At 38.4% G+C, this 288,358-nt stretch overlaps 1 protein-coding gene, 1 non-coding gene and 1 pseudogene across 2 annotated transcripts; 2 read left to right on the forward strand and 1 right to left on the reverse strand.

Moving 5' to 3' along the window:
* Window positions 1-57,740: 57,740 nt before the first annotated feature.
* Window positions 57,741-158,990, forward strand: DKK2 (dickkopf Wnt signaling pathway inhibitor 2). Its single transcript, XM_087437214.1, has 5 exons — window positions 57,741-57,962; window positions 58,941-59,123; window positions 153,348-153,498; window positions 154,696-154,851; window positions 157,525-158,990. The coding sequence occupies exons 1-5, from the start codon at window positions 57,741-57,743 to the stop codon at window positions 157,773-157,775; spliced, it is 963 nt and encodes a 320-aa protein (XP_087293340.1). The 3' UTR covers window positions 157,776-158,990.
* Window positions 104,581-104,694, reverse strand: LOC147915884 (U5 spliceosomal RNA). The gene has a single exon (XR_015553862.1). It is a non-coding gene; the product is annotated as a U5 spliceosomal RNA (small nuclear RNA).
* Window positions 158,991-224,417: 65,427 nt separating the features above from the next.
* Window positions 224,418-224,963, forward strand: LOC147915885 (actin-related protein 6 pseudogene; annotated as a pseudogene).
* Window positions 224,964-288,358: the final 63,395 nt, after the last annotated feature.

Here is a 288,358-nt window from a genome sequence, read left to right on the forward strand (position 1 = left end):
TGATTTATTTCTTATTTCGTATTTGTTAGATTTTTCATTTGTCTGGGGGGGGAGGACGAGGCAAGTTAGTGGGAGAGAGAAAGAATTTGAAGGAATAGAATTCAAGAGTCTTGATTTTCTGGTCACTAACACCTTGTTCAGTGGAATTTACAACTTAAGCTAAATTTATAATTTGTTTTAATATGCACAGTAAACTTCCCAATCTAATTCTGTATCTTTGAATCATTGTAGTGAACATTAGGTGATTAGAGGACTTTTTTTCTGGGCTATGATTACTTCTCATTTTTCTACCAAAGTTCTGAGACTAGAATGGCCATCCATCTAGTCTCAAATTTTCCTATGTTGCTCATTGTTGAACTTATCTTTGGACATATGGGCAACTAAAAATTTTATTTCTGTAATGTGAACAAATCGAAGAACTAGAGGAACCAAGTGGTGTTTAGTCTTACCTCTAACTTTAGAATGAAAGTGAACATGAAATTTGGTAACCAAGGCACACTTACAAGTTTTTAAATGGTAGGAAATTAAAAGACTAACAGTGTTAATTCTAATTTGAGTTAGCCACATATTTAGAAAAAAATAAATATCAATCTGAATTTAGAAATCTGTCACTTGATCTTTGCTTGAGTTCTTCCCTTTATAACAATAGGTTTGAGTTGTTTTAAGTGTCTGACAAAGGTCCTCTGTCTTCATCATAGAAGGCCGTCACGTTTCAGGAAATAAGAGAAGATTTCTTATTGCCAGATTTGGAATAGGTACGCCACCATATTTTAAAAAAGTAATCATTATTATTATGCAATAATCCAAAAGGAATCATCATGGATCCTTCTTACAAATAGAAGTATTTTTTGTCTTGTTGGGCAGCATATCAAAATCAAGGACTTCCAACTCCTGAGCTCAAGGAAAAGCTGGAAAACTCTGGAGGAGGATATTGCTGTGCTTACTTGCAGAAAGAAATTTAGCTTTCCTGTGAGTAAAGAAATTAAGGTGAGGAAAAAATGGAAATGGACATGTTGTTGTATATCTAGACAAATAATATGTGATAAATAGAATCTGGAGAATATCTTGCCAAGTAGAACCCACTCAGAAAACGTGGGTTCAAAGTTTGGAACCAGTTTCAAGCTTTTTCCTATTCAACTCCATTTGCTCTTGGCAAAGTACTCATTTCCTGTTCTTTAGAAGACTCTTTTGAGAAATTTAACTGAAGGATTGAAAAGTTTCTTAGTCATTAAATGGCTCTGAGAAATAATGTTTGTAACTTTTTGGAGAGGCACGATTGGATGAGTGAATCAGACATGAATTTCAAATGACAGATTTGATTCAATATCTATCTCCCTTCTTCAATATGCTAGTGTAGAGTGGGCCATGGCCACAAGACTAGCACATGACAATGGGTGACATGTGGAGACGCTCTTACAGGAGCAGTTTACTTGTAGAGGATTCTGGGAGCTAATTTGAACCCCAAAAATGTTTTACCCTATGTAGACCACGGACTTACTACTGAAAACGATAAATAAAGCCATCCTTAAGAGTATCCAGGAGAGGTGGCTTTATGAGTCCAGATGGCAAGGGACAGTGGACAGATGATGATAATCAACCAGAGGTCACTCCTTGGAAGAAACAAAAAGAAGATGCAGAACTGGATCTAAGTCCACAAATGAGGAGTATGAAAAGTATTCCTTTTATGCCAAGTCCAGCATGTGATATTGGGGTAAATATACGCCTTTAATGACATTACACCATTTGGGGCAGTTTGTGAACGAGCACATGGGAGTCAGTGCTTTTATGTGTTCTGGGCGTAAGTCCCTTCTTCTGTGCACACGGTGCTTATACCTGTAATCGTCAAGAGGATAAAACTTAGAGTAGAGAGGATTTAGAATCTTCATCTCCAATTCAAAATCCATGATCTTTAAAATCTCCTGCTAACACAGGACCAGCTGGTTGGAAAGGAATCAAAGTCAAAGATTGAGAAACCACTGATTAGAAGACTTGCCTCACGCTTACCAAGCCTCCAAGATAACGAGAAGGACAATTCCAGAGGAGAAGCATCATTTAATGTTGTTCTGGGCTGGTCTATACTTAAGACTTGTTTTCTTCTTGATTTTGGTAAGATTCAGGTGGAAGGTGGATACTTTTCCTGGCCAGAAAAGCTTTCTTTGTTTGTTGTTTCTTGTCATGTGTTTTCAAGTTAGGAAAATATAATTTACTGTTAAAGTTTCTTGCTTATGTTTTCTGGTCTCCAAAGAACATCTGCTGTTTTTCACTGTTCAACACTACTCTTCTTTTCAGAAATGGCTGCTCTCCCATCCAATAGGATTCTGTTGGGATTGCCAATCTTAATATTGCACTCCTTGTGATCACACACACAATATCACACTCCTGGTCCCAGGAATGGGTGTGTGACCTAGACTGTATTTTTCAACTCTCTTGCTAATGTTGATTGATTCAAAGGTAGACATGTGACCCAAGGAAAGCCAATAAATGTATTTCTCCAAGAGTCCTCATTTTGGAGCTAGGAGAAAGTTCTTGCCCTTTTGGATAATAACGATTGTAGAAAACTGTCTCTATTAGACTATAATTCAGCTGTTGTTACAAAGACCTCAAGTTAGCATCAGCTTAAACAAGATAGAAATTATTAATTTCTTATGTAAAAGTCTGAGCTGTATGGTTGCTCTCTTCATCCAGGTCATTAGGGGCTCAAGCTCATTTTTTGTTGTTATTCTGCAATGCTAAACACACAGCTTCTGTCTCATGGTCCAGGACAACTGCTCCAGTTTCCATCCTATGTCTGCCCTATAGCCAGTGGGAAGGGAGAGAAGAACAACGGGAGGGCACACCTCACCCTTTCAAAGGCATAATGAGGAGATAGATGTACAGGCCTCTACTGCTCAGGTCATACCAGCCACAACTTACCTGGCCACGCCTATCTTCAAGGGAAGCTGGGCATACTAGCCATTATACGGACAACCACGGGACTAGTTAAAAACTTCTATTGTTACAGAAGACGTGGAGAAAAGAAATTTAAGGAAACGTATTTTTGCCAAAGATAAGCATCAAGGTTTCCTGGACGTTACCTTTTCCACTATTTGAAATCTTCCTGTAGTTGATAAGAGTTGGTTGGTGTATCTGAGTGCATTTAACTGTCTGAATGTAGTTGTGCCACTTCCTGACTTTCTAGTTAAGTAGACAAATGAATTTGTGTGTGTGTGTGTGTTGCTAAATAAATTTAAGTCAAGATGCTGTTACTTCTGATCCAAAGAGTCCTGACTGATACAGTGCTGCAAAGAATGAGGGGAAGCTGGCTCTCAGTCATTAAGAATGAGTCAAGAGAAGAGGCCTCCACTGCTTCTCGTGTGACATAGGGCGTATAGAAAGGGGATCCTCCTGAAAACAATGATCACTACATCCTGAAAAGAGCTGTGAGATATTTGGCTCAAGAAAGTTAGACTGAGCAAAGAATTTAAACTGTCAGAGATGGTTGAGGTTTGATGCAGGCTGAAGACAAGAATGAACAGTACAGGAATTAATAAGGATAAAATAACAAAAATAGCCATTTCTTAAATACCTTATGTGCCTAAAGAATTAAGCATTAAAATAATCCCATTTAATTTTCACTTCACCTTTATAGTGATCAGTTTTATCCCCCTTTTATAGATAATCAGAAAGTTTAAAGAACTTCTCCAAGATGACATTTGTGGCTAAGTCAGACTTGCATCCTAATCTGACTCACAAACCAGCCTAAGTCTTTCCTTATCATTGTCATTGATTTCGTCACGGTCATCATCGTTCCCTTTTTGACCAGCACCCCCATCCCCACCACCCCCATCATTACATCGGATGCACTCTCACAGCACTCCCTGACCACCACCACCTGAAGTACTGCCACCAGCCCGGCCCCACCGCTTCCAATAACACCCCAGAGTAACAACTCTTGAGGAGAAGATAAGACTTAAGCATTTGTTTTATTCCATGCAAAGGATAGCATTAGACATAAAATGGCCAATACAACTAATATAACAAACAAAAAACCCACTCCATATATTATGTAAGTTATTAATTAATTTTCCTTCGTGTATCTCAGAATATATTGCACATGCTGTCCAATTATTTCTCTAGTATACGGATTTTATAAGGACAAAGACCTTGTTTTGTTAACTGTTTTATTTAAAAAATACAAACCTAACATATTCTCACTGTCATTCATTCATTACGGAAAATAGTCTTTCTAGCATCAGGCTCTAGACCTGATTTGGGAAAGCAGTGATGATCAAGGAGATACAGGCACCGCACAGTTGAAGAGCAGTTGTAATAACGTGTGTCAAGTGCAAGGAGAGGGGAAGACTAAGCAGACGCATCTCACATTCTCAGGGGCGGGGTGGAAAGGTCTCATGAAGAAAGTGATGTTTACACTGAGACCTGAGGGATGAGTAGGATGTGGCAGGAAAAGAGGGGAGTAGAGTGTTCCGAGCAAACTGCACGGATGAAGCCCCAGACGCCAGGAAGATGATATATTTTTCTAGAAATGAGTATTCTCATGGTGGATCTGGACATACAAGGGAAGGGCTGGAAGTGTAGGGAAGTAAGTGTTGGGTCACATGCACCGTGCTGGAAAAGGTGACTTTTATCCTAAGTCACTGGGAGAGGTGTAAAATGTTGTAAGGCAATCAGAATTGCGCCTTAGAACTTCACTCAAGACTGCTGCTTGAATGTGGACAAGGAACTGTGGGGTCAAGACCTGAGTCAGGGGTTAGGATCATTATCAACTTGCAGTAGTCCAATGTAATGATCATCCTCAAGGATTATCTTAATTGAGATGGGAATAGTTTGCTTTCATCTTTATACAGGCAGTGAAAGGGAAAGAAATGCACAAATTCAGGGAATAATTATGAAATAGAATCATCATGACAGTTGATTACAACAGGGACATAAAAGAGAAGGAAGATTTAAAGATAACGCTACTATTTCTGTGTGGGCAACCAGTGTCTGGTGATGTAATTCATTCAAATACAGAGGAAGGAAAGTTTGGGAGGAAAGAGAATGAATTAAGGTTTTTTGTAAAAAACTTTTTATTTGGAAATAATTTCACGCTTAATGAAAAGTTGCAAAGATGATACAGAACCTCTTAAACTCTTTATTCTCTCTCTCTCTCTCATATAAAGATGTACCTGGATGGATAGATAGATATATAGATAGATAGATATAGGTATAGGTATAGATAGACAGATATAGCTATCCCTGGACCATTTAAAAGTTGTTCATACATTTTTATCTCTAAATACTTCAGTGTATATATTTTTAAGAAGAAGCACAATCCTTTACATAAACATACTGCAATTTTCCACTTTAGGAGTTTTTGCATTGATACAGCACTTTAATCATATTCCAATTCCTTCAATTGATACGATAGTGTCCTTTATAACATTTTTTCCACCCAGAACTGGATCCATTCCAGGGTCACGTATTGCATTTCATTCTATGTCTCTTTAGTCTCCTTTCATCAGAAATATCTCCTCAAATTGTCTTCCATATTTTAAAAACAGAATATAGCCTCATCCTTTTTATAATAGAGTATTTTCCATTTGGGATTGTCTGACCTCTTTTCCTGATTAGATGCAGGTCATGCATCCCAGGTCACAACATTCCATATGTGATGTTGTGTCCGTCTCAGGGGATTACATTCAGGGGCATGTGATGCCCAACCACCTCTCGTGGATGATGGCCATTCATCCCCTCATCAAGATATTGTCTCCTTTTTCCAAGGATAGTTACTGTTTCCCCTTTGCAACTTATAAGCACTTTATCCAGAGGTGCTCATGACATACAAGTAACCATATGCTCTTTATTAAAATCTCTCTCCACCCCCCACGATTGATCATCCCCTGACGATTCTTGCATGAGCCAATCTTTACTACGAGGTCACAAATACTTCTCCAGCTCCAGCACTCCCTCCACATTGGTCAGTTAGCGTTGTACGCTAAGAGCCCTTCTTTCTCCCCCATGCATTTGATTTATTTATCTAACTTACTACAACTAAGGCCTTACAGATTCCTATTTTTCAATGGTTTATAATTCGTTGCCATCTTTAAGTATTTTGATGCTCCAATTGTCCCGTACTTGGCCAGCTTGAGTATATGCTTTCAGCTCTTGGATGTGATTTTGCTGCTGTTGATACTTAGTTTGCTGTTGATACTTAGCCTGAACACTTTAACATGGATTCTCTGTGAAGCTAGCTCCAATCGACGGAATCAGTTTTGTGCACGTAGAGTTTTAGGCCATAAAAGTGGGGTCCAAGAGATTGTTGGAATTTTAGGTCTGCCAGTCAGGGGAGGAGTTAGGCAGAAGCATTGCCTTGAGAATCCTCAACTGTATTGATGCTAATTGAAGTCTGGAAGGTAGATAAGATTGCGAGTATCTGAGGGAACAGCAGTCTGTAACCTAAATCTAAGACAACCAATATTAACTAAAACAGTAATAAAAATAACCACAAGTACTGAGCTTATTTTATTTTATTTATTTATTTATTTTTTAATTTTTTGTTTATTGCAGTAACATTGGTTTATAACATTGTAAAAATTGCAGGTGTACATCATTGTACTTCTATTTCTGCATAGATTACATCATGTTCACCACCAAAATACTAATTACAACCCATCACCACACACATGTACCGAATTATCCCTTTCACCCTCCTCCCTCCTCCCTTCCCCTCTGGTAACCACCAATCCAATCTCTGTCCCTATGTGTTTGTTTATTGTTGTTATTATCTACTACTTAATGAAGGAAATCATGCGGTATTTGACCTTCTCCCTCTGACTTATTACACTTTGCATTATACCCTCAATGTCCATCCATGATGTCACAAATGACTGGATTTCATCGTTTCTTATGGCTGAGTAGTATTCCATTGTGTATATATACCACAGCTTCTTTATCCATTCGTCCCTTGATGGGCACTTAGGTTGCTTCCAAGTCTTGGCTATTGTGAATAACGCTGCAATGAACACGGGTGCATGTACCTTTACAAATTGGTGTTTTCAAGTTCTTTGGATAAATACCCAGCAGTGGGATGGCTGGATCATATGGTAGTTCTATCCTTGATTTTTTGAGGAATCTCCATACTGTTTTCCATAGTGGCTGCACCAGTTTGCACTCCCACCAGCAGTGTATGAGAGTTCCCTTCTCTCCACATCCTCTCCAACACATGTTGTTTCCTGTCTTGTTAATTATAGCCACTCTGACGGGCGTCAGGTGATATCTCATTGTAGTTTTGATTTGCATTTCCCTGATAGTTAATGATTTTGAACATCATTTCATGTGTCTGTTGGCCATCTGTATATCTTCTTTGGAGAAATGTCTGTTCAGGTCCTATGCCCATTTTTTAATTGGGTTGGTAGTTTTTTTGTTGGTAAGATGCATGAGTTCTTTATATATTTTGGAGATTAAGCCCTTATCAGATGTATGGTTTGCAAATATCTTCTCCCAATTGTTAGGTTGTCTTTTCATTTTGTTGATGGTTTCCTTTGCTGTGCAGAAGCTTTTTAGTTTGACGTAGTCCCATTTGTTTATTTTTTCTATTGTTTCTCTTGCCCGGTCAGACGTGGTGTTTGAGAAGATGTTGCTAAGACTGATGTCGAAGAGCGTACTGCCTATGTTTTCTTCTAGAAGTTTCACAGTTTCAGGTCTTACATTCAAGTCTTTAATCCATTTGGAGTTAATTTTTGTGTATGGTGTAAGGTAAGGGTCTACTTTCATTTTTTTGCATGTGGCTATCCAGTTTTCCCAACACCATTTGTTGAAGAGACTTTCTTTTCCCCATTGTATGTTCTTGGCTCCTTTGTCAAAGATTAGCTGTCCATAGATGTGTGGGTTTATTTCTGGGCTTTCGATTCTATTCCATTGACCTGTGTGTCTGTTTTTGTGCCAGTACCATGCTGTTTTGGTTACTACAGCTTTGTAGTATATTTTGAAATCAGGGAGTGTGATACCTCCAGCTTTGTTCTTTTTTCTCAGGATTCCTTTAGCTATTCGGGGTCTTTTGTTGTTCCATATAAATTTTAGGATTCTTTGTTCTATTTCTGTGAAAAATGTTGTTGGAACTTTGATAGGGATTGCATTGAATCTATAGATGGCTTTAGGAAGTATGGACATCTTAACTATGTTAATTCTTCCAATCCAAGAGCACGGAATATCTTTCCATTTCTTTGTGTCTTCTTCGATTTCTTTCAGAAATGTTTTATAGTTTTCAGTGTACAGATCTTTCACCTCTTTGGTTAAGTTTATTCCTAGGTATTTTATTCTTTTTGTTGCAATTGTAAATGGGATGGTATTCTTAATTTCTCTTTCTGCTACTTCGTTGTTAGTGTACAGAAATGCAACTGATTTTTGTATGTTGAATTTGTATCATGCAACTTTACCATATTCGTTCATTACCTCTAAAATTTTTCTGGTGGATTCTTTAGGGTTTTCTATATATAAAATCATGTCATCTGCAAATAGTGACAGTTTCACTTCTTCCTTTCCAATTTGGATCCCTTTTATTTCTTTCTCTTGCCTGATTGCTCTGGCTAGGACTTCCAGTACTATGTTAAATAGGAGTGGTGACAGTGGGCATCCTTGTCTGGTTCCTGTTCTTAGAGGGATAGCATTCAGTTTTTCACCATTGAGGATGATATTAGCTGTGGGTTTGTCGTATATGGTCTTTATTATGTTGAGGTACTTTCCTTCTATACCCATTTTATTCAGAGTTTTTATCATAAATGGGTGCTGTATCTTGTCAAATGCTTTCTCTGCATCTATTGAGATGATCATGTGACTTTTATTCTTCATTTTATTAATGTGGTGTATTACGTTGATTGATTTACAAATGTTAAACCATCCCTGCATACCTGGAATAAATCCCACTTGATCATGGTGTATAATCTTTTTAATGTATTGTTGTATGCCGTTTGCTAGTATTTTGTTGAGGATTTTTGCATCGATGTTCATCAGTGATATTGGCCTGTAATTTTCTTTTTTTGTGTTGTCCTTGTCTGGTTTTGGTATCAGGGTAATGTCAGCTTCGTAGAATGAGTTAGGGAGCTTCCCCCCCTCCTCAATTTTTTGGAAGAGTTTGAGAAGGATAGGTACTAAGTCTTCTTTGAATGTTTGGTAGAATTAAGCAGGGAAGCCATCTGGTCCTGGACTTTTATTTTTGGGGAGGTTTGTGATTACTGTTTCGATCTCCTTACTGGTGATTGGTGTATTCAAATTCTCTACTTCTTCTTGATCCAGTTTTGGAAGGTTGTATGATTCTAAGAATTTATCCATTTCTTCCAGATTGTCGAATGGCTTGGCATATAGCTTTTCATAGTATTCTCTTATAATCTTTTGTATTTCTGAGGTGTCTGTTGTAATTTCTCCTCTTTCATTTCTGATTTTACTTATTTGTGCCTTCTCTCTTTTTTTCTTGGTGAGTCTAGCTAAAGGTTTGTCTATTTTGTTGATCTTTTCAAAGAACCAGCTCTTGGTGTTATTAATTTTTTGTATTGTGTTTTTGGTGTCTATTTCATTTATTTCTGCTCTGATTTTTATTATTTCCCTTCTTCTACTGATTTTGGGCTTTGTTTATTCTTCTTTTTCCAGTTCCTTTAGGTGCATTGTTAGATTGTTTATTTGAGATTTTTCTTGTTTGTTGAGATAGGCCTGTATCGCTATAAACTTCCCTCTTAGAACCGCTTTTGCTGTATCCCATAAATTCTGGCATGTCGTATTTTCATTTTCCTTTGTCTCCAGGTATTTTTTGATTTCTCCTTTGATTTCTTCATTAACCCAGTCATTGTTCAGTAGCATTTTGTTTAATCTCCATGTATTTGTGGCTTTTCTGATTTTCTTCCTATAGTTGATTTCTAGTTTCCTACCGTTGTGGTCAGAAAAGATGCTTGGTATTATTTCAATCTTCTTAAATTTATGGAGACTTGTTTTGTGGCCTAATATGTGATCAGTCCTGGAGAATGTTCCATGTGCATTTGAAAAGAACGTGTATTCTTCGGTTTTTGGATGGAATGCTCTGTATATATCTACTAGGTCCATCTGTTCTAGTGTGTCGTTTAAGGCCAATGTTTCCTTATTGATCCTCTGTTTGGATGATCTATCCGTTGGTGTAAGTGGAGTGTTAAAGTCCCCTACTATTATTGTGTTACTGTCTATTTCTGTTTTTATGTCTGTTAATAATTGCTTTATATATTTAGGTGCACCTACATTGGGTGCGTAGATATTTACAATGTCATATCCTCTTGTTGGATTGTTCCCTTGATCACTATGTAATGCCCTTCTTTTTCTCTTTTTACAGTTTTTGTTTTAAAGTCTATTTTGTCTGATATAAGTACTGCTACCCCAGCTTTCTTTTCATTGCCATTTGCGTGGAGTATCTTTTTCCATCCCTTCACTTTCAGTTTGTGAGTGTCTTTAGGTCTGAAATGTGTCTCTTGTATGCAGCATATATATGGGTCTTGTTTTTTTATCCAGTCAGCCACCTTATGCCTTTCAATTGGAGCATTTAGTCCATTGACGTTTAAAGTAGCTATTGATAAGTACGTACTTACTGCCATTTTTTAACTTTTTTTTTTTCTCAATGTTTTAGTAGTCCTTCTCTGTTCCTTTCTTCTTCTATACAGAATTGATGGTCACGTTAGTTTGACCTCTGTCTGAAAGCTGTACTCTTTAACTCCCCTCCTGCCTCCTTTTATGTTTCTTATATCATATCTAACCTCTTTTGAGTACATTTGTATCCATTACGTTCTTATCATGGAAATAGATAATTTTTCCTATTTGTGGTCTTCTCTTTTCCCCTTAAATCAGTCCCTTTAACATTTCTTGTAGCACTGGTTTCTTAGTGACAAACTCCTTTAATTTTTGCTTGTCTGGGAAAATTTTGATCTCTCCTTCCATTTTGAATGATAACCTTGCTGGGTAGAGTATTCTTGGCTGTAAGTTTTTTCCTTTTAGCACTTTAAATATATCATGCCATTCTCTTCTAGCCTGTAAGGTTTCTGCTGAGAAGTCAGCTGATAGCCTTATGGGGTTTCCTTTGTATGTAACTTGACATTCTCTTGCGCCTTTTAGGATTCTCTCTTTATCTTTAATTCTGGACTTTTTGATTATGATGTGTCTTGGTGTGGGCCTCTTTGGGTTTATCTTGTTTGGGGCTCTCTGTGATTCCTGTACCTGGATGTCTGTTTCCTTCCTTAGGTTAGGGAAGTTTTCATCTATTATTTCTTGAAATAGGTTCTCTGCCCCCTTGTCTCGCTCTTCTCCTTCCAGGACACCTATAACACGGATGTTAGTGCACTTGATGTTGTCCCAGAGGTCCCTTAGACTGTCCTCACTCTTTTTAATTCTTTTCTCTTTTACCTGTTCACCTTGGGTAATTTCTTCTAGTCTTTCGTCCAGCTCACAGATCCGTTCTTCTGTATCCTCTACTCTGCTTTTGAGTCCCTCTAATGAATTTTTCATTTCCAGTATTGTATTCTTCATTTCTGATTGGTTCTTTTTTATATCTTCCATTTCTTTGTTGACATTCTCACTGAGTTCATCTATTCTTCTCCCCAGATCAGTGAGCATCCTTAACACTCTTAGTTTGAACTCTCTGTCGGGTAGGTTGCTCATTTCTGTTTCACTTCGTTCCTTTTCTGGGGTTTTGTCCTGTTCCCTTACTTGGAATGTATTCTTTTGCTTCCTCATTTTGCCTCTTTCCCTGTGCTTGTGTCTACGTATTAGGTAGGTCAGCTACGTCTCCTGCTCTTGGATAGGTGACCTTATGTAACTGATGCCTTAGGAGGCTTCCAGTGTGCTTCCCTCAGTTCTCAATGTTCCAGGGGTGACCCCTATGTGGGCTACGTGTGTCCTTCTGTTGTGGCCTGTTTGCTCTCCCTGTAGGCACCCAGGGAGGCTGAGTTATGCTCCTGGCCAGCTGTTGTAATGCTCAGCTGCTTGTAGTTGTTGTGGGCCCTTCAGTCTCTTTATCAGGTGTGGGGAGCCCCAGCACAGTTGGCTGCAAGTTCTAATACCACATTTGTGTTGCAGTATTTCTTTTAAGTGAGTAGGCCCCCAGCGTGGCAGGTTGTAAGGCTCAGGGCCTTACAATTGCTGTAAGCCTCTAGCCTATTAGGTCTCTTGTCAGCTCTCTGAGGATTGCAGCTGGGTGGGGCTGGCCTCAGGCACAGGAGCACCCAATTGTTTCAGGCTTTGTAAGGTGGGGCAAACCTCCTATGTGGGTCTTTGAGAAGCACAAGTCTTCTGCAGCTGACAAGCCCTGCCGCCCACAGGTCCACACACAGAGTTAACACAGTCCTACCCCGTGTGCGTGCCCCGACCTCCACAAGCGGACCCAGTCTCTCCACGGCGGGAACCCCACACACTCCGCCACCGCCACTCTGCCACCGCCCCACACTCTCCACCCGCTCCTTGTGCACACCCTGCCCCGCTCAAGTCGGCTCAGTTGCCAGGCTGCAGAGAATCCAGTCACCAATCTATGCAGGCCCACAAGTTGCCTGAGGGCTTGTTGTTGGGTGGGGCCAGTCTCTAGGGTGGGCTGCCTGCCTTGGCTGAGCTGGATTAAATTGGTGCTCTAGCGGGTGGGGTAGACCCTGTGCTAGCAGGCCTCAGGGAGAACTCCAATGGCGTCTGTGTCAGCACGCCCACACCAGGCCACAACAATGGCTGCCGCCAATGTCCCAGTCCTTGGAGAGGTCTCACCTCTCACCCAGATGCACTCAGGGCCTATTAGGTGAGTCTCTTGTCACCACAGCACTGTGCACCTTTCTTTCTGGTGATTTTAGGATGCTTTCTGAAACGGGTGAGTTTGCACGCGGGCCCTTTAAGAGCCAGTTTTAGTTTCTTTGTGAACCGGGTTTTCTGGGGGTGCTCCCCAGTGTTTTAGTAGCAGGCAAAGTCACATATTATGCCGCTGGTGTCGATTGTGCTGGGTCCACAAAATGCCCACAGCGGGGGCGCTCCCGGCTCAGGGCCCCGCGCCTCCAGGGAGGGTGCGTACCTGTGAGCTGCTCCCGGCGGCCGTGAAGCTGGCGGCTTGTGAGGGCAGCGTTTTTCCTCTCCAGAAGGGAGTCTCTGCCTCTTCCACCTCAGTTAGGATTGTCCGTTGTTGCAGGAGAACCTCTCATCCAGTTTTCAGTTCTGTCTCAGGGGTAATTTTTCCACGAGTAGTTGTAAATTGGCTGTGTCCGCGGGAGGAGGTGAGTTCCGAGTCTGCCTACGCCGCCATCTTGACTCCTCCCTGAGCTTATTTTAAATCACGAAAGTAGTAGATATTTATTGTAGAAATCTTAAAAAAATCAAACAATGAAACTAGAGACATTTAAGAGACTTTTTACAAGTGATAGAGGGTCAAAATTAGAATTCTATGTTCCTTATTCTTTCTTTCCCCTGCTTATGCTGTATTTCTCACTGAATGTTATCTTTTAGGGCATACCTGGAAGAAACCTGCCTGCAGTATTTATGTTGATCCAAACTGAGCCTGAACTTACCTCAAACAAAGAATCTTATGTTAATGTATCCGGGATTCAAACCAAGTATCAACAGCCTCAGAACTCACGTCTAAGAGCTGAAAGTAAATACTCCCTGGTCTGTCTGCTGAAATGTTCTCTTCCTGCTCCTCGTGCAGTGGCAGAACTCAGGTGCTCTATGAATCTGCAGTTAACGATGTCCAAGAAGCATGAGGAATGAGAGGCTATTGTTTAATGGAAATTTCCTGTAAAGTAGGCCCCACAAAACAAAAAATCATTAACCTTGGTGTTTATAAATTTTGTGCCTGTATTTATTTTCTCATGGGCAGATGGAGTGTTGTGAATGAATGACGCCATGTGGGACTGAGAAATATGAAGTTAGGAGAGAGAACATTCTGGGTGCACACATGATAAAGCTTTCCTGTAGAAGATGAACTGGCTGTCAGGCTGAAAAAATTTCACCAGAAGATGTGGTTTTAGTCATGTGACTAAAAAACCACAAAGTTTTAGAAGAGAGACAGAGTATACTCCTCAGAGGAATTCACAGAATTCTTGGGCTGGTCGTGATCCTTAGATGAGCTGATAGATGGGTGTGGCAGAGATGTTAGATGGAATCCGTGTTCCAGTTAAAACCTCCCAGAAAGTCAATGACAGTCGTCCTTCATGCCCCTTATAACTCTATCAATTAAAGTGCTTTATAACATGTTTGTAAAAAGAGATTACATTTCTTGAGCATTCTCTATGTGCTTGAAACAGTTCCAAGTGCTCACAATGTATTCAATTATTGAATCTTCAAAACAAACTTCTAAATTATGCATTATTATAATTTCCATTTATCAGATGAAAAGACTGAGCAATGCAGAGGTTGAGTAGTTTGCCAAAAGTTGTGCCACTGGGCAAGTAAATGCTCTCATGATTCGTTTAGCTTCTTTCCAAAGAAATGAGCATAGGAGAATTAACCATATTCTAAAACTTCTGTAAATGAATTGATTAACTCATGCTTGGCCACAGTAATTTTTTAACTCAGTTAACCCTCCCACAAATAGTGCTAACTTGTTCCACATCTGTTCTGAAAACACTAATTGTCTAACCTGATACTGCAGTGTAAATTCATATTGAATGATTAGTGTATTTCTGTTTTTGCATACTGCTGAACACATAGAAACTGTGTAAATTCTCAGAGTGTTACTATTTATGTATAATGTAAATTTGCTGAGCAAGCCAATGATAATTGTGTTCATATTATTGAAATAGATCTCCTTTTCCCTGTAGCTTAAGAAGAATGTCATTTAACTTTTCAATATATCCTAAACATATGTTATTTCATTATATTACAAATTTGATTTTAAAATTTTAATCAATGGAGTAAAAAACTACAATAATATCAAATTTGTTGCAAAAATTCTTTTAAGAAATTTCTTTTGGAGAACCCCTTAATTCCATATGCAGAAAATAATATTAAATTCTTCTTCAGTATGTACATATTTTATAAAATAATCTATTATTTACAGAATTGTTAATTTCATTAATAGCACTAATAATATTCATTACTTTGTGAACTCTTTCACAATGATTCTTGAAGACCAATTGTTGCTATGTGTAATGCAACGAATTGCTAAAACATCTGTGGCTACTTTTTTTAAGTTTGTCCTATACATAAATGGCCTGTCAACCATAGCCTGGGTTCCATCCATTGCACAGTGTATGCCATTGGGAAATAGGCTTTTTCCAAGAATTAATTTTTAAGGCTTTCAAACATAAGTGACCCCTTTATATACATTGTATGTGATTTCGAACATAACCTATCCACTAATACTTTTGCATTCCTTATGATCTTTACATTATGGGCAATGAAAATTTTCTATCAAACAAGATGGTTTCATCTATTGTAATCAAAATTGGCTTAACTGTAGTTCATTGCTTAGCTGATTTTATCCACCTTTTCTAATGTTGTTGTTGATTTTTCTTCGAAAAGAATCATGGCTTGCAAAAGAGAAGAAATTATTTCTTTTTTTTTTTTCATTATCTTCCTTATAAACTCTCACTCATGTGATAATACTAATTTTGCTTTAGTGTTGTGGGGCCCATCACATTTTGTAGTCATTTGTGTTCCTCTGTAGGAAATAACTGATTAAAAGAGGTTTTTTTTAATTTCTGTTGTTTTAAGTATTTTATTGAAGTATAGTTGACATACAATATTATATTAGTTTCAGGCATACAATATAGCGATTCAACATTTATACACATTATGAAATGATCACCATGATAAGTCTAGTTACCATCTATCATCATACAAAGTTATTAGTTTTTAAATAAATCTAATGTTGGTATTATGATTTTCAGTGGTTTTCTCTGACTCTCAGTAATATGATAATATGATTTGCCAATTTTATCTTTTATATATTTCACATCAGCAGTTTCTTTTTTTCTCTCTTTCTTTCTCTCTCTTTATTTTTAAAAAACTCTGTGTACAAGCAACAGAATAAACAAATGGTACTACATCAAATTAAAAAGCTTCTGCACAGCAAAAAAAGCTATCAACAAAGTGAAAAAACAACACACGACATGGGAAAAGTATTTGCAAACCATATATCTGATAAAATACATAAAGAACTCGTGCAACTCAATAGCAAAAAACAAATAATCCAATTACAAAACAGGCAAAGGATCTGAATAAACATTTTTCCAAAGAAGATATACTAATGGCCAACAGGCACATGAAAAGATGCTCAATATCACTAGTCATTAGGGAAATGTAAATTAAAACCACAATGAGATATCACCTCACGTCTGCTAAAATAGCTATCATCAAAAAGACATGAAATAACAAATGCTGGTGAGGATGTGGAGAAAAGGGAACCCTGTGTAGTGTCGGTGGGAATGTAAATTGGTGCAGCCACTATGGAAAACAGTATGGAGGTTCCTTAAAAAATTACAAATAGAACTACCATATGATCCAGCTATTCCATTTCTGAGTATTTATCCTTAGAAAACAGAAACACTAACTCAAAAAGATATCTGCACCTCCCTGTTCATTGCAGTATTATTTACAATAGGTAAGACATGGAAACAATCTAAGTGTCCAATGATGGGTGAATGGATAAAGAACTTGTGGTATACATATACAACAGAATATTATTCAGCCATAAAAAATGAGGAAACCCTACCATTTGCAACAACATGGATTGATCTTGAAGGCATTATACTAAGTGAAATAAGTCAGACAGAGAAAAGACAAATACTATATGATCTCATTTATATGTGGAATCTAAAAAACAAACAAACAAAAACCAAAACAGCAAACTCATAGAAAAAGAGATCAGGTTTGTGGTTACCAGAGGCAGGGGTGGGGGAAAGAGAAAATGGTACAAACTTCTAGTTACAGGATAAATAAGTATCAGGGATGTAATGTACAATATGATGACTGTAGCTAACACTGCTGTATGATACATAGGAAAGTTGTTAAGAGAGTAGATCCTATGAGTTCTCATCACAAGGAGAAAATTCTTTTTCTTTTCTTTTTATTGTATCTACATGGGAAGATGGATGTTAGCTAAACTTATTGTGGTAATTAATCATTTCACGATATATGTGAACCAAACCATCGTGGGCAAGGATGTTAGCCCAGGGCCAATCTTCCTCGGCAAAAAGAGGAGGATTGGCATGGATGTTAGCTCAGGGCCGGTCTTCCTCACACACACAAATGTACAATTTGATGAGTTTTAAAAAATGCTTGCACCTGTGTCATCACCACAATCAAGATATGAACCATTTCCATCGCCCCACCCAGTCCCTTGTGGTTCCCTGTGTCAGTCCCATCCCCGATCCTGGCCCCATGCAACCACTGACCTCATTTCTATCATTCTAGATTAGTTTCGCCAGATTTAAAAATTCATATAAATGCAATCATACAGTAAGTAGTCCCTTATATTTGGTATCTTTTTTGATACTAGTCATTCATTTTTTGAGAGTCATTCATGTTGTTGTGTCAATAGTCCTTTCCTTTTATTACTGAGTATATTATATATGGATTCATTCATGTATTTGCCTCTGATGGATGTTTGGGTGTGCGCAGGTTTGGGCTATTATGAACGAAGCTGCTCTGTACATTTGTATACATGTCTTTTTGGGGACATACAGTATCATTTGTTTTGGGTAAATACCCAGGAGTGGAATTTCTGGGTTATGTGGTGGGTATGTGTTCAATTTTATACAAAACTGACAAACAGTTCTCCAACATGATTGCGCCATTTTATATTTCCTCCAGCCTTTCACCTTCTTAATGAGATCTTTCAAAAGCAGAAGCTGTTAATTTTGGTGCAGACCAATTCATCAACATTTTTGTAATGGTCTGTGAAGTTACGTTCTTTACAAGGGAAACTTCGCCTAACCTAAGAAGTGAAGATTTTTTCTTATGATTTCTTCTAAAAGTTGTGTAGTTTTAGTTTTAACTTTTCGATGTGAGATGATTTTAAGTTAATTTCAGTATATGTTCTCAGATAAGCATAGAGCTTTACTTTTTTCCATGGGAATATCCAACATTTTAGCACTACTTTTTTTTTTTAAAGAGTATTCTTTCTTGATTGAAGTACCTGGGCACCTTTGTTAAAAATTAATTGGCCAAACTCATGTGGGTGTATTTCTGGATTCTATTCCATTCCGTTGATCTGAGTGTGTATTCTCAGGCCAGCACCATGCTGTCTTGCTTATTGTTGCTTGGAAATAATCCTCGAAGTCATAGTGTAAGTCCTGCAACTTGGTTCTTTTTCGAAATGTTTTTACCATGCTAGATTTTTTACCTTTCCATATAAATTTTAAAATCAGCTTGTCATTTTTTTTAAAGCTTGCTGGAATTTGGATTTTCTATCCCTGGTCTTCAGAAATTTGATCACAGTGTGCCTTAGTGTAGTGTGTGTGCTTGTTTATCCTGCTTTGGATTTTTTTATGCTCCTTGGTCTATGATTTGTACTTTTCATCAAATCTGGTGATTTTATTCTTCAATTTTTGGCCATAATTTCTTGAAATATTTTTCCTGCCCAACTCATCCAGGGACTCTAATTGCACATTTTAGGACCATTTGCTATTTCCCCACGTGTTCGGTGGCTCTATTCATTGTTTTTTCAGCCTCCTCTGTAACTCCCCATCTTTAGTTGAAATATCTTCCTATCGAAATATATTAATCTTTATTTTTCTTGCAGTATTAAATCTGATATTAAGTCTGTCCAATGAATTTTTTATCTCAGGTATCATATTTTTTGGTTTCAATTGATTTTTTTAAAGATATTTCCTCTTTTCCTCATATTCATATTTTTCTCTAAATCCTTGAGCATATTACAATAGTTATTTAAAGACCTTTTCTGCTAATTCCATCATTTTCATTTTCCAGTTTGATTCTATTACTGATTTTTCTTCTGGTTTAGGTCACATTTTCCTGCTTTTTGGCATTCAGTAGTTTTTTTTATTGGATCCTGGTGATTGTGAATGTCACATTATTAAGATTCTGGTTTTCTGTGTTTTCATTTAAGAACATTTATCTTGTTCAGGCAGACAGATGAGTTACTGCAGATTAACTTGATTCTTCCAGTCGTGTATTTACACTCTGTTTGGAGGGTGTATAGCAGCCTGTATTCTGGGGCTGTTCAGCCTTTCCACCGAGAAGAGGCTCTTCAGGTTCTCTGCTGGATATGCTGGTCACTCAGCAAGGTGTCCTCCCTCTTGCTCACCCACATTTGAATTTCTCTCAGCTCTGTGTTCTGAGACCTGTGTTGGCTCCTTTGGAGTGTCACTCTTTCATCAGCAGCTTTATATTCAGCCAAAGACTCAAGGAGACCCATAGTCAGACTTCTGAGGCTCTTTTTCTGGGAGGCTCCCTCCTTCCCACGGCTCTGCCTCACAAATTCCAGCCTCCTCAGCCTCCCACACACTGATCTCTCCTCTCACCCAGAATATCACCGTGGTCCTTCTGCACCAAGATCCCGGAAAGCGCCTCCAGGCTCCAAGCCCAGGTGTTCATCCGGATCACTTCCTTCGTCACCTTTTCCTCAAGGATCACAGTGCTGTGCTGTCTCTTGTCCAGTGTCTGAAAACACTTGCTTCATGTATTTTGTACAGTTTCTATTTGTTTCGCTGGGAGGGCTCGTCTGGTACCAGTCGCTCCTTTACTAGAAGTAGAATGATAGGCACATTTTATTTTGGTAAATTTTGCCAAATTTCCCTTCAAGGAGATTGTGCCAATTATCATTTCCACCAACTCTGTATGATAGTGGGTACTTATTTTTCTATCCATCACCAAAACTCTTTCATTCAGTGTTTTAATATTTGTCTATTCGAGAGGTAACAAATGGCACTTTATCGTTATTTTTAGTTACAATTCTTTGACTTTCAGTTAGGTTCAGTGATTTTTATATACATTATCAGCCATTTTTTTTTGTTTGTTTGTTTGCCTACTTATGGACCTTAGTCATTTTCCCATTTATATTGTTCCTATTTAATTGATTTCTTAGCATTCTTTTTATATTCATTCAACTATTCATTTAGTCAGTCCTTCAACAAATATTTATTGTACACCAGCTATGTTCTAGGCCCTGTTCTAAGTGATGGGGATACACTGCACTGATGGAATTTATATTCTAATGAGTAATGAGGACAGAGAAAATTAATACAGCATAAACACAGTTGATATATCATGCGGTGATAAGTATGGAGAAAAATTAAGCAAGGTATGGAAAATTCAGTAAATTGGAAGGATATTATTGTATCGGGAGGCTTCTGTTTTATATAACATCTTTAGAAAAAGATTCTTCGATAGGTGATATTTAAGAAAGACTTGAGTGAACAGAGGAGTAAGCCATGTGGATATCTGGAGGAAGAACATTCCAGTTAGATGAAACAGCTTGAGCAAAGGCCTAAAGATGGTTGCTGCTGGGCATGCTGGAAGAATTGGAAAGAGGCCACTGTAGCAGAAAGGGGAAGAGAGGAGAGGCATGGAGCAGTGGTGGTCAATCAGATAGTGGGGGAGGGGATCTAGATTTCGTAGAACTTGGCAAGAAATTGTGAATTCATTGTTAATTAATTCGTCTGAGTAAGATGGGAAGCCATTGGAGGATAATGCACAGAAGATGGACAGAACTTGTTTTCATTTATAAAGGATCTTTCTAATAGCTCTGTGGAGGAGATGCTGTCAGGAAGCAGAGGGAAACAGAACAGCAGCCGTGTGTCGCGACACATTAGTGAATAACCCAGTACTAATTGTATTGAGTTGTAGTGTTGCCTTTAAACTCTCAGATGCATTTGGCTCTCTCAGCTCATTGTCTTTGACCTTGTCTGCCATTGTGAGTGTTAAACGTCATCTTGAATCTGGTAGGTCTATAACTAGGGTGATCACACTACCACTTAGCCAGAACAGTCCGTTTATGCCTGCTGTAGAACAATTAATACCTGTTAGTTACTTTCGATGCGCCTTCTCCTGTCACATGTCCTGGTCTGGATGGTAAGCTACCTGGTCACTCTACAACCCACTCCTCTTCTTTCATTCCTAGCTGTCTGAGTATTCTTGTATATTTATTTTATAAAACCACTGTGGTTTATTATCTATTACGTTTCAACAAAAAGTCAAGTTGATATTTTGTTTGGGATAAAATTGAATTTTTAAACTAATTTTGGCATAATTAATATTTTTGTAATATTTACTTTTCTTAACCACGAAAAAGAGTTCTGCATTTTTTAAATATTGAAGTCTTCTTCATCCTTCAGTATATTTTAAAACTTTTCTTTATCTGGTTTTTGCACGATTTTTAATGCTTATATCTCGTCATTTAACAGAGTGTTTTCTTATGGAATTTTCCAAACATGAAGAAGTAGGGGAGGGGATAACATCCTCATATAATCGTCACCCAGCTTCAACTACCACAAACATTTGCCTCATTTTCTAGTCATTTTAACATTTTTTGCTATTGTTATTGAATTATTTTTTCCTGCTGTATTTTTGAAACAATTATTGTTCAGATACTATTATAAATTGCCACATTTCTGAATTCTATCAGTTTTGAAATTTTTTTTTCTCACAGGATTGTCAAGTATAAAATCCTGTCAGTTGGAAACGATCATTTTGATTCCCTTCTCATTGTTTATGCCAGTTATTTGGCATTTGTATTTTATGTTAACTAATCTCTCATGAACTGACATATCTTTAAAAATAGCATCATAACAAGCACCTTGTAATGTTATTCTTATTTTGAGGAAAAATGCCACTAGAAACGTTCATACCTTCCCTTCCTACGAGCTACAAATGGTTTTTCTGAAATTGTGTATCTGTTAGCATTTGATAGAGAGTTGGAGGGTACTTGCCCCTAACTTTTCGTCGCATGAATCCCCAGGTCTGCAGGTGCGTGCCCTTCGGCCCTGCCGAGAAGGGGTGTCCGGGGCAGACGCTGTCAGCCTGCTCACCGTTCCCAACCCCCACACTAGCCTCCTCTGCTGTAGGGCAGTTCCGGCACCAGCAGCACGGCTTTTTCTGAAGACTCGTTGGAAATGCCAGTTCTCAGGCTCCTCCTCAAACCCGCCTAATCAGAACTGTGGGGTGGGGTCCAGCAACTAGTGTTTTAATAAGCTCGAGGTGATTCTGATGCACTAAGGTTTGAGAGCCTAAATACTGTTGCAAGGGGAACACTAAACGTTCTCCAGCTTCCCTTGATGCTAAAAAGCGGCCATGCGAGATAGTCCTGGCTAGCGAGAACTAAGTGAACTCAGCTGCCTAGAGTCCTGGGAAAGACTTTTCTGTCTTTGAAAAAAAAGACAGATGCAGCTAGGGTGGCCCTTCGCCTTTCTCCCTTCTTGCTGTCTAGAATATGTATGAAAAGTCTGGAGGTACAGCAACCACTTTGTAACCATGAGGTGATACACAGTACCTAAGAGAGAAAAGCCAATACACTAAGAACGGCAAGATGGGGAGAAAGAATCTGGGGTACCTGATAACTTTGTTAAGTAGCTAAACTAGTTAGCAGAAATTAACACTTCTTTTGCCATTTTTAAAAAATTTTCTACAATGCAATATATGGAATAGTTTTGAATTTTAAAAAGTTTTAAAATATAAATGCAAGTCTATTTACAGCCATATGCCCTAGTAATTACCCTGAAAAATCCTTTGGCTACCACGCACTTAGACTAGTTCCATAACATAAAACGCCCTATTTAAATGTAGGTTACGGAAACAAAATGAGAACTGTAGCTGGAGAGGTATGTGGAGCGTTAAGCGTGGCTTTCAGCACTGAGCGGTTGAGACACTGCCAGTTTTGCCAACCAGGGGCTGAGGTCTTAACAGCCGTGCAGGGACAGTAGATGTCTAGGGATCTCCCTACATGCCTGGGGATTCGCACTGAGTTGGGTGAGGTGCTGTAGAAATAAAAGCTTTCACCTACAGAGGTAGACAGCAAGGAAAGTTGACCATCGCAGCCCAGGCTCTGGAAAGAAAAACATCTCTTGACAGTACTCATCTATGACTCTTCCACAAATGGGCTAGGTGTTTTAATTTCCTGTTGTATCTTGAAATTAACATAAGAAGTGGTCGCAAGTTCCTCAGACTTTCAGAGCACCGGGCCAGAGCAAACCCAAACCCTGGAGGGATACACCTGGAGCAGGCCAGATGGTGCTTCCCAGAAACGTGACGTCACAATCTAAAAGCACAATGAACTCGAGATGGCAATTCACTCCAAAACAGCAGATAGCACAAGGAGCAGAATTAGACCCCTCAAAATGTCTAACTCCTTCGAATTAAAAGATAAAGGATATTAACCACTACCGCAAGCTCCACCTCACCGGCCTGCGGTTCATGAGTTCGGATCCAGGCGCGGACCCACTCGCTGCTTGTCAATCCATGCTGTAGCAGCGTCCCATATAAAGTAGAGGAAGATGGGCACGATGTTAGCTCACAGCCAACCTTCCTTAGCAAAAAGAGGAGGATTGGCAACAGATGTTAGCTCAGGGCTAATCCTCCTCACCAAAAAAAAAAAGGTAGAGGATACAAGATAGTATGCTTAAATGATTAAGGATTAAAAGACAAAAAATCTGTGACTTGGACTTGGTAAAAGTGGAGGGAGTGAGAAGTTGTTAAGTTCTGGATATATTTTGAAGATAGAGCTGGCAGGATTTGTTAATGGATTGGATCTGAGGTGTGAGAGAAAGGAGACTTCAGATTTTGGGTATGGTTTTGGTCTAAGTGGAAAAATAGACATTAAGATAAAGAGCATTATTAGAGATAAAGAAGATACAATTATTTCTTCAGTAAGAAGACAGAAATATTCTAAGCTTATACATACCTAATAACAGAGCCTTCATATATATGATAAAATTCACAGAATTACAAAGAGTTATTGACAAACCCACTATCACAGTGGAGAATTTTAGACAAATCTCCTATAGTAATGAAGAGAGCAAAGAGAAAAAAGTTAAAACATAAAGGATTTCAATAGCACATTCAAAACTTGGATCTAATAGACATATATTAAGTTTCTGTACTCAAATACTAGTGAATACACATTTTATGCACACATGTATTTACAGGAATCAAACTCAAATTGAGCGATAAAGCAAGGCTCAGCAAACATCAAAAAGGCAACATTTTCTGACCACAATTCAGTATAGTGTAGATATTAATAAAAGAACATATTTACACCCTCCCCTGTATGTTTAGAAATTCTAAAACATTTTCCAGATGATGTATGGGTTAAAAATTAATAAAAAGGAGCAAATATTTATGACAGTTATGATAACATTTCATCTATCAAAATTTGTGAGTTGCAATTAAATTAGTATTTGAGAAAAATTTATAGTGTCAAAGGCTCACATAAAAAAATGCAAATTTTGTTGTCATCACATCTGTGACCCCATGTAAATTATTGCTGAAAATGTTGTATAGACCGAGTGCTGAGAACTCTTTCTGTGTTAATATAGACGGTAACGTTTTTTGTATATGGTTTTAAAACCAACTATGAATACACTTGTCTGTATTATAAAAAAGAACCATTTTGTATATGATGGATTGCATCAATTTCTAACCTTTCCATCAATATTTGCATTTATCTCAATGTTCTGTCTGATTCGCTTAGATTTTCCACGCACACCGCCTCCTCTGTCTGGAATGCCTTTCTCCCTGTGTCGTCCTGGAAAATTCCCACCTTTTTTTTGACCTCTCATCAAAGTACCCTTTCTCTGATTGTGGTCTTTGGCTTCACTCTCCACTCATCACATTTCCTCCTCTATAAATGTGTCTAGTATGTATATCTGCTATTTTATATTCAGAATTGCACTGTAATGATTTTTATACACCTATCTCTTCTATTGGCCTAAACAATTTGAAAGCAAACACCGTAGCTGAATCAGCATCACCCTAGTGCCTGAGGTGTAGTCCGTGCCCGGTGAACAGCTACTAAACTCCAGCAAACTCCAGAAATCATACGATCCCTTGACATTCTTTCTTCTTCTGTGAAGTAAAATGGATATCTCCAAAATCTTCCTCTACTCTAATGTGCATAATTGCAATTCTATATCGTCGTGCAACTAATCTACTTCTCTAGGGCATCGTCACAGAAGGATTTAAGGAAATATACAGAGACAGAGAGAGAGAGAGAGAGAAGATAAAGATCCGTGTATTTTAGAGTTTAACATTTGTTTTAAGCACAGATAATGTCAGTGGAAGTTCAGGAGGGAGGGACAGAGAAGGGAGGCAGTGGACAGAAGGATGCGGAGCGTTGATATTTAGAAAGTGCGAGGAGTAAGGTCAATACGTGAAAGATTTACATGGGAATCTGCATAGTGAGGAAGGCCAGGACACTGTGGCAGAGAAGCCAAGGGAAGGAGTGGGTGTCACTGAGGGAAAGAACAACACTGTAAGAGAAGCAGTTAAGAGGAGGAGGCTTGAGAATGAGCACAAGCTGGGCCGTATGTTAGTAAAGGGCCACCTCATTGTACTGACCACAGCCGACTTCATAAGAGCTAAACCGGAGCTGAATACTCCGGGAGGACTGTTGTAATTTAGAATGACTTAAAAGGAAAAAATAAACTTTGGAAAACCTTTTAAAAGTTTATTTTTAAAGCAAATACTTTCAAAATCTTTATCCAAAGTGAAAAAGGTTTAAAGAGTAAAATTTTCTTGCATTTTACCAGAATTTCTCTAATTATCTACTTGACTTTATATGTTTTCTTTCTGTTTATTCAGGACAAATCCTCATTCTCTTTGGAGAGAAGAATAAACCCAATAAATGCTATATTATTTCAAAAGTATCAACTGCCCTTTCAGGACACACTCCTTTATTTTATGTGCCTCACTCCAAACGCTGACTTCTGACAGCTGATGGTTTCCTTGTATCCCAGTGAAAGCCAGGGTGGGCTTAAGAAGAAAAAGTGAAACGTTCAGAATGAACATTTGCTATTGATTACGAGAATGTGTCAGATATGTGTGTCGGGAGGAGGGGAGTGGGAGTGGTGGGTAGTTGCACGATCTATTAATGAGAAACAGTTTAATGCAGGAGATCACTGAAGCATGGCTAATTCTGAAGCCAAAACCCACACATTCTTAACTTTCCCCCCAGCTTTAGGACCAGTCTCCACACACTCAGTGCAGGAACTGGACCATTATTCTTTGAAAGCAAAGCCAGTGTTTAGAAAATCTGAAATTGAGCTAACAGCAGAGCATATAGAAGTCACACAGGATGTTATTTTAAACTCTAATGCAGAAATGTCAGCTCATTTGATATCTTTATTTGTTACATGTGGGCTTGAAGAAAGCATGTTATGTACATTTTTGCTTTGCAGATACTCTGTTACAGAGTATATTCAACGGTCAGGGAAGTTTGAGGTCCATCAAAGAGACAGAATCTTTCCTGAACAGTTTTTGGAGCTTTGAGAAAAGAACATACAATGATTTCTCTCATCCCTTCCCCTAGAACAATAAATATATTTAAAAATATCACTCAAGGGTCATTCAGAAGGACGTCTAACTGGGAGAATCGCATAAGTGAAATGGTTACGCAATTTAAACATCTAGTTCATAGTCTATTGACAGACTCTCTCTCGCTTGCACATAAGTCGAAGATTTAAGAAAGAAAGAGTTGTGCGCTCTCCAGAGGTCATGAACCTCGTGTGGAATTGGTTGCCCTTGTCTCGTGCTTGCACTATCACACAAACACGAGGGTCCAAAGAGCTCACGTAAACCACACCCTGCATTTACATTTTCTCTTTTTGCTGCATGACCTGTTTTGACTACTTCCAAACCGTTAAATCAGACGCTTAATGGCTAGCCTTCAACTAATTGATTAGCTGCTGTAAAAGGGAAAAAATGGAATTCCCAGCTTCAAATCAATGACATGTGCTTCCATGTTCACAGTAATCTGGAGAACATACATCTCTGTTTTGTACAAAATGTATAAAAAGGATAAATACATTAGTTGAAATCTTTTATGTCTCTGTACTACAGATAAGCAGAAAACTCTTTGGGATAGAACACTAAAATAAAGCAATCCTTGGCAATTTTCTTGGAATTGTTTCCAAAGGAAAAAGAAAAGCAAAGTTAATTTTCTTTAACAAGGACATAGAACAAGAAAAATATAACGTGAGAAAGGACTTCAAATTTATCAGTAGACAAAAATGAGAAATGAAAGTCTGTAGGCTATAGTTATACCTGTATGCTGTAGCTGATGGGATATAGAAACGGTAATTTAGTAAAGGGTCTAATAAGGCAGCCTACATACTAAAAACATAGAATTAAATGTGGAGAGATTTTGTAACTATGTATGTTCCAAAAAGTAAAGCACACCTCTTTACAAATGACTGTATTGATTTTTTAAAATATGCAAAGCCAAAGATACTGAACAAATTTTAAAAAATTTATTTATTTAAAGCTTTGCACAAAAAGAGGGTAAATTTTTTTTTGCAAAAAAATTTAAAGTATTGCAAAAAATACTTTTTTTGCAAAAAAAATTACATAGCAATCATAGACAGTTTTGTTGACAACCATTAAATTACGTGCTTGTTTTCATTGCTGTTACTTTACATTTCTATGTTTTTACTTATATGCAATTATTATTTGTAGTGAAGTGGATGATATTTTATTAAAGGTTTAAACAAACGTAGGTCATACAAATCCACTGTCAAGAATACATTTTGACAGTGAATACATATTTTATCCAAGAATCCGAGAAACGCTTGTCTTTAAAATTATTTTATTTATTCATTCACTGATCCAACGAATGTACGTTGAGTGACCTTTATTTACTAGGCAGTGTTTAGACACAGGAGGCAGTGCATTCACTGGTTAATGTATTTTGGTAAGTTTGTTGTCAGTCTATTTCCTGGGATTTATGTCTTGATGGGAGAATTTCAGTCTGTTTTGAAGAGAATAAAAAGGAGAGATTGATGACAGAGAAACATTGAACCATCACATGATTCTATTTTTCAATTCTTAGAGTTTGTGAGTTCCCTCTGTGGTCTATATTAAAACCATTCCCTTTTTCATGTGAGAAATATCCAGCAATGACTGAGCTGACTTTGATTTGACGAGACTTGAGTTTTCCACTTTCACTGGAAATGGGGCGTAGGAGTTAAATTCATAAAGCTAATTTAAAAAAGGCACAATTTTTGCAACTATGAATTTGTGATTGTAAACCATATACTCATTACATATACACTGCAAAGGACTTTGTGAAAAGTACAAATACACTATGTATAAACCTTCGCTAAATTAGTATCCTATTCTTCTTTGAGAAGGGAAAATTTTTGAAATTCTGGCCTTGCTCAAAGCCTCTTTCAACAACTCAAGAAGTCATGGTGTTGTTAATTACATATGGACTTTACCAACGCATGGAGATTCTAAGAGACAGAATCTCATATAGATATATAATTTTAAATTAAAAATTTAAATGGTAAACAAAATAAAATGCATTCTATTACTTTTGAGAACTTTGCATAAGAAAAAAATATGAGGAAGAGATTTTGGATAGAAAAATGGAAACAAACACTGGGCAAAGGGAGCATACTTGACAGCTTCAGAGAATATCGCCTGTTTCAACACATCAAATTCAGTGTGAGAAGAGAACCTTCAGAAAAGAACTACAAGAGCCACCCCAGACTGCACTGGCATGTCAGCGCAAATGGGCCCCACCAAACATTCGTGATGTGGACCCTCGAGGCCTGTCTGTCATGCTGCCCACGGTACAGTAGTTCAGCACGCAGACTCTGGAACCAGGCTGCCTGCGTTTCTGTCTTGGTTCTACCATTTACGAGCTATGTAACTTTAGGAAAGTTAATTTACATTCTGCTTTCTAAATTCCTTCATCCCCAAAGTAGGCTGGGAAAATTCTATAAATCATTGAGCTGCTCTGAGGTAAAAATCCTCGGCACTTGAAACAATCTCTAGTGCCCAATGGTCATTAGCGATTATCACTTTGTTTCCATTAGTATCTATTTGAAGTATCACCACCCTCCTGAGATGTCTTATTAACCCTGCCCCATCTTATCCACAACTGACAACCTCAATGTCAAATTTACCAAAATTATTGAATTCCTTGGGTGTCATCTCCCTCTACTTCCCACCTCTTATTCATTAGCTTATCTATAAAAACGAACTCCATCACCTCGAGTCTTCTAGGCTTGGGGATGTGGTATCCCTCCAGTTGTGGGCCAGCTCAGCTCTATCCTTAAATTCATCTTATCTTTTTCTTGTCTCTTCCATTTGTCCTGTTTCAATCCCTTATGTTTCCCTTGGATGATTCCAACTTTCAAACTAGTTTCCTTGTCCTCTTCCAAACCATTCTGCACAATGTGGCCTGACCGGACTTTTCGTGTTATTTTTGTTCGAGTTGCTCCACTATGTGAATCCTTTCGGTGGTATCCGTTTGTTCTTAGAATGAAATCGTGATTCTGTTACATGGCCTAGCTGGTCCGGCTTCTGCTGCATCCTCTCCCACCACCGCCACCTCTTCTACTCTGTGCCTGCAGCTACCCTGCTGTTCTCTGGGCCACGTTAACAGAACAAGCTCCTTCCCACTACAGGGCTCTGCTCATGTGGTCCCCTTTGCTTGGAATATTTTTCCACCACTCCAGCATTTTTTTTTTTTACTTGACTTCGTGCTATCCATCTTATTCCAATTTCAATATTACTTTGTCAAGGAGAATTTCTCTGACATTCCACACTCGTCGATCATTACTTCCTCTTAAAGTATCCTGAAATTTCTCTTCTCTCCCTAACGTATCCTGAAGTTTCCCATGATAGTTACCTAAATTGCAGATTTAATATTTACTTGTTCAATTCATTAATAACTCAACCGAAACTTCAACTAAGTTTAAGACTGTGTCTTCTTGCTCACTGTTGTATTTCTGGCACAAAGTGACTTGTCAATTATTTTTGAATAAATAAATGAACCAATGCTGCCGCCATCACTAGGAATTTTGATGTTAGGAAAATTCCTTCACCCTCCTCTTCAGGCTCTCAGATTTCACAATTTACTGCATGCGTTTTGACATTAGCCTCAGCTTTAAACTCTCTGTAACCTGCAGAGAAATTGACTAGGAATTTTAACTACTTTCAATCAAAATACGATCACTCAGTCTCCTCACCCTTCCAAAATTCTTTCATGGGTAAGCTCTGATTTTATAACTGAACTGTACCATCAGTGACTGGGTGCATTATTTGTGGCCGTCTTATAATTTTATGCTCAATAGGTGAAACTTGGGCAGGTTAATCTCTCTTTGATTTGATTTTCTTATTTTTAAATGTGAGGATGTGCTTGATCATCTATCTAAAGTTTTTTTTTTTTTTTTTTTTGTGAGGAAGATCAGCCCTGAGCTAACATCTGTCAATCCTCCTCTTTTTGCTGAGGAAGACCGGCCCTGGGCTAACATCCATCCACCCATCTTCCTCCACTTTGTATGGGACGCTGCCACAGCATGGCTTGCCAAGCGGTGCGTCTGTGCGCACCCGGGATCCGAACCAGCAAACCACGGGCCACCGCAGCAGAGCGCGCGCACTTAACTGCTTGCGCCACCGGGCAGGTCCGCATCTATCTAAAGTCTTTAAAGGCATTCTTGATATGTAGTAGGTAATTGATAAATGATAGAAGTTCTTTATGATTCTTATTATTAATATTAAAGCCAGATATAGCAGCTATACCTGAGGCCTGATATAGATATATATATTTGAAAAGTCTGTAAATCAGAGTATTACTTGCTAGGTTACTCATTGTAATTAACCAAAGAGCAAATTATTCCATAGGAAGGGGCCAAGAACAGAATTTGGTATAGGGTAGGTATGAAGTACATTTTTTGTTGAAAGAATGAATTAATAATAGAGTGATTAAAATATTACAGATCTTCTACTTCTTAGAAATAGAAGGAAAAATGGAAGAAGCTTCAAAACTAAAGAGTTAACTTAGCAAAATTTGGATATTTTCAAATCTTATATATCCACGTTGGTTGGTAAATTTACTTTTATATATATTACTTTGGATTTTAAGTGTAATTTCAATGTAATTAAACATTTAAGTTAAAAGTGATAAAAAAGTCAATAAAAAGTAATATGAATTCTTATTAATTAAAAAAACTCTTTAATACTTCCTAGTTTTGGTGGAATTCTTCTCAAAATGTTTTAAGTCCTGTACTATCATTTCTGACAATGGACCTTGTACAGGATACTTTTTAAATGTCTCTATAATTTTCTTATCTTGGAGGTTGAGAAAAGAGTCTAGGTATCTGTCTATGGCAAATGCCCCAGGAATAATGATAAACAGGACAATGACCATGCAAGGCATTCTAGGTCTATTGTGTCAGGTGGCAGCTTGAGAGGCAGCTCTGCTCCCCACTTCTCTCAGGGAGCAGTTCTTCTCTCTCAACTAAGTATTGATAAATATTGCCTTCCTTAATAAAGTTATTGACCCCGTAGTAATACAGCCTCTGCTTCTCTAAATTGGTCTTAGATGTAGTAAGTAGATGAAGGGTAAACCCCTGCTTCTGCTGTAACCAAGTCAGGAGATGGAACCACTAAGACCACACTTTCTTCTGGTGAATTAGAGTTGGAATTCGTGATGGTCATAGTGGGAGGAAGCTCTGTGGAGTACATGAGTCCTGGTCACACACCAGGGCAGCCACAAGTGACATTCTAGATCTATACAGTAGGGTGGCAACCAAGAGGCAACCCCACTCTCCATGTTTCTCTTTGCAGGAGCAGAGGATTCATATAGCCAAACACGCTAAGAAGAGGCATTAACATCACATTAGTCAAAAGTCACGATTATTCTTAAGAAGACTACCCAGAGCTATTCTTGGCATAGAACCATGAGACAGAAAGGGAAAATTGGGAATAGATATTACTGATGCCACTTCCCTTTGTATTCACTGCATGACCTCTCTCCCTCCAGAAAATTAACATTTTAAAGGCCTATTTTCTAAGTGCTATGAGCTGAATGTTTGTGTCTCCCTAAAATTCATATGTTGAAACCTATTCGCCAATGTGATGGTATTAGAAGGTGGGGCCTTAGGGAGGTAATTAGGTCATGAGAGTGGAGCCTCATGTAGGATTCATGCCCTTCTAAAAAGGGAAGAGACATGAAATTTCTTCCTCTGAGTGTACATCCCAAGGAAAGGTCATGTGAGGACATAACCAGGAAGGGGGCCCTCCCCAAGAACTTGACCACAGTGGCACCCTGATCTCAGACTCCAGCCTCCAGAATCATGAGAAATAAATGTTTGCTGTTTAAGCTTCCCAATCTTTCATAATTTTTTATAGCAGCCCACACTGACTAAAACATGAAGTCTCTAAGATTGATAGCTCAATTCATTCAAACTTTCAAGATCATTTTGAGGGCAATTGTCTTTCAAATTGTTTAACTTTCTTGGGAGCCGCTCTGAAATGACCTCAATTGAATTAATGAAAACGTTAGACTGGAAACATGCGTGTGCACAGAGGTGGAGAGTTGGAGGGGGTGCAAATGACACCTGTCAGTTTTCGTACTCCTGAGTAAGTTCTACCACGGAGCTCCATGAGCAGAAGCTGCACAGCATAGTCATCAAGAACTTACAAGGCAGGAAATGTAATCGTTACAAAAACCCAGGGATTTGGAATCGGTCCTGCCAGCCTTCCAAACCTGGCCCCTCCACTCAGAATCTTACGTTAATTTAAGACAATCCAAGTGAAAGTTTAAATAGCAAAACATGGAAATTGGTGGGAAGAGGGGAGAGGCATATTTTATAAAATAATTTATCACTTTACAAAATGTTTAACCAAAGAATCCCTGTTCAAAGAGAATAAAAACATGAAATTACAAATACTGAACTTTTTAGTAATGAATCTACCGTCTATTGTGATTCTTTCTCTTGTGCAAAAAATATCCATCTCCTATGAAATTAAGAATGCAATAACTTCAGACCAACAAATTTCAAATTCTATTCCATGAAATTCTGGAGTTTGAGCAATAATTTAAAGAGGTTCATTGAAATACAATGTGGTCAGGGAAGTCATACTTTAATGCCAGCACTTTGGGAACTTGATGCTGATGATGAAAACACCCGAGGGATAGCAAATAAAACTGTCTTCTCTGGTTTAGGGAATTTGGAGTTGTGTTAGGGAAACAGTGATTAATTTACGACAGGTATTTGGAGAAGAAATTGTCTGTCAAAATAAATGTATCTTCCTCTTTTCTTGAGAGGAAGCAAGCTGTTTTATGGATTTCCTTGGAATCCTTAAAAATCGCAGGAAGAGAAGCATTTCCATCATTCATGGCACGCTTTACTCCTGCGGGTAGAGCAGACCAAGCTTCTGCACTCGTGCGGGTAAAGCTGGAAAGCCGCCCCCGGTGCAGGATCTTGAGCTCTCCAGGTGTGATCCACACCGCAGCTTCTCTCCCCCGGGTCCAGTTCCCTGGGTTTCCTCAGCGTAAGGACTGGTGCCCAGTTCCATACGGGTTCTGGGATTCTGGCAATCAGGAAAGGCAGGCACAGTGGGGAGGAGAGCAGGGCACAGGGTGGCCCGAGTATTGTCGCACATGAGGGCTTGCTGTTCTCCTGGGTATAATAAAGGCAGAATTTCCACTTCAGATTCCTTGGTCACCTGACATCAGACTGTTTAATCTGTCTGAAAAGTCTCCCGTCCTCATTAAATGTAATCCTATACTTTGTGAAGCTTCTGAAGACAGGTAAGTCTGGGGTTCAAAACTCATCCTGATCTGTGGATTGGCTGCCATATCAGCGCTTTGCAGGGACGTGATAGAGACTCAGTGAAAAGGTGTGTGCAGCCCTCCATGATCGGCCTGGCACGTCACAGGCACTCCACAGACGACAGCTTTAAATCACATATACCAAGACCCGCATCTCTATTCTTCTAACTATTGTCATAACAGTCTTATCCCAAAATGATTTTTCCCCTATCTTCAGTTACTTCAGTGAGCACTATATGTACCTGTCTTCTTATGGTCAGACAGGTAACCTGTAAGAAGATTTGACCTTGAATTTGTTCTCCACCATACATTTTTCTAGTATGCTTATAATCAGGTCGAGAAATAATCAGCCTCCTTTGTTTTATCTTTTTTTTTTTGGCTGAGGAAGACTGGCCTTGGGCTAACATCCTGCCCATCTCCCTCTACTTTATATCTGGGATGCCTTCCACAGCACGGCTTGATAAGCGATGCGTAGGTCCGAGCCTGCGATCTGAACCTGCTAATCTGGGGCTGCCGAAGCTGAGCACAAGATCTTAACCACTATGCCACTGGGTCGGCCCCAGCTTTGTTTTATCCTTGAGCCTATCTTAGGCACACAGTAGGAGAGCACGTGATGGGTCTTTGATTCTGAAAATGAACTTTGAGTATTTAAAGGTGTTCGGGTCATGCCCCTGACCATCTATGGAAAGTGGTGCAGCTTACAAAAACAATTTCCACTCTACTAGAAACAAAGGTGCAGGATAAATTTGTGGATGGTATTTGGCAGATTTAGATCCTTTTGGAAGATATGGAGGAAAATAATGCTTCATAATGATTGTAAATTCAATTTAAAATGGATTCAAAAGTCTTCCCTTTGGTTATTAGGATCGTTTAAGTTCTGGCCCTCCTCCTCTAATTACCATGATTTCTGGCCCCTGTAATCCTCCTTTACGTCTTGCCAAGGAATAAAATCAAACCCGCTGTGATGATCCTTTCTCATTTTCCCAACAAGCGTTGTCTTTTCAGGAATAAAGAGAGTGAAACAGGGGAAGTGAACTTCTGGTTGGTTCTATTCGGTTCAGAAGTCCCCTCCTCTGAGAAACGTTTTTCTATACCTTCCCTCCCCGAAATCTCTGCAGAAGCAATTGCTCATAATTATTGATTCTCTGTGCTATCTTCGCCCCCGAGCATAGTCACTCTTCTATTTCCCCATGCTGCACTACCTCTTATTTCTTTGCATACCTGCCTCCTTGCCGGGATTGGGGGCCACTGGAGGGTAGAGACTGTGCTGAGAGCATCTTTGTATCCTGAGCTGCTGTTTGAATACGCAGGTGGCAATGATTTATGGACTGAGCTCTTGAGTTCCCAAGTCATTTCTGTCACTTTCAGTTAACACATTTTCAAAACGTCTACATGTCCATTTTCACAAGTGATCAGTGATAACTGTGTGGCTAGGCCATGATTTTGAAAAATTTTCTTTGTAATACATTCATTTTTTCTACTTTTAAAAATTAGTGTTGCTGTTGTTATGCTTTTTAATCTCTAAACTCTTGGCAATGAATTCCTTCTGCTTCACACGCAGCCCTAGGCTCTTGGTGAAGCGTTCTGCCTCTTCCGCCTTTCTGATGAACGTTTTCCTGCTGGGTGTGTTTAAGTTATTTGCTTGTTCTGTAATGACACATTCTGTCCAATGATTTAGAGCCTCTAGACCTAAGTCGTTATATAAACATCCTAGATTTAATTGCTCCCAAGGAACTAGCCTGATATTTAAAAGATTTATTTTCTCTCTTGTTTCTCTGATAAACAAATTCAGCAATTACAGAAAGGCTGTTCTTTGGAATATTATGTACCTCATTTGTATGTTTACCTTAATTTTTTAAAAAAGATAAAGGTGAGAATATATAAATTAATAACTTAATTTTGTTTATCTCTCTTCTTTATTTTCAATTTCATACTTTAATTTTTTACTTTATAAACTTCCAAATGTAATTGCATTAGAATGTTAATACTAGGTTTTTCCTATACTCATAAGAAAGAGAATAAAACAGGATATATATATATATGTATATATACATATATCGTATGAAAATGATTAATGATATGACTGCATACTAATAAAAACAGTAAAATAATTTTCTACATGCAGTTAGGGAAAAGGGCCGAGATTAATTTCACTATACATAGTGAAATTTATAGAAAATAAACTATTTTCTGAATAATAGCAAACAAGTGACATCAACCAGTGTTTTGAATATATTTGAAATTATATTTAAAGTGAAATGACCTCTGCACCTTGTTATATGATGGAGTTTAAAGGGATGTTAACATTAGTTGTCATTGTAAAGGTGAGATTAAGTTACTTGTCCAGGTCACATACCTGGTTAAGTAGCAGAGGTCTGACTTGCAGACTAAGGTCCTGTTATAATAAATCAGGAAGTCACATTAAACCACGAATTGTCCATGCATTTCAGTTCTGTCCTTATTAACCATGAAAATTATATAATGGGCTATGTTTTTATTAATGCCAAATTTCTATTAATGCCAAGCTTCTATTAGTGCCAAATTTTTATTAATTTTCGGACTACTGTAAAATGCAGCAAGTTACTGCTGAGTGTTAGCTTCTTTCTTTACTCATTAGACATTGATTTAGCATCTTCAGTGTGCTGTATGGTGTTAGGCACTGAAGATACCAGAGCGGCGGAGACACACCCAGGCCCTGGAAGAAGAGCCGGCCACGTGAGCACATATTCTGAACATTAAATTGTCCTTTTTAATATTTGATGAAGAATGCATTTGAGCAAGCACAGATGATATTCTTGGAGTTGTCCAGGTGTAAGTAGATAAAACTTTTAGAGGAACATAACTGGACATACATGACTTGGTGAAGTAAGTCAGTGGGGCTCTCTTGTCCACACCTGAGAGACAGTTTTCCTGGGCTTGCTGCCTTTCCAGCCTCCTCTCATTTGTCCCTCGTGGATTCTATGCTCCACCCATCCAGGAGTAGTTGCTCTTTGTTAAGATCCTGATGTGCCTTTGCAACTCGGCATCTCTTGTCCTGTGGCCTCTGCCACCTTCCTTTAGTTCACTAATACCTGTTCTCTCCTTAAACCTCAGTTCAAATATCATCTCTGCTTGGAAGCATTTCTTGGCCCTCCAAAAGCTGAAATGCTATTTGAAATGCTACATCTTGTTGAAGTGACCACTATTATAAAATCCTGGTCTATTTACTTTGTTTTATTGTGATTTTGCACTTCATTAACTAATTTAAATAAGAATGACTCCTAACATTTTTCCAATCCTACAAATGATACGTGGCTCTCATTAGGAAAAATATGTCCTCTTCCTCAGAAATTAGATTGTTATAGTTTAAACAGATCCTGGTTGTTTCCTACAGTGATTATTTAAATATTCCCTCATGGTATGGAGAGATGGGTTGATAAGAGTTGACTTCAGAGCTTTCATACTTTTCTGACTTGTCATTATAGGAGCGAGTCAATTCCTCTCTCGCAGTGTGGGCTCTGAAAACCTGGATCTTTGCGCCACTGAGGAGATTGGCCCACCAAGGACAGCAGGTAGAGAAGAGTGTCTGCCTCCAGGAATGACAAATGGAAGATCCTTTAATCAACCTATTTCTCAAAGTTTTTTTCTATCTTTTAGCACAAGAAGAATACTTTTATGTTCAAATTGAATTGCCAATTTGCTTTATTAATAAAATATTGTCATAATCACCTTTATAAGTTTTAAATACCAAGCAGTGTAGGCACTCTCAGCAGTTATAACGGTGTTGTGCACCATCATTTTATGTTACTTATATTATTGATTCTTCAATACGTCATTTGCCTCTTTCATCTTCTGAACTAATATCGTTTACTCAATTACCTCATCATTGCTCCTATTAGTAGAGATTATTTCAATATGTCACACTTCAGGAAAAATATCAGATCTTGGAGAGCTTGAATTTTTTGCTTCAGTTTCCTACAAAATTGCTTTGTATATTAGGTCATAAAGATTTCCTGAAACTAAATCAGACACATTTAAGTTTGTATGGTTATAATTTTTTTGTTTTAGATAAATATTATCTATAGAAATATGAATATGTTTTAAATTATTTTATGATGTCTTCAGAAATTATGTCTATTGTAGCATCAGAAACAATTTTGACTTTTTCAATTGATCACGTAGGTTAGTCACTGATGTTTTTCCATTTCCCTTTCTTCTCCCTAAACTTTCCAGTGAAACCAACATCTCTAAACAATTATCAGAGTGAATGTAATGCCTGCTTTGTTTCTGAAATTCTTATTTAGTTCTGAAATATATTTATACCACACACCTATGAATACTATAGAGGTAATACTGTCTGTTTTAAACTTTGTAAGACATAATGGGCAGAATAATTTCAAACGTGTCTAATAAATCTTCTAAGATACTTATATTTTAGTTTACTCAGTACAAACCAAAGTCTTCTGTATGGAACACAAATCACTCAATAATACTCTTAAAGTATGAATTAATGTTTCATATCATGATGCTTTATTTCTTAATGCTATCCCTTATGATTTTATCCTGTGTAAGTATTCCTGTGGTGATCAGAACAGTTTTTATATTACTTTTGGCAGTAGAAAAACTAATCACTGCCTCCCTGCTCACATCCTTCTGGAAAGTACCTGTCCCCCCTGCAGCGGCCATTAGGGGGATGGTGAACCCAGGCAGCTTCTTGGTACCAAGTGACCCTGCCCCTAAAGGGACCCAAACAGATTCTCTTAGCCAAGAATTTGGAATTTAGAATGATCAAACTGAATGAACCATCCAGCTAAGAAAAACGGAGTCCAAGATCATGAAGAGATGCGACCGGAAGTTGGCTCTAAAAAAAGCCAAATCCAGTTCCGGAGAGAAGACAGCCAAAGTCAGCAAAGAAAGGCGGTTTTCGGAAAGAAGCAGTGGATAGAGCAGAAGCAAGAGGCCCGGGGGGAGCGGGAGCAGGCGGTCCCGGGAGACGCGGGGGGAGGGGCTGGCTGCCGGCCCCCGGGGTCCGGGCAGGTGTGACGAGCTCAGCTGTGCCCTGTTTCTCGCTCTCAGATGCTTGTGCTTCAAATTTTCTATGCAAGCTTGAGTAAATTTTTGTTAACTGCAACCTAATAATCCTGAAACTTATTTAAAAATTAAAAAGTATTTATAAATTTAATAACACCTGAAGGTGTTATAAACCAAAAGAGTGAAAGAGATTCTCCTTACAGTTCCATTTTGTATAGAATTACCAGATCCAAAGTATGTGAATAATAAAATATATATACTTTAATCTGAAAAAGAACTTTTCAATCTTAAGAACTTGTCAATCCGTATTAGACAATCATAAGCACCTTTTTTTTCACATGATGTCTATCACACAAGATGATCTAGTCAGAGGGCCTCTAGTAAATTCTCAAACATCTTCTTGCCCCCAATCAAAGCTAAACTCTAGCATGTGTTAAGCTTGAACTTAATGGAAAGTATGCTTTTTTGCTCAAGTAACACATTTTCTTTATGTGTTCCTACACTGGAATTTTTCCAAGTTGTGCTCTTATTTATTCTAAATTCGGTATATTTTTATATGTTAGGAGTCTTTTGATTGTAAGTGACAAAAACCCCAATGTTGAAATGGGTTGGACAAAAAGTGAAATTTATTGGCTCTCATGATAGGATTCTCTAACATTAGACTTCAGGTCTGGCTCAGACCATAACTAGTAATCTTTCTCTCTTCATCTCTTCACCCTGATTCCCCCTGAAGAACCTTCTTTCTTGGGTAGGTGCTCTCCTATTTTACATCCTGCCAGTTAAGAAATCCTGGCAAAAGGAAACTTCTCATTCTCAGTGTTTCCGGCAAATGTCTAACCCTGCTGCTAAGAATCAACTTCTGTGGCCGGGGGTAGAATGCTCTGAGTAGTAGGTCTGGCTCCTGTGTCCACTATGGACGTCACATGAAGGAAGAATGGAGTAATGTGCAGTGAGTAGTTTCACAAAGGAAAACCAAGGAGAAGGACAGATGGTGCTGAGAGGTGTAGGCAAAGGTACCCCCATAGGTACTCAGCACTCGACCCATTTCTGTACTTATTCTGACTCTGCAGGCCCACCACAGTTACTACTGTCTTCCTGTTGTCAGTTATGGCCTATTGACTTAGACGTTCTTATGCACAGACAGTGCGTTCTCTTTCAAATGGGATCCACTGACTCAAAAATCATTCATCCAGGGATAGTCTTAGGAGCCGGGACCTTTTATGTGATGTGATTCAAAGAGTGACTGCAGATTTCCTCTTTTTTCCAGATAGTCCTTCCCACTACCGGACACAGAGATGCACTTTTTTGGAACCTAGGGGTCTCAGAGTTTTCCAGTTTTATTTAAGCACAATATCGCCTGAGAGCAGTAGTATCTTAAGCCACTCAAAGATAGTGCTCTCGCAGGATTAGTTGATGGCTAGTGATAAAATATTCTGAGGGGCAGTATCTAAGGGAGATGGAAAAGTAGATGGTTTTTGTTGGCACAGCATCAAAGATTCACTTGGTCTAACTTCACAATTTTGCTTATGGTTACTCCTGCTCTAAGCCATCTTTTATTCTTGTTCAACTCCAATGGAAAAATACAGATAAATTATAATGGATATAAGAGAAGAGAAAAAAAATGACAAAAGGATTTCTTACTCATAGATGTTGAGAAAAATGAAGGTATTTCAAGTGACAAGGAAGACGATACGATAGCTATCCATCAGTTTGTGGGACTCTAGGTCTAATAAAGAAAATGTTGTTATCTTTGCAAGTTTTTCTGGTAGGAAAATCTCATTTCAGTAACAGATGTCTAGAATATGAAAACTATTATTAAATTCAAGTACAAAGCAATAATGTTTTATAGAATTGAATTGAAGAGGATTTAATTAAGTCTTTTAACAATTAGTGCCTTCTATGTGCTAGGCATTAATGTAGGTGTTTGGGATGCCTTGATACATAAAAGAGACTAAAATCCTCATCCTCATTAAGCTTACATGTTAGTAGAGGACACAGACAATAATCAACACAATAAATAAGTAAAATATGTAGAATAATAAGAACTTACAAATGCCATATGAAAAAGAAAATATAGGGTAAGTTCACAGAGATAAGGAGGGCTAGACAGGAGGGCTAGGGGTGGTAATGGTGCAATCTTAAGTAGGGTAGACTTGAGTGGGAAGATGACATTTAGGCAAAGACTTGAAATCACTGAAGGAATGAACCACACAGATGTTGGCAGGAAGAAGCTGTGGGCGGAGGGATCAGCGAGTGAGGAGTTCCCAGGTGAAGATGCGTCTGGAGGGTTCAGAGACAGCAATGAGGCTGGTGTGTCGGGATTGAATGAACAGGGAGGAAAGAAGGGGGAGATGAGAATAGAGAGGACGTCATACATTTTCTACCAAAATATTTTAGTACAAATTGGTTGTAGCCTCTGAGGTTCTAAAAATTTAGCTATCACATGTTTTTAAATGTGTTTTGCTTTGTAAATATGATTAGATTGACAAGGTCTGAGCTATGGTCTACTTTAGTTAGATATTATTTTTACCTATTTTAAATTTCCTCAATTTAGCATCTTATTTTATAAATAAATGTGAACTATTTCCTAAATTGGTGTCTCTCTCATGTATGCTAGAAGAGTGTTCTTAAAAATGTGTTTCCTTGACAGAGCTTAAGGATGTGAAACTGTCCTATGTGATTGTACGCAGCCACAGACCACAGAACGATAAAAGGATGTAGCCTTGCTGAAAATATGCCTAAAAGTGGATACTGCAAACAATCTCCCTCTAGTGTCCAAGAAAGAAAATGTGCAGACGTTACTTGAGAAGAATCTGTTGGAAACATTGCTTAAGTGAAGTCAGAGGGTGGAGTTCAGGTTGGGCCTTGACACCGATGCCCTGGGCAACTAAGGACCAGTTATTGACCAGAATCTTTAATAAATGAAGAGGTTTGATTGCATCATTGTGAAGTAACTTACCAGCTGATAACATTTATTGGAGATCGATTTTTACTATGTTGTGTTTGTCAATTCTAATTATATGTAAAATTAATTTCATAAACATTTATCAGTTTCAAACTCTGTGGATGGAGCTAAGGTATTTCGGGAAAAAATTGCAAAAACAGAAAATTAGGGTCCCTGCTCTTGATAGCTATAATATACTTTGGATTTTCTGTCCTGAGTATTTATTCCCAGCCCTGCCTCTGCCACTAAGCAACACAATTTATGGCTTCTTTCTTCCAGGGAATGTAAATGCTTAGAGAATAGCAATTCTTTCAGTGTCAGCCTAAGTAAACACAAGAAAGTAGGTCTATGAAAGGAATAAAATATTATATTCCAAAAATGGGTCTTATGCTATCTCCTGTCTCTTTCAGTGGTAAAGCTGAGAATCGATAGAATATTTTTTTTTTTTTTTGTGAGGAAGATCAGCCCTGAGCTAACATCTGCTGCCAATCCTCCTCTTTTTGCTAAGGAAGATTGGCCCTGGGCTAACATCTGTGCCCATCTTCCTCTACATTATATGGGACGCGGCCACAGCATGGCTTGACAAGTGGTGCGTCGGTGCGTGCCCGGGATCTGAACCTGCGAACCCTCGGGTTGTGAAAGTGGAGCGTGAGCACTTAACCGCTGCGCCACCAGGCCAGCTCGATAGGATATTTTTAATTGACAGAATTATAGGTCTTTTACTAATTGATGTAAAGTCAGACTTTTTTCCCTCTAGGCCTTGAGTTCTTGCTTGGTGTTTCCAGGTTATAAACATTTTTAAATTTTGTTTTTCTACCTGCTCAAGTAATACTTGAATATAAGTATTTCTTTACATTTACATAAATAAAACAAAAATACAAATGAATTATAAAAATTTAAATAATATTTGAATGTATATAATAAAAAATACCCCTCACTAACCCATTTCCCTCCATCCTACTTCCCTGCCCACATCAAAACCAACGTTAGGAGTTTGAGTTTCATTTAAATATTTGGCTTGTGAGCACACACACAGACACAGCTAGACTATTTCTCTGCATTGTGCTTTTCTCACTTAACTATAAAACTTGGAGATATTTGCATGTGATAACTATTCATTTATTTCTATTACTCTATCTCTGTGTATCTATTTACCTACCTATTCATCTATCCCTCCATCCATCCACCAATCCATCCAACCGTCCATCCATTTATCGATGTAATCTATCCTTTTTGACATCACGTATAAAGTCCCCTCTCTCCATTATTCGTCTTCACCTCTTTCTGCTCATCTGCATCCATCTCTATCACCAAAGATTGACTTTCCTTCCTTCCTGTTCACAAGACAGAAGATTCTACCAACAAATTCTGAGTTTGCATCTTCTTATATTAAGAAGGCACATAGATTTATCCAGTTATTTTTAGTGCTAATTCCAAGTTTCACAGGGAAGGAAGGGACTCAAAAGCCTTACTGGGTCAGATGTAACACCAAATCCATTACTGTGGCCAGGAAGGCAGATGGGGTAGCAACATGGCCACCGAAATGGAGCGTGCGCACTTAACTGCTTGCCCTGCAGTTACAAGGACTGTAAATGAGAGGCAGTTCTCAGGGAAATGGGTTCTCTGAGAAAGAGGTGGGTCCGGGCATCCAATTCAGTAAGTGCCCACTTATAGGTAAACTTCCCCTTAACAAATCAACTCAGTTGTAAAACCTTCCTCTCAAGGCGAGCTCTAATACCAGCAGCATTATTTTGGACATCCTCTTTTATTCCTCTCTAGCTTTTGGACCTGCATTACCACTATCCAGTCCACACTACAAGATGCACTGCCTTGGCGTCTGAGCCAGTGAAAGCATACTGGCTATTTCTTTCCCAAACTAAAGAACACATTTTCTGAAGTGTTATTACTGAAACAAAAGGATAGTATTATTGAAATCAGGTGCCAGCTGAAAAAACTCAAAACATATTTCTTCTAGGTATATCTCCTAGTAAGAAATACATAGGGATAGTGGCGCTGAAGCCAGCTCATTGCAGAAGAGTTTAGGAGAGGTTAATTCCTCATGAGGCCGTTAGGATACTTACAGACCCAATGTTTCCAGTTCTCTTGAAGAGGTTAGATCCACACATTACAGTTGTTTAATGTGTCTCTTAATTATCTTTTAATTTATGGGTGTCTTCCAACATCACCCTTCTTTCTTTGCATTTTGTTGTTGCTGCCTTCATAAAAACTGAGTCATTTGTTATGCAGAGTTTTGCAGGTGATCAGGATTTTACTGTTTTCAGCCCCATGGTGCTATTTAACATGTTCCTCCATTCCCTGTATGTCTGAAAATTTGTACTTCTAGAAGCTTGATTAGATTCAGATTCAATTTTTTTGACAAGACAACTTGATAGGTGGTAACGTGTACTTTCATCAAGCAGCACATCACGTGTGGCTGTCTCGACTTCCGTAATGTTATCGAACGCTGGTGATGACTGCCAAGTTTCCACAGCCCCTTAGGAACTGCAAAGTGGTGATATTCTAATTCTGCCATTTACTCTTTATATATTAACCACTATATGAAGAAAACTTCTTGACAATTGATTTGGTTATCCTGAAGTCTGGTGAGACTAGGAAAGGCAGAATAAGTGCTTATTTTTTTCTCCTTTTTCATTTTTCAAAACAGTAACCTGGTTATTTTGCATCCTCTGGAGGTGACCAATGATTTTTTAATATTGTTAGGGACTGATGGGTCTAAGTCTCTTTCATACGTTTGAGTATATTGCCCTTATTCTCCTTATTGGTGCACATTTTCCCAGCAGAGACTCTTTAAGTTGGCTTCTAAATCCTTCAGGCATGATCCCAGTAGTTTATAATTTCCGTGCTGATTTGTCAAGATGATTTTGTGTATTTCCTACTTCAGACTTGTAGTTGGCCTTTTCTGGAAAGAGCCCTGGATCCTTTCAGTAGGAAGTTAACAGTGATACTGAAAATTCAAATTCCAGTATACGGGGCTTATGTATACTTAGCCTCATGGATCTTACATCTGGTTCTCCTTTCTCCATTATAAAGTCCTGGTCCCCCACCACACAAAAGTAGTTATGATCCCATGGAAGCCACAGAACAGTCTCAGGATAATGATACCACCCCTACCACTAAGAATTTGATTATTGAAAATAGTTCCATAGTGAATAATTGTTTCATAGTTACGTGAGATATTTGTATGGTTACACAGCCAACACTGTCAAATAAGACGAGTTTATACCCACTGTGTCTTCCACCCTATTCCTGTCCGCCATTTTATTTTTGTGGTGGTTTAAATTTTTTTTTTAAATTGTAAGCAAAGACACAGATGGAGATACAGTTACAGATATGTATTTGTAACCCATGCTTTCTTAGTTAAATAATAGTACACAGTTTTCTATTTTGCTTTTTTTCACTTAATGATACAACTTGAAGATCATTCCATAGTAATATATAAATATATTACCCATTCCTTTTTACAGATACCTAGAACTCCGTTGTGGAAATGTCCTGAGTTTATTCAACCAATGTCCTACTTATGGACGTTTAGATTCTTTTCACACCCTTGATATTATAAATAGTGCTACAATAAGTACCTCTGTGTCCATGTCTTTTCCTATTTTTATTAGAGTATTTTTGAAATAAATTCCTAAAAGTGGGATTACTCACTAAGTCAAAGGGAAAAAGCAGGTGTAATTTTGCTAGATTGCTAAATTCTCCTCCATATGGGGTAATGCCATTTTGTATTCCCATACACAATGTATGAGGGTGCTTGTTTTCTCATAGCCCTGCTGTAGAGACATTGTCAAACACTTGGATTTTTGCAGTCTTATAAGTAAGAAATTATATATTGGTGTAGTTTTAATTTGCATTTCCCTTATTATGTACAAGCATTTTTAAAAATATTTTTAAGAGCCAATTAGTGTTTCCTCTAAAGTCCCTGTTCATTTCTCTAAGCTGTTTTCTTTATAGAGCTGTTGGAGTTTTCCTTTTCCATTTTTAGAAGCTCTTTATACTTTTGTCTCTGATATAAGATGCAAATATTTTTTCCTGTTTGTCATTAATCTTTTAGCTTTGTTTATAGCGAATTTTACCATGAAAAAAATCATCTTTATGAAATCAAATTTTTCAATCTTTCCTTTTATTACTCCTGGGTTTTAAATCAGAAGAGCATTTCCCTGGTTATGGAGGAATTCAGTTTATGGAGGAATTCATCCATGTTTTCTTTTTACCTCTTGCATTGTTTTATGGTTTTTTACATTTAAATTTTTGATCCATTTGGAATTTTTCTGTTAGAGCATGAGGAATAGATCTAGTTTTAACTTCTTCATATGACTTTCTAGCTAAACCAATGCCTAAAAAGTCCATCTTTTAGCCCACGGATTTGGGATGCTGCTTCTATCGTATACTGAATATCCATATGCTGAGTATAACTCTGAGTGTTCTATCATGTCACACTGGACTGTGTGTCTGTTTATGTACCAATAACAATTAATGCCTTTTCTAGAGACTTTAATTTCTGGTAAATTTATTTTCATCTCTCCAATCACTACTTTTCTTTTTCTGAGTTTTCCTGACCCTTCTTGTTTACTCTCCCCAAAGATTTTTGATGAATTTTTAAATCAATTTTCCCAGTTTCAGGGAAAAAGAAATGTGTATTTTTACTGAGATTATATTAAATTTATTAATTATTCCAGGTATAACTGACATCTTTATAATGTTGAGTCTTCTACTCCAAGAATATTGTATAACTTTCTATTTGTTTAAGTTTATTCTTTTATCTTTTGGGAGTATTAGTTGTTTTCATATAGATTTTGTACATTTCAGGTTGTGTTTACACCTAAGAATTGTATTATTAGTTTTTGGCAATTGACATGGGGTCTTCTCTTCCGTATAACCTCTGAATGATTTTTTTAATATATGAAGACTGTTGATTATTGGATATTAAGTTTAAAAATGGCTCCTTTAGTAAATTCTATTTTTCAGATTTTCCAGATATATACTTACATTATCTCAAAATAGAAAGAGTTTTACTTTAACCTTTCCAATTTTTATGGCTGTAATTGATTTCTGTTGCTCAACTGAAGGACTGTTACTGATGCCACAGTGCTCTGTGGTAGTGGAGACTGTGGTCATTTTAGTCTTGTTTCTGACCTCATGTAAGCATCAAGTGATTCCCTATTAAGTAAAGATGCTAACTTTTGTGATGAGGTATATATATCTATGTATCTCCATAATTTCACCTTCTATTGGGTAATTTTTAACATGAATGGTGTTGGTTGGGTGCTGCCAAATGCTTTCCCTGCGTCTATGGAGATGATCCTATTATTCTGCTCCTTAGCTTTATTATACTGATGGAGCATAATAATGGATTTCCCAAACTTACATTTCTGAATAAACCCCATTCAGTCATGGTGTATTGTTTAAAAGGGCTGTTGGATTTCGTTTACTACTACTTTATTTAAGATTTCTGCACATCAGTATTTACAAGGACATTGGTCTGTTGCTCTCTCTCTCACTCTCTCTCTCGTATAACTTGTTACTACATATAGCCATTATATAATACCGTGTCTCTCTCTCTCTCTCTCTCTCTCTCTCTGAAGACCATCATGTAGGCTTAGTTCTACAGGTAATCATATATTTAGTACCAGTCCTTATTTCAGTGTCTCCCCAGTCATTGTGGTTGTCTAAATCTTATTTTCTGGTAGATTTCTAAGGAAGGGCTTATGTAATAATATTCTCTGACTTCTTGGATTCACAAACCAATTTGTCTGGAACTTTTGTACACAAAGATCAGTTTAGTTGGATTCAAAATACTTGGTTCATATTTTCTTTCTTTGAATATCTTACATATGTTACTTAATTGTCTCGTGGAAGAAAACATGGTTGTTGAAAGTGACATGATATTTTTGCCTACTGGCCAAAGGATATATTTTCAAGTTCAGTAGTTTAACTGGAATATGTTATGATGTTTTCCATTCTGGGTTGACTATTCCCTGGACATACATAACTTTATGTATGCAGTCTCAAACTTTTTGTTTTTGTTCATGATATTTTAGAAGATTTTCTGAAATTATTTTAGTTAGTGCTTGTTTTGTTCCACTGCTTGGGTTTCTTATTTGGGAAAAACTATTATAAGTATGTTGGATCTTCTTTGCCTGTCTTCTATGTTTATTATTTTTCTTGAACTCTTTTTGTCTCTTTCCTTACTTCTTTTTGGCTTATCTAAAGTCTTTCTTTTTCATCTGATATTTCTTCTAAAGCATTACGTGTTGCTCTTTTGTTCTTTCTAGTTCAATCTTCCCTTCTGAAATTATTTTTCTTGTTATATCTCTTTTCAAATCTTTCTTATCTTGGAACATATTATTAGAGTTTTTCTGATTCTGATTCACGATGCTTTTTCATAGTTTCAGTTTTGTTCTCTATTTCTTTACATGTTTGGAATATTATGTTACTGTTTCTATGTGTTACTGGGCGTTGTTTTTTAGCTTTCAGTGATGCTATTCTAGTCCCTATTCTCTTCTTTTCACATATTAAATTTATGCAGGATTGGGCCACAGTCCTTTTTTTTGCTCAATTTTAAGTCAGTTAAGTTTGTCTTTGCTATGAGAGAAAGGGTTGGACCAGAATAACTTTTCTAGCTGCATTGCTCTAGCACTCCTTCTCCTACTATGTTTATGAGTGACTTTAAAAACGGCCTCATATTCTTGAGATCAATTTCTTCCCTTTGCTCATTTGTATCTAGACTTTTTCTTTTTGTCCTGATTGTTCCTTGCCTGCTAAATTTGGATTCTATTTCCAGGAGTTTCTCTTCACTGAGGGCTTTGCTCCTTGATGTAGAGCCCACAGAACCCACTCCCTGTTGGCTTTGTCTACTGTTCTCAGCTTGGCTGTGTTCTTTCCGGTGAAGACCTGGTGGAGACATGAAGATTATCTTGTTCTCAGAGCCCCATCAGTTTCCCTCAGCACCCTTTTTCACAGAAGCTGATACCCTGTGGGCCTTATAACTACTGCTGATTTTGCCCACTCACCTTGCTGCCTAACTGTACTGTAGATGTTGTCTATATTTCTTTGGTTTTGTTATCCTAGTGTCTTTTTCTGGTTTTGTATAGCAGAAGTTTAAAAACTATGCCATCATGTACTCCCAGACTCGACCTTCAAATTTTTACCAATTGGCTTTTTGAATAACACTGCCCCCTTGTGTTGGGGCTGCTTTATTTGATGGTTTATCACAAGCAGTAGAATAAGTGGTAACCTCATGATTGAGTGAGGAGGGAAGCAGCTTGTTGAAGTAGCTTCCTTAAAGAACCAGGACAAAAAGATGCAAACATTGTCACAGTGGTGGACAGCCACAGGCGCTAAAGGAGGGATAAGTACTGAGTTCCTTTGATTTTGTAGTATTTTTTCCAAGTAGCCAGAGAAAGTTGGAGAATAAAGTGGTAGTAAGTGAGATTAAGTAGGTGGTGTTCATTTCCAATGCATTCTGCACATTCATCAGACCATTTGCAACATCGTTCATTTGCCTTTGTTTATGAGTGGTTTGGAAGAGTTTTTACAGTAGACTTAAATGCCACGTGGGCAACCTCTGCAGAGGCCTTAACAAAGGAAGACAGCCCCTTGCGTGTACTGGGTAAGGGAAAGCTTTCTGATTATTTTTTTAAATCTTGGCAATCTAAGATGTGAGAAGTATTCCTCATGGGAAGAATAGACGACTTCTTTTCTCAGGTCTCTTTCACTCAATAACACTGGTATAGGAAAGACCTTTAAACTCTTTTTCCCAGAAAAGTTACTTTGTAATAATCTCTAGCTCTTCATCTGTTTTACCATTTATAAATGTGTATTACCGCCCTCTGCTGCATGAACTTGGACCTCTCCTACTCTTGCAGACTAATAATAACTGTGGAAGATAATTGGAACTCTTGTCAGAGAATAATATCACGATAGGTTGCAATTTCCATCCCCCACATTTATGGATTTACTTAGAGGCATTACTTAGAGTGGTTTCTGTAGAGGCATTTTAACATTAAATGGCCATTGAAAAAGAAAATCAGATGATCGTGTATGCTATATTCAGAAAGTGCTTTACAAATGAGTGACAGATAGTGTACAACTTACTTATAATTAAGTCTTAAGCTCTATCTACACTTGGCTAAAGAGAATGAAGAGTGTTGGACTGTAGTAAGCATAACTTTTGATCAGAACTTGCATCTGTGGGCTTTTTTTAAGGGATGACCTCCTAGAATTATGCAAACATTTAGAAGAAAATCAGATAATTCCATGAATTTGAAAGTAGTGCTCAGAAGAGTATAATGAGTCTTGCCTTTTCATGTTAGAAAGGGTCCCAGTTTGCATATCCCTGGCTCCAGGGCTAGCTCCAGTATTATGTGAGGGGAGAAATATACTCATTATTATAGAACCAAAGGATAATTTTTAAAATTTGAACAATCTTATTACATGCTGAGATCATATCTAAATAATACTTTTTGATACCTAAAAGGCAAATTGATCAAAGATTTAAGAATTTCATTTTCTTCTTACTTAAAATACACAACATTGGTATTGGAGAAAAGGCTAACCCCATTTTAGAGAATGGAAACAGTTGTTGTGTTCCAGGAGATATCACTTGATCTTAGGAAGACACAAATCTGCACATATATTCTTGACACTAACAGCCAAAATAGCATTTTATGGATTTCGTAAAGAACAACAACAAAAACCTAAACTAAATTTGAGCTTATTCTAACTCAGATTTCTTGATAATTTAAAAAAGAAGTGGTCAAAGTGCACATATATTAAAAAATGATTTCATGAGCAGTTTCAATGAAATTAGATATTCCCTCTGCTTCCACATATTTAGCACGGCCTTGAATTAATTAAAGGCACTCTGATTCCAAGTGACTATTAATTTACAGAGTAAATTGAACAAATCAAATTAAATAAATGGACAAATTAAGTTAGTGACAGAACAACTTGCTGATTGCTAGGTCACTCTATTTCTGATTGCCGCTTCCTTTTTCTTTGGTCTACAATGATTTCATTTCTGTATCATGTACTCCTGTATTTTATTGTTTCCATCTTTCATTAACAAAGTGCTGTTTTTAAATGTAGAAATGACCTTATCTGCTTGGCAAATAGCTTGTATTCTTTGTTTTCTTTTTCAGGGTCCCAGGGGAATCCTGCCAATCACATTCAGACTCAGTCAGCTGGGTTCATAATAGCCATAATCCACACACAGAAGAAGGTGAGGAAGTCAATATCATTAACACAAGCCAGAGGTGAAATGGTAACAGGAAAAATTTAAACAACACTTTTAAGTGGACGTGCGACACATCTCCCACATTAAGTTTAGGAACTCTGGTAGAGTTCCAGAAATGTTACTCTTTCCCCAAATATTTAAATATGCACGATGTCTATAAATCCGTCTATTATGGACTGAATTGTGTTGTCCCCCTGCAAATTCATATGTTGAAACCCTAACCCTCAGTCCCTCAGGGTGTCACGGCATTTGGAGATGAGGTCTTTAAAAAGGTAATTAAGCTAAAATGAGGTCTTCAGGGAGGCCCTAATCCAATATGACTTGTGTCCTTATAAGAGCAGGAAATTTGGACAAAGACTGAGGGACAACCTCACAAGGACACAGAGAGAAGATGGCCACCTACAAGCCAGAGAGGGAGGCCTCAGGAGAAACCAAACCTGCCGACACCTTGATCTTGGACTTCTCACCTCCAGAACTGCGAGAAAATACATTTCTGTTGTTTAAGCCACCCGGTCTGTAGTACTTTGTTATAGCAGCCCGAGCTGACTACGGCAGCATCCTTGTAGCAGAGAGCTGGTTTTGGTTCTCTGCTAAACCATCATTCCATTTCCAAGAGGCTTTACCACACTGGGCAAAGCTGCGGTATCTGTGTCATCTACTTACGTTCTTGGTGTTGCCTGCAGCCTTTACCGGGTGGTTTATCTTGGCCCCTGCGGAGGAATCAACGTTAAGCCCAGCTGCAAGGATGCACAAGCACCTCCTTCCTCTTCTGACGGAGCCTCCTTTCCTCAGGTGCCAGCCACGTCGTCGCGCCGCCGGGCAGCTGCGACCACACATGAGGGCCGCGTGTGCTGCAGGCCCCTCTTTGCTCAGCATTAGTTTAATATTGGACGTTGTTTTAAAGGCATGAAGTATGGGATGCAAATAAGAGATGGTACATGGAAAGTACTGAAGCCGGGGACATAGTAAGCATTCAATATAGTTTGGTTATTATTATTATTTTTATTATTTCTATATATTCCAAGCCAGTTACCTACAAAATTCCTTAAGCTGTTTGAAGTTCAATATCTTGCCTTTCATACTCCAAACTGCTTTTGAGCATTGTAGCTTATTCCTAGAGTACCAAAAAGTAGGGTCTATTTAAAAATGATCATTTGAAGATAAACTAAACACAATTTACATTTCCTATTACCATGCCCAACTATGCTTCAAACACAGATTTTAAATTGCCACTTGGGAACCTATTTCTTTATTTTCTGCAAATAGTTTTCCCATTATTTTCTATCTGTGCCACACTTTATTTTATAGATAAGGTTTTCCCCTGTTCCTTAGTCATCGGTTCGGATCAATGACCAGGACAAACACATTGTAGCAGGACTGCATTAGCTAGTCTGCCCTTCCATTTTCTGTTATTCCCTTCTTCAAATGACCAATCACTTCTGACTGAATACACTGCCAGATTTTCAATAGTTTCTCCATTTGAGTAATGTTTTCTTTGGGAATAATCTGTAATGATAACAGGATAGAAATCCATCCATCTTGCTGTTGACAGGTTGAGGGCTCATAGAATATGTTGCCCAACTCACTGTGGCTTCCAAACCTGAGCAGTTAACAGATTAAAACCAACCAACCAACACAACCTTCTCCCCAGTAAAAACAATAACAAAAACAGGCATTTAAAGATGCATGTTGCTGGACCCCTATCCCATGAGGTCCTGTCAAAAATACGGCAGCTCTAACTTCCTCATGGGACTTGTATAGAACCCTAGAGATGTAAGGCACAGAATTTGGAAACCACTGGTTCAGATTATCTAAAAGTTGTTTGTTTTGTTCCTCATCAAGATGAGATTTCTTGCAACGAACCTCTCTCAAGAATTAAGAACCTCTCTTTCACTGCCAAGTATAGGACTGTTTCCAAAGATGAATCTTGAAACAGCCTGCCAGAACTCAGCAATGGGAGTAAGTGGACCACCAAGAAGGATATGCAGCGTATAGGAAACTGTGCATCATGAAGGGAAGAGTTTGGTGTTAAACATTTGGAGATTGTTTCTAATCTCATCTCCACCTAAGGTCACTCACATGCACAAGAATCAATAGAAGTTTGTCTACCTGAGTCTCTGACTATATTATTTGCACACTTTTTATTAGTTGGGCTCAGGCTCTAGGGGAGGGATCTGTTCGGTAATTGTCTTTCATTTGGGTGGCAGACAAAGTACTGAGAAGATGATCAATATGTCAAGAGTCAAAAACCAAGCCATTGGCTAAGCAATTATTATGTTTCTGATTGATTTACTGTGAAATCCCTTGAACCATCTCATTTGTGCACATTGTGTCAAGCACAGCTAGAGATGTGAGTGATGAGACCTTCGCTCATTAGCTGGTCCTATTGTCCACAAGATCAGGGCAGAAAAGAGTTAACAGCTGAAACTACGGCGGGGGTCAAATAGGAGATGCAATTTTTCATATCTGGTATGGAAATTAGTCCTATCAAGAAACACAAAAAATGTTCACAATACTGGTGCTAACTTACCTTTATTACAAATTATTTAAAGTGTAATTGGCAACAACACATGGTGCTGTTGTTCCTAAGACAGAATGAGAAACATAAAAGTCTCATGTGATAAGATCCCAAGTGTGAGAATAGAGAAGCGGGTAGCCTGGTTTACTATGGAGAGAAGAAACCCACACAACCATATTCTCCAAATCCTTTAACATCCAACAAGATGAAGGTCTTTCACGTTCATCCTGTGTGGACAAGATGATTTGGGGTCCTATAGGACCTACTAAAATGTAATTTCCCTTCCCAAGTTTGCCATGGGATCATAATTCTGTTCTTACTAACCTAAAATGACCACAACTAGTGTCATTTCTTTGGGTTCAACCACAAATGTAGTACCGTCTCCCTGTACACTACTAAAATGTACCTGCAACTTATAAGGAAAGGAGAGACTCTGGGGACATCTCTGAATTTTTATTCCCATAGTCACATGAATTCAGTCCAGCTCAGAAGTTCCCGATACCCTAGGAAAGACTGAGACTGGCAGAATGAGTAGTGGATGAGCACAGAGGAAGGCTCAGCGCAGCGACTCCCGAGAGCGGCCAGAGGCAGATTTCAGCGAGGCAAGGCCCTGACAGTGAACTGCAAGCCTCTCTCTGGCCGAGGCCCTGACTTACTCACCTTTGTATCGTCAAGGCCCTAAACTTAATAAATGTGCAATGAATACATGAACAACTGCTAAGTAGACTATTGTAGGAAGTGGTTACTAATACAGGGAGAGAGATAATGGGATGAAAGACAAGAATAAAGCGACGAGATGTACACTTAGCTTACCTTGGGGCTACATATTCAGAAGGAAACCAGGATCCAGAAACAACTGCTGAGATGGTTGTGGTTTTTCTGTGGAACCAAAATGACCCCGCAGCTGGAGGAGTAGAGAGAAGAGGGAAAGTATGGCCAAAGGGAAAGACGTCCACGGAGGCGTTTTCATCCTATCCTTACTTATGTACACGTTGCTTTTATATGGTTACTCCCTAATGATGTTGTTGTAAAAGGCATAAAAAACCTGTTTTTCCAAGTGGAATATGAAGCTTGTATCTTCCTACTTATGAAAACACACATGAGAAAACACATGTGGGGTTATGACAGTAATCCAAAGGATTCTGTTTATTGTGGTAGTCGATTTGGGGTATGCATATTTACTTTTCTACATACAGGTTATGTGTGTCTGTTTCTGTCTGTCGCACAGTTGTACAGAGAGCATTCGGATCATGAGTGAAATTAGTCTCTACCTCCTTTTTAGCCTGAAGTGTAATTGTCTATGATTTAGCACTTGATTCCATAAGTGTGATTTTGTTTTATACATACGTGAGAATGTCTCTGCAAGCGAACATCACGTGGACTTTGATTTTTAACTGTATTTGTACAGTTTGCTTTGGGAGCTTATAGGGTGTGGTGTGAGCTTCTGGGATAATCTCTTTATCGCGAGACCCAGAGCCGAGGGCTTTCTTGAGAGTGAATTCGCTGAGGTTGACATTACTTTTTATTAGCACGTGTCACTCACAAGTGGTAGGTCTGACTAGGTGGGATCCTATCTTGGTTGGAGGTAAAGAAAGAGGGAACTGACAGAAACAGGCAAAGCATCTTCCCACTTTGTCTTGGTTCACCTGAGTTTCTTCTCCAGCAGGTGGTGGACATCCACACCCCTCCAGGGGATGTAGAGTGACTGCTTCCCTACATATTTAGCTCTCTCTTGTCTTTTTTTGTGCTCTAAAATACTCGTGAAAAATATCTGAACCAGAGGACCCCTAACTTAATTTTCTCCTTTTCTCTAATGTTTTTTGATTGGCAAATCAGAATGAAGGCAAAAGATACACTCTGTGTAAGGTCTAAGCACAGCATCCCACTGCTTATTTGTAGGATCTGGATCGGTTTCCTTGCCCTCTGCAGTGTCTGGGATGCTTCAGCTTACCCCTACAAAGCCGTTCCTGCGCGTATTTTTAAAAAGAGAAAAAAAAAATTAACGTGAAAATCTCTACCCTAAGGAAGCACAAGGCAATCCAGAGAGAAGACAACATGACAGAGGGCTCCTCAAGTTTCAGTCCGCTTTTGCTTGTGTATTAAAAAAAAAAAATTTTTTTTTTCTGAAAATGAAGAATTCCACGGCAGACAGACTCACAGATCAGGGCAGAGAAATGTGGAAAGCTGGTGCTCTCTGAGAGAACCCACGCTTTAGAACTCTGCCCTTTTCTGGGGAAAGGAAAAGATCACTAACGTTCGTACTTGGCGACCACAGGTTGACTGTATCCCACTGCACATGCTGGTGTCTGCCGGGATCAGGTGTGAAAGCAGAGGAGCTCAGGTCCGAAAATTCTAGAGTGTGGCTCCACTCTAGATTCCACCCTAATTCTAGAGAGCAGCCCCTTCCCCTGGCTCTGAGCCACCAAGTTGTGCCGCGCTGCCTCGATTTCTCCGCGCGCAGGAGAAAGGCAACAACTTCCAAACCACCGCTCTCACTGCTTTGGAAGCCTCGGTGCCTGATGGCCAAACCTCTCCAAGCCAAGCCTGCTGGGACCGCGTCTCTCCTGCAGCTCCTCCGAGCCTCGCCCGGCAGCTGCCACCCGCGCCCCCAAGCGCCGCGCGCCCGCGCGCCTTCGCCGCTCCGGGAGACTCCTTCCACCTTCGCAGAAGGGAACCGGCCCTGGGGGCCTTGGTGTCTGGCAGGAAAGTCTTCCCAAGGAATTCCCAGGGGCTAGGAGGCAGGAAGCCAAGGAAGGCTGGACCTCAAAGGCTCCCCTACCCCCGTCCATTCTTGTCTAGTGTTTCCTCTTCGCGAAGGGTCCAGTTGCCTGGCGCGGTAAAGTTGCCGGGTAGAGCTGTGAGGTTCAAACGCTCAGAGCGTCCCCGGGGGAAACCGGTTCCTTCCAGCCCCGCAGAGACATAGACATGTCTGCGGTGCGGTGGGTGTGGGCTGGAGGGCGGAGAAGGAGGAGACTAGAAAGTCCTAAACTAGAAAGTCTCCCCGCAAGGAGACTAGGAGCATCTTTCCCCTTCTCTTGTCCTCTTCTCCCCATCCGGATAGGTTGGGCACCCCCTGGCGCACCAACACAGCGCCAGCCTCACACATCCCCTGGGAGGCACAGGCTCAAACCCAGCGTGAGTGCGCACAGACACGGTATTAACGCCCGGACGCTCCCTTCCCTAACACTTCTCTAGGGCTTTTGCAGTGCTCCTGCCGGTGTCAGGGCCTGGACATGGGTTGGGGACCCAAGGAACGGTGCTGGCGGCGCCGAAGCACGGGGGCAGCTTGCCCCTCTCCACTTCCACATTTGCCCTCCTCCTGTTGCCAAAGGCCCTTCCACCCACTGGAGCTGTTGTCAGGAATTAGGAGCCCTCCTGCTCCTCTGGGGGTGAATCTCACTTTCTCAGTTGTTGTGGGGCGGAAGAGGAGCGGGAGGGGGACGAGGCAGAAGCAGGAGGGGAAGCCGCAGAAGGAGCGGCCGCGGGGGAAGGGGAAGAGGGGGCGGGAACGTGGGGGTTGAGGGAGACGTTTTCACTCTTTGTCACTCTTGAATTGGGGGCGGAGGAAAAAAACCCCACGGTGGGAAGCTATAAAAAGCACAGGGGGCGGCGGTGAGAGAGCAGACCGAGAGAGGGAGGCCTGGCCAGCGCAGGGCCGCTGCCAGGGCATCGCTGCCGGGTGCACCCCGGGGACAACGCTGTGGGGCGACCTTGCGCGCGCGCGTGGGGACCGCGGCTCGCTCAGACCTGCAGGGTCCGGTCTGGAGGCGGTTCCTGATCCCCCATTCTAGCGCCCGCTAACTTTGAAAAGGAGGACTTGTGTCCTGCAGAGGTTGAGATATAAAGGATAGGGAAGGAACAGAGGAGAGAAAAGCGACTGAGGCCGGAGAAGAAGGAGCTCGTGTAGACTCCTGAGCAATTCGGAGGAGGAGGCCTGGGCCGCGGAGACCCGGGCGGGACCGCGGAGGTGCGGGGCAAGGAGCCACGCAAGCGGTGCGGTCCGCGGGGCTGGGTCTTCTTGCACCTCGGGTCACGCCCTCTTGGCTGGAAGGCGCGTCGCTTTTGATTGCTTCCAGTTCCTGAGAACTTCCTGCCCCAGTGGAGAAGCGGGTCTGGTTTGGGTCGCGCTCGCTCCAGGTCTGAGGCGTGAGACTGAGTTCACCCGGGGCTGGGCCCCCAAAGCCAAGTGGGGTTAGGGGAACAGAGTCTGCGAGCCCCCGAGCCCCAAGTGAGGGGCCCCGAGTTGGGGTCCTCCTTCCCCTTGCATCCGCATCTCTCCTCGCTCTGCGCCTCCCCGGGGACCTCTCGCCGGGAGATGGCCGCGTTGATGTGGGGCAAGGACTCGTCCCGCTGCCTGCTCCTTCTGGCCGCGGTGCTGATGGCGGAGAGCTCACAGCTCGGCAGTTCGCGGGCCAAACTCAACTCCATCAAGTCCTCTCTGGGCGGGGAGACGCCTGCACAGGCCGCCAATCGATCTGCGGGGACATACCAAGGACTGGCTTTCGGCGGCAGTAAGAAGGGCAAAAACCTGGGGCAGGTAGGAAAACACCCCCAATACACTCTTCGGCTGGCACTCTTGCGCGCGTCGTTTGCCTTTGAGCCCCTCGAGTGCGCTCCCAGGTGTGGCGCGCACGACAGCTGGGGAGGGGTTCCCTGAAGCAGGTCTGCGCGGGCGGGGGTGGCTGGGTGGCTGCTGGTACTGGAGCGCGTGGAAAGGGCGGGTTAGGGTCTGTCCTTGCTTTGGGACATGGGACATGCACCAGGATCTAGTGCGAACCGGTGGGGAAAGTGGCCAGAATGATCCTTCTCCAAATCTAACACGGCGATGCCCAGGATGATGTTAATAGCTAACACATGGCAACGATTGTGTGTCAGGCACTGTTCTAAAAGTTTTACATGTATTTAATCTTCACAACCCTCTGAGCTAGGCGCTGTCACCGTCCCCGTTCTGTAAAGGCAGAAATTGAGGCACGGAGTAGAAGCTATTCGCCCAAGTCACACCGCTAGTGTAAGTGGCAGAGCGGGATTCCAACCCGAACTGTCGGACTCCGGGTCCTGGGCTCTTAACCATTACATTTTACAATCTGGAGGGGGAATTTACCCTTTTCAGGTTCTGCTTCCCTCCCAACCACTTTCTCCCTTCAAAGATGTGAGGTCCCAGAGAAGTTCAAAAGACGGTATTTCTCACTCCTGTAGGATTGTAAATAAAAAAATCCAGGAGACAGCAGAATAATGAAGTGACAACGACAGCATCGGAGGCACGGGCGACCTGGGTGCCCACAAGGAAGACGCCGGGGGCATTTTTGCGAGAGGGAACTTTCCACCGGCATCTCCGTTTCTCTGTCACACAGACAGATAGATTGACAGTCGCATGCAAACAGTTACACAAACAGACACACACAGAGACACGAGCGCGCACACTTGGCACCCGCTGTGGCCGGCGCGCGGCGGCCAGGAGATGGGGCTCTGTGGGCACTGGGAACCACGACAGCTCCCCCTTCCGCTCCTTTTGTAGGAAGCCAAACCGAAAGCCAGTTTGCCAAACAGCACAACACCTCGAACAGCTCAGCTGTCAACCCATGAAAGCGGCTCGTTGCCCCCAGATCCGTGCGGGGTTCTCTGTTTCATCAGGGGAGCCCGTTGCCGCCGCGCTGCGCTCTCTCGGTGCCCTCCATTGCCCCTGCCCCCAGTGCAGGCGGTAGGGTAAAGGTTGACAGTGGGGCCAGGCCTGGGTGGAAGCGAGGGAAGCCTTGGCCCGTCTTGGCCCCCTACTGCCCTCTGACGGGGACAGTTTTGCTAGTTTTGCAGTTCCAGAATGCTTCCTGGGCTTTGAAATGTCAAACATTTCAGCTATCCTCTCAAAGGAATACGAAGTCTGCAATCACAGGATTTTTTTCAGGTCTTAAGGGAAATAAACTATATCTGGGCATACATACTACATGCAAACATCTCCTTTGCACTTTCTCACACATGTATACATAACATCCACAATTACATGACCACTCTCATCTCTTTTTTCTCTTGCCTCGGAAGCACCCTGACGTTTTCAAAGGGAATGAACTACATTCTCTTAAAAGTCCATCATGAGATGGGGAAAGGTTACAAAGGAAGGATGCTCTTAGCCCACACCATAACGCTTTTCTCTAATGCTACTGACTTCAAATTCCACACTGTCAGCGTGGAAAGAGCTTGATGTTTAGTTCAGCCAAGGAAGGAGGGATGGACCCGATACTCTTTTGAGGTTCCTTTCGATTCTACTCCGTGTATGTTCTGTGAGTTTCTGTAAAGGACTTTCTGTTTCTGTCACCATTGGGCCCCAACCCCCGATGTTCCCCAAATTATCAGTTGTGTCAGCACTGTCATTGCCATGGGGTTACATGGACTATACTGGGAGTGCACCCCAGAACCTCGCTTATCCTTTATTTTTCAATGGTACATCTGTGTATAAGTATGTATAAAATATGTCTGTTTATTTTGCTCTCTCTCCAAATATCTGCTCCTTGAAGAGGTTGCAGCTCCACTTGCGTCTTCAAATTGAAAATTGATTGATTTATTTTACAAATGAGTTGAATTTCTTCTTTCTTTTTGAATTGAATTTCTTATATGCTCTCCATTACTTAGTGGTTCTATGGAATATATTTCATTATATTTACTTAACTGTACTACCAGATCCTTAAAGTTTGACGTTGGGTTTGTGAGAAAATTGTAACTTATCAGAGATAATGGTCACAGAAAATAAAACATTGAGCTGACTCACAGGAAGATAGCTGGAAAATGGGAGGATTATCTTTTGTATACTGTGGCTTCTCACTTGTTTAGCGAGTGATCTAAAAATGTGTACTGTTATGAAGAAACAAGTGGAAAAATCTCTCTTCTTTCAAGTACGAAGAGGATTTCTTTGACTACTTAGGGTCTCTTTATCTTCTTTATTCCACTAATTATGTGGTGACCAAAATTCTTAGTACTCTTATTTTCAATAATAGAATGAAAATTAGAAAGACTTTTCAAAAGGCAGGATGCCACGTCCTTTTGTGGAGAAAAATACTAGAATTGAAATGAAGCTGAGCTGAATTTTTATCCATTGTGATAGAAAAATATGATTGATTGAGATGTTTGGAAGTGAAGTGGCAACTGATCAAACTAGGTAATTATGTAGTGCCATCCTGAGGCCGAATAAGTCTGATTCTCTCCCCTCCCCCCATCCTTATTGATGCTGCTGAAATATTCGCCTTTCAGAAATACAGGAACAAGAAACTGTAGGATGCAGCTTCAAGTGAGCATATTAGAAACTTAGTCTTCAGTCTTCTTTTCCTTAAGTGAAAATTAAATAATCATCTATTTATTTTTTCTGATTTACTTTAAGCATACAGAATTAAAATAAAAAAATTTATTGCCATTGCAGAATAAATTATTGCAGACATTTAATAATTCATTAATCTACAAAAGTGAAAATAAGACTAAACGAGCCCCAAGGTTTTCTCAATTCACTGTAGCCTGATTTCATGTAAAGAAGACATGCTTATTCATAGGAATTCTACTTGTTCCATAGGCAAGGTGGATTATTTGTAAATCATTTCTGGAAAAGCTGCCTTTGAAAATCAGGAAAGATTTAGAGGGCTCATAGAAAAAACGCACTGTTCTCCAGAGGTGTTGAAATTCTTGTTCTTATGTTTGTTTTCAAAGACACAGTAATGAGTTATGATGGAAACTGATATGGAAAATTGAATGTGGTGCTATTCAGATGATGGATACGGAAGTAGCAAAAATGATTTTGCTGAATTATTCACATTAGTGTTTTCCATTGGCAACTATTGCCAATAAGTTTTATAAGGTAGTGTATGTACATACATGTACATGGGATAAATTAGGCTGTAGGACTGTTACTAACATATGTACATGTTAATATTTATATATTTAAATTTATAAAGAGACTATTTCAAATTTCCTAAATCAAAAGTAATTTTAAACAAAATTTCAGTATCAAGTAGATAAATGTGTTCTGATTAAGGACACCGCTGCTCGACGCCACCCCTGGAGTTTGGGGTATTGACTCTCAGATGCCGGCTTAAAAACAAATTTAAAAAAAGCAATTTATAGAATCAACTTACCCTTTCAATTCACAAGTACTTTTCTGTGAATGAAAAACCTTTTGGATTTGAGTTCGTAATCACTTCTTTTAGTCTTTATTCCTTGCTTTGTCTTTTTGAGACAAACAGATTAATTTGAATACAGTGCTGTAGGATTTTGAAATATTGTTAAAAGTTGTGAGTAGAACTGTGGAAAATAATTATATTTTAAGGGTAGATAAGCTTCCTGGCATGCATCTCTGAAAAGAAGCTGAAACTAGCTGAACGAAATTCAGATTCCATGATTTTCTGCGGTCGCTTGGACACTTGGAGGACAGTGGTTTGGATGAAGTCGTGTTACCCTGAAACAGCGGCTTGAGGGAGTCGGCTCGAGAGCACAAATACTCGTATATTGCGTTTTCTTTAATAAAAGTGCTGTATCTATGTGCATGCACAAACACTCACGAAAGTGCTTGGGAAATAAACCACAGACCCTGTTGTCTGCAGGTGATCTCTTCACTTTTTGAAATTATTCATGACTTTTTTTTTTAACCCCAGCCGAACATTCCCCTGCAAGAGAGTAAATGTCTGCCGTCTCCTCTGGACATCAGCTGATGCCAAATGTAATCGGGAAAGCAAATCATTTTTAAAATTAAATTTTCCAAACTAAAACGATTTTGAAATAATCCACGCTAAGGTTCCTTTTTTTCACTGTGAATAATAGAGAATTGACAGTTGACACAAGTGGCAAGTTACCTCGTGAATAGCAAGACAAGTATTTTAATGATAATCTGGGTATGAGCAGCCATCATTTTAGTTTTGTGCAGAGTAGAGAGAGCAAGGGGCAAGGTTACCTAAACTCACTGCAGCTGTGGCTTTGATCCCACCGTGGTTTTTCTTAGGACTCCCCTCTGATGCACACTCCTCCCCATGATGTTTCAAGTCTTACAGTTTTTAAAGTAGAGAAAGCAGTGTGATAGAAGGGTAGCTGATGCATTCTGTTCCAGGAGAATATGCTGCCTCCTCTTCTTTGCACAGTCATTTTAAATGTACATTAAAATCATCTTTTAAATGATAGAGGACATTTATAATACTCAATATATTTACCATTTTAGACTCAATCTCTTCTGGCTGTTCATTCTTTGGTATTAATACAACATCGAAATGAATTGCAGTCTTATTTCTCTCTGTGACTCCCTGTTGGCCTTCGACATCATTGTACTTCATTTACCTCTGGTCACTTGTGCTCATCTGTAAAAAGGAGAGAAGGCAGCTCCTGGTTCTTTACCAGATCATTGAAAAGATTTATGTGATATTTGTGTCTGCCTGTGCCTCTTACTGAGTCATTTAAAAAAAAAAATCTGAAGCAAAACCTAAAGGGAAACAAGACTGTTATTAATTAATTAATTAATTAATAGATTTTGGCATTGTATAGGATTGCTTTACGGTTCCATGGAAAGATTAAAAATAAAATGCATGATGAAAATTTAGTATTCCCATTTCAGGGAAGCAGAAGTTAATTTTGTCTCCCTCCTCTGTCCATTCTTGCCAGGAACTAGAGAAGAACGACAATTTTTCTCTAATTGGTGTATTTTTAGGACAAATGTAAACCAGTCTCCCAAGCAAAGAGGTCAACTGATATAAAATATGGGAGACTGTTTTGATCGGAACATCTGTCCGCAGGAAGAAAAGTCTCCATCCAAATATTTTCAAAAGTGGCTTCCCAGTGAGTCTCTCGTGCTAACAACTTTGGGTCACTGCCCACTTCTTTGGTTCAAATCAGCGATGGGCAAGTCATTCACACCAGCGTCTCGGCAGATGTCCTTCGGGAGAGATCATCCCTTGAATCTATGTCTTTGTGATGGTAAATCGAATCAGAAACGTTTACAGCAGAGGGATTTCAGTATCATATCTAAACTATTGTATTTTAACTCAAGTAGTTTCTGTAGCACTAAAAACAGAATTATTATTCTAATGCTTATTCCACAACCACTGAACCTATATAACAGGTTATGTTTGTGGGATCTTAATACTACTTTAGATCTATCTGTGTGCTCCAAATAATAAATGTAAAAATAAAATCAACAAGAGCACAAGAGGAGTAAACTTTAAAAAGTTACTTATCTCTCCTCCACAGTCAAATAAAAGAGAGAAATGTGCATTGGATGTACTTTTAAATATACAATGTCTAATTTAATGGATTGGTTCTATTTATGTATTATAATTTGGTACACAGAATAGCTTAAATGTAAATATTTTGTAATTGTATGACATTTTAACTGTCCCACCCTGTCTAAACAAACAAATAAATAAAATCAGTGAGTGAATAAGCACACTAAGTGGCAAATCAAATGGAAACATCACAATTAGGAGGGGTGATTTCTTAAAGTGGTGGCTCCATCCAGACATTTCCTAAAGGATATTCGTTCTCCATGTGATGCTTTCTCATGTGAAATAAGAATGTTCTTTCTTCTGGGGGCTGGAAGAAGTGAGTGATCTTCAGACATATTATTTCTTTAAACTGGCTTTCAAGTAGTTATAACACACATTAAATTATAGCAAGAGGTTCCATTTCTTGATTATTTGTTCCGGGCCAGGCACTGGTCCAAATGCCTCATTTGAATTAATTCATTTTGATTTAATTCTCGGCAACCCTTTGAAGCAAGTCCTAGTATCTTCCTTATTTTTATAAATGATGAAATATTTTATAAATGTTATAACAATAATTTTCCTGAGACACAGAGAGGTTATGCAATTTGTACAAGTCACACAGCAGTAAGTGGAGAAAGCCAAAATACGAACCTAAGCAATCTGATGTTAGAGACTGCCTACCTAACTACCGGGCAGTGCTGCTACAATATGCTGAGGTTGTTCTGGATTTAAGAGGGAACATGGACCTTCATTTTACCCTTCCCTCATATTTTCTAATGCCGTGAGTATCCCTCTAGTTTCCTTAAAAACTGCAACAAAACCTGAGCCCTACAGTAGCTGTAGCAGCCCAAGTCTGTTAGCACCTCATGAACACAAAGGCAGGCTCCCCAGCCATTCATCATTTTCATCTCTGCCTCTTCTTGCCTCCCTGCCAGGGTTAGTTCCCCAAAATCAAGGAAAACACTGCACCACACACTCACCCCTTTTCTCTCTTCTACTCTTTGCCATTAAATTATAGTGTTGCCCCAAATAGAAGGGAATGCTGTGGGATAAATCCTATCTTCTCTTCTTTTCTCATGGCAACCACTACCCACTGCCCAGTACCCATGTCCCTGTGTCTGAGTGCCACCAGTCACCCATGGGTGTCAGCGAGGCAGAGGTCTTCTCAGTGACCTCTCCACAATGGCTTTATGTCAGTTCAGCCACACAGCTCACGCTCACAGTCCGATGGTCAGATCGGAGAGGGGGAAATTGTCTAGGGTTAGAGCCTGTTATTGCTTTTCATTTACCCTTACTTTTGTGTGTGTGTGTGGGTGTGAGGAAGATCAGCCCTGAACTCACATCTGTTGCCAATTCTCCTCTTTTTTGCTGAAGAAGAATGGCCCTGGGCTAACGTCCACGCCCATCTTCCTCTACTTTACATATGGGACGCCATCACAACATGGCTTGATGAGCAGTGTGTAGGTCCCTGCCTGGGATCCGAACCCGCAAACCCTGGGCCGCCAAAGCAGATTGCTGAACTTAACCACTTTGCCACCAGGCCTGCCGCCCTTTTTCCTTACTTTTGACCCCTCCTGGCTGCCTTTCAGAGAATCAGACACTCTGTAGCAGCACCACAGCACTACAGTTTTCCAACAGGTTCTAAATCCCGGCTCGCCACTGACTAGCTTAGTGTCTTCGGAAAATCACTTAATCTCTGGTTCTTTTTTTTAAAAATATGTAAAATAGGATAACAATAACAATAGCAATCATAATAGTAATGATACTTCCCTTACTGGGCCACAGGGAGGAGGAGGAAGGAGCACTTAGCGACCGTGCTGATGTCACTGTTACTCCTACCGTTGCAGAGATAAGCCGGTCCAAGCACTCTGCACAGAATGGAAAGTGGCTGCCTGCTCTCCCCCCACGCTGGGCAGAGGTGACCAAGTGAACGCATGTGGTGTGCGTGGAGGAAACAAATGAACTCAGTTACGCCACTTGTAAAACACACAACGCAAGACAAAAGAAACACACACACACACACACACACTTAATGTTAACATTAAGAGGGATGGTAAGTCAGTGTTGTCTTGTAAAAAGTAAGACAATAGCACATAGTTGAGTAACTGGTGAAATTACGCAGAAGCAAGGGTACGTCAGACATTAGCAATGTAATCGCGGTAAGTGGAGGTCCTAACAACCACGGTGATATTACTTAGGCACAAGAACAAAAATAATTGAACAACATGTTTGAGTCGGCTGCCAACGGCATTAATCTGATATTCCCTGAAGTCAGAGAGCCTCTGCTGGCTGGACCCGTGGCTTAGCGGTTAAGTGCGCGTGCTCCGCTGCTGGCGGCCCGGGCCGGATCCCGGGCGTGCACCAGTGCACCACTTCTGCGGCCATGCTGAGGCCGCGTGTCCCACATGCAGCAGCTAGAAGGGTGTGCAGCTATGACATACAACTATCTACTGGGGACTTTGGGGGGAAAAAAAGAAAAAAAAGAAAATACACTACTTAAAAAAAAAAAGGAGAGCCTCTGAGAGGCAAATTTCTTGACACTGTCTGCACAGTGCCTGGGGCTCAGAGAGCTTGCTGAGAGTCAGAGAATCTGGGAGGATTACAACCCTCTTTGAGTGTTAGCTGTCCTGCCAGGAGGACTCAGAAATTCAGGGCTCCTTGTTCCCATTCCGTCCCTTTCTCTTTCTTTTCTTGTTTTATTTGAGTTATTTTTTTCAAAATTCAGGTAATTTGGAATTATTTTAATAATGTTAAATTGAGAGCGAAAGTCATCTTATTGAAGTATGTGATATGTTTCTTTCAACATATTGGAAACCAGCTGTTTGCCAATAAGCGTTTCTATCTAGAAGTGAACTAAAAAACTTCACCCAAATGGGAGGACAGGGGGAAATTGTCATTTGAAACCAACTGAAATGACAGCTCACATTCAAGTAATGGTCTTCACTTGCTCACTGTAGCTTCACTTCATCTGAACTCTTTGAAACTTGGCTTAACGACATTTTGTTGATTTGTCCCTGGAAATACAGCCTTTTTCCAGCGTCTGTCCTCTGCTCTCTGCAGCCTGTTGTCTTCCCTTTACACCGAATAGGTCCCCTTGCTTCTGTACTGTTCCACGTTTCTCTTGTCCTTTCTGGCTCATTCCTCTGTATTGCTTTTGCTGATTCCTCCACAACCTTCTACCCACAAACGGGGGCATACCTCACAAACGCCCTCTTTCCTTCTGTTCCACTTTCCTCTGCTGATGTGATTTCCTTCTTTGCAGTCATTTGTCACATATGCAGCTAACCACCTTTAGCCTGACAGAACTTCTGAGCCCCCTTGCCTGCTCAACTGTTTGGAAGTCCTTCCAGAGACAAACAAGCAAAAAATCCCCATATCAAAAATTAAGTCTTTTGTGTCTGACTTCAAGTTGTCTGGAGTTGGACAACAGAGCTTTCTGATTTCTCAAGGCAGTCAAAGAGCCTGGTAAAGGTGCCCCGGGTCAGACGAACACCAGCTGCAATGGCATGATGGCAATCGTGTCAGTAGGATTTAACAAAACTAGTGAAAAGAAGTGGGTTGACTGTACTGTCCTGGCTCTCTTCTTCAGTCATGATACTTTAATGACATGATTAGCTAGAAGCCTGGCAGGAGAGAGTCTGCATCGGGACTGCAGGAGCACACGACAGAAGGGGGATAACAGTGGCCTGCGGGACAAAGGATGGCTTGACCTCTGTCCAAGCATCATCTCGGATAGGCCAATGGTTTTAAAACTTTCTGACAGAGATGCATGGAGAGAAATACATTTTACCTTGTGATCCAGTACACACACTCCTGAAAAAATAGTTTCGAAAATGAATACTCTTACGATGGGTAAGGCAGTGAGACATTTTTTATTTTAGTCCTTTCCTTTTGTTCTGCTCAGTGCTATTCCCTATTCTGCCCTATTCTCCCTCTTTCTGTCTCTCTTTTTAATGCTGGTCGTGACTCAGCATTAATTGAATGGAATTGATTGATCAAAACCTGTGGTTTGAAAACCACGGATGGTTAAACTGCTGTCTTGCCCCGCAGGAAACTCAGGGCTCTCTGCTTGGAGGTCAGCGGCCCTTCAGGAGTCAGCCCTAGGGAGGGAGGTGGACAGCATAGCCCGGCAGGTCTTCATGGAGAGAAGCGTCCACCATCTCAGCCCTCTCCCCCTTTCCCTTCTGCAAGTGCTTGTCAGCCTCTGTCTGTATGTGGTGACCTCTTCCCCCAGGGGTGTGCTGGACCTCTGCCTCTTCCTCCACTTCTGGGAGGAAGGGACTGATAACTATGCTGCGTTTGGTCCTTGGAGGTTTCAGGCATGTTTGATCTGCATCTGTTATCCCACATTAGTACTGTTCTTTCTGGGTGGGTGTGTGTGTGCCGTCATACTTTATTTCTGAGGCTATGCAGCGGAAGATGGCTACAGTCTCTACATGGGGCGGCAGGTGAATCTGAAAGAGCACACGATATACATTCAGAAGACCTGATGAGCCCACAGTTTAACCTGCTGGATCTTGAAGAAATCGTCCAACACTTTTAAGTCTTAGTTTTCTCCTCAGTAATATGGTAGTCATAATCATAGTGTCTTTTCCTGTCTCTTTGCAAAATATAAAACATTGCTTATTTACATTAACATCATTAGAAGTTGTTTTACGAAAGACAAAATTAAGACCTTTCCACTCTGAGTTTAAGAGGGGCAAATTTGAATTAGACAGAATCCACTCAAGAATGAGTTAATCTAGTTGGATTTTGTGATTCTGGAATCATAAATTCAGTTTTTGTTTTTATAGATTGCCTTTTTTTTTATAGGCAGAGAGATTGAAAGTGAAAGATGTTTTTTGGTTTTGTTTTCTTTTTTTACTTGTTTTGATTTTCCTGGATTTCTTCAAAAATTTGAGTACCAGTAGTAATATTTCCACCTTTCACATTAAAACTTAGGGTTTTTTGATTTTTATTTTTTGTTTCTTCAGGCTACACACAGCTCTCTTGCCTGTTGTTGGAATATCCTGCCTACGACATTCAAGAAGACCCTTGCCTCTTTTTGCTGTCATGTCTGAGATGTGCTACTATTTATATATTTTTAAAACATCTTGGAAAGGCATATTAAGGGTCTCGATAATAGAAATAAGTGTATTTTTAAAGCTCTGAAACTAAGCTTGAGAGTCATATTTTGGGCACATTATAAATTACAGGGTTCAGAATGGATAAAGTTCAGGGAAATAGCCGATTGTAAAGTCAGGCTTTATGGGTGTGAAATCATACGGGCTGTGACAGAGGAAACGCATTTTGCCAAAAACTCTTCAGACAGGAAAGTGGGTATTTTTCAAAGCTGATTGCTAAGGAGGCGTTTCCTAGTGAACAATGTAATAACTCTGATCATTCATGTTACGTGTGCAGGAATCTCACCCAACCATTTGCCCACGCTGGAAACGGTCTAGGCTTCCTGCTGTCTATCCCTGCTCCTAAGCAATTCTCTACTTTATGGGATTCTACCAGTTCCCTAATATTGATCCCTTTTGCTGATCTTTTTTATTGTCATCCCAATTGGCCTTGCCTTGATTCAGACCATTATCATTTCCCAATGGACTATTACAGTATTGTAACAGTCTTGGACTTCTCCAAACCATCCTCCACACTACTTCTAAAGTGAGATTTCTAAAGTAAAAATCTGATCAGGCTATTCTCCATCTTACGTCCATTTCTAGAGCATGAAGTCTAAACTTGTCAACATCGCACATACTGTCACGAGTTATCTTGTTTCTCTCCACTTTGTCCCGGGGTCTGCACAACCAATGAGTGGATTAGTGGCAGAGCTGGCATTTAAAGCCAACCAGTCTTACTTGAGTCTCTGTGCTCAATCACTGTGCTGTGCTGCTGCCTCGTATAAATTGGAGGCCAGGGAAACCAGCTAGAGACTTTTTACTGGTACGTTTCAAAATTCAGATGTGATTAAATTCTTCAGGTGAGCCAGTCAACTTGCTAATTGCTTACTTACTTTTTAGGTGTATTAAATGCTATGATCACAGTCAACAAACATTGATTAGACACGTATGCTATGCTGGATCATTGGTATAGGTACCCAGAAAAACAAATGTGGTCTTCTTGTGGAATCCAGTTGGAATTTTAAGGTTGAAAGAGGCACCCAGAAATTGTCTAGTTCATGCCTCTATTTCCAGTACAATATTAGAACTGTACAACTTGATGAGTTTTCCTTTTTATAAAGATTTCTAAGGATGAACACTTGTATTGCATCTCTTAGTTATCTTAACTTTAATTACGTAAAGAATGGGAACATTCTGCTTTCTGCTGCAAGTGAAGCATGAATAAAACAAAGCCGGATATCAATCTCTATGTCAAACTCTTCCTCGTTCACAGAAAATGTAATCAGGTTATTTTAGTCATTCTTCACAGATGACACTCTGGTTCCCTTGATGGATGGTAAGGCTGACCTGGAAGAGTAAGATTATCTCCGTAAACAGTCATGAAAAGGTCTGTTCGTGTTGGATATTATGGTGACAATGTAAAGAGGTGGTGTCTGCCTTTTCTTTTCCAAATACTTTAGAAGGAATTAAATTTTTATTCTTTTTTCCTCTTTAAATGCCTCACTGTTCCCTGAGGAAGTCTGATCCTAATTTTGTCATTTGCAAAGCACTAAAGAAACATCAGTGGGAAGAGGCAGGCTTACAAGGAATTAGAAGCATGGTAAGAAATAACAAAGTTGTTGGGCCGGCCCCGGGGCGTAGCAGTTAAGTGCACGCGCTCCGCTGCTGGCGGCCCGGGTTGGGATCCCTGGTGCACATCGACGCACCGCTTGTCAGGCCATGCTGTGGGGGCGTCCCACATAAGGTGGAGGAAGTTAGCTCAGGGCCAGTCTTCCTCAGCAAAAAGAGAAGGATTGGCAGATGTTAGCTCAGGGATGAGCTTCCTCACAGAAAATAACAAAGTTGCCCTACAACTAAATATCGAAGTTTGCGCTTCCAAAGTGGGAAGGCCCGAGTCTGGTAGCCTCAGAGTGGATTGGTGGAGGGGTGTGTTGAGTAAGGAGGACAAGGTCTTAGTACAGGTGGGGCAGAGGGACAGTGTGTGTGCTGAACTATATCAAAGAAAGAAACTTGATAATGATGCAAGTTTAAAATGATCTCATAGGTTTTTTTAAACAAGCACACTCAAACATTGTTTTTCCAAATTAGTCATTGCAGAAATCTTGTTCCTTGGGCACTGTCCTTTAGACTTTTCTTTTGAAGCTAACTTCACACGTAGCTTACGTGGTTATTTATTCTAGGCCATAACTTGATGACCATAAATAACATTATGCATATTGATTAACACACCACATTCAAAATACTTGGCTCTGAGTGGCTTTGTGTCATTTCCATAAACCAAATAAACCCTGCAGAGATGAGGATGTCAAAGAAGTGAGATGTCGTTTCTGAAAATACTTCCGAAAAGCTGCACAAGACAACCTGAGCTGTGGGATGGATGGTGTGCTCACACCGTAAACCCTTCAGTGTTGACTGTTTTAGGACGGAAGATCCTCGGTTGCCTTTATAGTCTCAAAATTAAACAATGTTTATGTGTAATTTTATCTTCTAATCAGATGTTGTCCGTTGGCAGAACCTGGTCAGAATTTATGTAACATGGTTGCTATTCTCAGAGAATCATGATGTCCAGGAAGCAGTTAATGAGCACAAGCTAGCAATATGTCCCCAATCCAAAACCCACTCTTTTCCTGAAAGAAGAGGCGGGAACGAATCAGGCCCAGTGCAATTCCCTAGAGCCCAGGCTGGTGACACATGTTACTTCATGCGTGGCTTGTTAGAGAAAATGAGTGGGCTGAGGCCAAAAGAATAAAAATAAAAGTCTGTCAAAAGTTATTTTTTTAATGCAAACACATTCTATTAAAATTTCCGAGAAAAAGCTAAACCACTTAACTCAGTAAAAATGTTCCTGCAATTGTTCAAATTAATACAATGCTTCCAAAGTGCTCTTGGACATCCTTGCAAATTTCCTTGCTTGCCTATTTGGCCTACTGCTATCTTCCCAACGCTCTTCCAAAGGAAATGGCTTTTGGGGGCCGACCCGGTGGCTTAGCGGTTAAGTGCTCATGCTCCGCTACTGGTGGCCTGGGTTTGGATCCCGGGCGTGCACCAACGCACTGCTTGTCCAGCCATGCTGAGGTGGCGTCCCACATACAGCAACTAGAAGGATGTGCGACTATGACATACAACTATCTACTGGGGCTTTGGGGAGAAAAAGGGGAAAAAAAGGAGAAGGATTGGCAGTAGATGTCAGCTTAGGGCCGGTCTTCCTCAGCAAAAAGGGAAGGATTGGCATGGATGTTAGCTCAGGGCTGATCTTCCTCACAAAAAAAAAAAAAAAGAAAAAAAAGAAGGAAATGGCTTTTTAACAAGAAAAATCTTCTTGAAATTATGTTTCCAATGGTGTCCTGGCCACACCAGCTGCAACACATTGTAACTGAATTTTAGTCTCTGTTGGTTCTCATTGTTAAAAGCACCAATGACCAACACTCAGGCTTTATGCCACAGCCATCCCAGTGTTGCTCACAAATTGGATTGGAGTGTGCTCTGTAAATTGTCTTGTTAGAAAATACAAGCTTTCAACACAAAAAAGCAAATACAGTTGATGACCTGGCACTTAAAAAATTAAGTAATAGCAAAAAATATAATTCTGGTTCTCAGTAAACATAATAAAAGAGAGTATAGCTCAACTTCATCAGTAATTCTGTTTTTTAAAAGAGTCTACTTTTGGGAGAGTCAGAGACTAAATGGAGAGAATGCTCTGGTGATTGGTACCAAGATGTTCTGCATTTTCAAGGACTGCTTAAAATATCTTAGGGAATCAAGGCAGAGTGGTCAGAACAAGGGACAAATTATTGATTTCAAATCCATGCTCTTAGCTTTAAGAATTGCATCCTCAGTGAAGAGCCTACAGCAATCATCATAAAGAGATTTAGTGTAAGGACTTGACAGAGTGATATTCTGAAGCTAAGATGTATGGAAAGGAAAGGAAGAGCGTAACGGAAAGCGACTTGTCACTCAAGCATAAAATCAAGTGCGATGAACAGGCCAACCTCCACACCAAGATCATCGCCTTTCCACGGGTAATGCAGTCTGATACTAAACCTGGTGTCACTATACCTCTGCACTACATTCCTAGCACTGCCTACAGCCAGCATTAGTGTGGTTGGATATCTGAGCAACATATAGCGCCTTGCTCCTAGAAGATAGGACAACTAACATTCGTTGAGCACCTACTTTATGTTATCTCACTTAACCTTCTCAATACCCTGCACATGCTCTGTATTTACATGTGCAGAGAACTCAGTAAATGTTTGAGAAAGGCAGTCAGGCAAGAAGGAAGATGCTGGAAAAGTGACCATATACATTATGAGTAAACTCAACATTTAGTATCCGTGGTCCCATGATGGCTCAGCTTCAAACTCAGAGTTAACTGGTTACAGTTTTAATGTAGAATAGTTTTGCCTTGCCGAGTTAAGTGGAGAGACCACTGAAGTGTTTTTTTTTTTTTAATTTGTAAAAGTGAATGAGATTCAGATGGCCATCAAGTCACAGGCTATCATACAGATGGCCAACAGATACATGAAAAGATGCTCAATATCATTAATGATCAGGGAAATGCACATCAAAGCCACAATGAGATATTACCTCACACCTGTTAGAATGGCTCTTATCAAAACAACGAAAGATAACAAGTGTTGGAGAGGATGTGGAGACAAGGGAACCCTTGTGCACTGTTGGTGGAAATGTAAATTGGTGAAGTCACCATGGAAAACAGAAAGGAGATTCCTCAGATAAATAGAACTACCATATGATTCAGCAATTCTACTTCTAGGTATTTATCAGAAGAGCACTAAAACTAACTCGAAAAGATATACGCATCCCCACGTTCATTGCAGCATTATTTACAATAGCCAGGACTTGGAAGCAACCTAAGTGTCCATGGATGGATGAATGGATAAAGAAGATGTGGTACATATGTATGATGGAATATTATTGAGCCACAAAAAGGAATGAAATCTTGCCATTTGTGACAACATGGATGGACCTTGAGGGCATTATGCTAAGTGAAGTAAGACCGAGAAAGACAAATACCATGTGATCTCATACGTGGAATCTAAAAGCAAAAACAAACAGAAACCAAGCTTACAGTTATGAAGAACAGATTGATGGTTGCCACAGTCAGGCGGTGGGGTATGGGAGAATAAAAATTTTTTAAAAAATGGATAAACAAAGAAAGTGGAGAGACATAATCTGATCACTGAAACTAGAGACTGTCACAACTCCATGGGAAATTAGTTTAGAAAGTGTCTGATTATTCTTTTACATACTTCATTCCTTTTACAAAATATTTTTTAATTATACAGAAATCTAAAAGCATGTTTTGCTGAAGCAGGTCTTGCATGAACAAGAAAGAAAAATGATCAGTGGTGTTTAATCTGAATTGTGAGTAATTTCTCTAGTCAGTCTACGTTCTTGGCTTAATTAAGATTATGAGTTCTTGGTTCAAGTCCCTGAAAATTAAGGTGAATATTCTGATTGGGTCAAATTGGGATCTATTGAATGGGATTTGTGAAATCTTTGTCATAGTTACTGCATTTTCAGGATGATATTGCAACTACAGGTGTATTTTAAAATCTAAGTTTCCTTTCCATTTCCTTACCAAGCTGAGAAAAAAAAAATGAAGGAGATTGTTTTCCCCATATTGGGGTTTTATGTTGTTTTGTTTTAGGAGCTTAGCAACTTAGAATTTTTGTGCCTGGAAACTCTAGAAACATAATCAAAGTCCCTGTCTTCTTGCCTCTGAAGAGGAAACCAAAATTGCCATAATCTTCAAGGGAAACACACTATAAATTTCCATTAAAGGAAAAAAAAAACATTTTAAATATCTGATCATTACTAATGGTTACTAAAAGGTAACCGATTGTCAAACAAGGACTTTAAGGATAGCTTGTTGGAAATTCAGCCCCCAAAATTGCAAAAAGGTGAGTGTCAGTTCTTCTAGATATCAGTTTTAGTGGGGGGAAAAGGCAATTAATACTAATTCTTCAGTAGATCCTGGCTTGTCCACCGTGTTTTCTCTGACCAGACTTCCATTAATGAGCAGGAAGTCGAGGTGTGGGCCACATGTCCCACTACATTTAGAAGGACTCGGGAAGAGAGACATTCTCTCATTGGTGTGATTGTTGCAAACCCGGCAACAGGAGCATGGAGCATTTTTGGAACGTGCACATGCTTAGCACCTGGGATTTTCTGAGAGCTAAAGTCATACTTCATCCGTCACCAGAATAAAAAGCCAAATGCCGATCTGAAGGAGGACTTCTGAGGCCATTCTTCTGGAGCTAGCACTACACCCTACTTGTCATCTCTCAGACATAAGCCTTTAATCCCTCTTCCTAAAATTGTTTATTTTAAAACATGAGAAAGGCTAAGGATGCCACGGCTGAGCTGTGCTTTCTCTGTAAAGAATCCCATGCTTCAACCCCATCTTCAGCGGAGAAGCTGGCATTTCACGCGCTGAGCAGGTGGCGCCCTGCAGCCCTGGCTGGCCCGTATGTGCAGCTGCGCTGCTCTGGCGCACAGGTGTCCTGATTTGCACCTTCTTGGAATTCTGACACCACACTTTCCTCCATTGGGAAGCATGACTTGGCTATGCTCTTTTCCAGTGACAACAGACATACTGGCCTCACAAGACCAGCTCTCACGAAGGTGATAACCCTCCAGCTCATATTTAACTGGGAGCTAGGGCGTGGAGTTCGTTCTAAGATTCTGGGCCAACATTTTGGTTTTGATTTCCTCTTTTGTGTTGTGTTTTGTCATTCCATCTCCTCCCTTCACCTCTCTGAAGTTTAGGTACTTCTCAGAAGGGTGGGAAGTCCCTCGGAAGCAGAAATTGGTGCTGTAATAAACAAACAAATGAAGCTAAAAATTGTCCGTAAAATGGGCGGCTTTTCCAATCATTGGCAAATATTGGGCAACCACATTCCAATGTTAAGTAACCTTCAAGGGTTTAAAAATGAGGAAAACTAGACAAATTCATTAAACTTTTCATAGCATTTGACAAAAACTACTGTCAATGTAAAAGGAGATTTCAAAAATGTAGGCAAAAGAGAAATTTAGTGGCTGTTCCTTCTGCATAATCTTTTGCATAATCATTTCAGACTCACCAAAAATATTCCTCAGTGCAGAGCCCAGATGTTTTGAAGTTTGTTTTTTAAAGAACACAATATTTAAGAACTTTCCCATTTCCTTCCGTCTTAGTAACAGCTGCCTCTAACAACTGCTCGTAATGAATATGGCATACGGTAAGAAAAGCTTTAGTGGAAATAACGAAGGAAGTAGATAGTGCGACAATTTACAACGTTAGACAGTGTTCTTGCCCTGTCTCTGATTCTTTCTTTCTCAAAAGATAGTTTTGAAAATTATGTCTCATTTATTAAAAGCTACTGCTCTTCGCTCAAGTGTGCCCTACAAAATTGCTTGGCTCTGCCTTTAGAGAAGCAGATATAATTACTCAGCTCAGGAGGGAACTAGAAGTTTATTACCCAGAAGTGATTTCATCCCACTGCATTAAGATAATTCAACCATTGCCATTGATCTAAAAGGAATCATATAATTGGAAGAGACATTCTGATCTTCAAAAAGTGAAGGTTTATTTTATAGAATGATGAATTTGATACTGGTTCTGGACTACATTACAAAGGAGATTATAAAATTAAGTACCTAGGGAAATAGACATATGTAAGAAATAACACAGGTTTACTTAGAATAAATCATGACAAACTAATTTTATTATTTCTTGAACAAGGGAACTGGCCTGCTCTCAGGATGATGTGTATTGCCACCTATGGTCATTCCCTTTGTGACTGAATGGTCTTGTGGCTTTAAAGACCACCATGCGCCAATGAGTCCCATATTTATATCTCCAGGCAAAACCTCTCTCTTGAACTTCAGAATAATATATCCAAGTATCAACCTAACATTTCCACTAAGAGCTATTTTATACCTACCATATCAAAATCTCGTGTTTTCCCTTTTCCAAACCTGCTGCTCCCATGTATTTCCTCATCTCATTTGATGGCAAATCCATTTTTATAATTGCTCAAGCGGAAGTCTTGGATTCATCTCTAACTTTTCTCTTTCCCGCACACTCACATTCAGCCCATCAGGAAAGCCCCTTAGCTCCATCTTCAAAATATATCCATAGATCAAAACAGGCATCTCTACAAAGGTGTGAGTTACCAGTAGCTCACAGAAAAGTGACTTAGAAATTTAAATTAGGCTGAACAAGATACACACAGGCCAGAGCAGACCTTCCTAAGAAAATAACTTCATACAGATGTGAGAAACATATTTATTTTATAGTCTAAGAGGTGTTTTATCTGTATACATTTAGAACATTAAAAAATTTTATATTCTGGAAACCAATTCAATCATCAAGTCAGCCATTACCAGGTCAGGAAAAATTATTCAAGTGACATTTATTAACCATACCCTATAAAACACTTTGTAAATCCTATTCTTTTTTAGTAAGACTGGATTCCTCAATCATTTTTTTAGTGACTAGACAACATCAAAACCCATGTATTTGTTGTGTTTCCTTGATACCTTCCAAATGTTTTGTTTTAGTTTTTTCCTATGTTATGTACACATATAGCTAGCAGTGGATGCTAAACAGACAAGGAGAATGATTTCTTTGATTGGCCGTGTTGTTCCCTAATAGTCTTATATTGAGATGTGATTTCGCTCCTCAGACTCAGACTTTCAAATAACTTTCCTCCAATTTGACTCTTTGAGAGGGCAAGCCTTATTTATTGTTTGGGGTTGGGGAAAAAATATCACACAAGAGGTATTATGATATTGTTATCACTCCATTTATCGTAGTCCAATTTTGATCATGGGAATTAAATTTCTCTCCTTTAATGTTCCTGTATATTATCAACATGATTTGTCTGTCATACTGGTACTTAGACATTTGAAGAAAATTGTATTTCATTTTAGCAACTACAAGTATCTTCTTTTGTCTAAAGTTCAGGTCACTCTGTAATCGTATTTACAAGACTTAGAATATGTGTCTCAAGAGAGATGAAAGATACAAAGATATATTAATTAACACTGGGGTATTGACAAATTAACCAATGAAACAGACTAGAGAGCCTAGATATAGATTGAGACATTGATCATTGAAAGGAGGAGGGACTATTTAAGAACTCATGTTGGAAAAACTGAGTATCCATAAGGAAAAGACCGACGCTGTAACACTACCTTACTGCATACAAAAATCAGTTCCAAATGGATTAGTGTTTATAAGTAAAAAGAAAAAAATGTAAAATGTTTAGAAGAAAATATAGCAAATATCCTTCAAATCTTGGGTAAGAAATGATTTTTTTAAGCAAGACACTAACCAAAAGAAAAAGATAATAAATTTGACTACATTAAAAGTAATAGTACAGGCCTACCCAATGACGGCATAAAGAAAGTAGAAAACAGGCCTCTAAATGGGAGATGTATGAGTGCAGATGGTCAACCCAGATCTGGTATGACTAAGGATTAGTGTCCAGAATATTCAAGAAATTCCTATAAATCAACAAGGAATTAAAATGGAGCTAAACAACCCAATATAAATGGGAAAAACACATGAACAAGCATTTAACAGAAGAGTAATAAAATGGCCAATAAATATTTGAATAGAGCCTCAGTCTTATTAGTAGTGAAAAGAATGCAAATTAAGATATTGACCTTCCATTTTATATACCTTGGATGATCAAAAATTAAGAATTTGATAATACCAAGTGTGTAGGAGAATATGTAGAACTTTAATACACTGTTCATGGGAGTGAAATCACTACAACCACTTGGAAATATCTTGTAATTCTGAACATTCGTATGTTCTATGACCTAGCAATTCTACTCCTAAGAATATAACCCAGAGAAATGCTTATTTACGTGCACCAGATGATATGTATAAAAAGGGCTATAGCAACACTGCTTGTAATATAAAAAAACAGGAAACAACCAGTTCATCGATGAGAGAATGAGTACATACATTATGGTGGATTAATACCATGGAGTGTTATGGAGCAGTAAAATAAATAAATGAACTATAGCTATAAGTAAGCATGAATGAAGCTTTGAAATATAATGGCTAGTGACAGAAAGAAAAAAATACATATATAATATTGAGGATAGTGTTAATTTTGGAGAGAGTCAGGGGCTTGGCATATGGGAGATATACTAAACAGAGGCAAGTTATTGTTCTAATTCTTGAGTGGGATGGTGGGTTCAAGGTCGTGTTTGATAACTTACAAATATTTAAATATATTTTGCATGTATCAAATATATTTTAAGACATTTAAGAAATAAAAAAATTAAAGGTAATACAAAAGAAAGATCTGAGAATCTTGTACAACTTAGGGATCTTCCATTCAGGTGGGATCTCTGCAGATGAGAGTCGAGAGAGGTAAATATGTCTGAGCACATCCTCTAAAATGTGTCACTTTAAAAGCAACTTTTAGAGGTCAGATGTTGACAACACTGTGATAAACAGTATTAGACAAAGTTGTGTAAAAGCAGGACTCAGACCGTAGAGGATGTGGTTAAAGTTTTTAAGAGTTTCTTTCCCAACCAATGGTGAACACTTGTCCCACTCTCACATCCCCACCTTCTGGCATATTCCCCTCATACATGAACCTGGATATCCCTCTGCTTACTCATCATCTCTGAAAACATAATGGTTTTGGGTGTTTTCCACTGAACCCAGCATCTAGAGACTTTTTTTTTTTTTCTTTTAGAAAAGCATTCATGGCTCCAATAAAAAAAACCTTCTGCAAAACATATATCTATCTTATTGCAGTAACATCCTAGGATATTGGATAGAGATGAAATTACTTATAATAAATGAGAATAATGAATTTTAAGATCTCAACACTGAAACTGACAAATTCTAGATGAAGTTTATTTTAATCACATCTACAAAAAAATTGCTGCTGAATTGTTCCACTGGGCATGTTATGAAACCTACGTGCTCCTTGAGAACTCTGCTGGTCGAGTAGGTGATAATTCTTAAGCTGTAGTAAAAAAGGTTGAAATCTCTTTAAAGTCTGTATTTAATTCTCCGTTCAGCAATATTATATACATGGGGTGTGAGATCTTTCAGCAGTTTGGCTTTTAAGCATTTTGCATCTTGGAGAGAGTAGTTAAAATGATTTTGTTATTGAAATGGTAAGTTATATCTAGTTGGCAACTCCCTGGTCTAAAGATGGTAGGGATGGGTGCTGTAACTCTTCTCTTTAAGAGCAAAATGGAAAATTACTCTTTCTAATTTATTGACGTAAAAAAGTTGCCTTTGCTAGTGGTTCTCAAAGTTTGGTCCATGGACTCTTGGGTACGTCCAGGACCCTTTCAAGAATTCTGAAAGGTCAAAACACTTTTCATAATAACACTAAGATGTTATTTGCCTTTTTTCATTGTTGACATTTATTATTGTTGGTGCAAAACGATGGTGAGTAAAATTGCTGTTGCCTTAGCTCAAATCAAGATCCTGGCACCAGATTCTACCAGTAGCCATTGTATTCTTCATTAACACACTCATCATAAAATTATACACACACACACACATACATATGTGTATGACACTTCCCCTTAAGAGTGTCCTTGATGAAGCAGTAAAAGTCAATTAATTGTATTACATCTTGACGCTTGAGTACATACCTTTTGAACATTCAAGCACTTTTGCTGCATACTGTAACATGACTGCAACCTTTGAGGTGCAAGTTGAACCAACTGCTTTTCTTCAGGAACATCATTTTTTTACCTGAAAGAATGACTGAAATGCTAGCTGTGGTTATTCAGGCTTAGCAAGTATTTTCTCAGAAATGAACCTGTTACTTCAAGGAAAATAATTCATGACATTTGTTGCCATGATAAGATTTTGTCTTTCAAGGTCTGCATAACTCCATGAACCAACATTTTCTAAATGATCAATGGATGATATTGCAAAATCATCATGCAAAGTAACCCAAAGGATTTTGGTGTAATGGAGTATGAAAGGTTCATTGATATGGTTTCAGATTCCACATTGCAACCGACCTTTAAGAAACTTCCATCTGTCAAGTTTTGGTGTAATAATTAAAGAAGAATATTCACAATTATATGAAAAAGCTATGAAAATTCTCCTCCCCCCTCAAACTACATGTCTGTGTGAAGACAAATTTTCTTTATTTCAACCAAAATAACATATCACAAGAAATTAAATGCAGAAGTAGATAAGAGAATCCAGCTGACTTCTACTAAGTCAGACATTAAAGAGGTTTTCAAAAATGTAAAATAATGCCACTATTCTCACTACATTTTTCTTCTGTTCTTGAAAATATAGTTATTTTTCGTAAACATATAATGAGCTTATTGTTATTTTTTAATGTAATATTTTATATAAATATAATAAATATATTTTTTAAAGTTTTAACTTCTAATATGGTCACTATGGATAGATACAACAAACATAAACAAAAGCTTTTTGGGGCCTCAATAGTTTTTAAGACTCAAATAGGGGCCTTAGACTCAAAACTTTGAGAACAACTTTCTTGTGAAAACTCTTGGTCTTTCTTTTCCAGTGGTTCGGAGCAAAGTAAATAGAAAACTTTTAGCAGTTTCAGAACTTAACAGGAGAGCTAGGAAGGCAACTTGGTCCATTATCCTTAGCTTAATGTTCTAGTTGCTGAGACTTAACAGCTCTTACTAAGGCTGAACCCCACATTTAGTCTCTTAACCAATATTTATTGAGAACCTTCTATGGGATAAGTACTGTTCTAGAACTGAGAATACAGAAATAAGACAAATGCCCCATCTTCTCTTATAAAGGATGTTTAAATTAAATACTGGATTTAGCTGAAATGGATAATAGTGAAAGATTTGCGGAAGCACTGACGTGTACTTAGTAGACTATTTCAATTTAGAAAACAGGAATAGAAGTATTATCTTTTTTATTGCCTACCCACTCTCATGTTTTGATGTCTTAATAAAGGGTCAACCTATAATTTTAAAGGGAATCATTGGACATTTTATAGCTTTAGGTTGATAGGTCTTTAAGCAAGAATCAGAGCTGTCCTCTAACTCAGAGCACACACTGCGAGTACAGACACCACACAGTTAGTCCTTTCCTAACCTGTGGGAAGGCAGCCTCCTTGTAGGGAAATCAGATCATTTCAATGGAGGAAAAAACCCCACAGGTTTGTTTTGTTTTTAGTGGAAAAGGCAGCTCATCTAAGTCTATAAAGTGATGGTAAACTTCACGGATGGCAAAATGCTTTGGGATCCTTAGAGGAAAATAAATCCTTTAGAAGTACAAATTTGAGGAATTGAGGAGCTGTCACCTGGGGCCAAATTCTTATTCCCTGTAATTCCAGAAGAATTCCCACAGAATTACAGAGATTTAGAAACTGTTTAGCAAGTACTCATTTAAAGAAAAATCTGTTAGCCGTGGAGCCTAAAATTGCTTTTTGCGTAACAACATGCCTGATTCCACTTTGATACTGATTCAAGAGCGTCCATTCCAACGCTGTGTCAAAGTGAGGGCTGGCCTATTTTATTAAAGTGACTTACTTAAAAAACATTGTTGTCCCTTTGCCCTCCCCCAGCTGCAAGTTCCTTTGTTGAAGCATGATTTCATAAATTTATTCTGAAATAAAAGTTAATTTTTCCTTTGCTCTGCCCCTTCCAGCTGCAAACTCCTACTGGCTTTGTGCAATAATTAATACATATGTTTAAAGTAAGAGCTCATCTTCTCCCCTCTACCCTCCCAGCTGCAGACTTCTAGCCCTCTCGTGGTTTTTCCAGCTTTCTGTTTGTAGTGATATTTCATAAAGACAGAACCAGTCCAGACTCTCCGGTCCCCCTTTCCAGCCCACACTCTCATCCTGAGTCTCAGTGGTTCTGATTCTCGCCAGTGGAGATCAGCCTAGGCCCTTTCTCAGTTGCAGCATTACTTTTAAATTCCACTATTTAAATTTTATTTTTGAAATCTTCAGTCCTCAAAACATAACTAAGTGTGCATTAGCCAAGAAAGGGCATGTTATAATTTTCTAGCGTCGAAATTAAGGGGAATTTTTTTTCTACGCTTGAAGGCAACAGATCCTTTAGTAGGTAATCTATACTTCTTTCATATTAAAAATGTAAAGCTATGAAAGCATTTTGGTTGTTGAGAAGACATATTTGGTTCTACTTTGATAACCCTGATGTTCATGTTTGTTTTCATTTATTTATCAGATTTGCAACCACAAAATTCTCTATTTGGCAGTTTATGAAAAGACATTACAAATAATCAAATATTCCTGGTTGTAGAGTAAGGAATTGATATTTCTGTTATACAATCCAATTTTGATTATATTTATTTGTCATCTTTCTAAATACTCATGAAAATTTCTGCTTAGTAAAATATAAAGGTTAAGAAACACTTCCATGTTATTACTACTATTAATTTTATTTGATTTATAATTTTCTTAGACTGTTAAACCCTAAAAACTTGGAAACAACTATAAGCTTAATTAGACACTAAATAAATAATTTGAAGTCTCCAGAAGGTTCAGTTTGCACATGTGTGTGTGTTGAAGGTGTTGTGTGTGAGAAACATTAAAGGAGCATTGGCCCTCTCCCTTCGCTCTTCACATTGTGACTGGAGCGAGCTTTCAAAATTGCAAATCTGGTGGTGTCTCTCCCCTCTAATTGCCTTAACGTGACTTAAAGCCCATGACTTACAAGACCACTTATCTTTGCCTGCACATGGTGCTGCTTCCTTTTCCCATTAAACCTTTCACTTGGTTAACTCTTACTCATCGTACAGGCCTTATTGAACTTTTCAGGAGAAAACAAGGTTCCTGGGTGTTCCCATAGCACCCTGTATTTGCTCTCGTTATAGCGGTTGCTATTCTGAATATTTTTGGTCAGTTTCACCCCTCACCGCATATTCCTGCCCAGACTGAAAGATCAGATCTTTTCCCCATTGTATACCCAGTGTTTAGCACAGTAACAAAGAGTAGATGTGTAGCATCATTTGAGTGAATGGATGAATGTGAATTATAAATCCTTTAAAGCCCCTCTCAACCCTGAAGTATGCTTCTATGTGTCTTTTTATGTAGGCTCCTTAGGTTTCAATGGCAGTGAGTAGAGAACATCTATTTTCTTCTCACCCTGTTTGATCAGAGGCTGAAACATAAGTAGGGACATAACTAGAAGAGGGCATTGGAGTTGAATCGAACAAGGTGCAGTCAGGAAAGGAGTGGAGTCAGAGATGATGTGGGGGTCTCTGAGGAGTTCTTTTTCTGAGAGTGGGTGTTTCCCAAGGATTCAGCAAACTGGCATAATGACATGAGTCGCCCCACTGTTGACCTCCGGTCTTAACAATATCAAGTATGTTGTTATGTGCCCACACTCGCCATGCAGCGTGACTTCATCCGCTAGTGCTTAACTACACACCAGAGTTGCCAGAGGCCCAGGCTGCACCTCAGGCCAACTGAGTCAAATCTTCTGGTGTAAAATCCCCAGCATCGTTAGGTTTTAAAGCTCTTCAGGCAATTTCAAAGTGCAGCCAACTTGAATCCACTGCGCTTGAAGATGACGGCAGAACTGTTGATTTGGAATCACATTTAATCCCATGAGCACGCTCATGGAAAGGCATCTTTGGCTTAAAAAGTCACCTCTAGTTGTGAGCTATGGCACCACCATACCTAAGGTATTTGATTTCTCCTCAAAACGTTCTTATTTTGTAATGGTGTAATTTAAAATCAGATTTATTTAAAAATATGAATGGAGTCTCAAATGGAGTTGCTCATTGTTTTCAGGAGTGCTGAAATAAATGGCTGCTTTGGTAAGGAAAGACAATACATGCGAAAAAATAATGTTTCCCTACTGCCACCTTCCTTAAACCCATGCTGAAAAAGAACTTGAATTTTTCATGACCATATAAAGAGAAAATAGAGCCTCCGTTACTCTTGAGTTCATTGACACAGAAGAGATATTAAAGTTCCATGCAGGAGCTTCAATTCAAGCACAAACTTAAAAATTAACACAAATCTGCCTTTTTTTTTTTTTAAATGAATTTGGGCTTATTCTACTGGGTAAAAATCATTAACATAAAAAAGAAAAATTACTATGATCATTGCTTTTTCAAGATATATACACCCATTTATTTTCTTCATTAGCTCTAAAAATTTGAAGTTCTGTTTTAAAGAATATCTTCTCTTTACAACATCGAAAACACTGTTCCTTTGAAAAGTTTTCACAGCCTATCAACTTTTGACATATTTGTCATATGAACACTCCTTGTTTCCCTCACTTTCCCCTCAGAAATAGATGCATTTTACAACCAAAGAAGGTTAAGATTTCATTTCAGTTTGTTCTCAAAATGCTGTACTTCCCAATCAAAATTTGAGAACAATATTTTTGACAAAAGTTTCTTATTTAACAGTTACATGTTTCCTTAATTTTCATTTGACTTGCTTTGTACAAAAACAGGACACAAGCCAGAGATTGTCGCCTGCCCTCTCACTTCCTTCACTTAAGTCAAACTGGGGGTGTGTGAGGGAGCAGAGAGCAAAAAGGAAAGTGGGAACCACCTGCACTCAATTCAGCCAACAAATGAATCATACAGATTTTAACACTTGACAAATACTGTGCACTTAACATGATCCTGGAGTCACTAAAGATGTCAACCAGATCCTAGAAATTCAATCTGGACAAACAAACCTTCTTGGTTACCAAAAGATTGTTTGCTGAAGGTACTTTTTTTTCCCACAACCAGGTGCTGCCAAGCATGGAAAGAGGATCTGAGACCAAGGAAGACTCCCTCCCTGGGGTTTAGTTAGGTATATAGAAAAATGGACTGCTTGGAAATTATCGTTGAGATGTTGAAATTCCTCCTTCTGGTTCATGCTGTAACACTCTACCCACATTACCAAAATTATATATTCAAACATGATTATCATTAATAGCACAGAAAGAAAGGCTTGTTTTTTAAAAAAGCCATTTTAATGTGAGTCCTCAAACCACTACCTTCTAGCCTTTTAATTTTTATTTCCGACATTTACCTTCTAGCTCATTAGCTACACTCAAGCTCTTTGATTACCTTCTTAGCTCCTTAGCTTTTATTTCCAACATTTTCTTAAATGTTGGAATTGGTCGTGAGGCCAATGACTGGTTTTTATGCAGAAAGGTGCCGTTTATTGTAACACCCATTGGCATTACAATTCTAGTTTCTGTAGAGTTATGCTGCTTTAAAGCAGGAGACCACAGTCTTCCCCGAGGAGCTTCTGCAGTGATTCTGGTGTGCTGCTGGTGTTGGGAACCCACTGCTCTAGAAACATCAGTGTTTATTAAATGAGACTGAAAACTGTCTTCTTGTACCTAGTGTAGCCTAATCAGTGGAAGAAGATCCTTCGTGGAACTCTACTGATAATCGAAGGATCATAATATGGTTTGTCTAACGGAGAGTGTATGAGACCCTGAGAAACTAAAACCAAAATAAAATAAAAATCTCTGCATTTTGTCTCCCCACTTACAAAATTCTGAAAATACCCTCTCCCTCTTTAATTGCAAGTTCAGAATAATAATGAAATGGGATGCATGGGGCATATAGGTGAATTAAGAGAATGGGGCACACCAAACACCATATAAGGAAGAAAGAATGGAATAACGTTATCAAAATATCTCCATATATTTTGGGGTGAACTTTGTTAAAGGCATCAAGAAGGAAGAAACAGATCCTCTAGGTCTTCCCGCTGTTTCAGATTGTTTTATTTTCTATTTCTTGTTTTCTCTTGCTGCCATAACAAATTACCACAAACTTAGTGGCTTAAATCAACACAGATTAATTATCTTACAGATCTACATGTCAGAAGTTTGACATTGGTCTCTTTGGGCTAAAATCAAGGTGTCAACAGGGCTGAGCTCCTCTCTGGAGCTCTAGGGGGGAATTCACTTGCTGGACTTTTCCAGTTTCTAGAGGCTACCCACATTCCTTGGACCATGGGACCCCGTTCCTCCATCTTCAAAGGTGGCAACAGAAGGTCGAGTCCTTTCTCATCCCATCTCTCTGAACTTCTTCCTTACTAGCACCTCTAAACCTTAGAGTCCTCTGACCATAGCCTGGAAAGCTTTTCCAGTTTTAAAGACTTATGTGATTGGATTGGGCCTGCCCAGATGTTCCCGAGTAATCTCCCCATCCCAAGGCCTTTAATATTCGCAAAGTCCCTTTTGTCACGTGAGGTAATGTATTCACAAGTTCTAGGGATTAGCATATGGACATCATTCAGGGGCCTTTATTCAGCCTACTACAACCCTCGTGACCTCTAGGCAGTTATTCTGTATGCCACATTTTCTATAATTTTATTGTATTATAGAATTATAGAATGAGGTAAATTAAAAATCTTTATTAGAAGTACTTTTTTGGCAACTGCAGATGACTTTTGTTTAATGACAGAATAGATGTTAATAGATCCTTAACTGGGGCTTTGGTCTAAATTATCCTTGAAAATTTCTTAGGAAGACGTTGTGACTCCTAGCATGGCTCTATCAATAATAACCAATGCGATCCGCTTTTTCTTCATTACGGATATAGATCACTAGAATTGTGACCTGTCTGAGTAGTTAGTCAATGGAAAATGCAGATCTCCTGACATTCGAATCACAGTGAAGGGAGACACCACAATATCACAATGTAAGACACACTTCGGAACTGAGTCAGTAATTCAATAGCATATTTACACACCCGACAGCTCACTCACTCTGATTACACAATCTGGAACAGTGGGCTTGATCTAAATTGTTCTATCTCTTGCACTCCATTTCATAGATTCTTGCTCTTTCTCTTTCCTCCAATCCACATAATATTATGAATATAAGTTATGTTGGGCCATGTGGCTTCATTGGTTCTAATTTTGACCATGCCTCATAAGAGGAGAAATAAGTCAAACAAACAGGGAGTATGAATTCCATCCCTATGAGTTTTTCCCCCATCTAGTAGTTCAGTTTGGAATGCAAGACTTACACAACTTCTAGAGCAGTGCTTCTCAAATTACAATGAGCATACAAATTACCCGGAGATCTTATTAGAATGCAAATTCTGATTTAGCAGATCTGGGGTGGAGCCTAATATTTTGCATTTTAACAAGGTCCCAGGTGATGTGACGGTGATGGACCCAGTCTGAGACAGGTTAGTTTTTCCCTACCGATGATCTGTTGTTGCATGGTAACCCTGCTCGGTAGGACAGGAAACTGCAGGGTCAGGCATTTGGTGTATGTGCTTGGCTGAGGAGCCACACAGGCAAAGCTACCATCTGTGGGATTATGACTGAATCCCTCTAAGTGAGAACCCTGCTAAGGCAGAACCTAAGACAGTGTCACCGAGCCTCATATAGCCCTTGGCTCAATGATGGCGAAGGCCCGAGGCCTCTCCAGTTGGCCAAGGGCACACTGGGGAGCGGGGATGGTAGTGGAGCCTGAGCACTTCAGTTGAACTGGAATGATGGTAAACGATGGGCAGAGTGAAGCCAGAGGGAACTCTGGTGGAGGTCTGTAGTGTCCTGTGCAGATCCTTCATCTGACCTGGCTGTAGGGGAGAAAGACTGAGCCATCCAGTAGCTAGTTCCCTTCAAAGTTTCCCCCAGGATAGCAGGTGAACATGGAGAATGCCTTGTGAAGAGGAAGGCAGAGATCCACAACCCAGGACCACTAAAGTTTGCCAACAACCATCAGAAGCTATGGGAGAGGCAAGGAGCAAATTCCTCTCAGCACCCTCAGATGGAACCACCCCTGCCACCACCTTTTAAGTGCCAAGCTTTTAGTGGACTTGAACTCTGAAGCTCACTTTCAATCTATCCATAATCCTGTAGTAGCTTCCACGAATTATATACTATTAATCATTTACAGAATGTAGTAACTTATATGACACTATACTAAGCATTTTATATGTGTTATCTAATTTAATCCCCACAATGGTGCCAAGAGATGAGTATTATCCCCATTTTACAGAAAAGGAAGCAAAAACTGAGAAAAGTTAAATGATTTGTCCAAGATCACACAATTTATAAGTGGCACAGCTGAATAAGACATGCAATTTTAATCTCTGTGCCGTGGTAACTATTTCAACAGAGAGTAGACCCAGAACCCCAGGTCCAGAAGTTAGAATATTAGAATGAGATTTTTAATTTTTTACACCATATTTAGGGCATACCAAATTTGCTTTTTACCGAACATTTGTTCAACGACTAGTGATTTTCTCTTCCTTTTTCTTTTCTCTCTCTCTCTTTTTTATTTTTTTGGCAGTAGAAATCATTGAGCCAGCAAAGCAGAAGCATGCGAAGCCCTCTAGCAGATAAACATTTTCCATTCACATTTTGAAGAGAATTAAAAAACCAAATAAAAGAACCCAAATGGCAAACACTGTAAAGCCATTCCTTCATAAAAATAAATTTTTCGGTGAAGAGGTCTTTCATTTGGAAATTAGATCCAGCTTCTGCTTATGGAAAAAGCAAGTCAAAGGCAGGGAGATCCAGTAGGTCTGCTGACTATATGGCCACACGGTGATGCCTAGAGTTCCAGACTGCAAAGACGTAGACAGAAGATTTGAACAATTCGTTTGCGTATCTCTGCACTGTGAAATCAGGGGTTGTAAAGAAACAGCGTCCTGTAGCTAGTTCCGAACGATATAATTCAGGACAGATTGTTTTTTTCCAACACATGGTTTTGAAATCGAAGATTTCTTCTCTTTGAAGGAAGATGGAAAAGTCATTACATACCAAGTACAAAAACTTAAGCTTGGAGTAAGATTTTCATGGCACGTAACATTTCACTTCCTGCTTATCTTTGATTGGGTGGGCGTAGTTCTCGTCGCCGAGACCGGTGGGTTTTCCGAGCCTGAAGTCTGTCGTAGTCCAGTGAAGGTAATGATGTAATGTTAAGGCTTTCCCATTCCAAAGGATGATGATTTTTGTCTGTTGTGAAATCAAATGTGTATTTTTCCTAATTATTCCAGAAATTGTCTTTGCATTGATAGATGCCTTTCCTTATGGAAAACAAGAAGCTTTCATTTCTTTAGGTTAAAAAAATAATAGTTCATTCTTTTGTACACACAATATATTGTCCTTTATGAGCAAGACAAAGCACCGAATGGTGTGAGGGGTGTGCAGTCTCTGCCCTCTAGGATCTACAACCTGCAAATACTCTGGGATGAGAAGGAAGAAAAAGAAAGAGAATGCACTGTTCTTTCCCAAGCAGGAGACACTTCGCAGGTTGTGGCTAAGAGCTTTAAATATATTATTTAATCCTCACAACAACCAGTATCAGTTGCTTTAAACCCCAGTTCTGTTGTCTCAAAAAGCTATTTCCTTAATTTAGTCCTGAAATTACAAATATCATCACATAAGACTTAAATTATTTATTTAGAAAATTCTTAGAAGAGGAAAGGCTTTAGGATTACCAAGATCTCTATTAGTTTCCTGGGACTGCCGTAACAAAGGGCCACAAACGGGGGACTTAAAGCAACAGAAAGTTTTTTCTCTCACAGGCTGCAGGGGAGAAGTCTGACATCCGTGTTGCAGAACCGTGCTCTCTGTGAAGGCTCTGAGGAAGGTTCTTTCTTGCCTCTCCCTGGCTTCTGACAGCTGTTGGCAATCCATGGCGTTCCTTAGCTCTGTGTGTTCCTTTGTGTGTTGTCCAGGCTGGTGATGCTGGAGTGTTATAACACCTGGTCTCATTGGGGCTCTCTGTTTCTAAGCCAAGAGTAAGTTTTCTGGGTTTTTTATTTTGTTTTGTTTTTAGCAGAGAGAAGAGCCCTGTCTGTATGATATGGAGAGACGTGGAAGAGGTCAATCCACAGACCAGCCGTCCCTGGGTTTTCCCTCCCAGGAGCTTCAAATCTATGCTTTTAGAACAAGTCGCAGTTAGTGCAGTTCAAGGAGTTGTGGGCTGAGAACAACTACTCACCTCAACTCTCACGGCCTTTGCAGGTAGTGAGACCTAACCCCTCCCTGCCCAGCTGTGTAGCCATGGACAAGAAACTTCCTTGAAAGGTCAAGTTCTTCATCTGTGAAATGGAGATAATGAGCATTGCCTGAGGATTTTATGAGTCAATACGTTGAAAGACTCTGGCATCATGTCTGGCACATAATGGACCAGAGCAGTTTGCCCTCTTTGTCCTTTGGCTCATGTGGGCACACTATATCCCACAAAGGGGTCACAATCTAGGAAACCTGGAACTGGGCCCCCTATTAGCATGTCGAATAGGAAAAATAGTAAAATGAACCAAAGTTAGCACATAACACAACAGAAAGATACTGAATAGTCACCAAATAACAGATTGAGGTTTGCAGGTTTAAATTGCACTTTTGATCCTTAAGTGGAAACCTCCATTATGAGTAATGTTTCAGGTGCGACAAGTAGTTTAGTGTCCAGTGTTACAAAATTGATGGTGCAAGTTTTGCTTAGATTGAAAAAGCTGTAACATTGTAAGCAACCTTCTTTATTCTAATTGAAATGAGTGCTATATTGTTGATGAATTAAACAGAAACACTGTAATTTAATCTCTAGTTATTAACATCATTTCAAAACTGTTGGACTATGGTTTTTCAGTCTGTACCACCAGCAAAGAAAAATCCACAGTAAAGGCAAATTTGCCATTAATCAAGGACTTTTCTTCTTAAAAGTATGAATTTATTAGATATATAGCAAATCAAGTCCAATAAATAAGTTTTAGTTGGTTTTTATTGTTGATTATTAATAAAACTATGCATTGTTTTAACTAGTTTGGCCAGTTGATGTTTACATTTCTGTCTTATCACCCTTTACACACTTTCCTTTGCTCCAGTTACAAATGCTCTTATCACCTCTTTATGTATTTCTTTTCACATTACATATTTCATTATCATGTTTATTCATTTTCATAGCGATAAGGTTTCAAAACATTCCCTTTCCTTTCACAGGCACAGTTCTTTCTACCATAATTATTTGAAGAGTTGAAATCTTACCAATTTAAAATACTCCCGGTTATACTTAAAATTGAAAGTGTACATATGTCTATAAAATAGTAAGTGAAAAAGATGAAAAAAATACAAAAATTTGACTTAGAGTTTTTAGTTAGAAATTTGTTTTTTATGAGGCCATGTCCTTTCTAACTAAAGAAATAAAGACTGAATTAAAAAAGAAGTCCCTTAAAAAAAAAGATATGTACATATATGTTCACATACACACACACACAAACACATATATATTTAAAGATTTCCTTTATAAAGTAGAGTCACATCTAATGCATTCCTAAAACCCTACAACCTACCACGAGCCAGGCCTTGGCAAGGTGGTTTACAAACCTCAGTTGTGATTCTCGCAGCAACCCTAGAAGGCAGGCATAGGGTTATTTTCAGAAAAAGTGAAGAAACTTGCCTAAGAACACAAAAGCTAAACTCTGAGGTCAGGATGTTAATCCAGGTCTTTCTCATTCCAGAGTTTGTCTGCTTTCCCTGAAGCCAATTCCTGTCTTTTTTCCCCTGAAGAAACTTAAAGTGGATGACTCTAAGGAGTTACCTTATGTGCATGTTGGTTAAGCCAGTGAGCCCCATTTTTAATGCTTCCACTGTTCCTTTGATAGTTTTTCACATAGTATTGAAGAAGCTACGTGTTTCAGTTGCAAAATCACATACTTATAATATGGTCAATTTATGTGGTAGCAGAATTACTTGGGATTTTATTTCCTCAAATGTAAACTCTCTGATATGGTCCTCAATATGAAGTATTATATGACGCTCTCTGTGCTTAGCACAAATACACTGATTTCTCTGTCTAAACAGAACATGGGGCAATTTTCCTGATTATCTATAGCTCTTTGGATATGGCTCATCTTAAGCAAATTTCCCAAAAAATTATTAAACATACACTTTTGGGAAGTATTATCAATATTTTATAGAATTATTCCTTTTACATGAGAATCTGTTGGATATTTTCATTTAAAATTATTATTATAATTTTTTTAAATCACCCTTTTTTTTTTGACTGGCGCTACTGAGTTAGTGGGATTTGTTGTAATCTGCTTGCTGGCATCTACTTCAGAGATGGCTCATGGAAGGAGCACTGACTGCTTGTCCTTACTGGAGTAAAGGAAGGGATGTGGATAGACCTTTATGCCCATAAAAGTGAATACGACAATTGACAGAAAAATGTGGATACACTGTATGCACTATTCTTCCAGAAGAAATTTAGGCAAAATAACTTGTTTTGTGGCCGGATGAAGGGCTACCACATTGTGAGATTGAAACAGAATGGACTAGAAAATCCCAGTGCATTCAAAATAGATTAGAAAATATGATTCATATATTTTGTGGGAAAACAGAATGTCTTGACAATGAGAAGAAAAGAAGATATCCTTCTGCTAGGATTATTTCAAGCTCTCCATGCCAGTTGTTTAGCATTCTCCTGCCTCACCTACCTAAACATTCATAAAAAGGGTCTTTCGTATGCCGAATCAGCTCCAGATCATCCCTGTTCTTGTGCAGTCTTGACAGCTTTAAGGCTGTAATTCTAGCAACAGGAGACTGATGTTAAGCATCGGCACATGTTCTCCATTATTTCCTCCGGAAGAAAGAAATAGATGGGTAAGACTACACTCTAATGGAATTCATTTTCACTAAATAGGTATGTTTAGTCAGATGTAACTTAGTAGACCCTAAAAGAGAAAGAGAAGAAACTATTCAAAATGGGAAGAGCAAGTATCTGAGTAACCGATTACACATACATGCATAATTGCTGACCTGAATATTTATTTCAATACAACTGAGTCTTGGAGATTTTTGAGAAGAAAAATCAGTATTTAAGTCACCAGGAACTTTATCATGGATGTTTTGGTTTGTGGACATAATATATTCCTCTCCTCCAATAACATTTTTTTTGGATAAAATTGCAAGGCAATTTTTCAGTTGACACAATAAAGGAAGAATTGGACTCTGAGGAAATTAGGAAGTATATCTCTCAGGTGCCTGCATAGCTGATTGTCCCCAGTAAGTTAATCTTGTTGATCCCCTTAGTAATTTCCTGTATTTCAGGAGGAATTGAATCTATTTGCCTATTGACATTACGTGTATAAATACGATCTACATATTCCCACCAAGACATACAGCACTTGGCTGGTAAAAAATCTGAAAACCATTTCACAGGATGAACAAATAAAGTAATTGAAACTTCTATCCCTGGAAAGAATGTCTAGTAATATTTTAAGTGTTGATATGGAGTAACTGTTCACTCATTCATTCAACCATTTATTTAATAACACTCACTGGACGCCTACTGTGTGGCAGGCCCTGTGCTAAGTGCTGAGGCTATGGAAAGAGCTCTTGCACTATATAGCTAGTGGGAGGGGAACAGTTATATAGCTAGTGGGAGGGGAACAGTTATATAGCTAGTGGGAGGGGAACAGTTATATAGGTAGCGGGAGGGGAACAGTTATATAGCTAGTGGGAGGGGAACAGTTATATAGCTAGTGGGAGGGGAATAGTTATATAGCTGTTACGAGGGGAACAGTTATACTCTGCAAGTGGAGGAAAGAACTGGGACTAATGGACGGGCGTTGGAGAGATTCAAATCTTGAGTTTTGCATAAGGTAAAAATTTCTAAAAATCAGGGATTTTGTAAGAATAAACTGGTTGTTTTATGTTATAGAACTCTCTAAGAGTCTGCTAAAGGTAACTGTGTGTCAATTTGTAGGAAATATTTAATATGATAGTTGCTGTAACTTTCCATGCTTCCTCTCAACTCAATGATTTATTTTTAAAATCACACATAATTTACTACTAGTCAAATTACAATTAGGTGCCCAGAGTTAACCTTGGCCTACAGAAAAGGTGTCAGACAGACACTTTTCAGCAAAGCAGGAAACAAACCAACCAGTTATCTTCCTGTCACAACTGCCTTAGAAAGGAGAGAGCCAATATCATGCAGCTGTTTCTCCTCGTTCTGCTAGTTTCTAGATTAACACAACAAGTCACCGAGGGGACTCTGAAAACCTGTCTCCCCCTCCTGACTCAGTAACTCTGTGTGTGAGGTTCATGGCAGACGGTGCCCTCTCTTTGATGTCTTGGAGTGTGAGGGCAGTGGTGGCCTCCAAGACCTGTCAGCTTCCACACCCCCGTGATTTCGTGGTTTACGTTAGAACTCTGGGCTCCAAAGACATTCATTCAAAAACATTTCTCGGCAGCATACTAAACTTACAACCTGCTTCTAGGAGAGGCGCTCAGTTATCTTTCCTAGAAATAGAATGGAATCCTGATCAGAATACTTGAAACAAGAAATCTGTGTTGATACTTTTTCCCTTAGAGTTGCATATTCTATATCTTCCATAGATTGAATCATAGATTATTTTTTAAATCTGATCTACAAATTATTGTAGGTGATTTGTATCTGAACATTTATCATTTAAGAGCTTCTGTGACTCTGGAGGTTCAGAATGACAAATATACACTGTCTCTCTACATTCTATTTGATTTTCATTACAAATGAAAGATTTCTGAAGTCCAAACTTTTTTGATTTTTAATTCTTCAGGACTATTTTCCTGCCTTTAAGATTTCACAGTGTCTCAGATTTAAGAGTTTGGGGCAGATATTCTCAAGGCTGATCAAGTGAAAATATGGAAGTAAAATTTCTCTTGGATTTCTCATGGCGAAAGGGTACTTAAAGGTCCACAGAGTCCTGTTCCTCAGTGACCTCATTCTGCATGGGGTAGTGATGTGCTTTTCCTCCTACATTATGTAGGATTATGAAAATTAATATGGTGAATTTATTTTTTAAAGATTCCTTCAGCAAAAAGCGAGTAAGCAGGAGCAAACAATAGAACATCCATTGAGACTTTTATCTAATCTGAAAAATGACAACAAATGGGATGCTGGTGAAATTTCTGAGATAAAGTTTAATTTTAACTTATAAATTCTTATATAAAGTAGTGTAAGTAGGAAAAAGACTTTCAGAACTCTAATCAACATAGTTACAATAATGTCCATAGCTAAAGAAAAATGAAATAAAGAGATTAACAAAAATACTATACATTTTAACTCCCGACTCATTAATTCTCAAAGATGTTGTCTTAGAAAATGACATTAAGACTATAATTAATCTTTATATAACATTTAATATTATTAAATTCTGGAAACAGAAAAAAGGAAACAAATTGGATTATAGGAAATTAATATTTTAGGTAATAGTTCTAGTATTATATAGAATTCATACTGTTAATGGTATTAATACTATTATCTATAGCAAATGAAACCAGATTTTTAAATAAAATAATCTGCTAGTCTTGAGAAATTTTCTGTGTAGAACAGCAGCATATTTTACTAGACAAATGAATGAGGAAGTGAGTCCTACCGTCTCCCTACAGCTGCTGGAGCAGAGCTGCTGCGTGTGCCCCTGGGATGGTCACACGAGAGCCCGGTAGCACTTGCTCTAGTGTCAGGGGTGCAAGACAGTCCCCAGAGGGGCACCAGGACTTCAGAGGAGAGCAGCTGGGGCCAGACGGGGCCACGGGAGCCGGGAAAGTGTTACCTTGGTAAGTTCCTCAGCCAGGTCTTCTTCCTCTTCCCTGGTTACTCTCCTATGATTTACACAAAGAAACTCATGGTGTTGAACTATAAAAGAGAAGAAGAGAATTGGGCTCTAACTCTCAAATGATTTTTTTCAGCAATAGCTCGTGCACTCAGTATAACCCACTCTTTGAATTATTTAATTCAGAATTATTATAAACTTGAATTGTGAACTTGTAATGGGATCATTTGCGAGTGTGTGTGCGTGAGTGTGTGTGTGGTTGTCTTGGAAGACTTCTTACTAGAAGAAAGAGGGAGGGATGGATGCGTCTAAATCCTGGACCAAATTTTTATAAGTGGACTCTGAAAAGTTATCTTAAGGGAACGTAAGCAAACCTTCGAATGTGTCGTGGCCACTTTGGTCTTTGGAAATAGCAGCAACGCGCGGGCATTGCATTGCATCTCTGAAAGCTTGGCTTTTGTCCTCAAGAGGTCTTACAGAGGTCAGTAACAACCCAGAGATAAAGAAAGCTAACTGGCCCCGCTGGTGAGAAGAGAGGATGGTATGAACCTAATAGTGGAGAGGCTGCTAAATACAGTGTCTGCTGGCAGTTTCCACAAACCACAAAATGCTCTTTAAGTTCTTCAAACCAAATTACTTCAACCACTAGATAAGGTTTCAATGCATGATATTATTAAGCTGCAGGCTTTTTTCCCCCTCCAAGTTAATATCTTTGTTTTGATTTTGGCTGGGGAAGTTCCTTTGTTGGTCAGCCACAGCATTTCCATTAACTCACATAAATTCCCCATCCCACCATGCTTGCCAGCTTTCTCCCTGCCCAAACAGGATAGATAACATTAGCAGTGTTGAATGAAACATCTAAAATTAAAATTATTTTTCCCACAGCTTCCGACCACTGGATTGTGAGTAACTTCAGTATTATTCACAACCTTCCTAATCAAAGCAATGAACTTGGGAATACTTTTTATTTTAACTAGGAACTAAATCGTTATGCATGATATTAGAAATTGTTTATAGGTTTTAGAAAATAAAGGAGTACAAGAGTTGCGTCAGAGATTACTTCTTGATCCTGTGAAATCCAGTTTTCCTGTTCTGCCTACCCAGAGCAGTGGTCACAGAGTGTGTATGGCTTCCCCCTTCAAGTCCTAGAGCATGGAGTTACCGGTAGGCCTCCTAGGCCTAATCCAGCAGTCCAATCGGTCAGCAATCCAAGTGGCCAACACGTTTACTAAATATCTAATCAGTGTGAAGCAAGTTGGTCCTCATGGATACTGTGGCAATGACTGCGTGAGTAAAGTTAGCTAGTATTTTACAGTTTAAATAAACTAGAGAATTGAGTCTATTACTGGGATAATTAGCAAGTTCCATTCATTGAGCATTTTACCATGCATCAGGCTTGGGCTAAATACTTCATATACATAATCTCTTGAATTACTGACAACAAACCAGAAAGATAAATATTATTTTTCAAATTTTAAAGATTTATAGGCACAGTTCCTTTAAACAATTTGCCCAAGGATATATGGTCACCAATAGAAAGACCATGATTTAAGCAGGACTCCGAGGTCTGTGCTCTGAACCATTAACTCCGTGCTGTTTAATTGAACCCTCGTGAGCCAGGCTTTGGGAAGAATGGAAAAGAATAAACTTCTCCGCACTTGAACTAGTTTCTGATTCAAAGGAACCCAAGAGAGGTCTATATTGGTTCTGTGCAGTAGCCATTTGAGATCTCCATTGCTCCTGAAAAGATCCCTACTCAATCCACATGCAGCTCTGTTTCTTTCTCAGAGGACACAGGAACACCTGGTGAGGGCTCAGTTAGACATCTGTGTGACAACAGTGATAGCAACAAGCTCAAACGGTTTTCATCTTCTGCCAGGCACTGCTCTAAGTACTTTCCATGCAATTACTCATTTACAATAACTCAAGAACTCTCATGTTCTAGAGGCAGGGTGCAGTAGGGGGAGAGTTTTCTATTCAAATATGTGTGTCAAATGCTACCTACCATATTCTCTTTTTAATGATTCACATTTCACGTTAGCCTAGTAAAGGTGCTGAGAAGTTCTGTAGTAAAGAAACTTAACTTTGTTCTAGTTAACATATCCCCAGTTTATTTTAATCTATACTCCCATCTCCACTGATACCTATTAACATCTCACAGAGTACAGATTAAGGATTGCTGTTCCAGATCTTCAATAATAAATAGCCTGAATCCAGAAGCAAACCCATGGGCAAAACTTTAATGGTCTGGAGGTAGAGAGGGGGGCAGCAGGTGGGGAGGGATGTTACTCCAGCAATTGTAAAGACCACACTAGAGACACTGGGCTCAGGTGAGCAAAGCTGCATTCCACGTGTCAATCAGAAAGTTGTTTACCAATGCAGAAAGAAATATAGAAAAATGTTGGCACTTAACCACAGGTTGGCACTTAACCAACCCAAAGCTTTAGCATTTATGCTATTTCCTATTGCAAATCTTTCATCTACTAATATGGTGATTCCAGGACTCAGGGCAGGCTAGCACCAATATATAACCATTGATGACAGGACAAATCTGTTCAAGCACAGATAATCTTGTTACCTGTACTTGCAAAAATTGTTGGTCTTTCATAGCCTGCTGTTCATTTCAGAACTCAGAGGAAAAGTTCAGGAAGTGACTTAGATTCAAAATCTGGTCACCTTTCTGGCTCCAATGGGGTCACTTTAGACTTTAGCATTAGGATCGAAACAAAAAGGAGTGAGGCAAAGTTGGCCATGGAAACAACTGGAGAGAGGACTCAAGGGGCAAAATGAGGAGGGGATTAACTGTCATCGGAGTTCAGGGTTTGGAGCTGAGGATGCTGGCAGATGGGCCATGAAGACTTCAGAAAGTTTAAGCCTCTATGATGAACCTCAATGGTGGGTGGGATTTGGAAAAATACAGATGAGGAGAAGTAATATTCTGATGTGCATACATGTGTACTTGCTTACATGCATGTATTTGTGCGTTTACGTGTGCGTGTGTGTGTCAGAGGCCAGGCAAAAAGAAGGCGTCAGTGGGGAACAAAGGCACTGAGGCAAATTGGGCCTGCACTCTGGGATTGCAGTAACTTGATTTGGCTACATAGAAGTATGCATATGAAACATCAGAAATGTAGGTTAAACTCAAGTTACGGAGTTCTTTAAAGGCCAGGCCAAGAATTTAGACTTGTTTCAGTAGTCAAAAGAGAGCCCTGAAGGTTCTTGAGCAGTGGGATGGCATAGGAAGCGGTGTCTTAGGAAGACTCACCCAGTGTTGCTAGGTGGGGTAATCTGGAAAGAAAGAGAGAAGGCAGAGAGCTATACAGCAGGTGGGGTGTAGTATGCAGCATGGTGAAGACCTGGCTTTGGATTACAGTGGAATGGAACTAAAGGGTAGATTTGAAGGATTACTATGTGTAAGGGTGAAGACAGCTTTAGAAGAACACAGGTCTACAAACCTAGGTGATTCCTATAATGGAAGTTGAAATAATTAACTCTGAATCACACTTTATGTATGCAGCATATCAGTTTTGAATAATTATACTATTAATATAAATAAACTCATTGTTTCATACCAAAAAAGTAACATTTCAATAATTGTCTGTAAAAATTCTTTTCACAAAGGAATTTTCCTAATCCATTCCAAAAAAAAAAAAAAAAAAGAAATGTACTCTCATAATTTGTGAGGCTATATTACTATTTTTCTCAAGTGATGTCCACCGTGGATTTATATTGGAAGGGCATTCTTCATTTAGAAGGGCGTTCTATACTCACATAAAACAAAAATTTTTAATCTAGAAAGAAATAATCTGATGCCTGTTCTATTTAACATCCTACCTTCAAAGTCTGTGCTATAGATTTCAGCTTCCTTATTGTCATCATTTTCTTCTATATGTGCAGAAGGAAAAGAGAAAAAGATAGACAAGTCATCTTTATTTTGAACATTGAGTATATTTTCCACTTGCCCTTTCTGATCCTTCTCCAACTTGGTCAGTGCCCTAGGAGGCTGACCTGCAAGAAATGCATCAGGGTTACCCTTGCCTCTGGTTGCCAGTTGAGTTTGGCTATCAGAAGAGGGTAGCAGGAGATTGAATGGTAGGGGGGAGATGCAGTGGTGCGTTGGAGAGAGCCAATTCTGCACATTTTCCCCCAACTCTGTTTTCAGTGACATCATGTTGTTAGCTTGCAATCAGCCATGATGGGAGAATTTACACCAGGGAAACCAGCAAATGTTACAAATCAGAGTTTTCGCTTTTGGACAATCAGGTTGCCAGCATGCCACTAGAGGAGCATGGCTCCAGGTAGTTACACCTGTTGTTCCCTCTGTACTTGGCCATCTAGGTTGGCTATGTACCTCACCAAAGGTGTATGGATGGACTCTCTCCGTACAGGAACACTGTTCAGGTTTCTGTAACCACTGCTTCCTCTTCAGGCTTAAAAGAGACAGTGGTTTCCTGCCCTGCTCACCTCAGAACACTGCACCATCTCTTTTGTTTCTCTAAACCTGTACCATCCAATATGGTAGCCTTGGCTACCTGGCTATTGAGCACTTGGTGGTATGATTATCATAATAGTATAACTGATGAATTTTTTATTTTATTCAGTTAAAACTAATTAATTAAAATTTAAATTTAAAAACAGAATTAGTATAAACCATTTTTCCGTTAAACACAACTTTATTGTTTTAGTATGACTACATTTTACTTGAGAATTGATTATTTGAACTGAGATTAACTGAGAATGTGAAATATACACCAGATTTCAAGGGCTTACTATGAAGAAAAAGAAACACATTTTGCTAATAACTTCTTTATATTTATTACATGTTAAAATATTTTAGATATATTGGGTTAAACTAAATATATTATTAAGATTAATCTTACCTGTTTCTTTTCACTTTTTTAATGTGGTTACCAGAAAATTCTACATTACTATATGGCTCCCACTGTTGGACATTCCTGCTCTAAACCTTGCCCACACCACTGTGAATAGCCCCTTTATACTCTTTTCAAATACACAGCTTAAATACACTGTCAGTTTCTGCCTGGTGGGACCCCAGCTGATACCACCACCAAAAAGAAAAATCTGTGACTAATTCATTTTATTCCTTATGAGCTAAATTTCCACTTTATTTTTAGAGAAAAGAAACAGACTCCTGTTGGTGGATGTATTCAGTGGGCGCTGTTAGATAGCTAACGCTTGCTTCTAATGATGTTTCCTAAACAACTTTTACAGAATGCTTTAGTGGAATAATCCTCAAAAATGTTTCCCTAATGGAAGGAAGTATCAATAATGTTAAGTAGCTATCATATGCCAGACAATTTTTAGACAGATTATCCAGTTCAATTCTCCCAGTAATCCTGAGAGATAGGAATGTTTTGAGGTAACTCATTTTACAGACCAGGGAACTGAGGCATGGAGAAGTGTCTACTGGCTGAAGTGCCATGCAGGACCTACCTGGTGAAGGTCACACAGCTGGTGAGCATGGAGACCAAAGTCAAGCCCAGATTTGCTTGCCTTTATAGCCAAGCATCATCCTAGCTCACCAAACAATAAATATTCCTTACTCTAAGGCATTTTAAACAAAATTTAGGGGGGAAAATTGTTGATTTTACTAGATACTGATTTTAAAACTTTCCTGGCAACCTAGGTGGTCTTTGGCACTCCTTTTCCCTCCCACCCAATCTCTCAGACCACATTCCACTTCTTCCTCAGCCCAAGGGTAACCACTTTGGAACAGACCTAGAAAAGACCATAGCTGCCATAAAAAGTTGCTTCTAGGGGTGACTTGTCAGGACACTTGCAGGAAAGGAGAGCCAGAGGTTTGGTGTCATAAATCAAGCTAGTTTGGGTGGGCTGCATTCTGCTTAGCCCAGCCCCAACCCCAGCCGCGGTCTCACGCCGTCCTGCCTTGATCCTTAATCTGAGTGCTACGTGGACCATTAGATTGTCTTGCTTCCCTTTGATGACACGGTGAAGGATGAAAACAGAACTCAGAGATGTAAACCATATTCAAGTCACAAAACGGACGAAGATCCTTGACCTTGAGGCTGAAGAGGTCACATGCTGCCTCCCATTCTTATTTTCAATTTATGCATAATTAGACCCTCCTGCATTTGACTCTGACTTACAGTGTAATTTTTCATGGGGGTTTTAAAGTGATGTTTACACACATGTTAGCACTTGTGACATTGGGCTTCACACATCCTCCCTTTCTAAATGGGTGTGAAATAAAAATATTTTTTTAAATGCAGGTAAGGAGTGTACTTGAACCCATGTTAATTCTGGAATTGTGCACAGCTGTGTAACAGTAAACACTAAAAAGAGAATGACAGGAACCTCCAGATCACTGCAAAATTGGTCATGGCTTTGTACTCCTTTGTACTATGTGATTAAATGGAACAAAGCAAGGAATGTTTCTTCCTATATCTATTTTATATTTTTGGTCTGATCTAATATGACTGTGTGACCACCTAGATCTCCTCTCATCTGATCTCTTCTGAAACTGAAGACAGAGGTAAGGTTATTTAGGGATTAAAAGCAGAGCTTGGAACCAGGCCGACCTGAGTTCAGCTGTTACCTAAACGCTGTGTGATTGTGGACAGTTCCTTCATCTCTCTGCACCTCAGTTTCCTCATCTGTAAGAAGAGGGTGACTTCAAGTGTAAGCAACAGAATTCAACTCTTAAGAGATTTACACAAATATTTTTTGAAAAGGAATTTATTGTAAGGATGTGAAGTAGGTAAATGAATCAAATGATAGAATGAACTGGGCCTCAGAAGAGTATGGACCCATGGAGCTCCAGGATTCTAGAAAACAAGACTATGGGTGCTATTAGGGCACCTCAACCAGAATGAAAGAGCTCTAATCAAATTTCATCCTTTGGCCTCTCTACTCAAGATGCAAATTCCAGAAAGAGTCTGAGTGGCCTAGTTGGGGTCCTGCATTCCTTTCCTTGGCCAAGAGAGGGCAGGGACAGGTAGTTCCCCGACTGACAAACTAGAGGAAATGAGGGAGGCTCAGTTCTTACACAAAACATCAGGGTGGTGCTACCCAGGAAAGGGACATTGGTGTTGGACAAGCAAGGAAATGAAGTGTTTTTACAGACTCTTGACTTCTAGAGTCATCATGCCATTCAAATGAGGTCATTGGCATAGCATACAGTAACAGTACACATGACTTGTCAGTAAAGATAATTTAGGGCCGGCCCCGTGGCTTAGTGGTTAAGTGCGTGCACTCCACTACTGGTGGCCCGGGTTCCGATCCGGGGCGCGCACCCACGCACCGCTTCTCCAGCCATGCTGAGGCCGCATCCCACATACAGCAACTAGAAGGATGTGCAACTATGACATACAACTATCTACTGGGGCTTTGGCGGGGGGGGAGGAGGAGGATTAAAAAAAAAAAGATAATTTAAAAAACTATGATTAGGAAAGAGTTTATAATCCAGTTTATTCTTCTCTACTAAGAAAGGTCATGTTCTCAAAGAGCATATTTTACACATACACGCCCACACACGGCAGTCCCTTAGATTTTACTAACAAGGTATTGTAACAATTTGCTATCTGGAGATATTTGAAAAACAAAATAACTAATTATGTCCCAAATAGCATGCAATTGTTTAATTCAAAAATCTGCCTTTGCTATTTCAAACATTAAGCCAACAATAAATCCCACGCCATCTATTTTAGTTATGGTAAATCATAGTCATATGTGGTCATGATTACGGGTGATTGTGGGATAAAGGATTTAATTTTAAAGTATGAATGAAATACACTCTTGTTGACATTTATGCATGTCAGTTGGGAAGCAATAGGGAAAATCTAACAGCTATGTGGTATAAATCCCCTAAAGGAAGAATAATAAAGAACATTTAAATCAAGGATTCTGATTCTTAATAATAGTACTGATGATTCTGGAAGCCTGGGCTCTCCATATTTGGAATGCACCAGCTGCTTCAAAAGAGAGACACTGTACACTCTTCTGACAAGGGTTCATTGATGGTGTGTGTGTGTGTGTGTATGTGTGTGTGAATAAGTCTCTCCAGATATGTACAGACAGAAAATCTCGAATACTTCCCTGAACTATTAGTTTATAGAGGAATATATTTGGTGCTAACCTGCTATTCCACACTAAGACTGCCAATCTACATTGACATTTGTAACTTTTTAAAGAACATTAAGAAGAAATCTATAATTTGCTTACACTTGGCCTGAAGTTGCTTATGGACCACATGACAACACCAGCGGCTTAAAAGGAACCAACTCTGTATTTTTTTTTTAACTTCTTTCACTTCACAACAGACAACGTCTTCCATTGAAACTGAACAATTAGTGCCGTCAAAGTAAGGCCGCAAACAATTAGCACAAGACTCAGAGCTTTTTCTCTCATCAGAAATCTTTAGTAAAAGGCACAATATTTATCCAAAACGAAGAGGAACCAGAGTATGCCCTCTGCTTCCGTAACACATCTCTGCTAAGAGAAGCTCCCACTGCACTGATGGTGGCTATTTGGTGTCAAGATATAGTGCCTGCCAAAACTTTTTAGGGAATTCTGTAAATAAATATGAGTTAAAGGAAATTTAAAATTGTCCCATTTTATAGTTGTACTGTGTTGCGGTACACTGTGGGTATTCCAGTGACTCTGTCACCACCCTTTCCATTCTGGAAATATCTTAATATTCACACAGGGCCTCTGGGCCACCATTAGGGGGCGATGTGGAGGAAGCTGGGCTGGTTGGGACGGAAACCAGGTCCTGATGAAAGACTCAGGTTGGTTTTGTGTTGTGTATTTGTATATCTGAGTAAGGTTCCTTTCCTTCCTCCCTCCTCTCTTTCCTTCCTCCCTCCCTCCCTTGCTTTCTTTCTTTTAGTTAAACATTTTGTTTTGTAACAATGGTAGATTCACACACAGTTGTAATAAACAACATAGAGAGGTCTGGAATACCCTTTGCCCAGTTTCCTGCAGTGATAACATCTTGCAAAACTGTAGTATAATATCACAACCAGGATATTGACATTGATATAAGTCAAGATACAGAACATTTCCATTCCACAGGGATCTATCATGCTGCCTTTTGTAGGCACATCCACTTCTCCCCTGCCCTAATTCTGTCATTTCAGAATGTTCCATAGATGGAATCATAGAGTATATAATCTTTGGGGATTGGCTTATGTCACTCAGCACAATCCTCTGGAGCTCCACACAGGCTGTCGTGTGTATCAATAATTCATTCCTTTTTTATTGCTGAATAGTATTCCATGGGATGGATACAGCAGTTTGTTTAACCATTCATCTGTTGAAAGACATCTGGGTTTGTTCCAGATTTTGTCTATTAGAAATAAAGCTGCTACAGATAATTGCATCCCAGTGTTCATAGCAGCATTATTCACAATAGCCAAAAGGTAGGAACAACCTGAATGTACATCAACAGACAATGGATTTTTGTATGAACAAAATGAAAGTCTTCATTTCTCTGAGATAAAAGCCCAGGAGTGCAATTGCTGTGTTGTATGATAGTTGCATTTTTTTTTTTAAGAAAATACCAAACTGTTTTCCAGAGTATTGCACTGGTTTTCATTCCCATCAGCAATGTATGAGTGATCTGGGTTCTCTGAAGCCTCACCAACATTTGGTATTGTCACTAATTTTTTTTTTTTAATTTTAACCCTTCTAATAGGTGTGTACTGACATCTCATTGTGGTTTTAATTTGTGTTTCCCTAATAACAAATGATGCTGAGCATCTTTTCAGATGCATTTGCCATCTGTATATCTTCTTAGGTGAAATGTCTCTTCCTGTCTTTTGCCTACTTTCTAATTGGATTATTTGTCTTTTTACTGTTGAGTTTTCAGAGTTCTTTATGTATTCTATATACTAGACCTTTGTCAGAGATGTGGTTTGCAAACATTTTCACCTACTCTGTCATTTTTCTTTTAACCTTTTTAACAGAGTCTTTCATAGAGCAAAAATTTTAAATTTTGATGAAGTCCAATTTGTTGTTTTTTCTTTTTGTGGATTATGTTTTTGATCTCAAGTCTAAGAACTCTACCTAGCCCTAGACCCCAAAGTTTTCTCCTACATTTTTTTCCTAAAAGTTTTATAGTTTTATATTTACATTAAATCCATGGTTCATGTTGAGTTAATTTTTTATATAAGGTATGAGATTTAGCTCAAGGTTATTATTATTTTTTTCTATGGATAGCCATTTGTAAGAGCCAAAAAGAAAGAGAAAGAGGGGGGGAGGAAGGAAAGGGCATCATTTTAGGGTAAATTAAAAAATTCAATGAAGAAGGGATAGTCTTTTTAATAAATTTATCCAATGTATTGTTTTTGGCTACTGCTTTACATAATCTATGGTATCTTCACTGTGGCTGGTTTTACCTTCTGTAAACTTAGGTTTCAGCACCTTTGTGCTACGAGGTTTGACTCTTAACATATATATGGAAGGCACAAATTTATATTTTCTTACATATTTAAGTAACACCTAAATCAGCATTTTACTGGTCCAGTTATGTACTTTCATAATTACCATGTTAATTAACGTAAAAAAGAGAGATGGAAACAGGTAAAGCATTTTCAGTGTTCTCTTTGTTATACAATGTCCCCATGTCAGCAGCTCCAATTCCTCTGGGTTTATTTCTGTTCTGGTATATTAGGAGCACCAGAAACTAGGGAAGGAGGCACAGGTGACTTTCTAGTTAGTGAAAGTGGTGACGAGAGCAGTAACTTATGCAAACAGATCCTGTACATTCCTTCTTCCCTCCATCCCTCCCTCCTTCCTTCCACAAGTATTTAATAAATACCTGGGCATAAATTGTTGAACAAGGTAGACAGGTCTTTGTTTTCACAAAGGCTTTATTCTAGTGGAAGAGGAAGAAAATAAGTAAATAAAGCAAATAATCACAAATTGGAATAAATGCCATTTCATAAGGTTTTATCATTGTCATACATCGAAATACTCCAAATCTTCGAATATTAGCTGTGTTGATTGTAATAACAGAAATATTTTATTGATTTGCCAAATATTTATTGAGTATACTAACATTGTCCTAGTTGTTGCTATAACCCCAAATAAAAAAATTGCATAAATTTTGATCTCTAAGAAGTTATAATTTAGGAGAAGAGATAAGCATATACATAAACACATAAATATATGAAATGTGTCACATAAAGACAATGAATGATAAATAAAGATTAAAAACAAAAATAGTTTGGGGAAGAGGAAAAGTCCCTTCTCTTGGGAATGATCATGGAAAAGCATCATTGAGCAACATCATAAAGATGGGCTTTGCAGCAAACCTTAAGGGGAGATAGGATTTCAAATAGTCCAAGACCACGGAGGAGGCAAGGGACAGTGAAGACTGCCCTATGAAAGGCTCAGTGTGGAAAGAGAACACGGCACTCTGTTTCAGCAGTGACGGAACAACCAGCTTGAGATTATAGCTTAGAAATTAGGCGACTCAAATACAAAGGGCACAAATGCGAGGTGATGCATGCTGAGAGCTACTGGAAAGATGTCTATTTGAACCTAGACTCTCTGCTTGCAACAGCTTCCAGAAGAATTCAAACAAGATTCAGGCTTTAAATAGGATGGAAGAGACTTTCTTTTCTCCATTGTATGTTCTTGGCTCCTGTGTCGAAGATTAGCTGTCCATAGATGTGTGGGTTTATTTCTGGGCTTTCGATTCTATTCCATTGATCTGTGTGTCTGTTTTTGTGCCAGTACCATGCTGTTTTGGTTACTATAGGTTTGTAGTATATTTTGAAATCAGGGAGCGTGATACCTCCAGCTTTGTTCTTTTTTCTCAGGATTCCTTTAGCTATTCGGGGTCTTTTGTTGTTCCACATAAATTTTGGGATTCTTTGTTCTATTTCTGTGAAAAATGTTGTTGGAACTTTGATAGAGATTACACTGAATCTATAGATTGCTTTAGGAAGTATGGACATCTTAACTATGTTAATTCTTCCAATCCAAGAGCACGGAATATCTTTCCATTTCTTTGTGTCTTCTTCAATTTCTTTCAGTAATGTTTTATAGTTTTCCATGTACAGCTCTTTCACCTCTTTGGTTAAGTTTATTCCGAGGTATTTTATTCTTTTTGTTGCAATTGTAAATGGGATGGTATTCTTAATTTCTCTTTCTGCTACTTCATTGTTAGTGTATAGAAATGCAACTGATTTTTGTATGTTGATTTTGTATCCTGCAACTTTACCATATTCGTTTATTACTTAAAGAAAGTCTCTTCAACAAATGGTGTTGGGAAAACTGGATAGCCACATGCAAAAAAATGAAAGTAGACCCTGACCTTACACCATACACAAAAATTAACTCTAAATGGATTAAAGACTTGAATGTAAGACCTGAAACTATGAAACTTCTAGAAGAAAACATAGGCAGTACGCTCTTCGGCATCGGTCTTAGCAACATCTTTTCAAACACCACGTCTGACCAGGCAAGAGAAACAATAGAAAAAATAAACAAATGGGACTACATCAAACTAAAAAGCTTCTGCACAGCAAAGGAAACCATCAACAAAATGAAAAGACAACCTAACAATTGGGAGAAGATATTTGCAAACCATACATCTGATAAGGGGTTAATCTCCAAAATATATAAAGAACTCATGCATCTCAACAACAAAAAAACTACCAATCCAATTAAAAAATGGGAAAAAGACCTGAACATACATTTCTCCAAAGAATATATACAGATGGCCAACAGACACATGAAAAGATGTTCAAAATCATTAACTATCAGGGAAATTCAAATCAAAACTACAATGAGATATCACCTGACGCCTGTCAGAATGGCTATAATTAACAAGACAAGAAACAACATGTGTTGGAGAGGATGTGGAGAGAAGGGAACTCTCATACACTGCTGGTGGGAGTGCAAACTGGTGCAGCCACTATGGAAAACAGTATGGAGATTCCTCAAAAAATCAAGGATAGAACTACCATATGATCCAGCTATTCCACTGTTGGGTATTTATCCAAAGAACTTGAAAACACCAATGCGTAAAGATACATGCACCCCTATGTTCTTTGCAGCGTTATTCACAATAGCCAAGACTTGGAAGCAACCTAAGCGCCCATCAAGGGATGAATAGATAAAGTAGATGTGGTATATATACACAATGGAATACTACTCAGCCATAAGGAACGATGAAATCCAGCCATTTGTGACAACATGGATGGACATTGAGGGTATTATGCAAAGTGAAATAAGTCAGAGGGAGAAGGTCAAATATCGTATGATTTCCTTCATTAAGTAGTAGATAATAACAACAATAAACAAACACATAGGGACAGAGATTGGATTGGTGGTTACCAGAGGGGACGAGGGTAGGGAGGAGGGTGAAAGGGATAATTCGGCACATGTGTGTGGTGATGGGTTGTAATTAGTATTTGGGTGGTGAACATGATGTAATCTATGCAGAAATAGAAGTATAATGATGTACACCTGAAATTTATGCAATGTTATATACCAATGTTACTGCAATAAAAAAAAATTTAAAAACAAAATAAATAAATAAATAAATAAATAGGATGGAAGAATGTTTTCATTTGTGTAATAATTGTTTTCTAAAATTTTAGACTGAATAATGGATAAAATGTAATGTTTTAGAAGACAAATCTTTATTTTCTAATTAAAGGCTAGAAATATTTGTTTGTGTAATGTGTCAACATGAAATCACAAAAATTTTATTAACTCAATTCACTTTTTAAAAAAATTCAGTCCACTCCTTCATGAATCCATAGAGCACAATTTTGCTTTACTCTGATTCCATCCTTTTTTCCCATAGAGGCTGACCCTCTGATAACAGCAGAGTCCATCAACACTTTAAATAATTTTCAAGTTATTATGGCTGTGTTGGCAAAATTATGAGCAGATCCTTTTCACCTGGGTGTTTTTCAGTCGGGCAGCATGTTCAAGGGTTGGAGTCCTGACCTGTGCTGATTCCACGCTCAGGCCACTTGCCCTATTTGAGTGGGGAGATAACAACAGTATTTACTTCATATTGCTGTCGTAAGGATAAAATGAGACCATGCATGCAAGTTTTTTTTTAAAGCTGGTGGAGCGGTCGTCTAATATTACTAGATGATAAACTCCGTGATGTCTTGGGCTACCCACATGTCCCTGCCTCTCCAAGGGCCTCCTGCAGTAGCCAGCGCATAGTGCCTGGTTATTGTTGGTAGCATTACTGAAAATAACAATACCACAGTACATTTATTTGCCTGTACACATAGAATCTGTTTAATAAGTTTGCTGATGAATAAATGAATGTTCTATGAACTTGTTCACAAAGAATTTAGCATATAATTATCTTATTTAATAATAGTCAATCATCCAGAATAGAAAAGTCATACTACTTGTGTCCAAAAAAAAGCACCGCGAAACTCACAGAATTATTGCTTGCTATTCTTCTGGGATGATAAATGTAGTGTATTTGAATAAAGGTCAAATTCCATGTCTTCCATTGGCTTCATTTCGTGTTTAAGCAGACATAATACATGATATAATATGCAGAAAATTAAATAAGCTTAAGTTTAAAAGGTTTGAGCCTAAACATTTAAACTTAATTTTTGATAACATATGGATACATATATGTATATATGTGTATATATATAGCAGTACACAGAAATATATCTATAGGTAAATATCTATACATGTAAATCCCCGAATGTATAGACATTATAGATACATAACCGCATAGTCTAAGTTGAAATTAATAACACTAGTGTCTCGGAATGTGCTGAGTTTCAAATCACATTGCTAGAGAAACAAAATAAACATATATAGCTATACAGCAATTGACTTGTTAAGATTAAAACTTTATTTCGGAGCTCTGATAGCATCCTATATGGGAGAAGCTTTCCCTAGCCTAGATTGGTGTAGCAGAAACCATAATACACTCACCAAAATGAGATTTTGTGTGTAAGTTTGCGAATGCATGCTTTAAGACTCACGATAGTAAACTGAAGTGATCGGTTTTATGAATTGTCCCCTTGTGAATCTATTTGACCATTTAGAAACGTCTGAGGTGGTTAAACATCACGGTTTAACAAACGAACACACACCTGGGTCCTGTGGTGTGTGAGAAAGCGTGAAGCCTGCCCCTATGCCCCAGTGCAGTGTGTGTAAGTTAGTAGTAAGTGTGTTCCACACCTAGCAGAGCAGACCCTGGGCACACACAAGCCCTCATGGCTTGGTGAACAACACTGTCGCACAGTGATGTGGAGCTCCTTCTAGGAGAAGTCACCAGTGTGTAATTTACCGTGGAGTGGCTTATTTATGGTACACAGGAGGATACCTTGCTGGTTGTTTCTCCCACAATTATTAAATCTTAGTGACAGTTAAAATCCAAGATACTTTATGACTTTGCACCAGATGACAGGATGCTTCCTACACTCTTCCTGTCCTTGAATAAATGATAGTAAGTAGTCTGATCAGAACTCAAAGAATGGGAAAAATGTGAGTTTTTGAGCCAGATGAACTTGCCTTGAAATCCTGGCTCTTTATTTAACTTTTGTTGGCTCATATTTTAGTTTTTTTGCACAACACACAAAACAATATGTACCTTGTATGGCCATTTTGAGTTTTAAATGAGATACTGGATGCAAATATACAATATAATGCCCAACATCTATTAGATGGTCACATTCCCTCATCCTCCACCACCACATCTCCTCTGCATTTCCTATCATCCAGGGGGAAATTAACAAAAGAATCTTAGAGTTTTATAAATTCTAAAATTAAAAACTTCAAACGTTTTCTTATTCAAAATTAATGCCAATTTATATGAGAAGAATGCAATTGTTTCTCATATTGGTGCCTATAAGAAAAAGCCAGAAACAGTTCTAAGAACTTGATGTATGTTATGATTTTAGTCCATTCTTTAATAAATATCCCATTCCATGGATATTATTATAAACATTTTGCAGATGCTTATCATCATAATCATAAGAAAAAAGTACCAACTTACTCATATTAGCTTTATAACAAGAATGCAGACATGTTTATCCTCCTTGTGTTTTGAAGTGCTTTGCTTTACACTCAATAGGTAGTCAAGAACATGAAGTGATTTTTTTCTTGAGAACTCTCATTGCTGAACCTAAAAAGATGACGTTACATAGACTGCCTCTCTGATCCGAGCACCAATCAAGAAGCTCTAGGTGGAAAGATCTATCTGAGTAGGAAGTGGAAAACCAAGAGTTTTGCTCCATAATTTGTGAATAACCTTGATAAATTTTGCTTCTGTGAACAGGTTTGTTCAGTTATGTAAAGATGGGGGTAGAGGAGAGGGGAGAAAGAGAAGGAGAGGGAGGGAGGGAGGGAGGGAGAGAGATGACACAATCCTCTAAGTTCTCAGGTGTGAGAAATTACTAGTGAATTATCCTTGAAATGATCAGATTGCATTTCAGGAGGTTGAGCTAAAAAAGATATGTGAGTAAACAATTTATCATAGCATTACCAGCCTGAAGCCTTTACTTCTCTGGACCTGTTAACTAACATCACAAATAAATGGATGCTCCATAGCAATGGATTTAGAGTACCAAAGAAAGTAGTGTCAGATTGCTACATCTGGATTATTTTCAGAGTGGAAAATAAAATAATGAGATACCCACTGGGCCACCCACTGCAAAATGCGGGTGACCAAATGAGGCAGCGGAACCTCTAATGAGTATTTACTCCAAAGGACTCTGCATGTAAACTACTTCCAGACTGATGCTGTGCCAAGCTTAGAGGATTGAGCCTTTCAAGGGCTTTTGTTGATTAGCAGCCAAGGCATCTAGGAACAAAGGAGGGGTCTCCTTATTAAAAGTATCAAGAATATTACTTTCAGACAAGAAGAATGCAAAGAATGGATCAAAGAACACTGTAAAATAGATGGAAGACAGTAGAAATAAGTAATAGCAGCCTCATTCATACTCTGGATTTAGAGTGATTTGTTGAGTTAAGGTGTTATTTTTCAGAAGACTTTGAAGCTTCGCATGTATGTGGTCTGACCTCTATTAGAGGTAGTCGTGTACATGTCTTTGGTTTTGATGACCTTGAGGGCAGGAGTTTCTCTGCTCTGTCTCATCAGTGTACCATTTATCTTCTAGTCGTTTCCTCCTCCAGCACGAAGCAAAGTATAGACATAAGTTGTTTAATAGTTATTTTTGAAATACATTAAATTGAATTATGTAGCTACTATTGCTTTAATAATATGGAAAGCATGGGGAGGAGCATAACATAGTTTTCTTTTAGGAGAGATAAATCTGTAATACAAAGAAATTGCACGTCTAGGGGGAATAGCTCAATATCATTTAGAAAGTTCGTGGCTGGGTTTATCCTGACTCAGAGATCTTGTGTATCTCAGACTAATCAAATCCCCCGAAGCAATGCAAATGACAGAGTACATATGGAAAATCACGTTCTCTATATGTTTACCCAGAGAAAACACAAAGCAAGAAAATGTTTGCACACTGTGACAAAAGTCAGTGCTAGAATAGGTCCTAAGATGGCCACCCAAACAAATGTTTACTTCTGCAAGGCAAAGCAAAGCAAAGCAAAACAAACCTAATTTGGTATTTCAAAAGTCTGAAACATAATAACAACAGTTATTTGATTCTTTTTTTCTGTTTCCAAATAGTTGTGCTAACATTTTGGAAATTTTACCTTTCTGGTCCTTCTCAGAGAAGCAGTTAATTGCATTTAGTAGTAAGATTTCCTGAGAAGCACCGTCCAATGAAATTGTGGCCACGAGTTTTCCCTCTTTGGGTACAAGGTAGCCCTATGGGTATGAGGAGCTGACCTTCAGTTCTGGAACTGCACTGTCTGGGTTAAAGTGTCTTGCATTGATCAGTAATGCAGTTTTGCCACAGTCCTATCATTCTGTGGGCTCAACAGGCCCCATGCAGATGTAGTAGCTCACAAACTAGACCAGAGCAGTGAAAATTAGATCGAATTTCGACCAAAATCAGTGAGTACGTGTTGGATTAACCATTTGAGAAGTTCTGTAGACTGCCAATCGAGATACCCTGATGGATGTGCCACGGGAAAAAGAGGGTGTCATGTAATAATAATGCATGATGAGGAGGAGGAGGATGAGGATGGGAATAGTCATGATGACAGCTACTGTGGAGTGCCCGCTCTATGACGAGTACTTTGCTGAGAATTTCATATTCATTATCTCACTGAGTCTTTAGAATGATAACTGCAAAAATAGATAACTATTACGCTTTCTAAATGGACTATAATTGCATGCTTGCAGTTATACACGTATTCAGAAAGCTTCCAAAATGTTTATTTATATTCTTAATCTAACAATCCCATAGGGTGCCAGAAAATGTCCTCACTTCTTTACATTAATTAATTCACTCAATCTTGACAATAGCCCTGTAAAGCAGGTAGCAATATTGCCCCTATTTTATAAATGTGAAAACTGAGGTTAAATAAATTGTCAAAGGTCATGCATCTCAAATGTGGAAGAACTGAGATTCAAACCCAAGCCACTGGGCTCAAGCTCGCTTAAGTGACCCAAACTCAAAAATACACATTCTGAGGAAAACGATGACAGTGGTTGGGTTTCATAAAGTCTTATCCAACTCATAATATCCCTGAAATTGTGTGGTGAGCCTCTCCCTCCTCTATTCTGCATCCAGCTCTGCAGTAGAAGCAGGAAGTTCTCCAGGTCGTATGTCCCGGTCGGGGTGCTGCAGAATGGAGCTCGAGGAAGGTTGGAATTACGAGAGTGGGAGAAATCTCGGACCAGTTTAACCCCAGGATATTCCTATGCTCTCGAGGACCCCCTGTCTGCCTCTGTCAGCTCCTGTTCTTTGCCACCACCCGTCAGTTCCAGGTGGCTTTTTTCTCCCTGCGTTCTGTAGTTCAGAGAGCAGTAAAATGTTTTTCACACCTGAAGCGAGCACTCGAGTTAAATATCAAAAGTCCCAAACTGGAGCCTGGAAGTCTGAGCACAGGCAGAGTATGCGGGCCAGGCTTCAACTCTAAGCAAAGACCATGAAACTGCTTCTTTGGGGTAAGTGACTCCTAACTTTTTTTTAAAGCGTAAATCAGCCTCATCCTCCAAGAACCTAGCACTCAACTTGATTCCAGAAAGAAACTGGGATTTGTTTTAGGTCAAGTGCTAAATCCTCTTCTCGAGTACTTTTCACTCTGGGAGTGTCTCTACTTTGACCACTTACACTTCTGTGCCGTCCAAATTGGCAACGTGGGGAAGGGAGGAAGGACATGACCCATAGATCTTGAGGGAGTGTCTCTGTATCTTCTCTTCAGTGGGGCAGTCAACAATGTGAACTCCTCTCCTCTTGACCTGAAGGAACTACAACCAGAGCCAGCTCTTCAATTTTCCGTAAACCCCATGTATGATGACAGCTCAGGAATCTTGCCAACACATTCAAAGCCAAGCTGCCCAGACAGCCATGTGGAAATGAAGACTCAATGACTTCACTGTGCAGTCCATTTTATGCATTAGGTATTTCTGCTATCTGTTGGGCACAGTGTTTCACAGAAACTTTAATTAGAAGTCAATGTAGGAGGCGGGGTCAAGATGGCGGCGTAAGCAGACTCGGAACTCACCTCCTCCCGCGGACACAGCCAATTTACAACTACTCGTGGAAACATTACCCCTGAGACAGAACTGAAAACTGGATAAGAGGGACTCCTGCAACAACGAACAATCCTAACTGAGGTGGAGGAGGCAGAGACTCCCTTGTGGAGAGAAAAACGCAGCCTTCACAAGCCGCCAGCTTCACGGCCGCCGGGAGCAGCTCACAGGTACGCAGCCTCCCTGGAGGCGCGGGGCCCTGAGCTGGGGAGCGCCCCCGCTGTGGGCATTTTGTGGACCCAGCACAATCGAGACCAGCGGCATAATATCTGACTTTGCCTGCTATTAAAACATTGGGGAGTACCCCCAGAAAACCCAGTTCACAAAGAAACTAAAACTGGCTCATAAAGGGCCCGTGCGCAAACTCACCCATTTCAGAAAGCATCCTAAAATCACCAGAAAGAAAGGTGCACAGTGCTGTGGTGACAAGAGACTCACCTAATAGGCCCTGAGTGCATCTCGGTGAGGGGTGAGACCTCTCCAGGGACTGGGACATTGGCGGCGGCCATTGTTGTGGCCTGGTGTGGGCGTGCTGACACAGACGCCATTGGAGTTCTCCCTGAGGCCTGCTAGCACAGGGTCTACCCCACCCGCTAGAGCACCGATTTAATCCAGCTCAGCCAAGGCAGGCAGCCCACCCTAGAGACTGGCCCCACCCAACAACAAGCCCTCAGGCAACTTGTGGGCCTGCATAGATTGGTGACTGGATTCTCTGCAACCTGGCAACTGAGCCGACTTGAGCGGGGCAGGGTGTGCACAAGGAGCGGGTGGAGAGTGTGGGGCGGTGGCAGAGTGTGTGGGGCTCCCGCCGTGGAGAGACTGGGTCTGCTTGTGGAGGTCAGGGCGTGCACACGGGGTAGGACTGTGTTGACTGTGTGTGTGGAACTGTGGGCGGCAGGGCTTGTCAGCTGCAGAAGACTTGTGCTTCTCAAAGACCCACATAGGAGGTTTGCCTCACCTTCCAAAGCCTGAAACAATTGGGTGTTCCTGTGCCTGAGGCCAGCCCCACCCAGCTGCAATCCTCAGAGAGCTGACAAGAGACCTAACAGGCTAGAGGCTTACAGCAATTGTAAGGCCCTGAGCCTAACAACCTGCCACTGTGGGGGCCTACTCACTTAAAAGAAATACTGCAACACAAATGTGGTATTAGAACTTGCAGCCAACTGTGCTGGGGCTCCCCACACCTGATAAAGAGACTGAAGGGCCCACAACAACTACAAGCAGCTGAGCATTACAACAGCTGGCCAGGAGCATAACTTGGCCTCCCTGGGCGCCTACAGGGAGAGCAAACAGGCCACAACAGAAGGACACACGTAGCCCACAAAGGGTCACCCCTGGAATATTGAGAAATGAGGGAAGCACACTGGAAGCCTCCTAAGGCATCACTTACATAAGGTCACCTATCCAAGAGCAGGAGACGTAGCTGACCTACCTAATACGTAGACACAAGCACAGGGAAAGAGGCAAAATGAGGAGGCAAAAGAATACATTCCAAGTAAGGGAACAGGACAAAACCCCAGAAAAGGAACTAAGTGAAACAGAAATGAGCAACTTACCCGACAGAGAGTTCAAACTAAGAGTGTTAAGGATGCTCACTGATCTGGGGAGAAGAATAGATGAACTCAGTGAGAATGTCAACAAAGAAATGGAAGATATAAAAAAGAACCAATCAGAAATGAAGAATACAATACTGGAAATGAAAAATTCATTAGAGGGACTCAAAAGCAGAGTAGAGGATACAGAAGAATGGATCTGTGAGCTGGATGAAAGACTAGAAGAAATTACCCAAGGTGAACAGGTAAAAGAGAAAAGAATTAAAAAGACTGAGGACAGTCTAAGGGACCTCTGGGACAACATCAAGTGCACTAACATCTGTGTTATAGGTGTCCTGGAAGGAGAAGAGCGAGACAAGGGGGCAGAGAACCTATTTCAAGAAATAATAGATGAAAACTTCCCTAACCTAAGGAAGGAAACAGACATCCAGGTACAGGAATCACAGAGAGCCCCAAACAAGATAAACCCAAAGAGGCCCACACCAAGACACATCATAATCAAAAAGTCCAGAATTAAAGATAAAGAGAGAATCCTAAAAGCCGCAAGAGAATGTCAAGTTACATACAAAGGAAACCCCATAAGGCTATCAGCTGACTTCTCAGCAGAAACCTTACAGGCTAGAAGAGAATGGCACGATATATTTAAAGTGCTAAAAGGAAAAAACTTACAGCCAAGAATACTCTACCCAGCAAGGTTATCATTCAAAATGGAAGGAGAGATCAAAATTTTCCCAGACAAGCAAAAATTAAAGGAGTTTGTCACTAAGAAACCAGTGCTACAAGAAATGTTAAAGGGACTGATTTAAGGGGAAAAGAGAAGACCACAAATAGGAAAAATTATCTATTTCCATGATAAGAACGTAATGGATACAAATGTACTAAAAAGAGGTTAGATATGATATAAGAAACATAAAAGGAGGGAGGAGGGGAGTTAAAGATTACAGCTTTCAGACAGAGGTCAACTAACGTGACCATCAATTCTGTATAGAAGAAGAAAGGAACAGAGAAGGACTACTAAAACACTGAGAAAAAAAAAAAGTTAAAAAATGGCAGTAAGTACATACTTATCAACAGCTACTTTAAACGTCAATGGACTAAATGCTCCAATTGAAAGGCATAGGGTGGCTGACTGGATAAAAAAACAAGACCCATATATATGCTGCATACAAGAGACACACTTCAGACCTAAAGACACTCACAAACTGAAAGTGAAGGGATGGAAAAAGATACTCCACGCAAATGGCAATGAAAAGAAAGCTGGGGTAGCAGTACTTATATCAGACAAAATAGACTTTAAAACAAAAACTGTAAAAAGAGAAAAAGAAGGGCATTACATAATGATCAAGGGAACAATCCAACAAGAGGATATAACCCTTGTAAATATCTACGCACCCAATGTAGGTGCACCTAAATATATAAAGCAATTATTAACAGACATAAAAACAGAAATAGACAGTAACACAGTAATAGTAGGGCACTTTAACACTCCACTTACACCAACGGATAGATCATCCAAACAGAAGATCAATAAGGAAACATTGGCCTTAAATGACACACTAGAACAGATGGACCTAGTAGATATATACAGAGCATTCCGTCCAAAAACCAAAGAATACACGTTCTTTTCAAATGCACATGGAACATTCTCCAGGACTGATCACGTATTAGTCCACAAAACAAGTCTCCATAAATTTAAGAAGATTGAAATAATACCAAGCATCTTTTCTGACCACAACGGTATGAAACTAGAAATCAACTATAGGAAGAAAATCAGAAAAGCCACAAATACGTGGAGATTAAACAAAATGCTACTGAACAATGACTGGGTTAACGAAGAAATCAAAGGAGAAATCAAAAAATACCTGGAGACAAATGAAAATGAAAATACGACATGCCAGAATTTATGGGATACAGCAAAAGCGGTTCTAAGAGGGAAGTTTATAGCGATACAGGCCTATCTCAACAAACAAGAAAAATCTCAAATAAACAATCTAACAATGCACCTAAAGGAACTGGAAAAAGAAGAATAAACAAAGCCCAAAATCAGTAGAAGAAGGGAAATAATGAAAATCAGAGCAGAAATAAATGAAATAGAGACCAAAAAAACAATAGAAAAAATTAATAAAACCAAGAGCTGGTTCTTTGAAAAGATCAACAAAATTGACAAACCTTTAGCTAGACTCACCAAGAAAAAAAGAGAGAAGGCACAAATAAGTAAAATCAGAAATGAAAGAGGAGAGGTTACAACAGACACCTCAGAAATACAAAAGATTATAAGAGAATACTATGAAAAGCTATATGCCAACCAATTCGACAATCTGGAAGAAATGGATAAATTCTTAGAATCATACAACCTTCCAAAACTGGATCAAGAAGAAGTAGAGAATTTGAATACACCAATCACCAGTAAGGAGATCGAAACAGTAATCACAAACCTCCCCAAAAATAAAAGTCCAGGACCAGACGGCTTCCCTGGTGAATTCTACCAAACATTCAAAGAAGACTTAATACCTATCCTTCTCAAACTCTTCCAAAAAATTGAGGAGAGGGGGAAGCTCCCTAACTCATTCTACGAAGCTGAAATTATCCTGATACCAAAACCAGACAAGGACAACACAAAAAAAGAAAATTACAGGCCAATATCACTGATGAACATCGATGCAAAAATCCTCAACAAAATACTAGCAAACCGCATACAACAATACATTAAAAAGATTATAGAGCATGATCAAGTGGGATTTATTCCAGGTATGCAGGGATGGTTTAACATTTGTAAATCAATCAACGTAATACACCACATTAATAAAATGAAGAATAAAAGTCACATGATCATCTCAATAGATGCAGAGAAAGCATTTGACAAGATACAGCACCCATTTATGATAAAAACTCTGAATAAAATGGGTATAGAAGGAAAGTACCTCAACATAATAAAGACCATATATGACAAACCCACAGCTAATATCATCCTCAATGGTGAAAAACTGAATGCTATCCCTCTATGAACAGGAACGAGACAAGGATGCCCACTGTCACCACTCCTATTTAACATAGTACTGGAAGTCCTAGCCAGAGCAATCAGGCAAGAGAAAGAAATAAAAGGGATCCAAATTGGAAAGGAAGAAGTGAAACTGTCACTATTTGCAGATGACATGATTTTATATATAGAAAACCCTAAAGAATCCACCAGAAAACTTTTAGAGGTAATGAACGAATATGGTAAAGTTGCAGGATACAAAATCAACATACAAAAATCAGTTGCATTTCTGTACACTAACAACGAAGTAGCAGAAAGAGAAATTAAGAATACCATCCCATTTACAATTGCAACAAAAAGAATAAAATACCTAGGAATAAACTTAACCAAAGAGGTGAAAGATCTGTACACCAAAAACTATAAAACATTTCTGAAAGAAATTGAAGAAGACACAAAGAAATGGAAAGATATTCCGTGCTCTTGGATTGGAAGAATTAACATAGTTAAGATGTCCATACTTCCTAAAGCCATCTATAGATTCAATGCAATCCCTATCAATGTTCCAACAACATTTTTCACAGAAATAGAACAAAGAATCCTAAAATTTATATGGAACAACAAAAGACCCCGAATAGCTAAAGGAATCCTGAGAAAAAAGAATGAAGCTGGAGGTATCACATTCCCTGATTTCAAAATATACTACAAAGCTATAGTAACCAAAACAGCATGGTACTGGCACAAAAACAGACACACAGATCAATGGAATAGAATCGAAAGCCCAGAAATAAACCCACACATCTATGGACAGCTAATCTTTGACAAAGGAGCCAAGAACATACAATGGGGAAAAGAAAGTCTCTTCAACAAATGGTGTTGGGAAAACTGGATAGCCACATGCAAAAAAATGAAAGTAGACCCTGACCTTACACCATACACAAAAATTAACTCCAAATGGATTAAAGACTTGAATGTAAGACCTGAAACTATGAAACTTCTAGAAGAAAACATAGGCAGTACGTTCTTCGACATCGGTCTTAGCAACATCTTTTCAAACACCACGTCTGACTGGGCAAGAGAAACAATAGAAAAAATAAACAAATGGGACTACATCAAACTAAAAAGCTTCTGCACAGCAAAGGAAACCATCAACAAAACGAAAAGACAACCTAACAATTGGGAGAAAATATTTGCAAACCATACTTCTGATAAGGGGTTAATCTCCAAAATATATAAAGAACTCATGCATCTCAACAACAAAAAAACTACCAACCCAATTAAAAAATGGGCAAAAGACCTGAACAGACATTTCTCCAAAGAAGATATACAGATGGCCAACAGACACATGAAAAGATGTTCAAAATCATTAACTATCAGGGAAATGCAAATCAAAACTACAATGTCATATCACCTCACGCCCGTCAGAATGGCTATAATTAACAAGACAGGAAACAACATGTGTTGGAGAAGATGTGGAGAGAAGGGAACTCTCATACACTGCTGGTGGGAGTGCAAACTGGTGCAGCCACTATGGAAAACAGTATGGAGATTCCTCAAAAAATCAAGGATAGAACTGCCATATGATCCAGCTATTCCACTGTTGGGTATTTATCCAAAGAACTTGAAAACACCAATTTGTAAAGGTACATGCACCCCTGTGTTCATTGCAGCGTTATTCACAATAGCCAAGACCTGGAAGCAACCTAAGTGCCCATCAAGGGACGAAAGGATACAGAAGACGTGGTATATATACACAATGGAATACTACTCAGCCATAAGAAACGATGAAATCCAGCCATTTGTGACAACATGGATGGACATTGAGGGTATAATGCAAAGTGAAATAAGTCAGAGGGAGAAGGTCAAATACCGTATGAGTTCCTTCATTAAGTAGTAGATAATAACAACAATAAAGAAACACATAGGGACAGAGGTTGGATTGGTGGTTACCAGAGGGGAAGGGGGGAGGGAGGAGGGTGAAAGGGGTAATTCGGTACATGTGTATGGTGATGGGTTGTAATTAGTATTTTGGTGGTGAACATGATGTAATCTATTCAGAAATAGAAGTACAATGATGTACACTTGAAATTTTTACAATGTTATAAACCAATGTTACTGCAATAAAAAAAAATTTTAAAAAAAGTCAATGTAATATTTGCAATAATTTTAATAATATGGAGCATGATCATTATTTAGACTCCTACTTTAAATCTTAATCATGATCAAGACCTCCTCAGTGGAGAGAGAAAAAAATGATATGTGTGCATGCACACACACACACACACACACACAGATGTACTAGTATGCTGGAGGGATGGCCAGTATGAGTACTCGTTGTACCACCTTAAGCAAGTTGCTTCACTAGCCTGGTTTTATTATCCTCCTCTACAAAAATGATGATGGGGGCCGGCCCCGTGGCTTAGCGGTTAAGTGCACGCGCTCCGCTACTGGCGGCCTGGGTTTGGATCTCGGGCACGCACCGAGTCACTGCTTGTCCGGCTGTGCTGAGGTGGTGTCCCACATACAACAACTAGAAGGATGTGCAGCTATGACATACAACTATATACGGGGGCTGGCTTTGGGGAGAAAAAGGGGGAAAAAAGGAGAAGGATTGGCAATAGATGTTGGCTCAGGGCCAGTCTTCCTCAGCAAAAAAAGAGGAGGATTAGCATGGATGTTAGCTCAGGGCTGATCATCCTCACAAAAAAAAAAACAGAAAAAAATGGTGATGATGACCAAAATGAGACCAGCTCTGGAATATTTGCCTTAGATGTCTCTACATCTTGTACCTGTGCTCCGTCTCACCCTCAGAGGTTTCCTTCCCCCTCTCTCTTCATTCCTTCTTTCTCTCTTTTAAGAAGTATTTATCAACTCTACTAAGTGCCCGGCACTGTGTTCTGGTATTTAACAAAACCCCAACAGAGAAGAAGCTCTGTGCCCTAGGATCGTGTCATCATTCTCCTTAAGATCCTTCCGTGACTTCCTCTTTCCTTTACACTAAAGACCAATATCTGGGTCCAGCTGAGCAAGCCTCCTCTTGCTCCGTCTCCACCTTGCTCTCATCCCTCTGGACACTGTGGCCTTCGTTTTCATCATGCTGTCTCCCGCCACAGGGCTTTACACAAACTACTTCCAATTTCTGGAACTTTTCCTCAGAACGGCTCTCCCTTCAACCAGTTAACTCCCTGACATCCTTCAGATCTCAGCTCAAATGTCACTTCTTTGGATAAACTTTCCCTGCCTCTTCATCTGGATAAGGTTCTTTTGCTACGTGCTTCTACAGCACTGCGCCACATTTACTCAGGGTACTTACCTAAGCTGATCGTATTTATGTTTTACTCTCTACTCCACCAAACAGCAAGCTCCATAAGAGCAAACGTTGTGTTGATCTTCTTCCACCATTGTGAAGTCAGTGCCTTCCCCGGTGCCTGACCTGTGATAAGGTCTCAATGTTTATTAGTTGAATGAATGAGTTAATGAATGAGTGAGTGGATCCACCAAGGAACTTCACTGTCATCAATTCTTGTTGCTATCAGTGACTGTAAAGCTTTAAATAAGCACTCCCTCCTTTAAACTTAAAAAAATAAAAAAAATTGAGCACATCTGTAATACACCAATGGAATATGATAATGAAGACGATTCTTTGAAGACAGTTCCTTATTGTGACCTTTCTTCTTCTTGTAATCTGTTATTAACCAGAAACCTATGGCTGAAAAGCCTGGTAGTTCTGAGACAGCCTCCAGAGAATTATGACTTCCAGGCTCTTCATTAAGATGCATGTTGTTTAAAGAAAGAAAGAACCAGAGGCTTCCAATATGCTCTTTCAGACACGACTATTTGTGAACAATGGTCAAGGCATTTCGTTTACTTTCTAACAGATGAGATTTAAATAAAACACACACGTACATTCTTGGGAAAATTAGAAGGCTTGAAAATCTAGAAGGGATGGAGAGTTGGCTACTAGTGAGAGCCCCAGGAAATGGACGAGGCTGGTGTTCAGTTGCAGCTTTTGTGGCTGGAGTTGAAGTAATGCTACACACACTTTGGCGTATAATGCATGTTCCCACATAAATTCCATTGTGTAGGAAAAAAATGAATGAATCACACACTTTTCTTTAAACTTAGAATCTGATTCCAAAGTTTGGAAACGTTTGTTGTTACTCTTCAGTGAAGGAATATTATGTCACAAAAGCCAACTTTTTACTAGAGTCAGTATTTTAGCTACTGTTTTTTGGCAAATTATTGTGTTAAATTACTACTTGGTCATTATCTCATAATTTCAATCATGTTACAAGTATAAATTAATTATCCATGACTTATTACAGACATCCAAATCTAATATCATTTGTAACTATGTACTTAAAAGCCTTCACATTTTCCCAAGTTATTTTTAAATCTTAAATTACTATATGTATCACTGGATTTCTCACTGGACTTCAAATACAACCAAGAACTTCTCAATGTTATTAATACTTTGGAAGAAAATAGAAAGAATTACCTAAAATATTAAAAGCAAGGGAAGTAGGTTACACACGTTAAATCTCGTTTTTGGTTGGAGGCTCCAATTTTTATTGCTTTTTAATTGCGAGGACCAGTATGACTTGGCTTTGACATTCTTGGGAAACCTACTCCTGCCAAACTTTTGGAAATAACTCAGGAGGCTCACAAAAAGAAACGTTGCCATAGTTTTAACACAATGGTTGATATTAACTATTCCAAGAAATAAGAAATATTAGTTATCTTGATATTAACAAAATAAGATAAAAGTATATTTCTCTTTTGTATTTTCAAAACTGCTTCTTAGGTGGCATTTAAATGTCAAGAAACAAAATTTATAAGACATAGATAAAGTAAAAAGGATGTAGGAGTATGAGAAAATTATAGAAGGAGAAAGATTTCTTCTTTTACCTTGATTCTATTTAAAATCATGTAGTTTGAGTGTTAACAAACACTGTATCGGTCAGGGCTTTCCAAAGAAACAGAACCAATAGGAGAGATATAGAATATACTTATAGATATATATAGATAGAGACAGAGAGAGAGATATATAGATCTCTATCTCTATCTCTTTCTAGCTAGCTGTCCAGCTAGCTATCTTTTACAAGAAATCAGCTCACATGGTTGTGCGACTGGCAAGTCTGAAATCCATAGGCTGGAAACTCAGACAGTGTTGGCACTGCAGTCTTCAGATAGATAGAATTTCTTCTTCTCTGGGAAACCTCAGGTTTTGCTCTTAAGGCCTTTCAACTGATTGGATGAGGCCCACCCACATTACCAAGAACAATCTCCTTTACTTATTCTTTTCTTTCTTTCTTTATTTTTTTCCCCCAAAGCCCCAATAGATAGTTGTATGTCATAGCTGCACATCCTTCTAGTTGCTGTATGTGGGATGCAGCCTCAGCATGGCCGGAGAAGCAGTGCGTTGGTGCGTGCCCGGGATCCGAACTCGGGCCGCCAGTAGCGGAGCGCGTGCACTTAACCGCTAAGCCACGGGGCCGGCCCATCCTTTACTTAAAGTCAACTGATTGTAGATATTAACCACATCTACAGAATACCTGACAGCAACACCTAGATAGATCAGTTGGATTAAATGACTGGGTACATTAGCCTACCAAAGTTGACACTTAAAACAAACCATCACAAACACCAATTTGCTTATTAGTTTCTAACTTTCTTATCTGCCCTTTGCTGGCAATTCAATTCATACTCTTCATTTAAATTTCAAAATAAAGCAGTTTTGAAAATTCTGGTACTTCTGATAATTACCTTTTCTTCCTTTAGTTGTTCACCCTTTAGTCATGTTGTTGTACGTTGGTACATTCATCTGAGACTTAGAAAGGGAAGAGAGAGTACATGAGGCTGGCTCTATCCATCCATCTACTTGATCAGTATGTCAAGTATACAAGACCACTTTGGCAGCCTGGTGAAACTTAGGGACCCCTTCTCAGAATAATGTGTAAATAGAATAGCGGAACTAAAAGGAACACTATTTATATTGAAATATAATTAACTGAATTTGTGATATAGCAATATATGTTTATTTATACATTAAATAACAAGATCTAGCTATAAGTTTAATAGCTACCATAATTTTAAAGTGGTGTTGAGTGGAAAGAGTATCTTGAGATCCAGAAATAACTGCAATGTGATGTGAATGTATCCGTGATTTCTGTTGTTGACAAAGTCACAGATACTGCTGATCCCATTGTGACCCGCTGTGTGCATTCACAATTGAAGGACATGCAGTTAGAAGTTAGTGAAAATAAAGATATCGTATTTTCCCAAACAAGTTCAGAGAGCTCTGGTTAAGAACCAGTCCTCTGTGTGATGAGAAAAGTAATGATGGTTTGAGCAACTGAGACTTGGCGATTCCACAGATTTAATTTCTCAAGCTTTGCCCTGATGACAAGAATAACAATAGCAGTAGCTAACACTTATAGCACTTGTTGAGTGCCAAACATTGTTCTAAGTGCTTTATATAAGTCTCATCACATCGTTCTTAGAAAAGCTCCATGAGGTAAGATTGTACAGATACACAGAGAGGTGAAGTAACTTGCCCAAATTCATACAGCTTTGTAAGTAATGGAGTCAGGTCCATTATGGTCTTTTAACCACTGTGCTATACAATTAACAGCTGGTTTCTTTGTATTTGCCTGAGTTTTGCAGCAAATGATGGAAGGGCAGGATTATGTGAGTAATTTGTAGAAAAACTTACAGAACATATTTTGAGTATCATAAATTTGCATAAGAGGTTTATTATTGTCTATCTAATTTATAAATTGTTGTAACTAAATTATTAATGTCAGAAGCACAAGAAAGAGAAAACTCGTGTTTACAAAGAAAGACTGTGGCTATTAACTATTACCAGACTTTTTTTCTTTTTTTTGGTACAAGCTGTTGGTGGTTGCAAACGTAAGAGTTTGAAATTTCTTTATAAGGTTAAAACATTTTAAAATTTATTGTTATACGGTTGTTTAACTCTGCTGGAATTCTAGATCCACTTTGTTGTGAAAATGTCAAGGTCTCAGAAGTTTTAATAAGGTAAAACATTTAGGAAAATTAATATAGTGTTAAAACATGGCTAATTAAAACATTATAATTAAATGTTAAATGTTTTTCAACTCTAAAAGTTTTGCAAAAGGGACAACCCACAACATGTACCGACTTTTCAACAGGGTCAAAACACTTTTTTTTTTTTTTTTGAACATTTAATGAGCTGAGCATTGCTATTTTAGAACTCTCAGAAATTTAGCCAAACCTTGATTTTCCAGAGAAAGAGAGGGTGAGATGGCATAAGGATTCATATGTAGCATCATTCCAAAATTAGTATTTAATATTAATATAAACATTCTCCTTTATCAAAATACTAAACTTCTAACTAATAGAGGAATTATTTAAATAGAATTAGCCTCTTCATATATTAACTTGTCAAAAGAGAAAAATTCAAATAAAAAGAAAGAAAAAGATGAAATGCTTGGATCCCCCAAATATGCATAATTTTGTGAACAATAAATATACAGTGACCATATTGTTAAACCATTTTCCTCAAGTAGAGCAGGCCTATGACAATAGAATGAACAAACCAGTAGGAAAGAAGAAAATAGGAAAAATATAAACCTGCTCACTTTATTGTTCTTTTACAATTTAATTAATCATTATTAAGATTCAGTAGGAAAAGAGAATTTAATTAATTAGTTATAAGCATTTTTTCTAATTATAAATTATAAATAATGTGAAGGAAAGTTTACACATTTTATAACAATATGAATGTCAACATGAAACATCCTGAAACTTCAGTCCCTGTGTTTTAAGGCTAGTTGATCTTCTATTTAATGAGCTATAAATCACTGTTTATGAATTTATAATGGGTATCTAGACATCCAAGTTCTTCTTTCTATACATAACTAGTTTTATCCTTTTTGTCTAAGTTTGCACCCTCTCAGTTCAGTTTTCATGCCAGTGAGCGAACTGTTTCATAAATTGATGACATGTTGAGCAAACTCAGAAATTACATGTTAAGACGTACTTGAGCTTCACTGTGTATGAGCTTAAATGAATATCTATACACTCTATGGTAGGAAGGGAAAATTGGTTTCACAAGGGGCAAAAAAATATTTGTTGGATGAATGAATAAGAGAGAGGAGCGAACCACAACTTTTTCAATATCCTTCACTTTTGCAAACTACTATTGTCATGGATTTCCTCATGTTTTGGATTTTTACCTTATTCTTTATTAAGCATAGTCCATATTTAAATTTTTTTTTGGAAATTCCCATTAAAATCTGACCATTCTGTTCTAGGAATAAAGTTACTTATGGGAATTTTACAAATTGTGGGTCTAGGTCCCAGTTAATCCCTGTATCCTCTTAAGAAACATTTGAAAAAATATGCATAAAGAATCAAGTAGACTTCCCAGATAAACAGAGAGATTTATATGAAAGGAAAAGGGGTAATTTCCTTGGACAGAGTGCTGTAAGCCACCGTTTCTTAATGGCATGAAAGACCAATTTTCTAGAGTCCCTGAGAAAGAAGAATGAGATCAATCAGGTTAAGTGTGCGCGCTCCGCCTCGGTGGCCAGGGGTTCGCACATTCAGATCTCAGGCGCGCACCGATGCACCGCTTGGCAAGCCATGCTGTGGCAGCGTCCCATATAAAGTTGAGGAAGAATGGCATGGATGTTAGCCCAGGGCCAATCTTCCTGAGCAAAAAAGAGAAGGATTGGCATCGGATGTTAGCTCGGGGCTAATCTTCCTCACACACACACACACACACAAAAAGAACATAGGCTTATGTGAAGGAATCAGGCGCTCATAAAAACAGCTTAATGTAATGAATTTTTGTGATGTGGAGATGTGGGATATTTCTTTCCTAATCCACCAGGAAAAACCTTTTATATGTTTTTATTTGCCCACACAGGCAAATAAAATCTTTTTTTAGACATCTTGTGATTTTAGAAAGTCAAATACAGTCATTGGGCATATATGTTTGGCTTTCCAAAATATCGTCTGCTTGATATGATCAACTATGAAGAAAAGAAATGTAAACGTATGTGTATATTTAATGTCATTTTTTTCATCTCTCACATTTTTAATAATAGCCTTTATGGGCATTTTATTTGTGGAGTGGAGAGAACATGAGGGAAACTGAGTCTATTAGGCAGGAGAGCAGTTGGTTGAACTGGTCACCAAACATTGGAAGCAGTTGTGCTCAAGCACATAACTTTTGTCCTCCTTGGTCACTTAAATTTTACCAAACTAGACCCTTTAAAACTGATGCTAGGCGTGCATCTCTGAATTTAGACTTCCCTCACAGTGCCTACCATATACGCAGTGCAGGAGGACTCTTTTTTTTAATGGAATATTGAAAGTGACAATAACACCCTTGTTTGTTGAATACAGGTGCAAATCTTGGAAATGGTAGGTAATGTGTGATCCAGGCATATTATCATAGATCTCACATTCACATTTATTTTTGACTGATCCTCTTAAAAAGGATTGTGATTAGTATCCATACTTGAGCTGAGTGTAATTAATATTTTGTTAATAAAACTCTCAACAAAGATAAAAGATAGTAAAAGTCCATTCCAAGGACCCTTAATATAATTATACATACAATATACCTTTTAATATACATTATCATGTTATCAGTTATTTCTATCCTAGGTCATAGAAATTGCAGAAAAAATTTTGCAATGTGGACAATTCTGAATAAATTCTCAGTTTTTTTACTTCAACATAGTGGTCAGCTAAATTTTTTGAAGAGTTCTATTTCTTTTTTAAAATGCTACTAGAGTATCATCTTAACAAATATGGACTACACTCTCTTACTCCTTAGATTAAATGCTCTTTAGAGTTCAGAATTCCCATGTTTGATAATTATTCACTGATCCTTTCCTATGCATCAGAAACCGTATCATGATCTTGCATATAGAGATGAGCTAAACACTCTACTTGCCCTTAGAGAAACTGCTAAACAACTACAGCAGATTGCGATAAACACTGCAGTAAATGGAAATAAGTTCAGTTGGGAGCCCAGGTGGGAGTTGTGTTTCCAAGGCTGGAGGGCAGGAGGAGAGGGCTCTGCAGAGGGGTAACATCCACTTAACTCTTCACTGGGCTACGTCACGACTTAACGGTATGATTTCTCCTCTTGTCCATATTCTGTAGTCAACAGCAACGGCTTACCACCAAGAGGTGTTTTTCGTTTGCTGTCTTTATATTTCTGATTATGACAAATAACACCATTTGACCTATTTAGGTGTAGCTGCAATTTCACCAAAGGTTTCCATGGTACATCAGATAATTGTTGATTTTTATTGGAAAAAAGTAATAATTTGCTTCTCCCCTTGAATTCCTAAGCGTGAAAGATGAGTTGTGGTGAATTCACAGGTGATGTGTGGTGTGTTGGCTGTGACTCCGCAGGAGGGAAAGAAATTATCCAACAGACACACTATGGTGTGGTGGCTCCCTTGCCAGCCCTGTAAAACACCCCCAGATGTCACACTCCAGCCTAACAAGTGGAGCCAGCAACGAGGCTAGATTAGAATTGTGTTCATCTCACTCTTACTTCCAGAGGGGCTCAGCTCGGGAGATGCTTTACTTTCCTGAGTTTAGAAGGATAGGAGGAAAATATGGGTAAGGAAGAGGGGCAAAAAGCCACTCAGCCTCCAGCTTTGGAGAGGGCATGACTGTAAAATTAAAAGAGAAAATAAAATTCATTACATTTTCAGTAAGTTATTTTAGAAGATAATTAATGTTAAAATCTAGCACACTCTGTCTTGTTCATTATTACTTGATTTATGAATACAAAAAATTTCCATTGAGAAGACATGTGAGGTTGTCTCACTGTGCAATTTCCTAAGGCTCTCCATTTGAAGCAAAGCAGTGTTATTAATTATGAGCTTGTGAGGTCATATTCCACAGTAGGGAACCCCCTTCACATTGTCCAGAAATGTTTCCATTCCAGTCTCTACAGACACGGCCTTCTGTTGAACACTGACGGTGGTTTCTGCGTAACATGAACTGCCAAAGACTTGCTTTTCTCTGTCACATAAAAATGGGCATCTCTCAAATCTGACGTAGGCTGTCATTTGAAATAGTGGAGTGGTATATTAAAGAATGTGTTGTGATGATTAAAATGTAATTACAACTGTCATCTCTTCTTCCTCTCTTATTTTCCTGTGATAAAAACAGATTTTTAGGTAGTCCAAACGGAAAATATAAGCAAGTGATGATAACAGTATATCACGCAAAATGAATCAACAAACAAAACAACAACTCAAAACTTCAAAACTCACATGCATAATCCTAGGATGTTTAGATAATGGCTTACCTTCTAAATCTTTTGTCTGTGAAATTTTAGCGGGCACAGTGGGTACTTTGGCTACATATGGGAGAGGAGACAACTTTCCATCACATGGGTTAATTTCTGTTTTAGGGTTTTTATGTAAATCATTGAGAATAATAACACTTTTACAACATTTACAATGTACTTTAGATAATATGTTATCTCATTTGACTGCTCCATGGTATATAAGTAGAATAGTACTTATTACTATACTAATTGTGTATTTGTGGAAACTGAGGCTTGGCTGATAATTTGCAAGAGATGGCACTCACAGTCTATCCACGACTTGGATTTTCCTCGCCATACTGCACCGTAGGGCTTTCACGCCGTAAGAAAACCAGACAGCAAGAGCTTAAGATAAATTTACTAGAATCACAAAGTAAATGAGTACAGACTTGAAGTCTGAAATATTTGATTTCATTACCTGAGAGAGATAGGGTTATACTACATTATCATAAGTTCTATGTCCTATGATTCTGTGATTCCAGAATGTCAGGAGGCTGAAGTGGTCCCCTTTCTGCAGGGAACACTCTGAATCTCTTGATTAACTCTTCACTGGGCTATGCTGTAGCTTAAATGTAGGATTTCTCATTTTATGTGAGGGACTGCCTCACAAGGACACAGAAAAAAAGTCTCAGTAGCCTCTGAGCTTCTGAGGGAAGGGAAGGAAGGATGAGAAGTCTCAGAGCTTTCCCTTTTCATCTGTTGAGTGACGCAACTCATCCATAACCTTGAAAATCATCAAAATGTAATCAATCCTCCACGTGGTAATGGTTAAAGCCTTCTTTGTCTCCCATTTTTCTGTATTAAATGCTTGTTACTTTGTTCTTCTTATGTAGAGCAGAACCACTGGGAAGGTATGAACAGAGTTTACACCAGAAGGGTGGTCTAGCCACCTCTTTAAGTTTGTGCTCCATGTGTGTTTTTGTCTGTTTTATTTCCATAGAGAAAGGTGAAGTTCAGTCCCCCCTTTGACTCCAAGCAGTGATGGGAATGGCCAGCACTCAGTGCCAGTTTCCCTGGTAACAGCATCTCAAATCTTATACTAACATCTGGTGTTCTTAAGCTTAACAGCTGGTTGTCTACAGAAAAATTTGAACAAGGAGTTGAAACACAAATGGGAACGCCACAAAATAAAAGTGGTTACCTAGGAGGAATACCAAGAAATAACTAAGCTAAAGCAGGAAATTAAATGCAACTTGCAAAAGACAGAAATATATCAGGGATAAAAAAAAGGATAAAAGATAATGTTGTTCCCCCAAAATAAAATAAGATGAAGATTGTGAGTTTAAGTTTTGCATTATTTTTATAAGCAAATTGGCCAACATGTTAGGAAGATGAAAGATCAAGATTAAATTCTGTAGAATTTGAACTAACAGAAGCAGACAATTTTTTGGAGTCTCTACAAATTCTGACAGAAGGGCAACCATGATTATCAGTTCAGTTAAACCTCTTGAGAATTCGTGGTAAAGTGTTTGAATGTTAGAAATTGCTCAGGCCTTCTGCTAGAAGTTGTTGACTGATAACTTTTAACTTCTTATTTCTTTTCATGGAATTAAACATCTTACCATTATGTTTGAAGAATTTGAAGCAATTTTCATTTTTTAAAAGGTTGTTTTTACTTGAAGGACTCACTGAATACATATTGACATTGAGGTAGTGCTCATTTTAAATCATAACCTTAATACAAATAAAGAATTTTGGCATCAGCATCACTCTTCATTTTGAAGGGCACAGTATCTGATTATTTATAAAATGTTAACAGAGAGTCATAGTGATACCTCTTCACCATCATCTCTTAAGCTGGAAAGTTCATTGAATTCCTAATTCCTATAGTTAAAAAAAATTCCTGCTATACCTACTGTCATATTAGGTGATATCAGAACATCTGAAATAGAAATAGGTCCCTTCCTACGAGGAGATTGACCAAAGTTAGGCAGAGGCTTTCTTGTGGTTTAAGATATAACTACAGAAAGTTAACTAAAACCGCTGGACGGATAAGATGTAAGACTGATTCTGAGTAGACTGAATAGGCAGACCCAGAAAAACTGGGTAGGAATAAAGAAGGAATTGGACTTTTACTTGATATAGTGAAGAACAGTTTAGGAATTTGTTTCCAAAACGGAATGTACAGCCGTTTGAGGTCATAATTTCCTCACTGGAGCCAAGGTTGGGTGGCCACTTGTCAAAGATGCTGAATACAAGATTCATGTTGAGTTAAATAACTGCTAAGTTCACACCCAAATCTAAGATTTAGTTTTCTTGTTGTTTAGTCAATGCCACGCTAAACGTGCAATTATTTCCAAACTTGCATTTTTGTTTAATGGCATTTAGAAAAAAATAAGCAAGTAACTGACTTCATTATTTTCCACTTAATGCAAATGTTTTCCCAAATAGTAAACATAACAATTTTTTTTTCTTAAGAGCCGTATTTTTGGAGAAAATTTTAAAACATTAAAAATTTAAAAGAATAATTAAGTCCCTGACTTCCACCACCCAGAATTAAGAGCTTTTAATGTTTTCCCATATTTGATTAAACAATAAAATGTTAGAGTTTAACATGTTTAACTTTATTGTTAAGAATGCTCTGAACACTGCTCCCCTTCGCTCCCTCCACAATCTCGTCCCTTACTCCCTTAGTCACAAGGTTTTATTGGTCTCCTTTTAAACCTTTTGAACCACTACAAGTTTTCACCATTTTGGAGGATGTTTAAAGAGAAATAGGAAAGTCATGAGGAAGAGATGGTTTTGGTTGAATCTTGGTGGATGCAGATGTAAATGTGCAACATTTAGGATGCTGGAAGAGGTCCAAAAGACGGTAGGCAGTGAATGGGAAACGTCTGGTATTGCAAGGGACAAGTTTTAGTGATTATGGTTTAGAATACCACCTGCACAAGGTAGTCAAATCAGTAGAAGTGGATAGAACTCTGGAGTAAAAGATTCTACAAAAAATTAACAATCTGAGGCCAGCGCTGTATAGAATTACTACGTTAGAAAGGTGAGAGAATGAAGAGGACCCATTTAAGACAAGATGAAGAGCCAGGATGATGTGTGCTGGAAGCTAAGGAGAAAAGGATGGTCCGTAAAGGACAACCATGTCCTGCAGGAAGTATGGGAAATGATCCAATCAAGGACAACCCTTTGAGTTGAGCTCTTGGAAGGTTCAGTATGACCAGGGGTGAGTGATGAGCTTTGGGATATGGGTAGCATCAGATTAAGTTAAGTGGTGAATTAAGGAATAAATTAGTGGCCAGAAAGAAGGGACTGCGTATGTAAATTACTCTTTCAAGAAATTTACCAAAGAAAGAGAGAAAATGTCATTGGCAAAATTTTAGAGACTTTGTTAGAAACTGTTTAGAGACTTTGTTTTTAATAAGAGATTTTTGCAAGGGAAAGAAAATTTGCTAGTAGATGGGGAGAAATAAAAAAATATACTATCTCTTTTTAACTAAACTCTCACTAGTCAAATTCAAGAAAACAATTTATTCAGGTAGCTGGGTAAACTTTTACAAGAGAAAGGAAAAACAATTGGGGGAGGAGTTGTCTATGGAGCCTTAAAGAGAGAGGTAGGGGGAAAAAGACCTCTTTAATGCTAGATGGGCAAAGCTATATTTATAAAATATATCTCTTTGTTCATTCATTTATTAAGCATCTATTACAGGCCAGATGCAGTTCTGGATGTTGGAGATACTGTCATAAATAAAACAAAATAAAAAATCCCTGCCCTCATGATGTTTATACTTCAGTGAGGAGAGAGACAGTAAGCAAATAAACAATTAAAATATATGGCATGTCAGATGGTGAGAAATCTAGAAATAGAGAAAAATAAAGTGTAAAGGAGGTGAGGGAGCAGTCTAGTGGGGTGTCAGGGATGCCTCAATAACAAGGTGACATAAGAGCAGAGACTTGAAAGAGAGGAGGGGCTGGGCCACCTGGCTCTCTGGGGAAGAGCCTCCCAGGCAAAGAGAAGAGCCTGTGCTGGGCCCAAAGCTGGAGGACACCTCCACCTGGTGTGGAGGAATCATAGAAAGGAGACCAGTGTAGCTGGAGCTGGAGTGAGTGGTAAGGAAGAAATACAGCGTCAGCTCATATCAAACAGAAGGGGCTCAGGCCCTCATGCTGAGTGAGACACAAAGCCAGTGGACGATTTTTAGCGAGTAACTGACAAGATTGAACTTCCATTTCAACTGGCCCACTAGGGCTGCTGTGTTGAGAATCAAGTGGTGTGGGAGAGTTCTGGGATGCAGGGCAAGGCTGCAAGCCTTGGAACAGTGCAGACATTGAGGAGAAGCTGGATTCTCAAAACACTTTGAAGATAGAGCAGGCTGGATTCGCTGATGGATTTGGAGTCAGGAGTGAAAGACAGGAAGCGGGGTCGGCTCCAGGGTCTTGGCCAGACAAGTGCCGTTGCAGACTTGCCATTCACTGAGATGGGAAGGACCACTGTGGAAAAGAAATAGAATAGCATTTGTGATATTTGTTGAAGATCTACAAAGGATCATCCCTACCTATATGGATTTTCATAGGGCATACATATCTACTGGGACCTTTTTGAATTGGATTGAATTGTTAAAATTTTGCAATTCAAGACATATTTTCCACTATGATCACTTGTATGATCGCCTATAAAGCACTAACACAGAGTACGGTGCATAGTAAACATTCAATAAATATTGTTTTTGTAATACCAGACTGTGTTAACAATGTTGATACTATTTCATAGTCATCAAATGTTCTGTCTAGATACCTAGATTGTTCTTCTATTTGGAAACAAACAATAAAAGGAGGCAATATCATAATATTTCTGTAATGCAAAAGAAAAGCAGACTAATGACAAATAGCCCCTCGGAAATTGGCAATATTTTTATTAGCTGTGACAGATAGCTTGTTAAAAACAAACACCAAAACAGAATTTTGTTTTTAGGTGATTTCCTTCATTCTATAGATGAAAAACCAGAAGCCCACAGATGTTAAACGATATGTGTGAAGTCTACATGCTAACTGATGGCCCGGTCAGGACCGGGACCCGGAGTCAGTCTCGCAGTCCTCAGCATCTTGGACCACAATATGTTATCTCCTTTATTTGAATCCAGAAACCATTTGTACAAAGATTCTATGTGTTTTCAAGCAACTGCTCTTATAGTCATCAGAGCAATACAGGGTTTGTCTTTCCCCCTGATTGTTTGTGCCTGTATTTGATATACGGGCAGAAAATAAATAGAAGTCATAGCAGTGTGACCAGAGCTGTCACCTTTTTACCCAAAGTAAAAAAAGAGTCAAAACAGCCACCCACCCACAGATCAGAGACCTAGAAATGTGTGAGTAATTCAAGTCACCTGGTACCATGGGCTCCGCAGGTGTCTGTAACATACTCCCTTTGCTAGTAAATGGTTTCCTGGTGTTTCATTTGGTCCCAGTGTCACTGCATAAAGAAGGAAATCTCAGACATCAAAGGAAGAAAGAAGATTAAAGGATCCCAGCACTTGAGAAACAAGACATTGCAGCTCTACCGTTTACTCTCCTGCGAGGCTCCTCCTCACTCAGCCTCAAGCTGAGTGACCAGGAGAGCACACACAGATCTGGTGGGCAGATGTGGGAATATATGTTGGCTATATTGTAAGTTGTCATCCATACACATGTACACACAGGGGGAGCAAAGAAAGTGGTTTTAACTTGATGCTAAAACACTGGCATGAAGTCATGTAGAGATCCAGGGCAGGAGGGATGCCCCAATCGTGCTTTTAAGACCTTTGGGTGCAGGTAGACTAGGACCCTGGCATGAAACCTGATGGGTATGGATTAACCTATGTGTAAAGCTCTGCCCATAATGTCAATCAGATAGGGTGCTTCGTAGCCGTCTATTTAGAAGTGCCTCAAGAAATACTAAAGAAGCCCTAGTCCCTTGATTGTTAAGTGAACTCATTCATTAAACATTTCATGACCACGCTGTGCAGGCACCACTCTCTGTCAGACCCATGAGAGGAGACGCCTCTGGTTCTGGTCTTTTGGAAATACAAACTTACATGGTTTAGTAGTTTCCTCAGACATGCTGGAAGAGATAATAAGTTTAGCTATTTATAGGACTGAGTTTCAGCAAGAAATAAGATTCTAATTTACATGGTAGTTTTTAAGCTGACCAAATGCTTTCACCCACATGTTTTCATTTTGATGTCGATCCAGCCAACAAACCTGTGAGGTAGAGAAAGCAGACACCTCCTGTAAGCCTGCTTTGTTTAAATATACAACATCCCTGATCAAATTAGCAAAATCTATAATTAGAAAATAGAGAGCAGGCAACTCAGTATAGCACAGTGGTTCTCAAAGTATGTTCTCTGGACCAGCAACATCGGTACCACTTGGGAACTTTTTAGAAATGCAAACTCTCAGGCCCCACTCCAGACTTAACTGAGTCAGGAGCATTGAGGCTGGAGCCCTGCCATCTGTGTTATAACATGTCCTCTACGTGATTCTGCTGTAGGCTGAAGTTTGAGAACTGCTGTCTGGTCAAGAGTTCAGAGTTAGAAAACCTGGGTTCTGTTTCTGGCTCGAGCACTTCCTAACCACAGGTCACTTAACAGTGGCCGAATAAGCTCCCTACCTGTAAAGCTGAAGTTAGTGAAGCCTACTCAAACTGCTGAATGGGTGTGGGGGGTGGTATCTTGGAGTGATGGAAACATTTTGGAACTGGGTAGGGGTAGTGGTTGCACAACATTTTGAAAGTACTAAATACCACTGAATTATTCACTTTACAATGGTTAATTTTATGTCATGTGAATTTCATATCAATACACTTTTTAAAAATGCCTACCCAACTCACCTCCCTAATCGGATGAGAGAACGTGCGTGAAGGTTCTTTGCCAATCAGAATGCACTATACAGACATGAGCTTATGGGAAGGCTGCTCAGAGAGTAACTATCCTTTGCTACTTTTATTTTTGCCAAAAAACAGAGAGCCCTGCCATGTCAATTAGACAGGCATTTAGCAAGTGTTGCCAAACAATGTGACATTTTAAAGAAAACATTTTATGTTTACAGTACCTTTCCAAGTAGCTGTCATGGGGTGAATCTGGGGTGGGCGGAGGGGAACACCAGCTGTAGCTGATGTGGTTAGTACCGAGAGAGAATCTTACGCCTCAGGTCATACATACACCCGGTTATTCCAAAACCAAACGAATAAATAAATAAATAGAGACTCCCCATACTTAGAAAATTTTCACTCAGTCTGGTGTCCATTCTCTTTCCCTTGTTTGCCCATTCCAGGATAATGGAGCTCCGGTGTGCTCCCTGAAAAGATGGGCTGAGAGTAAGTGTACTGTCACTGCCCACAAAAGCAATGGTTTGTTTCTGCCCTATTAATATGAGTCTCTTGAGGGCAGTGACCATGTCTGATGCATCTTTACCACCTCTAAGACGCCCACATTGGTAGCGCTTCAGTAAATAGTCAATGGATGGCAATGGCTCAAAGTGGACGCTTCCTGTGGGCTCCTGGGATAACTTTCACTCTAGAAATTTGAGGATCAGAGGCTGGAGCACTAACGTATAAATCCAAAGAACTCATGGCTACCTCCGTGTAGTAGATTGTGAATAATCCAGCTTGTAGAAGCTCAGAAATTTACTCACACTACAGAGGTCTTGTCAGCCTGAGGCACCCTTATCAGAGGTTGGCTTTCCAGCCTCTCGAAGGTGAGGATGGAATCAAGAGGAGAAAATTTTGATTCCATGTTGTTAGGATGCTTCCTATGCTCTATGAGTGGAACCAAGTGATTTCAGATTATGTCTGGAGGTGGCTTCTCCTTGAAGACTGGTTTTAGAGTTCTGCTTATGTTGCAGGAATTCTTTAGTGTTTTTTTTTTAATGGAAATTTCAAATATACACAAAAGTAGAGAGAATAGTATGAGTGACCCCCACGTGCCCATCCTGTAGCTTCGACAATTTTTAACTCACAGCTGATCTTGCTTCCTCCACATTCCCCAACTCATCCCCACTTCCTGCAGATCACCTTAAAATAAATCCTGCACATCATGTTATTTCATCCACAAATATTCCAGTTGTTTCCTTAAGAGAAAAAAAGTTTTAAAAAATAACTGCAATAATGTTATCAAAACTAAGAGTTAACAATAATTCTTTAATATCATTAAATATCCAGTAAGTAGAATTCCTGAATGCTTACAATTTTGGAAATTATCAGGGAAAAGTGATTACAATTAAAATTTGTAATTCGTAATAAAGACCAGTGGTTGGTCTTTATTTGTCTGTAAAGTGACACATTGATAACGTGCCTAATCAAATTGCAAAATCGTTTCCTAAAAAGCACATCTTCGGGGCCGGTCCGGTGGCGCAAGCGATTAAATGCGTGCACTCTGCTGCGATGGCCTGGGGTTTGCCGGTTCAGATCCTGGGCGCACACCGACGCACTGCTTGTCAAGCCATGTTGTGGCGGCGTCCCATATAAAGTGGAGGAAGATGGGCACGGATGTTAGCCCAGGGCCAGTCTTCCTCAGCAAAAAAAGAGGAGGATTGGCAGATGTTAGCTCAGGGCTGATCTTCTTCACCAAAAAAAAAAAAAAAAAGCACATCTGCAAAATATCTGTAGTTTCCAGGATCCTGTTGTTTTCAGGGTCTCATGAAAATACATGCAGTTGTAGAGAAGCTCCAGCCACCGTGGCATCTATTAGCAGGAGGAGGCTTTTTGGCTGGTGAGACGGTGAATTTAAGGATCCACGCCTGGGCTGGCTTTATGTGGAGAGTTACTGAGCTCTAGTGAGAAATGTGAAAAGCTCATCCTCACCACACCCAGGTTATGCACCCAAATTCCCAGACAATTTTTGTATTATTTTCAGCAGAGTGTGTCCTCAATGAAAACCATGCTGCTCTATCACTGAAAACACATTTTTGCCTGTGAGTGGGTATTGGTGGAGGACTCAGCAGTGAACCAGCCAGACAGCAGGACATGGGTGTGCATGATTACCCCATCTCTGTACATCTGAACATGTTTATCTAACAATGGAAAGATCCGCCTGCAGACATTGCAGGGACATGGACGTTAAATAAAGTTCTCCCTAGAGTGCTCCAAACATACATTGGCAGTTGTGCCAGAGAGAGTTAATACCTAAGGAGTTCACTATTTTGAAGACAAATAGCTCTATGTACAGTTGCTGTTAAATATTAATATTAATTATTATTATATAATCAGTAATTGGCTGATTACTCTTTTAATCAATTCATTCTGTGAAACTGTGTTTTAAAGATCTGTCATTTCTTTTTGGAAGGTTCCCAGAAAGCAGGACTGGATTTTTTTAGCAAATTTGCTGTTATTTACTAATGTCTCTATATAAGAAAGTCATCCTAATGTTTCTTGGAGTCATCATTTGCAAGTTGTAAACGGTTTTTAACGTACCATTTATAAAAGTACAGCTCTGATTCTCGTTACTTTGGGATGAGCAGTCTTATTTGAAGAGCTCATTCTTGGCTTTTCCAAACCGCCCTGTTTAAAATCCCAGGCAGAATTTGGTCAGTGCGCATTAGACAGTGCTGTGCTCAAGGAGGGGAGATGAAAAGCAGCACATGACCAGGTCCTTATGCTTTTGATCTGCCCTCAGAAGGGAGCCTGGCTGGTGCTGGGCTTTGTAATAAAAATCACTTATTCCAACATTAATGTGGAAACAACTTGACTTGTTTTGTGAATAAAGTTCTGGTGATCTCATTTAAACCCAGGAAATGTTATAGTCAGACCGTAATCCATCCTGTCTGATACCTGCTGTGCCCAGGTGTGGCTGTGTCGCCTCCTCCTGCAGAACAAGGGAGTCCAATCACTCTGGTCCCTCGACTGTGAAGCTACACCGTACAGGGGTCTTAGGGAGACCTAACCTTTTCAAACACACAGCAACATCCCTGCCTGGACTGAAAACATGTAGCTTAGGAAATTTGACCTAGAAGGTAGAGTTCTTATTTCTTGCCTCTTTGCTCAGGCAACAGGCTCACATCATCTTTCTACAAATACCAAATATGAACCTAGCTTAGGCTGAATAAAGTCCTTTAAGTTTTTAAACTCAGGAGCAGGGCCTGAAAAACATATGGGTGTCTAAAATTCTGATGTGTGGGCATATTGAGGGGTGTTGAATAGGCCATGTACAAGAATCATAGACATGATGTAAAGTGAATTTGGTTCAAAACCTAGAAACACTGTCCACAGTCTTTGTAAAAATTGACATGCCAATGAAATTAAAGTAATTTAACATGGCTGGTGAGAACCTTGTTTTGCTCAATTTCTTTAGAATCATAAACAAGTTAGACATCAAATAAATGATTTGGTGTGGCATTCCAGGAGGCAAGATTTAGAAAAATCTCTTTAGCTATAATGTACTGGTTGCTATATTGCTGTGACTAAGGTGTATCAAGAAATTGAATCTCTTAATATTCCACCTGCGTAGTCCCAAGATGTTTAAAGAAAGCCATCATGATGAGGCCAGCCTGGTGGCACAGACAGTTAAGTGTGTGCGCTCCTCTGTGGCGGCCCAGGGTTCGCCGGTTTGGATCCCTGGTGCGCACTTACTCACCACTTGGCAAGCCATGCTGTGGCAGCGTCCCATATAAAGTGGAGGAAGATGGGCACGGATGTTAGCCCAGAGCCAGTCTTCCTCAGGGAAAAAAAAGAGGAGGATTGGCAGATGTTAGCACAGGGCTGATCTTCCTCACACACACACACACACACAAAAGCCATCATGAGTTATTCACCTTCTTGCTTCTTGACAATAATACCTCATACTGGTGGAGGTTAACTAGGAATACTCTCAGATATGATCCACCAATGAGAAAAATATTGAGAGACAAAGGCAAAAAAGAAAGAAGTATTTGGGATGGAGTGTCACCAGCTTCATCTGATCCTCAGAAGTACCCAGTGTCATAGCTTCCACCCACCCATAGGCTTAAACAAGCCCCCCAGGACCATTAGGAAAGAGGAGAAACACAGAGACATTGCTGCGAATGGCTGTGGCAGAGACCACTGATATCACTTAGAAACGCAAGCGCCTACTTTTCACTTTAGATAACTTGTATGTGAACAATCTCATCGCCCCTAGGAACGTAATGTGAAGGACAGATGACAGCACTTGCAAATGTGAATCTGAGCCTTCACATGCAACACTTGCAGCCAAGCTGCCGTCTGGAAAATTCCTCATCAACTAACGTCCTTTCTTCTTGAACACATATGATGTCATTAGCTGTGTAGTCGTAGGTTATAAATGGTGTGTGTAGGACTTCACTGAATTTTTAAAATTGATTGCAAAATATATCCAAAATCACCTCTTGATTTTCAAGTTCTTTATTTTTACCATCTTCTGATGGGTACTTATGTGAGAATTTTTGCCAATTCAATGGTACAAATTTCCAACCACTATTGCAACAAAATCTCCTCCATTAATTCATTACTGGACAAAATGTGGAATGCTAAATTACTCCAGGCATTATGTGACCACTGGGAATACAGAGATGGAAGATGATTTCCACAATCAAAGAGTATAAAGAAGGCAGATGAAGAAAGCAGAGCATAATCTATATCATGGTATAGACAAGCATGAGGTAGTGGCAGGGTGCAGGTTCAATGGGACATCCAAATCAGCTGGGAGTGAGGAGTCAGCCCGGAGTTTTCCCAAAAGTGAAGTTACTGGATATAATCTCTGCACGATGAGTAGGAATTATTCTGATGATGAAGTGAATGGAGGAAAGGTGTTCTCAGCAGAGGAAAGTGTTTGCACGTGCATAGTCACGAGGGAGTGTGGCTGACTGAGCGATGTGCAAGTAGCCCTGTGTGGCTGGAGTGTAGAGCGCAAGCGCAGGGGAGGCAGATGGGATCACAGGCCGTGCTGAAAACAAAAGCGCTTTCTGCTCATCCGTACTGTAACGTGGATGCCTTCTTTGGTTAAAACAAACAAAAACAAATGGGACAGATTTCAGATATAGCATTCCAAACAGTTCTAGAAATACTTTACTGTTGGATGTGAGGGGAAAAAATTTGAAAAAATGTATAGGATTAGAGATTGACCCTAGCAAAGTTGTATAAAAACTCTGTTAACCATTTAGCTAGTGAGTTTTGTTCAATTTGTTGCCTAGACTTCTTATTAACCAAAATAGCACTCAAGTTGTGTGGGGGCAGGACAGATCTACCCCAATCCCTGGGGGATCCTTGCTTTCTTAGCCTCACTCCACTTCTCTTTCCCACTGCCCCTCTCCCATCTCACATTTTAAAGCCCCATATTTACTGCAAAGTCTGCTGGAATGTGAGGCCAGACACAGAGGTGTTAAAAAGAGTCCAATGCCAGTACATCGGGGGATTCTTAGTAGCGAACAACGGCCAAGAAAAGAAGCAGCAGAAATACAGAGGAGCATACTCTGCACAGTCTGGAAGGACCAGTGGGGTGGAGGGGAGGTGACCTAAACCTGGAGACATGATTTCATTTTTTTCATCTAGTAAATCATCTGACGTCTGTTGCACTCTTGAGAATGTGCTGGTCAACACGCCAAACCCGGTGTCCTAGGATGTGAGTGGTGTGGGGGACCAACATCTTTAGTGTGTGTTTTCTGGGATCACTAACACATTATGCTGTCACAAGATGTACACATTTCTGAGGCTGAGATTTGAACACGAGGGTCACACAAACCAAAGGATATTTTACGACTCTAAATTTGAATGGTAACATTTCATATTTTCAAGCAATATTTATACAAGGCTTAAAGTAGTTCTTAAATAGAAATTAAAAGTCTTCTCACTGCAAATGAATTTTGAGGATTATAGTTTGCTGTGCTATTTTCTGTTTTCCCAACCGTAAAAGAGCAATCTTTTCAATTTATCAGCTTCCATCAACTGTTTCCTCAAAATCAGAATAGAATGTGGTGAGTGGCCATTTGACTATTAGTCCAGCCTAATTCCCGGAGGAAATGAAAGAGAATTAAATGAGATAAGAGAAGCATAAAGTCTGCAGGTTCTATGCTAAATGAAATCAGCCAACAATAGACATTAGCTCAATCAAATAATTGTTGGAACAATGGATTGTTTATATATACATAATTTGAATGTTGCATTGATAGTCTGATTCTGCTAATAAGGTGACATTTGTCAAACAAAAGAGAAAATTTTTAACCAAGAAACTTCCGTCTGGATTCTTGATACTATTGCAAGAAGCCCTGACTCTAGGAAACCCAAGTTCTTCCAAGCCTTCCTAATATGAAAACCGTGAGGCATAATTAGCAAAGAATAAGAAATTTCACTTTGAATCTCATAATGTTAGTTCTTTTTAAAATTTTATTAATTTTAATAGATAATACATGCACCCAGTTTTTAATAGATAATACATGCAAATTATAAAATGTTTAAAAGGGTTTACGTGGAAACTAAATTTTCCTCTTTTCTCTGTTCTCAACAACACTCTCTGCCTTCCCCTGGGTGAATTCTGTTACATATTTCTTCGGTATACTTCCCGAGATAATGCAAGATAACGCAAGATAACTTATGCACATGTGTGTATATATACACACACACAAACATGTATATATACACACAGACATACATCTTCACAGGATTCTCATGTCCTCATTTCTAAACCCATGATAAGTGCAAAATGACTCAAATTCATATAACATTTAAAATTCACAAATGTTTACATTTGGCCTCAGAGATATTTACCAGCATTGTCCTATTCTATAATCATAAAGAAGGTCTTTTCCAAACAGCAGTTTGAAAGTATGTTATGTTTTCCTCTCTACCTGGTCGTCAACACTTGAATTTTAAATGTGATTTTCATTGAAAAGGGAAATTTGATGCTATACAAAAAATAGAAAATAATAAAAACACACATCATCTATTTATCATACTTGATATGGAGAGGAAGAGTACTTGTTTTGAAACGACTCACAGGATACAAGATGCAAAGAACACTGCAAAACTCTGCGTTGCCAAGAAGACACAGGTGTATGCCACATGAGGCCGTGAGCAATCCAGCCATCACGGGTGTGTTGACAGCTCTGAGTCCACACTGTGTTTCTCCCAAAGTGCACTGGTGTGTTTGCTATGTGTTACTTTACTTTTTCATATAGTCTTAGAAATTCTCAAGCCCACCCCTAAGCACAGTGGCTAAGTACTGGGAGTGCAGATGAACCCTCCTGGAAAGAGTTGCTGTTGTCAGTGAGTTTCTCACCTAGACTCATCTTGATGTCAGGGAACCACTCCGCACTTAGACCCAAGTCTACCTGGGAGATGATATCGAGTCCATATCACATGAGGACCAGACATTGTCTGTATGATATATGTATGGGAGCCATGCCTAATCTTTGCAACAATTCTGTAGAGCAGTGTTTCCCTATCGTACCTTATCATATGATCACCAGAATGGTATTTATTAAAAATATGAATTCTTAGACCACTTCCAGTCCTACAGAATTAGAGTCTCTATGAGAAGGAGTCTGTGAATAAGTAGTTTTTAAAGAAACCCTGTGAGATTTTTAAGATTATGTAAGTAGAGAAACACTGCTGACAGTAGGAATTATATCCATCTCATCAAGAAGGAAACAAACTCAGTTAAGTAACTTGCACCAAAAAGTTAATTGTAGAGGCATAATTCAAATTGCAGTATAACTCCAAAATTCTTCCTTCCATGTCACCTTTCTGAAGGTCATGAAGATCAGGCAAATTTGTAAGACTACAATGAAAATTTTATATTAGAGACATTCAATCTTGGATGTGGAAGAAAACTTGAAATTGCGTAGTTTCTCCCTCCCGGTTAGGATCATTATACTCAAGCAATCACAGGATTATAAAAGGCTTTATAATCATACTGGAAGTGTAAAGGGCTCCAACCGCTGCTGCAAAACCTCTCCCAAGACGCTGCTGTTGGAGCACAGAAGAGAAGGGTTTTGTCCCATATGTTCCACATGAGGGGGAAATGGGGCAAAAACAAGAAAAAATAAAAAGTAGGTAAACTAGGTAGTTAGATTTCTCTAGGTGCTGAGACCATATGGGAAGCGTTAGCTCTCCCCATTTACCCAGCGATCAATAGCAGTAATACATATGTTACAGTTGAGAATTCAGTCCGTGTTCAAGGTAGAGAATTCCCCGGAATCTCCTTTCTGCTTATTGACATGCAGAAAACAGCGTGGAGCAGCCCAAGTTAGAGAGGGCCTTGTCTTCATTTCACAAAATTATTGTTTCTTAGGATCTAAGTGAAGCTTGAGAAAACTGGGGAGGTTAACGGACCACTGGCAGAAATCCATCCTTTCTAACTTATAATCCAGGCAGTATTAGTAGAAATTCTCTCAGCTCTGAACTTTTACATAAAAAAACAAACGTCTAACAACCTTAGCCTTAAAATGACCATGTGTAAAAGGTACTCGAAGGTCTCCATGGTGTGCACAGCGTGAATTGTTTTAAGGGAATCAGTTTCCAGATCTTTGACTTCCATGGTTCTTTTTCTTAAAATTATCTGGGAATATGCCTGTGTTTACAAGTCTTTTGCCATTTTATGGGGCAAGAAACGCAAACCATCACACATTCTAAATCTTGAGAGACCGCAATAGCCAAAGGTACAAAAACTTTTTTTGGATGACAAACTAAAGTAGAATTTGGAATATTGGTTTTAACAAAGATATTTTAATGTTTGATCAGGGCATCCTAAACACACACTAATTCTCTTTTCACTAATTCTTTAAAAGTGAAGCTTTCCGGTTGGAAAGTTCTGGATACAAAACATTCAAAATAGTTGTGACGATTTGTATATTTTAAAATTTAACTGAATGTCTTCTAAAACTCTCTAATTTTCTCAAGGAAAAATACCCACTGATAGACATGTTGTGATTTATTTTAGGGTCAGTATGCATTGATCAGTAAGGTAGGTAAATCTATTTTATCGATTCATGTCAAATTACTATGAACTTCATCTTATAAGGTGTTTAACATATATAATATTAACAAAACAAATTTAGACTTATGCTGAAACATTTTACGTGTCAAATATATGAGAGGCTATATGTTTGTCAAAATTATTTTAGGGGTAACAGAGGCAAAACGTTTGTAGATCACTGACCTAGTTGTAAGTGTCTGGATCACAGTTGGTGCTCAATAAATAAATGCTGAATAAATAATTATTGAATATTGAATGAGCACCCAAGCAGCTGCCTTAATGAACCAATGGCACACATCCAGAACATCACAAAATATCTGAACTCTTCCCCTCAAATTTAATATAGCTCAATCCTCCTGGCTTTGTGTTCAGGAATCCTTGGAGATGTGTCTAGTACACCCTTATCCCCTGGAGGAAATTGTGGACAGAGAACAAGATCAGATTTCGCAGCCTTTGGCAAGCAGTGTATAACTTCATGTTGACCAGATTGAGGTCTGTGTCCCTGTACCTCCCACTTGCAATTTTAGCGTATGATTTTGAAATGACCACCTTAAAGGGTAGCCTACCCTGCATGTTCATCAAAATATAAATTTATCATGTGGAATGTCATGACCAGGGAGATTAATCTTTTCTCTGAGGACCTACGGGGAGCCAGTCTTATCTGGTTTCCCACGTGTAATTGCCAACCTTCTGCTGTGCTCTCTTTGAGACCCCAGACATGTTCTGGTCCCAAGCCCTGTGCTGCCACCTCTCTCCCTCTGTCCACTTGCCCCAAATGTTCTTCATTCCCACAGCTGTGTCTTCCCCCTGCAGGCTTTCTCCTGCCTCTCCAGCTGATGACGATTTTTTGGCTCCAGAAAACTTCCGAGATTGTTACAAACAGTGCTGGTGGGGCCAAAGGATTGTCCCTATTAAAACAGTAACAAAACTGGGCCGGTCTTGCAAGAATCTGGATGGGTGGCCTTCCCACATGAACACTTTTGTATGTTTCTCTCTTCTTCCCCACCCCGCCATCATTAAACAGGAACAAAGTCATTATTTGAAAACTTTGGAGTTAAACCAAGGATTTAGTTGTGACCAAAGGTCTGTTCAGTAGTTAGTGCTGCTGCGAGACCAGAAACACTTTTCCTCCTTTCCTTTTTCTTAGGGAGGTGATTACTTCCTTGCTGCATTTGCATGTTCTAAGGGATGGGCAGTAACTGAAGAAAAAGAATAATTCTAACCTAAATCTAAGTCTCGAATTAATAGGCCTTTTCTCCCTGCAGTTTTGAGAATAACTGAAAAAAAAAAAAAAAGCCTCAGTTCAAATAAGACACAGTTACATTTCCTTTTATTTTGTTCATTAGAATATTGTTTAATTATCATGATTTGCACGATTGGCTTTTGCTTATAACTCTGATTACATTGAGTTTAAGTGAACATGGAACTGTGGTCAAGAAATGGAATGAGAAAATGCTGTTTACAGTCTTGTCGGTGTTTTCCGCGGTTGTTCTTGTCTTTCCAGCAGCTGCAGCAGGACGTGCTGCTGGTATTTGGAGGCTTCTAGAAAGAGAAGAGGCCAAGTTGGCTTTTCTAATCTGTAAATTCAGCACGAGGTCACCAAGCAGAGGCCTTCTCTGTGAGTGCGTGAAACAATCACTGTTACTTTCTCTTCGACACCTTGCAGTGAGGCCTGGCAGCCAGGCAGGGCTCCGGATCCCCGAGTTCCCTGCCGCTGGGCACATGTGACATTTGCAGAAGTTACTTAACCTCTCTTCACTTCATTCCTAAAATTGTAAATAATGATTCCAAATTAGCACAGAGTAAATGGACTTAAAAAGAAAATGCTTTATACTAAAAAGAAATGCTCATTTCTGATAGACTTTATTTTCAAGCTTTGTCCAATGTGTTCATTCTTTTTTTAGTTCATGTCAGGGTTGTAATGATAACTGGCTCTGCTATTCATGGAAAGCTCTCTATTTTTTAGCCTAGAAAGTGGACTGGGCACAATTCCTTTGTTTGTTGGCTTAATCATGGATGATTCTCACACATTCTTCATTTATGGCCCATCATCTGCTATGATTTGATGTCTCAGATGAATTCATCTCCTGGTTGTGACTGAGGCTAAGTCATGAATGGTTCTGCATGAAGGCAAGCAGTCCTGGATGCTCACAAGGCCGGGTTTCTGATTCGGTTTGGAACATTTCAGTACGGGTTGGGCGTACTAAGGTTTCTCCCTGATTCTTTCACTTGGTTCCCGGTTTCCACACTGACTATCACTGCTCCTCAGACTGTTCACTTGAAGTCAAGTAAATGAAGAGCCATAAAAATCCACAGTTAATAATTTCCAAAGCAGATAAAAAAAAAATCAGTCTTTTTATTCATTTATAAAATAAGTACCAGGGAAACATATCATTGTTTTTGTTAAATGGAAACTTAGACTAAGCTACTCAAATTCACTTTTTGTTTGTCACAAAACTATCATCAAATGGGACAGGAAGAGCCTTTGGAGGCCAAAATAAAGATCTTCCATGGGACGGTGTCTGGATGGCACTTTTTTAATGGATGTAATTTCCTCCAGTGGTCTGCTGATTGCCGTAGTCGTCACTTCTTCAGGACCCTCCATAACTACTTTAACCAAGTGCTTCTGTCTCTCCACCCCTCCCTCCCTCCCTTTCTCCTCTACTATGACACCATTTCCGGAAACGTTAAAGCAGTTAATGTAGGGAAAAAACAATAGCAAGCCGCAGAGCCCTCATGCTCTAGTTGAAAATGCCTTGTTTAAAACTCTTTCCTCAAAAATAATGCATTAGGCTGAAAACACGAGAATTGTTATTAATGGATCAAATCCATATTTTCTTATGTTCTGTGTTTTCTTGCTAATGGTTATGGCTGGGAAACCTTATGGCTGAGTAGATCCTTGCTGGGGGACATGGATTTCAGAAGGTAAGGCATGCCCCCAAATATCACTCACTTTCCCTACAACCTGCTTCCATCAATTTCTCTCATCCTTAGTTGATTTGATTCATATATAAAGGCTGTTTCTTGGAGCCAAGGGTTTCATAAGCATACTAGGAGCTGTGTAATATAACCTCGCATTTCAATTATTAAAATTTATGTTTTTAATTGTTAAAGAATTCCTCTTAATATTATGTTCTGGGATTCTATTCTAAGTACAAGTTCACGTTAACAATAACCTTCCATTAAAAAATATTTCCTGGCCCTGCCCGGTGGAGCAAGCAGTTAAGTGCGCGCACTCTGCTGCAGTGGCCTGGGATTCGTCGGTTTGGATCCCGGGCGCACACCGACGAACTGCTTGTAGAGCCATGCTGTGGCCGCTTCCCATATAAAGTGGAGGAGGATGGGCATGGATGTTAGCCCAGGGCCAATCTTCCTCAGCAAAAAGAGGAGGATTGGCAGATGTTAGCTCAGTGCTGATCTTCCTCACACAAAAAAAATATATATACATATATCCTGCCTACCTTTTCTGCTTGCGTCATTTCTATTTCAAGCCAATTAAAAGATATGTTGGAACATAATAAAACTACATATCCTCCCACATATTTTCTCTCTTAGACAAATGAGCTCCCCTCTGAAAAAACTGAGAATTTTACCATAATCCCATTCAAATAGAGGACTACTGTGTATATTACTTTTTGTGATAACATCTGCATCAAATATTTTCCATTTCAAGTATTTTCCATTTCAATATTTTCCATTTCCCATCGACTGAGAATGGAAAGATGATGATGTGCCTTCCACAATTTTCTGCATATATGAACTGCTACTTTTAGCAAACAATTTTCTTTCTACCATATAGACTATTTTTTTAGGAATGGAATCAAATATCATTCTAAATTCAAATCCCTTAAAGATTTGAGTTGTTGTTGTTTGAGTTGTAAATTGCACATGATATTTTGGGTGGCATGTGTTTATTTCTGTTGAAGGAACATGTCCTATTTTTGAGGAAGGAAAAAGACTTGTAAGACATCAAATGTTTCTTGCAAAACAATTTGATGAAATAAATGTTAATGAATCAGAAACATGTGAATTGTATTTCATTTAAAATTAATGGGTTCAAATACAAAGGAAGAGAAGTGCTTGGGGGAAGGAGTGTGGCAAGGCGGGATGTGTTTTCATCAGTATTGCATTCTTGAAAAATGGCCTAATACTCTGAATTCAACCTCATTCTCTCTTAAACCTAATGACGGAGTTCCAGAATGGGACAGTAATATGCAAGTTCATTTTATAGCTTTATCTGGCTCCAATTATAATGTACACATCAAACATTGCCACTGTGCAATCCTTCAAAAGCACTTTCAATTTGAAGTTAGTGGTTTTTCTATTTTTTTTTTTTGTAATGATGCTGAAAGTATATTTTTTCCCATAGAACAGCATGTAAAGTTTCCAGCCTCATACGTCAGCTTCATATTTATTTCCCCTTTCTAACTGAAGACGATCAGATCTAAATGGAAAACACATGGGGGTTGAATGTATACAACACGTGCGGGAGGAGGGGGGCTATGGAGGAAACAGAGAGAGAGAGAAGGGGAAGGAATAAGAAATGCACACAGAGTTAGGCCCTTAAACCTCATTTCATAAGTAAAACACTCAAACCACACTAATGATTTGAGTCACAAAAATTTTATCCTGTAGTTTTATCTTTATATCATTTATACTTGCTTAAAAACAACTACATAGCTTCTTTTTATTTATTGTGTATTTCAATTAAATGAATAACCAAGTATTACTCTGAAAATCAGAAAAAAAAGAACTACAAAAAGAACAAAAAGACTCACAAATAAGTCTCCCTGTCAATATCCCTCAAAATAGGAGTAAGTTTGAGGTGTGCTGTGACATCTCAGCTTCTCACATCTCAGTCTCTGAAAACAGGGACATTTTAAGTGTTCCAATAACTTCCAAGAGGCAAGGAGTACAAAACTGGAGACTATATTTTTATTTTTTGAGATAATATATGACATGCTTATGTAGCCTTCTGAACATACACGTGGCAGAGAAATGTATCAACGGAAGCCCCTTCTGTATAAATTGAGGGTGCAGCAGCCTGTAGGACTATTTTTGTGTGTAAGGAGCCTGTTGTTTCGTTGCCCAAGAACACGATGATGTAACTGGAGTTTAGCATCTCTCTGACCACTCAGAACTCTGCTGATGCTCCTTCCCGAGTTTAGAACGAGGACACCGCTCCTTGATTTCTTTGTGCCAAACAGTTCATTGCCTCAAACTGTTCTGGAAGTGGTTCCCCTCTTTGCTCCTCAGAGGCAGGAATTGTGAGGAGTCACTCTTAAAATATTTGTTCCATAATTGGGCAGAAGATGTGTTTTAGCTTCTAGCACGGCCTTAGTGGTTTTATTTAACCCTCCCCTCATCCTAGTTCAGCAGATGAACCACAGAGTGGCGAGGCTGTTTCATTTACACCTTAAATCAGTGACAATACAACAACTAAGACTGTTTCTGAGCACCCCAATCAATACAAAGTCTGAATCCTAACATCGTGTGTCGATGAAAATATATGGAGTGTCAACTTCATCGTTGTCACCATCAACAATCAGTATTTATAGGTTCTCAGTTAAGTCAGTGTCACTACGTAGAACATTATTACAATGGTGTCCTTCCTTTGAGGAGGGACGTATTTTCCATCATGATTTACTGCAGTCGCTTTTCGTTAAGTGTTACAGGGTCTAATCTACTTTGCTTTTGGTGTTGTTGTCCCACTTCCTGACAGGCCTACCCCTGCAGCAGCGATAAGGAATGTGAAGTTGGGAGATACTGCCACAGTCCCCACCAGGGATCGTCGGCCTGCATGGCGTGTCGACGGAAGAAGAAGCGTTGCCACAGAGATGGCATGTGCTGTCCTGGCACCCGCTGCAATAACGGTAAAGTTCACGCTCGGCGCCGCTGGCGGGCCTCTTCCTTTGTAAGTGGGATGCCTGTCTAGCAAGTTAGGCGACATTCTCTTTAGACCGCTGAAATGTAAGGAGCCTTTCTCAGCTGGCAGGGATTGGATCATGATTTAGATATGGGTAAGATTACCCCCCAAATGTTAGTTCCCCTGGGCTCTGATCATCTTCTGTATTTTGTAATCTATGCTGAGCTAGGATTTGTCCCTTGGAAGTGTTGCATATAATCACTAGATGTTCTGTTCCACTAAACACATAAGCGAATACATGCAAAAGAACAAAAGAAAGGAAACTGCTGTGATTTAGCCACACAGTTGTGAGTCTGTCTTCCAATTTCAGCCCAGTTTCACACCTCGATTCTTAGACTCAGGTGTCCTCCTTCAAAGGCCCCACCTTGTGGCACACTCAGATGTTGATGGAGTGAGTGATGGGTTCTACCAAAAGGAGAAACAGGAGTCTCTTCTCCGGCCTTTCCATAAGCATGGCTTCACCCAATCTCAATGAATTCGTAGGCAGAAAATTCTGTGTTGATGATGAAATGAAGAACCTAAGACAACACATGGTAAAACCATTAAATAATTGCAGAAGGTGATCAGAAACATACACTCAGAAAACAACACGATCAGCCTCATGTTCCTATACTTGTTCCCGACCTCTGGGCATAGTCCTTCTGGGAGTACCTTGGACAGGTGTTGATGGGAAGAAGACTCATACCATTAGGGCTAGTTATGGTATAGACTAGGATTGTGTTGCTGGTTGAACAAAGGAACATGGATCCTGAAAATGGATGTCTGGTCAATTTTAAAGCACTAATAGCTAATATTAATTTAATACATGCTGTACTGTGTCACTATTCTAAGCACTGCACACATATTCACAATAACTTAGCTAAATGAATTCTGTTTTTTTCCTACTTTTGCCCAGGGTCACTTGATCTTGAGAGAGACAAGATTCAAATCAAAGAAGCCTGGCTCAGGGCTGAACTAGTAAATACTCAGTCTCAATAAATTTGTAAATACATGAATGGATGAATGAAGAGATACATGATAGATAGATAGGTGGATAGATAGATGATAGATAGGTGGCTTCATACCTCACATCAGGAGCATACTTGGCTAATAACCACATTTGATGGAACTGACTAAGTCTAACTGCTTACCTGGCCATCTCCAGGCATCTGTATCCCGGTCACCGAGAGCATCTTAACCCCTCATATCCCGGCTTTGGACGGCACTCGGCACAGAGATCGAAACCATGGTCACTACTCAAACCACGACTTGGGATGGCAGAACCTAGGAAGACCACACGCTAAGATGTCCCATATGAAAGGTAGTGATATCTGTAGTTCTATGTTTACGTCTCCTTGTTTTATAAAGAAGTAAAAGAAAAATACAGACAATTAATTCTATTGGTTTTAGGAAAAAAATACAAGGGAGGTACTTTCATGGTGAGATTTTAACTGATTTATTAATTCTTTTTTTTTTTTTTTTTGTGAGAAAGATCAGCCCTGAGCTAACATCCATGCCAGTCCTCCTATTTTTGCCAAGGAAGACTGGCTCTGAGCTAACATCTGTGCCCATCTTCCTCCACTTTATGTGGGATGCCACCACAACATGGCCTGACAAGCAGTGCGTTGGTGCGCGCCCAGGATCCAAACCCGGGCCGCCAGCAGTGGAGCGCGTGCACTTAACTGCTACGCCACGGGGCCGGCCACCTGATTTATTAATTCTTAATTTTGCGGATGCTAGATGTTTCTTAGAGATCTTGAGTTGTTAGAAAACCTCTATTATGAGACTTGCAGCACCTGATCAAGCATGCCATTTTCTAAACAGTCCTGCTTTTTTACACGGAATTTAGAAGAAATCTCCTATACAAGCATTTCTGTCACAGATCAAAGCATAAAGCACTCTGAAAAGTAAATGGGAAAATGTCTGCTGACATGTCACTATCTCTCTAAGATTTTGAGTATTTTTCTCACCTTCGCAGATTCAGAAATTTTATTTCACTAAACAACCAGATAAACAACTAGATTCATAAACCAACTTAACAAAAATAATTGGTTTCCAGTGGAATTATGCATGGCTATAAAATCCCCTTCCTTGTATCAAAATATTTGGGAAGCCTAATCACTAATAGTAAAATTTGAACTTATGAAATTATTGAACCTAATTACTAATAGTAAAATTTTAAAAGCATGAAACATCTCCATTTTTAAAGGAGGCTTTTTGCAAGTGTAATCTCTGTAGCACTACTCTTTCAAGACATTCTGTGAATAAAAGTGCCTTGTGTTCAAGAGTTTTGTAACAATGCATCTCCCCATTTTTGGAACTTCATAATAAACATTGGTATGTTGAAGGCTCTGAGAAGTCCAGCAATGAGGAAAACTGGTTAACTCTCTTGAACACTGTATTTCCCCAGGTTGCTTGTCCACAAGACCGTTTCCCCACATTTTCATGTTCTGCAGAGCTAGTTCCTATAGAATATCTGACCTCTTAGTCTGACCTGGAATACTAATGGTCACATGGATAGTGCCAGAGAGACTGACAATTATCTTCAATTATCCTTTGTCTACACTCCCCGAGGGACTAAGCTCTTTACTCATATCTCCTATTTCTAGTCCACCAAATTCACACACATTTGTTAGTACATGAGTAGCCTTCTTTATTCCAATAGATATCTGTGCCACAGTACAGTTTCCAATTTGCTATTTTTATATAATTACATGTGTAATATTCTGATGGTAACTAGAAAGAGATCTTATCTCAATGGCTAGTGAGTTCTGTCCACATCACACAGTGAGATTGATGACATCTGGGATGACAGACAGCCTTTTAGAGCAGGGTTGGGACACTGTGGCCTTTGAGCCAAGTCTGTCCTGCTGCCTGTTTTTGTAAATAAAGCTTTATTGTAACACAGACGTGCCTGTTAGTTTAGGCATATCGGTAGATGCAATACAGCAGCAGAATTGGGGAGTTGTGACACAGATCATACAGTCTAAAAAGCCTAAAATATGTACAACCTGGTGCGTGACAGAGAAGTTTGCTGACTCCCTCTTTCTGGGTGCCCTTTGCTGACTTAATCCTTTTTTTCTGAATTAAATACCCAGATTTGTGCTTCCACGTGTTTCTTATGACGGGTTCTTGGTCGACCTGGGGCTGTCTGCCCTTTCTCTGCTCCGCCCTGTGTCACAGCTCTTTATAGACTGCATTTCCTGGAGTCCCTGTCAGGGGGCTTCTGGCCAGGTGGTTTTGGCTGTGGTGGGAGCCTGAGAGGCAGAAGAGGGAAAAAGCCAACATTTATTCTCCCTGCCTCAGGTAATATTTCTGGCAGAGCTGTGTCTCCATCTCCTTGGGGCTTCAGCTCCTGCCAGTGGGTCTGTTGGGCTTCTAGTCCCAGCCCGTGATTCCAGCCCCTGGGTTCTGGCATCACCTGCTCCTTTGGATCCTCCAGCCTACATGTGGTGGTGGCTTCCTGCTGTGCCACTTTACCACCCTCTGGTATTTCTTAGCCCTGCCACTCTCTGTTTTGAATACTCAGGGTTTCTCTCTTCCTGGCTAGACTCTAACTGATACATGGTCTTAGGAGTCCCTGAGAGTTTCAGCCTTCTTCTTGAATCAGAGTTTGTTTGCACCTTCCAAGAAAGTATCAAATTAATTTAAAAGCAATTCTTTTCATTTACTTATTTTCACTCACCTAGTAAAAAAAAAAAACACACAATAATGATCAGGGAAATATCTAAATGCAGACGATGACAAAGTAAAGAGAAGCACAGTCCTAGCTGTTCGTTAAACTTGATATTCGGACAGCAAATAATGGAAATAAACAATAATGGATTTACATGATTATAGGGACAGCCAATTGATATGAATCCAAGACTTTTCATTATAAATGGTGACATTATAGAAGATAGTATAAGTAAAAATATTTCATGTGCTTCTGATTGCAAAGTAGGATTTTTTTCTGAAGTGTCATGGTAATATCTTTTGGTCATCGTCTCTGCAGGGCATGAAGGAGACCCCTGCCTGCGCTCTTCAGACTGCATTGAAGGCTTTTGCTGTGCTCGTCACTTCTGGACCAAAATCTGCAAACCGGTGCTCCATCAGGGGGAAGTCTGCACCAAACAGCGCAAGAAGGGTTCTCATGGGCTGGAAATTTTCCAGCGGTGTGACTGTGCGAAAGGCCTGTCCTGTAAAGTGTGGAAAGATGCCACCTACTCCTCCAAAGCCAGACTCCACGTGTGTCAGAAAATATGATCACCTCTGAGGAGAAACGTCATTAGCAGACCGTGAATTTGTGTATTTAATGCATTATCGCACGGTGGAAAAGAGGATTTGGATCTCAGAAGAATGGCTAAAATAAGGAATGTGATGAGAATATAGATCACAGAAGGAGAGAAAGACAGAGAACTGAGCGGATGAGAAAGGGTGACAAACATAGTACAGCCAGTGTGTTTCCATGATGCAGCTTGTTTATGTAAATAATGTACACATTTGTGAAAATGCTGTTACTGAAGAAAAAGCACACCGTGAAAATTACTGACAGACACGTGTGACTTTCCAAGAGTTTAGGTTGTGCTGGAGGATCGGTTTCCTTCAGATTGGTGATTGCCTGTAAAAATAACCTAAAAGTCATATTTCCATTCAAAGTTACAGTTTAACAAAATACTCCCAGTATATCTTGGCTCTAAAACGTGAGAAGAGTCGTTCAGTAGGAAATGAAAGCATGGAGTGTAGTTAATTGGCAACACAGAATCACCTTTTAACTTGGAACACTGCGTCTACTGCTCAAAGGCCTTGGGAGACAAGAAAAAAAGGAGTCAGTATTTTCCAAATATTTTCAAAATAATGGCAGGGCTTTTCTCAAGGCCTTTTGAGAAAAACAACCTTGTTTTTCCTCAAACCGCTTATTTACATTTTTCAAAATTTTAATTTCACCTATAATGAGTAAGAACTGGTATAAGACAAAAACAGTCCATCAGATTCTAAAGGAATAACGTTGCATCTCTCTTGATTGTATGCGATTCCCAACCTGAACATATTTTATTTTCCAAACTATACCAGTTAATTGTGAATAGCACAGAGCAGAATTTTCACAGGTTGCAAATATTTTTAAGATATCCAAAATATGTGGGAAACAAAGCTGATGGAGCCATCGTTATTTTTTAAAGCTTTGGCATTCCCTATGTTTTGATAGATTTAGTCTGGTAAACACATGTATTCTTCGCACACTCGGCCGTACAGTAGGGAAAGCTGGCCACAGAGCTTGAGCTGCATCTGTCCTGCACTGAAGCACAGCAACGAAATGGAGGAAACTTTGTCAAACATCCAGGTTTGGGCAATATGTAGATCATAGGTCTGAAGCACAAACTGACTTTGCGTAGTTGAAGCCTGCGGCTGCACAACCTAAATGGAAACTTTCCATGGGATTAGCCATCAAAATATTTACGATGCAGATGAGTTCAGTGTGAGGTCATTCGACCTCAAAATATTTATTTTATATTTTTGAGGTCCTAAGATAATCTTAGTGTGAGGAGGTCTCATGGAATGACCTCCCAAGGAGGTGGTATAGTAAGGTTCCATTGCCCTTGGTAAGCTTCCAACCGGCCAATAGCACCATCGGATTTTTCTGCACAAACCTCTCTCTGCAACAGCTGTTTTATTGCCAAAGTTATAGTTTCTGTTTTCTGCAGCCATTGAGATTAAAAAATATAAATGGAATAACTTGTAAAATCTACATATCACTAATCTATAGAAACCACAGGTTCTAAATTCTTTGAAACCATTTTATTACTTTTTTACATTACTCAGTTCTAAATGTTATGTCTAGAGCATAAAGCAAAAAAAGTTATCTTATAGTTGTTACTTTTGACCTTTTCTTTTATATTCTGCGAGTCACTCCTTAGTTTTCTTTTACATAAACCCCATCTGCAGTCTCAAATTTAAGTTCTCCCAGTAGAAACTGGACCTGAGCCTGCATGTCTATTAAGAATTTCAGCTTCCCACACACATTCACTAAGACGATTAAGATTTACATTTTCCCCACATGTCTGCTAAAACAAAAATTACAAGCTAATCTATCCAAGAACCAAAGTCTGTCCAAACAGGTTTCTATAAGCTTGGCAATGTGAAAATGGAACATTTCAGTCAAACATTTCCTATATTGCAATTACATTTACAATCTGGTTTCTGCATTATTTCCCTTATGTACATCCCTTCAAAAATTATTATTTGAACTAATTTATTTACAGGAAATGTTAATGAGATGTATTTTCTTATAGAGATATTTCTTACAGAAAGCTTTGTAGCAGAATATATTTGCAGCTATTGACTTGGTAATTTAGGGGAAATGTATAATAAGATAAAATATATTAAATTTTTCTCCTCCAAAAATTGAATTCAAATTTCCTTGTGTTTTGCTTATGGGAAAAACTTGCATTGAATCATGGATTCTGAGCTCAACTGGACTTGGTCTGATTTTGAAGTCTGAGCAGGAATCCTTTGGACGACACTACCACGAGATGATCCAAGGCAGCTTACCATTACTGCAGGCAGCCTATTTCACGGCAGCACAGCTGTAATTGATAGAAAGTTATTTTTGCATTAAACTAAAGTATTCCAGCTTGTGTTTTCCACCCATTTATTCTGACTTTGCCTTCTGGAACATCTTGGAACAAGGGCTCTCCACAAAATTCAAATCCACCTAGAATATTTCCCATAATCTTCTCTCCAGGTTAAAATTTTCCAAAATAGATATGCCAACATGCTTAGGATATCGCTTCATTCCTGCTGGCACGAAGAAGCTGTAAAATATCTTTATCCCTGTATGGATACAGATGGAGTTACCTGGCCTGAGTGAACTCAAATCCACTCCCTGGGAAGGTCTTTCCTCTGCTTCCTGAACCCAGAGGTATCAGGAGTGTTTGACAAATAGCACTCACCAATTATGACACCAGGAGGTGTTGTAAGAGTCCATTTGTGTTAACGATGTTAATGTGCTGGAAATGTGGAAAATCAACATTCTGTGACCCATTCTGTGGAATGGGCTAATCATAGCTATGGCAGCTTAAGGAAGCTAAAAAAGTCTGATAGCTAGAGGTCAGAGTTGAAGATACCCCCACTGCTGAAATAATTCCCACATTATTCTAATCAGTCACTTAAGTATATTCTTAAATAGTTATCCATTTCCTCAAATTGAGAACAGTTATATTTCCTAGCTACAGAGTGTTTTTAGACTATAACAATCATATGGGTGTTATTTTTCTTTTCCGCTGAGCTCAGTGAGATGCTCTGAGAAGTGACAAATTGTCCTAACTTCCCTTTTAGCCAGGAAACAAAATACACTCTCGTAGCATTAGGATTTGAGAGGGGACTCAATCAATTGTACTTTTCTCCTCCCCCAAATTCAGGCCATTACGATGACAGATGACCATATGGCTGACAGAGTTAATACTGGAGAATGGAGTGTGTGTCTGTGGACAGGAGGACACCAGGAAGAGACAGACTCTGCCCATTCCCAGCACCACCAGCCAGCACCAGTCCCACCTGTGGGAGCTGCCCTGTGGACTGTACAACGTGGATGGGCAGAACAGGAATGACACACTTTCTTCCGGCGGCTAGCGCCAAAGAAGAAGGGCAGGGAATGGACAGAACTATGCACTTCTCATTCAAGAATCTCAATTGAATTCTCCAAAACTGGGTAATTCATACCTCATGAGAGAAGTGAGTGAGGAAAGGAGTAAGACAAAGATTATTATACACTCCTCATTAAACTGACATTAATAATTAGAAACAAAGAACCTCCCCATGTCATTCCCCAGATCTTTATATTCTTAACCCATTGTACATAACCATTTGTCTATGGTGAAGATATGGGTTTTAACCAAAATCTGACAGCCGTCTCCTAGAGCAGCGCCTAAGGAGGTCATCCTCCAATGCCAACCACAGAGTCCTCTCAGGACCAAAGGCTGGCAATTTAGATTTTATCTCCAGAAGATTGCAAAATGGATGAAAATAGTTCATTAATTCAATCAACTCCACATTACACTCAGGACTGGTAAATAACTCCTTTTTCTTTTAACAATCCCAAATTATATCCATCATATTATCCAACACAGTCTCTCAGAGGTTGTGCAGTGAGGTTAAATGACACACTGGGTACCTGATAATAAAATGTATAAAAGCACTTCAATCATAAATTTTCAACAGTATAAAAGATGCCCTACTTTTGAATATAAATCTTCTCCATTAAAAAATCCCTAGGAGAGATGGGGCCGGCCCGGTGGCGCAAGCGGTTAGGTGCGCACTCTCCACTGCGGCGGCCCAGGGTTCGCCGGTTAGGATCCCAGGCGCGCATGGACGCACTGCTTGGCAAGCCATGCTGTGGTGGCATCCCATATAAAGTGGAGGAAGAGGAGCACGGATGTTAGCCCAGGGCCAGTCTTCCTCAGCAAAAAATAAGAGGAGAATTGGCAGATGTTAGCACAGGGCCTGATCTCCTCACAAAAAAAAAAAAAAAAAAAAAAACCCTAGGAGAAATTAAAGTAGAAAATTTAAATCCTTTTGCATATTAAAGTCAAAATAAATTGAAGTCCAAAGAAATCAAAGTCTGTATTTATTATCTTCCTCTTTAGAATGAGGAGTCCAAAGAAATTGAAATTCAAAATCCTCAAGTTAATGCCTGAAGTTTCCCTCCCTTGTTCCATTTTCTGCTCTGTCTCAGCCAGGGGGTTCTTGATGCCTGGGAGAAGCGCATCTCCTTCAGTAGCTACGGCCTGCACAGTGTCTCACTGGAATGAGAGACTCCATTTTTAATAAAGTGCAATGAATTTTTAAGACACGCAAGATTAAGCTAAAGATGTCACCACATTTAGAAAACAAGCCCATCTCTAGCTCTTAGAGCAGATATCTCAGACAATGTGCTGTTAACACATCTAGGACATGGTGTGGTCAAAAACAATACCAGAGATGCTGGGAATCTGAGTGCAGGAAGATAGATGGAGAAAATCTTTGGTTTTGCTTTGTTAAAAATGTCAACCAATCCAAATCAGTTGTCTGGAACCCATGACCTATGTACTTACACTTACTTGGGAAAAATGTCCCACCAAGACGTTAGATATGGCACTCTTTTTTACCATATGGTAGGGTGGCAGGAGAATCCACCTGTGTGCTCCATCTATGTAAAATTCCATCATTTTAGAGAGTGAGTGGTATTTGAGGCATTACTGCCTTCACGTAAAACTAGTCAGGTTTAGAAATTGGCTATGGTATTAGCCTCATTGGGGCTTCTTTCTTATGCACCTAGCATATTCAAAGCATCACCAGTGCTTAAATGAGAATAGGTTTGGTCTGGAGATATGGTCTCCACAATATGTTGCAATCTGGCTTTTTTTAAGGGTGACACAGTGGCTGCTTCCACTGCTTCATGCTGTAGAATTACTCCCTCACTCCTGTGTTGGTCTAGTTGCAGAAGTGCATCAACAGATTCCTAAAATAAAATTGCTATTGATCTTTCTGAAAATTATTTTAGCAAATGGTGCCCAGGGGCACAGAAGACACTCTCAACTCACCTTCCTTCACTCAACACATACTCGCTGAGAGCACCTTCTATGTCCTAGGCAGCTGTGTAGGCACGGTGGGTAGAAGCAGAGAAACAAACCAGTAAACTTCATCCTCTCATTGTCTTTACATTCCAGTTATTTTTAGGGCAATAGCTGTGAGGCAGAATATAATTAAGTAACAATTCAATAAATACTATGGGAGACAGAGAGGAGCACTATGAAGAAAATTGAAGCAGGGTGAAGGAAGAGATTGTGTGAGAAGATCTCTTAGAGGAGGAAAATATGAGCAGAAATCTGAGTGAAGTGAAACGTTAGCAATGGAAAGTTTTGGAGAAACAGCGGCACAGGAAGAGGAAGAGCAAATGTAAACGTTTAACAATGGGAAGGAGCGGAGGGGGAGGTGGGGGTGGCATGGGGAAGGGGGAGAGGCAGGGGATGAGGTCAGAGAAGGAGTTGGGTCAGATGGTGAAGAACATTAATTGACTGTCATAAGCACTTTATTTTGAAAGAGACATGGAGCTGGCGAGAGCATCTGAGCATGCGAGTAGCATGAGCTGATGTGCTCACCAGGCTGCTGTGCGGAGAGGAGGCTGTAGGGCATCCAGGCAAGAACCCCTGTGACTTAGACTAGCGAGGGAAGGTGGAAGTCATGAGAAATCGATGGATTCAGGGTAGGCTGGAGGTAGAGCCAACTGGATTTGCTGTTGGACTGCAGGCAGATTGTAAGAAAAAGAGTGGAATCTCTCCAGCCCAGCATGAGGATCAGGAACACAGAAAGAGAAACTGTTGATAAGAAAAGAAAGGTTAAAAATGTCTCCTACCTGTACAGTTCCCTTGTGTAAAGAACGAATTGCCCTCGGTAGAATACTGAGAATTCTTTAGAAAATCGCCCTTTGTAAGTGTCTCACCACTTGAGAACTTACGTAAAAATTCTATGAAGGAAGGATTGCATCTACAAAAAGAGAGAACTTGTTGGATGTACTAAGGGAAACAGTTGGACAAATGGAAGAATTTGGGGGGATGGGGCAGGAAGATAGAGAAAGGAGAATAAATAGGGGCCCGAGCGCAGAGATTGAGCAGAGGTTCCTGTGAGAGTGTAAGAAAGAAATGCATCAAGTAGAATGTTGGAAATCCTAACAGGTGCTAATAAGAAGCTTCAATTTGATACAGATGTCAAGGGGTGTCAAGGAAAACTTATGGGAAGAGAACAGTCGACTCACAGCAGTAGGGTTAGAAAATTATTTTAGCAAAAAGTGTGGCTCAGGCAGCACTCCCATTGACATTGGGCCAATGAATTGCATTAAAGGGTAATTTGTCAAAGCAAGTCCTAGTTCTCTTTGAGTCTTAAGTAATTGTATAGTGTAGGACCTGGGAATGCTAAAGAAATAGCAATAGGCGAGTAATTGAAGTACTTTCATGAGAAATACATTTGCCATCATACCTCTCACACATACGTCATGAATACCACAGTGTGCAACCTTTTAAAATTTCCTGGAGTCAACAGTTCTTATAGATGCCATGGACTTGTTTTATTTGCTCCACACCTTCCCACTTCACTGCACCTGCTACACCAGTCATCATTCTGTGTTTAATGGCCAGTCAGTCTCCAGGGCCTGGTAACAGATGGAGAACACCAGATCAGCGAGTACGTGTAAAATATTCTAAGTCCTACTTAAGCTTTTCAGGCAGACTTTGAAATTGAGATCATTTCATCTTCCATTTCTTTTCCTACCTTGCCTATTGCTCCTTACAGCTGTATTCTCGTTTGTTCCAATAGCCATTTCTTCTGTGCCCAATCGTATGCTGTCCTTAAAGCTTATTTAGGTAACAGTAAAACTGAGCCATGTCTATGGAAATTTCACAGTAACTTGAAAGCTTTTTAACACACGTCCATGCCTTATAATTTTGCAAGATCCAAATATAATGATGCTGTCTTTTACAATGCCTGAAATGAATACACAGAAAAACTCTTTTCTACATGTTTCAAGGGACTCAGAATTCTCTTTGGGGAGTAAACTCCCCAATAACTCTGGGCTTCAGTTTGGAACTGTTACAAATCAATGTTATCTGTGGAGAAATGTGGGGATGCTGTGCCAAACTTTCCTTAAAATAAAAGTGGTCAAGATAACTTGACAGCAGTTAGGATTTATTTCTTTAATGAGTGTGAACTTGTTCAAAACACTGTTTTAAGATTACAGAAGAGAATGAGTATCTGCTGTTTAACAGGGAAAAACAGTTCCAGGAAAAACCTATCAGTGTTAAGAGTGGGACAGGCTGAAGACACTGGCCCCCTGGAAGAAAGGGACAAGCAGAGACAATTCAAGACCATGCTCAGGGGGCAGGAGATGAGTGAACTTTCCTTTAGGAAAAACTTTTGTTTTCATAGCCTTGAAATAAGTCAAAGGAAAGGATTGATTGGGTGAAAACTGACTGTTAGGGGTGGGAGCTTCACAGAAAAACCAATGATTTAGGGACATCCAAACAGAATATTGTGCTAGTCCAGCATTCTCTGATTCTTCAGTCATCTTACTGAGAATCCAGATCTTATCTCACCGTCAGTTGGCAAAGATTGCTCCTAAGGCTTGCTCTTTTATAGGATTCAGACAACAGTTACACAGCACTTTGTATTTTGCTCCAGAATGCCATCACATGTGTCACTACATTTTATTCCTTATAACAGGCTTGTAACCCTTGTCTCTCTCCAATGTTCACCAGGTGCTGGCTTAGTGGCGTCTCCCTCTCATCTCAAGTCGTTCTTCACACAACTTCTCTACAGCCAAGAGGATGGAGCCAGGATTTGAAACCCTGACTCTTGGAGGCCTGAGTTTGTACTCCTATCCATTAGCTCATGCTGCCTCCATTGGGAATAACTCCACCTTTTCAGATTATGGGGATTCTGTGGCCTGCCTACTATCACAGAGTTCATTAATGTCAGAGCTGAGGCTAAAGGCTATCTTTCATAGTCACTTCTTCACTCCAAGATTTGCTTAGTAGCTCCTAAAGCAGTTTCCTTATTTTCCCCAAAACCATAGTAGAGAGTGCTGGAATTAGGGCTAACAATATATCATTCTCTCCCCCAGCAGATATTCCTCCCCAATGACTTCTTTCAGGGCACAAATTTGCCCAGGTACTATTTTGGATAAAGTTAACAAGAACGGCTTATGGGTGTATAAACTTCTACAGTTTACAAAGCTTACAAATAAACACTATGCCATTTGACATGTGGACAACTGAAAGGTAATTCAAAAGTTCAAACTTTCACAACAAGAATAGAAAGCAGGTTTGTTCTTTTTTCTCAGGATTGCTTTGGCTATTCAGAGTATTTTGTCATATAAATTTTAGGATTCTTTGTTCTATTTCTGTGAAGAATGTCATTGGGATTCTGATTGGGATTGCATTGAATCTGGAGGCATCACAATCCCTGACTTCAAAATATGCTACAGAGCTATAGTAATCAAAATGGCATGGTACTGGCAGAAAAACAGACACACAGATCAGTGGAACAGAATTGAAAGCCAAGAAATAAAACCACACATCTATGGACAGATAATCTTTGACAAAGTAGCCAAGAACATACAACGGAGAAAGGAAAGTCTCCTCAATAAATGGTGTTGGGAAAACTGGACAGCCACGTGTAAAAGACCATTATCTTACACCATATACAAAAATTAGCTTAAAATGGATTAAAGACTTGAATATAAGACCTGAAACCATAAAACTCCTGGAAGAAAACATAGGCAGTACACTCGTTGACATCGGTCTTAGCAGTATCTTTTTGAATACCGTGTTTACTTAGGCGAGGGAAACAAAAGAAAAATAAAAAATGGGACTGCATCAGACTAAAAAGCTTCTGTAAGGCAAAGGAAACCATGAACAAAATGAAAAGACAACCTAACAACTGGGAGAAAATATTTTCAAATCATATATCTGACAAGGGATTACTGTCCAAAATATACAAAGAACTCATACAACTCAACAGCAAAAAACAAACAATCTGATAAAAAAAATGGGCAGAGGATATGAACAGACAGTTTTCCAAAGAAGATACACAGATGGCCAACAGGCACATGAAAAGATGTTTAACACCACTAATTCTTAGGGAAATGTAAATTAAAACTACAATGAGATATCACCTGACACCCATCAGAATGTCTATAATTAACAAGACAAAAAATAACAAATGTTGAAGAGGATGTGGATAAAATGGAACTCTCATACAGTGCAAACTGGTGCAACCACTATGGAAAACAGTATGGAGATTTCTCAAAAAATTTAAAATAGAGATACATACAAGCCAGCTATCCCACAACTGGGTATTTATCCAAAGAACATGAAATCAACAATTCAAAGAGATTTATGCATCCCTATGTTCATTGCAGTATTATCCACAATAGCCAAGATGGGTGCCCTTCAATTGATGAATGGATAAAGAAGATGTGGTGTATATATATACAATGAAATACTGCTCAGTCATAAAAAAAGACAAAATCGTGCCATTTACAACAACATGGATGGACCTTGAGGGTATTATGTTAAGTGAAATAAGCCAGGCAGAGAAAGACAAACGCTGCATGATTTCACTCGTATGTAGAAAATAAACAAACACATGGACAAAGAGAATAGATTAGTGGTTACCGGAGGGGAAAGCGATGGGGAGAGGGAGAAAGGGGTAAAGGGGCACATATGTATGGTGATGGATAAAAGCTAGACTATTGGTGGTGAGCATGATGCAGAAACTGATATATAAAATATAATAATGTATACCTGAAACTGCACAATGTTATAAACCATTATGACCTCAATAAAATAATTAAATAATAAAAATAAAGAAAACAAAATCAGTCACAGGATACAGATTAAATAAAAATGACAGCTTCAAAACAAACAAAACAAAACAAAAAAGAATGGAAAGCAGGCATGGAGTTTTTCAAAGCAGGATTTGGGGAGAATGTGGCTGGAATTAACTTTGGTATGACTAACACACTAAAATAGCAACTGAATATCCATCTCATGCCACCTCACATTCTGGTGTGATAACATAGCCCAGAACAGAAAATTAATCACCATTTCTTTGAAAATATTGCTATTTTTTAAGAAGTCAGTTTAAGATTCCACTGAACCTGTACTCTGTTCTATGTCCATTACCAAAGTATTATGTCTGTTTAGATAAGATGCAGAGTTGCTAAACATGATGGAAATACATAAACCATTTTTTGACTACATACATTATTTTTAACTGTCCAATCATTCTGTCAGGGAAACGGAAATACTGACTGAACAAAATGACTTGCCAATGTCACTGGGTTGGGGGCCAGAGGAAGTGGAGGTGGAGATTTGCCCAAACTATGACCAATATGATTTGATTTTACACCTGTGCTTTACTTGTGGGCCAAGTTATTTTATGTATTCTTTAAAAATATTACTATATTTCTTTACCTAACATGACCTAAAGAATTTAACAGCTTCTGGAGGAATGGTGCTTTCTTATATTACAAACAGTGCTTCACGGATGGCAACCATCCATCCATCCATCCATCCATCCATCCATCCATCCGTTACATTTGGCTCCTTAAAGAGGAAAGTGAGGGTGATTGGGAGTTCAGATTTTGTTTTCTTAAAATCCCTGGATTTGGTGAGTAATTGTCACCAGAATATGAAAGGTACTCTCAAGAAGCATTTCTTTCCTTGAAGAAAAGCAACAACTTGAAGAATGAGAGTCAGGTAAGAAAAGACTGTATAATGACCATAATTTGCTGTTTTTTTAAAAAAACACCACAACTTTTAGTTTGTAACTGGTTTCCATAAAAATGCTCTAAGTTGGAAAGTTCTTTATTGCTTATTCGATTTATATAATTATTAAGTTGTAATATATTTGAAATCACTTTAAAAAATGTACTTGACTGTGCTGGATGGTCTTCCTTTGCCCTCCTGCATCCCAGGAGATTAATCGATATCAACTGCTTCAGTGGGCTCCCTCCATCTCCATCTACTGGCTGGGTTTGACGGAAAGGAGACTCCTGAGGAAAGTTTGACGGTGAGATGAGGGCTCAGAGTCTATCTCCTCTTGGCTCTTGCCTGACATGGCAGAGTCTGATAGTGATTCTATTTCTGCACCAAAGGCCACAGGTGGGGATGAACACCCTTTTGCTAACTCCTCTCTGGGTTTCAGGAATGACTCCTTCATACCTAGCAGTGTGAACACCTGCTGATTCCAGCCCTGAGTGCATCAACACCACTCCTTGCTAACCTAACACTGCCTACACCACTGTAAATCCCTTCATGCTAAGTCCCTTCATCAAGCTCTCCTCAATTACCTGTCTCTGTTTCCTGCCAGGACCCCGCCTGACACCTGACCTAAATATAAATGGTAATCTGCTTTTCCTCTTCACTGTTCTCCTTCACAGTCTATGATGGTCAAGATGTAACATCATAAAGACGGTCATTACCAAGGCCTCATCTGGCTTCCAAACATGTTTAGTGTTGTCTACAGAGTGCTGGCTTGTATACTAATTTTAGGAAAATTTGCATTATTTGTTAAGATTTAAAAAATTGAAAGTTCTTACATAAAAATCTGGATTTCTAGATTCTCCTGAAAAACAAAAAAGCAAAACACGCTGAACTACAGGAAGATGCTAGCCTGCACTCTGCCATCAACCGTTGACCAGAGCCAAGAGGGGTGCCACTCTCACTCTGTCCAGTTCCCACCACTCCTTGTGGTTTCTGAGTATCAGTTATCTTTTTTTTTATTGAGCTTGCGGTTTTATTCTTATCGTACATTTAGGAAAAAAATGGAAGTCACACATTCCTCTGCTACAAATACTCCAGTCTCCCATTACCCTCAGAATGGCCTCTGAACGCAACGTGACCTGGCCTCTGTTGACCTTCTCAACCTCGTCTCCTCTCTCTCTTCCCTTCTGTCACTCCACTCCAGCCAAGCTTACTTTCTTTCTGTTCCTTGAACTCACCAAGGTTGTTCCCATCAAACTCACCCTTCCTCAGTCCTGTCTAGTGTAGTTTCCATATGCACACTCAACCTGAACTTCACACGGCTTCCTTCCTTGATTCATAGAGGTCCATCAAATGCTATCTCTTCAAAAAGGCCTTCTCTCTAGAATGAGAGGGTCTCCATTTTGATTGGAGGGTCTGGTGTGTATGCATACAACTCCAGTATCTTGTTCCTGCTTCTGGATCCTCTATTTTTAGCACCACTACCTCTCAGCTTCTCCACCAGCAAATCCATAAACTGTAGCAGCAAGTGAACTAATACCGCATGACCTCTGCATGGTCCAGACTGTGAATGCTGCTTCAGCCCTGGGATTAAGAGGTAGAAGAGTTATTGTGCGGTATTAAAACCAGATGGTGTTATTTTAATTAGAGTAATGGGGGTTCTTAATCAAAGAAAGTGCACTAACAAAGCCAGGATATATCATCATGACCATTAAAAATATAGGCAAAGAATTGCAAAGCCATTACTTTAGAATATCCTTGAAATTTTTCTGTAGAAATAGCTCTGTTTCCATTAACACATACTTGTGAGCCTTTTCCAAAATTCCTTCCATAATCTTTTTTTTTTTTAATTCTTTCAATAAATAGACAAAAAGCATAAATGTCTTAACAGGCACATAAACCAAGTTTTGGTGCTTAATTTTTGGGGTTTGGGTATGTATGTGTGTGCATTTTCTGCATGTGTAAGTTGTGTTTTCCTCAGAAATAAATAAAAGAAAAGACAAATCTTCCCTTTGGAACCATTAACCACAAAAGATTCCTACGAGAAAAGTGAAATTTAATTTGGGAAGGATGAATGGAACAATCTGGTCCCATAAGTAGTGCAATATACTTAGCTCCATTCCAATCATTTTAATAACTCACACCCACTCTTTATCCTTTTCACTTGCCTGTGTTTTAGCACTTCTATGTGTATCTCTAGAGACTGGAGCATTCTTTCCATGTTTCTGACACTTGTGCTTATATGTATTGGGGCTGATCCTCTCTCCTCCGTTAGATTTTAAATTTATGGTGCACCAACTTTATAACTCCCCACTCCACTGAGTAGCCCCACAGCTGAAGTCTTACCTCCTTTGTGAACTCTCCCTCAGACCCTGCTGACCCCTGGTGATCCTTTCCTTCTCCAAATTCATATTGCATTTTTCATTGCATCACATCCCACAGCACGTTGCTGTAATAACATTTAGTGAGCACTTATATGACACACACTTTTCTCTGTACTTTGTATGCATTACTAAACTTAATTCTCACAGCAACTCTATGCATCAGATACTGTCTTTATGCCAACTCAACAGACCAAATTAAAATATTTGCTAAAGCCATACAGCCAATAAATGCTACCACCCACTGAGGTTTCTGAATTTAGAAACATTCTTTTTAAGCATTCTGCTTGATCATGTTACACTATCTCCTGCATATATAATGTCTATTAATTTATGAATTATGTCCTATAAATTAGTTGAGTCTTAGCCGAATTCTGTACTGTACTCCAATTGCCCCTCCAGTGCCCTGGTCTGCATTATGGGAGGCACTCAGTAAATACATTCTAGCGAATCCGGAAGCTGTGATCGGAGCTAAACCATCCTCGTGAGAGTCTCCAGAGTCTTGTATCAGCTTACCTCACTGCGTGTAGCCAAGTTTAAAATCTATGAGACTTGAGCATTTTTATTTTTGAGATTATTGGAATATTCCAAGGAAATGGACTTATGCTATGTAATTGGGGTTATTTTTAGGATCCAAGGAAGAAAAGCTGAGCCTGCAAAATCTCCTCTTTACCAACATGACCAGCAATAGTACTCCTTTCTGGTGTAGAATGAGTTACAGTGTAACTAGAAACACTCTACCTTCATTTATGCTGTGGAGAGAAACAGAGATGACAAGAGAGAGAGGAGAAAAAGGAACCACTATTCACCACGCTTCCGTTTATCTTATTACCCAAATTTACCTTAAAACTGTATTTTAAAGCAATTTAAAGAAGTCAATGACAAGAAACCAGGATATCTAGCTTTCTTTCTGTGTCCTTATGCAGGAGTTCTTAGAACCCTGTGGTATCAATAGATGGACTTGAAGGTGCTCAAAAACATTATGGAATTCTCTGTGAACTGTTGTGTGTCTGCTGCTATGCTTCATCTCGCCCTCAAAGGAGGTTTGACTAACAGCCTCAAAATAAGAGAACAATAAGACCCACTGCTCTCCTGAGACTGATACATTAAACATAACCTGAAAGTTGTTCATTTTCCCATAATCAAATAGAATAACTAATATTAGACTTCTGTGACCAGGTTTCAATATAAGGAAAGTGAAACAAACAAAATTGTTCGTATTTAGAACAGCAGAACCCTTTTACGCTCTGAAAAATGAGTGAGGACCCTCAAAGTGCTTTTGTTTATGTGGGCTGTCTCTATTAGCACTTACCATATTAGGAATTGAAACAAAAAGCTGTAAGATGCAAGCACATGCAAGCACTAGGCCCATTAACCTTCAGATGACCACGCCATCAGAGTGACAGTCATGTGGCGACCGTGAGATATGAGAGGAGGAGATGGAAAAGGAAACAATGTGTTTGTCTTATTATGAAAATGGTTTCACTTTGCAGCCCCTTGAAGAGTCTAAGGGACCCTCAGGTACACTCAGATGACATTTTGAGAACTACTGCTTTAGAGAAAGTAAAATCTTGTAATTGGTAGCGTTTTCCCATTTCATTCTGGCTTTTGGAAAGATGAGATCCAAATGTGAGACTCACCTCTGGGGAGCAGAGTGGACTTATGAAAGTGTTCATGCCAGCCTCCCTCTCATTTTCTCCCTCTTCTTCTCTGCACCTTACTTTCAGCACATATTTATTTCATCTTACTACACTGTGTACATATTCACAAATCCCCACAAGCCGTTTTTGGAAAAGATAGTATGTAAAGACACACACAAGAAGAATTAAATTGCCATAAAATGCTGAGATGGGGGCAATAGTTTTTTAAAGTAATTTATTCTGAAATTATTAAGTGCAGCATCATGATACTGTTAGAAAATCTGTAACTTTTAGCAAGTTAAAAAACTGTGTAACGGAATAATTTTAAAGCTAGAAGGGGTTTTGATGCTTTAGTTAAATCTCATCTGTTTACAGAAGAGGAAAGTGAAGCGATTGTTGCTTCAGTTTCCTCCACTATTAACTATGGATTTTTTAAAACAGGTTCTTTCAGTCCTTGAATATAGAAATTACATTGACAGAAATACACGGCATTTTGTCATGTTTTTACTGTTAACTGTGATGAACATTTGATAATTCTACACATGTGGACTGTGATGCCATCTACCCACACGTGCTCAGTACATAACGGCTGACGTTACAAACAGCAGAGAAATGGCGGTCCCATGGGGAGCCGGTACGCCGGAGGCGAACAGCGTCGGCGTCTGCATATTGTTCATCATCAATATCATACCTTTCCTGAGCAACTGGTGGCTTTCCCTCCCGGCCAGTAGCCCATTGTTAAAGATAAATGTTTGAAAACAGGAGATTTCTCCCATGAAACCATAAATCTATGTTTGTGGTATTGTCTAATCTCTGTTGTGGGAATGGATCTGACATCACCATTTGAAAATTATGACTTCTTTCCACTCAAAACTAGAATGCAGATGATGATGAAGAAAAAGTTCCTCTCTATATTCAGGCAAATGTCACAACTGCGTATAATTCTGTTACCCATGTTGAGAGGCGAACAGACTTAGAGTTTACTATCCTTTAATTAGAATTATCTTCCAGGAGATGTCATGGCTTATGTGCTCACTAAAGCAATTGAACTGAGCCCTCACTTCCTCTCTAGCTAATCCTGGGCTGGAGAATGCAAATGTCATCACTGTAATTTTATAAGTCATGGAAACAACCCAGAAGAGAGGATTTTCCTCCAAAGGTTCAAGTCAAGTCCATGTTTCCAGATCCCCAATCACTTCCCCAGGTCCTTTCATCAAACATTTCCAGTTTGCATCACACCTTCCTGGAAATATCCCTTAAACTGCCCTTGTCAGAGTGACATGATGCAAAAGTTCTGCCTTATGGTAGGAAAACAACCCGCCCCTGCCTCTCTGTGCATCCCCCCTTCAATCTCTGACAACATCCACCAGGAAGAGTGCTGCTTTCATTGTCCTCCCTTCTTTTTTAACATCTGAGCACATGTTGGAAGTCATGAGGTCATGTGCTAACCTTCTTCAAAGAGCATGCAACACCTTTGAGGCAAGATGCTCAGAGCGAACATTAAACACGCATCCAACCTCTTCCCCACACGTGGGCGAACATCCCCACATCATCATGGAGAAGGTCACTCGTGGAAGGTCACCCCGTGACCTGATGGTGCAGCTGGGAAAAGAAACCAGAAGCCCGGCACTCTGTGAAGTGTTCCAGCTAGGAAACACTAGACCTGTTTCTTCGGGGAAGAGAGCAGAGTCTGGGAGCAGCCCAAAGACTTGGCTGAGGGGAGGATGGGTCGAGGCTTCCTCAACCCCAAGCGAGCAACTGCCCAGATGCCTTCACAGTGGTCTCCAGGCGGGCACGACCTCGTCTGAGTAAGTATTTCTCTCAGCGCAGAGGTGATTCCTCTGTTTGATAGTAATATGGAGGCAACTTTCTTATTTCAAAAAAGAGAATCAAAGACTGGAGAAGTGTCACTCTGTCTGGAAAATCTCAAACTCATTCCTTGACCTATGAAAAAAATCAAAACAAGCAAACAAAAGCCCATTGTGAACTTCTATAAACATCAGGCAAAGAGTATATTCACTTTCTTTTTAGGAATTAATAAATTTTTGTTGCTGTGAGTTGAATTAGGTATTTTGGGCAACTACTACAGGTGATACTGTTAAAAATAGAGCATTTTGAACTTATGCAGACCTTAGAATCTGAAAGCTTCAGCCCATCCCCACTATGTCCTCTCTCTGCCCTTCAATCCACCAGCAGGATCTAGTTCAGCATCACTAGGGGGAAATATTCAGTTAAAAGAAAAATATAATTTGTTTTCCATCTGTGGTTCCAGTTCAAAACAGGTTCTCAATAAGTATTTGTTGATTGTAATATAAAAATTTATCAAAACCCACGCCTGTGAAGGATGGTCATTTCCCAAGCTCATTTTACGGGAAAAAATGCATTTCTAGGGAGAAGGGGGGTAGTTCACAGGATATTGAAGAATAATTTGATAACATCTGCTGCAAAAATATTTTGAGATATATAATTCCTCATGCAGGTCTGGATGTCATATATCGAATTTAGTGTGTCCTTCAACTTGGTTTTACTTTCTGTTCTGCGTAATTATCATCCATTGGCCTTACCCTAATTAGCCAAGGCAATGAAGCCATTGTGTCCATTTAAGTTTTAATTTTTCAGAAAGCAAGACCCAAAGGAGTAGTCAGAAATTATTCCTTTTATACATGCAGCATGAGTGTCAGATTTTACAGTTACTTTTTATTCTTATTTATAAAGTTTCCCTATAAACCAACCCCCCTTAAATGAGGTTTAAAATTTTTCAACTCAAATAAGTATAACCATATAGAGATAAGCAGACATTTGTCAACCAGTAGCCTAGAATCCAGTATACGGTGACATATAAATTTGTATTAAGGAGTGACAAACACAAGTTAATTACCAGGGAAGAGGTCAGAGGGAGAGAAAAAAAATCAAAGTAATTTTTAATTTAGTAACCATTCACCTTACTCACGTTGGTTGGAATCCAACATTGACCAGAGGGACTGGAGTTCATTCTGATGATGTGATGGTAAAGTTGTGAGTTCAATGAGTCTGGTGGTCTTGGCACTGTTCCCAGAGAACTCCAGTTCCCAGCACAGAACTAAAGGACCTCAACTTTGGTCCAACTGGCAATCTGTTCTGTCAAAAAAGACTCAGGATGGAAATGGACCATGGGGATGCATTTTTTTCCTTCCTACTGACAGGCTTCATCTCTGAATGAGTGGAAGGAACTCTGGTGGTCACCTCTGGAGAAGTATGGCCAGGACCCTATCCTCAGTCTGACTTGTGATTGCAGTGGACTCGGGGTTTGAAGGAGACCTTCTCAAAGCCTAACGCTATCTTCGGGGAACATAACGGAACATAACATTTATCACTTGGAAAGAGAGAATGATTTCATGTGCAGCCTTCGTATCAAAGTCCTCAAGGAGAAGTGATGAATAAGCTGAGAAGTTTTATTCAGCAGAACTATTCTCTTGGGTATGGGGAAGAGTGAGCCACGGTCGTCTTTATTAGAAATTACGCACCTGAAGTCTCCCAGACAGAGTGATAGAACATGCACAATCCCACTGTAAAACATTTTTAAAAGCACCTTAGACTGCGTTAGTGCATTAATACACAGGGGTTTGGCTCCCACTGCCTGATATGGAAATCCCAGCTGCTCATCTTTAAAAGCTAACACTTTCCGTTATAAAGTGTTTTTTTGCACTCGTTTCCCTCTTTCTTTTAATTCGTGGTATTCATCTATAGAGTCCTTATGTAGTCCCTGTGGTTTCTAAAATTACTAAAGGAAGAAACTCTTCCCAAAGTTGTTGTAAGTGCCTGGGGTGCATGATTCTTGTTCATGGATCAAGCTCCAAAGATATATGAAAATAAACACAAGCTAGGTTATGGTGAAGTGATTCCAGTCTCTATAGTTGTACCATTCCACCGGTGTTCCAGTCCAAATGGATTATCGTCAAGAGAATGATGCAAAGCTCAGAAGTTCCTTAGAGAGTTCAATCCCAGCACAAAAAGGATGCGGGAAATCAGAAAACAAATTACAAAATTAATTCTATCGTGGAGAGGAGAAGGAGCCCTAGACAATACCCACAAGGAAACAAACATCACACGCTAAGCAGGAAGGTGCAAGATCAAGGCTTAGTCAGCTCCTCTAACTGGCATTGTATGTGGCCTCTTGGTGATATCTGACACTGCTCTTCATGCCTTCTTTCTTGAAATGTTCCCTTCTCTTGAATTCCATAATACTAATCTCCTAACCAGGCTCCTACTCTGCTATCTTTCTGCCTGGAATATTTGATGTTTTTCAGGGACCCAGATCCTCTTTCCTTCATGATCTGTAGACTCTCCCAGGGACATCCTGTCTTATCCTTTGGCTTTAGATCCATTCACTTGATAATAATTCCCGATTTCTTTAGGGCTCATTCAGAGGCTTGTGGCAGAAATTCAAATTAAAGCAAATGAATTTCAAAAAAGGGTATTTATTGATTCAGACAACTGAAAAATCTATGCATAGTTATTATAAAGGTGCTCAATGTATTCATTCATTTAACAATTTTTTAATGAAGATCTACTGTAAGCCAAGCACTATTTAAGGATTAGGGGTAGAAAAGTCAACTAAATAGACAACAGTCTCTGACATCATGTAGTTTACAATAAGCAAATACATAAACAATTTAAAAAGCACACAAATAAAATACATTGTATGTTAGATGTTGGTAAGTGATAAGGAGAAAAATAAAGCATGGAGGGGAGGTAGGGAGAGCTGGGATAGAATGGTGCTGCTATTTTAAGTAGTTATTCAGGGAAAACTCTCACTAAGAAAGTAACATTTGAGTCAACATCGGAAGGAGTTGAAGGAGTAAGCCATGTGGACAGCTGGAGAAAGAGCATTCTAGGCAGAGGAAACAGCAAGTGCAAATGCCCTGGGGTAGGGTAAGCCCAGAGAGTGTAAGAACTATAAGGATCCCAGGGTAACTACAGAAGAGTGAGGGAGAGAGTCATAGATGGAAGCAGAGGGGTAGCCGGTGGGAGATCACACAGGTCCATATGGGCATTTGTGAAGACCTTCGCTCTTAACTCTGAATGAAATCTGCCCTATTGCTGTGTTTTGAAGAGAAGAGTGTCATGGTCTAACTTATGTTTTGATGAGATTATTCTTGTTGCCAGAATAAGGGAAGAAAAGTTGGAATCAGGAAGACCAGTTGATGGATATTTTACCCCAAAACTCAGGGGCTTAACACCATAAGCATTAGCTATCACTCATGCATCTTCAGGCTGTCTGGACGTTTTCTTTGTCTGGTCTCAACTGAGCCCACCCATGCATTCGTGGTTGGCTGCAGGTAGCTCTGTTGACCGTGGCCCTCCTACATTTTGGAAGATTGGTTGACTGTAGGCTGGCCTAGGGTAGTCTCAGCTGGGATGGCTGGCACCTGCTCTTCATGTTCTCTCATCCTCCAGCAGGCTGGCCCGGGCTTGTTCATGTGGTGGTGGCAGGGTTTCAGGTGACAGAGCAGGAGCAAGGAAAGCCTTTGTAACCTGGCCACAGAACTGGCACTGTCATCTCTGCCACATTCTCTTGGCCAGAGCAAGTCATAAGGTCAGTCAAGAGTCAAAGGGCAGGGAAATAATTCTATCAGTTTATGGGAAAAGCAGAAAAATCATGTTGCAAAGGGTATACTGGGAGGCTGACGCTCCACAGTAGAGTATTGTTTATAATAGGTGATTGAATTATCTATATTTTGAAGGTAGAGCCAAGAGGATTTACCAAAGAATTGAAAGTAGCATGAGAGAGAGAGGAGTTGCGATGGACACAAATGTTTCTGTCTCGAGCAATCAGGATGATGGAGCTGCTGTTAACCCCGGACGAAGATGTAGCAGGAGGAGCGGGAATTTGTCCTCTCCCTCAGGAGTCTGTCTCCAAGCTCTGATTCTCTCTGCAGGAAGGCTTTCCTCATAGCTGGCAAAAATGGTCACAGCATTTTCAGGTATATATATCTTTCTGGATTAGCAATTAAGGAGAAAATGAAAGTCTCTTTTTCCATAGTTCTATTAGAAGTCCTGGACTGACTTGCATTGGATCATGTAAGGTCTGTGTCCATTCCAGAACCAGTCATTCTGACAGTGATTAGCCAGGTGTGGGTCAGTTGTTCACCCTCTGACCCTGTGAGTGCTATCAGTCAACTTGAATGACAGGAGTTGAGAGAGGAGGAGTCGTGGTTTCTCAAAGAGGAATGGAGATTCCATCACCAGGGAGGTGTCAGGTGAGCCAAAACAACATGCGTCCACCACAAACCCAAGTCTGTCTCTACCTCCAAGATCTCTTCTCACGCCCTGTATCGTGAAGATATTGTCACGTGGATGTTTCATAGGCACTTCCAGCCTAGCATATAAAAAACTGCATCATCCCCTGTCTGCCTCCCTTGCAAACGCTAGACGACCTCTTGTGGTTCTTACCACCGTGAATGGCACCGCCATCCTTCATTTGCCCAAGAAAGAAACCTGGGAGTCATCACTTATTTCTGCTTTTCCCTACATTCAATGAATCATGAAGTCCTGTACATTCTCTAGTCTGAACATCTATTAGTTTGGGGCCACCTTTCACAGGATTATTCCTGCGGCTTCCTGACAAATTGCTTTGTCTTCATTCTCATCCCTAGTTAATCCGTCCTTTTCTTCTAATTCATTTTTCATGTTGCAGACAGTGTTATTTCTATGACAAAGTACAATTACATGATTTCCTTGACTGATGTCCTATAATCAGTCCCTATTACTCTTAGAATAATACAGCCTGAAAGGTTCCTGCATACTTCTCCAGTTTTCTGTTTTTTTACTTTTTACTACTCTGATTGTCAGACTGTGTTCTCAGTGTACGAAGCCCAGTCAGTTCCTCTAAAGAACTCACCATTTCCCTCTCATCTGGGGTGACTGAATATTCTGTTTCTCTCTGCTGGAATATATACATTTCAAGATAGATCTCATTTCTTCCAGGAAATATTTTTGCCCCTTCCTTCCACTGGTCCGGGATGTTACTCTCCCTCTAAACCCTCCCTGTCATTACACTTTCTACATGGTGTTGTACTGACTATTTATTTGCCAGTAATCAACCAATAGATTTTAAATTTCATGCGAGTAATGATCGTGCATGCCTTCTTGCTCCCTATCTTCTCCCTCAGTAATTGGTTCATACTAGCCAGTCAAAGTCTCATATGAATCAATGAATAGAAGAACTCTGACTTTAGCCTTTTTTGTGGAGAAAACTTTAATCATCATATAATAGGTATGAACTTCATGAAAGTTGTCATTTTAGTATTATGGAGGTCACTATCAGAAGAGTTTGTATAGCAGCCATCACAAAGACTAAGCTGAAACACTGAAGAAACAGAAGGAGAAAATAGTTATGATAGTTTGGGCCACTTTTTCAAAAGATCAAGATGGGTAGATTGCCATTTTATTGGCTAGGGTTCAGTTGGGGTAGCAGAGATGCAATGAGTGTCATGGGAAATTTGTTACAGTAATTATGTCTTAGTCAGTTGTAGAGAAGTTGGGAAATGAAGGTCCAGAGCTTGGAGTTGGAAGATCAAAGAGGGAATTGACAAGCAGTTACTGTAGAAGCCAAGGATACCCACCGAGGAAGTGAGTACCCGCAGTGGGAGCTTGTGGCAAGATCTACGGGAAGCTCTTCTCCCTGTGTAGCTACCACCTCTGTGGGGTCACAGTCAAGCATTTGGTGGTGGTCCTGAGGCCACAGAGGTTGGACAGCAGGACCTTAAGTAAGGCAGATCTGAACATAGAGCAGAGGACAGAGAGGATAAACTGGACCCAGTGGGCATCTCTAAATCTGCCCTTGAAGACATCTGACTGCAAAGAGACCTGCCTCACCTCTGCTTTCTAGATATTATTCAGGTTTCTAAGGACCCATACAGGGAAGGAGATTCTGGGAAACATATTTCCCAGCTTAACAAATTTGACCAGCATCAACCACTGGATGCTAGAGGCTTTCTTTCTTTCTTTCTTTCTTTTTTTTTTTTGCTGAGGAAGATTCTCCCTGAGCTAACATCTGTCGCCAATCTTCCCCTTTTTTGCTTGAGGAAGATTTGCCCTGAGCTAACATCTGTGCCAATCTTCCTCTATTTTGTATGTGGGATGCTGCCACAGCATGGCCGCTGACGAGTGGTGTAGGTCTGCACCCGGGAACTGAACCCGGGTTGCAGAAGGGGAGTACACCAAACTTAACCACTACACCACAGCGTCAGTCCCCGCTATAGGCTTTCTTTAGATGCTAGAGACACTTGTGGCTTTACTTTCCCACCCAGTCTGAATCTGGAGAAAGGCAGGAAGCTTAGCCATTCAGTCGCCCTGTAGAGTAGGGTGAGTCTGACTCAGGCCTCACCCTGAGCAGCTGTGGTGTAATGGTATGGGTGGGATTGTCAAGAAGCCTAACCATGGATGGCAAGTAATCCGAAGATCAAATGAATTCATGGCATCTGGGAGAAAGAACGAGGTCTAGTCTTAATTATAATGGTTTTAAAAATAGAAAATATGCTACCAAGGAATAAAGAACAAAAATGTTTAGACTAGGTTTCAACTATAGTTTTAAAATGTAAATATGAGTTAGAAACTTTGTATTTATCTTGTGGACTTGGGGTGCAAATTAAATGTCTAATAGATGCTGTCCCAGGAGGTAGTAAACTTTAACAGTAGGTATCTCTGCGGCTAATGTTGAGGATATGCTGTGTAATATTGAGTCCTGTGGGGCCACCTCCTCCTCAAGCCCTGTGCCCAACTTTAAGTAAGATTTCAGTTTCTTCTTCCACAAACTCCTCCCTTAGCCTCAGAGCCTCTTGACCGAGGATACGGGGGAAATACTTAACATCAAAATATGCTCTCCGCAAAGATGATGCCTTCATCAGCGATATAGCCTTTTAAATTATTAAACATACTATCTAACCACCAGCCTGAAGCATTTGCATTTGGATGCTGTCCCCAGTGTCCTGGCCTTCCAAAACACAAGTGACAAGCAGGATGGCAAACAGGCTCACCAAACCAACAACAAAAAGATCGTATCAAATATGACTTCTATTGCCCCTCTTTAAAGCTACACAAAGCCAATTTCTGGCAATTTTGATATAGTCATTTTGTCCTGGCAATCAGCCACTAAAGCTTCAGCCATATGGAGGTAAATGGGGAAAAAAAAGACGCTCGAACAGGTAAACGCTAAGCTTTAAATGCTATTGCCATAATGGAATTAAATATGGATTTTCCCAAATCACCTCCCTCTTGCTAAATAGAACGTCATGTAAACTCCTTTAGAGAGACATCTACCACGTGGATTCAAAGTCGGCCTGTGTTACTTGTTTTCAAAGCCAGGGCAGGAAGTTTAACATTTCATCCGATTCTTTCCCACAACCATTTCTCTTGCATCTCACCCCAGGAGAGGCTCTGGCTCTGCACATGCTGTATTCCTTCAAATAAATGTGCTCTAATACCGTCACATAGTTCCCTTTCAGGGCACTTCTCACCCTATCTTCCTTGGTCTTAGTCATTAAGATTTTCTTCCTGGGCATGTGAGAGAGTAGGATTCAGAGCAGAAGATTCCGTGGAGAAGGAATCTTCCCCACCACAGACCTTTACTCATCTTCTGACTCATCAACAAAACTGAGGCTTAGAACTGTCTATTTTAATTACAATTAATTTTTAATAGAACCAAAACAACTGTGTTGAGAAGTGTCATTGACACATGTCATTTCATGCTAAGTGTGCCGGGAAAAGTGCTTGCCTTTAATACAACACCACGCTGGAAAAGCTCATGGTGTACAGTTCTTAAAATTCTGTTTAAAGATACAACAAAATAACAAGCTAACAACTTTTATGAAAAGTGTATACTTAAATTAACCCTTTTTAAGGAGTTAAATGCTGAAAGTTGTTTCCAGGCTTTCCGTTTTCTTGAATATTAAAAAAATTAAGAATATTCATTGTCAAAAAATGAGAAAACTTAAACTTTATGAGTTTATCTTTTTAAAAATCATAATTATTTGTATTTCCAATAGTTTATTAACTGTGACCTGATATCACTGTGATTATTTTAAGAGAGAATTTGGCTGCCTTTGCTGAGTAGCTGACACTAACCAAAAGAAAAGTCAAGATTGAAGTTGCTGCTTAGGGTAATGAAGACACAAGCCCCTGGAATTCACCTTTTCCCAGGAAACCAACTGCTGTCTTTGGAGAAGTCTCAACGTCAGAAACTGGTTTAAGAAGAGGATAGATTAGGAGCATAGTACTCTGTCATAGTAATGCATATGAGATGGGAAGAAGAAAATCAGATTTCAAAGTTGGAGTTAATACAGATATTATTCTTGTTGAAAGGGCAATCTCAAATCTTTCTACTAAATCACAGCAAAAAGAATCAACATCCCAAGCAGTCGTCAAACGAAGTGAAACTCACTATGTGTACACATGGACAACCGAGGCAGAAACTAGAATAACTCTTTGACCACATTCCACTGAAATATTTACACATTTTCTGAACTAAAATAATGAAAAAGAAAGATGTCACTATGTAATCTAGCATGCAGATTCTATTTAGGGGCTATAGCAAGCCACGCTGTTAATATTTTATGAGTTAACGGTCACATGTGAAGTTTGGCGCCCAGGCCAACCGGACTCCCCTCTCAAGGACACTGAGCATCCGTCTGTCCAGCAGAGGGCAACGGCGAGTGAGCACAGCTCAGCTCCCGACAGAGGGCAGGACTCCGGAGGCGGGTGTGGGCGGTACACACGCTGCGCACAATACTTCGAATTTATCATGGACATCCTCAAGGTTTGTTACTAATGAGAGAGAAGGCATTTCACCTCTTCAAGGTTTATTGTGATGTTGACAGGAAGAGCCAAGGAGAGGGGAAAATCAGCTTCTGAAATGCTGTCTCAAATTACAGAATCAGCTGATTGAACAGTGATGGAATTTAGGCAGCTCTCTCACCAGTGCTCTCGCTCACATGCTCTCTCTCTCTCTTTAACCTTTTCAAATGTCTTACTTTTTTCACTTAACACTTTAAAAAATCGTCTTGTCATACTGTTGTATGCAACCATAAATAGTGCTAAGTAGTATTTATTGGGTATTTATAATTTTGTCAGGTGCTATCTTAAAGTCTTTACACATGGACCCAGTGTTTGTGTCCCCGAGATTCATACCCTGAAGCCCTACTCCCCAATGTGATGGTGTTAGGAGGGGGGGCCTTTGGGAGGTGATTGGGATTAGATGAGGTCATGAGGGTGGAGCCCCCATAATGGGATTAGTGCCCTCTAAGAGTCAGGAGAGAGCTTGTTCCCTCTCACTGCTCTGAGCCATGTGAGGAGATGAGAAGTGGCAGTCTGAAATCCCAAAGACAGCCCTCACCAGAACCTGACCATACTAGCAACATGATCTTGGACTTCCAGCCTCCAGAACTGTGAGAAATAAATATCTATTGTTTATAAGCTACCCAGTCCACGGTGGGAGCCTGAATGGACTAAGACATTGTATTAACTCATTTATCTTCTCAGTAACTGTGTTGTCCGTGTATTCTTATTATTTCCTTTTTAAAGGTGAAGAAACTGAGGTTAAGTAACTTTTGTACCTCTAGCTAATTGCTCCTCAGTGGTGAATCGTATTCTAGAGTATCTCCTCCACTACATTCTACTTGTGTATGACTGCACTGCAGAGGCAGATCCCCACCATGGCAAACTCTACTACAATGAACCCAGTCACATTTTCCTCCTGTCCAGAACTATGAAATATATATTCACATGTGTGATTACTTGGTTGAAAGGTATATCAATATTTAATTTCACTAAGAATTGCCAACTCGTTTCCAGAATAGCTACACCTGGTTATAGAGAGAATTCTTGGCTTCCCACATTCTCACTAATGAACTTTTTAATATATACCTTTTAAATGTGCTTATTAATTTGCATTTTGCTCATTGCTGAGTTGCATCATTTCTCCAACAAAATTATTGGCCATTTGGATTTCCCATGTACCATTCCAAAATAATTTTATGTGAAGTCCAGTTTTCACTTTAAGGCTTCTCTTTTGAGGTCTTATTCAAGAAGACTTCCCTAACTTTGGATCACAAAAATGTAGTTTGATATTTTCTTCTGTTAGCCTATGGTTTCACCTTTCACTTTTAAGTTATAAACCACATGAAATCCACTTCTGTACCTGGTGTATAGTAGGGATTGAGCTGGTTTCTTTCCATATGAACAGTTTTCCTAACACCATCTTTTCCCAATCATTTCGTAGTGACAATTCATCAACTAGGTTCTCACATATATATACATCTCTTTCCAGCTCTCGATGGTGTTCTATTGGTTTAGTTTTCTATTTCTATGCTAGTTTCATAATTTTTTCATTACTATACCTTTATTACATTGTAATTTTGTTAGGTGTATTAAGGTATAATTTACAAACAGTGAAATTCATCCACTAGGTAGAGTTCTATGATTTTTGACAAACACACAAGTCAGTGGAATTACCACTGCAACCAAGATATAGAAAAGAATCCCATCACTTCCCCCTCGGATACCTTCATACTCCTTTGTAGTCGAAATGCACCTCCAACCCAGCCTCTGGCAACCACTGCTCTGCTTTCTGTCCCTCTAGATTTGCATTTTCCAGAATGTCATGCAAATGGAATCATACAGCATGGAGCCTTTTGAGAATGGCTTCTTTCACTTAGCATAATTCACTTGAGACAATCCATGTTTTGTGTATCAGTAGCTTTTTCTTTTTTATTGCTGAGTGGTAAGCCATGCTTTGTATATACCACAATTCATTTGTACGTTCATTAGTTAAAGAATATTTGGGCTATATTCCATTTTTGGTGATTATGAATAAAGCTGCTATAAATACTGATGATTTTTATATGAAGAACTGTTTTCCAAAGTGGCAATAACATTGTTCATTCTATCAGCAATATAGGAGAATTCCAGGAGCTGCGCACCCTCTCCAACATCTTCTTCCCTCCCTCCTCCCTTCCTTCCTCTCTCCCTCCCTCCCCCCTCCCTTCCTTCCTTCCTCCAGTCCCTCCTTTCCTTCCTTCTTTCTTTCTTTATTTCCATAGGCGGGTACTGGTACCTGATTGTGACTTTAATTTGCTTTTCCACTACAACAAATGATGTCAAGCTTTTTCTCATGTGTTTTCTTGACATCCTTACATCTTCTTTTGTGAAGTGTCTCTTAAAATTGTTGGCCTCTATTTTTTATTCGGTTGTTTGTTGATCACACTAGGCTTTAGCAATTTCTAAATTGAAAATTCTTCCTACACATTTGTATGGCAGTACTGTCTTTTTGTCATGTTCAGACACTAGTTGGGGGCACTTGTCTGTCTTTAGATTAGGGGCAAAAAAGTTACTCGGCAACCTCACTCACTGAGGAACTGAAGCACCATAATGGGTTTGTAGATACTCTGGGGTTTTCTTGTCAGCGCGGGAGTGATGCTTTCTCCATCTTTCTACATCCTGAGTAGAAGAGCTAGAAGCTATTACTACAGCTTTATAATATCTTTTAGTATCCGGTAATAAGTCCCTTCTCTTTGCTCTCTGTATCTTCCATATAAATTCTTTCCATATAAAAGTTTGTTAGAATACTATTGGTTATACTGTGCAATAGAATTTATGCAAAAAGATATACGCAGCCCTGTGTTCATTGCAGCATTATTTACAATAGCCAAGACATGGAGGCAACCTGAGTGTCCATCGACGGATGAATGTATAAAGAAAATGTGGGGTGTGTGTGTGTGTGTGTGTATACGTATATATACAATGATAAATTATTCAGCCGTAAAAAAGAATGAAATCTTTTTTTGTGGTTACCAGAGGCAAGGAGTGAGGGAAGGAGGAAATAGAAGAAGGTAGTCAAAAGGTACAATATTTCAGTTATAAGATAAACAAGTTCTAGGGTGTAATGTACAGCATGATGACAATGGTGAACACTGCTGTATGATATATAAGAAAGTTGTCAAGAGAATAAATCCTAAGAGTTCTCATCACAAGGAAAGATTTTTTTTGTCTTTTTTTTTTTGCTTTTTCTTTTTATTGTATCCATATGAGATGATGGATGCTAAGTAAACTTATTGTGGTAATCATTTCACAATATATGCCAGTCAAACAATTATGCTGCACACCTTAAACTTATACAGTGACGTAGGTCAATTATATCTCAAAAAAAAAAAGGAAAAAAATGAAATCCTGGCATTTGCAACAATATGCATGGACCTTGAAGGCATTATGCTAATAGAAATAAGTTAGACAGGGAAAGCCAAATACTGTGGATTGGTGGTTGCCAGAGGTGGAGGGTGGGGTGTGGGCTAAATGCATGAAGAGAGTCAAAAGATATAAACTTCCTTATAAAATAAATAAGTCATGGGATGTAATGTACAGCATAATGACTGTAGTTAGTAATATAGTATTGCATATTTTAAAGTTTCTGAGAGTAAATCTTAGAAGTTGTTATCACAAGAAAAAGATTTTGTAACTATGCATGGTGACTGATATAAACTACACTTATTGTGGGGATCATTTTGCAATATATACTAATATCAAATCATTATGTTGTACACCTGAAACTAATATAATTTTATGTCAATTATATCTCAAAAAAAGAATTTATGAAAAATTTGGAGATAATTGACATATTTTCTAGGTTAAGTTTTGCATCTATAAACGTGATTTATATCTGCATGTATTCAGAAGCTTTTATGTCCTTTAATAGATATTTATTTATTTATTTTTAGTGAGATGAAATTCACATAACATAAAATTTTATATTAAAGGGCACAATTCAATGGTGTTAGTACATTCACAATGTTGAGCAACTACCACTTCTATCAATTTTCAAACCATTTTCATCACCCCAAAACAAAACCTTGTACTTATAAAGCAGTCATCCCCATCCCCCCTTCTCCCCAGCCACTGGCAGCCACAAATCTGCTTTCTGTTTCTATGGATTTACCTATTCTGGATACTTCATATAAATAGAATCATACAATATGTGACTTTTTGTGTCTGGTTTCTTTCACTTAGCATAATGTTTTCACAGTTCATCCATGTTGTAGCACATATCAGTATTTCATTCATTTTTATGGCTGATTACTATTCCATTGTATGGATATACTACTTTTTGTTCATCTGCACTTCTGTTGATAGTCCTTTTTTCCCCACCTTTTGGCTATTGTGCATAGTGCTACTATGAATATTTGTGTATAGTCATTTTTTTGAGTATCTGTTTTCAATTCTTTAACTTTCTGTGTTGGAGAAGAATTGCTGGGTCATATGGTCATTCGGTGTTTAACTTGTTGAGGAATCACCAAATTGTTTTCCACAGGGGCTGTACCATTTTACACTCCCACCAGCAATGTATGAGGATTTCAATTTTTCCACATCCTTTCCAGCACTTGTTATTTTCCATTTTCTTTATTTTAGCCATCCTAGTGCATATGAAGTGATATCTTATTGTGGTTTTGATTTGCAGTTCTCTAACGACTAATTATGCTGAGCATGTTTTCATTTTCATTCATTCCTTTAATAGATTTTGTATGTTTTTCTATAAGAAAGTTTGTGTATTGTTTGTTAAGATATTTTTAATTTTATTATTTTATAACAAGTTATATATTTTATAAATTATTTCTCTTATAAATGAAATTCCATTTTTTACTTATTTTCTAGCAGTTTGTTGATGATAAAGAATGATGTTATTGGTTTCCTAAGTTTAACTTTCATCCAGGTGAAGTCTCTTGCTATTATTTAAAAATGGTTTATGTTGTATTGCCTACATAGATTTTTTTTTTTCCTCTTCCTTTATAATCAACCCTTACCCCTTTTCTACCTGTTTCTTAAACGTTTGGTGTCTTAGTCCATTTGGGCTGCTATACCATAATACCACTGACTGTGTGGCTTATAAACAGCAGAAATTTATTGCTTACAGTTCTGGAGACTGGAAGTCCAAGATCAGGGTGCCAGTGTGGTCAGGTAAGGGCCCTTTTCTGGGTCACAGACTTCTCATTGTATCCTCACATGGCAGAAGGAAGCAAGGGAGCTCTCTGGGGTCTCTTCAAAAAGCATTAATCCCATTCATGAGGACTCTGCCCTCAGGACCTATCACCTCCCAAGGCCCCACTTCCTAATACCATTACACTGGGCATTGGGATTTCAACATATGAATTTGGGAGGGATGAAAACATTCAGACCACAGCAGTTGGTGGGGATCTTTATATTATGCTAAAAAGTAACTGTGATGATGGACAACCATATCATATTCCTGATCTTATGCATTTCAATCCTCTAAATTTCCTCCATTAAGAAGGATGCTTTCTTTCTATAGGTTTTAGGTATACAGATTTTTATTAAGAAATTTTGATTTAGCCCTTATTTTCTGAGATTTTAAAAATCATATATAGGTAATTAATTTTATGAAATGCTTTATTTGCATTTTTGTAATACTCAAATAATTATGTGGTTAAAAAGAAGTTGTTTTAAAAAAGTAATAGTTTGTGATGTTGAATCATCCTTGTTTCCTAGTATACTTTGGACTCAGACGAAATTTACTTAAGATATTTACTTATAGATTTAAAATAAAAATGGTCTATCACATATTTTTCTCATACTGTTCTTAGCTGGTTTTACAGTAAGTGTTGTGCTAGCCTCATAAAATTTATTGGTGGACTTCCCTTCTTTTTTTATTTCTTGAAACAAAATACATAAGGTAGATATTTGTGTTTCTTGAAAGTTTAGCAAAATTTAGCTATAAAGCAATACAAACATGGGCTTTTAGTGGGAGAGTAGGGGTCAGAAAGTAGAAAGATGGTGTCTCTTTCATTTGTCGTTTCAATATCTTTCAATAATTCAAGTTTTTTATCCTGGGCTCTGGGGACACTAAATATACCAATTACATTCCCAGCCATTTTGTGAGAATCATAACCACTCTCACAGATTTCCAAATGGGATTGATATTGAGATTGAGATTGCCTCTCTTTGAAAACAATAGTTATAGATTATCAACTTTATTAGCATATATTGTTCCCAGTATTCTTATATTGTTTTTTAAAATCTCTGTTGTATCTGAGATTACTTTTCTCGGGTATATTTTTTCTTTACATCTTCCTTTTTTACCTTAATAAATCTTGTCAAAGTTTTGAGTTTTATATCAATCTTTCACTTTGATGTTCTTCTTCTCTCGTTATTTCTTTACTGAAGTGATTTTTGCCTTTATGTTCATTGTTTTCTTCTTGTTTCATTGGCTTTGTTCTATTGCTCTTTTTCAAAATGAAATTAGTATTATTTCAATATTTCTTGCTTTATGACTAATGTATATAAGGCTATAACTTTCTTTCCAAATTCTGCTTTAGCTGTGTACAATAAATTTTAACTGCAGTGTTTTCATTTACAGTTCTTACCATTTTATAATTTCCCTAAAGATTTGCTCTTTAACTCAAGGGTTTTTTCATAGTGCATTATTTAATTTTTTTCTAGACATTAGGGGTTTTTAAAAAGTTCCTTTTAATTATTAATTTCTAATTTTATTGCTTTGTGATCAGAGAACACGTTCGCTATAACACTCATTCCTTTGAATATACTGAAGCTTCCATATGGCCTTGACAAAATTTAATTTTTGACCGCCTCGTGTTCCGTCATGCAATAAATATTTAATAAATACTTACTCTGTGTCTGGCACTCTTTTAAGCACTTGGGAAAAGTTAGTGAATAAAACAAAATCTCCTTCCTCATGGAGCTTATATTCTACCAGAAAGAAAAAGATAATTAACAACAGCTAACAGATAAATAGAAAGTTAGATAGAGACAAATGCTATGGGAAAGAAAAATGTAGAGTTGGGTAGAGGAGATTGGGAATGCCAAGTGGGTAGGATTTCAATTTTTACATAGAATAATCAAGGTCGGCTTTATTGAAAGGTGGCATTTGAATAAAAAGCAAAAGGAGGTGAGGGAATTAATCACAGTGCTGTCTGGAAGAACGCCATTCAGGGAGAAGGGCCAGCCCATGCAATGTCCCGTGGTAGCAATGTTCCCAGACTCTTCAAGGAACGTGTGGTAACTGAGGCCAGATGATGGCGAGTCTTGTAGACCACTGCAAAGACTTTGGCTTTTATTCTGACGGAGATAGGAGCCATCAGAAGTTTTGAACACAGGAGTGATATGATTCTTACCTATGTTTTAAACACTGGCTGTTGAGTGAGGGGTAGACTGTGGGGTTCAAGGATGGAAGGAAGGAGAAGAGTTAGGAGACTCTAGCAATAATCAAGATAATCAGTGATGATGAATCACATTGTGGTTGTTGCAGTAGAGATGGTGAAATATGGTTGGATCGTGGATTTTAAGATGGTGCAAACAGGATTCCCTGATAAATCAGATGTGGGGAGTGAGAGAAGAAAGGAGTGTATGATGCTTCCAGGTTATGGGTAAGATAGGTTTGGGGGAATGATAAGTTTCAACAAGATAAGTTTGAGATGTTGACTAATCAGCTAAATGCTCAGGTCAGAAGAAATGTGTGGGCTGGAGATATAAATGTGGGAGATGTATCTAAGATTGAATGAGAGCTAAAAAATGTAAAGTTTTGATCTGTTAAAGGTAAAGTTCTCTATGTATCTATTCATTAGACTTAATTAATTATTATTTAAATTTTCTATATCTTTGCTTGCATATTTAGTAGACAGTAGCATGGAGCCTGAAACTATAGTGCCAGAGTTTTAATCCTGGCTTTAACACTTTCTGGCTGTGGGCAAGTTACGGAACTACTCATGTCTCTCTCTTCTCATCTATTAAACGTGGATAATGAGAGTACCTGTATCTTGGGGTTGTTAAGAGGATGACGTGTTATATACATAAAGTGCTTAGAACAACGCCTGACATATAATTATCACTTTGTATGTGTTTGTTAGTATTAGTGTCAAGAGCGTTATTATCATTTCACCATTATAAACATCTTTTTCCTCAGTGATAGTTTTCATTTCAAATTCCCTTTTGTCTGATGATATGGTTGCTCCCACATATTTCTTTGTGCTCATATATATTTTTCCTATTCTTTAGTTTACATTTTCCTTTGATTTAAATATGTCCTCCTGTTGATGATGTATTGCTAACCTTGTTTTCCTTGATTCTATCAGCGAGTCGAGGGTTTTATTCTGATTGGTGGTATGTTTCCCTTAGATCTCCCGTAACCTTGTGACTCTAAGACTGATCTGTAGCGTGACACTTGCATCTACTTTATCTTTGTTTCTTTTTTTTCTGGTTTTCTGTTTCCCTTGTACAGATTGCATTTCCTTCTTTCTGCTAGTTTAAAAGTCATGTATTTTTTAGTTTGTTATCAGTTACTTCTAACTAAGATCCATTCTTTTTTTTTCTTATCAATTGTTTAAACTTCTTGTGATCTGTATGTTCCACCCAAACAAATCAGCTCCTCTCTTTCTTTTTGTCAACTCCCCACGACCAGCCATGCAGGTATTGTCTGTTTTTTTTTAATACTCTGTGTTAGATGGGCTATCTTTCTTCCTTCTTTTTTCTTTCTTTTTTAAATCATGTGTGTGTACAGTAATGCTCATCCTTACTTCTCATACACGTCACGGTGACCTCCTGGGTTTATTTCTTTACTTAAGGGAGAGTGCCCTCACCAAGGGTTTTCAAAGTGGGTTTTTGCATGGTAACATTCCTGGTAACATTCCTTAAAGGAAAAGAATACCTTTTCCTTTAATACTTTGAACATTTTACTTAATTTTTTTAGTATGCCTCTAGTCACTGTTGACAAGGCAACTTCATTCTTGCTTTCTTTTGAGTAATCTGCTTTTACTGTTGGAAAGTGTTTAGAATGTTCTCCTTTCTTAAATTTCACTCTCATGTATCTGTTGGTGTCCCTACCCCTATGACACAGCCCTTAGTCCCACAGAGTAATCCCGATTGCTGGCTTTGGGCCCTACTTCTGGGTGGAACGTTGCTCATGTCTCAGTTGAAATACGGTGAGTGTGTGTGAAGGTCCATCACACTTGTAAACAGGGGTGGGGCTGGAACTACAATCTTTTCTACTACCACCACACAGGTGAACTCTCTCATCAGCTCTTTACCCTCCCAGTTGTTATTTTCTACTTAGTTTTTTGGAGTTTTGCCCTGCAAATGGGAATCTTAGAAAATGGCCACAGACTTGTGGAAAGCTTCTATGAAGACTTTCATACTCCTTCTCTGCTGTATCCTCTTCTCCTCAGTGTTGTTCCTCAAGTAGCAGCCACTTTGGGCTCCTTCTTGGGCTCTGTCCCTGCCGCACCCTGTGGATGCTGCCTTCAGAGAATAAGGGAGGGTACCGTGGAGCTCACCCGGGAGCTTCTCTCTTCTCCACAGTTGTCATTCCCACGTCCTCCTGAGCTGGCTGCTCTCAGTGCCTTCAGACAGTTGCTTTATGTACTTTATCCAGCATTTACAGTGATCTCTGCAGGAGATTTAGCTCAATACAAAACCGGCCATTGCATTATGACGAGGACTGGTCTGCATGTTTTCTATTTCACTTTATACATAGCCAGGTGGCCTGGAACCCTGCTCGGAGCTGCCCCAATTATAGTCTCATGCCACGCCCCCTCACCTTCTGAGCCACACTTATTAGGGCATTGATCAAAGGGTAAAGATGGGCTCTGACCTGACTGAATTTGGGGGGTTCCACAATATCATCATGACACTGCTTCTCTTCATCTGCTTGTCATCTTTTCCTCTATATTGACTTTATTTTCAGGCGGGTGTCTTTCTAATGGCAGCAAGGATGAGTCCCAGCATCCACAAGCTTATAATATTCTTTTAACTCATATTCCCAGTTGGAGATAGCATAAAATTCTCTCACCCCTCATCCATATCAATCCTCCCCCAAATAATTCTGGTTTGTACTGACTGTGTTGTATATTTACCAAGGACCAGTCACTGTTTCTATAGGGATGTAGTACACTGAGAGGTCAGCCTGGATTGCACACCTATCCTGTGGTGAGGAAGTGTTGCACAAATTCTCATTGCCACCAGAATTCCAGAGTTGGAAAATATCAGTTCTCAAATAAAACAAGTGTGTGTGATTACCAAAATTTGCTAGGTAGGCAAAACAATGGATGGGTCACATGGGGCTCTTCCTTGGGCCTACTGAGATGAAACTGAAGAGGAGGTTTAGTCCTGCAGGTGTAAGGATTGGAAACAACCTTCTATGGAATAGGAAACTTGGGAGCCACTGGGAGCCATGTTTCCAGCCTCATAGAGAGAGAGCCACTGGGCAGTGTGAGAGAATGAAGCTAAAGAAAGTCCTGGAAGTCATCAAGTTCCATGTTCTATTGGTCCTTGAGTTCCCAGCTACATCATTGTTTCTTTGTTTCTTGGACTTTTCCTGGTTTTCCTGAGCCAATATATTCCTATTTTGCCTAAATTATGTCACTCGCAAGCCAGAATCCTAGGTACAACTTTCCAATATGGCAGCCACAAGCTACACGTGGCCATTGAGCACTTAAAATGTGGCCAGTCCAAATTGAAATGGTTTGTGACTATAAAATACACACTGGCTTTTGAAGACATAGCATAAAACTAGAACATAAAATATCTTAGTAATGTTTTAAGGATTACATGTTTAAAAGATATTTTTATATATTAGGTTAAATAAAATTTATTATTAAACTAATTCCATGTTTTAAAATTATTAATGTAGCTACTAGAATATTTAAAATTGTAGATGTAGCTTACACTATATTTTTATTGACAGTGCTGATATTGCTGATTATATAAGATAGATTTTGAAATATGTACTTTGTAAAGTCCTTATTTCTAATCTGCAATGCACTGACAGAGTAAGTAGAAATAGGAATGGATCAGTGTTGTGGGGGGGATATATATGGTATTGGACCAGTAATATAATTATAATTTTCAACTTTGAGAAGGACATTTGCTTCAAAATATGTGCCAGAAAATTAGTAATCAGTGTTACTTGCAATCATTTCACTGACACTGGGGAAAAGGAACCTAATAAATATAATGGTAAAGTACAAGGCAGAAGTCAGGCACCTCTCCTCATTTAAAGAATGTTATCTGGGGCCCGCCCTGTGGCGTAGCAGTTAAGTTCGCATGCTCCACTTCGGCAGCCCAGGGTTTGCAGGTTCAGATCCTGGGTGCAGACCTACTTACCACTCATCATGCCATGCTGAGGTGGCGACCCACATAGAGCAAAGAGGAGGATGTACAACTATGACATACAACTATCTACTGGGGTTTTGGGGAGAAAAAGGAAAAAAGAGGAAGATTGGCAACAGATGTTAGCTCAGGGCCAATCTTCCTCAAATAAATAAATAAATAAATAAAACCATGTTCCTTTTAAAAAAAAAGAATGTTTTCTGAAACTGCAGCACCCTGTGAATTTCTCCCGACACAACCATGGTCCAATCCAGCTACATCCAAAACCCCATACGAGGCAGGGATCAGACCTCACCTCCGCAGCTGGACTCTCAAGTAAGCAAGCCAAGGAGTATGTGAGGAGCACATGCTTTCCTGTGTTCTGCAGAGTGAACTGAAACCACAGACCATAGCACTTATTTCTAAAACCTATAGTCGTGATTCTTATTATTGAAGAAGTCCTTAAATTCACTTATTACCATTATGCCTGCAGAAAGTCACAGTTATGCAGATTAAAGACAAAATTAGTTTCTTCTATGCCAATGTAGTGTTGCAGTTGATCATGGGCCTCGGAACCAGACAAACTTGGATTTAATCGTGGCTTTACTGCTTTCTAACTTTGTAACCATGGACTTGTTACTTCTCTAAAACTCATCTTCCTATTTGGCAAAATGTGGAGGATAACAATGGCATCTACCTCAAAGCGTCATTGAAAGGAATAAAGAAAATAATTCAAGTGCCTGGCATGTACAGAATGAATGATAAATATTAATATTTATAATAAAACCAAGGAGACAAAATAATAAAATACTATTATTATCCCCAAATTGCCGTCTTACTTTTTATAAAAGTTAAACTTCAAAATTTATACTTTAATAAAAAATTTAGAGATATAATAAACAGTCTGGAAATAAAAACTGATTTTCAAAATGAAATATTTTCAGGAAGTATTTTTCCTTACTGAAAAGTCCCATAAGCTACATTTCAGCAAATTTCATCACTATAAAAGTTACCGTGAATTATACTACATGATATGTGTTACAAAGATCTTAGGAAGAGAAGAAAAAAGATAAAAGAGTAGTAAGAAAGTAATGATGTCGTAATATACATATAGTTTTACCACTGATGCATCATCCGTGTGCCTTGACCACCCAGATGCAATTTACACTCAGCACCACTTATTCCAGTAAAGACTTCGTTATGCTCCTGCCCTTGCGCAATTTGTTTCTGCCTTTATTGTTTTCTTCATTACTTTATTCTTACCATAATTTTACTTGTAGGAAACATATTTTATTGAATACAATCTGCTCTGCGAGTACAGATTTGAGTTACTTTGACACCATTTACTGAAGAGGTGGAGAGTCCATGTAGCACATTTCCACAGACACGTCACACTTTGTGGACTCAGAATGGTATATTTTAATTGGTCTTGAAGTAAGTCAAATAAGCTGTTCTAGGGAATTTGCCAACTCTTTTAGGAGGAATAAATCAAACATATTTTAGTATATATTAATATAACCACATAATACGTGCTAGAACACAGGTACTATAAAATGTTCTTACATACAACTACCATTTTATTAACACAAAGCACAATCTCCCTCAGATTATTTTGTAGTTTTAAAAATTCAATCATTGCTTTCAATTTTTTTTCCATCTGCTCAAAACATGGGCATCACATATGGCGCTGGTTTTAGTCTGCAAGCTTTCTTTGTTCTGTCAATTGTGCATGAAGCATTTTACTGAAAAGGATGAAAATCTACTTATTAAGTGTCCATATTCTCTCTCCTGTGAGTTGACCATCATGAGAAGCGGTCTTCTGAGTGGGATTAAGAGACAAGAATTTCATTTTTCTCTGTCTGGGTGTTCTTTTTTGCCCAAATTCTTGCCCTTTAATGCTGATACCACTTGATACTTGGACTTTCTTTTCTGGTCCAGGAGTTCCAGACAAATATACTTGAGGAGAATTTGGGCTCACAGAATTTCTTAAATCTATGAATTGATATATTTCATCAGTTTTTGTGTGTATTTAATATTTGTGGATAATTACCCAAGAAACTGGCGACACCGATTTTCTCTTGTGAGTGGGGGGCCAGGAGTGAAAGGCAGACTTATTTTCCATATATACACTGTTCAACTGTTTGTTTCTCATTATCATTTTGACCATATAACAGTTAAATGTCATTTGCACCGACTTTACAATGTGGGCAATATTTGAAAATGGAGTAGGAAAATTCAAGAAGATCAAACACTTTCTCAAGTTGTAGAGGTGATAAAATCTATCATTTTGGTTAAATTTTATGTGTATATGGACATTCATAACATTGAATAGAGACAAGATAAAAAGTATAACCTGGCTTCGTGTTCAATTATAGTTATAGTGTTTTGATAGGTAAAGGATAAATAGTGCTTACAAATATATCACATAAAATAAACGGATGTTGGTTAATACTTTATGAGGACAATTCAATACCAAACTGATGAAAGTTTCTTTAAAAAGAATCAGAAATGAACTTCTTTGAGTATCTTTTATGTGCCAGGCACAGTTGAATTGATAGGGAAACTTCTTCTTAAATAAAAAGCCCTATTATGATTAAATTCAAAATAAACTAAACTTTTAAAAGTTTATAAATGTATTTAATTGAGCAAGCTTATGAGCCCTGGAAGCATGCAGCATCACTGCACATGCAGACATGTGACCTTTATTCTGAGATCCTATTAGAGTAGAATCAGAGACATATACAGACCTGCGTCTTACTTTTCTTATCACCCTTCCCATTCTTCTTCTCTTTCCTTAATTTCCTTGTCCTTTTTTCCCTCCTCTCTCTGAATAATTAAGTTCAAAGCTTCTAGGTGAGGCTGAGCCAGGTAGACATCTGCCCTGGGGAGATGGAATGAGACACAGTGGTCTAGATGGAGGTGGAGGTGCCAAAACAGGTGAGGAACATTTCTATATAGTAGGACGGCCAGGCCTGCATGTTGTAGCCTGTTGTAGGGTACCAGAGTCCAAGCAGGATGAGAAAGGCATCCCTGCAGAGGGTTGCCTGAGGGGTGCCAAAGCCTAAATGCAGAGAGGACTGTCCAGATCTGAGTGTCAAAGCCCAGACTGTGTGAGGACACCATCCACCCAAGGGAAAGTCCTGCTACAGGGCATCAGAGCCTAAGACAGAGAAGAGGGGATCAAGCAGGAGGGCCTGGCATGGGCTGTCAGGGCTTCAGTGGGATGAGGAAGTGTCCATGCACACCAGCTGCCTGGCAGAGCATGCCAGAAATCAAACGTGCGGAGAGGGTCCATATGGAAGGATGATCTGACATGGAGTGTCAGAGTCCACTTGGAGTGAGGAGAGCATCCATATGGGAGTAGGGGGTGGGTAGCCTGGCCTGAGGATTCAAATTTCAAGCAGGGTAAAGAGAATGTCCGTGCTGGCAGGAGGAGGTGGTGGGGAAGTGGGGGCAGCAGTAGAGGTTGGGGCAGTATATGAGAACCTGAGTGAGATTAGGAGGGTGTCTGCAAAGAGGAAGGGGCAGTGGTGAGAGGAGATTAGTTACATACATGGGATGGATGTGAGTGTATCATGGGTGATGAGAGCGGTGGTGCTCCCTTTTGGACAGGGGCTCCAAACGGCAAAGGGTAAAGCTAGACTGAGCCTTACTATGTTGACTGGAACTGGAGGCATCGAGGCACCAGGGTGGACTCAGATGCAGACACACGCAGATGGAGATATATATATTCCCTACCTCTGTCTACGGAAAGGGCATGGGAAGAGTGACATTAGGATATCCCAATAGTGATGAGCACACATTGAGCCCAAATTTTGGTTTCTAAAAACTATTCTTCATTCAAGAAGAGCCAAGGAAACTTGGAGAAAATAGCTGACTCCAGAGTTAGGGAACAGAAGTATAAGATGAGCTTGGAACATCTCATTGTGCCAGAAAGCAAGGAAGCGATCACAGAATGCTGGGCACATGTCAGAAGGACACAGAAGCGAGATTGAAGGGGTTCACACTAGCCAAACCTGGGACCATATGAGCATCAGAATAAATCATGATGGTAAAGAATAAGAGACCATAAGTCAATATGGATATAAATAAGTAAATGAATAAACTGACAATTTGATTAATGTATGAGTTTTCTGTTGCTGTATCACAAATTACCACAACTTAGTGGCTTTAAACAACACATATTTGTTCTTACACAGTTTCTATAGGTCAGAGGTCTGGGTACTGCTTAGCTATGTTCTCATTCAGGGCCCTGCCAGGCTGCAATGCAGCTGTCAGCCAGGGCAATCGTCTCATCAGAGGCTCAACTCGGGAAAGATCTGCTTCCAAACTCCCTCGGGCTGTCGGCAGAATCCATTTCCTTGCAGCTGCAGGACTGAGGGTTTTGGTTTCTTGCTGAAAGTCACCCCCAGATCCTAGAGGCTACCTCCCGTCCCTTATTATGCGAGCTTCTCCAACACGGCCACTGATTTCATGGTAGCCTGCTTCTTCAAAACCAGCAACAGAGAGTCTCTAGTCTGCTGGAAAGATGGAGTCTTACACAACATACTGTAATAATTGTGGGAGTGAGCTCCTATCACCTTTGCCACACACCCAACCACACTCAAGGGGAGGAGATATACAGGGTGTGAACTCACGAATGAAGGGACATTGGGGTCCCAGTAGGATTTATCAGCACCATCCCGTTTGCCCTCTGACTCCCAACGATTCACTCCCTTCCATGTGAAATGGGTATTTTCATATATTATTAGTGGGATTATAAATCACTAAAAATTTTCTGGAGGGAAAATTTGGCTGTAGGCCCATTTTGCATTCATTTCTCTTCAGAGAAACTTATAATAAGGCAACAATTAGGAATATGTGCAAAAATTTAGATATGATGGATGTTCTCTGTTTTATATAATAGCAAAAAGTGGAAAAACTAAACTTTTACACAGGTTAGCAGAAATGTCTAGCATTGGGTGGAATGCCACAAAGCCTCTGAAAATAATATCATAGAAGCGTATGCATTTGCATAGCTAAATGTGCAAAATACATTAAGTAAAAAAAGTAGGTTGTTATACAATATTTAAAGTACAATCTGATTTTTGTAAAATCTATATCATATCCATATGAATAGATAGCAAATTGAGAAACATATATTCCAGGATATTAAAAATCATTTATTTTTGTCCTGTTCATATTCTTTTTCCATATATATATTTTCTTGTGTTTTGAAAAACTATATAGTTTAATTTTGAGTATTTAAAATTTTAAGAATATTCTATTTAAAAATTGATTTATTAATTCAACCTCTACAATAATGTAAAAAATGATAAATTCATTGAAGGATAACAAATTACAGCTAATGAAAGTTATAATATTTAAACAGCAAAAAATTAATGCCGACTTATTGACATGAATAAAATTTCTAATCAGTTGCAATGCACTTTATCTTATTGTAAATGTTCAGGAATAAGGGATATTTCCTAAACGTTTACCTAGTTTGAGAGAGCGTAGGTAGGAAACGTTCATGAAACATATCCACTCCACTTTTCATGTGGATTTTGGCATAAGATTCTTATTTTCTCTACTTCACACATTCAATTGCTCCTTTTCCTTTTTCCTTTCACCAAATTATATGTCTTTCCACTTCTTTTTTCAATTCACCCAAATTACCTTATTGGAGCAGGAAATCCAGAGCCTGGAATTTCCTTATGAAGTAAAACAACTTCTTTCTCCCTGGATCTTCTATATTTAAAAACCTCTTCTAAATTATTCTCAAATTTTCTCCTTTTTCTTTTCCATGTACCCAAGACTCATTTCCCTTTTTCGTTTCTGTATATTTTTAGCTCCTATTCTCTTCCTGCCAAGCCATTTCTGCTGTTCCTTTGCCACCTTCACTTTCCTTGTTGGAGAGCTGGCATCAGGGCTGCCCGTTGTCCTCAGCCGACTCTGAAGCATGGTTTAAATTTAGTCCCAGATGCAATGTTTCTGGAGATCAGGCCCATAGCAATGCGAAGCTGAGGATAACAACAATCATGTAGATAATGGGCAAAATGCTTGCCCAAATTATTATTTTAATTGTTAATCTGTAATATGTCATAGCTTGGTTCTGAGTTGAGAGTCAAGGACTCTTAAGCCAGCTTCGTTGAAACTATCTCTTAAGCTTCTACTTGCCTCAGATAGTAAGAAATTTATCATAAGTCCTAATAAGTGCAGCTGAGAGCCCAGAAGAGGGACAAACAAAATGAATCAATGAATGGCATAGCTAAGGATAAAAATTTCTTTCCTTCAAATCTTCCTTGAATGAATATGGAATTCAAGGAGATATTTTCAAGGTTTGATATGTAGGACAAAAGAAAAAAAAGTTAGGTATCATTTATTCCTGAGGCCGTAGAAAGAATCCTATTTAGATATAAGTCATTGGTGACAGACATAGTTGGTGAATGATGGCTGGTTAACTTAATTGGTTTTTACTTGATCCTGTGGCTCCTGGATTTGTTTCCTTATTTGGTGGTCCAGATTCTGGTGAGCAGACATTTAATGGCTTTCAGGGGTCTGTTGATATTAAAACTTTTTTTCCTTGAGGGACTATCATTCCAAACAGGCCTCCGACCACCATTTTAGTTCATTGGTTCCATCTCACTTTGATCCTCAGGTGAAGCTTTATGTTTTCAAATGTGTGTTTGTGTGTGTGGGCATTTTTCCCCTCCAACAGCAGTAGGGTGACATGTTGGATAGGGCATGAGTATACTGCTTGGGTTTGAATTCTGGCTTGGAAGCTTACAAACTGTGACCCTGGACAGGTGACATCATCTCTTTAGGTTTTGATTTCCTTTCTTTAAACTATGTATAAAGGTAGTATTTACTTCAAAAGTTGTTGTGAGGGTGGAATGAATTAATATATGTGGAGTAAGTTATAAACATTCCAGTGAATGTTAGTTATTATTTTTATCTAATATTTACAGTATAGTGTATAATTATTACTGTATAGTATGCAATGAGTTTTACTTAATACTAAGTTTAGATATTAAAGTTAGCTCTATTTTTTATGGCCTAATCTTCTCAAAATACTTCCTTGTAATAGAAAAAATGGTGAAGCATTAAGAGAAAGCAACACATTTTGATGTTTTCCTTGATGACTTTCTGGATATTAAAGTTAAAAAACAAAAAGTCCTTTGGGAAAGTAAACTACAAATAATAATCACAGAGACCATTCAGGAAATGTTTAAAAAACCCAAGAGAATGGCCTTAGTTTACTATTGGAAATAGAACTCTAATAAAATGAAAATATATTGATTACCTTTTTCAAATGCCTGAGCATTTTAAAAGTTGACTCCAATAAGCTACTATCCTGACCCACTGCTTTTATATCCTCTCCCTTATGACCACCATTCCCTCTCAGCATTGAGGCAGGAGAATCAGAAACATACGGTGTCTCTTGCTGCGCCCCTTGTTCTTTGTGGTTCCTGAGACATTATCCAGAAGGAGCAAGCAACTTGCTCCTACACGGGTGCTTCCCAATCAGTTCTCCCTTCTTAGACTTGGCCTTCACCCCTATCTGGACTCTGTCCCTCCATTAGTACCTACAACAGGCCCAGACCGACTGGGTTTCATTTTCTTGGCCTGGCTTCAAGACTCAGGGCTTTTCTCACCGCTGGCCTGCTGCTAGCTGATCAAGGGCTCCCTAGTGGACGTGGCTCTAGATGCCTGTTTAACTTCTGTCCTCAGCATTTCAAAATTATTAGTCAGGATCTGGATGGGGGCCAAAAGAATATGAATATTTTCAGATGCACTGTTAGTCCCATACTTTCCTCGCCCCCTGCATCTGGAAGACAGATAATGACTCCCCCAGAGTCTTGCTTATCCATACCCCATATTAATTTTAGTTATGATCCTAAGTTAATAGCTCACTCTTGGCTATTAAGTTTAGGAAAGCTCCAGTGGATTTGGAGACTTCTGGCATGCTGAGTTACCACAAAGTGGCTTTTGGACACATGGAGACTAGTGGAATCGAAGCCGTGCGCCGTGAGTACAAAAGCTGAAAGCACACCCCGTGTCTTCCCTCACGTCAGTTGATTCTGCCATTTTCATTCCAACAGGAGAGGCCCGTGACAGTCTGGATTAACTGTAAGACAGTGCGGTTCCAAGCCAACTTGTTGTCAGTGTGAGCTTCCATCCCCGCAGCCCACTCAGCCCCCAGGCACTTGTGCCTCCAGCTGCATCACTATAAAAACAAGGTCCCTGTTTCTGAGCAGCCAACTGGTAAACTCATCTGCAGGTATGCGGTGCCTCCAGGAAGCCCAGCCCTTGGCAGCCTTCTTCTCTTTAACTTCTCTGGTCCCGAGTTCCTTCTCTCTGGGGAGAGATAACCCTGACGCACTAAATCCTAATTCCTGGGGATATCAGAACACAAGCTGCATCTGCAAATGGAGTAAGGGTAGCCAGCCATCGCTCTTCTGCCCAGACTGGACTCGGAGGCTCTGGGCTTCTTCTCTGCCCCACAGGCCTCACCACACCAGAGTGTTTGTCTTTCTCCTTCTCTGTTGTTCCCTCGATTCCTTGATTGACCTCTTTCTCTCCTCTTGACTTAACTTTTTTATGATCACCTAATTCTACTCTTTTGCTGTTTTCCCTCTTGAGGTCTATTTTTTCTTTCCTTTTTTTAGAAGACTTTTCCAGAAGACCGCTCCTATTTTGTATAAGTATGTAGCTCTCATATGTCAAAGTTTCTCTTCTCCTTTTGATTTGAAGTATCCTCTTGATACTTCAAGAATTTTCTGTAAACTGAAAGAAAAAAATAAAGGCTAATTTGTCTTTTTTTAATACTAAATGTTTCTCTTAACTAACAAAATGTTTCTCACATAATAGAAAAATCTGTCACATAATTAGTGCTCTATATCTTAGGTATACATCTCAAGCCCACGAGGCAGGTCTCTATTTACTTCCTGTATTTCTAGAAGAATAAAATAGTAAAACAAAGCAGTCATTGCCTATAAATATAAAGAATTATTTTTAAATATTATATTTAGACTAGGAAAGTATTTGCATGAGATGTAGAAAATATCCAGTCTGAATATAATCTTGGCTGAAGTGAAATAAAATCTATCTTTCATCTCATAATTTGTCATGACAGAAATAGAACCTTTTATAAACTACACATAAATAATTAAAATTCAAGTAAAAAAATAAAAATTAGATATGAAATCATTGACTTTATATAAATAAATAAGAAAAAGCCCATTTTGCTGCTTGCAGTTAGTGGAAAAAATGTGGGCTGACAAAGAAAATGCAATTGTCTATTAAGTCCAAATTGTTAATTATGTACCATATGTATGATATATTTGATAAAAGGAATTTAATCACAAAATATGCTAGTATAAAATTTTAGGGTAAACAGATAGTTTGCCAAAAAAAAACAAAAAGAGATTTTAGAGTTCATGGACCATTGAATGAACACTGAGAATTAAGGGTTAAAGTAGACTAAATTAAATTTTCTTTATGTACCATAGGTTATAAAGCACTCTTCTGATTTGATAGTATTAAAAAACAACTCTTATTATAGAACTCACTGCACATGAAAAAAGATGACATTAAACATATTTACATACATATACATATCAGAAAAGATATTAAATTTTTGATTAGATATTTAAATTACTATATGTTGGCCAAGATATTTTGTGAATTTATTTCCTTAGAACAGAAATGAGTTTTAGAGAAGAAAAAAATATATAGTTATTCTCTTTTTATATGCCTTTTGATCCATCTTACAGGGCCTATAAGAGTCTTCCTGAAAAATACTTTCTTAAAGTGAATTGCAGGTAAGTGAGCAGTTTGTCAGATGCAGGTAAAAATCAAATAATATAAAAATTTTTGTAAAAAGCAATGGGCATCTGAATTCTTACAAAATAAAGCAAAGACACAGGATGTAATATCATGTTAAAATGTAGAAAGTTAAAAAGAATGATTTTGGCCACCAGATGATACCCACATTGTTGAATGAATGAAAAAGGAATGCATAGGGTATGAAAAACATTATTGGAGAAAAACATATTAAAATGTTTCTAATTTTTCCAGCAGTACATAAGTATTAATGTTCATGCTGAAAAGACTTTGGCTGTATATGATTCCTGAATGGTACTGAAAAATGGAAAACAACACAAGATTATTTCTAAATTTTTAAAATATAGGTTAGTCTGTGAGATCATCATTAATTAAAGACCCCAAGATTTTCTCAGCCTTGATTTTATATTAAAGAAACAGGAAACTGGTTATTGGCTCCTTTTCAAAAATCATTTTGCAACCAGCAGATGATTCTTTAGGTAGCTTTCCCTGTGATGTGTCCTTGAGAACAAAGAATCTATCATGAACACAGATTTTAGCTTGGCGGGATTTGGTGTGCTATGTTCACTCAGTATTTGGAGTCAGGCCAACGCCACAGTCTTCTGAGGAAACCAGATGATCATCGTAGCACAGTTACATAATAAGCCACGAGAGAAAATGTCTCCCTGCCCCAACTGACCAACACCATCACTCAAATCAGGAGCACTGATCACTGTCGCATGTTTCTTTGTAGACTGATGACTGGGATTTACATGAAAATATTTCACCACTTTTCAAAAAACCCTTTCATGTATGAAATTACAGGAAATCAATTTAAACATGGTGAAAGAATAATGATATGATTTTTTGTGTTAGTTTGGTTGAAGAATTTATAATGATCACAATTAGCATTTGTATAGGATTTGAAGTTCTTGTAAGTCATGCTCAAACACTTTATTTGTTGTATTTTCATTTCTCTTATTCAGCAAATATTTATGGAGCATCTACCCTGTGACGAGCACTGGATTAGGTGCTAGAGATAGAGCTGTGAACAAGGGCGCAAGTCCCCATCCTCAAAAAATTTACAGCCTCACATGGTCATTGTTAAAAAAACCTATGAGGTCAAGCACTGTGCCCACGTACAGATTAGGAAATGGGACCTCAGAGGGATTACATGATGTGCCAAAATCGACACATTTAATAAATGTAGAAACCAAGACTTGAAGGCAGGTCTACACATTCTTATTTTTTTAACCCAAGAAGCCATTCGGCAATAGCCATGAAGGACAGGCAGTGATTCTGAGGAGCACTGTTACAGGAGAACTTCCAGATCACGCTCCTATACCCCCAGATGGCTTTAGGACTCCCTGGCTCCCCAACAGGGGTGAAAAAGTTGAGCAAGCCCGTTCCGCAGCTGCCTGAGGGGCTGTTCCTGCCCATCAACGTCCCCAGGTGGATCCCTGTTGCTTTCAGGTCACTAAGAACCTCAGGCAGGCCAGTTGTGGGACCCACGTGCTGTTCCCCAGCTGCTTCCGAGTCTCCATTTCCCCAGTTATCTTTTCCCATTGTGGTTCATTTGAAGGGAGACACACGGTGGCATATGCTTAGTGTCACTTTCTGAGAACATCACTGCAGTCACCTTTTTTTTTTAAAAGCTTTCATTCTCTTCTGACTACTTGGTCAAATTTCCTTCGAGGTATAAATTATTTTTGGCGTACTTTCCCTGAAGTAAGTTATTTCTCTTTCTAATATGGAGTAGTTTGGAGGGATTTCTTTCAGATATGCTCTGTGGCTAGATTTTAAGGCCTGAGGACTGAATGAATACCAAGGTAGCTTGAGAGTCATTTGGTAAATCAGCATTCTCTGTGAGTTAAGCTTTGACCAAGACTTGGAAGCATTGAGACAATTACTTTAAAATCTATGGCATTTTCGGCTTTTAAAATATCAAGTTCCAGAGTTAAAATGAAATCCCTTTAAATTTTCAAAGCTGGCCTCTGGTTCCTGGTCATAGATCATAATACCATCGTGGAGCAGAAGCTCAGATTTGGACAGATAGGGTCAAAACACTCCATGCCTATAATTGTGAAAACTAAGGAATGTTAGGCCATATTTCTCCCGTATTCCTTTGCATTTCACTCAACTGCTGCACTGTGGTATAAAGGCAATAGACCAAAAGAAAGGAAGAAGTCTTAAGAATCTGATTGATTCAGAGAACATCCTAATAACCTCTCCAAAATTATCCTTTGCAAGAAAGTGTTCTCTCCTGGAACAAGGCATACAAGCATGAAGTCAGCAAATGACAAATATTCCGTTTACAAAGAAAAAGAACATCTTAGATTTCCATTTCCTAATCAGTAACAATAGAAAAGTCCTGAAAAAACTTTTGGAAAATAAAGTGAAATAAGCAGCCGTAATATTTCTAAAATAGCTAAATCTCGTTCTTAATTTTGTAATCCCTGTCAACACCACCCCTCTGCCCCAGCCAAAAAATTTCTGATTATCTCAAGAGGAATGGTAAAAGTCTCCAAACGAAATGGATTTTGACTTAATTTCCAATAGAACATATGTCACAGAGAACATCTGCAGTTGTGGAAGGACAGTATCCTACACATACTTGTCGCCTCAGTACAGAGAATGGTGAACGCCAGAGTGTGGGCAACCAATGCGTGTTTTTAAGTGAATCAATTGTTAAAGTAGGAAAAATTGAAAAAGATGTGTTCTTAAAACTACCAAAAGGTCAAGTATGCTTGTTTTAACATTCGAACTGCAATACATTTCCTATGTTTTTAGCTACTTGCTAGTTTGTAAGGAAACATCACCTCCCTTAGTAAGATAAGATTCACCCACCGGAAGGTGTGATGCAGGGAGTGATGGACCTCATAACGACAGCTGCTATTTTGAGGTATTTGCCCTGTGGTTGGAACTATTGTAAATGTATTCCCTATGTTTTATACCATTTAGTGTTTATAATTACACTACTGTATACTAGTACTGTATACTAGTTTTACCCCCATTATAGTGATCAGGCAGCAGGTGAGGAGGATAAAGTGACTTGTCTAAGACCACACGGATAATAAATGGAAAAGCAAGTCCCCAAACCCGAAGTCCGCCCACCTCTAGAGGGCGCGCCCTTAACCCCTGCGCTGACAGTAAAACGTACACAAACACAGGTTATTTTCCTTAATGACAATAACTTACTTTTATGCGTAAGATCTTACAATACTTCCTTCTGCAGGAGGAACAATCAGTTTTGGAGTCGGAGCCTCTTCGAGTTGGGAAGCGAGCGCTGCTGGGACTCACTCTGGCCGCCGACGGTCACGCACGTCGTCCAGGCTCACTGCGGTTGCAGTAGCAGATTCCCTTTTCACTTTTGAGTCAATCTGAATTATTTACTTTTTCTTTATTAAATTAATTACCAAAGGAAGCTAAACAGCTTCTCCTTGAAATCAGCCGAAAGCGTTTTGAGCTAGATGTTCAGTGCCTGAAAATCAGGCATTTAGAGCCGACCTTTGAGAATTCTTTAGTCTTTATAGAGCTGGGAATGTCTATTTGCTTTAATTCCATCCTTTTATCTTTAATCAAGCATCTTCTATTTACTCAAAAGCTTTTGATTTCAAGCTAAATGAGAATGTAAACTTTGTAAAAACATTTTAAAGGACAATTAGAAACCATATTTACCCTTAAGCACCCACCTGTCAGGAAGTAAACACCTTGATTTCTCAAAGTTCAGACACAGGGGGGACGTTTTTCCTACTCTGTCTATCTGGAGCCTTTGCATTGGTTCCAATTTAGGTATGGGGTACTCAGCTCTTCCCCAGATAACACCTTGTGTTATGGAAAAGTTACAGAATCTTCCCATGCTGCAAGGCTGCCACTAGTCAAATAAGAATAATAGTAGTAACCACTACAGAAGGCTGTTCTGAGGAGTAAAGGAGACACTGCCTGTGAAGCTCTTAGCACAGTGCCTGCAACAACACAAAAAATGTCAACTGTTTTCATTGTTACTATGGTTAGTGCTGTTAATATGAACAGAGTATCACAACCATGAGCATTCCATCTAAAAACAGGGTGTCTTTTTTGTGTGTGTGTGAGGAAGATCAGCCCTGAGTTAACATCTGCCAATCCTCCTCTTTTTTTTTTTTTTTTTTTGCTGAGGAAGACTGGCCCTGGGCTAACATCCGTGCCCATTTTCCTCTACTTTATATGGGACGCAGCTGCAGCGTGGCTTGGCGAGCAGTGCGTTGGTGCATGCCCGGGATCCGAACCGGCAAACCGCGAGCCTCAGCAGCAGAGCACACGCGCTTAACCTCTTGCACCACCAGGTTGGCCCCAGGACAGGGTGTCTTGATTTTTCAACCCAGTAACGTCAGCTAACTTGAGATGATAAATTAGCATCTCTTGGTAGATAAATGACTGCCAGTTTGGGCAAGATTTTTTTTTTATGTGAAAGAATGAAAAGATAAGCCACAGACTGGGAGAAAATATTTGCAAAACACATATGCGATAAAGAACTTGTATCCAAAATATACAAAGAACTCAAAACTCAACAATATGAAAATGAACAACCCATTTAAAAATGAGCAAAAGACCTGAACAGACACCTCACTGAAGAAGATATACTATCAGATGGTAAATAAGCATATAAAAAAATGTGCAACATCACATGTCATTAGGGAATTGCAAATTAAAACAGCAATGAGATACCACTACACACCTACTAGAATGCCCAAAGTCAGGAACACTGAGAACACCAAATGCTGACAAGAAGGTGGAACAACAGGAACTCTCATTCATTGCTGATGGGAACAGGAAATGGCACAGCCACTTTGAAGACAGTCTGACAGTTTCTTTCAAAGCTAAGCATACTCTTACCCTATGATCCAGGAATCATGCTCCTTGGTATTTACCCAAAGGAGCTGAAAACTTACGTCCACGCTAAAACCTGCACACAGATGTTTATAGCAGCTTTATTCATAATTGTCAGAGCTTGGAATAGATGAATGAATAAACAAACTGTGGTACAACCATACAATGGAATATTATTGAGCTCTAAAAAGAAATGAGCTATTAAGCTACAAAAATACATGGAGGAACCTAAGATGCGTGTTGTTCAGTGAAAGAAGCCAGCCTGGAAAGGCTACATACTGAATGATTCCAACCATATAACATTTGGGAAAGGGCAAAACTATTGAGACAGTAAAAAGATCAGTGGTTACCAGGGATTGGAGGGGGGTGAGGAAATGAATGGTTGGAGTACGGAGGATGTTTAGTGCAGTTAAATGATTCTGTATGATACAGTAAAGGTCGATACATGACATGATGCATTTATCAAAACCCATAGAAGTGTACAAAACAAAGAGTGAACCCTACTGTAAACTATGGACTTTAGTCAATAATAATGTATCACTATTCATTCATCAGTTGTAGCAAATATACCACACCAATGCAAGATATTAGTAATAGGGGAAACTGTGTGGTTGGGGTGACAGGAGGAATAGGGGTAGAGGGGAGCTCTCTTTACTTTCTGTTCAAATTTTCCATAATCTTGAAACTTTTCTAAAATATAAAATCTATTAATTTTTAAAAAAGTAACCAACTATTGAGCCAGCCCTGACTGCCTAACTGGTTAAAGTTCAGCGCACTCCACTTCAGCAGAGCGGGTTCGGTTCCTGGGCAGAGGACCACTCCGCTTATCTGTCAGTAGCCGTGCTGTGGCAGCGGCTCACACAGAAGAACTAGAAGAACTTACAACTAGAATGTAGAACCATATACTGGGGCTTTGGAAGGAAAAAGAAGAAAAAAGGAGGAAGACTGGCAACAGATGTTAGCTTAGGGAGAATCTTCCCCTGCAAAAAAACCCCAAAAAACAAAAAAGTAACCAACTATAGAGATGATGAGGTTAATAAAACTCATAATAGTCTTACTTTTGCTATATGTTTACAAATATTTTTGTGTTTGTTATTTAAAGTCATTTTTATATTTAAGAAATAAATTTTTGTCTTGTGATTTTTTGCTGAAAAATATACAGAATTTTGACTGTTTGCAAACTATATTAGAATAACTAAGAGAAATTAATTTGATTCATTTATATTTATTTTGTAATAGTTACATTACTTTTAAAATTATGAGCATGTTAGAATTGTAAATTTATTCTGCCAAATACCTAGATGCTTAAATATAATTTTGAATATATTGAATATCTTAAAGGCAATTTAAAATGTATGAGGAGTTTAATTTTGTAACTGGATCTGATGATTTAAAAGGTTAATGTGTTCAACTTGATTTAGTAGAACATAAACTTTTTAAAAAAAATGATGGTGATTGGTCCTATTTTATAAGATCTATAAATAGCATAGCAAGATTTCTAAGTCAAACTTAATGACCTAAAAAAATGAAGTTGAAGAATTTTAATTGGTATAAATTGAGTATTATCTTAAAGCATAATTAATTATAAATAGCTCTTTCTATGTAAAAATATATCTCAGGCATTATAAAAACTTAGATTGTCAGGTAAATTAATAAGATTTAAACAGATTTCTTTATTCAAAACTTATTAGAACCTTTAATATTCTAATGTGAAATTTGAATTTCTAAGAAGTTATTGTAGTATTCAATGTTTAATTATTTATTCATGAAAGCATTTTAATTTGGCATCATTATTAATATTATGATCTTTTAAAAAATGCTGTTTGGAAATGTGGAGTTTCAGAAATAAATGTACATGGAACAAAGTCCTTTATTAAGAGAGAAAAATAGGTGAGGCAAATTATCCAAATGTGCTTTCAAACAAATACATTTCACAGTTAAAAGTAAAATAAATATATTAGGTAAACAGAAATAAAAAGTAAAGCAGAGGATGCAATTTTTATATCAAAGTAAAATTTGCATTGAAAGCACTAATATGACAGGGTAACATTTATGTTAATACATGTTCCAATATATATTTGATTGTATCAACTTATATTAAAGAAAATTGTTATAAGCACATGATGAAATTGTTCAAAACCTGATATACATGTAAATATGTGTGTGAATATAGATGTTTGTATTCATATATATATATATCATCTCCCAGTAAATGGATCTTTGATTTTTGAATGTGCATATCCAGAGTGCTTACTTTTATCAGCCTCTGTCAGGTTGGGAAAGATACTAGAAATCAAAAAAATAGAAAATTACAAACTAATTTTGCTCATCTGTAACCAAGGATATCCATTACACAGGATACATGGAAAATTAATGATACAATAAATAAAATTGATTTAATTGCTTCATATGTTACACTTTGACTCCTGCAAAGAACACACCTCTTCAGTTCCTATGAAACTTTTAAAATTGGTTATACATCAGGCCAGAAAGAATTTCTTTCAAAATTCCAAGAAATAGAGATTGTACAAGCTACATTCTCTATCCACAATGAAATAAAATTAGGAGATAATAGGAAAAGTTAGAAAAAAAACAAGCAACCAGAATATTTATCCATTTGAAAATTTAATAGCACTCTCTTAAATAAGTCCTGTATCATTGAGGATATAAAAATTGCAATTGCAGACTAGCTAGATATTGTGACCGCACTACAAGTTATATGATACAGCCAAAAAGAAAATAAAATTGTAGCCTTAAATGCTCTTAGTATTAATCAAGAAAGAATGAAAACAAATTCAACTCAAGAAATTAGTAAAAGCATCCCACCCCACAAAAGCCAAGATTAAGAAACCCATGGGGAAATAATAAAAATAAGAGCAGAAGCTAAAAGACAAGAAAACAGCAATACAGCAGAATTGCTAATTGTATTTAAAAGCTGGTTCTTTGAAAAGACCAATGACATAAACAAGTCTGTGGAATAGCTAGCAGATGAAAAGACACAACTACAGATATAACATTAGGAATGAGAAAGGGAACATGACCACAAACACGGAGAAGAAATTTTAAACTACATTAAAATATAGAACTAATCTGTAAAATCTGAAAATGTAGATTGTCTTAATGTTTCTCTAGAGTACATAAATGACCAACATTGAACAAGGAAGGAATAGGCTGCCCAAACCATAAAACAAATAGAAAATATTGTCAGGGAACCACCACCATCTCGGCCTTCGGTCCAGGGCCCATATGATTTTAGCGACGAGTTCCTTCAAACGAAGGAGAGATTGATAATTGCTCTTAGTGCTTAACTATTTGAGCTCACAAAAAAGACAGACATATTTTACCTTTAAGACTCTAGTATACTTCTCTTCTAATTTATTTTGTCTGGAACATGGAGAGTTCCAGATAAAGTTCAGTATTGGTCAGTTATTTTTTCCCATCTAGGGAAACAGTCTCTACTACGTATCTTTAATTACTGCTTCTTTTCCTTTTGGCCTAATATTTCCTCAGGAGTATCAATTTTCAACTCATTTCTTTTCCAAACTCACTCCGGTTTATCCTGTTCATTATTGGTTAAATTGTACACAGTATCAATACACAGTATGTCATGGATTTGAAACCTAATATTGAGTCAGACTTTCTTGAAGTTCTTTCTAATCTCCTACACCCTTTTTGCCTCATACTATTATCTTATTTTTATCTCCATTTAGTAGTTTGAGGTTTTCTGCTCTCTTCTGACACAGTATTAAATATTCCATATAATTTCTTGACATTTCTTCTGGATTTCATACGTGATAATTTTCAGAGGTGGCTGTCCCTCTGGTTCATCAGGATATTTCTTTTTTTGTGTTCTGTCATATTTTTTTTCTTTGATTCCAATGATGTTTTATTTCTTGACAAATTTTGAAGCAGTAGGTCTCTGAGGAGACTTCTGGACCAGGACCCGCCCGGATCCTACTCTCTTGCTGTGTTGCATCATGATTAGGAGTCCAGACACTGGATCCAGATGCCTGGATTCAAATCTAGATGTGAACTTGACATTTCTATGCTTGAGTTTTCTCATCTGTAAAGTTTAGATAATAACTACGACAATGTCTCCTTCATAAGGCTTCTAGGAAAGTTAAATGAGTTAATTTATATAAAGGGTTTAGAACAACGTCTGGCATATATTAAGCACTGTAGAAGTGGTAGCAATTTTGACTCAGTTGAAGGGTGAACTTCTCAGATCAACAAAAGTGCAGGCTAATGTTCATAGTTCTCAATCTAATTTCTAGTTTTGGTCAGAAAGCTCTGCCATATAGACATACTATTGTTTTCTATCCCCATAACCTAGTTCTCTGGTACTCTGAATTTTTTTTTAAAAAATGAGAAAATAATATTCCTAGCAATCTGGCAACCAACATTCTTTTTATCTCCTTACTATAAGACCATCAAGTTTACACAACACCATTGCATTTCCTCTCTTTTCTATCCAGTTATTTGCTTGGAGTTGCCATTTCCCTATGAATGTAAAAACAAGATAGAAGAGTCTGGAGACTGGGATTATGGACAGAAGGAACCAGGATTCTGGCCTCCTCAACAAGGAGCATCCACCTGGTGTTGGGATGGCTCCCTTGGTCTTTTATTCAGCTGGGGGCTGGCTGTGCTAGAGCCCTAGAGTCACCCCATCTTCTGAGGGTCTCAACTGCATGAGGAGATACCCAGATGTGCCCTGAGATCAGGATGCATTGTTCCTTTCCTGCTTCGATCTGCCTGACAGTTAGAGGATATGTTAACCAAGTCTTGGCATTTGTCATCTTGGTCTTTATGAGTCGGTTTTTGTTTTTTGTGGTAAGAGCACCTGAGATCTATTCTCTTATCATATTTCCAGTGTACAATATTATTAACTATAGTCATCATGCTGTACATTAGATCTCTAGAATGTATTCATCCTATGTAACTACAACTTTGTACACTTTGACTAACTTCTCCCCATTTCCCCCCCTCCCCAGCTCTGGTAACCACTGTCTACACTCTGCTTCTATGAATTCAACTTTTTTAGATTCCGCATATAAGTGAAATCATGCAATATTTTTCTTTCTGTCTCTGGCTTATCTTACTTAGAAAATTTTTATCTTCGTCTTTGTGATTTTACAGGTGTTTTACACGGAAGTTGAGGAATGATACATCTGGGGCTACATGGCAGATGTGATCTTAAACTTTATATATTGCTAATGTAATGAGAGTCTATCTGCTAAGTTTCTAGCTTCATGCCTTTCACATAAAAATAAGAAATATTTTTCTCCCTCCAACACCCAGCCCACCACCATTTCTTTAAAACATGTAATAATTAGATGTTTATCTATGATGTATTTGTTAGACTGAGAAGGAAAAATGGTCTCCTTTTTATGCTTATCCTCAAAACTTACCAGTAATGAGATAAATAACTCTCGCTGAAGATACAGTATGCTATATGCAATTTCTTACAATATGAAGTACATTGAGAAAAGTAACCACAAACTAGTGTAGTCATACATCTCCCATGATTAAGACTAGTTAATACTCTTTCTCCAGGAAAATCTCCTTCATAAACATGCGTTTTTTGCAATAATGTATTCATGTTTTTTCATTATCTCCCAGCTTTTTAAAATAACTTCCCACTCTACCACATTCCAGTGTCATTTAGTGTAATTCACCTCTTTCTCACATGTGGTTTTCCCTTGATTTCAGGATATTTACCAGATTTTCCTGGGAAAGTTAAATTAATTAAGTCAATTGAAACAAAGGATACAGCTTTTGAAAATGTGTGACATCTGCTCTCCTTTTTGGTTGCAAGTTCTCTTTAACCACCCTCTTTTAGCATCTAACTGTTTTTTCACTAAATAGAGAGAGGCTAAGGAAACAAAAGAGTGTAATTTCTTGGGTAATTATTTAACCAATTAACCACTTTGGTTAATTCATTTAAATTGAAACTAAAACCATATGTAAGAAGGGTCTCAAGATTAAGGCAGGTGCAAGACCATGCAAAATCAAGGGGGAAAGAGATCATCTGTGAAATTATTGAGCCCCTGTCTCTTTCTTGTTGAACTGTGAGCAGTCTTAGACTTGGATCTACCACATGTTTTTCCAACTCCAGTAGTTGGATCTCTTGTTAATTAAAAAATGATGTTCCTGTGGCTGACTGGTGTCCCAACTACATAGCAGATGGCTGTTGTGCACAAACAAGTCATGAGTTCCTCAGTGTAGCAAATTTCATGGCTTTTGCCTCTCCTGTACTTAACGCCATAATCTGACTTTTTTTCTAGAAAAACACCGAAGATAACTGGTGTTGATAGTCCCTAACGCTGACCAAAAGGTCTTGGTTGCATATGTTTTTAAGTAGTTGTGAAGAAAAGTATTTTATTTGTAAAGATCACTGTACATATGGTCAACAACTGGAATTCACACAGAGGCTTCCTCAGTGTAAACAATCATTGAAGTAATGAAATGGGATTTTTTGGTCTTCTGGGCTACTTTGTGAATCAGAACAAGCAATTAATCATTTCTACCATCCTCACTAAGAAAAATGTACTAAAACGTAAACTTCTAAGATATGTGCATTGTTTCATTAATCCTCAGCATAGTTAACTGTTATATTTTCAACATGAAAAATAGTATTTAAAATCTCCTATTCATAGGCGGTCTCTTGCTCTAAGATTGTCTAGCATAAAGAAGAGATTATTCAGGTAGTTTTTCATGATACTGTATTTCTACTTATATTATGATTTAACTTCCATTCTAATGAACTCAGTGGGATAGCCACACTTTCACACCAGAATTCAGAAATAATAAGAGAGAAATCAAAATTTGGGACATTCAGCAAGAACATGGCTGCATAAGGCAGTTTCTTCTCCTCCTCCTGGAATCCATAAAAAATCGACAAGAAAATGAGGAAAAATCCACTACACTTTCAACAAAGCTAAGTGTGTGTGTGTGTGTGTGTGTGTTTGAAAAGGTGTGAATGAGTTCAAGGTTTCGTTGTATTTTTCCAAGTTGTTTGGCTCCTCGGTAATTAACTGACTACATTCACACAACTTTGTTAGGATTTATATACCCAAATTTATCTTTTTTTCTGCAAAGCATTTACCTTGGGAACCTATGAAATTATATAGAGAGCTAGTATTCGAAATATTTTTGAAACAACTTTAGTCTTTAGCCATGTTCAACTTAGAGGTTGCCACAAAGTATGACTATTAACTTGGAAAGAATTAACAAAAATATCTGTTGTATTATTGATTTATTCTATAAACTGTACAGTATCAGTGAAGCAATATTCTGAGGCACTTAGAAATACTTCAATCATAAAATTTTTGGTTCAGTGCATATCATCAAAAATTTGACTTAGTAACTGGTAAATGTAGGTAGCTTAGGATATAACTTCATTGACACCAAGTAATTTTCAGGTCACGTAAAAGCACAGAGCTTGACTTCAGTGGAAGTCCCACGGAACTGCTGCCACTACCCTGAGGTGGTGACTGAAGAGAAGAGGTGGTGGTGGAGCTTGGATAAGTGAACTGTACAGGTCACTGAAATGAAATATCCTGTGGTGTGGACACATGGAGTTGAAAAGATGCCTAGGTTGACATATTTTATTATTGAGAAATTAAGAGAGTGAAACGATAATGAGGTGTGAGGCTGTAAGCTATAAAAAATTTTAAATCAAGCAAGAATTCACTGAAGTGTTATGAATTATTTTTAATAGTAATATTAATAACAGCATATAATATTATTTAAATATGCATTACGTTCCAGGCATTGCTTTAAATACTTTGCATGTTCTAAATCTTAATCATTATGATAGGTGCAATTGTTATCTACATTTTACAGGTAAAACACAAAAGATTAAGATATATGCTCAAGGGCATTCATCTAATAAGTAGTGACACATATAATTAGGAAGTAAAATACCATTTATCTTTGCCTATCCAAATTCTGTTATTCTGTAAGCCTAAAGGAAATGAAGTAGAATGTTGGAAATCCTTTGGCAGAGTATTGTGGGAGGGGTCAGAAGATTCGACAAGTTGGAACTGTTAGAATAAATGTTATGGTAGAATGTTAAGATGGATTTTTTACATGCGACTAGAGAAACTTCTACCTGGTTACATTCCCTAGAAGACCAAGCAGACATTACTTACACTGAGGCAGTAGGAATGCACTGGCCAGGGTGCACTGGCACCTCTGAGGAGTTCAGGAATTGCTATCCTCTGTACTATAAAGCTAAATGTCTGTTCTTGTGTCAATACAGAAGATAGGATACCAGAATAGCAGAGGTCAAGTGGTGACACTTAATTATTAGAGGCACAGTGGGCATAATTGCTAGAACCGATTACCAGAACATCAAGCAAGGCTTTTTGATCAGCAGGAATTTATGGTGACAGCTTATAGACTGTTTTACGTAGGGCACCTACTGGACTTGTATAACCAGAAGAAAAAAAGCATCCACTATAATGCACAATTGTGATTCTTCAATCACTTTCTAGCTCTGAGCCAGTTCTCAGGCCCAGTGTCCAATTAAAGAAGAGACTAAGTCACCTTGAGAAATGGCCTTGAAATAACACAACAATATATACAAGAGTGATTTCTCAAAATTTTCCCCCAAAAGGACCTGCAGCCATTTACTAGAGTAACTGTACACTGGGGAAAGGGAAATACGCAGACCTTCAAGAGCTGACATTGATACTGTGGACTCAAAATGCCCTCATGCCCCCGGCCTAATTGAACTTGTGGCATATGGGGGCAAGTTGATAAGTGATCGAATCTATCACATAGTGGATCTGATGTGCCCACGGACAACCCCTGTGCTCATCTCCTGATCCCTGAATACATAATTGTGATGATATACTTCACAACTGACATAACTGTCACACTGGTTCCTTGACTAACGGAGTAAGAACCATTATGGAAGGAAAGACCAAGAGAAAACCTTAAAATTGTCCAATTCCCCCAATCCAAGCCAATATGGTATCAGAAGCAAAATCATATCTTGCATGGAAATTAGTGACACCATCAAAGTCTTGAGGAATACCTGGGTCATGGTCACCATCATATCTCCATTCAATTTCTCTGTATGGTCCCTACAAAAACTAGATATGAGGTGAATCACAATGGATTGCCATAATCTTAAACAATGATAGCCCAAATCTCAGTGACTGTGCCTGATATATTAGTTTCCCAGGGCTGCTGTAACAAAGTACCACAAACTTGGGTGGCTCAAAAACAATAGAAGCTATTCTCTCACAGTTCTGGAAGCTAGAAGTCCAAAAATCAAAGAGTTAGTAGGACCATTCTCTTTCTGAGACTCTGGTAGAATCCTTCTTTGCCTCTTCCTAGCTTCTGGTGGTGGCCATTAATCTTGACTGGAACAGATGAACTCACCCTCTTGCACTTGATATTGTCTATTGAATTGGTGAATCAGTATTTTCCATTCCTTCTGTAAGAGAATCAAAAAAAGACTGCTTTTAGATGGAGAAAACAAGAGTATACATTCACCCTCTTTCCTCTATGCTTACTCTCCTGCTATTTGCCATCATATATTTTGCAGAGATCCTGTTTGTCTTGCTGGTCCACAGACTAGCATGCTGTTTCAATATGTTGATTATATTATGTTAGTCAGACCATATGTATAGCAAGCGGCAAGTCCTCTAAATGCCCTAGTATTACATGTATTCAAGAGGGTGGACAATAAACCCTAAGGGGAGTCAGGAGCCTGCCACATCAATGATGCTTTAGGGGCCCTATAGTCTGGGGCACTCTAAGACTTCTCTTTTAAATAAAGGATTAATTTTTGCAGCTTATACCTCCTACCATTAAAAATGAGGTAAAACATTTGGTGAACCTCTTAGCTTTTCTGGAAGTGTATATTACACTTGAAAATACTCCTCATTCCACTTAAAATATTTCTAAGAGGGCTACTATTGGAGTGCAGAGGAAAAGAAGGTTCTGTAGTAGATCCAGGCTGTGGTGGAAACTGCCCTGCTGCTTGGGTCATAGGATCCAGGAGATGTAACGGTGTCGGCAGTGTTAATTCCGTTAAAAGTTAAGGATCTACAGTTGTGTTTGGAAAATCCAAACTTAGACCACTATGATTTTAGAGTAAGATCATTCCTTTTACAGCAGAGAATTACAGACCATTGGAAAAGCTGGGCCTTAGTAGAAAGTGAATGACTAATAATAGGAGCTCAAGGGAACACAGCGACCTGTCATGAACTGGGTATTGTCAAATTTGCCAGATCATAGTTTTGTGGCTGAAACAGCAAACCATCATATAATGGAAAGATGTTTTGGAGATCAGGTCCAAGCAGATCTTGATAGTGAGCACAGGTAAGTTTCATGAACAGATGGCCCAGTTCCCCATTTCACCTATTTCTGTTAAGCCAATGCCTCTCCTTCATCTCACATCTGTGGACTCATAGGTTTGTTCCATGACTTGCTAATGGAGGAGAAAAGAAACTCAGACACGGTTCACAGATGGGTCAGCTGGATATATTGGTATAAGCCAGTGCTGCCACATGGCAACTCAATTCATGAATGAATGGTCCTGAATGAAAATAAATCCTCCAAGTGGGCAGGGCTGTAGCAGTAAACTCAGTCAAACACTCGTGTAGAGAGAGAAGTGTCTGAGGAAATGTTATAAACAAACGGTCGGCAGTGGTGAACGGCTTGGCTGTTTGGTAATGTGCTTAGAAGAAGCAACACTTGAAAATTAAAGACATAGAAGTCTTGGGAAGAGGCATGGAATGCATCTAAAGCATGCAGATATGTGTGTCTATGTCAGTGCCCACAAAGAATATTCACCACAGAGTTAGCACTCAAAAACCAGGTGCTGATATGGTGGATGTCAGTCAGTCTGTTATCATCTGTCTTCAGTCCTGATGGTGCATAGAGGTTATGCCAGCCACCACCTTGAAAACTCAGTAGCAGGGTGGATTTAATGCAGGGTATACATGGATCTGAGCGGAGCAAAGCAGGAATGGTAGTAAATGTTTCCAATATCCCACATGGCAGCCCTTTGGCCAACCTCATTCAGCCACAGATGTGGTTGACAGTACCATACAAGTGACCCTTTCCTTCTCAACAGTGCACAGTGTGCCTTTCTGTTTCTGCCCTAGAGTCTTCTCTGCAGCTGCAGGAGCCCACGTAACCTGCTAGTAAATGCAGAATGGGTGCGAGAGTTAATACCTCTGAGGCCACCCTTGATAATGGGAAAAAGGAGCCAGTATATAAATGCTTCAGCATCCCATCCTTCAGATGGAAAATTTCTGAAGGCATTCTGATTGCTTCTCAGGAGATCCTGGTATAATTGCACCCCACTGTCCAGAATAGTGACCTTGATAATATACTCTTATGCTGACTCTTCTTCTAGCCCTGACTCAGTATTCTCACTTCCTCTCTCCTTCCTCTGTGATCACCTCTCAAGTATAATTCTTGTGCCCTAATACTTGTCCCAGGTTCTGCTTTAGGGGAAATCCTAACTAAGCCACTTGGCATCGTTGAGATAAAGAAGGGCACGCAAGAACATTTTTCGATAAACTAAAATGGCTAAAACCAGATTAGCAAAAGTCCTATGTATAAATTATGATGAAGCTGGGATTTTTGCGATGAAAAACTTCCTAAGGCGATATAGAATGCTAGTATTCTCATCACTGGTATAAAATTTAGCCACATTGACATGAATTTTGGGGTAATTCTAGACTAAATATACTCATCTCAAAAACTCCCAGAATAATGTGTTTTCTTGGTGGCCGTAGTTTGTTTTCAGCTCAATCAGCTCCTCTTGAAACAGCCACTTTAAAACAGGTGCATAATTCACATATATCCTGAGGTTTGCCCCCAAAGCAGCTGTATAAATTTTAGAATATGTGAATATCATCATAAAAATGTAATTTAATTACATTTTTTAAAGCCCTTGAGTTATTCAATTCCTGTGATTTCATTAAACCAATTGTAATACACAAATGAGAAATTAGTATAGTGTCTTATTGGCATCCACTCAATCCATAGGTCTGTTTGAATAAGAATACTTACCCTTTTCTGAGTAAATCAGCGGTGTTTCCCCTACACACACACACCATTCAATTTAAATGTATTCAGATATCTAGAAAGCCCTGTAAGGGTGTATAGTCTCATGGGTCACTAAGAGTTTGAGTAGTCAGGTCTCTTAGAAAAAATTAGTTGTCAAGAGACTTGGAGTTAAAGGAGTCACTCAGTAAATAATTTAAACATAACTTTCCCAATCTATTCAAAAGATGGTGTTAAAATAAGCTACACCTGTTTTCTCTACTATAAATTCCTCCAAATATTCTACAAATGCTGATATTTTGGGGCATCTTAATTATTCCCCTTTCACATCATGCAGAGCACCTGATGTTTAAAGATCACAGCATAAAGTCTCCTGAGGAATCATACAGTAGCAGTTGGGCATGAAAACGTTGTTTTTAGACTAAGTAAATATTTAAAACCTTTCTTTCTCCCCCTTCATATCAAGTTCCTTATCTATGATGACAAAAATAAATAAACAAAACTAGCTATTTCAAGCTTACAATACAATTCTGGAATTCTCTACTGGCATGTCAGGGAGCCAAATTGCTTACAAATGGTATGATAATTTGGTAAACATTTTTCTGAACAATTTCTGAGGTCATATAAGTCCCCTCTGGCCTACAAGGAAAAACATGAAGCATCATAGTATAGGGAAAAATAACCTTGACAAAAGATTTGGAAAATTCTAATACCTTTCTTGTATCTATAAAATTGTATATCTATGAACATGTGTATATGACTTCTAGAAACAGCTTAAGGAAGGGTAATATCCTGTAATGGTTGAGCCCAGACCCCAGTGCTAGACATCCTAGTTCGAATATGAGCGTGACAAGTTATGTGACGTTTTACATGAATACATTTCAACTCTTCGTGCCTCAATTCCTTTGTCTATAAAATGCGGATAGTGCTATTTCCTACATAATGGTGTTGCTATAAAAATTAACTGACTAAATACAGATAAAGCACTCAGAACAATGCTTAGTATGCAGTAAATGCTCAGAAGCGTTAGGTATTACCATTAAGTAAAAAAAAATTAACATGTGGAATATTGTGTTATCTTTCAAAACTTTTGCTTTTGCTCCCAACGGAGTCTGTCCCACAGAGCACTTCTCTACAGGAGGATAATATACTTTTGCCTCAGTGACATCAGGTTTGGCCGTATGACTTGCTTTGGTCTGTTGAATATGAATGGCAGTGACCTGGGCTACTTCTAAACTAAAGCTGTAGGAGCCACAGTCGTGTCCTTTATCTTCGCTCTTATCTGTCTGCTGTGAGATCAGCGTGCCCCAGATATGGGACAGTTCTATTAGCTTGTTCGTGGAGTGAAGAATATGTGCAGTGGACCTAAAATGGGTAAGTAACACGACAAGAAATAAATTTTTTTTGGCAGATCACTAAGATGTTTGGATCACTTGTTATCACAGCTTGACTTAGCCTGTACTGATTGATACAGAAATAGTGCCAGAAATGGGTTCTAATGAAACAATCCTAAATGTCATGTCATTGATTTTGGTGCTGGGCAACAGGTACCAAGGAAATATCTATAGGAGTCCAGAAAGATGACAATCCATATTATCCTGTGGCAAAACATTAGGTGAAAGTGTCACCTGTGACAACTTGGAAGTCACTCAATGTGTTGATTCAGTTTGTGGAGAGATTAGGAAGCAACATCATTAGTGTGCCTTGGCTGCACACAAATAAGGTGATACGTGGAAGACATGAGCTCAGAGATGAATTGGCCAGTTTGCAGGAATAAAAGTAAACCAGAATATTCCAAATATTCCAATATTTTCTGGGATAGAAGATGCAAATGTTTCTCATCCTTAACAAGTGAAAAAAACTGAGAAGACCTTAAGCAATAAAGACCAATTAAAACCCATCCTAGGGGCAAGAACCACATCCAGAGTTCAGAGTTCGTGCTTGTAACAGACTGAATGCTTGAGTTCCCCTAAAATTCATATGAGGAAATCTAATCCCCAGTGTGACGGTGTTAGGAGGTGCCCCTTTGGGAGGTGACTGTGTCATGAGAGTGGAGCCTCATGAGTAGATTAGTGCCCTAAGAAAACGAGGCCAGAGAACCAGCTCACTCTTTTTTCACCATGTAAAGAGGCAACGAGAATTCAGCCACCTGCACCCTGGAAGAGGGCCCTCACCACAACCCGATCATGCTGGCACAACCACCTTGGACTTCCAGCTTCCAGAACTGTCAGAAACAAATATCTGTTGTTGATAAACCACCCAGTTTGTGGTATTTATAGTAGCCTGAGCTAAGACCACACTTTTATTAAAATCTTTGAATCATTGGGTGGCACTGAGTAAACCCCTTTGGTTGGACAAAGTAGCTCAAGGAAAAGAGAGTAAGAGTACAGTTCTCCAAGGTAAGATGATAATCTTAAATTAATGTTAATTCTTCAATTAATGGTAATTAAGTAAAAAGAGAGAAGATTGTCTCAGAAAAAAATTGTGGGCATGGCTATTGGCACAGGCATAACAGGAATAAAATAGGTAGAAAGCAACTAAGGCTACAAATGACCTAAGTTCTGGACAACAGATCCCATGAGACTAAAACCCAATATAGACCTAAGATAGCTTTATTATTCCTAACTGTCAGTTCAGGTAAAAAAAACAACACATACTAATATTTTTATGACTAACCAGATAGATGGAATAAAACATCTGTCTTGACTTAAATTGTTCCTTGTGAGAAGGGCTTCTTAGTGAATGAATTATCTTTTCCAAAAAGAAATGTATCAAGTTACATATTAGTGTTGATTTTTTAGATTCTAATATTACTATCATTGAACTGTATTTTAATTTGATATCATATCACAATGAATGAAATGCTATTTGAAGAGTTTCAGTTTCAAACAGCATTGAGGTTAAATGCTGAGGCTCTCAGAGCACACAGGTATTTCTGACACAATATCTGAATTATGCTGTATGCCTATTCCATTGATGTCTATTCCTTTATAGACGGTGTTTCTTTTTATACAAGTAAAAAGGGAAGAAAAACAAGCCATTCACATAAATGTGGGAGAAAATCTCTTAACCAATCATCAAGAAGAGATCATTTCCCTCAGGCAACTACATATTATGATTAAACACATGATTAACCAAGTAAAAGAAGATATATATTGTATGTCTCAGGATTTTTATAAAAATGATATTTCGAAATTGGAAGAAGATATTGCAAAATTGAAAAGAGAAGGCAATGCAGTAATTTTAGGCTATATATTGATAATATATATATTGGCTATATATATATAATATATATATAGGCTATATATTGATAATTTCAGTATAATTTAAAAACGCCCTTTCAAAGGTGTGATGGTTAATTTTTGTGTCAACTTGGACGGTATTCTTGAATGAGATTAACATTTAAATCAGTGAACTTTGAGTAGGCAGATTGCCCTCCATAATGTAGGTGGGCCTCATCCCATCAGCTGAAGGCATGAATAGAAAAAAAAGACTGGCCTCCCCAAGCAAGAAGGAATTATCTACCAGACTGCCTTCCAAAGTCATCTGTACCATCAGCTCTCCTGACTCTCCAGCCTGCCAGTTCATACCTAAGATTTTGGATTCTTCATGCTCCATAATCACGTGAGCCAACTCCTTATAATAAGTTTTCTTCTTTGTATACATATATACATCCTATTGGTTCTGTTTCTTTGGAGCACCTTGACTAATACAGATTTCAAAATCTATCTTAGTCTGCTAGGGCTGCCACAATAAAATACCACAAACTAGATGGCTTAAACAACAGAAATTTATTTTCTCACAGTTCTGGAGGCTGGAAGTAAGATCAAGGTGCTGGCAGGGTTGGTTTCTGGTGAGACTTTCTTTCTGGCTTTGCAGCTACCTTTTCATTGTTTCCTCACATGCCCTCTTCTCTATGTGCATGCAGAGAGAGCTCTTTGGTATCTCTTCCTCCTCTTCTAAAGACATCAGTCCTACTGGATTAGGGTCCCACACTCACAACCTCATTTAACCTTAATTACATCCTTAAAGACCTTAAGGTTACACTGGGAATTAGGCTTCAACCTACGAATTTGGGGAACACAATTCAGTCCATAACAAAATGCATCTGGAAAGAGGTCATTTTTCTAATTTTTGAGACACTGACAGGGGAGATATGATCCTAAGAGGAAAAACACAAATTTGGGAAACAAATATTTCATGATGTCAATGAGAGATTTGCTGTTCCAGAAATACTCTTTAATCTCTTTAACATAGACATTCAAGAAATCAGAATTCCAGAAACTATGATCTAGTCTATTCAGAATGTGCAGGAAAAAAGGCAGCCACATTTTTTAAGAGCGTCATTTTGTCAGGAGATAATTCGCATTTTCCAGGATTCCTCGGATGGGTATATCAGAAATTTGATGTCTCACTCCGGAACATCATGATGTTTCTCTCATGCTACTTGAAAATCCAGTTACTTATGCCTGGAAATGTGGAAAACTGATACTGGAGATACAGTGGTAAAAGAAGATTATGAAGAAAATGAACATAGCATCTGTGAAGAGAAAGTTGATATTGAAAAAACCTTTCTAAATGAATATTTTAACCGGTTGTAACTGAAATGCTTAATTTCAATATTCTTTTTAAAGAAGTTAAAGAAGAACTATGCTGTCTTTTATCCAAAGAAGATGTCATAAACTTATATAAAAGCTGTTTTAACTGTCGGTATTTGTAGAGGTTAGCTAGCCTGGACATTATAATAAACTGTAAATCAACAGGCTCAAAAGATAAAATTCACTCACCTCAAATTATTCTTTAGGAGCTAGATTACTTAATAATGCTTGTACCATTCCTGAGAGTAAGTTCATTATAAATAAAAGAGTAAATACAATTTTAATTTCATTATTTATAATGGTAAGCACAAACTTAGCTAACTTACTTGTTACATTTTCTGAAGATGGGAGCTCTACTATTTTCTTGTGACTGTCACTAGTCAGAGCAATTAGGCAAGAAAAAAAGAAAGGCATCCAAATTGGAAAAGAAGAAATAAAATTGTCCCTGTTTGCAAATGACATGATCTTATGTATAGAAAACCGTAAAGACTCCACAAAAACTGTTTGAACTACAAAGCAAAATAAGTGACATTGCAGGATATAAAATCAACATGCAAAAATCAATTGTACTAATAACAAACCATCTGAAAAGGAAATTAAGAACAAATCCCATTTACAATATCATCAAAAGGAAAAAAACAGGAATAAACATAGCTAAGGAAGTGAAGTACTCGTACACTGAAAACTACAAAACGTTGCTGAAAGAAATTAAAGACACAAACAAAGGGAAAGAATCCTGTGTTCCTGGATCAGAGGACACAATATTGTTAAAATGTCCAAACCACCCAAAGCAATCTACAGATTCAAGGCAATCCCTATCAAAATTCCAATGCCGCTTTTTACAGAAACAGAAAAAGCAATTATAAAACTCATATGGAACCACACAAGACCCCAAATAGCCAGAACAATATTGAAAAAGAACAAAGCTGGAGGCTTCAATATAGACACTATGTCTTAAGAGTCAGGTTTCTTCAAGAAACTATTTTACTACCAGAAAGAAACAGATACAGTAGGGAAACTGTCTTATTTTTAAAGTCACAACGTGTTTCTCCTCCATGTACCAGCGGGGGCTCTGCTCTCATCGTTACCCCACTTTGAAGTCAGTGTATTCAGTCACCATGCCTACTACAGGACACTATTTGGGTTTCCTGAAAAATGTCAGAGTACATTCCAGAACTCTCCCATCTATAATGAACACGCACCTGAAATTAAGTTGTTGGGGTTCCTGAAAAATAGTTATACTCCAAGGATACATAGACAATCTGGAGCTAATTGGTTAAAAGATCACTTTGAGTTTGTTTTACTGTTAACTCATGGTTCAATATCCACTTATTTTCTGTGATGTTGAAACCGCACAGCATGATACGAGAGGCAGAGAAACTGTCATGTCTTTCTTACTGTTGCTGTACTTCACCGCTGTGTCCAGCATTGTCTCTTTGTATCTATTCCCTCTCCTGAAAGATACCCTCGTCCCATGCTCAGGAACTCTCCACAGGGACTGCTCACCCCTTCCTTCCTCTGTCTCCCCACTACAGACTCAGGCTCTGAACCACAGGTATCCCTCCTGCTGCTTACTGCCTAGGCATCGTTTTCCCATTCCATTATTGGAACTTCATTATAGTGTACAGGATTTATGGATTGGTTTCCTTTTAAATTTCATGTGAAAATTTTCCCCGTGCCATGGCAGATTTGCAGGAACAGGCATTCGTAGATTGAGGAGATAGGGTCAAACTAATTCTTAAATTTAACTTAATAAAATGACTAAAACAGAGGGTCCTTAGCCTTGGTAAGTACAGCCTGGATTAAGAAATAACTGCAGAGTTATTATGTACAAGGTACTCTGCTCGTTACTAAGCAACACAACATTAGATGAAATACAATTGAATCAAACAAGCATTTTTTTCTGATTATAACAGTAATGCATTATTATTTGAAATATATTGCCCTACAGCATAGTAAAATTAATATTAAAGCTCCAGAATGATAAACCACTTTTTTCAAAGATTTAAAAACATTTATGCACTAATTAAATTATATACAAAAGAAACCAATTTGAGCTATTTAACAAATTCAGCAAAGTTGCAGGGTACATGATCAACACACCAAAATGAGTTGTATTTCTACACAATAGCAAAGAATAACCAAAAAAGGAAATTAGGAAAACAATTCCATTCACAATAGCATCAAGAAGAATAAAATAGCTAGAAATAAATTTAACCAAGGGGGTGACAAGTCATACATTGAAAACTATAAAACATTGCTAAAACTTCGAAGAAATTAAGGAAGACCACAATAAGTGGAAAGACATCCTGGGCCCATAGAATGGAAGATTTAGTATTATTAAGATGGCAGTACTACCTAAAGTGATCTGCAGATCCTATCAAAATTCCAATGGCCTTACTTGCCAAAATGGAAAAGCCATTTCTCAAATTCATATGGAACACAGAGGGCCATAAATTGGCAAAACGATTTTCAAAAAGAACAAAGTCTGAGTGTCCACACTTCCCAATTGCAAAACTTACCACAAAGCTATAGTAATCAAACCAGTGTGGCACTGGCATAAGGATAAACATATAGATCAATAGACTTGAGAGTCCACAATTAGCCCATACCTCTCTCGCTAATTGCTTTTCGACAAGAATGCCAAGACTGTTCAATGGGAGAGGATAGTCTATTCAACAAATGGTGCTGGGACAACTGTATAGCTATATGTAAAAGAATGAAGTTGAATTGCTATCTCACACCATATACAAAAAGTAACACAAAATCTATCAAAGACCTAAATATAAGAACTAAAACAATAAAACTCTTAGAAGAAAACATGCAGGTAAGTCTTCAGGACCTTTAATTTGGCAATGGATTCTTAGATATGACACCAAAATCATGAGCAATAGAAGAAAAAAATCGATAAATTAGACTTCATCAAAATTAAAAACATTTGTGCATCAAAACACGTTATCAAGAAAGTGAAAAGACAACCTATGGAACGGGAGAAAATATTTTTAAATCATAGATCTGACATGAGTCTAGTACCCAGAACATATAAAGACTCTTACAACTCCACAACAACAGGCAAACAAGTGAAGTACTTGAATAGACATTTCTCCACGGAAGATATACAAATGGCAGATAGGCACATGAAAAGATGCTCAATACCACTAGCCATCACAAAAATGTAACCACAACTGCAATGAGACACCACTTAATACCCACTAGGATGTCTATAATCAAAGGACAGATAATAACTAGTGTTAGGATATGGAGAAATTAGAAACCTCATACCTGGCTGGTAGGAATGTAAAAGGGTGCAGCTGCTGTGGAAAAGTTTGGTGGTTCTTCAAAAAGTTAAACATAGAATTACCATATGAGCCAGCAATTCCTGTCCTATGTGTATGCCTCAGAGAACTGAAAACAGGTACTCAAACGAATACTCACACAGCACTACTCACAATAGGCCAAAGGTAGACACAACCCAAATGTCCACCAACAGGTGGATGGATAAAAAGTTGCTATATATGTGAAATGGAACATTCAATATATGAAAAATGGAACATTTTTCAGCCGTAAAAAGGAAGGAAGTGATGATACATGCTACAAAATGAATGGATCTCAAAAGCATTATGCTAAGTGAAAGAAGCCAGACACAAAAGGTCACATGTTGTGTGACTCCATTTATATGAAAATATTCAGAATAGGTACATCCGTAGAAACAGAAAGCAGAGTGGTGGTTGCTGGGCACTGGAGGAGGGAAGGATGGAGGGGTAACCGCTTCATGGGTGTGTGCTTTTATTTTGGGAAATAACAATGCTTTGGAAGTAGCTAGAGGTGGTGGTACACAGCACTGTGAATGTACTAAATGCCACTGAATTATTCACTTTAAAATGCTTAATTTTATGATTTGAGAATTTCACCTCAATTAGGAAAAAATGGAAAAAAATGCATCTATCTGTTGCATAATCTTCATTTCAAAACTCCTAATTTAATCATATTTCTGGGTTTTAATTTGATGAATCTATTTCATTTAATCTTAGTGTGAGAAGATATGAAGATGAGTTTATTTTAATTTTTTATTCTTCTTTGCTTGTTTTGTGAGTTTTGTGATTTGAATTGATTTTATTTTAGTAGGAAAGTTACTTAGAATCAGACATTTTCTGTGGAAAATTAATGCACTTAAATTATAATTAAGGAGTTGAAATAATTTTTTAAAGTTAATTTTACTTTTTGTTACTGATCTGTTTAGAAATACAATGTTTGTTTAGTCTTTAGAAAATCCTAGCAGGAAAATACTACATTTGACACTTGGAACTTAAAGTATTGCCACCAGAGGGCTCTCATTTTTCTTCTATTCTGCTTTTCAGAAAAATGAAAATCATATTTTAATAGATTTTAGCTTATCTATCATGGAGGAAATAAAATATATTTTCTGAGTGTATGTAGAAGTTCCCTGAATAGTACACTTAAAATAAACTTATTATAAGATGCAAATAAAGCATAATTTACACAAGCATATGATGTTTTATACATTTCTCTATAAAACTTTCTGTGACAGGGGATTTGTAGAGTGAACTATCATGATATGAACAAGAGGGAAATGAAACAAACGCTCTTTTAAAATTCATATAGCACACCTCCAGAATAACTTCAATACCGTGAATTTAAGATGTTAGCCTTCCTCACGATGGAAGGAACTTTCCCAACTACGTTTGGAAACAGAGCCTTAAGCTGAAAATTGATAAACTGAGTTTATATTTAAAAAATAATCTCATTGCATCTTCATTGTGTCTGGGGACTAAAATACAGTTTCTTTTCTTGAGCTCAGTCTATAATGCGAAACAGGCCTGTGGATAAATAACAATGACATACTTTAACTTCTATAAGAAGTGTGCCAGTCAAAAGACTTTTTCATCAGTTCTCAGGGAGCAGTGAAGCCTGGAAACCTTCTACACTCTGAAGAAGTCGCTCAAGAAATTCTCACCCCCTCCCACCTTCCCCTGCTGAGAACCACGTGCCAAGTGACATCGTGGAGACAGAAACTTACTGCCCAGGAGATCAGGGAGGTTCCCTAAACCAGGAATTAAAGATCAGAGCGCAACCCGAGGAGCTATCTGCGTCAAGGAAAAGGGGTGATCAAAGTCACGGAGCTGAGAAATAAAACACAAGCTCACAAAAGAAGTAGGATGTCTTCAGGGATCAGGGCAAGAACCAGGTGGATGGTGAAAGATACCACTGGATAGTGAGTTTGGGATCACATCTGACAAGCCCTGAGTGCATGCAAAAGAGTTTGACTTTATCTGGTAGGAATTTGGAGTCAGAGATCATTTTTAAGCAGGAGAGTGACTTGAACAGATCATTAACTTAGTTGGCTAATTTTGAGGGATCTGAGGAGCAAAATGAACGGTGAGGAAGAACAGAAGCAGTGAGATGTGAGACAGAGAAGCTACTTAAGGAGCAGTTGTAGGCATTGAGTAGATGAGGGCCTTAAGTAAGCCTGGACCAGGGTGGATGGTGAACAGGTGACAGAATAAAAGACATTAACATCACGAAAGAAACATTTCACAAGCTTCAAGCCCAGCATCTAACTTTCTCCCTGTGACCTGGAGCTTGCTAGAGCTTTGTACAACTCATCCCAGAACTCTTTGAGAACTGTGCCATGTTTTGTGAGGCAAACCAGAGAAATGACCAATCCCTAAGGATATTTTACTATCTTCTCCTCGACCAATCAAGTCGTATCCTGCTTTATTTGAGGAACATTTCCTCTCCTTATCCTGTGAAGAGGGATACGGTGAGGCAGGACCTGTAAAAGGGCAGGAAGGTGTCCCTCTAGGATGGAGACCCTATGGCACAATAATAAGCAGAAGAGAAGGAGCTAGCAGAAAGTGATGGTAGATACAAAAAAAAACAGGTCTACCTCACAGAGCCTCTTCCTAGAATCACAGTGACACTCAAGTCTGTTAGCTAATATTCCTGAGAACTCTCTAGATGCTGTGCATGACTCTAACTATTTTACATTTATTAACTCATTAAATCCCCACAGTAATTTCACTGGAGAAAATTCTATTATTCTTATGCTGGTTGTACAGATCAAAGACTGAGGCAATGATTAAGTAACTTGCCAAGTACACGCAGCCAATGACAGCAAAGCCAGGATTTGAATCCAGGCGAGGTGGATGTAGAGGCCAGGATCTTAAATACTACTCTTTCCTGCCTCACTTCCAGCAGGAGGCCACGTAGGATGGAGAAGAGGTAACAGCAGACTGGAGGAAATCTTGATGTCTATCCACCAAACTTCCTGGTAACATGCTAATGGTAGAGTTCTCCACTTCTGTGGAGTTCTTATCTAAAAGATGATTCAAGCAGGATGTGCCTGTCTATACCGACTCCTATAAATAAATCTGGAATTTATGCAATTATGGGATACAACTGGCTAGAGAATGGGAATTAGCCCTGTAACATCTTTGCCCCTGAATGACTAAACATGCATAAAAACTAGAAGCTCTAAACCTAAGTGGCTGAGCTGACATGCACACCACACATTGTTACTGCTTGTTTGCTACTTCCAGTTTGGGAAAAGGGACAATTAGGAAGCTGCTTTTAAAGGCTCAGCCCCTCAGGAAAGGAATACTCCATATGAGCCTGCTTCTTGCCTGTATCTTTTGACTCATTAGTAGTTTGGGGTTTGAGCAAGACCTATGATTCTTGGGAGTCTGTTTTGACAATTCTACCTTTTGCGGCAACTCACTATGGGAAGAAAAGAGAACAGTGGTGGGTGTTTTGGCTTTGAAAAGCTTGAGTCTTGCCATAATTTAATCTACTATGATACGGAATTCAGAGTAACACTAATTTATGCCTATGCACACACCTATGATGTCAACAATTCCCAAATTTCTTTCCACGAGTCATAGACTCGGGTCTTTAGTTTGGCAGAATGCAGAATACAGATTTTGGGCTGGCACAAATTGTTTGTAAAAATAAAAATAGCTAACATTATTGAGCAATTGCTTTTCCTTATTTATCTTCACTGTTAACTTGTTTACTTCTCATCACAAAATTGCCAGGTTGGTACCATTATTGTTGCTGTTTTATAGATGAAGACACTTAATAAATGTGGCCCAATCTTTGTTCTCAGTCTGACCAAAGTCTCCTTCCCACAGAGGGGTGAGGAGGCTGGCACATGGTGTTGGGAGAAGCAGTCACCCCTCCCCAGAAGCAGTGCAGGTGTCTTCTGCAGGTTCTAGTCTCTGTTTGGTCAACCCACATGGTGGTCTTAAGTTTGCTCAGTCCGCCATCACAGCATTCCACAGACTGCACGGCGTAAACAACAGGAGTTTATTTGATCTCAGTTCTGGAGCTAGAAGTCCAAGACCAAGGTGCTTTCAGGGTTGGTTTCAGGTGATGTTCTCTTCCTGGCTTGTAGCCTTCTTGTTGTGTCCTCATGGCCTCTTCTCTGTTTGCTCGCAGAGAAGTATCTCTGGTGTCTCTTCCTCTTCTTATAAAGCCATCAGTCCTACTCCACCAGGACCCACCCTTGTGACCTCTGTTAGCTCTATGCATCTCTGTGAAGGCCCCTTCTCCAAACAGACTCACACTGGGGCCTGGCCATAGCAGTAGTCCCTCTGTCTTCTTGTCCAGCCATGGTTCCTTTTCCAACACTCCATCTCTGCCCGCTGGACTCTCACCCTCTAATCCTTTTGAAAACCGTCCCTCCTGCCTTGACTTCCTCCTTGTGGCACTCACAGAGGGAGATTGTCGTATCCCTCTCCCTGTGGAGAGTGGGGAAATCAGAGACTTGCTTCTTGCTGGACTCCCTCCTGGCCTTCAGCCTCTGCCTCTCCAGTAAATTTGTAAATTTGGCCATCAGAACTATCCTCCTAGAAATTAACTGAATGTCTCTCAATTAGCTTGACAGCAAAATCAAAACTCCTCAGCATGGTTTCACAATCTTGCCCAACCATCTTTCCGTGCTTTGTCACTGGGTGTTTCTGTCAAGATCTAAGTCCCACTCTCGGGGTCTGTCTCTACTTCCCGCCCTTCCGTTCTTTGCATGAGCCTCTGCTGTGAGACTTAATTCCTTCCATCTGCAGAAGTGCTAGTTGTTTACATCACTCTTATAAAATTAGAAATGTGGTTGGGGCAGAGACAGTCTTAATTTATCTCTGTATACTTATACCAACAGGTATATGGAGGCCCTCAACAATTAATGTTTGAATTATACGATCCCTCACAACAAATATTTATTCAACGCCTACTCTATAGTAGGCCTTCTGCTTCAAGATGAAATCTAAAAGATGTTCGTATTAAACTTTTTTTCAGAAGAAAATGCTTTCTTAATTTAGGTAACAGTTCATAAGGTATAAACAAATGTTTTAACATTCTGCAATCCTTAGTCAAGCTTTCAAAGAATGCTATGGGTTCTCTTTTGTATCCATTAGAATTAGGCCTAGCTGAATATAACTACATCCAATTAGAATGGTTTAAACAAAGTACCCTCCTCACACAAAGTAAGCCCAGAGGTAGGCATGTCAAGAGCTGGGACACTGGGGCTCTGAGGTTGTCAGGGACCCAACCACCTCCATCTTTGCACCCCACAGCCCTTGGCTATTGCCCCGCCTCTATGCTACTTTAGCCATCACATATGCTTTCCTGGCTGGCAAGTGGAATATGAAACTTCAAGAAGTTCTATAAAACAATTCCATTTAAATCTAACTGGCCAGCACATAATCATATGGCCTGACTCATGTGCAGAGGGAGAATGAGAAATACAATCTTTCAGCCCGGCACACAGCCACCGTGAATAAAATCAGAAATTCCTTATTAAAGGAGAGACAGTGAACGGATATCTGGGTCTTGCTAGAAGTACATGTAAACTTCTTCAACCAAAATAAACAAATCTGTAGATCTGAAATAAAATGAGATTGCTTTTAAGTATAACTGAGCTGAACGTGAACTGTTTACATTCAATTAAATTACAGCTTAAATAATCACATTACTAAAATGGAAAAAAACACTGTCAATTAAAATTCAAAGTTTACTCACATTCTCATTATTCACCTTATGTCCTAAGGACTGTTTTCCTAAAGACTGTCCTCTACGACCCCTTTCCTTGGCCTATATGCTTCTTACTATCTTGCAGGGCTTACACGTATGTCTAAAGTAGCTTGCCCAGACAGATTTGGGGTGATTAACATCCATGTGCTGAACAGTGATGGAATCAATTACTCATGTCTTTTGCGAAGGGCCTGAAATAGCTCTTGGAGAAAACAGCAAAGGAAGAGTCGTCAGGATGGTGAAAAGAAATGGAAGAATAGGGGCAGATCCTAAGCAATTGGCTGAAAATTCCTCCACTGGCAAGAGTGTTGCCCTGAGAGAGAAAGACAAGAGAAGGGTTCCAAGTGGGAAAAATGTAACTGTCTGACTATAACCCATTTCATTTTTATTCTGTTAATGCAGAAACACCAGTGTTATCCTTCCTACAACTGTGGTTGGAAAAATGTGGTAAATGTGCGTGCGCAGGTTTGTAACACAAATCAATCTGAATATTTTCCAAGAAAAAAATGGGTAACAAGGAGACTATTTGTAGAAAAGTTAAATTCTCTGTACTTTTTTCAAGTGTATTTGGGTGATAACTATCCAAGATCCTCTAGCCTCTTTATTTCTTAACATTAGTATCGCCACTAAACACGTTAAACAGGGGAAACCAAAATATCTTCTTCCTCTTATCGATCATTCTGAACTATAAGCAACCAGTTAAACTTTCTTCTTAATGGCAGCTCTAGCACAAAAAAAGAGAAAAGGTTAAAATAATATTTGATACTCTTTACTAAGCATGGCAGATTATACATATGTGTGTATCTCCAATACCTCCCAAAACTGCATTAAAAATATAGCAAATAAATTTTTTAATGTACAAACCCACAAGAGCATAGAGGATAAGAGAGGAAATACCAGAGAAAAACCATCAAATTTTTGGAAACTGCAAAGTGGGCTGATGAAGGGTAACTGACTTGGCGGCGTGTGGAATGGTGAAATCCAGGTGCCCACAGAGGGAAGGTCCAAGATTTTGTGAAAAATGAAAATACATGTTTTTCTATTGTCCAATTTGATCTGTAGTTTGCAGGGGTACAGAATTCTAGGTTGGAAACCATTTTCCCTGAGAATTTTGAAAGCGTTGCTGCTTTGCTCCAGTGTCACTGTGGAGATGTCTGAGGCCATCTGATGACATCAGTCCTTTGTAGGTCGCCTTTTGTTTTCCCTTCCAGAAACTTTCAGAATTTTCCTTCTATTCCTATTTATTTTTTAATTTTTAATTTCTTGTCCTGGGCATTCATCGGACTCATTCAGTCTAGAAATTCATGTTCTCCAGTTCAAGGAAAACTTCCTTGTGTGTTTTCTGCAATAATCTACTTCTTTTCTTTTGCTCTCATTCTTTCCTTAAAGAGCTCCTACTGCGTATCCGGCCTCTGGATTAATAATCCTATATTTTCTGGTGTCACAGAGGGTAATATTAAACACACAGAAATGACAAATGGTTAAAATGGGAGAGGGTAGACCCAGATACCCTTTCATCTATACCCCTAAAACTCTCCTAGACTGCTGCAGGAAAGAGCCTCTGTGTGTGGAGGTGAATGACTACTGAACACACAGGCCCACGGAGCCCAGAAACAGGAGGGCTCCTGCGGAGATTTACAGACCAATAGCAGGAGTCAGCTCACAGCTCCCTTCCCCGTTCCTGGTCCCAAGTCAGCAACAGGCCTCACGCTCAGGTAAAGTTCTTCACAGGAGAAGCTGACTGGCTGAAGGGAGAGGACTCGTGTTTGTGGAACTGCTCACTAAACAGATGGACCCCACTCTACCACACTACGTGAGGCCAACCCAAACCCTTCCGCCCACAGACAGTTTCCAATGAGCTTTTCAAGGCCTCCTTCTTAACATCAAAGGGCAGCCAAGATCTCCAGGCCTATTCGGAAATCTTCCACATGAAAACGAAGGAATAAAGCAATTCAATAGAGGAAAACTTCAAAAGAATACAGAAGGAAAGAAAGACAAAGGAAAATAAAACTGTAAAAAATAACTAGTATATTCATAGAGGGGGAAAAAAAGAAGATACTGCTTCCCTGAAAAGATTAAAAGAAAAAATCAGATCAGAGAACAAGAAAGAATTCTTGGTAATTAAATATATTTGCATGGGAGCACATATATATATGTATATATCTCAAAAGTGTGGCAGATTAAAGATGCCCTCAAATTCTGTGCTTTTCCTTTCATTGAAAGGTAGAAGGGCTGGCCTTGCTGGGGCAATAAAATGTAGTGGAAGGGACATTTGGGACTACTGAGGTTAGGTTATAAGGATTGATTCCTACAACTTCCACTGAGGACTCTCGGCGTATAATCTCTGGGCGCCCACAGTCACTATGACAGATATTTGACTACCCTGATACAACCATGTTGAAGGGCTACAGGTGGGCACCCTGGTCAACAGTTGGCTTCCTGCCAATGCTCCAGACATGTGACTAAAACTGTTTTAGACCAGCCCATCTCCCAGCTAAATATCACCAGGTAATAGCCATCAACATCACTTAGAGCAAGTAAGTGCTCCCTAAATTCTTGGCCCACAAAATCATGAAATATAATAAAATGGTTATTATAAGACACTATGTTTGGGGTAGTTTGTTACACAACAGTAGGTAACTGTAACAGGGTTGGGTGATAAAGTTAAAGAAATTTCCTGGAAATTAGAGCAAAAAGACAAAGAGATCATGAGTGAAACAAAAAAATATAGGATTATTAATCCAGAAGCCCAATACTCAGCTGGAGCTCTTTAAGGAAAGAATGAGAGCAAGTGGAAGTAGATTATTGCAGAAAATACACAAGGATGTTTTTCTTGAACTGGAGAACATGAGTTTCCAGACTGAATGGATCTAATGAGAGCCCAGCACAAGAAATTAAAAATTAAAAAATAAATAAGGATAAAAGAAAAATTCTGAAAGTTTCTAGAAGGAAAAAAAAGTTGACCTATGAAGGACTGATGTCATCAGATGGCCTCAGACATCTCCATAGTGACACTGAAGCAAAGCAGCAATGCTCTGAAACGTCTCAGGGAAATGGTTTCCAACCTAGAATTCTGTACCCCTGCAAATTACAAATCAAATTTGATGGTAGAAAAATATATATTTTCATTTCACAAAATCTCCAAACATTTATACCCCATGGACCTTTTCTGAGGAAGCTAGTGGATATGGCCTATCACTAAAATGATAGCATTAATTAAGAAACAGGAATGTATGGAATCCAGAAATCACAGAAGGGAAGGCAAAGACATGGGTAGAGATATGGAAACCATGGGGCTGGTCTGAAGAGCAGCCAGCCACACTGAAGTGAGTGGACAGAAGGCTGCAGGATGGATCTAGAAACGGAACTGGTAGACTAATCGATGCAAGTGATGCTATTGAGAGGGCTTTGGCTGCTCCATAGGAAAATTTAAGAAGAATTAGTACTAGTCACACAGAGAGTTGAACAAATAAAACACAAGGTAATTTCTAACTGAAGAAAAACAAAAGAAAGGAAATATAATAATAGTGTATAGTGTGGCTCAGCTGCAAAAACAGCTTACTTAATCATAGTGATATAAACATTGATTATTGATACAATGAGAGGTTGTGTGCATTGGAAGGTTAGGGAGAAGTGTGTGTGTGTGTGTGTGTACTAAATTCTAATCCACTTTAACAAGCAGAAGTAGACAATATTAAAAATATAAAATTCAAGGCTTAGCATTAAGCATATTATTTAGAAATGTAGAGGCAAAGAGAACAAAAAGTTAAAAGGTTTCAGAGTAGGGAAGACGAGAGGAAGAAGAGTGAGCAGGAAATTGCTCTTCTCTTTCAAGACTTGTACTGTTTGTTTTTTTAACATATACATTAATATAATAAAATTTTAATTTTGCTTCTATTTCTCTATTACATGATTCTCTTTACTTATCATAGATTAATGTCATTTGATTCAGTTGCAAGGTCTGCTCCTTGTAAATTTTTGCCCATAAAAAATATTATTTGTACCCAGAAAATATGGATAATTTATACTTTGATGGACCAAGTTTAAAATTAAACATCCCACAGCGTCATTTCTACTATTGGGTGTTATAAACTATTTTGTTATTTATCCCACATAAGAGATGAAAAATTGGTTTCTCATTGTTTAAATATGTATTTATTTGATTACCAATAATAGTTCAAGTTAAATAACTTGCCAGGCACAGTTCGTAGTGCTTTACACACATTAAAGGCTGTACGTACACTTTACATATAATAACTCACTTGATATACGAGGTATGCATACCAGTTTGAATTAGATTTGGCTGCAGTGAGGGAAAACCCAGAATAACAGTAGCGGAAAGAAGAGAGAGAAGTTCAGTGCTCGCACACATAAGAGGGTCCAAAGGTAAGAGGGCAAATGCTGGTGAAGGGCTGGCTCTACTATAAAACGTCTGCAAGAACCCCAGGCGCTCCCAGCTCCTTGCTCTGCCACGCCCAGGTTGCGGCCCTCATCCTCATGGTTGAAGATGGACACAGGCAACTTCCCGGCCACAAGACGGCAAACGGATGAAGACGAAGGGAGGTGAAAGTTCAGCTTCGTCTATTTCTTCAGGAAAAAGACGAAGGAAAAGCTTCCACACCTGTCATGTGCCAGTCTCGGTTAGGTTCCTTTGGCTACGTATTAGTCACAATCATACACACACATGCAGGCATGCTTACAAGTGATACTGGGAAAAGTCTCTGTATCAGTTCCACATCCAGCTAAAAATTCACTCTCGACAGAAGAGAAGGTTAAAGGATATTAGGGTACAATGTTTTATCATCTCCATTTTACAAAGGAAGAAACAGAGGCACAGAGGAGTTAAGTATCTTGCTAAAGGTCACAGAGCTAGTACATAGAGAATCTGGGTTAAGAACTCAGTGAGGATGGGCTTACAACCCTGCACTCCAAAACTGCATGATTACAACCTGTCAGTTTTTCACATGTTCATTTGTATTTCTCATTTGTGTTCCCTTTTTTGTAAATTGCGTCTGTGAGCTCGGCCTATTTCTAACTCGGGCCCTCTGAGTTAAGCATTAGTTCAGGGATTAGGCTCGAGCAGGAACAGGTGACCCAGACCTCCACATCCCCCGTCAAGTCTGTATTCCCGCCCTCCTTTTTCTCACGCCTATGGCTCTATGATGTTCCCCATGACCAGTTGGAGGAGGAAAAAGCCCAAGCTTGTTTCAAGGATGAGTCCCTTTTGTTTGTGGCAGCAAGTTGGAAATGAATGGCTGTTGCACTGCAGCCCCGTTCCCTGAGGGCTCTGAAATACAGTGTAGAAATGAAATCCTCCCTGGGGGCAGAGCTGTGCGCAGTGCACTTAGCCATCCACCTGGTGTGAAGAGAGAGGTGCCCTGACATAGGGCTATGCAGGCAGTCCTCACTTTGCACAGGTTCCGAAGGCATAGACTGCAGTTACCATGGTTTGGTTAAATGACACCAGTCCTCCAACAACACAGTTCAAATTCCAGTTACCATGGCAGGTTAACCGTGAGTAATTCCATCAAGTACAAACTTCACTGCCAACTCCTCAGTCCACAGGTCACCAGGTAAATAACAGATGTGCGTCGTGTTCAGTGACCAAATGCATCACTTCTTCCCAAATATGACAAGGATTGGTCTCTGCAGTCTGTTTTCAGTTCAAGCACAGAGAGCAAAGATGCATTTGCATTGCCTCCTTGTCTCCCACCAATAAACCCATGTGACATTTTACTAAATTGGATAGTTGGAAAAGGGAATCCATCAACAAAGATGAAAGTGCAGCAAAGAAATGAGAAGTGTAACACTCCAGGTGAAACTGGATGGGATTAGAAGATTTGAAAATGGTGATGGCAAAGTGAAGACAGACTGGGACGTAAATCTGCATGAAGATACAATGTGAACCATATTGAACAAGTCAGATTATTATAAAAAACAAAATTAAGTCACTTCAATATCTTCCATTTTAAATTTCACTGGGAACAGAAAGGCATTTATGGTTGAAAGAGTGTTTATTTCTACTTTAAATTGTGTGCAGTATGGTAGAAACTTTTACTGCACTGTGGAAATAACTTTGCAGAATTTGAATCAAAAATAAATTGAGTTGTGGAAGGAAGGGTTGTCCATGGAAATTTTGACAGTCCCCCATTGGCAGACTCCAGGTATGCAGCCAGAGAAACTCAGTGAAGGTGAACTTGTGAACATAAATGAGGAGAGTGGTTGTGATGAAAAGGGTGAAGATGTCCTCCAGAAGTGACCCCAATAAAAAGAACTTCCCATTAAAGGAGCTCTTGGAAGCATTTCATGACACCAAAGGACAAAATGTTAAAAGCTGAGGCACAGAAAAAATTCTTTCTTGATATCATAAGTTCTAATGACAAGAAGAAGGCAAGCAATGTTCAAACTACTCAATAATTTTCACAAAGAAATATAACACTTTCAGTTGTAAGATGAATAAATTCTGAGGATGTAATGTACAGCATGGTGTCTGTAGTTAATAACACTGTATTGTATTGTATACTTGAAATTTTCTTAGAGGTTAAATCTTAAGCATTCTCACCACACACACAAAAGGTAACTATGTGAGATGATGGATGTGTTAATTAACTTGATTTCGGTAGATATTTCACAGTTATATGTATACCAAATCATCACGCTATATACTTTAAATATATATAATTTGTCAATTATACCTCAATAAAGCTGGAAAAAATAAATGCAAAAAAAGAAATTAAACACTTTAATTCTCAATGTTCCCAATGTTTTAAATTACAGTGTACTAAATAAATATTAGTTTTACAATTTTTTTCATTTTCCTATATATTTATAACCAGCAGTAAAAGAGTTTTTACTGTCTTTTAACTATTTTCAGAGGTCACTGAGCAGTCATAATATTTCTTGTTGACGGTTCAGACAGCTTTGCATGGTTCTCAGCTTGCATGATTATTATGGTCCTGTCTTCACAAGGACTAACAGGCAATGGTAAAGGGCCTGGATGGCTGGTCATGGAAGGAGAAAGACTGGAAAATCAGAGATGAAGATGCATGGGAAAGAGACATGTAACTGAGTCTATGGGAGAAGGAACAAAGAATGAGGATCTTTGTACTGCAGTTGAACGCCCACTAGAGACCATCCACTGTAGAGGTGAATGAACCACCAAGTCAACAGAATGGCTCTGCCAGTGGATGTCAGCCAGACCCTATCCTCAGCCAGCGCAGGGCTCCAGTATCGAGGTCGTAGACTAACCACACTGGCAGAGGTGGGTAACCCTGAGTGGCCCCAAAGCATGAGCTCCCTCTCAGCAAAGCGTTCAGCCATTGTCTCTGAGCAGTGTCCAACCTGCCAGCAAAAGAATCCAGTGCTGATCCTCTAATACAGTACCATCCACTGAGGAAGTCAAAGCCACTTGACATTAGCTGTAGATGTTTTATAGACACCGTAGGTCAGTCTAAGTTCGCTCTATTCTCTGTTTTTATAATGAACGGGTGTTGAATTTTGTCCAGTGCTTTTTCCCCATCCGTTGTGATCATATGGACTTTGTTATTTAGTCTGTTAATATGATAAAATACATAGGCTGGTTTTCAATTGTTAGACCAAGCTTGCATCCTGGGAATAAATGTCCCTTGGTCATGATTTGATTTGTTAATAGGTTTTCAGGAATACTTTTGCCATACATATTCATGAGGAATATCAGTCTGCAGTTATCTTTTCTCACGTTGGTATCAGGGTTGGGCCAGTCATATGAAATGAATTGGTAAGTGTTCTCTTTTACCTTTGGGTAGAGTTGGTATTATTTCTTCCTTAAATGTTTACTAGATTTCACCAATAATGACATTTGGGCCTGGAGTTTGCTTTGTGGGAAGGATTTTAGTTACAAACTTATGTAGTAAATATAGGCCTGTTCAGATTTTTTTTTTCTTGAGTCAATTTTGTTAGTCTCTCAAAGAATTTGTCCATGTGATAAATTCATTGACATAAAATTCTTCATAATATTCTTTCATTATCCTTTTTAATGTAGAATCTTTGTGAATTCCTTCTTGAATCTCTGATATTGGAAATTTGTGTCTTCTTTTTCTTAATCAGTGCAGCTACAGGAGTAATAACATTATTGATAGTTGATTTGCTGTAATGTTTGTCCATTTTCTATTTAATTGATTTCTGACCCTATGTTTATTATTTCCTTTCTTCTACTTACACTGGTTTTAATTTATTCTTTTCTTGGCTTCTACATTAAAAGTTTACATCACTACTATAAAATCATTTATTTTTTCTAATATAAGCATTTAAAGTTATAAATTTTCCTCTAGCACTGATTTAGCTATATTTCACATATTTTGATATGCTTATGATATTGTTTTCATTTTCACCCGGTTCAAAATATAATTTCCTTTGCAATTGCTTTAATCCATAGATTATTTAGCAAAATATCATTTAATTTCCTATTATTTGGTAATTCCCAGATATCTCTTGATTATTAATTTCCAATTTAATTCCCTTGTGGTCAGAGAAGATATTCTGTATATTTTAATTCTTTTCAATTTATTGAAACTTGTCTTATGCCTTAGCTTGTAGCATATTTGGTGAATGTTCATGTGCATTTGAAAAAATGTGCATTCTGCTGTTGTCTGGAGTGTTCTATCAATATCAATTAGGTCAAATTGTAGATAATTTGATAAAACTTCTTATCCTTATTCATTTTCTATTTGTTCTACAAATTATCGAGAGAGTAGTGTTAACATAATTGCAGATTTTTCTGTTTCTCCTTTCAGGTCTGTCAGTTTTTGCTTCATGTATTATGAAACATTATAAGCATAGACATTCAGGATTGTTGTCTTCTTGTTTAATTGATCCACTTTTATGAAATATTTTTCTTTATCTATGGTACTATTTCTTGTTCTGAAGTGTGATAGTAAAATGGTCTTTTCGTTTTATTATGATTAATGCTTCTATGGTGTATATTTTTCCAACCTTTCAACATATTTGTCTTTAGATTTAAAGTGGGTCTTATAGACAGTATATAGCTGGGTCTTGCTGTTTTATTCAGTTTGACCCTTACATTTATTGGAGTGTCTGCCACTTACATTTAATGTAATTATCAACATGATTGAGTTTTCATGTACTATCTTGATATTTGTTGTCTATTGTTCCATTCGTTCTATACTCCCTTTTTCTGACTTCTTTGGGATTAGATAAGTATATTTCATTATTCCATTATTTTCTAGTATTAATTAGACTTCCTAAAACTTTAGTGGGTTCTCTAGGGGTTGTCATATGTATGTGTAACTTACCATAGTCTACCTTGAAATAATACTGTTATGCTTTTTCACATATAGTGTCAGACCCAGAACACAGTGCATTCCACTCACCCCTCTTATTGCTACTGCTTTCATACGTTATACTTCTACATGTTATTAACCTCCAAACACTTTCTAATTTAGACAGTTAATTACTTTTTGAGAAATTTAAAAATGAGAAATAAAAGGTATTTTGTATTTACCAAAATGTTTACCATTTCCAGCATTCTTTTTTCTTTTTTGTAGATCCAAGTTCCCATCTGGCATCATCTTCCTTTAGCCTGCAGGACTCCCTTTTATATTACTTTTTGTGCAGGTCGGTCAGCAACAAATTCTCTCAACTACTCTATTTCTGAAAAGTAGTCTGTGTTCATTTGAGAAGGACCCTTTCCCCTTGTCCTCCCTGGCTCTTCTCACTGGGAAATCCTGGTTGACAATTTGCTTCTTTCAGCATCTTAAAATGTCACTCCGATGTCTTCTGGCTGCATGGTTTCTCATCAGGGAGAAGCCTAGAGTCATTCTTATCTTTTTTCCTTTGTGCATCATGCATCATTTTTCTCTTGCCATTTTTAAGATTTTTCTCTTCAAAGTTCATTTTCAGAAATTCTATTATAATTTGCCATGGTATGATTTTTGTACATTAAGCCTGCTTTAAGTGAGTTGAGGTTCCTTGACCTATGGGGTTATAATTTTCATCAAATTTGAGGAATTTTCAGCAATTATTTTTTCCAGCATCAGTATCTCCCCATCTATCACAATTAAGATGCCCATAGTTCTCCATCTTAACCAAGTTCATCATCATCAATAACCAACATCATCAAAATTTGATAAACTGACATCATGTGGCTCCTAATAAGATGCAGTGAGAAGGATATAATATTACTTCAGTGGAATTCCTGTCAAAATATCCATAAGCTAAATCTAATCATGAGAAAACCAGAAAAAAAATTGAGGGACATTCTATAAAATAACTGGTCTGTACTCTTCAAGAAAAATTAAAAAAAAAAAAAGCTGAGGAACTGTTCCAGATTAAAAGAGACTAAAGAGACGTGAAAACAAAACAAAATATAATACATGACCCTAGATTGGATCCTGGGCTGGAAAAAATAGCTGTAAAACATATAATTGAAACAATTAATCAAATTTGAATTTGGACTGTGGATTGGATAACAGTATTGTATCTATGTTAAATTTCCTGACCTTGACAGCTAAACTGAAGTTATGTAAGGGAGTGACCATATTTTTAGGACATATGTACGGAAGCATTTAGAGTAAAACAGCACACTCTCTCCAACTTACTTTCAAATGTTTTAGAATAAACAGAAAATGTGTGTGCGCAAGTATGTGTGTGCATGGAGAGAGAGAGAGAATATAATGAAACAAATGAGGCAAAAATGTAACTGATTGGTACATCTGGACAAAGGCTATATTTGAGTTACTGTAACTTTTCTATGAATATGAAAGAATAGTAAAACAAAATTTACCAAAAGTTACCATGAAAATTTCTTAAAGAGTTGTAGGGTTGTGTTAATTAGCACATGTGAAGTGACAATTGAGAACAGGTATGGTTCTATGTTTCTTTTCACTTAACTAAGTATTCCATGAATTAAGAGTCTAAATGGAACTAAGTTAACACTCAATTTATAATAAAAACAAAGTAGCCATTATTTACTAAGATCTTACTTTGTGCAGGCATTGTACTAAGCATTTTACACACATTGTGTTTATTTTACACAACAATCCAATAACACTGTAATAGTGCCCATTCTACAGATGAGGACATTGAAGTGACGAGAAGTTAAGTAATCTGCTTCGAGTCATACAGCTGGTAACTGCAAACATCAGGATTTGAATCTGAGACTGTATCACTCTAGAGTGCGTGCTGTTAAACACCGCATTATACTGATTTCCAAATACAGCCTGTGTGCTTTGAAGTTCAGTGCATTAATTACTTGAAGTTGGGATTTGGGGATTTTGGGGTTTTATTTTCCAAGAGCAAGACATACAGTACGTTTGTTTTTCTCTTCAGCAGAGGATCTGCTCAAGCTTGTCTAAAACATTGTGGTCTTTGGCTCACACCATCTTAATAAAACCCAGGTGTATTTAGCCAGATTATATGACACATGTTCAGGTTCATGTTTGATTTCAAATTAAGTATCTAGATGATTTATGGTAAAGAGTTTACCTCCTCCTTTCCCACGTGGATTCTAATTCTAATCTCCAATCTGCTCTTCCAACACTTCCAGCACTTAGATTTTTCCCTTTTAAACCCTTTGCTGTTATTTTTATAATCACAGGAGACTGTTACCTAGGCCAGCACCTGTTATTATTTCCTTGATTTTTTCTTTTAGGGATGAAATGAACTTATAATAATGTGACTACACTGCATTTTACCAAATTCCTCAGAGAAAAACATTGTTTTTCCGTCTCCTAAAAGTATTTGATTATACCAGCATATAACTTTATAATAATGAGGATCATTTAGGCAGTTTAAAATTTTAAGGAATTTCAGTTTTGATATATGTAACTATACGAAATTGACTCTCTATATTTCTCACATTTTGGAGAAAAGGCATAAAGGCAAACACAGATACATTTTAGAGACAGATAACTTGAATTCTAATATGGTTGATAAATCAGATTACATAAAGTCTAACCATGCTGGAGTTTTCATCACCAAGATGAACTGAAACCCAAACCTACATGAAAGTTCAAAAACAATGCATGACTAACTCATTGTATCCATTCTAGTCTTTCTCCAGTTCCTGATTAGGCTAACACTAGAGTCACTATTTCCACAACTGTGTAAGACAAGCTTTTGAGTTAACTAAAATTAGGAAGCAGAGAAAAGTTTCCAGCCAAAGGCTGTTTTCCATTGACTTTGTTTTATTGCAATTTTATGTACTTGAAAAACCAACAAAGAGAAAATCCTCTTTCATAAGATTTCCAGATTTTTTTACAGATAAAAATTCAGTAAAATATGTTAACACTGGCATTGTTACTAAACTCTGAGTTGTTGAGTGTCATTTTGATTCATTATCTATGATCTAACAATTTCAGATAAAGCGCAGCCAGCAGGTAAAACTGTCTCTAAAATTGCATAATATGGTTGAGAACACAGATTTTGCAGGAACATTGGCCAGTGTTCCATATTATTGAGAGGGCTGGGTCCATCTGCATTAAACTTAGTTTCTTCTCCTAATGGGAGGGACTGTCATGTCTCAAAGTCCTTTTGGAAGATGAACTGGCTGGCCATTAATAGGACCTGGCTTAGCCACTGGTACTTTCAGCTGAGCCACAGCTAAGGGTTGCTATAATTTTGGACCCAGATGGGACCTTAAAATAAACTAATCCATAATTTTGAATTTAAATATAAAAAGCTGAGGCTCAGCTAGATTAACTGACTTGTACACTGGGATTTTGTAGTCACGCTAGAACATAGGATACCTATTTCCTGATTTAAGGCTTATTTTGGCTTTTTGCTTGTTTGTAGACTGAACCAACAAAAGCAATCACTTTTGAAATTTTAACTTGTTTCCTCTGGGTGGAAATGTGAGATGCCTGTAGGAATTGCCAAGGTCACTTCTTCCATCCCTCTTCTCAACATGAATGGCCCTGAAGCATGCGAGATGAACAAGCACCCTATCAATAAAGAAATATCTGTTCACTATTCACTTACTGTGTTTAGCGTTGGTTATTCCTGGGCTGTTCTCTCCCAGAGCCCAAGCCTCTCAGAGAGAGAACAAAGAAACAATTCAAGCAATGAGCCAGCTCGTGCATGTGCCAATAGCAAAGTGAGAATCCACAGTTACTCCAGCCTGTGTCCTCCACGCAGGGTGGACTCGGTGGTAGGAGGGAGGTAACCTGGCTGTCAACGACATGATTTATTCATTACACCCACCTGAGCAGAGACGGCAGACGTGGCACCTGGTGTGCAGTTGCCCGGATATACGTTCCAGTGAAGAGGCCAAGTCTTTCCTTTTCTGCCCACAAACCTGTCCCTCACTTCTCCACACATCTTCCCTGAGGATAGAGCTAACTCCGCTGTTAAGTGCTTTATGAATTACCTCATTTAGTTTTCATCATAATACTGTGGGATAGGTATTATTCTTTCCATTTTATGGTGGAAAACACTGAGTCTTAAAGAGGTTAAGGAACCTCTCACAGTCCCCTTGCTTGTGTGTTGTGAAACCACCATTTCAAAGCCCTAATTCCTAATCAGCGTGCTTTATACCTTAAAATGTGATTTCAAAGTACCAGGAATGGAAATAGGGTAACGACCTTAGGATTAAACTTCCTTATGGTTACGATAATTTCTAGTTAAGGTATTGACTTTGAAGTGTAAAGAACATAGTGTTTTTCATCTAAGACCTGGTAACAAAAATGTGAAAGTAAACTAAAATGTTCCATGAAAAGATTAAACTAGTTGTTACCTTCTAATCTAATTAAAAAGTGCCCTGACACCACAAAATAGCTAGACAGGTTGTAATTTGTGAAGGATCTCTGTACAGTTAATAATACAAAAGAGAAGCTATCTAGATATTTTCCAACTCATTTTCATGTTATCCTAAACCAAGCAGCACATGAAGTATTGGGAAACCCTTTGGAACTCAAGTGGGCTGTTTATGCCATTAACTCAAATCCACTTAAGTGAAGGAAAGTGTATGTGTGTATTGGGGAGGGGGTGGAAATAATAATATACATTTTAGGTGTACTAAGAAACTCAAAAAGTGCTTCTAACACAACCACAAACATAATATATTCAAAATAAGAGAAAGAGAAGCTGGAAAGGGTTGTTATGTATATTTTAGATCAAAATTGCGTTAAAAACAAAGAATAAAATCAGGGTTCTTTTAGCATAAGAGCAACACACATTCATTTCAGAACACAGAATCTGTGCTTCACTGTCCTGCTCTTGCTCACGTTAGTGGTTTTGTTTTTGACGGAACACAAGTGGGGACTGCAGAGTTGAAAGCGGCTACATCCACTACTTCTCTCTGAGCCCGGCTTTTGGCTGGTAGAACTCAGTTGTTTAAACAGTAACTGTTGCCATAACTTTCTTGCTGAGGTCCTTACCCACTATTATAATCCCTCAAAAAGGGGAGCTCTGTGCAAACAACAAACAACCGATTCAAAGGAACAGACAACTTTCACCTGTTCATTGAGAAACTTTACGTGCCCCAATTTTCTACCTACCAGGACCTATACATCATCTGGATAGCTCAAAGAATCTTGTCTTAATGAAACACATTTGGAATCTGATTTTAATGGAACACATTTGTCCCTTATGTCATGCTTTCTGAATTAAAATACAGGTTTGCAGCAGCACGTGTGGCTCATCACTACACTGCAGGCAATCTTGGCCCTTATCAGCCACCTGCAAGGCCCTCTCTCTCATCAAGCTTTCATTTCCTTCGGCTTATTATAAGCCACTTCACATTTCCCAAGATGAAGAGAAAGGGGGAAAGGCTTCCTTACTTTAAATTCAGGGCTTAATCTTCTAATAATAGTGTTTTATATCTCTGTAGTGCTTTTCTCTGAAATGTAACCTCCTTGTACAGTAATTAGATCTTGTCCCTGCTCTAGAGTTATTTTTAAGGCAATATAAAAAATGTTGAAATGACGGGGTATGTTGGAAAGATCTTGCACAGAGGAGCTTAGTCTGAGGGATGTGTCATAGAGGTATTTAAGAACCCAAAGAAAGAGATCAGCTTATACTTTAAGAAATCCATGAACGATCCAGAAATAGCATATAAAAATAAAAGTCTACTGTCTTTTACATAGAGGAATGTTTGCTTTGAAAATTGTAATAAACAAGTACGTTCTCCTCATGTGTTAAATTCTTTAAAACTACATCATGGGATAAGTAAATGATAGATTACAGCACTCATGTAAGTAAACTTTATATTTTTTGTAAGCTGAGACTGAACAAACATGCCCTTTAAAATCTCTCCTTTAAAATCACATTACAATGTATTGAATGAAATGCTTGAATGTAGACCAGATCCCAGTTGCGTGTGACAAGGACATGTGAATCGATGCTGTTCTGCCTGGTCATCTTTCCAGCTGATCAACACACCTTTGAACTCCAGTTGATAGTCATCAGTTGTGGCAGGTCACTTTAACTTTGCGATCCATGTAAGAGACCTGTCAAAGATACCTCTGACATGACGTCACTACTTGGTCACCAGATCTTGTAACTCAGACACCAGATACTTTATTCCACACCTTTTATAGCATTTTAGTATTTTCAGCTACAGCAGAGAAAATCTAAACCATACCTAGAAATTAACACCAAAGATTACTTTTTAAAATGTATATATTTCCTTAGGCTTTAAAAATATTTCTTAGGTAAATGAAATTGAAGATAGAAGACATCTTTTACATATCAATGTGCAATATTCTAATATTAATAAGAAACAGATGAACTTGTAGTTTATGTTGGATCTGAAATAATTTTTATTTGTTTCTCTATTTATTATTGGTCATTTCTTTAACCTACAGGGCAATAATTCTTACACTGGAAATCTTCATTCTAGTTCCTTCTTTTTCTCTCTATGGACGTGATATAGTCATATAATTTTCCAAATTGAACAAGTTACACTAACATTCCACAATAAGGACTATCCAAATGATTAACACAAAACCAAATAATTTCTGAGCTTATTACATCTTTTGTCTGCTTTGTCTTTTATGCAGATGGTTAACAATGACCTATTAGCAATATTCCAATGGTATTCTAGTCTTTTAAACATCTCTTGATGGTTTGAAAAAATCATCTAATGCCTTCTGTGAAGTAAAAAAAAAAAAAAACACAACTTGAAACATTTGAATTCTTGCTGCTGAACATGCTAAATGAGCTAAATAATGGGAAACACATTTACAATATACTTTAATGGTAAGCCTATCCAATTCGTGATTTAAGAGGTCAAACTATTGGTTATTTTTGCATTCTTAGTAATTTAAGGAGAAACAGACTGGGAAATATGCACTCACAGGCCTTAGAAAACTGCCGCAGTTATTTTGACTAATAGACATTTATGGCCAATGTTCTGCTGGTAGAAAAACACCCTTGTAAAGTTGTGAACCAGTAGGAGAGGCCACAGAAACTAGAAGTGCCCACAGCCACAACTGTGCAGACAAGGCCCTGCAATGGATGAAGCAATCATCTCTGCTAGTGAATTTATGCAAGTGGACAGCCCATTAACAAGCCATGGCTTAACTGTGTGTGTGTGTGTGTGTGTGTGTAACCTTGGTCACCTAAGTCAACAGAAGAGATTCAATCAGTAATTTTCTAACCCCCGAACCCTCCCTTTATTCCACATCGTTCTTGATTGATTAACAGAACTCCCCTCTTCCCCGCCGGCATCCTGTGCACAAGTATGGGAAAGCCTATGATCAATCAACGCAAAAACCACCATTGTTTTTGCTATACTAAATGATCTCTTCAAATAGTGTGAGCCAGTAAAAGAAATTCTGTTTTGGTAACATTCCCAGAGAAAATTACATACCAGAAGTTATAACTGAAAATAAATAGATTCCTAGGTGCAGACACATTCATGTTTGCCCAAAGGCTTTCACTTGAAGAGCGAGAAACAGACAAGAAGCAGAATGTTAACTTTTCAACAATTGACTAAAATTTGTCATTTCCGTCCATACTATTCCCATTCTTAGTCTTTCTGGGGGGAATTGTGATTTCTTAAGACCATATGAACATTTTCAACTTATGTAAATATTGTAATTGCTTCCATTTCTTCCTTTTTAGGGATTTTTCTGCGTAATGTATTGCACTCTATTTATGAATAATTAAAGTGTTCTTTTCCAACATTTTTTACTTAATGTACTCAATAAAATCATTTTAATGCCTGCCTACACTTCAGATATAGGGATAACTGTGAAGAAAGCTTGACAAAGAAAATCTTTTGCATTTCTCTCTCCCAGAATTTGCCAATTTTATTTTAAGAAACAAAATTCTCTATACAATTGTAAAACAACACTGTTGATATAAAAAATCTTTGTTCATAACTTATTGGAGAGTATTTGAAACCAAAATTTTAAAAAGGAAATAGAATGAGGAAGAATAGGGATGAAATACATCATGCATCAATTTTTGAAATATATACAGATCATACAAAAATCTATATAGACAGTTAAATTTGGCATTAGTTAAAATTTGATGAGCAGTTATTATATGTCCAGCTTTACAAGTATTTACACTTTATCTTTACAGTAATCCTACAGATAGATAGGTACTATTATTATTCCTGTTATAGATGTCAAAACTGAAGCACCAAGAGGTGTAGTAGGCTCTCCGAGGTCCTGAAGAGGCCAAGGGATCAGTGGTGGATCTCCAGATCCCTCCCTCCTCCTCACACTGCCTTTAAAGACATACTTTCACCAAAATCCCTAGACCCATACTGTGAATAGAGTTTTCAATATGTATTGATATTTTGAAGTTTTCAGGCACAAAAACACATTATTAATGAATTTAAAGAATGTCCTATCAACACATTTTAACCAAGATGCTTGTGACTAAACTTTCCTTTGCTGCACTTCTACTCAGAAAAATTTCAAAGGTGTATTTTATCCACTAAATTTTGCCTTTCTCCACTTCATTCTGCTAACGCTGTACTTTAATGGAAGAAAATGCTTTTTCAACAAGTTAGAGCTTTAGGTAACTACTCAGTGTTGTTATCAGTTTCTCCCCTTTCTTTTGCTCCTAAGGGAGTCTATTAATAAGATAAATGTCTATATGGTGGCCCCAAGGGCCTGGGCTCTATAAAAAACTGCACATTATTTGGCAAGGATTGTCTTGTATTAACAAGGGATAGAACTGACAATAAAAATTCAAATGAGCAAATACTTATAAATTCACACACAAAGGACATTTCAAATATTCTGACCTTCCATACTGGAACACAGTATTAATGTTTTAACATTGTCTTATGAGGGCAATTTTATTTTGTATCATCATATGACTTTAAATAATATGACCTTAAATTCTGAATTACTGCAATGAAGTCGTGATAACTCCAGTTGTACTACCTTTGTTGGATCGATCCAAAGGATGGGAAGCCAAAGAAGTTTTTTCCTAAATAATTTTCAATAACCTCCATATCCCTCTAAAATGTATAAAACTTTAAGAACTAATTTAGGGAACTGTAGCATTTGGATTCTGGCAATAAAAAATAACAATGATTAAGTGACATCATCAGTGTACATCAGACTTTTTAGCTGCAAGGAATAGAAAACAATATGCGGAGGAAATGGACTTGTCAAAGAAATTAGGTCGATCCTGCAGTCTAGATGAAGACTGGCAAATCAGGCTGAGCAAACAAGACGAATCCAAATGAAGGTTTGCAGCAAAAATAATCTAGTCAACAAAAATAGAGTGTCCTGATTATTTACAGATCCCACCACTCCCTGCAGACCTAATAGCCACAAATCAAATCTGAGCTTCCATTTGCCTTTATTACACTCATCCAAGTTTCAAAGTCGTTAAAAAGAGAGAGCCATTGCTGAAGCTATCATTGGGGTCTGGCTGCCTCCGTGACAGGAGAGGAAGGATTTCTCCTCCCTATGGGGGGGGGGGGGGATGAGGAGGGGTGGTCAGGGAGAGTCCAGGCAGGGCTACGGCTCCCACCACTCACAACTGAGGAATTCTACAACACAAGAGAGAAGAGTCCAAGGCTGAGAGACAACATTTTGTAAACAAGAAAAGCCTATAAAGCAGTCGTTATAAAAGCTATAGCAGATATTTCTTCTAGCACCACGTCACCTTTTCCACAATGGGCGTTTATCGTCATAACTGGGTGGAGGGAGCCGAGGCACTAATGCCCCACCTCCACTCTCCAAATTCCAAAAGTGTAAAACATTTTATGAGGGTTATAAATAAGACAGAGATACATGAAATCACCCAGATAAAAAAAATAGTTCTATTTGCTCTGTAATGGTGTAATATTACAATTTTCCACCAAAATAGAAAATTAAAAAAAAATGCTATAACCATGGCATGACTCACCTGGTGATTATTTTCCAATTTTGCCTTCTCTAGCAAACTGGGATTCTGCTGTCCCATCTCTCCCCCTCAGAATTCTGAGATTTTTAGTTCAGCCCAAGACTTGACTCAGGTAGGGGGATGGGGGTGGAGCTATTGAGCAAGTCTGGCCAATAAAACCATTGTACTAACCTAGGCATGAGGACTGGTCTAAGAAGGGACCATGTCATCACCTGGGAGCAATACACAGCTGTCATCCTGAGAGCTTTTTCCTCAGACTTCCTGTGTTGGAATCCTTCTTTCTTGAATTCCAAATCTTCTTGTTGTTTGTTGGCTTGTTTGCACCCTTTGTTCTGTTGAACACAGCATTGAATGACTTCTAGAGAAAAGGTGGATGGGAGGTCAATTTTGTGACTCTTTGCTTTCTGAAAATATATTTATTCTACCTTCTAACTTTATTGTTAATGTAGCCGTTTATTCAAATCTGTTTCCTCAGAATTTTTAAGGAATTGAAAACCTGTTACAAAGCAATTGCCTTTCTGATAATGATTAACTTGTATATTACCAGACATTTTTTTCTTGAATCTTTCACACATAGTATGAATCTCTTTTCACGCATTGTTTTTATTTACCGGACCCCTTTAATAAAAAGACTTGTATCTATTCTGAGACATCTCCATGTGTTATTTCTTAATATTTTTATCTCTTTCTTTTTTCTTGAACTCTTATTACATAATGGATCTATTGGATTAATTCTCCAGATCTCTTATATTTTTTGTCTTATTTATAAAAATCTTTTTATCTTTTGTTTTATTTTCTGGGGACATCTTTAAATTTTTATTCCAAAAAGTATGTTAAATTTTTTATTTGGCAATAATATTTTTAACTTCTAAGAGTTCATTCTCTCTGTATGATTGTTTCTCTTTCAGTTTGCTTTGTAGATGAAATATCTTGTCTCGTCTTCTTGATCACCTCACTGTATGGCGTGGTTATTAATCTGTGTGTGTATGTTCCACCATTAACTTTGTTTCTTCTACATACCTCTGTTTTGCTTCTCTCTTTTTGTTTGTTTTTCACTTTCTTGTTGAAGTCTTTCCTCAAATATGACTATCCCTTCATATTTAAGCTTGTTAGTACAAGCTGGCTGGAAGCTTTGTAATAAGAATGTAGAGCCTGTCAACTCTTGGGATTCATTATAGGGTGATAAGATAGCAAGCTGGCTATTTTCTTATGGGAGCTCCATATTTTGGTACCCAGTGGTTTTTCTATGTGGTTATTTAATTTCTCTTAGAGAGAACATATTCCTGGGCGGCATAAGCCACAACTGACAGCATTCCAGGAGGAAGATTGGGGCAAATGAGTCACTATCTACCATTTAATATGCAAACTTTCACACAAAGCTTATTTTAATCCCCATTTCTCAATAGCATCCTCCATTTTGCCTTTTGACACTCAAGTCTAGAAGCTCTTTTAGCATTACATTGTTTATATTTTGGTACATTTAGAGCATATATGAACATCTCACTAGGCCGTGTTGGGTAAGGAATTTGCAAACCAAACATCCAAGAAGCACAAACTTGTTACCTTTTACACAATTCTAGGTTTAAGCAAAGACGTTTGGTGCACCCTCTTATAGTAAAAGGAAATTTGTGTTCTCGATACAATTATGTAATCTATTATTTCCATATTTTATTTCTTACACATCTTCTGACCTACTTCAGGTTTCAAGGCAGTAACCCAAATCATAGCTTTCCTTATGTGTTATGAAAGGAAATTATTTGTGTCATTTAAAATTTTAAATTTATGTTACTCTAGAAAGTATTGCCTTATAATTCTTTTAATCTCTAAGATTAATCTTCCCTTTATCGTTCCTAATATTACTAGTGCTTCCTATTTTTATTTTTATTGGCTAGGTTAGGAAAGGGATGATTCACCTTATTTTCCCCAACTCCAAACACTGGGTTAAGCCAGTGTAATTCTCTCAGTACTGTTCTGGTATATAGCACATGTTTAATCTACCAATGATCATGAGATGTTTATAAAACTGTGGCAGACAGTATAACGGCTCTCCAAATCTGTCCACGCCATAAGCCCCAGAATCTGTGAATGTTAGGCTATGTGGCAAAGAGGAATTATTGCTGCCAATGAAATTAAGGTTGCTAATCAGATGACCTCTTAGGGAGATTATTTTGGATTATTTGGGTGGGCCCAATATAATCTCAAGTCTTTATAAATGGAAGAGGGAAGCAGAAGAAAGAACCAGAGAGATGGGAGTGTGAAAAGGACTCAGCCTGATATTACTGGCTTTGAAGTTAGAGGAAAGAGAGAATGAGCCAAGGAGAGCAGGCAGCCTCTAGAAGCTGGAAAAGGCAAGGAAATAGACTCTCTTCTAGAGCCTCTAGATAGGAATCACCCCGCCAACTCCCTGATCTTAGCCCAGTGAGATTTGTTTTGGACTTCTGATCTATAGAATTGTAGGATAATAAATTTGTGTTGTTTTAAGCCACTAAGTTTGTGATTTGTCACAGCAGCAATGAGAAACTAATACAGATTTTAGTACCTCGAAGTGGGGTGCTGCAGTAACAAATGCTTAAAAGTGTAGACGTGTCTTGGGAATTGGGTAGTGGAGAGGCTGGAAGAATTTTGAGAAGCATAATAAAAAAATTTAGATTCCCTTGAACAGACTTAGTAGATATACGGATTTTAAAACTCTGCTAGTGAGGGATCAGAAGAAAGAGAGAAGCATGGTAGGGAAAACATGTATTACTTCAGAGAATACTTAAATTATCATGAACAGACTGTTGGTAGAAATATGGATGTTAAAGGTGGTTCTAGGGAGGGATCAGAAGTAAATAAAGAACATGTTACTGGAAACTGGGGGAAAGAGGATCCTTATTATATAGTGGTATGAAATTTAGCAAAATTGTATCCTACAGTTGTGTGGCAAGCAGAACTTTAAATGATGAAATTGTACATTTAGACGAAGGGCTTACCAAGTAAAGTTTTCGAGACGTGGCCAAGTTTCTTTCTGCTTATAGCATAATGCAAAAGGAAAAAAGGAACTAGGACTTGATGATTTAGGAAGTACTCAGTCTGTTCAGATCACAAAGACACTAAAACTGAGAGATTCCCACTGTCAGGAAAGTGTGCTCTAGAGTATAAACTAAGGGTGTGGCTGAACAATCTTTTGCTAATACCTCAGAAAGATAAGAAAGATCAAAAGGTCAGTGCATTCAGTCGCACAAAGGCTCTTTGAAATGACTAAGCATGAGATTAGTCCCCTGAATCATCTCAGCAGAAGACAAAGATACATATGGGGTTATCTAGGAAAGACATCAAAGATAATCTTGAAAGAATATCAAGGAGCCTCTTGTCTAATGGAGTGAACCCATGTGATACACATAGGAGATCCATAGGTTCATATATCAACAGACACTCTGCCAGCTTGAACCGAAAGGGGCTGGTAGAGTACAGAATGAGAGAAGGCTGTCAGCCCATCAAAATTCTACAGGTGGGAGATAGACAAATACAATTCAGCTGTGAACATGCACGGCATGTCAAGAATAAGGAAGGATGACTCAAAGGATCATCTGAGCTTAGAGCCACAGAAAATGAATTCCAGTTCTGGAAATCAAATAGAGTTCACCTGGCTGAATTTTGAAATTGCTTGAGAGAGGTGATGTCTTTCCTCCTTCCAGTTTTTCCCTTTCCGAATCAGAATGTTTATAACTAGTACACTATGCCTGTCCCATCATTGTTCTTTTGGGAGCAAATAACTTGTTGCTTGACTTTCACAAGTTCAAAGATGGAAAGAGTTGTGACTCAGGATGAATTGTACCCAGAGGCTCACTCATACCTGGTTGAGGTGAGATTTGGAATTTTTGAACTTATGCGACTTAGATGCAATTTTGGACTTGATTTGATGCTCTAATTAGTTGAGACTTTGGGGGACTTTGGGATGGGATACATGTATTATACATGTGAACCTTTGAGGGCTGGGAGGCACACTGTGGTAGGCAAAATAATGGCACTCCAACCATGTCCTTGTCCTAATCCTGGGAAACTGGGAATATGTTAAGTTATATGACAAAGGGGATTTATGGTTGCAGATGGAATTAAGGTTACAAGTCAACTGAACATAAGATGGAAATATTAACATGGATTATATGAGTGGGCCTGATATAATCTCAAGGGTCCTTATATAAGAAAGAGGGAGGCAGAAGAGAAAAAACTAAAGCAATGACAGCATGAGAACTCAGCCTAGTGGAGTTGACTTTGAGGGTGGAGGAAAGACGGAATAAACCAAAGAAAGCCAGCAGCGTTTAGAAGCTGGAAAAGGCAGGGAAACAGATATTCTCTAGAGCCTCCAGAAAGGAATCACTCTGCTGACATCTTGAGCTTAGCCCAGTGAAATCTGTGTTGAACTTATGACCTACGGAACTTTAAGACAATATATTCGTGTTGTTTTAAGCCACTAAATTTGCAGTAATTTGTCATAGCAACAATAGGAAACTAATACAAATACATTTATATATATTTTCAGCAACCAAAGTGAAATTAGATATACTGGCATCTACAAATAAAAAATGACATTTATTGAGCCTATAGAGCTTTCTGGAAAGTTCTTTTGGTATATTAACATTTTAATGTAAATGTTTATGACATATTAACAGTATTTATGTACCTATTGGCATATTTATACTTTGTAAAGTTCTTTCCTTTTAAAAATTTAAATTGTTACATTTTATTTTGTAACTGAATTTATCATAGTCACTTAGGGTTTACTCTATTTAATTAATCCAATTTTTATTGACTATCAGTTTATCACTGTTATCTCCAATTTTATTTGTGATATTTGAGAATGTCTGTTTCTTTTTCTGTGAACAGCATAATAGAGCATGTCTATTTTTATGCCCATCCACCCAATCACCCACTCTATATTCCATTTAATAGCTACATTTTATTCTAGCATCTAAAATTGCGAGGAACTCTGACAACCTGATTTTTATTTAATTCTTTGGAAGTGATGTTCAACTTCTGCCTGAATATTTATAAATCTTTGTCATTGCAAATAAAGACTTCATCAACATAAGTATCTATGTTGATAATTCTTTATCCATTTTTTTTCTGAAATGCAGTAATTATTTCATTCTTTTTTTTATTTTTCAGGAACTATTTTGTTCTATTAAATTTTAATTAATTTTTTTCTGTTTCTTCAGTTATCATTTTGCTACTGATGTTTTCCCCTACATTATCACTTTTTCTTTTGTCTTATCCCTCTGTATTTATGAAATTTTCTTAACTTGAGTAAGTTGTAAGCAGTGACAGTTTGACTTCCTGTCATTTATAAAAGGATTTTCCTTAGTCTACTAAATCAGGAAAATCATAAAATCATAAAAAAAGGAAAATCTAGAAATGAGATGTTCACAGGGGTCTCTGAAAACTTCAATATATTTTTGGGATTCTAGAAGGCCAAGCAGATGCACAGAGCTATGTACCTGCCCAGGGTTTTGTGCACCCTCAGAAAGAGTCTGAGAAGAGCCTAGGGTTCCACCTCTGGCTGCCCTTGAGGCTCTGCATAAGCAATAAGTGAACGCTAAGGAAGAGCTATGAACTGAACCCTGGAGCATTAAAGGAACACCCAAACATGCAGAGAGAGCTCCTTAGCAAAAGCTGGAAGATGTTTTAATTCCAGGCATTTAATTAAATCTCTGTCCAGTCATAAGCTGATCATAAGCTGATCACTGAGTAGATACTTCATGGCCACACGCAGTAAAGTATACAGGCTTTACTTAACTAATTCAGAAAAGTCCCTAAATAAACAAATAGCAGCAACAACAACAATGACAAATTCTGGATGTGTGTATGGGATCTGATTTCAGAGTTACCACATAACACTATTTTAAATATCCACTTTTCAGTAAAAATTGATGAGATATGCAAAGAAACAAAAAAGTATGCCCCATACACAAGAGAAAAAGAAGTCAATAAAAACTATCCCTGAGGAAACCCAGATATTAGACTTACTAGACAAAGACTTTAAAGCAGTTATTTTAAGTGTGTTTGAAGAACTGAAGGCAATGATGTGTAAAGAACTAAAGGTAAGTATGAAAATGTCTCACCAAAGAGAGAATATCAAGAAAGAGACAAAAATTATTTTTAAAAAAAGAAGCAAATGGAATTTTCAATGAAAATTACTGAAGTAAAAATTGTATTGAAGGAGCTCAATAGGAGATTTGAGTAGGCAGAGGAAAGAATTAGCAAACTTGAAGCTAGGTCAATTGAGATTATCATGTCAGAGGAACAGAAAGAAAAAGAATGAAAAAAAAGGAGCAGTACCTCAGACACCATCCAGTGTACCAACAAAAGCACGATGAGAGTCACAGAAGGAAAGAAGAAAGGGGTAAAAAATGTTTGCAAACATAGTAGCTAAAAACTCAAATTTGGTGAAAATCATTAATTTACACACTTAAGAAGCTGTATAAACTCCAAGTACAATAAAGTCAAAAAGATCCACACCTAGACACATCATAATCCAACTGTCAAAAGATAGGAAAATCTTAAAATCAGCACTGAGAAACAATTTGTCATGTACAAGAGATCTTCATTAACTGTTGATTTCTCATCAGAAATCATGGAGGCCAGAAGGCAGTGGGGTGACATATTCAAAAAGGGTTAAAGAAAAAAATTACATTGTCAGTCAGGAATTATTATGGACATCCAGTGCAACAATCTTTCAAAAATGACAGAGAAGTGAAAACATACCCAGAGAAACAAAAACTGAGAGAATTCAACACTAAATGTTTTATCCTAGAAGAAATATTAAAGAAAATCCTTCAGGCTAAAATAAAAGGACACTAACAATAACTTGAATACACATGAAGAAATAAAGAACACTAGTAAATGAAAAATATGTAGGTAAATATAAAAGGCAAAATAGAAGTATTTTATTATAACTTTTTTTCTCCTTTCTGATTAAATAGATAACTGCATAAAACAGTGATTAGAAATCTGTGTTAATGGCTATATAATGTATAAAGATGAAATCTGTGTGACAATATAGCGTACGGGGGGGAGGGAACCGACTTATACAGGAACAAAGTTTTTGTATACTATTGAAATTAAATTGATATTTATAAATTAAGGTGTTAATTATAATGCTCAGGGAAACTACCAAGAAAACAACTCAAAATATGTAGTAAATGACAGGAAATTAAAATGGCACATTAGAAAATATTAAACAGAAAAGAAGGCAGTAATAGAGGAAGAGAAGAACATAAAGATATACAGAAAACAAATAACAAGATGGCAGACATAAATCCTACCTTATCAGCAACTACATAAAATACAAATAGATTAAAGATGACAATCAATCAACAGACAATGGCAGAATGGATAATAAAAACAAAAACAAACAAAAAAATCCACCATCCAAATATATGACTCTTAGAAGAGATGTACTTTAGATTCAAAGACATGAATATGTTTAAAGTTAGAAGGTGGAAAAAAGATATAACATGCAAACTATAACCAAAAGAAAGCTAGAATGACTCTACTAACGTGAGACATAAGCAGACTTTAAGATAAAAATTGTCACTAAAGACAAAGTAGAATAGTTTATACTGATAAAAGTGTTAATCTATAAAAAAGACATAACAATTATAGACATATATTCACCTAATAACAGAGCTCCAAAACACATAAAACTAAAAACTGAGAGAACTGAAGGGAGAAATAGGCAATCTTACAATAATTGTTGGAGATTTCAATACCCCACTTTTAAGAATAGATCAAGCCACTATACTAATGACCAAGAAAATAGAAACCATAAGCAACACTAAAAATCCTAGATCTAACAGATCTATAGGACACACCACCCAAGATCAGGAGAATAAACATTCTTCTCAAGGTCACATGGGACATTCTCCAGGATAGTCCATATACTAGGCCATAAAAAACTCTCAATGAATTTAAAAGCATTGAAATCATACAAAGTATGCTTTCCAACCACAATGGAATAAAATTAAAAATCAATAACGAGGGTTGGCCCAGTGGCAGTGTGGTTAAGTTTGGTGTACTCCACTTCAGTAGTCCGTGTTTGCTGGTTCAGGTCCCAGGCATGGACCTATACCACTCATCAAGCCATGCTGTGGTGGTGACCCACATACAAAATAGAGGAGAGACTGGCAAAGAGGTTACCTCAAGGACAATCTTTCTCAAGCAAAAAGAGGAAGATTGGTAAGAAATGTTAGCTCAGGGCCAATCTCCCTCACCAAAAAAAAAAAAAAAAATCAATAACAAAAGAAACTTGAGAAATTCATCAATATGTGGATATCAAACAACTCATCTCTAAATAATCGATGGTCAAAGAAGAAATCACAAGGGCAATTAGAAACTACTTTGAGATGAATGAAAACAAAAACACAACATCCAAAACTTATAGGATGCAGAGAAGGCAGTTCTAAGAGGGAAATTCATAGCAGTAAGTGTCTATATTAAAAAAGAAGAAATATCTCAAATCAATAACTAAATCTTAAGAAACTTAAAGAGTAAACTAAACCCAAAGCAAGTGGAATTCAGGATATAATAAAAATTGGACAGAAAATAAGTGAAATAGAGGGAAAAAAAGAAGAAAATCAAAAAAACCAAAAGTGGGTTCTTGAAAAATATTAACAAAATTGATAGTCCTTTTGCTAGATTGACCGAGAAACAAAGAGAGAAAATTCCAGGGCTGGCCCGGTGGCTTAGCAGTCAAGCACACGCGCTCCGCTACTGGCGGCCCGGGTTCGGATCCCGGGCACGCACCGAAGCACTGCTTCTCCAGCCATGCTGGGGCCATGTCCCACATACAGCAACTAGAAGGATGTGCAACTATGACATACAACTATCTACTGGAGCTTTGGGGTAAAAAAAAAAGGAGGAGGATTGGCAATAGATATTAGCTCAGAGCTGGTCTTCCTCAGCAAAAAGAGGAGTATTAGCATGCATGTTAGCTCAGGGCTGATCTTCCTCACAAAAAAAAATGAGAGAGAGAGAAAATTCCAGTTACTAAAATTTGGAATGAAAAAAGTGACATTACTATTTATGTAACAGAAATAAAAATAATTATAAATGAACATATGAATAATAATATGCCAAAAGATTAGATAATCTAGATGAAATGAACAGATTCCTATAAAGACACAAACTATAAAAACTAACTCAAGAAGAAATGGAAAGTCTAAATAGAACTATAACAAATAAAGAGATTGAATCAGTAATCGAAACCCTACCAACAAAGAAAAGCTCAGGGCCAGATGGTTTCACTTCCACACAATGTTTTGAGAAGAATTTACACCCATCCTTCACAAACTCTTCAAAAATAAAAAAAGAGTGCACACTTAACTCATTCTATGAAGTTAGAATTACTCTGATATCAAAATCAGACAAAGACATCAAAAGAAAAGAAAGTTACAGACAAATATAACTTATATAGACACAAAAATCCACAACATGGTATTAGCAATCAAAACCCCTCAACATGTAAAAGGGATAATACATTGTGACCAAGTTTGAATAATCCCAGGAATTCTGGATTGAGTCAACATAGAAAATCAATGAATGTAAGACCCCACATTAATAAAATAAAAGAAAAAAACATAATCATCTCAATGGGTACAGAAAAAGCCTTTGACAAAATCCAACACTTTTTCATGATAAAAACATACAACAAATGAGAAATAGAAGGGAACTTCTCCAACCTAATAAAGAGTAACCATGGAAAACACACAGCTAACACCGTACATCAAGGTAAAGACAGAAGGTTTCCCTATAAGATCAGGAACAGGACAAGGATGTCTGTGCTTGCCAATTCCAGTCAATACAGTGCTAGAGGATCTAGCCAGGAAAATTAGGTGAGAAAAAGACAAGGCTTCCAGGTCAGAGAGGAAAAAAGTAAAACTATTGCTTATTGCAAATAACATCAGCATGTTAAATAGAAAATCCTAGAGAATCTACCAAAAAATTATTAGAGCTACTTAAGTTCAGCTAAGTTTTAAGATACAAGATCAATAAACAAAAAGCATTGTATTTCTGTGCACTAAAATGAAAAATCCAAAATAAAATTTTAAAATTCTACTTACAATATCATGGAAACAGAAAAAAACCTCAGAATAAATTTAATAAAAGAAGTGTAAAACCTGTACACTGAAAACTATAAAACTTCATTGAAAGAAATTATAGAAGACTTAAATAAATGGAAAGACAGTCTGTGTTTGTAGATTTGAAGACTTTATATTGTTGAGAGGGTAATACTCTCCAAATTGATCTACAGATTCAATGCAACTCCTATCAAAATCCCAGATTTTTTTTTTGCGGAAATTTACAATGTGATCCTAAAATTCATATGAAATTTAAGAGTGCCAGATTACCCAAAACAATCTTGAAAAAGAAGAACAAAGTTGGAGGACTCATATTTTTCAATTTTGAACCTCAGCTTAAAGCTACAGTAATCAGTACAGTGTATAATCAATACAGTAATCAATACTGGTACAAAAATAGACAGATATTTGAATATAATGGAGAGTCTGGAAATAAACTCTCATATACAATTGATTTTCACCAGCGATGCCAAGACAATTCAATGGGTAAAGAATAGTTTTTTCAATAAATAGTAGAGGGAAAACTGGATATCCCAATGCAAAATTAGAAAGTTGAATCCCTACATCACACCAGATATAAAAATTAACACAAATTGGGTCAAAGATATAAATGTAATGCTAAAAGTATTAAACTATTAGAAGAAAATGGAATTATAAATTTCAATGAACTTGGATTAAGCAATAGTTTCTTGGAAAGTATACCAAAAGCACAAGCAGAAAGAAAAAAATAGAAAAACTGAACTTCATGAAAATTAAAAACTTTTGTGCTTCAAAGGACATTATCAAGAAAGCAGAAAGACAACCCACAGAATGGGAGAAAATACTTGCAATTCATATATCTGATAAGGGACAGAGTATCCAGAATTTATAAAGTACTCTTACATTTCAACAATAAAAATACAAACAATCCAACTTAAAAATGGGCAAAAGATTTGAATAGATTTTTCTCCTCAAGAATATATTCAAATTGCCAATAAGCATATGAAAAAGTGCTCAACATCATTAGCCATCAGGGAAATATGAATCAAAACCATGATTAGATACCATTTCACACCCACTAGGATGACTAGAGTCAAAGAGATGGAAGATAGCAAGTTTTGTTTGTTTGGCTTTTTTTGGAGGATTTGGAAAAATTGGAATCCTCATAAATAATTGAGGTGGAAATGTAAAATACTGCAGCCACTTTGGAAAACATTTTAGAAGTTCCTCTACCAATCCAATCTCTGTCCCTATGTGTTTGTTTATTGTTGTTATTATCTACTACTTAATGAAGGAAATCATACGGTATTTGACCTTCTCCCTCTAACTTATTTCAGAGGGGAAGGGGGGAGGGAGGAGGGTGAAAGGGATAATTCGGTACATGTGTGTGGTGATGGGTTGTAATTAGTATTTTGGTGGTGAACATGATGTAATCTATGCAGAAATAGAAGTACAATGATGTACACCTGAAATTTTTACAATGTTATAAACCAATGTTACTGCAATAAACAAAAAATTAAAAATAAATAAATAAATAAATAAATAAATAAATAAATAAAGTTCCTCTAAAAGTTAAACATAGAGTTGTCATATTACCCAGCAATTCCACTTCTAGGTTTATACCCAAAAGTATGAAAGCAAAATACACATCAATGTTTATAGCAACCTAACATTACTTATAACAACCTAAAAGTGGAGACAAGTGAAATACCCATCAATTAGTGAATGGATAAGAAAAATTTGGTATGTTCATAAATTGGAATATTATTTAGCCATAAAAGGGAATGATAGTGATACAGGTTACAACATGATGAACCTTGAAAACCTTATGATGGGTAAAAGGGCTCAGACAAAAAAGGGCACATTTTGCATGATTCTATTTATATGAAATGTGCAGAATAGGCAAATCCACGTAGACAGAAAGTAGATTAGTGATTCTCAGGGGCTATCGACATGAGGGATTGGGGAGTGTCAGCTAATGGGTATGGAGTTGCTTTTTGTGATGATGAAAATACTCTGGAATTTGATAGTGGTGATGGTTGCACAACATAATAAGTATACTGAAAAACATTTAATTGCACACTTTAAAAGGGTGAATTTTATGGTGTGTGACATATCTCAATATGTTTTTTAGAAGAATAAAGTTGTATTATTTTTAAAAAATTCACCATTAAGTGAAAAGTAATCCATATTCAAAAATGTAACTGGTGTAATTTTTTTTATTTATTAGGAATTCAAAAAGCTCAATGTCATCTATTATTTTATCAGCTGCCTCAGTCTTGATTATGTGTAGTGAATGTATTCTTCAACATAATTACTGTTACATTTTAGAGCTTTTATATGTGTTTTGACTTGGCTAATCACAAACGTAAGCCACTCATTTTCTACACCAAGTCCTCAAACATCACTGTTGAGCCAGGATCAGCAATCAAACTGCTGAACCCGAAGGGCTCAACGGGAGTGTGAGACAACGTTTGAGCAAATGAAGCTTTTTGGCTCATTTCCCTCATAAGCGTTTTGCCCATCCTCGTAATATTGTAATAATTGTTTGTGTTTTTGAGCTCCCCTTTGTGCCGAGCACTGTTCCAAATACTACAGACATTAACTTATGTCGTCTTCACAACGACCCAGTGAAATAGGAATTTTCACTTCTCCTTTTCATAGACGAGGAGCAATGCACTAACAGGTTAGGTCACCTGCCTGGTGTTCTTACTTAGGTAGTGGTAAAGCTGGTGTTTAAACATAAGCACATTCTCCCTCATTCTTAACCTCTGTACCATGTTCCATCTCTGTGTTATCATACTTTACATTCTGTTTGTAAACGTATAGATCCTAAAAACAAGTGCTGTAGTTATTCTGGATGGATATTTTAGGATGATTAAAGGAAGTCATTTTAAATTATTATTATTTCAAAATTATTATTTTCAGAAAATAATCCCTAATCATTCAAAAATAACTCATGGCGGGTATGTCGAAGGCAAAAAGGAGCCAAACTGAGAGAGCTCCAAGGCCAGAGGGAGGACAATGGAGCTACCAAATAAACAGAGTGGAACTGGATTATAACTCAAAGCATAAAATATGTATCCACGAGTCCACATTGACACAAAGACATGAGTGAATAAAGAAATAGATGTGGGGAGAAGAGGCAAATCTCCCATGAGAAGAGTTCCAAATACTCTCTGTAGATACTTTGGCCCCTAAGGAGTTGGAGCATAACTCGCCACTCCTTAAGTGTGGGCTGTGCACGATGAGTTCCTTCTGAAGAGTACAGTATGAAAAGGGAGGGGGACGAGTCACTTCTCAGTGGAGAAACCTGACCAACACGGCGTCGGCCAGGTGACCACGGTTAACATCATCAGGGGTAAGTCACGTTGATGCGTACACCTCAATACAACCTGGTGAGACTGTCGCTTCTCCTCTGTGGTTCTCCTCCCAAACCCTATAACCCCAGTCTAACTAACCTTGAGAAAAAGTTCAGGCAAACCCTAATTGAGAGACGTTCTGCAAAGTACTGGACCAGAATTCCTCAAAACTGTCAAGTTCAACAAAAACAAGGAAAATCTGTGACACTGTCACAGACCAGAGGAGGCTAAGCAGACATGATGACTAGATGTAATGTGGCGTCCTACATAGGATCCTGAAATAGAAAAAGACATTAGGGAAAAGCTAGTGAAATTCAAAGAAACTGTGAAATTTAGTTAATTCTAATGTACCAGTGTTGGTTACTTTGTTGTCACAAATTTATCGTAATAAAGCAAAATGTTAACCAAGGGAGAAGCGGCTGTGGGATAAACAGGAACTCTATGTACTATCTCTGTAACTTTTATATAAATCATTCTTTAAAAAGTTTCATTTATTTTTTTAATTTCAAAAACAACTCATTTGAAAAATGTAAAGCTTAAAATTTAGCAAAGATTTCTACCAACTGTGGAAGACACTGTAGCCTGGCTCAGCCAGCATCCTCCCCTATCAATTTCTCTGCTCCATCCTCTGCTAGCTGCTTACCTAGACTCCTTAGTACTCGGGGCGTTAACTTTCCATCCAATGAGATTTACAGTCTTCCGATGCTCTCCTTTCTCCCTTATCCTTTCTCCTGCCTGGATTTGGAAATGATGACCAGTGCTGCAAAAAGCATGTGTTGACCATGAGAAAAATGTCCTAACATCATTAAACCCTCTTACCAATTACAACTTGGTTTAAAATGAAGAAAATAACACTATCATGTTTAAGCCACTGTTGTTACGTTGTAAATTGCTTAGAGCCAAAGGAATTCCTGATTCACTTCCACTGCTACTATCTCTTTACTTATTTCTGTCACCTTTAATACTTTAGCTGTGCTCTTTTTCTATTTGTCTATGTTCAAACTACCAAAGTCATGTGATAAATTCTATTTTCTCTAATCAACAGTTTTGGACACCCTAAAAACAGTAGGTGGTAAGCAGATGTGAGAGGATAAATATTATGGAAGCTTTAGCATATTATTCACTATAAACACATAATGGATGCATTTGACTGTGTGCTAGCCCTCAGCTGAGACTCCAGACTCTGTTGAGGCTGTTGGGACTAAACCATGTTCAGCATGAAAAAGGGCCCACCCACGAAACTATGATTCTCCTACATAAACGTTAGAAGTTTTCATGCATACCATGTTTTAATTAACTCCAGATGTGTAAGTCTATAATTGGCACAATAAGAAATATATCATAGCCATGGATATTTTTAACTCCCTGAACTTCTTACCAATCACGATCACTTACGGCCTACCTCCATAGGGAAGGTCTAAATCAAGAATTTAGAATGTGTGTGATAATTTCGGTTTCACAATTTCATGTGATAACTTTTAAATGTAGTTTTATGAATCTAGAATATCAAACCCAATTTATAAAGTACAGTATGATGTTTAAATAAATAAACCAAAGTAAAAGATTTTCATTAAAAATAAAATAACACAGCAGAAGACTTGTGCTTCTCAAAGACCCACATAAGGGGTTTGCCCCACCTTCCAAAGCCTGAAACAATTGAGTGCTCCTGTGCCTGAGGCCAGCCCCACCCAGCTGCAATCCTCAGAGAGCTGACAAGAGACCTAATAGGCTAGAGGCTTACAGCAATTGTAAGGCCCTGAGCCTAACAACCTGCCACGCTGGGGGCCTACTCACTTAAAAGAAATACTGCAACACAAATGTGGTATTAGAACTTGCAGCCAACTGTGTTGGGGCTCCCCACACCTGATAAAGAGACTGAAGGGCCCACAACAACTACAAGCAGCTGAGCATTACAACAGCTGGCCAGAAGCATAACTCGGCCTCCCTGGGTGCCTACAGGGAGAGCAAACAGGCCACAACAGAAGGACACACGTAGCCCACATAGGGGTCACCCTTGGAACATTGAGAACTGAGGGAAGCACACTGGAAGCCTCCTAAGGCATCACTTACATAAGGTCACCTATCCAAGAGCAGGAGACGTAGCTGACCTACCTAATACGTAGACACAAGCACAGGGAAAGAGGCAAAATGAGGAGGCAAAAGAATACATTCCAAGTAAGGGAACAGGACAAAACCCCAGAAAAGGAACTAAGTGAAACAGAAATGAGCAACCTACCCGACAGAGAGTTCAAACTAAGAGTGTTAAGGATGCTCACTGATCTGGGGAGAAGCACAGATGAACTCAGTGAGAACGTCAACAAAGAAATGGAAGATATAAAAATGAACCAATCAGAAATGAAGAATACAATACTGGAAATGAAAAATTCATTAGAGGGACTCAAAAGCAGAGTAGAGGATACAGAAGAACAGATCTGTGAGCTGGACAAAAGACTAGAAGAAATTACCCAAGGTGAACAGGTAAAAGAGAAAAGAATTAAAAAGAGTGAGGACAGTCTAAGGGACCTCTGGGACAACATCAAGTGCACTAACATCCGTGTTATAGGTGTCCCGGAAGGAGTAGAGTGAGACAAGGGGACAGAGCGTCTATTTCAAGAAATAATAGATGAAAACTTCCCTAACCTAAGGAAGGAAACAGACATCCAGGTACAGGAATCACAGAGAACCCCAAACAAGATAAACCCAAAGACGCCCACACCAAGACACATCATAATCAAAATTTCCAGAATTAAAGATAAAGAGAGAATCCTAAAAGCTGCAAGAGAATGTCAAGTTACATACAAAGGAAACCCCATAAGGCTATCAGCTGACTTCTCAGCAGAAACCTTACAGGCTAGAAGAGAATGGCACGATATATTTAAAGTGCTAAAAGGAAAAAACTTACAGCCAAGAATACTCTACCCAGCAAGGTTATCATTCAAAATGGAAGGAGAGATCAAAATTTTCCCAGACAAGCAAAAATTAAAGGAGTTTGTCACCAAGAAACCAGTGCTACAAGAAATGTTAAAGGGACTGATTTAAGGGGAAAAGAGAAGACCACAAATAGGAAAAATTATCTATTTCCATGATAAGAACGTAATGGATACAAATGCACAAAAAAGAGGTTAGATATGATATCAAAAACATAAAGGGAGGGAGGAGGGGAGTTAAAGAGTACAGCTTTCAGACAGAGGTCAAACTAAAGTGACCATCAATTCTGTATAGAAGAAGAAAGGAACAGAGAAGGACTAGTAAAACACTGAGAAAAAAAAAAAGTTAAAAAATGGCAGTAAGTACATACTTATCAATAGCTACTTTAAACGTCAATGGACTCAATGCTCCAATTAAAAGGCATAGGGTGGCTGACTGGATAAAAAAACAAGACCCATATATATGCTGCATACAAGAGACACACTTCAGACCTAAAGACACTCACAAACTGAAAGAGAAGGGATGGAAAAAGATACTCCACGCAAATGGCAATGAAAAGAAAGCTGGGGTAGCAGTACTCATATCAGACAAAATACAATTTAAAAAAAAAACTGTAAAAAGAGACAAAGAAGGGCATTACATAATGATCAAGGGAACAATCCAACAAGAGGATATAACACTTATAAATATCTATGCACCCAATGTAGGTGCAGCTAAATATATAAAGCAATTATTAACAGACATAAAAACAGAAATAGACAGTAACACAATAATAGTAGGGGACTTTAACACTCCACTTACACCAATGTATAGATCATCCAAACAGAGGATCAATAAGGAAACATTGGCCTTAAACAACACACTAGAACAGACGGACCTAGTAGATCTATACAGAGCATTCCATCCAAAAACCGAAGAATACATGTTCTTTTCAAATGCACATGGAACATTCTCCAGGATTGATCACGTATTAGGCCACAAAACAAGTCTCCATAAATTTAAGAAGATTGAAATAATACCAAGCATCTTTTCTGACCACAACGGTATGAAACTAGAAATCAACTATAGGAAGAAAATCAGAAAAGCCACAAATACGTGGAGATTAAACAAAATGCTACTGAACAACGACTGGGTAAATGAAGAAATCAAAGGAGAAATCAAAAAATACCTGGAGACAAAGGAAAATGAAAATACGACATGCCAGAATTTATGGGATACGGCAAAAGAGGTTCTAAGAGGGAAGTTTATAGCAATACAGGCCTATCTCAACAAACAAGAAAAATCTCAAATAAACAATCTAACAATGCACCTAAAGGAACTGGAAAAAGAAGAACAAACAAAGCCCAAAATCAGTAGAAGAAGGGAAATAATAAAAATCAGAGCAGAAATAAATGAAATAGACACCAAAAAAATAGAAAAAATTAATAAAACCAAGAGCTGGTTCTTTGAAAAGATCAACAAAATTGACAAACCTTTAGCTAGACTCACCAAGAAAAAAAGAGAGAAGGCACAAATAAGTAAAATCAGAAATGAAAGAGGAGAGGTTACAACAGACACCTCAGAAATGCAAAAGATTATAAGGGAATACTATGAAAAGTTATATGCCAACCAATTCGACAATCTGGAAGAAAGGGATAAATTCTTAGAATCATACAACCTTCCAATACTGGATCAAGAAGAAGTAGAGAATTTGAATAGACCAATCACCAGTAAGGAGATCGAAACAGTAATCACACACCTCCCCAAAAATAAAAGTCCAGGACCAGACGGCTTCCCTGGTGAATTCTACCAAACATTCAAAGAAGACTTAATACCTATCCTTCTCAAACTCTTCCAAAAAATTGAGGAGGGGGGGAAGCTCCCTAACTCATTCTACGAAGCTGACATTACCCGAAACCAGACACGAACAACACAAAAAAAGAAAATTACAGGCCAATATCACTGATGAACATTGACGCAAAAATCCTCAACAAAATACTAGCGAATCGCATACAACAATACATTAAAAAGATTATACACCATGATCAAGTGGGATTTATTCCAGGTATGCAGGGATGGTTTAACATTCGTAAATCAATCAACGTAATACACCACATTAATAAAATGAAGAATAAAAGTCACATGATCATCTCAATAGATGCAGAGAAAGCATTTGACAAGATACAGCACCCATTTATGATAAAAACTCTGAATAAAATGGGTATAGAAGGAAAGTACCTCAACATAATAAAGACCATATACGACAAACCCACAGCTAATATCATCCTCAATGGTGAAAAACTGAAAGCTATCCCTCTAAGAACAGGAACCAGACAAGGATGCCCACTGTCACCACTCCTATTTAACATAGTACTGGAAGTCCTAGCCAGAGCAATCAGGCAAGAGAAAGAAATAAAATGGATCCAAATTGGAAAGGAAGAAGTTAAACTGTCACTATTTGCAGATGACACGATTTTATATATAGAAAACCCTAAAGAATCCACCAGAAAACTTTTAGAAGTAATAAACGAATATGGTAAAGTTGCAGGATACAAAATCAACATACAAAAATCAGTTGCATTTCTGTACACTAACAACGAAGTAGCAGAAAGAGAAATTAAGAATACCATCCCATTCACAATTGCAACAAAAAGAATAAAATACCTAGGAATAAACTTAACCAAAGAGGTGAAAGATCTGTACACCAAAAACTATAAAACATTTCTGAAAGAAATTGAAGAAGACACAAAGAAATGGAAAGATATTCCATGCTCTTGGATTGGAAGAATTAACATAGTTAAGATGTCCATACTTCCTAAAGCCATCTATAGATTCAATGCAATCCCTATCAAAGTTCCAACAACATTTTTCACAGAAATAGAACAAAGAATCCTAAAATTTATATGGAACAACAAAAGACCCTGAATAGCTAAAGGAATCCTGAGAAAAAAGAACAAAGCTGGAGGTATCACACTCCCTGATTTCAAATTATACTACAAAGCTATAGTAACCAAAACAGCATGGTACTGGCACAAAAACAGACACACAGATCAATGGAATAGAATCGAAAGCCCAGAAATAAACCCACACATCTATGGACAGCTAATCTTTGACAAAGGAGCTAAGAACATACAATGGGGAAAAGAAAGTCTCTTCAACAAATGGTGTTGGGAAAACTGGATAGCCACATGCAAAAAAATGAAAGTAGACCCTTACCTTACACCATACACAAAAATTAACTCCAAATGGATTAAAGACTTGAATGTAAGACCTGAAACTGTGAAACTTCTAGAAGAAAACATAGGTAGTATGCTCTTCGACATCAGTCTTAGCAACATCTTTTCAAACACCATGTCTGACCGGGCAAGAGAAACAATAGAAAAAATAAACAAATGGCACTACATCAAACTAAAAAGCTTCTGCACAGCAAAGGAAACCATCAACAAAATGAAATGACAACCTAACAATTGGGAGAAGATATTTGCAAACCATACATCTGATAAGGGCTTAATCTCCAAAATATATAAAGAACTCATGCATCTCAACAACAAAAAACTAACAACCCAATTAAAAAATGGGCAAAAGACCTGAACAGACATTTCTCCAAAGAAGATATACAGATGGCCAAAAGACACATGAAAAGATGTTCAAAATCACTAACTATCAGGGAAATGCAAATCAAAACTACAATGAGATATCACCTCATGCCCGTCAGAATGGCTATAATTAACAAGACAGGAAACAACACGTGTTGGAGAGGATGTGGAGAGAAGGGAACTCTCATACACTGCTGGTGGGAGTGCAAACTGGTGCAGCCACTATGGAAAACAGTATGGAGATTCCTCAAAATATCAAGGATAGGACTACCATATGATCCGGCTATTCCACTGTTGGGTATTTATCCAAAGAACTTGAAAACACCAATTTGTAAAGGTACATGCACCCCTGTGTTCATTGCAGTGTTATTCACAATAGCCAAGACTTGGAAGCAACCTAAGTGCCCATCAAGGGACGAATGGATAAAGAAGATGTGCTATATATACCAATGGAATATTACTCAGCCTTAAGAAACGATGAAATCCAGCCATTTGTGACAACATGGATGGACATTGAGGGTATAATGCAAAGTGAAATAAGTCAGAGGGAGAAGGTCAAATACCGTATGATTTCCTTCATTAAGTAGTAGATAATAACAACAATAAACAAACACATAGGGACAGAGATTGGATTGGTGGTTACCACAGGGGAAGGGGGGAGGGAGGAGGGTGAAAGAGATAATTTGGTACATGTGTGTGGTGATGGGTTGTAATTAGTATTTTGGTGGTGAACATGATGTAGTCTATGCAGAAAAGGAAGTATAATGATGTACACCTGAAATTTTTACAATGTTATAAACCAATGTTACTGCAATAAACAAAAAATTAAAAAAATAATAAAAAATAAAATAAAATAACATATATTCACCAATGTTGTAGCCATGGGAATATTTGTGTTATTTGTATATTTTATAGCCTAGATGCAACTGTATAATAGTAACAACGTATTTCTGAATATGAAATTATTATATTCATTATAAAAAGTTTGAAAAATAAAGGCAATTAAAGAAAACAGATAAAAGTATGTATACACATTTGTTTGTGTACACACACATAACAACTGAATGTGTCCATTTTCCTGAAAACCGCAGGTGAATAGTAAACACTTTCATGTAAAGTCCTCCTCTCTTTTTCCTTTTTATTTGCTCCTTTTTTCCTCCCTTTTTTCAGATTTATTTTTGTTCTTTTGGTTTACTTTCAGTATATTCATAGTAAATATTGCAATAAATTATGAATGACTGATTTACAATTCTTTAAATAAACCCATTGAATCTTTTATTTATCTCTAAAAATCTCTGACTGAATTCTCTTCCTGGCACAAGGGGAATAAAATCAAACAGTGAAAAAAGAACACATAATTCTGAAAATACCAAGGACAATAATTATTTCCTTATAACATAATAGAAATTAGATATTTGACAACATCTTGGATGAATTCCCGTAGCCAGTAACAAACTGCAGAACAGTAAACACACAGCACTTGGGCAATTTCTCTGATGCTCTCTGCTTGTTAATCCACAAAGGAAGTTAATATTTAGAAGAAACCAGTCTTTAAACTCAACCCTCCAATCCAACACAAAGAGATTTTAATAGCCACAAAAAAAGCTCATGGTTAGGCGGAGGAAATGTTTTGTTTGTTTTTTTATATTTTTCTTTTTTCTGTTTCTTATTATTAACTTTACCTTGGCATCATGAAATATGTTTTTGAAATTTCTCAATGAAAAATGACAGTTAAGATTTGAAAGGCAAAACAATAAACCTTCTAGAAGAATATCTTCATGAGACTTTGGAGTTGTTAAAAAAATTTTGTGGGACATAAAAATGAATTAACCATAAAAAATTTCATAAATATGAATACATTAAATTGAAAAATTTTTATTTGTAGAGAGAAAACTGATTACCCACAGATTGGGAGAAGTTTATTTGCAATATATGTTACCAGCAAATGTCTTTTATCAAGAATAGAAACAAAGAAATGTGAAATCAAACAACCCAATGAAAAAATGAAAACTAATCCTCACAGGGCATTTCACCAAAATAAAAAGGCTATCAAATGATTAATAAACATCTAAAAAGAAGATGAGTTTCTTTACCTGAGAAATGCACATTAACCACTATGAAATAGCATCTCTCACTCACAAACACACACACACATACAACTATAGTGGCTAAAATTAAAAAGAGATAGAACACTAAATGTTGGCAAAAATATGGAACAAAGGATACTGTACACTTTTTTGTTGAGTGTAAATCAATGCAATCACTTTGAAAAAATTGTTGGCACTATCTACTAAAATTCAACCAAAATATACCCTATGATCAACAATTCCACTCCTAAATATTAATATGGACAGACTTTGATAGCAAGTATTCCTACAAATAAATTTATATTTTGAAATTATTTTTATAGCTTAGATCTTGTATGTACTGACATACCTATGACAAAAATACAGTTTTATGCTTTTATTTTGTCTCCAATAACAAAGCCTACAATAAAAAGTTAAAACAATCATGACTGAATGTTAACAATACAACACAAGCCAACAGAAATGTGTATATATGTTCAGCCCAAGACATGTACAAAAATGTTCATAGCAGCATTATATTTAATAGCCTAAAATTGGAAATAACACAAATGTCCATCAACAGTAGAATGGACAAATAAATTGTGAATATACATTCATGTAACAGAATAATATGTGGCCATGAAATAAACAAATATTGTCACACACAAATGCTACATGTATTAACATAGATAAATCTCATTAGTGAAAGAAGCTAGATACAAAAGAATCTATGCTGATTCCATGTTGTAGAGCTCAAACTCAGGTAAAACTAATCTACGGTATTGGAAATTAGATAGTGGTTAACTTGGGGATGAAGAATGGGAACAATTATGGAGATAAGTATGGAGGGGGCATCTTGGTTCCTGATAATGTTCTGTTTTCTTTTTTAACTTAAGTGATAATTACATGTCTTCTTTCACGTTGTGATAATGCTTGAGCTGTTCACTTATGAGATTGTACTTTTCTGTATGTATGTCATACTTCAATTAAAAAAATTTTTTTTAATGAAGTTATAATGTCCTAATTGGTTTTCCAGTTTCAATGCATTGACATAGACATTTATTTTACCTAATACTTACAACATTTGATGAAATTATGTAATATATATGTATATAAATACTTTAAAAATTGAGATGTAGAGCTATTTAGCAATTTGACTTATCAAATGTATCAAATATTTAGTAAAATTTTTAAAAATAATAATTCAGATTTTTTAATTTCATTTTTGTGTGTTTGTGTGTGTGTGTGAGAGAGAGAGAGACAGAGACAGAAAGACATGCAGAGAGAGAGAGAGACAGAGAGGAAGAGAAAGACGGAGTTCTTTTGCTAATTGTGTAGCAATATGTTGTGAAATTATTTCCCAAGTCACATTTTTCAAAGCCTTTGCCTCAGTTATCAAAGCCAACCTTAGTTTTCAGGGACAAAGGGCTTAATTACAGCAAATGTTGGAAAAACACAGAATGTAATCCCATTAGCGAAGTTTTTCAGAATAAAATCTTGAGACAAGATTAGATTTAATTACCAATAACTCACTTTAAAACAATTAATATGGAATGTATACAGCTTAAGGAAACAAAAGATACAACTTAAATTGACAAATCTAACGATTATAAAAAGTAAAAATAAGTAGGAGAGTCATAGAACGCCATGTCTCTGAGCACAGGCCTTTCATTACACAAATGAGGGAACAGACCTAGACGGTATAAATTAATAACCAAGGTCGGTTTATTAACGGGAGACTAGGGACTCCAATGCTCCTGACACCTAGGGCACAGCTCCTTCCTATTCATCACTGGGCCTCTCAACATGCGTTATTGTAATGTACCTGTGGTTAGAACAAACATTTAGAAGTAAATTCCAATGAGTCTCTGTTTGAGTTCACATAGAGTTGCAACTCTCTGCCAAAAAAAACATGTGCAAATCACTGTGGTACTCTGAACCTAATCCAAGATTCTATTCGTCTACATTACAAATCACCACACTGGCTATGAGCTCTGTTCAAAATAAATGAATAAATTATTAACAAGTGACAACTCATTCCAATGTAAGATTCAAGGGCATCTTGTCATGGTGATTGTGAATAATAGTCCCTGAAATATAACCCCATAAGGACAGCCACCCCAATACGAAAACCAATAAATGTAGCAAGTTTCTTTAGAAAGAAAAACCATGAATAATATTTATATCTCTTTAAAATTTCATTTTAAAAAGATAAAATGGCAAGGTGTATTGCATTTACCAGAGATTACTTCCCATTTTTTCAAACAAAAATCATTGCTTCTTTAGTTTTAATGATTTCTCTCTACGGCAAAAATAAATTTTATTGTAGTCTCAGACACAATTTCAATCAAGTCATTATTGCTTTCATGTCACGTAGATGGCACACACTTACCTAAGCCTTTAAAAATATTTTTTTTTTTAGTGTTGAATCCTTTCATTCAGCAAACATTATTGGGTGACTATAATGTACAAATCAGTGTGCCATTTTGTAGTGGACATAGTATTCACTCTTCTGAAAGAGTTCTCACCACTTTACAAGCTTCACAATTCCTCTGGCTGGTGGTGTACAATGCCTTACAGCAAGACCAGTCAACCACTATTAGTGAGCTAAGATTCTTCCTAAAATGATGTCAGCTAAGTGATGGGATTCTCTAATATTTTGGATTATCTATCTTTTCGTAGCACATCTCCAGGTAGACAGCAGTGGTGTGCAAAATACACTCGTCCTGTATAACAACTTCAAATTTGATTTCAATAAAATTTCCTATCACATGACTACTGTGTCCAAGGCAACATCAGGAATCCGCATTGGCAAGTGGGTTTTTCCTGGACATTTTTATCCTCCTATTTGGTGTACACAGGCCTTGTGAGAATTGTGTATTTACTATTCATGTTAAATATTTTCTTGAAGTGTTGTAGAGGTCATGCTAGTTTTTATTCTGTTTTTTTCAACCCTGTAGAAATATTAAGAATGTGAAGTTAGTTTCCTTAAAGTATTTGAAACATATTTCTTTTCTAACAGCAATGAGTCCTGGCCCTCGAATGTGTTCTGCTGACATTTTCCATATCCGAAATAGAATTGCTGAACTCAAAGTGCATTAAAAAAATACTGCATTTAAACTCACTATAAGCAAAATATTAAATCCGTGGGATCTATTATACCCCATGTGACCCAACATTAATGGTACTGAAACAGAAACCAAGACCATTTCCAACAGTAGAGTAGAGCAACTCTCAATGGTATTTCCGCAGTTGAATACTTATCTTATGAATTGATAAAGGGCTCATTCCTAAATTTCAGCCATATGCTCTACATATACTGCCTTAGAAAATTAAAGAAGTCCTTGATTTTTTTCAGCTCCATCATTTTATTACTCTAGATTGTACGCCAAGGTATAGATTCGCAAACAACAGGCACTTGAAAATGATTTGTTAAATGGTCACAAACTTTGTGGTGTGAGGATTCTATTTATTGTAACTCCCCTCTGTGAGCATACACAGACTTGCCTTAGCATCAAGATGCTGGTTTCCACAGAGCACAGCAAGTGTCCCAACTTTGCTATTTACATACATTTTTCTAGATACCACAATTATTCAAATTTGAAAACGTGACCCACAACTTATTTAACGTTGACAAATGTGTTCTTGTTATTTATGTTTCATGATAGATTTTAAACCATAAGAAAATACCAAATGAAAACGTTTCTTTTATTGAAAACAGCTGTAGCAGACTCAGAAATTAAATATTTCAAACTCAATATTTCAGACCCTAATTAAATATTTCAAAGATTCATGAAAAGTTCTAGAAGACAGGCTAACAATTCAAATGGTGCAGAATTTATACCATTCCTCTATTGGAGTTTTAGGGTAAGTATATATTTTCCCTTTCTAAATTTGATTTGCATGAGAATAGTCCATAACAATGGTTCTCTGGTCATTTAAATACATGCATTCTAAAGTTGTTCAAAGTATATTGCATATATATATATATACTTTTTTAAAGTAAAAGAATTATAAAAAATAAAGAAAAAAAGATCATGGGTCATATAATAGAAAGAATATGGGAAGAGGGGTTAAAATACATAAGACCAATCAATAAACTTTTTAAGCCTCAGTTTCTAAATTTATAAAATTAGGAATACTAACACTGGTATGGTCCCCCATGGGGTTATTACTATGAAGGCAAATGTGTCCGTGTAACGTGAAAGCAGTTGGTACACTGTAAAGTACACTAAGCCTAAGACTCAAGGCATCTGTTCAATTACATGAGAAAGCCTTCAGCCCATAAGGAAATAAATAGCTAGTGTGACATCTTCCCTGGCAACGAAATTTCTCCCCTAGGACTCTCCCTAGCCTCCCTAGTGGCTCAATTCCAGAAGACTGAGCAGAACGCTATGGAAACGCAGGACCAAATCTACCGTTTCAAGGGTGGCGAAAGGCTGCGTGGCACAGCAGGCTTTCACAGGAAAGCCTGCACTGGTGTCCTGGGGAATGCAGACCCAGGATCCAAGGAAGAATCGGGACTCCCACATGCTCAACATCCTGGGGCTGGGGAAGAAATGTTCATGACAGATCAGCACCAGGTTACTGAGGAGAATACACATCTCACTTCCAGGTCTGCTTTCTCTCATAGGTGGTTGTGCATATGAACGCTGTCTTCTCAGCTTTTTTCCTTCTTAGCTTTTTTCCTTCTTCTTCATCATTTGCTCCAAGTGCAGACAGCTTAGCAAAACTGCAGATGTTAGCCAAAAAGTTACTTCATTTTGGACCTAGGCCTATAGTTTTTAAATTAATATTTACTTTGGCCCACATTTCGCTTTTGTTTATGTTTTTCTCTGACAATCTAAGTCATACTTGAAAAGAGTAATTTACCAGCCAGTATTTGGTGCTGGCCTCCAAGAAGAATGGGAGCAAAACCTGACATCAGCAATAACCAGATGTGCCACGTGAAGGACGCTAGGACAGCCTCTCTGGGTTCATTCCTAAGAGCTTCTCCATGAAATGCACTGAGTCAGATGCACACTGAGAGCTGAGGAATTTTTCTTCTTATTTCCCTTTCTTTGTTGAACTTGATCTTCTTGATAGATGGATCTACAAGGAGAACTTTACAAGAAATTTGGGAAGAGAGTTGGAATCTACAAGGTATTTACATATCTGAGATAACTAATAAAAATATGTATTTATGTATTCAGGAGAATATAACAGATTTGGGGAGTTTCAGAACAACAGTTTTTTGCATGGCACCCACGGCAGAATGTTGACTTTAGAGGTAAAAGAGGACGTTCTGTAGCTTCTTCATTATATATGTTCTAATTTTCAAAGCACTCTCAAGCCTATCAAGCAAATGTGTAAAAAGACCGTAATCTCAATACATCTAAAGCACTAAAATTATTACATTGCGTTTTACTTTAACTTTCTACAAAAAAGAAAAAGTTTTCTTGCTGCAATCATGGCCAATTTCATTTCTATTTGTTTAGAGAAACAGTTAAATTGAGCCACAGAGGCACAAAATCCACATATTAAGTATTGTGAATGCTCAGTTAAGACTTCTGATTCTATCCTGTTGTGCGGTTCTGGGTATTATTCTAAGTTTCCACTCCTCACGCCTCCTTTCTGACCACAGCTTCCTCTAGTTATTCTGCCTTCTCTCCCAATTTTCAATGACCGCCTGTCAGCCAGCTGGTTCTGCATAAGCACACCATCATTCTGTAAAGTGTCACACAGGGGAAGCGGAGCAAAGGCCGTGTAAGAACACTGTGTATCATCTTTGCAACTCTTCTGCAAGCGTAACATTTCAAAATAAAAAGTTTTAAAATTGTGCCAGATATTGCCATTTAACAAATATCTTCTATCTATTTTCCCAAATTTCATATACTTATTTCTATCAATTTACTTAATTTTTCGTCACCTCTACGGTAATCTTTGCTCTGGAAGTTTGTTCTTTTTTACATAGATTATTTTGCTCCGAGTCCCTACTAATTCTTAAGCATGTCTCCCTTCAAACGATCTGTTTACGTTTTTTCTCACAGGGCTTACTGCACCCAACATACAGTATAGGAGTTAAAATATCACAGATAAAAATTATTTTTCCTTTCTCCACCCTAACTCCTAGTTATCTTCCCTTACAAGGAAAACTTTATCTCATTCCACTCACTCAGAGATCCTATTTTCTTATTTTGAGAATAAGGAGAATTATCCCCTCCTTTCCTAATTAAGTTTTCCAACAGCAAGTTCTTTAATTGTTCTGAAACTTTATACAGAATTATATATTTCATAGAACTTTCTTCCTAATCTCGTTGTCACACCTACTGATTACACACATCCTGGTCTAGGTCGGCACTAATACGGAGGCACAGCTGCGTGTAGCTGCTGAGCACTTGAAACGTGGCTCGTCCAAATAGGTGCTGGAGGTGCAAAATAGACAGCAGATTGCAGACATTTAGTGTGAAAAACAAGATAAAAATCTCATTAATAATTTTTCTATTTATTACATTGTAAAATAACAATATGCATATATTGGGTTAAAGTACGTTATTAAATTTAATTTCACCTATTACTTTTCACATTTTTAATGTGGTGACTAGAATATTTAAAATGACAAAGATTGTTTGCCTCGTGTTCTTGAGAGACAGTACTTCTCTAGATATTTGTTTTCCTCCTTCATTTCCAGGATCAACTACTGTCTTTCCATCCTCACTATCTCAGTTATCAATGCTCTGAACTCTCTCGGCTCCTTCTCTATCTCTCATTTTCTTCTTCCTCTTCTCCTTTGTCAGCCCTTAACTGTCTTCTCTCGGTATCCAACAGTCAGGATCGACCACCTTGCGTGGTCTGTGCTTTAATCTCTACATCTGCTTCCTTCAAGAGGGCATTTTTTTGAAGCTGTTTAGTTTTAATTTTTTTGTTTTGCTCTTAATTCCTCAGCTACTCGTAGGTAAAGATACCCAAATCCCTGTGGAATATCAGTTTATATCTCACAGGATAACCTCATCTCTCTAGGAATTTCCTTAGGCCGTCTCCATTAGTGAATTCTGCCTGGAAACCAGCATTTCAAGGACCTAATTCTGAATGTGTTAATCTTCCTGACGAGGGCTGGAGTCACCACTTGCCATCTTGCAGGGCCGCGTCCTATGGGTTATCTTCCTAAACTGTTTTTCCTCCCTCCTACCGGAGTCCAGTCTAGACTCCTGCACCTGCCAGTCGACAGCTCCCTGCACAGCCCACTCTGTAGACACGAGGCTGTTCACTATGTGCTTTTTCAATGAATTGAACTGATCCAAGTGGATGGAGGTTTTTCTTGGTGTTCGTGGTGGGGATGAGGGCACTTTTGTTTAAGGAAAAAGATTTTCCTTTTCTTCTTTTTCTGACCCTATCGGGATATTTGACATTATCTTCCTAAAGGCTTATGTGTCCAGATTCTTTCAAACCTAATTCTTTGCCACATTTTTGACCAGGCTATCCCCCTTCACAGTTTTCTAATGGTTATTTTGCATCCAAGATACACTGTGCATAGAATTTAAGGTTCTACTGTATAATTCACGTGCATGGCATTGGATTTTCTTTGTATGATTTATCCTTTCATCTCTGTCTTAGCTATAGTATAATCTGTTTCCCCCATTATTCTTTCTTCTTTTTCCTTATTTCCTCCCCCATACTTTCAGCTGCCTGATTGATACAGAGAAGTGTGCAGGGTATGAGATTTTACCCTGTTCGTTACTGTTATGGATACTGGCAGAAAATACTAGACTGCTATGTCAGAGACAAATGACTTTATTCCTCAGAGCTTCATTTTCATTTGTATTAGTTCTCCATGGCCCACAGCACCAGGATGATCCTGGTGGCCCTAAAGGATGCGTGTATGCCCAGTGGGTTGCATTATAGGAGAAGTACCCTGGGCTGGAGGATTTACTGCTTTTATCGTGAGCAGAAGCAAGCCTGCTCCTTGTCCAGAGGGAGAGGTGTTACCTCATCCTTCCAGATTGTTTGCTGCAAAGACAACTCTGAGAAATAACCTGGATAAGGACCAGCCAGGGCCCTGCATTCTTGAGCTACTCAGGAAGGATGTGCAGGGACATTAAGTGACCATGGCAGAGGGCTGCTCCCAGGAGGCAGCCACATGTGACTAGACTTCTTGTCTGCCTACCTTTACACTAGCTACATGCAGTGAGAGAGAGAAAGCCAATACAGCCTGCTTTTCAAAAACAAGGTTTTTGAGAAGATAAGACAAGCATTCATGATACATTTGAAAAGAAGTAATCAAACATTTAAGTTCTGAGGTAGAAATAATACTAACATAAAATGTGTAGGGGTAACGAATGGGATCTTAAAGTATTTGCCTCCTATAGTTGACACTTTGCCTGAGTAGCTCTGGACTATTCCTATCTTTCCAAAGAAATCTATTTCACAAAGTGAAATACACATATGTAGCTCCCTTACAAATGGAGAAACTGAGCACTGAATGTGCCCCAGAGAACCCCGATCCCTCTTGATGAGAACTAGATCTTCACACTTGTGCTCCTGCCCATCTATGAACTTGGCATCTCTCTCAATTCAGTCAGGTCTTCTTGTCATTTCTCTCACTAATGTTTTGTAGGCTTTTGTTGTGGTTTTACCTATATTTGTTTTACATTTTGTTTTGTTTTACATTGTTTGGAGCTATGCCATCAGGTAAACTCAATTTTAAAATTACTACACCTTCTGGTGAATTGGCTTTTTATCATTAATAAATGTCACTCTTCCTTTTGTCAGATTCCTTAGAATCCGCAGAACATGAGACGGGGATTCTTGTGCAAATGATTTACTCAAAATGCTTTCTGGAAGGAACCTGCAAGGCAGAGAGAGGCAGGAGAGCAGAGGACCCAAGCAACGATTTGGGTTTGGCTGGAGTCTGGCCTCAGCCAGATCCCATAGGCACTCAGGAGAACCTGTCTGCCCCGGGAGTCTGGGCTTTCATATCCCCATAGCTGCCAGTTGTTGGCTGCATTTGTTAAGAGGCAGATTTCATGTTATGTGTTTCTTACAATAATAAAAACAAATGATTGGCTGTGGGTCACCCCAGGGGAGGTATAAACCCCCAGCTTCTCTGGGTGACATGGTTGGGGGCATTTCTCCAGAGAGGGGTGCAGCTGTGAGCTAGGAGCAGCCAGCACTCACAGGAGTGGAGGGACAGGGCACTACCCCTGGAAAGGACTCTGCCTTGGGCCCCAACACCATCCAGGACAAGCTCCCCATCTAGCAACCTCTCTTCACTGTGTGCGCCATGCCATTAAACCCATCCATTGTGTCCTTTGTGTCAGCGTAGGTATTTTTCATTTCTATAATTTTTTTCTTATATTATAGTTCTCTTGTGTGATTTGTCATCTTTTCATCTATTTTTTTGAAAACAATAATCCATTTTCGAAAGTCTCTCTCTGATAACCGCAGTGCGTAGGTCAACCGTGGTCCCTTCCTGTTGTCCCTTTTCCTCTTCATTCTATTTTGAGGTTTGTTGGTGATGTTTTATTGAAGATCAAGTATTTTGTATGAGAAATCGTAGCGGTACTGAATGAAGTTATCTCCCTCAATAGTGAATTCACTCTCTCCACTGCAAAGCAGATAGAAAAGGGACACGTTACCCCAATCCAACCAAATGCCAAGCCGACTGGGGTTGGGTTATACTCCTAGTAAGACTTAGTCTACCTCTGATGTACCTCCTAGGACATAGCCTCTGTGGCTTGCAAATGAGAGCCTTGACTGCTCCTTCCCCTTGAATGGTCCTAAATTAGAATTTTTGCCTTTCCAGTAAAAATCTCAGCTCTGCCTTTCAGCTACTTTCTGCTTGCCTTTCAGCCTCCCTTTCTGTGGAGCTTAAAAATCAGCAAGTGTCTTGAGGGAGAAACTAGTGTTGAGTGTTGGGCTGACAATTTTTGGCTGCCTAAGTCATTTTCTGATGTCTCAAAAAATGAATATATATATATGATTTATATTTAAATATATATATGATTATATATAAAATCTATCTAACTAATCCTGTCTTTTCTACAGATTCTTAGAGTCGTGGGTTTCCACAAGCCACCCGATCATAAGTGCAGCAGCAGTCATCTCAACAAGTGTTTTCAAACCTCAATCTTAAAAACAGTTGTTGCCATTCATTAAGCAACTAGTTTCCCTGAGCACCTACCTTGTTCAAAAATCTGGTCCGGGTGTTGGTAAAATAAGGAAATGAATAAGATGAAGTCTATGTTGTCAGTAGGATCTTACAATCTTCTGGGCTCATTTAGAAGCATCAATATATAGTTTTCCTATAAATTTTCATTATTTCCACCTTAGTGACAATGCCTTCCCCACCTACCTCTTCATCTCAGAATTATTCCATGGCTATTCTTTTATACTGGCTAATGTAGGAAATTGAACTAACATTTATGGAGTGCTAAATGCTTTCTATGTGTTATTGTAGTTAATCTTTATTGATGTTAAGATTTTATCCCTATTATATAACTGAGTCTATTGAGATAATAAATAAATAAATAAATAAACAGTATGTCAAAGGTCACACAAGATAATTCAGAGGAAGAAATATGCAAACTTAGGTCCAGCTGACTCCAATGTCCATATCTTTCTGCATTAAGCATTTTCTCTATGTGGCATCTGCTTTGGGCAAATGCAACTACAAGCTCTCAGAAAGCACATAGCCCACTAGAAATTATGTGAACTAGAAAAGATGCCTTATTATTTAATTTTTGATATTCACTTCTTCTGTACCTAATATGTGTTAGATTTGCTGCCTGACATCTATTTGGTGCTCTACCATTTTATGTAGTCTCTAGTCAAGTCAGCCTCTATTTCTTCTCTATGATTTTTTTTAATTGGTGTCTTAATAGTTTATAACATTGGAAATTTTGGTTGTACATTTTTGCTTGTCAATCACCATATAGATGTCTTCCTTCACCCCTTGTGCCCACCCTCCACTGCCTTTGCCCCTAGTAACCACAATACAGTTCTTTCTGACCATGTGTTGGTTTATATTCCACATATGAGTGAAATCATGCAGTGTTTTTGTCTTTCTTTTTCTTGGCTTTTTTCACTTATATAATACCCTCCAGGTCCATCAATGTTATTGCAAAAGGGACAATTTTGTCTTTTTATGGCTGAGTAATATTCCATTGCATATATATATACCACATTTTCTTGATCCAATCATCAGTCGAGGGATTCTTAGGTTGCTTCCACTTCTTGGCTATAGTGAATAATGCTGCAATGAACATAGGGATGCATAAGCCTCTTTGGATTGTTGATTTCAGGTTTGTTGGATATATTCCCAGTAGTGGGATAGCTGGATCATAAGGTATTTGTATTTTTAATTTTTTGAGGAATCTCCATGTCGTTTTCCATAGAGGCTGCACCAGTTTGCATTCCCACCAGCTGTGTATGAGGGTTCCTGTTTCTCCACATCCTCTCCAACATTTGTTGTTTTTTGTCTTGGTGATTATAGCCATTCTAATGGGAGTGAGGTGATATCTTAGTGTTGTCTTGATTTGCATTTCCCTGATGATTAGTGATGTTGAATACCTTTTCATACGCCTATTGGCCATCTGTATATCTTCTTTGGAGAAGTGTCTGTTCATTTCCTCTGCTGATTTTTTGATCGGGTTGTTTGTTTTTTTGTTGTTCAGTTGTGTGAGTTCTTTATATATTATGGAGATTAACCCCTTGTCACATA

This window comes from Ceratotherium simum, chromosome 12 (genome assembly GCF_057802395.1).
Source record: "Ceratotherium simum simum isolate JZ-2026a chromosome 12, ASM5780239v1, whole genome shotgun sequence".
In the NCBI taxonomy this organism is placed as follows: Eukaryota; Metazoa; Chordata; class Mammalia; order Perissodactyla; family Rhinocerotidae; genus Ceratotherium; species Ceratotherium simum.

What these genes read in the sequence shown, in the direction of transcription:
- DKK2 (XM_087437214.1), top strand. Translation starts at nt 57,741, where the DNA reads ATGGCCGCGTTGATGTGGGGCAAGGACTCGTCCCGCTGCCTGCTCCTT. An exon ending in TGGCACCCGCTGCAATAACG is followed by an intron (nt 153,499 to 154,695) that starts GTAAAGTTCACG and finishes GGCCATCTCCAG; the next exon opens with GCATCTGTATCCCGGTCACC. An exon ending in TAAGATGTCCCATATGAAAG is followed by an intron (nt 154,852 to 157,524) that starts GTAGTGATATCT and finishes TCGTCTCTGCAG; the next exon opens with GGCATGAAGGAGACCCCTGC.